This window comes from Equus przewalskii, chromosome 2 (assembly GCF_037783145.1).
Source record: "Equus przewalskii isolate Varuska chromosome 2, EquPr2, whole genome shotgun sequence".
Classification (NCBI taxonomy): Eukaryota; Metazoa; Chordata; class Mammalia; order Perissodactyla; family Equidae; genus Equus; species Equus przewalskii.
This window is the reverse complement of record NC_091832.1, coordinates 24986894-25271378: the sequence shown is the minus strand read 5'-3', so window position 1 is coordinate 25271378 and position 284485 is coordinate 24986894. Positions and strand designations below refer to the sequence as shown.

The 284485-nt window shown below is 48.6% G+C and overlaps 5 protein-coding genes and 3 long non-coding RNA genes across 20 annotated transcripts in view; 5 read left to right on the top strand and 3 right to left on the bottom strand.

The window, feature by feature from the left end:
* Positions 1 to 56350: 56350 nt before the first annotated feature.
* On the bottom strand, positions 56351 to 97902 carry NKAIN1 (sodium/potassium transporting ATPase interacting 1). The gene is made up of 7 exons (XM_070596196.1): positions 97753 to 97902; positions 64126 to 64263; positions 62651 to 62731; positions 61272 to 61469; positions 60301 to 60361; positions 59544 to 59625; positions 56351 to 59389 (listed from the first exon to the last, which is right to left on the bottom strand). The coding sequence occupies exons 1-7, from the start codon at positions 97804 to 97806 to the stop codon at positions 59380 to 59382; spliced, it is 624 nt and encodes a 207-aa protein (XP_070452297.1). The 5' UTR covers positions 97807 to 97902; the 3' UTR covers positions 56351 to 59379.
* Positions 97903 to 110802: 12900 nt separating this feature from the next.
* On the bottom strand, positions 110803 to 142933 carry SNRNP40 (small nuclear ribonucleoprotein U5 subunit 40). Its single transcript, XM_070596190.1, has 10 exons — positions 142682 to 142933; positions 140149 to 140278; positions 138234 to 138327; positions 136868 to 137033; positions 126633 to 126755; positions 119210 to 119330; positions 117269 to 117351; positions 115988 to 116049; positions 112038 to 112141; positions 110803 to 111307 (listed from the first exon to the last, which is right to left on the bottom strand). The coding sequence occupies exons 1-10, from the start codon at positions 142823 to 142825 to the stop codon at positions 111258 to 111260; spliced, it is 1077 nt and encodes a 358-aa protein (XP_070452291.1). The 5' UTR covers positions 142826 to 142933; the 3' UTR covers positions 110803 to 111257.
* A 72-nt stretch (positions 142934 to 143005) lies between these two features.
* Positions 143006 to 189593, top strand: ZCCHC17 (zinc finger CCHC-type containing 17). 3 transcript variants are annotated; one of them, XM_070596114.1, is made up of 9 exons: positions 143006 to 143146; positions 148064 to 148184; positions 154944 to 155001; positions 163740 to 163840; positions 165787 to 165878; positions 171776 to 171876; positions 173683 to 173828; positions 186922 to 187111; positions 188677 to 189593. In XM_070596114.1, exons 2-8 carry the CDS (start codon positions 148119 to 148121, stop codon positions 187078 to 187080), a joined length of 723 nt encoding a protein of 240 aa, XP_070452215.1. In that variant the 5' UTR covers positions 143006 to 143146; positions 148064 to 148118; the 3' UTR covers positions 187081 to 187111; positions 188677 to 189593. The 3 variants fall into 3 exon arrangements, with proteins under 3 accessions (XP_070452215.1, XP_070452206.1, XP_070452226.1); XM_070596105.1 differs by lacking the exon at positions 186922 to 187111; XM_070596125.1 differs by lacking the exons at positions 154944 to 155001; positions 186922 to 187111 and having other exon boundaries at positions 143052 to 143146.
* A 736-nt stretch (positions 189594 to 190329) lies between these two features.
* Positions 190330 to 197969, bottom strand: FABP3 (fatty acid binding protein 3). 3 transcript variants are annotated; one of them, XM_070596136.1, is made up of 5 exons: positions 197832 to 197969; positions 194133 to 194305; positions 192046 to 192147; positions 191260 to 191360; positions 190748 to 190829 (listed from the first exon to the last, which is right to left on the bottom strand). In XM_070596136.1, exons 1-5 carry the CDS (start codon positions 197902 to 197904, stop codon positions 190763 to 190765), a joined length of 516 nt encoding a protein of 171 aa, XP_070452237.1. In that variant the 5' UTR covers positions 197905 to 197969; the 3' UTR covers positions 190748 to 190762. The 3 variants fall into 3 exon arrangements, with proteins under 3 accessions (XP_008536782.1, XP_070452237.1, XP_070452241.1); XM_008538560.2 differs by lacking the exons at positions 190748 to 190829; positions 191260 to 191360 and adding an exon at positions 190330 to 190614; XM_070596140.1 differs by lacking the exon at positions 190748 to 190829 and having other exon boundaries at positions 191241 to 191360.
* Positions 197970 to 198033: 64 nt separating this feature from the next.
* LOC103563260 (uncharacterized) lies at positions 198034 to 202047 on the top strand. Of its 5 annotated transcripts, none has more exons than XR_011533532.1 (5): positions 198288 to 198429; positions 199134 to 199266; positions 199667 to 199766; positions 200280 to 200389; positions 200795 to 202047. It is a non-coding gene; the product is annotated as an uncharacterized lncRNA (long non-coding RNA). The 5 variants fall into 5 exon arrangements; XR_011533529.1 differs by having other exon boundaries at positions 199134 to 199427; XR_011533531.1 differs by having other exon boundaries at positions 199134 to 199427; positions 200069 to 200389.
* Positions 202048 to 222125: 20078 nt separating this feature from the next.
* On the top strand, positions 222126 to 243283 carry SERINC2 (serine incorporator 2). Of its 5 annotated transcripts, XM_070596068.1 has the most exons (11): positions 222138 to 222241; positions 222799 to 222849; positions 233478 to 233639; positions 234662 to 234852; positions 235294 to 235373; positions 235829 to 235966; positions 236673 to 236842; positions 238468 to 238558; positions 238880 to 239021; positions 241547 to 241762; positions 242732 to 243283. In XM_070596068.1, the coding sequence occupies exons 1-11, from the start codon at positions 222227 to 222229 to the stop codon at positions 242865 to 242867; spliced, it is 1392 nt and encodes a 463-aa protein (XP_070452169.1). In that variant the 5' UTR covers positions 222138 to 222226; the 3' UTR covers positions 242868 to 243283. The 5 variants fall into 5 exon arrangements, with proteins under 5 accessions (XP_070452191.1, XP_070452169.1, XP_070452180.1 ...); XM_070596090.1 differs by lacking the exon at positions 222799 to 222849 and having other exon boundaries at positions 222126 to 222241; XM_070596079.1 differs by lacking the exons at positions 222138 to 222241; positions 222799 to 222849 and adding an exon at positions 225136 to 225261.
* Positions 243284 to 250842: 7559 nt separating this feature from the next.
* LOC103563262 (uncharacterized) lies at positions 250843 to 273827 on the top strand. The gene is made up of 3 exons (XR_547844.2): positions 250843 to 250997; positions 261058 to 261238; positions 273538 to 273827. It is a non-coding gene; the product is annotated as an uncharacterized lncRNA (long non-coding RNA).
* Positions 273828 to 283524: 9697 nt separating this feature from the next.
* The window catches only part of LOC139081946 (uncharacterized), a 7475-nt gene continuing 6514 nt past the window's right edge, over positions 283525 to 284485 (top strand). Inside the window, exon 1 of the long non-coding RNA XR_011537483.1 lies at positions 283525 to 283815. This is a non-coding gene — a long non-coding RNA (uncharacterized lncRNA). The remainder of the gene's footprint in view (positions 283816 to 284485) is intronic.

Genomic DNA, 284485 nt, shown 5'->3' with positions numbered 1-284485 from the left:
TTCTAGCCTAAGGAAAGATGCTTAATCCTTAAGGAGATGCCAACGATGGGAGGGGAGGGAAGTTGCACCTTTATCCCAAGGCCCTTTGTTCATGCCGTAGGGAATCTCTAAAGCAGATATACAATGCCACGGTCAGGCCCTTTTGGAAAGACAAGGTCAGGCCGAATTAGATTTATACCAAATGGCTTCCTCATATTCTCCAATATATCCTATTGCTTGCCATTTTTATTTGTCAAGTTTTCATGTGCTAAAAGAAGGAGGAGGAGGGGGAGGAGAAGTGGGAGGAGGGGGAGAAAGACTAGGAAAGAAGGAGAAAGGGGAGAAGAGGGGGAAACCCACACCCTGGTCATCTAGGCAGACTGCTGAATTTTTCTCTTCAATGCTTTTCGTATTTTTTTTTTAAAGATTGGAACCTGAGCTAACATCTGTTGCCAATCTTCTTTTTTTTCCTTCTTCTCCCTAAAGCCCCCCAGTACATAGTTGTAGATTCTAGTTGTGAGTGCCTCTGGTTCAGCTATGTGGGAGGCCGCCTCAGCACGGCTTGATGAGCGGTGCCACGTCCGTGCCCAGGATTCGAACCGGTGAAAGCCTGGGCTACCGAAGTGGAGCGCAAGAACTTAACCACTCGGCCACGGGGCCAGCCCCAGTGCTTTTGTTTTAAAATAACATTTATGTTTCATTAATTTTTGTTTACTCTTTTTAAAGTTACAATTCTAATATATGCTAAGTCACAGCCATTATGGAGGATAATGTGAAGAGTCGTCAAAAAATTAAAAATAGAACTACCATATAATCCAGCAATCTCACTTCTGGGTATTTATCCAAAGGAAATGAAATCAGGATCTCAAAAAAATCTCTGCACCCCATGTTCATTGCAGCTTTATTCACAGCAGCCAAGGTATGGAAACAACCCAGGTGTTCATTGACAGATGAACAGGTAAAGAAGATGCGGTATATACAAAATGGAATATTATTTGGCCTTGAGAAAGACGGAAATCCCACCATTTGTGACCGCATGGATGAACCCAGAGGACATTATGCTAAGTGAAATAAGCCAGAGAAAGACAAAATACTGTATGATCTCACTTATATGTGGAATCTAAAAGAAAAGAAAATGGGGCTGGCCCAGTGGCACAGCAGTTAAGTTCACACTTTCTGCTTCTCAGCGCCCAGGGTTCGCCGGTTAGGATCCCGGGTGCGGACATGCCACTGCTTGGCAAAAGCCATGCTGTGGTAGGCGTCCCACATATAAAGTAGAGGAAGATGGGCACGGATGTTAGCTCAGGGCCGGTCTTCCTCAGCAAAAAGAGGAGGATTGGCAGTAGTTAGCTCAGGGCTAATCTTCCTAAAAAAATAAATAAATGATAAGAAAAGAAAACAAAGGGGCTGGCCTGGTGGCATAGTGGTTGAGATTGCGTGCTCCACTTCAGCAGCCCAGGTTCACCGGTTTGGATCCTGGGCGCAGACCCAGCACCGCATGGATGCACCACTGTCGGCATCCCACGTGGAAGAACTAGAAGGATGTACACCTAGGATATACAACTACGTACGGGGACTTTGGGGAGAAAAAAAAAAAGAGGAAGATTGGCAACAGACATTAGCTCAGTGCCAATCTTCCTCATCAAAAAAAAAAAAACCCTAAAAAAATAATAAAATAAAATAAGAAAAGAAAAGAAAAGAAAAAAAGTGGCACTCACAGAAGCAGAACATAGAATGGTGGTTACCAGGGGCTGGAGTAGTGATGGGGAAATGGGAAGATGTTGGTCAAAGGGAGCAAAGATGTAGTTACGCAGGATGAATAAGTCCAGAGATGTAATGTACAGGCGTAATGACTATACTTAATAACACTGTATTGAGGGGCGGGCCCTGTGGCCGAGTGGTTAAGTTCACGTGCTCCGTTTCGGCAGCCCAGGGTTTTGCTGGTTAAATCCTGGGCGCGGACATGGCACTGCTCATCAAGCCATGCTGAGGTGGCATCCCATGTGCCACAACCAGAAGGACCCACATCTAAAAAAATATATACAACTATGTACCACGGGGCTTTGGGGAGAAAAAGGAAAAATAAAATCTTTAAAAAAAATAACGATAATAATAATACCATATTGAGCACTGGAAATATGCTAAGAGATTTCAGGTGCACTCATCAAACACTCAGAACGGTAACTTTGGGAGGAGCTGATCTGTTAATTAGCTCGACTATAGTAATCATTTCACTATGTATATCAAATCACCATATTGCACACACCTTAAATATATATAATTTTTATTTAAAAACACATAAATAAATGAAAAAGAAAACCAAAAATGTCAAACATGAAAGTCCCCTCTCATCCCCCATCTGTGTAGCATAAATCATTTTTTTCTCTCAATGACATGTCACAGACTGTATGTCCAGCTCTACTGCATTCCTTTTAACAGCTGCATAATATTGCATACTATAATTTTTTTTCATGCATCCCCTTTATTGGGGAACATTTATTTGTTTGTAATTTTCTTTTCAGAGTTTCATAAAATGCTTCAATAAATATTTTTATAGGAATATCTTTGTTCCCTTCTGAAAGTTTTTTTTTAAGATTGGCCCTGAGCTAACATCTTTTGCCAATCTTTTGGCTTTTTCTTCTTCTTCTCTCCAAAGCCCCCTAGTACATAGTTGTATATTCTAGTTGTAGGTCCTTCTAGTTGTGGCATGTGGGACGCCGCCTCAGCGTGGCCTGATGAGCGGTGCTAGATCCACGCCCAGGATTTGAACTAGCGAAACCCTGGGCTGCTGAAGCTGAGCACACAAACTTAACCACTCGGCCAGAGGGTCGGCCCTCATGAAAGTATTTTTTAATGATAGATTCCCCAGAATAGAATTTCTGCACCTAAAGAAATGTGAATATGAAATTGTGCTTTCATTGAGTGAGTTAAACATTTATCAAAGGTCTGTTTTGCCTTGCGCTCTTCCAAAGGCTGGGAATTCAGCAGTCACATGGTAAATGAGGTCCTTGCCCTCGTGGATCTTACATTCTAGGGGAGTGAGCGGAGAGGAAGAAGGCAAACAGTTCAAGTGTTAATAAAACTGTCAAATTGCTCTCCAAAAGAATTGCCTAATTTCAATTCCATTGGTAAAATATAAGGGTACCCTGATACAAACACCTCACTAACCACACGGGCTATTACTAACCTTTTTAAATGTCCATCTGATAGATGAAAAAATTGCATGCTTTGTTAGATTTTGGTTCACTTTGTGTAGTCGCAATTTTGAACATCTTTTATGTTCCCCAGCCATTTCTTCTGTGAATCGCTTGTTTGTGTTCTTTATTTTCCTATTAAGCTGTTTCTGTATAGGTGCTCTGTGCTTACACTATGTGTATCAGGTTTATATGTTATAAATATTTATTTGCAATCTGTCATTTGTCTTTTAACTCAGTGTTGGCTCTTTGGCAGTAGGTAAGTTTAGATTGTTTTTCTTGTCAAATGCATCAATCTTTTACATCGTGGCTTCTGGTTTGGCATCCATTAGGAGCACCTTCCTCAACCCCACTTTGTGGACTTATTCACATATTTTCTTCTTGAACTTTGAGGGTTTACGTTTGGCATTTAAGTCCGTAAGGGAGCTGGAGTCCATCTGGGGGAGAATTCAGCTCTCTCGGAGAATTGTCCCTCTCAACCGTGAGCAAACTGGTGGGACCTTCAATCCTGCGGCCCTGACTTCCTTGCCACCCAGGTTGACACACATTGAGCCATCTTCAAACAAAGAACTCTTTTCCCTATAATCCTGCAAAAACTCACCGCTGGCTGCAGGAAAGCACCTTCCCAGCTGCCCTCCGGCAGGCCCTGCTAGTGCACAAACCTCCCCTTTGTTCTGGGTGCCCGCTTCTCCCAGCGTCTCCATCACCCTTAACTGGCAATTAGAGCTTCACTCCTGCCTGGCCTTGTCACCTGCACACAGCGCTCTGTTCCCACCCCAGCAGACGCTTCCATTCACCCAGTGAATCACACTGGGAACCTCTTCAGGGCTTGGATCCCACGCACTAGTTCCTGTAGCCAGGGCCTGGTAGACAGCGTGTGCTCCCTAAACGTTTGTTGAGTGAATACATACATACACAAACAAATGAACTGCCTGCTTACTATATACCCTTAGCTTATACATATATATGACATATTCATCCAAACATAGTGTTCTTCTTACAAAATAATACACAATTAATGTAAAATATTTACAATTATAGAAGTCTATGAAACGTGTCCCCCATAATCCTCCCCCTTAGTGATAACCACTGAGAAAAATTTGGCATACAAATATTATTTTGAATTCTTACAAGATAGGTTTCATTATCCCACTTTCCAGTTGAGGAAACTGAGACCCAGAGAGGTGAAGCAACTTGCCTGGGGTCACAGAGCTGGTAAGTGGTTGGGTCAGGCTTGGCAGGGGCTCCTCCATTCACTGAGACCTGTTCCTGCCTCTATAGATCAGCAAATGAATGATCCTGGAGATTTTTGTGGATTAATGGCATAATGGGTGCCAAGCAGCCAGCAATGCCTGGTACACGGAGGACCACTGGAAGTCGAGGGTCCCCTCATGGTCTCCTGTGGACTTACCACCTTTGGTCTTCCAGGGATTCTGACATGCTGCCGGGATGTGCTGCATAACCCAGGCCCACACATGGTGTTCTCTGCAAAAGCCAGGTCCTGGAGGACCTAGAGGAGGTCGTAGACCTGGCCTGGGGGGGAAGCACCCTGGACAAACTTCAGGAGACTGGAGCCCTAGACCTGGCTCGGCCACACACTTGCTGTGTGACCTTGGGCAAGTTGCTTTACCTCTCTGAGTGTCTGCTTTGTGTTTGTAAAATGGAGATAATAAAACCTGCCTTGACTGAATCACAAGGTTACAGGTGATGGATATGAAACTGAAAGTTTTGGGAACCTCTTTCTCCTAAAATCCCTTGTACTTCCCTCTCTCTTTGTCCTTGTTCTGTATTGGAAATATCTTTTTAGTCTGGCACCCCTTGGAGGAGAAAGGGAAGCAATCGTATGTAAATAAATATAAGTTGGGGTCTGCCTGGTGGTATAGTGGTTAAGTTTGCGCACTCCGCTTTGGCAGCCCAGGGTTCGTGGGTTCGGATCCCAGGGACAGACCTACTCACTGCTCATCAAGCCATGCTGTGGCAGCGTCCCACATATAAAACCAAAAACCAAAACGAAAACAAAAAACCCACCAAATGGGGGCAGAGCAGCGTGAATCAGTTGTGGCTCATAGAGCAGTAAAAGATGGTCGGTAGGTCGATGGGGATCTGTACAGAGCACCGTGAGAGCAAGGAGGAAGGAAAGTCCATCCTTCCTCGGAGGTACTGGGTGACACACGAGCTGGGTTGGAAAGACAGGGTGGTGTCCACCAGGCTGAGAAGGCAAGGCAGGGAGGGTGGGTGAGGTATTCTAGGCAGAAGGAACAGCTTGAGCAAAAACCCAAAGACATGGAACAGCAAGATGTGCTTAGGGAACTGCAGGTCGTTCAATGGTGTCAGTCCCCCAAGAGAGTAGAAAGATGGGAGATAAGGCTGCCCCTGAGAGGTGGCTTGGTTGGTTGAGTGGAGTTTTAGGGACATAGACTCTTGAGGCAAGTAGACCTGGAATCAAATTGCCTTCTACCAGGTATCCAGTGTGACCTTGGGCAGGTTAATAAACTGCTCTGGCACTCAATTTCTTCATTTATTCATTCACCCAACTATTAAACACCTAATCTGTACTGGGCACTGTGTTGGGTGTTCATGACACAATGGTGAACAGGGCAGTCAGGGCTGATGCATTCTTGCCCTCATGGAGCTAAAAGTCTATTGGGAAAGACAGTCTATAAAATAAATTATGTTTATTAGGATTAGGGTTAGCTGAAAATGCAATTAAGTCCAAACCAAGTGTGTCTGGGTGGTGGTCCAAGGTTTCTACATAATTCTTTTGTCAGGACACAGGTTTCCTCTACTTTTGTGGCTCCACCGTACTTGGTCTTAACCTCAAGATGCAAGAAGCCAGATTCACACTCTAGGAAGGAATGCAGAAGAGGTGAAAGAAGCATGAATGATCACACAGAGTCTCTTAAAACTCATTAGAAGTCTCTTAAGAATAGGAGACTTCCACAGCTATCCTGTTGGCCACAGTATTGTCACGAGGCCACCCTGGATGCAAGGAAGTCTGGGAAGTGTAGTCTATTCCAGATGGCTCTGTGCCCAGATGAATACTAGGAACTCTACTATCCGAGAGGAAGAGAAGAACGAGTGTTGGAGACAAGAAGCAGGCTCTGCCAGGCAAGCGTTAACAGGAAACTGCGTGGAAAACTTTCTGTTGTACCAGATTTTAGGATTTGGCCCCAAAGTGGGACAAAGAGATGTGAAGTGCGTCAACTTCTAAAAAGAACCACAACACTTGGGGAACCTCCAGACAGGGCCAACTACGGCAGCTTGTGAACTCCGCAGTGTCGTGGGTCCCTGTCCTCGGAAGGGCCCCAGGCTTGGTTCAACGCTCTGCTGCTGCCATCTTGACATTGTTAATAATTTCGTCGTTGAACCTGTGTTTTGCATGAGCGATCTGAGGGGAAGATGGAGCATGAGCAAGAGCGCATAAGCACGATATGTGCGTCTGCCCTTCCTTGCCGCCCCTGTTTGCATACAGTGTTCAGGAGGCCCCGGGAGCACAGAATTCTGGAGGACTCATGATGTGTGGGAGTTCAGTGGGGCCCACAGCCAGTAAGTGGGTCACATCAACGAGTGAGAAAGCAGAAGCTCCCATCGTCCCGAGAGGTCGTGGTTCCTGTTCAAACCAGAACTTGCTTGGAATGAAGAAACAAGGCCAACAAATAAACAAATAAAGGAGAGGCAACCCAATGGTGTAGTGGTTAAGGTCATGTGCTCCACTTCAGTGGCCAGGGCTACACCTGTTCGGATCCTGGGCACAGACCCACACACCCCTCATCAAGCCGTGCTGTGTCAGCATCCTACGTGGAAGAATTAGAAAGACTTACAACTAGGATATACAACTGTGTACTTGGGCTTTGGGGAGAAAAAAAAAAGACAAAAAAAAGAAAGAAAGAAGGCAATGGCATTCTTTTTTTTTAAATTGAGGTCACATTGGTTTATAACATTATGTAATTTCAGGTGTGCATCATTATATTTTGGCTTCTGTATAGACTGCATCGTGTTCACCACCGGCGGTCTAGTTTCCATCCATCACTGTACGTGACTGCCCTTCACCCCCTCTGCCCTCTCCTAACCCCTAGCAATGACATTCTAAGAAACACACATGACCAGGGCCCCTATCACGCCCTTTCTTACTCACATTTCTTCCCTGTGTTAGCCAACCACTTACCCTGAAAATGATGACATAGAAGAAAAGGGAAGGATAGGGCAACCAATAGCTTATTTTGTTCCTTATTCATAGATAATTATTTCATACAATTAATTATCATTAGTAGTAATTATTATTAATTAAGATTATTATTCTTAGGAATAGTAGTAACTATTATTTCATTTCCCTCCTTATTCATTAGTAAGCCAAACATAGACAGTGTTGATAGAATGTGTGTATATCCATAAGTGAAATAGGGACTGAACTGTTGGCGTAGCAGTTGAGCTCCTGAGCTCTGCTTCTGTGCCCTGGGGTTTGCAAGTTCAGATCCTGGGCGTGGACCTAGCACCACTCCTCAAGCCATGCTGTGGAGGCAACCCACACAAAACAGAGGAAGATTGCCAAAAGATGGTAGCTCAGGGCCAATCTTCCTCACCAAAAAAAAAAAAAAGAAAGAAAGAAAGAAAAAGAAGAAGTAATAAAGACAGTTGAATTAGTTTGGTACACTATTTCCTTGTTCTGGTAAAATCAAAATGCGTACGTATATACAAGATACGAAATACAAATTGTGTAAATTTGGTGATTCTGCATAAGAGTTAAATGCTCTTATATTTGTATTTAAAACTAGAATTTTACATAAAATATAAATTATAAAAGTATGTAAACAGGGGCCAGTCCCATGGCTGAGTGGTTAAGTTCATGCGCTCTGCTTCTGCGGCCCAGGGTTTTACTGGTTTGGATCATGAGCGCAGACCTAGCACTGCTCATCAAGCCACACTGAGGTGGCGTCCCACACAGCAGAACTAGAAGGACTTGCAACTAGAATATACAACTATGTACTCGGGGCCTTGGGGAGAAGAAGAAGGAAAAAAGAAGATTGGCAACAGATGTTAGCTCAGGTGCCAATCTTAGAAAACAATCCCAAAACCATAAACATATAAAATATAAAGATGAATGGCAAATTCATGTTAATGCTTTATAATTTTATCTTTATTTATTTATTTTGGTGAGGAAGATTGGCCCTGAGCTAACATCTGTGCCAATCTTCCTCTATGTTGTGTGTGAGATGCCGCCACAGCATGGCTTGATGAGTGGTGTGTAGGTCCCCACCTGGGATCTGAACCCAAGAACACCGGGCTGCTGAAGTGGAGCACATGAACTTAACCACTATGCCACTGAGCCGGCCCCTAATTTTTTTATTTAAATGACATGAAATAGCAAACAAAAAAAAAACGCCATGACAAGTCAAGAGAGAGACCACAGAAGAAAGGAAAAAGCTTTATATTTTAACTTTAATGGCATTTTTCCTTTGCTTTTTGAACAAGGGGCCCCATATTTTCATTTTACACTGGGGCCCGCAAATCATGTAGCCCACCGTGACTCCAGGGCTTGCAGAAACAGCCATATTACAATCTCCCTCCTCCACCAAAGAGGCAAAAACAGAGGAGAAGGGGAGAGGTCATAGGAAGGAATCCTTAGCGTTTCAGTCCTGGCAGAAAGAGAAAGCCGGAGGCGGGAGGTCTCCCGGTGGCTCTGCATCTATTTGAGCAGGATGGGGGTCCCGCGAGGGGCAACCTGGATCCAACCGCACCACACTGTGTGTTGTGGCAAGATTTAGTGAATTTCTTGTAGTCCAGTGGACCCTGCAGAAGGAAACTGGGCTTGACCATCCTGCCTGTGTCCCTCTGCAAGGAGCTGGGTGCCAGACAAGGATGTCCCAGCAGCAAGAGGCTGGCATGTCTCACCTGGAGGAGAGAGAGAAATTCAGAGGGACAGGGAAGGGTGCACTGAAGAGGTCAAGCTGGAGCTTTCTCTCCCACAGCAGGGCTCTGGGTGGTGGAAAGCCTCTGCACAGCTCTGCCGAATCTCTCACAGCTGCCCCCCAGGAGAAAGCCATCTTTGGATACTGCCCAGAGAGGGCATTAGCAGCCAAGATGCTGCAATGATCAGCAAAGAGAGGACCACAACTGCAGGTGGTCATGGGAGAAGACATACGCCCTCATCCTCACTTCCCCTCCCAGCCCCAGCTCTAGAGGAAGTAAGTCTTGAAAAGGGAGATGGAAGAGGAGCAAAAGTGGGGATTGTGCCTCCTGCCCACTTCTGCTCTCTCCAGCTTGGCTGGTGAGGGAGAGCAGAAAGGGAAACTTTTTAAATTAAAAAAATTATAATGAGGGCCGACCTGGTGGCTGAGTGGTTACGTTCGCATGCTTTGCTTCAGCGGCCCAGGGTTTCGTTGGTTTGGATCCTGAGTGTGGACCTAGCACCGCTCATCGAGCCATGCTGAAGCAGCATCCCACATGCCACAACTAGAAGGACCCACAATTAAAAATATACAACCATGTGCCAGGGTGATGTGGGGATAAAAAGGAAAAAAGAGATTGGCAACAAATGTTAACTCAGGGCTGATCTTAAAAAAATATATATATAATGAATTTATTATCGGATATTAAAAAATCTGGTGACAGGGCTAGTTAATTCAGCAGCTCATTGATGTCATCAAGGGTCCAGGTTCTTCTCATATTTTTGCTCTGCCTCCCGTAGCAAGAAGGCTAGCTCCCTTCTGCAGCTGAAAGGTAACTGCATCAGTGTGCACAGGCGGAAAGGGGAGTTCTCTTCATTGTGTCTCTCTTTTTTTTTTGCTGAGGAAGATTTGCCCTGAGCTAACATCTGTTGCCAGTCTCCCTCTTTTTCTTTTTCCCCCCAAAGCTCCAGTACGTAGTTGTACATCCTAGATGTAAGTACTTCTAGTTATTCTACATGGGATGCTGCCATGGCACAGCTTGATGAGCAGTGTGTAGGTCTGCACCCGGGATCAGAACCAGCAAATCCCAGGCCACTGAAACAGAGCATGCAAACTTAACCACTATGCCGCCGGGCCAGCCCCTATACTACATTGTATATATACATTCATCAGTCGATGGACATTTGGGTTGTTTCCACTTTTTGGATATTATACATAATGCTACATTTATAAACATTTGCACACAACTTTTTGTGTGAACATATGTGTTTCAGTTTTCTCAAGTATGTACCTAGGAGTGGAACTGCTGGATCATGCAGTGACTTTAGTAACATTTTGAGGACCTGCCGAATTCTCTCCCAAAGCAGCTGTACCGTTTTACATTCCCACCAGAAATGCATGAGTCCCAGTTTCTCCATATGTCAGTCACCCCTTGTTATTGTTTCTGTTTTGGATTAGAGCCGTCTTAGTGGGGTTGGCTACCTCTTTCTATAGAGGACCAGGCAGTTATTCAGTTCTGACCACGTGGTGTAAGAGCAGCCACAGACAACACAAATGAATGAGTGTGACCGTTTCCAATAAAACTTTATTAACAAAAACAGGGCAAGGAGGATTGGGCCCACAGGCCTTAGTTTGCTGATCCCTGCTTTAGATCCGGCTGGACACACATTTAACATCTGAAAGTGACTGGAAGTTATGGAATCTGACCTAGACGTCATATCCTTAAGGGCTCTGTTACTCAGCTGGGTGTGGAGATGGAAGAAATATTTAATTACCAAGTTTGTTACACCAGCAATAACAGCGAAAAGGTCTGAGTGCTATGGAAACTCGTTGTATGAGTGCCTAATCTAATCCACAGTGAGGACAGAAAAGTGCGGGTTGAGGGGAGGGGAGCGACGTGGAGGCTGAAGCCTAAAGAGTGAGGGGGAGGTGGTTGCAGGAACAGGAGAGGAAGAGTGTCCAGGAGCAGAAGACCCAGTAGCAAGAACGGGATTAGTATGTTGATGGAAATGAGAGCATCTTCCATGTTGCTGGAGCCGAGTGTGCAAGGTGAGGTGAGAGGGTTTCGGGGCTGGGCATCAAAGTGCCGTGAAAGATGTAACGATTTAAGAGCTGCATTTCTGAAGGATCGATCTGGCTGCAAGGACCTGCTCACCTATACAACGGAAAAGCACTATCTACTTCCTCGTATGGTGGGGCAGTGAAATACTACTATATTCATCAACCACTTAGCACAATGCCTAACAGGAAACATACAGCAAGATTGTCATCAGTTGTAGGAATAATAAAAGCGACCCGTGAATCAGATGTGATTAGACACCTAAGGGAGTAGATCGGATGTCACAATGTGGCCTTAAAGTGTGTTTTCATTGGCCAGAACAGTGTTTTGAATTTTTAGACATGAGTTGCCAATATTTAAAAGTCTGGAATTTTTACATAAATTTTAGATTCTCAGCTTCTCTTAAAAATCAGAAGACCTGGCAACATGGCTCACAAATCATGGCAGAGATCTTAAGAGCTGTCGGGTAGCCACTGGCCTTCTAAGAGGCAGGCATCCTCAGTTTGCCCCAGTCCCCACCTGGCCATGTCCTTCGTTGATGACATCTGCCTGACTTGTCCAGGCATTTGAATTTGAGAATCAGGAAGTAAATTAACTGTGTGACTGAGGATTTAGGGAGCGACCGAAACTCTGATCTGAGGTGATCTGGCTTGATCTCACGCAACAAGCCAGGACCCTAATCAATTGCATTGCAGTCTGTTTGCAAAAAGGCTGAAGCAATGGGTGGGGTCCTAAGCCTAGAGTAGAGAGATACAAATTGACAATACCCCTCTATCTTAGAAGCATTGTGGTTACAAGTAACAGATGCAAATTTCAGTTAGCTTAAGCAGGGAAGGGAATTTATTAAAAGGTAACTGGAGAGGCTGTGGTTCAAGATGGCAACCGGACTCTAGCGTTACGTTCTCTGCAGACTCAAGTAAATGATAGCAAAATATTTTTTTCTTTCTTTTTTTAAGGAAGATTAGCACTGAGCTAACATCTGCTGCCAATCCTCCTCTTTTTGCTGGGGGAGACTGGCCCTGAGCTAACATCCGTGCCCATCTTCCTCCACTTTACATGTGGGATGCCTACCACAGCATGGCGTGCCAAGTGGTGTCATGTCCGCACCCAGGATCCAAACTGGCGAACCCCGGGCCGCCGAGAAGCGGGACGTGCGAACTTAACTGCTGTGCCACCGTGCCAGCCCCAGCAAAATATTTTTAAATTGTCTATCCGCACCTAAAAAAAATGGAGGGGGAATTCATTCATCAGTGAACAGAGGTTTCAGCAAATTTCAGGATGATGGAAAATAAATGGCAAAGAGTTGACTGATGAAGCCTATTGGAGAAAGCAGCAAGTTAGGAAACGTGGAGAGAGGGCTGCAGAAAGAGAGAGAATCTGTTTTTCTGGCAGAATTCTGGAGAGGTTGCTGACTGAGAAGTGAGAACTAGGAGAGAAGGTTGGAGTCAGAAATGGGCTGTCAATGCAGGTACTAACGGAACAGCCCACCCAAACGCCCTTCCACCACACAGAACCGCAATATGAGGTGACAGTGGGGGCTCTTCTCTCAGCAATTGAACAAGGTCTCTGGAGACAATGCAGACAGCTGGAGTGGGAGCCACTGTCTGGAATACATCTCTCCCTTAGAGCTCCTCCGGCAGGGTGAGGGCCCCTCCCACTCCTCCAAAAGTGAAGCCTTCGGTCAGACAGCCTCTAGCAAGTTCACAAATCCCAGACAGCCTTTCTGTTGTCTCCGTCTTAGAAGCGCACACCGAACAGGCTTGCCAGGCATTTGAGGAAAGCCTACAGTGTGAAAGACTAAAAGAGAAGACCAAGATAAACAAGTCGGAAAGAAAGACCTCAGAGGCAGCTAAGAGAATCTAGAGGACCCTCTACTGAATAGTTAGCATCCTTAGAGAAATCTGAAGTTGTAAGCCATTCAACAGCAACTGCATGGTTTTAAAAACGAACAGAGTGGCCGGCCCGGTGGCGCAGCAGTTAAGTTCCCTCGCTCCACTTCAGTGGCCCGGGGTTCACTGGTTCTGATCCCAGGTGTGGACCTATGCACCGCTTGGCAAGCCATGCTGTGGCAGGCGTCCCACATATAAAGTGGAGGAAGATGGGCACAGATGTGAGCTCAGGACCAGTCTTCCTCAGCAAAACAGAGGAGGATTGGCAGCAGATGTTAGCTCAGGGCTAATCTTCCTAAAAAAAAAAAGAAAGAAAGAAAGAAAGAACAGAGAACAAGAAGGGCTTTTGGGAATTAATAATATGATTGCTTAAGTTTAAAAGAGTGCAGCTGAAGGATTTTAAAGAAAAAGTGATAAAATTTCCCAGAATATAGAACTGAGAAGACAGGCAGAAAATTTGAGAGTTGACCTGAGAATAAAGAGAAAACTTGAGTCACTGATCATCCAGAAGAGATTGGGAAGGGATTAAAGCTCCATTCTTTTTAAGGAGGAATGAAGCCAGATATCTGAAGAGGAGAAGGCTGTCTAAGTGGCCCCAAAGTAATGTCCCACAAATATTCACTAACTATAAAGAGAAAAATGGTAACTTCGCCTTGAAGAAACTTAGAGGACACCAACTTAATGAAATGGTCAGATCCACCATCACCATGGTCGCCATGAGCTGACAGTTTATAGGGTATTAGGCATTGAGAAGGACACAGCTCGCTTCTGTAACATTTCTGCTAAAAATACGTAACCTGAATCTAATCATGAGGAGACATCATAAAACCCATCTGAAGGACATCTGCAAGATAACTGGCCTGGACTCTTCCAAAATGCCAAGGTCAGAAAAACAAAGGCTGAAGAACTATTCCAGATGGAAGGAGATTAAAGGCAGGAAAAGTAAGTGCAATTCATGATCTTGGATTCGATCCTGGACCTGGGAAAAAAATAGCTCCAAGTGGAATGATTGCAACAATTGATGAAATTTGAATATGGATTGTATATTAGGTAATAGTAATGAACTGTTAGGAAATTTCCTGGTTTTATAATTGTACTGTGCTTAATGTGGTTATATAAGAGAATGTCCTTGTTTGCAGAAGGAGAGAGAGAGAGAAGGCATGAGAGAATTATATAGGACACGATGTAAACAATTATTGAATCTGAAATCTACTGTATGTTCTTATGACTTTTCTGTGAGTCTAAGATTATATCAAAATAAATTTTAAAGATCATTTTTAAAAAGATACCAGATCAAATGATTTTACAGCTGACTTCTCTCTAATCATTAAGAATCAAATATATCTGCGAGCTGGCCTGGTAGTGTAGTGGTTAAGTTTGGTGGGCTCTACTTTGGCAGCCTGGGGTTCGTGGGTTCAGATCCTGGGTGCAGAACTGCATGCCACTCATCAGGCCATGGTGTGGTGGTGTCCCAAATGCAAAATAGAGGAAGATTGGCACAGATGTTAGCTCAGGGCCAATCTTCTTCACCTAAAAAAAAAAAATCAAGTATATCTGGGGCTGGCCCCATGCCATATTGATTGGGTTCGGCACGCTCTGCTTTGGCAGCCCAGGTTCACAGGTTTGGATCCCAGGCATGGACTTACATCACTGATCAGCTGTGCTGTTGCGGCGACCCACATATAAAGTGGAGGAAGATTGGCACAGACGTTAGCTCAGAACTAATCTTCCTTAGCAAAACAAAAACAAAAACAAAAAAATTCCAAGTCTATCTAATGCTATTTTAGATCACAAAATTGAACGCGTCACAATTTATTTGTATGAAATTAGCATAACCTTAATATGTAAACCTGATTAAAAAGCACACAAAACTACCCACCGAGTTCACATTATATACATATTAAAGTTCTAAAGAAAACCTTGGCGATTCAAATCCAGCAACATATTAAGAAAATAATGTACTATGACCAAATAGGTTTAATTCTGGGTGTGTGAATGCATTGACTATGACTGATAGACACTGATATAAATTAAAGAAGAAAATCCAGGGGCCAGCCCTGTGGCTGAGTGCTTGAGTTCGCGCACTCCACTTCGGCAGCCCAGGGTTTTGCCAGTTTGGATCCTGGGTGCAGATATGGCACCGTTCGTCAGACCATGCTGAGGCGGTGTCCCACACGCCACAACTGGAAGGAACCACAACTAAAAATACACAACTATGTACCAGGGGGGTTTGGGGAGAAAAAGGAAACATAAAATCTTTAAAAAAAAAAAAAAGAAGAAAATCCGTAAGATTATGTGAATTGAGGCTGAAATGTCAGTAGTTCCTAATGAAAACTCTTAAGTAAAATATGGATAAATGAAATGACATGTTTGTAGCAGTTTTACTAGTAGCCAGAAAATGGAAACTACCGAAATATCCCTCAACAGGGGAACTGACAAATCAACGTTTTCTATTTATATAATAGAACAGCATGGAGTGATGAAAAAGAACCAAGCCCTGCCCTACACAGTAATGGAAGCGAGTCTCCTGGATAGAACATTGAGAGAAAGAGCCGGATATCAAAGAGGACACACTGTACGCTTACATGTCTATGAAATTTAAAAATAGCCAAAATTGCTCTAGCATGATAGCAGTGCTTGGTTTTGGAAGGGTGTTGCTGGGAGGGGCAAGAAGGAAGCTTCGAGGGTGCTGGAAATGTTCCCTATCTTGATCTGGGAGATGGTTCCATGGGTATATTCATTTCTAAACTTTAATGAGATATACATTTAAGATTTGCACACTGTATTGTATTTATGTTTATACTTCACTAATTCCTCTAAATATGGATACATGAAAACTACTTAAATATTATTTTTTAAAAGCCCAACAATTTATTTACCAAAATTCATCATTCCAGCATCATTCTAAATGATTCTAAATGACCATCATCAAGCATCATTCTATTTTATTTTATTTATTCTTTTTTTTTTTTTTTTTGAGGAAGATTAGCCCTGAGCTAACTACTGCCAATCCTCCTCTTTTTGCTGAGGAAGACTGGCCCTGAGCTAACATCTGTGCCCATCTTCCTCTACTTTATATGTGGGACGCTTACCACAGCATGGCGTGCCAAGCGGTGCCATGTCCACACCTGGGATCCAAACCAGGATCGAAGTGGAACGGGCGAACTTAACCGCTGCACCACCGGGCCGGCCCCCCAAATGTGATCTTGATTGTCCCTGCGAAGCCTGCTTCTCTCCCGATCTTCCCCGATCTTCCCCGATCTTCCCCGATCTCATTAGCGACAGCTCCACTTATCTAGCAGTTTAGGCCAAAAGTATCGTGTCCTTCTTGATTCTTTTCCCTCTCTTATGTCTCTCCTCTCCAATCCATCAACAACGCTGTCAGCTCTGTCTTCAAACTATATCCCTGACTGGGACGCTTCCCCCTCCACCGCAGTCACCGCACCAGTTCAAGCCGCCATGCTCTCTCCTGGGTTATTGAGTTTGGCTCCTAACTGCTTCCGTATTGGCCTCCCTGGAGTTCATTCTATACTCAGCAGCCAGAGTGATCCTCTTACAACTTGTCGCTTCTCTACTTAACCCTTTATCCCCCAACACGTCAAGCACGTGCTCACCTCAGGACCTTTACCCCTGCCAAGAATATTCTCCCAGCGATTCCCATGATTCAAGTCGCTGCTCAACGCTTAGCTGTCACCTGATCAGAGTGGCCTTCCCTAATGAATGCATCTGAAATGGCCCTCTAGTCACTCTTGCTCCCTAAGCCTGCTTTATTTTTCTTATAGCAGTCTTCATCGCCTGATGCGTTTCATATTTCTTCATGGTGATTATCCGTCTCTCCCTGCCAGAATGTAAGCTCTCTAAGGACAAGGACTTGCATATGTTTTGTTTATTAATGGTCTCCCAGCACCTAGACCCTTGACCCACAGCGGTCCTTGGCCCAGAGTAGGTGTTCAAAAAATATTTGTTGAATTAATGAATGCTAAATGATATTTTTATTTATGTAGGAAAACCTAGCAGACTGTCATAAAAAAAAAAAAGAAGAAAGAAAATGAAACCCACACCAAACTACCTGTGTGCAGTAGGTGGCTCCCCAAAGAGGCGTGTCCACCCCCTGAGACTCACGAAAGTGACCGTGTTTGGAAAGGAGTCTTTGTGGATGTAATGAACTTAAGGCTGTCGAGACACAATCATCCTGGATGACCTAGGTGGGCCCTGAATCCAATGACAAGTGTCCTTACGAGAGACACACAGAGCAGAGAAGGACAGAGAAGAGAAGCCCATGTGAAGACAAAGGTAGAGACTGGAGCCATGCGGCCCCGGGCCCAGGCATGCGGGGAGACACCGGAGCCAGAGGAGGCCAGGAAGGCTTCTCCCCACAGAGCGCGGCCCTGCCACCTGAGTGTGGACGTCCGGCCTCCAGAACCGTGAGAAAGAAAGTTTCTGTTGTTCCAAGCCACAAAGTTTGTCACAATTTGTTGTGGCAGCCCCGGGAAACCATCCACTAGCACTAACCGGGCATTTGGCAGAGGATGACCACAAGACAAATACGACAGAACTAGCAGTCTTTCCTGGTACTGCTAACAAGCAAGTAGCAAAAATAATTTAGGAGAGACGTACAATTAAAAGAAGTTACTGTACCTAATTACAGAAAAGTATAAAATCTTATAGAATAATATAAAACAGGAGCTAAACACATGGAACAAAAGTATATAATTATTTCAGACTTCATGCAGAAGAATAATGTTTTGAACTAGCCCAGAAAATTGTAAAAAGGAGGGATAAGGTTTTGTCACACCGGCTAATAAAACTTACGATAAAGAAGTAGACCAATATTATAATATTATACATATGTTATAAAATTAAAAGAACCAAATGGAATCCAGAAATGGATTCATACGTATATACCTATATATACATAAACACACACACATATGCATGTATAATATGTGGTAAAGGTGGCGTTTCATTTCAGATCAAAAGGATGGTCATTGGTGAAATGATGCTGGCACAACTGGTATTGGTCTACTCTAGAAGTTAATAAAGTTGATTTTCCCTCTCTTGTATCAAAAGTGAATTACAGCAGCTGGCAGTGGGCCAAGTGGTTAATTTCGCACGCTCCACTTGGGTGGCCTGGGGTTTGCTGGTTCGGATCCCAGGCATGGACGTACACGCAGCTCATCAAGCCATGCTGTGGCAGCGTCCCACACATTAGAACTACAATGACCTGCAACTACGATATACAATTATGTACTGGGGCTTTGGGGACTTTGGGGAGGAAAAAAAAAGTGAATAACAGATGAATTAAGGATTTAAATGTGAAAAATAAAACAAAAATTTTAGAAGAAAAATTAGAATACTATGTGTATAACCTAGAATTCAAGGAAATTCTTTTATGTAAGATAGGAAATAAAGAAGATTTAAATAAAAGATAGACATATTTGTCCTATACAAATATTAAAAGAAAGCAAAAACAAAGTCATAGGACAGATGTTTGACCAATAAAATTACCTGTATCACAAATGGCAGATAAAAGAGCTCCTATAACTTGAGTATAGAAAGAGCTCTTATAAATTGAAAAGAAAAAGGCAAACTCTCTAAAAAAAAATAGGCAGAGAATGTGAACAGTCAGTTTACAAAAGAAGAACTCCAAATGGCCAATAAACATAGGAAGAGATATCCATTCTTCTTAGCAATCAAACACATGAAAATTTAAATAACAATAAGATACTATATTTTGTTTTTTGGTTTGGTAAAAATTAAGAAGAGTGATAACCTTGGTTCTTAGTAAAGCTATGAGAGTGAATTTTAAATTTAAATTTACAACTTAATTTTACATTTAAATTTAATTAGTTGATTTATTAATTACTAATTTAAATTTACAAGTTAGAATACACAAAGCCTTTTGTCCATCTGGAAATCCATCCAATAGAAATAAAGGCACAATAAAAGGACAGACACACAAGAATGCTAATGACTGTGTTGGTTGTAAAGTCAAAAACAAAACCAAACCAGACCTGAAAACAACCTGAATGCCCACTCTTAGGAGAATGGTTGGATAAGTGGGGCATATCACCAGGATGCAATATTTTGCAGCTATTAAAAGAAAAAATGAGTTAATGCCATTCATTGACAAGTAAGCTCTCCATGTTGAATTGTCAGGTAAGAAAAAGAAATTGCATAGAAATGCACATGATATGATCTTGTTGATAAAAAAGCATGACAAAAAAAGGAAAATAATTATATGAGAAGGAGGAAAGACATGGAAGGATATACATTATAATGTTCAGAATGTTAAAATTGATTATCTTTGGGTGGGGCAGTTGGAAAAAGAGGAGGAGAGAAGAGGTTAAAAAAGTTTTGTTGGGGCCAGCCCCGTGGCCGAGCGGTTTTAAGTTTTCACACTTCGATTCAGTGGCCCAGGGTTTCGCCAGTTTGGATCCTGGGTACGGACATGGCACTGCTCGTCAGGCCATGCTGAGGCGGTGTCCCACGTAGCACAACCAGAGACACTCACAACTAGAATAGACAGCTATGTACTGGGGGGCCCTGGGGAGAAGAAGAAGAAAAACAAAAGGAAGATAGGCAACAGATGTTAGCTCAGGTGCCAATCTTTAAAAAAAAAGTTTTGGGGCTGGCCTGGTGGTGCAGCGGTTAAGTGCATGTGTTCTGATTTGGTGGCCCAGGCTTCGCTGGTTCGGATCCCGGGTGCGGACATGGCACCGCTTGCCAAGCCATGCTGTGATAGGAATCCCACATATAAAGTGGAGGAAGATGGGCATGGATGTTAGCTCAGGGCCAGTCTTCCTCAGCAAAAAGAGGAGGATTGGCAGCAAATGTGAGCTCAGGGCTAATGGTCCTCAAAAAAAAAAAGGTTTGTTTTTTTTTTGCTGAGGAAGATTAGTCTTAAGCTAACATCTGCCAATCTTCCTCCACTTTATATGTGGGACGCCACCACAGCATGGCTGATGAATGGTGTAGGTCTGAGCCTGGGATCTGAACCCCAGGGCCCTGAAGTGGAGCACAAAGAACTTAACCACTATGCCACAGGGCCGGCCCGCCCAAAAGTTTTTAATTAGTGAAACAAGGACAATAATGTAATTCTTCTTGAAGAAGTATGAGAAATTCATTCATAGCAAAAATGAGGGAACAATCTAATTGTTTGCTTCAGAGATTTGGTTAAACTAATAATGGAAGGAAAATACCTCCCTCAGAATAAATGCCAGCCATTAGAAAACAGTGCTGTGCATGTACATTTATACGCCAACCGTGTTAAGTGAGAGTAATAGGTTACATACAGCACATACGCAGTAAGATCTCTTCTATTTATATATTTGCACGCAGATGAAAGGGGGTCTGAATGGATATGGGCAAGAAAGTTCATGGCAGTACCTTTGCCTTGGATTCATGGCAGTACCTTGGATTCAGGGGGGTCGGCCCCCTCCCCATGCCCACATTAATCTTGTTTGCCTGTACGTGTTTTCTAATCTTTCTAAATTAACCTCAAATCTGAGAGGGGGAAAAAAACAGCTGAGTTCAGAAGGAAGAACATCTAACTGCTAGGAATTCCAGAAAGAGAATAAAAAGAGAGAACACATGTTAGTCTTTGAGAGAGGGTCTAACAACACGAGCCCTCAAAGGGAAGAGGTGCGGAGTGGGGGTCTCCATCTGGTCACTCCCAGAATGCAAATTTCCTTCCCTCCTGCTCTCCGTCCAGACACCGATTTGGAGAGGCAGCTTCTGTCAGGTCACAAAGAGGACCTTCACACACACACCCCCAACCAGATAGGGAGCAGACCAGCCTTATATTTACATAGCTTCTAGGGGTCTCTCCAGGAATCCTTCCCTGGACAGCTCGGCCCCTAGGTGACTGCTCTTCTAGGCTGAGAAGCAAGCAGCGACTTTAAAATAGCAGCTTCTCTTGCCAAACCAAAAATTAAGGTCTGCCTCCCCAGGCAGCCTTCTACATTATTCACAGCGAAGAGGCCATTAAAACCTGTCTGGTCCTGCTGCTCTCTGACCCTGCCCCGTGGCCTGGAAGAGTCAGAAAGGCGGAGCTAGATGTGCTATCAGGACCCTGACCCCATAGGCCTTGGCTTGCCCCTCCCCTCATTTCCCAAGGATTAACCTGAAACTCAAATGTGAGCAAGGAGCTCAAGGTCACTCATCTAGTGGGATACCAAACTCACATCCAATGCTGGTCTCCTGGGCCTTTGTCACTTGACTATTTAGGAAGGCTGATCAGAAAAAGGTAGCCAGTGTGATGGATGTCACGGGTGGTGTGCTGGTAATTGCCCAATAACCGGCTCTCAGGAGTGAAAAGACAGCCCTGGTTTGTAACATTTGCCAGTTTCCCTGGTGTGCATACCCTCACTGTGGCTAATTTCAAGCTTGTTTCCAACTCGACATCACGCTGAAAACTAAACCGTCTGCTTTCAGGAGCTGAGCCGAGCCTAGCAGACTCCAGCACGCCATGGCAAACTCAAGGTCCTTCCCAAGGACATACAGACCCAGGGTTCTGACACCTTCTAGGCCAAGTCTCACCTCTGTCCCACCTCAGCAGGGCCTTGTTATTTAAAAAAGAAAAAAAAAAAACAGTCACTCATAAGGATTTCTACTGAGGCAACTTGAGCAGAATAGGACAGAAACTTGGGAGTCCGATGGCCCTGGATCCTACTAACAGTCCCACCAGATATGGCCCATGCCACCCAGGCTTCACATCTGGGCCCCGTTGCCTCACCTGCAAAATTGAGATATTGATCCTGACGGGGTTGTTCTGAGAAATAAATGAGATAATATTCATGAAGTATTTACCAGTCAGTCAATACGACTTCCTTCTCTGCATAACCACGATCAATTGCTTATGATATGACGCTACCTGCAAAAATCAGAACACAAGAGCCTTCCTGTGCTTTTTTATCAGGGAGGCACTGGCAGCCTGGCATGGGGGTGGAGGAGATTCATGGAGAAGGGCATGGGGGGCCTTTCCAGGGGGAGGAAAATATTCTTTATCTCGAGAAGGCTGTGGGCTACAGGGGTCAGGGGTGTAGGTCTTTGTCAAAACTCGTCTACCTGTATATCACAATCTGAAGATTTCTTCCTATGGAAAATTTTACCTCTATTAAAAAAAATGAGGAAAGGGCCGTAATTATAGATTACAAGTGACTTTAAAGACCATACAAATTAACTAGTGGGCCTGAGGAAGAGCGGGGAGAGCAGGCTCACCAGGCCAGGCCAAAACCCTCCTCTTGGCCCTGCCTGGAGGTGGCCCGAATCCCTTCCGCCCTCATGGAGGCGTCCACGCAGCTGCAGATCACAGTGACCGTGGGGGTCCTCGCTTAGGCGAGGGTACTATGCTGTCGGGCATCATCACACATCACCTAATACCTCTCTGGCAGGCCGCTGCTCCAAGACCACATGCTGAGGGAACCAGAAGTCAGTGCGTAGTCAAGGCTTTCACGGCCCAAGGGATGCTCAACCCAGGCAACGTGACTCAGCTGAAAAACCTCACCCAGGAGAGCTGGCTGCTGGACCAAATTTATCTGACAGATACAGTAACTGACCCGAGCATTCCTCTGAAGGCTGAGGCAGTGCCTTCCTGCTTCTTAGATTCCTACAGCCAGTGCCTCGTCTGCTGTGCGGAATTCCACCCTCCCCAAGGCCGCTGGCATCTGGATCTGACCAGAGACTGTTGCCAAGAGACCAAAGGTTTAAGAAGCCCTGAGGAAACCTGTCCTGCTATATTAACAGAAAAAAAAAAAAATGTTGAAATGTTCCCCCAAACAGAAACCAATAACATCTGACCTCTTTTATACCCCTTCTTACCAAAAGAAAAGTGCCACAAATAAGCCAGAAAGCAGTAGTTACTTCAAGATGAAAAATGAGTAATTAATTAGTAAGATGAGCAGAACTTCCTTTTTCTGCCATTCAGAAGGTACTTGACCTGAGACCCCAGCAGATACAATTTCTTTCCTAGTGTTCCCATTTCCACTGATTTTAACCTGGATACGAAACGATGGGCAAAAGAGCTCAATATTAAGATAGAGCTTTTAAAAGAGTCTAATGTGGATTATTTAGTTATGTCCCATGAGTGAGCAATTAATGTGGAAATGTCTAAACATCTAATTATACTGAACTTTAAAACAATTTTACAGTAAAGATTAAAAGAGCAATTGGTTGTTATCTCTTTTTATCCATAAGAGTAATGTGTTTTTGGGGTTTCCCTATTTTTCTGGGAAAGTAATAAAAAATTACATAATTTTAATTTGGGGAAAGTACCTCAAAAGGGTTTTTTTTGTGTGGAATGATGCCCCCCAAATCCATATTTCTTCCTCTAGGATGCAGCTTGTGTTGCTCTATATTTATAAAATACAGATTGGATGTTGCAGAATATAAATTCACTACTGCCTTTAAAATAAGAAACTTATAAACACATTGGCCACACATACTGCATTTATTTTGTTGATGAACACACTTTCAGCTTATCTGATTCAAAAATAACCCAGATAGAATCTGTTACAAAAATCTATCCTGACATTTAAGAAAATATTATTTTTAAATGACTTGCTTTTATTTTTACTTTCCAAGTACTGTGTGTTGAGTCACGATTTATGCTAGAAATTGACACCATGATCTGAGCGCTTGAATAAGCACCGAAGTTGCTGGAATTTTCTCCAGGGACAGGCTAAATTAGATGATGCGTTATCAGAGGTTACTCGGTTTGAGAAATGTGTGTGTCACAGTGCACTTCCCTCTTTTTAATTCTGCTTCAATCTGCCTTGAAGGGTAACAAACCAAAGTACAATAAAAAGAGCAAATGGTGACCCACGGCACTGTGGCCAGCCAGCGTTCTCTGTCATTAGGAAATGGAAATACATTGAGCATAGCCGGAAAAAAATCTCGACACAAATTACAGTCATAATTGGTAAAGAGGAATAGCGATAGAAAGACTTTACATGCTTAGGGTCACAAGTTAAGGAGGTCTTGGAAAGTAATTTCGTTTGCTCCGGAAGGATCTTTGTTCCTGGGGAAAGCAGTGGTACTGGCTATCTTTCAGGGCGCTATGAACTCCTGGCTATTGGGTGTAATCTGAGCGGCCATTTTGTAATCGTTATGGGGCTGGAGTCCTAAGTGAGGCAAAGGGGATGGTGTGTATGCACTTGGCCACCCGTGGGGCAGGGCGGGGCAGGAAGCAGCGCACTAGAGACCCAGGGGGCCCTTGGTTATGTACAAAATGGGACATTTCAGGACTGCCCCATGGCCAAGTGGTTAACTTCACACACTCTGCTTTAACCGCCTGGGGTTTGCTGGTTCGGATCCTGGGCGAGGACCTGCATACCGCTTATCAAGCCACGCTGTGGTGGCATCCCACACAGAAGAACTAGAATGACCTACAACTAGGATATACCACTATGTACTGGGGCTTTGGGGAGAGAGAGAGAAAAAGAGGAAGATTGGCAACAGATGTTAGCTCAGGGCCAATCTTCAGAAAAAGAATAGTTAAATAAATAAATAAAATGGGACATTTCACCCTTACTTTGTTTTGGCCTAAATCAAATTAACATTCGCAGGCTGAATGTTGTTACCTGCCTTTGAAATATTGTTCCACCTCCTACTCTTTTCCTCGAGGCATTTAAAACACAAATTCTAGCAAATCGTTCTTGTAATTTTTTAGTGTAAAACATTTTTTTCCATACTTGAGAAATTTTAATTCATTGTAGGTCTTTCAAAATGGACAAAACTTTTAAAAGGATTACAACTGCAGTTTACTTTTAACATTTGTTTCTTTACAAAACTTTCTATATTGCCACATTTTAATGTTAATATCATGTGCTTTCCAAAATTGTTGTGAAATATGGGAATGTACGAACTGTCACTGCTCTCCAAAGCATTCTTTATTACTTTATTATAATACAATAAAATTTCAGAGGTAAAAATAAAGATAATGCTAGAAATTGACCCAGAAGGAAAAGAGGGAGAAACTAAGAGATGTGGAGGCCAGACTGAGAGCATCTGATGTGCATTCCAGGAGTGGAGAATGGAGCAAATACTTGAAGAAATAAGGGCAGAGGATTTTTCCAGATTAGAAGAAGGATGGGAGTCTTCAGATGGGAAGTCCTGAGCAGCTTCAATAAAAATAAGTCATCAAATGCATCAAACTAATAGCAGTGGCAACCTCTAAAAGGGTTGGGATGATGATGCACAAGGCAGGTTTTAGCCTTAGCTACGAAGCATACATTTTTTATAAGGAGACTGGATCTGTGTATTTCATATGCGGCCAGGAGCTATTTTTAAAAGAACCTGACCAGACTTAAATGCGGAGTTTCTAACCAGGAAGCCAGTCAGCTGGAAGCCAGGGAGAGAAGTCTCGAGTGAGCAAATGCTTGGATCACCCCATGGGGCACCTGCCCTGGAGATGCCAATGCCTGGGGGAGGAGACGGAGCCACCGAAAGTGCGCCGCGGAAACTCTCAGAATAGATGGAGACATCAACTGCTGGCAGCAGCAGCTTCTGCTCACGGTGTGCTGATGGTAATACCAGGAGCTTAATGAGCAGGAGCTGATCTAAATCTCATGACAGTCCTGCAAGGCTGGGTTATTGTTATTTCCATGTTATAAGTGAAGAAGCTCAGGCTTAGACAGACTGAGGTACTTGCTTGAGGACAAGGTCATATGTTGGTGATCACAACCGCTAACATTTGTCTAAGGCTCCCTACAAAGCAGGCACTGTTCTATGAACCTGTTACGTGCGTGTATCAACTCATTTAATGCTCACAACCATCTGATAACACTGTTGTAGCTCATCCCGTTTTACAGATGGAAGTGAAGCCCAGATGTGTGAAGACCCCTGTCCAAGCAAGTAAGAGGCGGAGCTGGGATCTGAACTTCATCCGAACAGAATCTGTGCCGTTAATTTCAGGATATTTCTCACCTGCGGTGAGGACCTGGCAGAAGCTAGGAAATAATCCATATCTGAGGACGGAGCCGGGCAGGACACCGTCGAGTGGGTCTTGAAGGGTGAGGAGGATTGTGCCCAGCAGAGCTAGGGAGAAAGAGCATTCCAGCGGAACACAAAGCAGGAGGAAGGTGGCAGGACTGCATGCGGCCTGGGGGCAGTGGGAGGAGGGGACGTGTTTGCAGGAGAGGAGTGTCCCATTGGAGGGGAGGGTCTCTGATGGTCTCAGACCATGAAAAAGAAACCCACCCGCTCTGTCCTCACTTTCTTTGTCTGCTTAATGGAGGTGATAACAGGACCTACTTCAAGGGTCTATGGGGAGGATTAAATGAGATAATACACTGAAAACATTTCACATCATAAACCTCAGTGCATATCCGTTATAATTATTAATTATTACCAAAGTAAGTATAGTTGCCCTCTTGCATTTCTGTATTAGGTACAAATCTTTGTTTCAAGTGATGGAGACCCAGATCAGACAAATGTTTTTGTTTTGTTTTATTACGGAAGACTCACATTGCCATGGAAAATGCAAGGTGTCAGCTTGCACCAGTTTCAGGGACAGCTGGATCCAGGGGCTCAGACGCCGTGAGTCTTTCCTCTCTGCTTCTCTCCGCCTGAAACTCTAGTGTTTCAAACATGTATTGGGGTCACGGTGGCCAACAGCTGTAGAATCTCTCATCCTTATCACCCAGCAGGAAATCAGAGTCATTCTCTCTGGCTTCCGGTCTGAAGAATCTTAGGGAGGCTGCGATATAACATGGCCAGTGGGACAGAGGCCTGCACGACCGGAAGCACCATTTGAAACGGTGTCTGTGGGAGAGAGAGGGCCCAGGACCATTTCCCAGAAGACCGAGGAGTAGTTCTGAGCAGACAAAGCAACGACGTTCACCCAAACTTTACTCACTTCCCAGAAAAGTACATCCTTGCACAAAACGATTTTTGCATAGTAACAGAATCATGTCTTTGTTTACCAAGATTTAACATCTGTGCAAGACTTGTTTTTCTCTTCAGAATCTTGTCATATCTTCTTTTTGTCCCTATTGTTCTGAAATTTCCTGTCGATGTGACTTGGCATGGACCGATTTTCCTCTAGTTTTCTGGGGATTTAGGGGGCCTCACTGCGGTAGCCAATGTTCTCTAGAGTTCTTGAATTGTTTCTTTGAGGATTTCCTCCACTTTGTTTCCTCCATTCTTTCTGAAACTCCTGAAACTCACATACTAAACCTCCTAGACCAGCTCTCTAGTTTTCTGCTAATTTCTCTGCTGTTTTCCATCTCTCTGTTGTTTGCTCCACTTTCTGTGACATTCCCATAACTTGATCTCCAACTCTTCTGTTCTAATTTTCATCGCGATTAGCATAATTTTAATTCCAAGAACTATTTTATATGTGTGTAAAACGTTGACACAGAAGAAAGTCTGAAGTTTTCATTTTCATTTATTTATTTACGTATTTATTTTTTAAAGATTGGCACCTGAGCTAACAACTCATGCCAATCTTCTTATTTTTTCTGCTTTTTCTCCCCAAATCCCCCCAGTACATAGTTGTATATTCTAGTTGTGGGTCCCTCTAGTTTTGGCATGTGGGACACCACCTCAATGTGGCCTGACTGGTGGTGCCATGGCCGCGTCCAGGATCCGAACCAGCGAAACCCTGGGCCGCCGAAGCGGAGCGTGTGGACTTAACCACCAGACCATGGGGCCGGCCCCAAGTTTGAAGTTTTTGAAGCGTCTCCACATGCAAAATAAAGAACAAAGTTCTTTTCATGAAATGAATTTTCACAGTATCAGGTCCAGCTCAAGAAGGTAGTTTCAACTTCACAGAATTAACAGCTGAAACCAAGGTGCCTTCGGGCGATTGCCAAAGCGCTGATTTTACTGGCCTGCACGGAACTGGTCAACACTGCATTTTGGACCAAAGGACACATCACGTTTGGAAGCAGTGGAAATGGGGAAGGTGTCACTAGTAGGCACACTGACAGCATGTCAGATGACTTAGCATTAATCCAGAAAACTGTGAAATCCAATAAATCTTTCCTTGTAGAGTGATGGCCCTATGAACCCGAGTGATTGTTATATATATGTGGTACTGGTTAGAATCCCCAAGAAGAAATGTCTGGAAGAACATTCGAAGTTACAAAACAACCTGCTGGGGATGAAATATTCGAAGTGGTAATAAACACTTCGAAACACCTAAGATATTTGGGGACGATTGTGCAAGTCTGAGTACTGATGGTATAGGCAGGAAGAACGGCAGCTGAACATCAAGAATTCCTGCCGGGAAACCTGAGTCAGGTAGTACTTGTCTTATTTGTAAAAAAAAAAAAAAAAGCTTTCCCAGGTAAGCATGTAGCAGTTGCCTCTAGATCTGAATTCTGCATTAAGTGACGTTATCAAAAATGATGAATCTGTGTAATACAGGCTGCTCCAATTCCTTTTGTCTAGGGTCAGAATACCCCTTCTGATATTTCATGTCAAAGTACATGGGCTTCCAGGAGACAAGTTTATAGCTCAAATAAATATTTTTATAAATAATTCTCACTTTTTAGACTTCTTGAAGGTTATTCTTATCTTTTCAAAAGATTTCAAAAGATTCATTTGAATTTTTTTTTTCTTTGAGGAAGATTAGCCCTGAGCTAACATCTGCTGCCAGTCCCCCTCTTTTTGCTGAGGAAGACTGGCCCTGAGCTAACATCCATGTCTATCTTCCTCTACTTTATACGTGGGACGCCTGCCACAGCTTGGCTTTTGCCAAGCAGTGCCATGTGCGTACCTGGGATCCCAACCAGTGAACCCTGGGCCACCCCTCATTTCACATTTTTTGAGAACCTCGTTAAACTTAATCAACAATTACAAAGACGGCAGGAGAATAATTAACCAGGAATGAAAGGGTTCATAAATTCAAGGCAAAATGCAAGCTGGGGAAACTGAAATTGAAAGTGACGTGTTGGTGGTATATGAAACAGGAGAAGGCTCTAACCTCTGACTCTTCCAAGACAATCCCAAACTGTCTCCAGCTCCTGGCCCCACCCTGGGCCAGAGCCCCCTGGTTTGCCATCCCCCGAGCTTAGGGGGTGCACTGCAGAGAAACAGGTGGCTTGTCAGCAGTGCCCTGGCTGGTTTCAGATCCAGCCCAATCACCTTTCTTCTCATTTTAGCGAGAAGGAACAGATATTAACATGTGCGGAAATAGACAGTGATTTTTCAAACTCTAAAACCAGAGAACCTTTTCTTCAGAGAGACACTGCTTGGAAGTCCAATGCATTAAGGAGGAAAAGTGGAGTTGCTTTGGTTGGGGTAGGAAGGAGGTGGTCTCCACGTGGGATGTGTTTTATTTCTGAGTCCATTAATCTCTAGACCAAGGTTTCATTTCACTCGATTTGTCTCAATTAATTGGCAGCAATACTGTGATTTTTCTCAGCCAGGCTCTGTGTTAGTTTCTGAGGATGAAGAGATGGAGAAAGTCCCTGCCTTCAGGGGCCTCATGGTCCAGTGAGAGGGAAGGCATGCTTATAAAGAGCCACAAGGTTTCAGGCCCCTGAAATGAGAAAGGGAGGGGGCATCCGTAGGGGACTGTCTTCCCATTGCTCCGGATGGAAACCCGTTCAGCCAGCTTAAGCAGAAAGGCTGGGAATGGGACAGCTTATTAGATCGACACAAGTGCATGTTATGGGTTCCCAGGGCAAGACATGCAGCCACGAGGCCCAGCACCTAGAACTGGCAAGACTGCTTCTGTGTTTACAGTTGTCACCTGGCAGTCATGTGGGCCCTCTCTGGTTTCCCTGAGAGTCACCCTTGGAGTCATTCTTGAATCATTCTCTACAGCTCTTTTCACTCCATCGGCAAGTTCTGTTGGCTTTACCTTCAAAATATAGCCAAATCCTCCCCTTCTCACCAACTCCACCACTACCCCTCTGGGCCAAGCCACCATCACCTCGTGTCTGGGCTCTTCTGTAGCTTCCTACCAGGTCTGCCTGCTTCTGCCCCTGCCGTCACTGTAAGGATCATGCTTTTTTTCTTCTTTTTTTGAGGAAGATTAGCTGAGAGCTAACATCTGTTGCCAATCCTCCTCTTTTTGCTGAGGAAGACTGGCCCTGAGCTCACCTCCATGCCCATCTTCCTCTATTTTATACGTGGGACGCCTACCACAGCATGGCTTGCCAAGTGGTGCCATGTCCACACCCGGGATCCAAACCCATGAACCCAGGGCCACCGAAGCGGAACGTACACACTTAACCACTGTGCAGCCTGGCTGGCCTGAGGATCATGCTTTAAAGGGTCGATCAGGCCATGTCGCTCCTCTGCTTGCACTGCCCACGGCTGTCCTCATTCCCAAGTCCTGCGGATCCAGCCCCTGCGGCCTCTCTGACTTGGTCTCCTACTGCCTCCCCTTCGCCCACTCTGCTCCTGCCACCATGGGCACCGGGCACCCTCCCACTCAGGGCCTCTGCTCTGACTGTGCCCTCTCCTGCATTGTAACTTGCCCAGGGGCCGTGTGGCTTGTTTGGAGCACTGTATAACTCTGGGTACCGCTGGCGCTGATGTTGATCTCTTCCTTTCGATCTTCCCTGGAACAGCATCTGCTCGGTGCAGACTTCCCTGGGCACCTTAACTAACATGCCAACACGTGTCCCCTTCCGCCCCTACGCTTCCGATCTTTATTTTTTTTCTCCTTGGCTCTTATCACCATCTGACTTTATTTTTCTTATTTGTCTTGCTTACTGTCTCTCCTCTACTAATATATACCCTCCAAGAGAGCAGGGATGTTCGCTTTCATGGCTCACGGATGTATTCCCAGGACACAGAATAGTGTCTGATGCATTGTTGCTGTTCAGTAAATCTTTGCGGGATGAAGGAAAGTCTGCGTCCCCCTTTTCTCTCTGTAGCCTGTCTTCTCCTCCTTCCCTTCGTCTTCCTCCACCTCCTCCTCCTCCTTCTTCGTTTCCTGAGCATCTGGTGGTAAACTGCCATGTCAGTTCTGCAGCTGAAATTCCAAATTCTCAGCACGCGGACTCTGATTGGCTCAGTTTGAGTCAGGTGTTTACTCCTGGACCAACCGGCTAGGGTCACTGAAGTGGGGTCGTATTCACACCCTTCTCTGTGGTTGGGGTCCATTCCCAGAGAATCAGGCTGGGCAGACAGCTCCAAATGGCTCTATGAACGTGAAGAAGCAACCTAAAATTTGTCTAGAAAGCAGTAGTTGCCATCGTCACTTTTTTTTTAACAAGAAAAAAAAAAACGCTTTGTATTTTTGGTTCCTTTTACATTTGTGGAAAAAATGCCAGTCCAGTTTCTTACCACATTCAACTTCCCATTCGGATATAAGCCACCTCAGCTCCCACAGTCATTTCTACGACAGATCCCATGAGGAATGACTGGGCTGGACCCCAGCCCGAGGGAAACCAACCCTTCTGTTGGGTTAAGCCAAGGGAGACTCTTCCCCAAGAGCTTGAGCAAAGAGACCCAAGACCATGGGCACGGGCGGTGGGATCCAGGGCAGCAGGGTCCTGCTGTGGAGTCAGGCCTGTGGTTGGCCCAGGGGCAAGCCCGAGCTGTGAGGACGCCTAAGTGATGGCAGGGCAGCAACTGCAAGTGGTAGACATTGTTCCACAGAGAGAAGAAGCCGGGAGCCCACGAGCCAAACAGAGACAAGAGAAAGCATTGCCTCAGAAGGAAGGAACTGGAGAGAGACGCAGTCTGACGGCTTTCCAGGTCTTCCTCTTGTTGAGTTAGCCGCCATTTGCCGAGCCTCTTCTGTGCTTGGAGCTGTGCCAGTCAGCAGGGATACAGACGATCGTGACGAAGGGAGCCTTCCTGGTGGAGCTTGCACTCCAGAGGGGGAGAAAACTGTGAAACAGACAGTCATATGGATAATTAATTCATTAATTAGAAGCATAATTACCTATGTGAATTAATAACAAGGCTAATTAATTATTTACAAGTGCTCCAATTTAAAACACAGTGTGTAGGCCGGCCCCATGGTTGAGTGGTTAAGTTGGCATGCTCCGCTTCTGTGGCCCAGGGTTTCGTTTGTTCGAATCCTGGGCGGGGACATGGCATTGTGCATCAGGCCATGCTGAGGCAGCATCCCACATGCCACAGTTGGAAGGACCCACAACTAAAAAATACACAGCTATGTACTGGGGGGCTTTGGGGAGAAGAAAAATGAAAAAAAAAAAAAAAAACCCCAAAAGACACAGTGTGCTATAAAGACATATGACACGAGATGTCACCCAGCCTGGGGCCTCAGGGAAGGCTTTTCTGCTAGGACCTCAAAGATAAGTAGGAGTTAGCCAGGCAAAGAGGGAGGGGGAAGAGTATTCTACAAAGAAGAAAGGGGCTGTGCAAAGGCCCTGAGGCAACAAAGAGTATGGCACATTGGAGTACCTGAGGAGAGGCCAACGTGGCTGTAGTATAGTGGGAGAGGGGAGAAGAGTGAGATGAGACAGAAGAGGTGGGCGGGGCCAAATCAGGGCACACCTGGAGCCATGGTAAGGCGTTTGGATTTTATTCCAAGAGGAGTGGGAAGCATTGCTTCAAGAGCTCTAAGCAGGAGAGCAGCCTGATGTCACAGGCGGTTGAGGAAGTTCACCCTGGAGACAAGTCTAGATAGGCTGACATGGAAAAACAGTCAGGACAGAGTCTAAAAGAAAGAGGCAGGTTGCCAGATGAAACATACAGAGCCATCCCAGTTATGAAAAAACAAGCAAACAAAAGACAAATCTGAGTGAAAACAGACGGTTGAAGGTCTGAAAGGACACGCACGTAGCTCACGGCACAGTCTGCTCTCTCAGGGAGCAGGGGACGTGCGACTTGTGAAATTAATCATTGATTTGTGCTTGGTTTTGTTTCAATCTTATGGTGATAGTGAAGCAAAGACCTGTCTTACTTGTTTAATTAAATAAATGAGCAAATAAATAAATAACTAGGTCCTGTTTTAATAAAAGTGCATAAACAAATAGGTTGGGTTTTCCCAGAAGCAGACCCCGAGATGAAGACTCTTGTACAGGCGATTTATTAAGGAAGGGCTCCCAGGGGAAACTGGAAAGGGAGTGGGAGAAGCAGGACAGGGAAGGGAAGGGGTAAACAGGGCTGGGATTTCAGACAAAATCCTGCAAAGCGAGTAGGGTCTGCTTGATCCCAGAGGAAACTGGGAATTCCGGAGTAGATGCACCGCCTCTAAGTGTCTTGCCCCAAGGCAGAGGAGCTGGGCTTCCGTTTCCATTCTGATCAGTCATGCCCGCGGTTGTAGGGGTGTGGGATATGGGGCAGGGCAGGAACTTACACTCCCAGGTACTTCCAGCTCTCAGAGGGCCAAGTGGCTCCAGCAGCTGAGGCCAGGCTTCTCCAGAAGGCTCTGGGGGTTTGGGCCATCAGAAATGGACTCACCAGCACCAAAACCAGGGAGGCGCGCACGGGACCGATGAAAGAGATCCAAGGAAATCTGGACTTTGCATCAACAGTGTCCACTGCAACATTCAAAAAAAATTTTAGTAGCTAATAAATGCACATGGTTAAACAAAAAACTCAGTACAAAAATGTGTCCTCTGCCCCTAGCCATTTTTGCTTTGCCTCAGAACTGTGAGACCAGAGGCATTCTGTGCACGCATGCGCATATTTCTTACCCTCTTTAACAAAAAATAGCATACTCTGCATATCATTTCTCATTTTCCTTATTCCACATCTTGGAGCTGGCACCAGGGTGGTACAGTGAGCTCCACCTCACTCTTTTCAGTGACTGCAGAGTATTAGATTATATGGAGGGAGCTTACCTGAAGATTCCTCTATTGCAGGACGTTGAGATTATATCTAGTCTTCATTCCAACAAACAAAATGGCAAGGAGTATTCTTTGTGTATATCTTTGCACACATGCACAAGCGTATCTATAAGGCAGATCTGTAGAAGTAGAACAGTTTGATCCAAGGTCATATACAGTTAAAAATTCTAAATAGATATTAGCAAATTGCCTTCCGTAGGCTTGGTACTGAATTACACTCCCACCGAAAATTATGAAAATTCTGGCAGGCTATTCAACTCGGATAAGGGTATCTTCCATAGAGGTCTTTTCTTCTCTGTGATTGATGCTTCTGTCTTCCTGGGCATTGAAGCAAAAGGCAGATTATAGTTTATGAAAAGGAAAAAAAATAGAATTTTAGGCATAAGATGATTCACCTGAAGTAACTTTTTTGAAGCAGAAGAAGATTGGCCCTGAGTTAACATCTGTTGCCACTCTTCCTCCTTTTGCTTGAGGAAGATTGTCACTGAGCTAACATCTGTGCCAGTCTTCCACTATTTTGTATGTGGGATGCTGCCACAGCACGGCTGGATGAGCGATGTACAGGTCTGTACCCAGGATCTGAATCTTTTACCAAGATTTAGCTGAGGATACATTCTGTTATGATGACGTCTGGCAGACGGATGGCTGAGAGGTGTGACAAGTTCGGCCGATGCCCAGTAGAGGCTGTGTCTTGACTGTAACATGCAAGACCTCGGCTTCTGAGTGTGAGAGAATAGGGTGAAGGCAGGGAATTATTCTAACAGTAAAACAGCACTGGAGGCACCTGACGCAGCATGCTGCCTGAGAGCATTTTGCAGACATCAGGCAATGCCAAGGTCCTGTGGTCACATTGCACAGTGATTACTTCTCATTTGTTCAGTGTGATTATCAGTCTTTTAATCCCTTCAAGGTTGCTATCAAAAATTCTTTAAAACTAAAATGTGAAGCAAACACAAAAAGGTCAAGAATGAACTGCTACTGTGTAACAATGCTGTGAGTTAGGAGGGGGCTCAAAGATCCCAGTGGCAGACCTCAGACTTGAACTCAGGCCTGTTTGCCTCCAAAATCTACCAGTACAAAAACCGTGGGCACAACTTGCCAGGTTCAACCATATAAAGTCACAATGGAACGGCCAGCGTTTTCCGAAGAAGACTTTTCTTGCATCGGCCTGCCCAGCACTGCTTTCCAATCCTTTTAGGAATAAGGCTATTTTTATAAGAAACCATTCTATGTGATTTGACTGATACTGATTCCAGGCGACCTATTGCTGGGTGACAGGGGTGGGCACATGGCCATGTCCTGCCCAACAGCATATCTATCCACCCTATTTGCCTAACTTCAGCGATTGGATCAGGGAAAGAATGGACTCTTGCTTCTAATTGAGTCAAATAGAGTCCTCCTGAGATATTTCCTCCCAGAACTATTGGAGAAAATTTCTCTTTCTCTTGAGGTTGCTAAGCTAAATCTAAGACTGCGGGAGGCCATCATACTTCCCACATAGAAAGCCTGCAAAGCAAGAGAAATGGAATATGTCATTTGAGCTCCTGGATTCAGCCATACCTGAAGCCAATAAGTTTTATATTTCAAGTTTCCTAAGCTCATTTTTCTTTAGCTTATTTGATCTGAGTTTCTGCCACTTATGAGAAAATCAGTCCTATCATATACCACAGCCTCCAGTACTGACACATGTGCTCTTTGAGTCTCTCACATACATGAAGATGCTCTGTGTGTAACTCAGGGCCAATACTAAGAATGTGCTTGAGAACTTTGAGATGTCATTCATTTTGCATAGGTACCATTTGGGAGTTACGTAGGAGGTGGGCAGGATTCTGACGCCTGAGGGTTCCTTTGGAGCACAAGGGCTCATGGTAAATCATGGAACTAAAAGGCCTTGGGTCCTCCTTTAGGGTGGGAGCAAAAGGAACTGAGTGCCAGCCAGTAAGGTGATATTATACAGAAAGGATGGGGGAGGGGCATAGTTTACAAGCAGCGTCCTGTGGGGCCAATTGCACAGGCTTCAGGGTTAGTGACTTGGTCTGAATCCCATCTCTGCCACTTAATCTCTGTATGGCCCTAAACAATCCATTTCCCCCCTCTATGCTTCAGTTTTCTCAACTACGAAATTGGGCTACTAATAGTGGCAATCTCAAAGATTTGTTTTGAGGATTAATGAAATCATGCACATAAGCCAAGGCTCTTTTCATTTCCAGGGGATCAAAAACAAGTTCCTAGGCTCTGCTTTCTTTTGCTCCGGCTCCTTTCTCGAACAAGCCATGCCCAATCACTCTTCCTCACCACAGCTACGGCCTGGGTCCAAAACACCATCGTCTTCACCTCGAAGACGGTAACAGCCTCCTAACTGGTCTCCCCTCTTCCTGCACCCCTACCTGTCACTCCCAGTCTCATCGTCATAGAATAGTCTTTAAAAAATATGAATCAGGGGCCAGCCTGGTGGCACAGTGGTTAAGTGCGAGCGTTCTGCTTTGGCAGCCCGGAGTTTGCCAGTTCGGATCCCGAGTGCAGACATGACACTGCTTGGCAAGCCATGCTGTGGTAGACATCTCACATATAAAGTAGAGGAAGATGGGCACGGATGTTAGCTCAGGGCCAGTCTTCCTCAGGAAAAAGAGGAGTATTGGCGGCAGATGTTAGCTCAGGGCTAATCTTCCTCAAAAAAAAAAAAAAAAAGAATTGGAGCATATGAATCCTCTGCTGAAAACCTTCCAGCAGTTTCTCAGAGTACAACCCAAACTCCTATTTCCGACAAGGCCCCTCAGGAGTGGCCTCTGCCTGACCCCATGAACTCATCTCTTGCTTCCCTCCTCTTTCTCTCTGCTGCACTGGCCTTCTTGCCACCTTTCCTCACGCTGGGGGTGTTTCCTCTGCCAGGCTGGCTCCCTAACTTCATCCATAACTTAATTCTCTTGATCTCATCTTTCCCAGGCTTCTATCCTCACAATTTCAAGTCCAGTAGGAAAAAGAGAGCTCTCTAGCCCAACAGTTTGAACACAAGTCCAGGGCTGGTCTCTGCTGGCCCAGCCTGTACTCTGGGCACATCGCTGTTGCCAAGGGGCTGAGAGGATCTGATGAGTTAGGCTTGAGTCACACGCCCACTTGGAGCTAATGGAAATGCAGGCTGAGCGGAGGAAGGTAATTCCCCAGAGAAAAATTGAAGTCCTGTTACCAGAAGCGTGAAGCAATGCTGGGCAGCAAAAATAACAAATGTCTATTTTCTGTGTTTGCACAGGGCCTGACACATCAGTGTTTGGGGGAAAAAAAACAGAAAAAAGCCAGCTTTCACTGCTTGCAAGAATCCCCGGGATCTCCTTCATGAACATTCATTCATTGAACAAATTTTTGTTGATATCACTCCATTCCAGGCTCCGTCCACATGGACTCTGTTTGTTGAATCAGGGTGTGATGACATATCAGTTATATGACTTGTCGAGAACAGGGCCTGGCATTCATTCAACAGTATTTATTGGACTTTTATTAGCACTGGAGAGGAGCTCAGATCACAGCTGTGAACGCCATCACTGCTCTGTCTCCTCCTGGGGCCTATATTCTAGAGGAGGAAAAGACAGTTCAGTATGAATGGAGACACAGGCCACGCATAAGGATGACACCTTCCAGGGAGAAAAATTGTGTGGTCTGGGACTCTTCTTTACTGAAGAGCCTTTTGTACCCTTGGAATTGTGTATTTGTATTAATCATTTTTTAAAATATTGATTCATTATTTTAAAAAGTGATGCCATAAGGAGGTACGCAACTCCTCTGAGAATGGCTAAAGTGAAAAGATTGGCAATGCCAAGCGCCCAGGAGGATGTGGAGCCACTGAAACTCATGCACTTGACACCGGCTCAACACAAGGTTGACGTGGGGGAAGTCATATTGTAGAAAAGAAGCCATATTGTAACTTTGAATGAACTTTGCTCAACTAACCCAGACATGCTCTGTAGATTTTATGGCCTCCCCAGCTGCTATAAGTTGATAACTTTGCTCTTGTGAGTTCCTTAGGAATGTGATGACCCCCAGGCAGAGAGTCTGTGCTGTTGGCTGTCATCAATGGCAACTGAAAGCTCAGGGGATAGGGTATTGCTCCAGTTTCTGATGCATATCCAGTGAAACAAAGGACTATCAGGAACTGAGACCAGATGTCTGCCCCACCTGGAGACCAGACGGAGGCCCCACTGGATTAGATCTATTTTTCAGCGACTGTTAAATTTGGGTCATCTATACTTCTTATCCTTCTGGTCCAATAGTTGATTACAAAATGTGCCTTTAGATGTTGTTCCAAAGCTGTTGAGCAGGGTACAAAATTCTAATAATGCAAAATGTCAACCTGAAGCCAGGAGCAAGAGAATATTTCCAAATGAGTGCTGAACAGTTTCATTCCTCCAACCCAGATCTATGCCCCAATTCAGCACAAAGTAGCTAGATCGGTTGTTGCCCCAAATCCCTCAAGAATAAGGAACGACCAAGGAATAGGGGAATTGAAACTGGCAAACAGTTAGGCATTGATGATTAAGTAGCTGGGAACTAAAACTTTTTTTCCTTTTTGCAATTACTGATTACAGCTTTTAGCTGTTTAACCACCCATGGTTAACTACTCTGTTTAGGCAATATGCTGTCTGACTCCCACTAGGCTCCTATAGATAACATCTCCATGGAGCCTGGGTCACCATCGTAATGGATGTGTGAGCTGTTTTTCAGGAATTAGATCCCCTTTGTCCACTCCAGGCTGGTTGAGATCACGAGCTCATCAACAGGGCCCATGCAGGTGTCTGATAAGCAACCATTCGACGTCAAGAGGCTAAAAACTCCACCCTCAGATGATGCTCACACCGCCATTTTGTGAACACGGATCCTATGAAGAGGCATGGAGTCTGATTACACTTGCACAGATCATCAATTACCTCACCTCTCCTCACCTCCAATCCCCTCTCTCCACATTCAGACCACCTTACCCCCCATCCCATAAATATCCCTGAGTCCCTATTTTCGGGGAAGTGGATTTGAGACTCATGCTCCCGCTTCCTCACATGGCTGCCTTGTAACTAAACTCACGCTCTGTTGCAATCTTGCCATCTTGGTGTTTGGCTTTCCGGGTGGCAGGCAAAAATGAACCTGGTTCAGTAACATGTTGTTGGGGAGAATGTAAAATGGGACATCCTCTTTAGAAAACTGCTGGGCAGTTGCATAAAAAACTAAACATCTACAGGGGCGGGCCCCGTGGCCGAGTGGTTAAGTTTGCACGCTTCACTTTGGCGGCCCAGGGTTTCACTGGTTCGGATCCTGGGCGCGGACATGGCACCGCTCATCAAGCCACGCTGAGGTGGTGTCCCACATGCCACAACTAGAAGGACTCACAGCTAAAACATAGGACTATGTACTAGGGGGATTTGGGGAGAAAAAGCAGAAAGAAAAAAATTAAACATCTACATACCCTTTGACTCAACAATTCCACTCCTTTACCCAAGAGAAATAGAAACTCAGGTCCACAAAAAGATTTGCATGAGAATGTTCATAGCTTAATACTAGACCCAAACTGAAGACAACCCAAATGTCCATCAACAGGAAAATGAAGAAACAAATTACGGTGTGGTTATATAATGAAAGACTACTCATCAGTGAAAAGAAACCGGGGGCTGGCCCCATGGCTGAGTGGTTAAGTTCGCACGCTCCACTTCAGTGGCTCAGGGTTGCAACAGTTGGGATCCTGGGCGCAGACATCAGGCCACGCTGAGGCAGCATCCCACATGCCACAACTAGAAGGACCCACAACTAAAATATACAACTATGTACTGGGGCGATTTGGGGAGAAAAAGCAGAAAGAAAAAAAAAAGATTGGCAAGAGTTGTTAGCTTAGGCGCCAATCTTTAAAAAAAAGAAAAGTAAAGAAACAAATTACTAATACAGACAACATGGTTGAATTTCAAGAAGAATACGTTGAATGAAAGAAGCCAGACTCAAAAAAGTACATACTGTATGCTTTAATTTATATTAAGCTCTAGCACGGGCAAAACTTATCTTGGGGGATGGAAATGGGGACAGTGGTGGCCTGGGGGGGAGGTGGGATTCATTGGGAAGGGACTTTTCTGACCGGCTGGAAATATTCTCCTTCTTGGCAGGGGTGTGAGTTACAGGAGTGTTTTCATTTGTCAAAACTCATGAGATTGCGTGTTTAAATTCTGTCTGTGAATTTCATTGAACGTAAATTATACCTCTGAAAAAAAAGGTAATTGCAATTATCAGAATAGGGGAATTTACTGCATACGGAGACACGCCCGGTAACTTCCTTGAAGCTGTGATGTGCAAGAGCAGGGAGAAAGTGAGATTTCAAAGTCCTTAAGAAGACGACAAACAGTGCAATGTGGGATGGGGTAGGGGGGAGAACCCAATGCGCAAATGTTAGCTTTTTATGGTGGAGACTTTCCGACGCTAAGTATCGGACGTTCCCTTTGTGCCTGCAGCTTTCATCTTTGTGTTTTCGCATTTAATTTCATCTCACAGCGACTCTTCCATATCAGCGTTTTGGCTCCCATTTTACAAGTAAGGAAACGGCGGTCCAGGGAGGTCAAAGGAATTGCTCAAGGCCAACGACGAGGACGCAGAGGGAGCCAGGTTTCAGGAGGCATCTTTGGTGTCAGTTTCCCGAAATATAACCTGGAGCAGAAACCGCAGCCTCTCCAGGTTGGGAGGGCTGGAGCGAAGGAATGTTCTAGGAACAAAAGAAGGGCTGGGCCGGCGCGCGCGCACCTCCCACCACCCTGGGCGCCGGGCTCCGGGTCCCCAGGGACAGCGGGCCGGGGGTGGGGGCGCCGAGGCCTGGCTCCGCTCGGCTGAGTCAGCGGCTCCCAAGCCCCGGGCGGGTCGGCTCGAGAACAAAGAGAGTCCGCGGGGCTGCGGGGCGGGGCCCGATGGGGCTCGGGGAGTGGGGACGGGGCTCCACTCTGGGGACGAGGGGCGGGGAGCGGCGGGTCTGGGAGGGACCTGGTCGGGGACGCCAGGCGGTAGGAGGGGGCCCGCGGGGCGGGGCGGGGGGGCCGGATGCTGAGTCCCAGGCCCGGCTGGCTCCCGGCGGGTCCAGCAGCCGCCCACCCCCGAGCCCTGGAGCAGTCATTCCCCGGCGTGGATCCTGTTTCTTCCGTGAAACGACGGCGATCGGTCTCGTTTCGCAGGGTCCTCGGAGAGTGGGTTGGGAGAACGAAGGGGAAGAGGAAGGCTTGCTCGTCATCGTCTTAACGAACACAGAGTTTGCACTTGCTGGAAAAACTGTGCTCAGAGCTGTACTAATGCTTCGCGCACGGATTTTCGTTTATTTCACACTAACGGTCCCGTAAAATAGGTACCGTGATCATCCCCATTTCACAGCTGAGAAAACTGAGGCTCAGAAGAGCGCGCGCGGCATGCCCATACGAACACAGCCGGTAAGTGGCAGAAGCAGGACTTACACCTGGGGTCTGACAGCATTTTTGGAATCTTTCTCACCCTAATGCACACGCTCTGAACCACTGGGTGATTACTGCCTAATTATTTATTCAGTCATTCGTTCAAAGGATGTGTATTGATCACCTTCTCTGGGGTAGGTCCTGTGCCGGAAGGACGTGGGTGTAAGGAATGCAGTGTAGGTCACAGCTCCCACAGAAATGAAGCTGCAGTCTAAGTGGAAGGTAGTGAACAATTAATGACCAGAATAGTTACTCAGTTAAACCTGTGATGTGCACTTTGGTGGAAAAGTACGGGGAACTGTAAGAATAGTGTTTTCTGGGCGATGAGGGCCTGTTACCTGTCGGGTTCTATGCTAAACCCTTTCTGATCTGACCTGGGTCTCCTAGAGCAGGCTTATTTGAACATCGTGTTGTAAGGGCTCGAGAGGAGTTTCCAGGGGTCCGTCTCTCAGCATCCCTCAGTCCTCTTTTCCATGTGGCCCAGCAAGAGAGCTACAGACAGGCCTAGGCTTTCGTTGACTTTACAGCTCTCGGTCCCAGAAGAAGGGAGAGCATCTTTCCCGATGGCTTCAGCCTTAGAAAACCATCTTGGGACTGTCTCCCCTAAACTCTCAGTTGTCCTAAACTCTTGCAAAAGCTGAATCCTAAAGCCAGGGATTAACTAAGCCTACAGCAGTAACTACTTTTCTTTTATAACAGCCGTTGAACTTAATGCCTGTACCATTTGGCTCCAAATAAAGCATTGTTTGTCATGTTCTAGGTTATGATGACACTGACAGGGATTGACCCAGCTCCTCCCTATCTTGGGCTGGGGGTAGGCGCATGGATATACAACTTATTCATTCAACAAATATTTGCTGAGTTTTTGTTATGCGCTAGGTAAAACTATCTGGTGAGTGGAACAGATTCCAGTCTTGCCCTCATGGAAACTTACCATCTGGTGGGGAGGCTGATAATAGGCACTAAACATAAATGAGTGTATAATTATACTTGGGAGTAGTGCTGTAAAGAAGGGTAGGGTGCTCCTGAGGCTTCTAAGCAGAGGCTCTGGCCTTGTCTGGAAGGTCAGCGAAGACCCCCTCAGTGGAATGTTTGATGTAAGATATGAAGGATGAATAGGTTAATTAGGCAAAATAGGAGAAAGAGCATTTTAGACAGAGGAATTTGCATGTGCAAAGGTCCTGGGGTGGAATAGAGCATGGTATATTCAAGGACTTGGAAAAAGGTCAGCATGGTGAGTGCAAACAAGAATGAGGACTGGCATGAGATGAGGCTGAAGAGGTGGTCAGAAGCTGGTGGATTTTCCCAAAGCTTACAGTCTGAGGAGACAGGAGGTGTGTACACAGGCTAATAAGGACAATGTCTATCATTTTTTGCATAATTAAATGAGGCGATGTGTGAAAGGGCATAACGGTGCCTGGCACACAGCACACACTCAATAAATGGTAGCTTCTAATATTATTCACTGAACTGTGAAATTCCTAGAGGCCAGGGATTTCTTCCCTGTGTCCATAGGCCATCTATGGAGGCAGAGGACCCTGCAAATGTTTGTGACCCAAGCTGGAAAGGCTGGCCTTCAATCTGTGTCCCAGAAAAGGAGGGGGAAAAAAAGAGCACTTCTGTGTAGGAGGGTACAGGCCAGGGCCAGGAGGCAGGAATGCAGTTCACTGATTTGGGGGAGGGGCAAGAGACCTCGAGGCTGGTGGAAAGCCCAGTGGGTTTGCTGGTCATTGGTTGCCTCCCCAGCATCCATCCCTGGCCTGATTTTTATTCAGAGATTCAGTGGTTCCTCTCCCACTTAGACAGTGTGATGAGGATGATGACATCCTCAGCATCAAGGATGAAGTGAGCACATGACCTGGCTTGGCCAATCTTTATATAACATTCTCTTGGCTGTGGTGATTGGCTCACACCTGGGCACGTGATCTACACTGGTCCAATCAGAATGGGTTTCGGGAGTTAGGCCAGCCTGATGAGGATGGGGCTGTAGCATCCCACAGACATGAGTGCTGTCTGAGAGCTGAGCCAATCCAGAGGCCTTGTTGCTGAGAGATGATAAGCAAGAAACCAGTCCCTGGTGACATCTCTTGAGCACCTGCAGCCCGGGCTGTTCTTGGGCTGTTCAGCTATGGGGCCAGTCACTGTGCTTCCACTGGTGGGCATTAGGCTTTCTGTCACTTGGCTACTGGGGTTGGAAAATTGGTGAGAGCAGTCTGGGAGGGGCCTGGATGTTGGTCCATCCTGTTTTTCGATAGAGGAGATGAGTCAGCCTCATGCTATGTCTTTTTTTGACCCACAACACAGGCACAGGCATGTGGAGGGGGAGACAAGGGCACACAGTGCAGAGGGACCAGCATGAGAGGAGCAGGCAGTGGAAGGGTAAGGGCTGAGACAATTGAAGAGACCTTGATGGGGACAATTTTGTGGAGAATGGCCTGGGTCCCTGAATAACTACAAGGAGCAGAGCTGCCCACCCACCTGGACTATTCACAAGGAGACTGCCACGTGAATAGACATATACTTCCCTGTTCTTTAAGCCACTGCATTGCTGGGCCTCTATGTAAGAGCGATCTGGCCTTCCACCAACTAGTTCATTCTCCCTGATGTCTAGTGAGCTCCTTCCCATCCTTTGAGGCTCAGCTCAAATGTCACCTCCTCCATGAAGTCCTCTCTGAACTCACCCAGAAGAACGATCAGTTCTCCTCACTATGTGTTTCAAGGTTGTATGCCCAAGCCCCTCCTACAGGCCTCTGTTACAGGCCACATATGATTCTAATGTGCTCCAGTTGTGTGGAGGGTGCCTCCCCCATTGGACTGTGACCCCCTCAAGGGCGGGGATTGTGACCCCAGGTTGTGATGGATCGTTTGATTCCTCTGTTCATACTCTCTGGAGGTCCGTCTTGCATGTCTGCAAAATCTGGGGGGTGCAGTGGGGGGTGGGTCTTCGATTCCTAGGGTCAGCTAGGAATCAGAGCCTGTTCATGTTGAGTAACTTCCGTTCACGGGAGCCTCTCCGTCCTGTTCTGCCGTCTCTGGAACACATTTTGTTAAACCAGATTTAGAACGCAGCCTCTTCCTCTGACTTCCACAAATCCTCCTCGCACAGGTAGCAGACTTTGTTGAAGATTTGGTGGTGATGGGGAGAGGGTTTTAACATCTAAAGTTGGTCTCTGTTTTATTCTCTTTCTCAGCAATTTGTGAGTTTCCTTCATAGGACTTATCACTATTTGTAATTATTTTATTTATCTGTCTTTTAACTTTTTTTGCTTTCCTCCACTAGATTGTAAGTCGGGATGGATCTTACACGCCATCATTAGCAATGCTCTGCACTGGTAGGTGCTACGCAGGGAACCGTTGAATGAATGAATGTGAATATGGGACATCCATCTTGAAAGCTCCTCTTTGCCTGGGACATTTTCATCCTGCTCACCCCCTTGAAGTTTCCCAGGCCTTGTCCCTGTCCCTTTTCTCACCTTTTTTTTTTTTTTTTTTACCAGTTTGTCCCATGGGAACTCCAAAATTCTTCACACCCCATTGTGCAGAACATTTCTCATTCTTTCCCGTCCCGACTTCCAAACCCGTCTGCAAACCCAACCCCCTCAAGGAATTCAGAAGACACAAGAGGCCTCTGTAGTAGGGTCAGGTGCTGGCCTAGTGGCGCAGCAGTTAAGTTCACATGTTCTGCTTCGGTGGCCCAGGGTTTGCTGGTTTGGGTCCCGGGTGTGGACCTATGCACCGCTTGTCAAGCCATGCTGTGGCAGGCGTACCACACATAAAGTAGAGGAAGATGGGCATGGATGTGAGCTCAGGACCAATCTTCCTCAGCAAAAAAAAAAAAAAAAAAAAGGGGGAGGATTGGTGGCAGATGTTGGCTCAGGGCTAATCTTCTAAAAAAGAAGTAAATAAATAAATAAAAAGATAGGGTCAGTATTTCTTCCTCTTGAATCTGAGCTGGCTGGTGGCTGCTTTGACAAATGGACTACGGCACCAGTTCCAAACATAGCTTTTAAGAGGACTGGCAGTTTCCACCTTGGTCTCTTGGAGCTCTGAGTCACCACGTAAAACCCCAATGATCCTGCTGAAGAGACCATGCAGGAAGACCCTGACACTACTTGGAGAGGGGTCCAGCTGAGCTCAGTCTAACTGCTGATGCCACCAAGGCACCAGGCATGTGAGTGAAGCCTCATGGGTGTTTTGACCTCTCTGGACCAGACAAGCCAACCACTAAATATTGCCAAGGGACCCCAGTTGACACCATATAGAACAGAATAACCCAACTGAGCCCTGCCCAAAGTCTTGACCCACAAAGTTGTGAGATATATTAAAATGTTTTAAGCCACTAAGATAGATCATCGGAACAGAGGGAAAAAGCCCCCTCGGCAGCCGGACCAAGGATGCTGGCTGGACAACCACTAGGACTCAGAAGGGCAAGGCAGATGATGCTCTGGTGGGAAAAGGAAAGCAGTGAGAGCCTCATTTGCACCCTAGCAGGGCTGTGGCTGGAGGGACAAACAGTCACTGGCCACCTCACCTCTCCTTGGCTGGCCCAAGCTAAGCAGTCCTCGGTGGTCCATGGCATTGACCTCACAACAGGGGTGTTGATTTATCTCACACTGACGACACGGGACAGAAGAGACACATATTTGAGTTCCTACCGTATGCAGGCACAGCGATGCACATCTTTATAAACCCAGAGCAACCCAGAGAGAGAGATGGAGAACTGAGGCTCAGAGAGTGAAAGTGATGTGCCCTTGGGACAGAGCTGGGACTGAAGGCTAGGCTGCCTGGCTCCAAAGCACCCGGTGTGGAAGCTTGGCCTGGCCATGTCAGAGGGGTTAGAGGGCCTTGAAGACCTCATGGTGGCAGCGACCACAGCACCCAGTGGGGCTGAGTGGGTGGTCACCAGCATGTGTGCATTAACCCTGGAGCTGGTCCCCCTGCCAGGATGAGGTCTCGTATGCCTTTCCCAGGGAGAAGAGGGTGGGGGATGTGGGGAGCCCAGGTACCCTAAACCCCAGGAAATTAGGCCAATGGGTCTTTTTTTTGAGGAAGATTAGCCCTGAGCTAACACCTGCTGCCAATCCTCCTCTTTTTGCTGAGGAAGCCTGGCCCTGAGCTAACATCTGTGCCCATCTTCCCATACTTTATATGTGGGACGCCTACCACAGCATGGCTTTTGCCAAGCAGTGCCATGTCCTCACCCGGGATCCGAACCGGCAAACCCCGGGCCACCAAAGTGGAACGTGCGCACTTAACCGCTGTGCCACAGGGCTGGCCCAGGCCAATGGTTCTTACTGTGCCAGTGGAGAGCATGGGTGCTGCAGGATGCAGCAGAGAAGCAGAATCTCAGCAGGTGGGGCCGAGGGCTTTAGAGTCAGAGACTGGGAGTCCAGGCCCTGCTGTATGACCTGGTGGGAAAGGGCGCTTTGCCTCACCATGCCTTAATTTCCCCCTTAGTAAGAAGGGAATAAGCACAACACCTACCCTGCTGTTCACTCACTCACTCACTCATTCATTCATTCATTTGCTTACGTATTCAACCAACATCTGTTAAGCACCAACAGGACCAGGCAGGATCCCTAAGGTGCCAGCCCAGCAGTAGCGTGCGCATGGAGTCCGGACCCCTAGCCAGGACTTGCAGGCCACAGGGGATGGAAGGATGATCGTCCTCAGACCCGGAACAGTTCCTTTCCCTTCCAGGGACTCTGCTTTCACTTCTAGGCAACAGGAGTGCTTATCACAGGGGAGGCTTCGAGAGAATTCCTGGGCCCCAGGGCAAAGGCTGCAGGGAGGTGAGCAGATGCTGGGGTGGAGAGAAGGCGATGGGCTGGCTCTCTGGGCCGAGCTCTGTGATAGTGAGAGGGGCCCTTTGCCCCTGCCATCCCCAGGGGGCAGGCTGGCGCTGCAGAGGCCGAGGGAAGGAGTGTGGGGCTGTCAGGAAAGTCTCAGCAGCCGCCAGAGCTCGCCCAGCCCAGGGTTGCCTCTGTGAACCCATGCGGGGTTGGAGCTGAGACTCAAGGCCCTCCAGACTGCTCCAGGATGTGGTCTGGCGGGGAGGCCTCAGGCCACCCAAACAGAGTAAGAGTTCTTCCTCTCTGTACAGCTTTGACACTTTCCAGAGCCCTGCTCCCACCCTCTATGGCCCTGAGGCACACAGTATTAGGGTCAGTGTACAGATGGGAATACTGCGGCTCGGAGCAGCAGGCTAACCTGCCTGAAGTGACCTTTTAAACCTAGACAAGAAATCGCCTTCCTGGTCACTCCCCATGCTCTGTCTCATCCCACCCCTCCCATCTCCCCCCTCCCCCCCACCTCCTCCCACTCCCAGCGTCCCATTTACCCTCTTCCTGGGGCCCTGAAGCCTCCCCACGCCCATCCACGGTGATGTGGGAGCCGGCACCTATCAGGAGGGGTGAGGTGCCAGGGAAGGGCTGGGGTTCCGAGGTGCACAGACTCCAGGGGAATCCTCCTGTATAACTCTGGCTCCAGGCAGGCAGAGGTGACCCCTTCCTGTGCCCAAACATCCCCCCCTTCTCCCGCAGCCCCTCCACCTCCTCACACACAAACGTCTGGAGGCGTTTCATATTTGACATCCCCTCCCCCAAGGGAGGCAACCGAGCTTCTGAGAAATTATTATACTTGGCCGAGATTACCCAGTTCGTAAGTGGCAGAGCCGGGACACAAACCCTGGTCTGTCTGACTGCAGAGTCCGTGACCTTTCCGAGGTCGATTCCAAGAAAGGAGAGCGGGAAGGAGAGCTCTGGCCGGGCAGCAGGATGTCAGGATGTCCAGGCATCCGGGAGGACGTGGGCCCGGGGGCGCCCGGTGGGCGGGGCCGGCTGACTGGCAGGGGCTGGTCTCCCCCGGTCTGGGCGTCCGGAGGCAGCGCAGGGGCAGCGCCTGCCAGCAGGTGCCGCTGTGTCAGCCCCTCTCAGGGTTCGGACCGAAGGAGGTAGCGGGAGATGGTCAAGAGCAAGCGGACGATTGTGAAAACAAGGGAGAGACAGTAGCGGAAGCCCGGGGGCTGCACCTGGGCCGGAGATGGCGGGCGGGACGAAGGGGGTCACTTACGACAAGTGCCCCGCCGGGCGCTCGGCACCCAGGAGTCGTCTTCCCACTTTCCCACCTGTGAAATCTTCCTGAATTTCTCTACGCCTCAGTTTCCCCATCTAAAAGTGGGAATACAGCAGCTGCTTCACAGGGTCGTTGTGAGGATTAAGACTTACGTAAATCTGGCACGTCGTAAGGACTCAGGTGAGCGTTTAATGTTGACTATTTCCTCCCAATCAGCAGCAGCCTGCCCCGCTGGCGTCCCGGGGCTGTATTTCCCACACCCTCACAAATCCCCCGGTGGCACCAAGGCCCCTCCCTGGACACAGGGCAGGATGCCCAGAAGGTGGACAGAGACGTACGCAGGGAGTGTTCGTCTGGACGGTGACTGGGTTTGGAAGTCAGCATCCTTGGCAGGTGACATCACTGTTTCCTTGTCTGTGAAATAGGTGACAAGGGCAGTGAAGGAGCCAGCAGCGTATGTGAACCCCCAGCCCAGAGCCCGGGACAGTAGCTGCAGGAATTTCGGTGCTGGCATTGGGGGGTTGGGAGCCCTGCTCCCTCACACCTCACCAGCCAGTTTGTGATTCTGAATCTGATGTTTGGGGGCCTCTGCTGGCAGAAGGGGCCCTGGTGCTCCTGCAGTATTTCTGAAAGCCAGAGAGCCACCCCGTATTTCAGTGGGAAGAGGTTGCTCCAGCCGACAGAAGAGTCTCTGTTCTGGGCTGGAATCATTGACTGTCCAGGAGGTCAGGAGGCGAGACGGGCCCCCCAGAGCTGGCACAGCTGTCTTTGGCAACGGGAAACAAATTAATTATTAATCACTGCTCTGCTTTTTAAAATTGGACCTGGGGGCCGGCTTGGTGGTGCAGCGGTTAAGTGCGCATGTTCCGGTTGGGCGGCCCGGTGTTCGCAGGTTCGGATCCTGGGTGCAGACATGGCGCTGCTTGTCAAGCCATGCTGTGCTAGGCGTCCCAGGTATAAAGTAGAGGAAGATGGCACGGATGTTAGCTCAGGGCCAGTCTTCCTCAGCAAAAAGAGGAGGATTGGCAGCAGTTAGCTCAGGGCTAATCTTCCTCAAAAAGAAAGAAAGAAATTTAAAATAAATAAAATGGAACCTGGATGGGGGTGGTAATTTAACAAGTTGGGAGACACTGACCTTGTTTATGTCCCTCCCTTCACCCCAACATCATCTTACAGGCAGAGACACTGAGGCCCTGGTTTGGAGCCTAAAGATGGCAGGACACTTTACCCAAAGTCTCACTCGTCCCCCTCGATGACTTTACCCTCTTTATTTCCTCTGTCGAGAGCAGTGGTTCTCAAGTGGGGGCAAGGTTGGTCCTCAGGGACACGTGGCAACGTCTGGAGACAGTTTTGGTTGTCACTCCTGGGGCTGGGGGCGCATCCTGCGAGTAGGGCCCAGGGATGTGCTGAACGTCGTAGAGCGCACAGGACGCCCCCCACAACCAGGAATGATCTAATCCGAATGGGGATAATGCTGTTTGGGAAACTCTGGTCTGGAGCGCTCCATGCCCTTCCCTCTGGGTCACCCCAGGAGGCCCGCCCTGAGTCCCCACCTGGGAGAGGCGGTTCATCCGTGTAGACCCTGCAGCCACCATCTGTCCTAACGGGGGGCTGGTCGTGCTGCCTCTAAGCAGAGCTCTCTGGGCAAACGGGACTGGACTGATGTTCAATAAATGCTTGTTGGCTTGAGACACAAGGTGGCGCCTGTCTTTCTGTTGACCCCTTGCTTCCATGAGGCTGGTGGCTCCTCCAGGACTGGAGTGTGTGAAAGAGCCACAGCCTCTTTGTCCTTGCCACAGAGGTAGCAGGCTTCCTGTCACTCCAAACGTGCAAGTCGAGGCTGCAGGACCACCTACCAGTGCAGATGTAGCAATTTACATGCTGTGCAACCTTGGGCATGGTACTTAACCTCTCTGAGGTTTGCTTTCCTCATTTATGAACTGGAGATCACAATAGGAACCACTTTGTAGGGTTGTTGTGAGGATCAAGTCAGACCGCCCCTCCACAGTGCTTTGCATGGCGCCTGGTGGATGGCAGGTGCTCTGAAACGTTGCCTATTACTATTATTAGGAGACAGAAGCAGCAATGGAGTTTGCACTAAATAATATCAAGGGTCCTTCTACCTCTGAGATCTGCAAACGTGCCAGGCTCTCTCACACCTCTCTGCCTTTGAACCCGCTGCTCTTTTGGCCTGGCGTGCTGTTCTCTCCACACACGTCTTCTAAACACCCTCCTCTTCATTCTTCAAGTCTCAGTCCAAGTGCCGCCTCTTCTATGAAGCCCCCCTCGATTGCCCCTTCTCCTGTGCGTCACTGTGACTCTCCACCACATGCTGGCATCAGACCGCCACTACAGCATCTATTCTGGTTTTTGTATTAAATTTTTTTTGTACTAAATTTCCCCCCCATCCAGTCTGAAGGCTCCACCCCCACCCTTCCCCCGCCCCCCCCCACACACAGGGACAGGGACTAGGTCAGATCCGTCTTTGCAGCCCAGCACCAGAACACAGACATGTGGAGGTGGCGATAAACATCCATGGAAGGAACCCATTGGGTCTGATTATAGGTGGTCCTCCAGCAGGCTTCTTCCATAAATATTTATCAATTGTCTCCCCCATGTCCCCGAAACCATGCATTCTCCATTGATGAACAGATCAGATCATCTTTTTCCCAGGGCGCCAAGTTTTTTTTCTGTCTTTCTTTCTTTGTTTTGGTGAGGAAGACTGGCCCTGAGCTAACATCCGTGCCCATCTTCCTCTATTTTGTATGTGGGACACGTACCACAGCATGGCTTGACAAGCGGTGTGTAGGTCTGCACCCGGGATCCGAACCCATGAGCCCCGGGCTGCCAAAGTGGAGTGTGTGAACTTAACCACGATGCCATCAGGCCGGCCCAGTTTTCAGCTTTTGAATCTACAAGGTCACAGGGAAGAGTGGAGGGCAGGAGAGTGACAGTCCATTTCTTCTAAGGACCTGTTTTGTTTCTCAAAAATAACATAAGAGTATTATAACAATAATCAGAGTCCCTGTAGTGGTTTTGAAGTATGTCTACAAAGTCTTTGACAATCTTTCCCTCAAAAAGTGGAGACTAATTGCTTATCCCTTCAGTGTGGACTGGACTCAGCAACTCACTTATTTTTTTTTTCTTTTGAGGAAGATTAGCCCTGAGCTAACTGCTGCCAATTGTCCTCTTTTTGCTGAGGAAGACTGGCCCTGAGCTAACATCCTCCTCTACTTTATACGTGGGACACCTACCACAGCATGGCCTGTCAAGCGGTACCATGTCCGCACCCGGGATCCGAAGCGGTGAACCCCGGGCCGCCGAAGCGGAGTGTGTGCACTTAACCGCTGCGCCACCGGGCTGGCCCCAGCAACTCACTTCTAATCAACAGAGTGTGGTGGAAGTGATGGTGTGTGACTTCTGAGCCCAGGTCTTCCCAGTCTCCTCTCTCTTTCTTGGGTCACTTGCTCTGAGGCACGCTGGTTCCCATGCTGTGAGCACACCTAAGCAGCCCAATGGGGAGCTCCAGGTCAAAAGGCACCGAGGCCTCTGCCAACAGCCGGGTGATGAAGCCATCTTGAAAGTGGATCCTCCAGCCGGCCAAGCCTCCACACACCTGCAGCCCTGGCCTAAGTCTTAACCGCAAGCTCGTGAGACACCGCGGCCAGCACCACCCAGCTAAGCTGCTCTGGAATTTCTGCCCCACAGAAACTGTGGGGGATGGTGTTTGTTGATTTAAGCCGCTGGGGTTTGGGGTAATTTACTACGCAGCAGTAGAAAACTAAGAGTCCCCCAGTCCTAGAGCAGTGGTTCTCAACCCTGGCTGGGCACCGGTATTCCCCACGAGGCAGTGTGTGTTCAGTGGCTAGAGAATGAGCCCAGTGGTCAGAGTGGCTGGGTGTAAACTCTGATTGTGCCACTTGCCAATTGTGTGACTTTGGGTAAGTGACTTACCCTCTCCCAGCTTTAGTGACTCCCCCTATAAGGCGGTGTTAACAGAACTTACCTCCTTAGGACTGTTAGGAAGACCAAACAAGAAAATACATGTCAGTTCTGCCTCGGAGGTAAGCTGCAGGAGAGAAAGCTACGGTCTGTCCTGTTGATTGCTGCAGCCCAGTGTCTAGAACAGGCCAGGAACACAGGAAGGACTCAGGAAATATTTCTTGCTACAGAATGAAGTCAGTAAACTGAGAGAACTCAGAAATGCCAGCTCCTGTCAGCCCCCTGGCTTTCCAACCTCCGTCTTCTCTACTGGGCCCTGCTAACGTTCTCCAGCTGCAACTGCGGGACTCGGCTCTCAGTGTTCAACCCTCTTCCCTGTCTTTATCCATTTTCTCCGCTGACTTTATCCATTTTCTGGCTTGAAACACCACCTCAACCTGGTGATTCCGCCCTTTCCATCTTCAGCCCGGAGCTCTCCTCTCTTGTACCCAACTGCTTCCTTGACATCTCCTTGAACGCCTAACGGGCTTCTCACACTCAACGTGTCCAACACCAAAATGCTGGACTCTTCCCCCAAACCTCCTCCTCCTGCTGTCATCCATCTCAGGGGTAGCTCCATCCTTCTACTTACTGAGGCCAAAAATCTTGGAGTCCTCTTCGACTCGTCTCCTTCACTCACATCCCACATCCAATTCACCAGCAAATCCTACTGGTCCTTTCCTCAGAATACACTGGAATCGTGCCGCTTCTTAGCTGCTCCTGGGCCACCACTGTGACTGAGCTGCCAGCATCTCTCACCTTGATTATCTTTTTTTTTTTTTTTGAGGAAGATTAGCCCTGAGCTAACTACTGCCAATCCTCCTCTTTTTGCTGAGGAAGACTGGCCCTGAGCTAACATCCATGCCCATCTTCCTCTACGTTATATGTGAGACGCCTACCACAGCATGGCTTGCCAAGTGGTGCCATGTCCACACCCAGGATCTGAACTGGCGAACCCCGGGCCGCCGAGAAGCAGAACGTGCGAACCTACCGCTGTGCCACCAGGCCGGCCCCTCACCTGGATTATCTTGATGGCACCCGACCTGGTCTCCCTGTCTCAGCCCTTGGCCTCCTACAGTGTATTGTCCACACAGTATCCAAAAGGATTCCTCCCAGCTCTGTGCTCTATTATTCCAATGGCTTCTCCTCCTACTCAGATTAAAAGCTGAAGCCCTGGGGCTGGCCCCGTGGCCGAGTGGTTAAGTTCACGCGCTCCGCTGCAGTGGCCCAGGATTTCACCGGTTCAGATCCTGGGCGCGGACATGGCACTGCTCGTCAAGACATGTTGAGGCAGCATCCCAAATGCCACAACTAGAAGGACCTGCAACTAAGATATACAACTATGTGCCGGGGGGATGTGGGGAGATAAAGCAGAAAAAAAAAAAAAAAAAGATTGGCAGCAGTTATTCGCTCAGGTGCCAATCTTTAAAAAAAAAAAAAAAGTTGAAGCCCTTGTGATGTCCTTCAAGGTCGATATAGTGCCTGACATGCCCATTTCTCCGATTGCATCTCCTACTACTCTCCCCATTTCCTTGGCCTCCTTGTTCCCTCCAATATTCAGGCATGCTCCCACCTCAGGGCCTTTGCACTTTCTGTTCCCTTTGCTTTCTACCTGACCTTCTTCAGGTCTTTCATCAAAAATCTTTCTCAGTGAGACCTTCCCTAACTGACCTGACATCCAATTTCAAAGTGGAATCGATCAGCATCTTGCACTCCTTTCCTTGTCCTGTTTCACTCCACGACATTTGTCTGATACACCATATATTTTACTGGTTTACTCATGTGTGTCTCCTCCCAATAGACATCCTCAGGAGAGCAGGGATTACTGTCTGTTTTGTTCACTGCTGTCTCCCCAGTTCCTGGCACATAGTAGGTGCTCAGTAAATTTTTTTTAAAGGAAGATTAGCCTTGAGCTAACATCTACTGCCAATCCTCCTCTTTTTGCTGAGGAAGACTGGCCCTGAGCTAACATCCCTGCCCATCTTCCTCTACTTTATATGTGAGATGCCTGCCGCAGCATGGCTTGCCAAGCAGTGCGTAGGTCCGTGCCTGGGATCTGGACCGGCAAACCTTGGGCCACTGAAGTGGAACATGTGAACTTAACCACTGTGCCACCGGGCCGGCCCCCTGAATAAACATTTGAAGGATGAATTCAGATGCTTGGGCCCCATGAATTAGAACCTGGTGTGTGTAGGTAGAGCCCAGAAATCTGTATTTTGAAAAGGTACCCCTCGTAGTTGGGGTGGAGAAGCCCTACGTTGGAATGGCAGCAGTAGAGAGGCCCACAAATATCACGCCCAGTCCAGCCCTCTCATTTCACCGATGATGATCGGGGAGGCCCGAGCAGGGAGCAGTTGCCCCAGGTTGCAGGGAGGGTCGGGGCAGAGGAAGAACTAGAATTTAGATGCGGGCGCCCAGCACAGGGCTCTCTCTGCAGCCCCGGCCTGCCTGGGCCCGCCCAGTCTGATCCCAGGGCAGGCTGTGAGGGGAACCGCTGAGTCACTGGAACAGAGGCTCAGGGCTGGGGGCGCCCCCAGCGCAGGGTGCAGTGGGGCGGCACGGAGCTGCCCTCACCTCCTCTGGGTGACTGAGGCTGAGAAGGAAAGGCAGAGCTCATTCTGGCCTCCGACCCTGAGGCAGCCTCCCTTCCAGGAGCCTTTCCTCCGCCCGAACTAACCTAGTGGCGAAGTTATGTCAATGTTTAACTTCAAGAGTTGATCACAGCCTTTGGAATGACTAATCATTAAAAAAAATGGTAAGACTAGTCAGTGACAATTGAAATTGAGCTTTAAGGAGATGCTAAAATCTAGCTGGCAGGCAGAATTTGGTGGGGCCTCTGTGACACTGGAGTGGGGGAAGTTTCAAAAATGTTTGAATGCCTCTGTACCTGGATCCAGGATTTCCCAAACCTGGAGCCCTTGAAAAAACGCAGATTCCATCATTGCCCAGATGTTGGGTTCCATGCGTCTTGGATCAGGCTCAGGAATTTGGGTCTTAAGGATTTCTTATGCTTGCAAGGCTGAGAAACACTGCCCTGGGCCAGGAGCCGGTGGAGTGCTGGATCTTGTAGGGTAATGAGGCCTCGGTGTCAGGCCCTCCCTCATTCCTACTCTGTTTAGAAGCTGCAAGACACAATTTCAGTGCATTAAAGAAAAAACTAGGATGTCTGTAACCCCCAGTGGACCATCGCACTTGTCAGATGCATCTATTGCTCCAAAGAATGCCCTGGGCACCTTGGGACTCAGCAGTTACTGAAGATGGTCTGTCCTACCCGGATTATTCCAGTGGGCAGAGGTTGCTAGGAGATGGCCCCGGGATGGCAGGAGATGGCAGGAGCTGGGGGCTCCGTGGGAAGAGCGCCTTGACTGGCTCCAGAGTGATGAATTTGGACCCAGCCAGGCCTGACTCCTGCAGCTCACGTGGATCATGACTCTGCTGTCCCAGTGCTCCCAGGTTTACACACACAGGGCTCACAGTCACACATATACCCCCCAAACACACATTTACCCAGGGAAGCGAGAGAGCCTAGGCCCCCACTGGACAGAACACTGTCCTCCTCAACTCACCCTCCCAGCCCGGCCCGGTCTCTCTAAAGCACAGCTCCTGAGAAGCTCCTGCTCAAATCTCCCCATAGTTCCTTCCCACTGCCGTCCCATCAGAGGGATGCACTTTGGTTCGACCTTCACGGCTGCTGTAACCTGGATACAACTGCTTCCTGGTGGAAAGCAGCCTAGCGGCCCCCAAAGATATCCACGTTCTAACCCCTGGGACCTGGGAGCGTGGCACACGGCATGGGGGATCTCTGCGATGGGGAGACTGTGCTGGGTTATCCAGGGGCCCCCGATCTGACGGCAGGAGTCCTTAAAAGCGGGGAACCTTTCCTGTTTGTGGTTAGAGATGAGATGATGGAGGAAGAATGGTCAGAGATATGACGCTGCTGGTTTTGAGATGGAGGAAGGGGGCCGCGAGCCAAGGAATGTGGGCAGCCTCTGGAAGCTGGAAAAGGCCAGGAAGTGGATTTTCCCCCTAGAGCCTCCAGAAAGAAACTTGACACTCCAGACATCTTCATTTTACCCCGGTGAGACGCACGTCCGACTTCCACAGAACCGTCAGATGATAACTTTGTATTAAGACACTAAAGTTGTAATTTGACAGCAATAGAAAACTAACACATTCCCCATTGAAGTTTCCTCCAACCAGTTAGTCTCCAGCTCTTCTTAGCCCAGACACCACGTGTTTTCCTCCTGTTGCCCCCGTCCAGGGTACTCAGATTGCCTCCTTCTCCTGAGCTCCTGTGGACAAGTGCCTTTCACCGACCACCTGCTGTCAGCATTCACCTTCTGCCTGCTCGCCCTGTGCTCTCACCCCTGCGCCCTAAGCTCCCTGAAGGCAGCCTCTGTGACTTATTCTCCTCTGGGCCATGACCAGCAGTGGTCCACAGAGGTTTGCATAATGGGCCTGGGGCATCCTTATGTAAGAACCTCTGCTTCTTAGCCCCCAGCGGCATCAGGAAGGCCTGGGGAATCTTGACAAAAACCCCCACTCTATCAATTCACCGTCAGATAATGGGAGGCAGCTCCACACGTGTTATTGGGGGGAAAGTTGGAAGATTCAGAGTTAAGTGGAAAAAGCAGGGAGTTGAAGGGTGAGACTATGTTGCCACTTGTGTAAAAAAGGGGAAAATATTTACATAATTTTAGAAAGAATCGACTATCTTTAGAAAGATATGAAAATAGGTAAGAGGACATAACCCCCTGGAACTTTCTGAATCCTGTACCATATATACATGTTACCTATTCACAAAAGTAGGTAAAATTGTAAAAATTCAAAATACTGATTCTGGCTGCATCGCCGGACGGGATCCAGGACGTGCCATGCGGGGCGCACCATCCGCAGCTCACTCTGAGTCAGGAGCTGAGCTGTCAGGAAGCGGGCAGGGCCAAGACGCAGAGGATATTTGGAAGCATAAACTTAACATGCACTTAATCGGGAAAAGAAATTGAAAGCTCTCCGAGGAACCGTGAAGCCAGGTCGGGGAACCCACTGACATCGTCCCACCTCTGCATTTTGTAGACGAGGAAAGAGACAGAGAGTGACTTGCCCAAAGCCACACAGTCAGTGTCCCAGGAATGTGTGATAATGACAATGACATTGACTCCCACCGTCATGCAGGGAGCCTGCTGACTCACAGGGCAGGAGGACAGGAAGATAGAGAAGAAAACACCATCTTTAATCAACCCACCTGCACAGAAACCAGGGGACAGTCCCTGCCTTGCAAGGCCCCAGTGAGAAGAGAACTTGGTCATCTTGCAAAAACCGTCTTATAAAAACAGAGGCTTCGAAGCACCAGTGGCTGAACCTATTGAGTAGAAAGGGGGCTGAAAGAGTGGGGGCGAGATGACAGCTGGCTGGGGTGGGAGAAGAGAGGGCTGGAGGAAAGAGGTGGCCCAGGGGCCACATAGCAGCCAGACCTGAAGGGAGCTGTTCCCTCTTGAGCTGTAGCCATCAGCTAACTGGGCTGACCGTCTGGGACCTTGGTGCCTGTGGTGACCAGTGGAACTCCTGGGCTGGCTGCTTGCACAGCCCTGCAGGTGGATGAGGTGGGGTGGGGTCCAAGCTCAGGCTCTGTTGGCCTTGACAGTAGGGAATGCTAGACCGGAGGGCAGAGGGTAAGGAATCTCCCAGAGTGGTCACCACGGATGGGCTCAGGTGTGCAAACCATCTCACTTCCTAACCCAGGGCCACTCCCATTTCACAAACCAGGAAGCTGAGGCCTGATCCTCTGCCCTGGGACTCACGAGCCAGGCCACAGGACGCAGGGTCCACAGGGGTGTCTGTAGGGAGGTGGGGAGAATGAGCTCCCATCTCTGCTTGCTCTCAAGGAGGGTGCTGGCCCTCCAGACCCCCGTCATGACCCATACCCCCATTCTGCCTCTTCAGAACTCCTTTGGGGCTTTGTAGAGGTTGCTTCTGGGAACTGGAGTGGTCATAGACACTGGTGACCTGTGAACACGGGTGACTGGGCAGTGCTGACTAGCCTTCTTCCACTCTGGAGGCACAGGCCTTCCAAGGTGAGGTGGATGGAGCCATCAGGGGTTGGTGGAGTCGCTGAAGGCATAAGGAATCCTGGGTGTGGCAGACCCAGCCTCAGGGACCTGAAAGTGGGTGGGATGACTGAATTGCGGCCTCCCTTTCCTGGAGAGAGTCTGACAGGTTTGCCAAGGGTGGACAGAGGCAGGCTTCCCTGTAGGTCAGGCTGAATTCAGGGCTCTGGGCTCCGTCCATCCGGTTCCCGACAAGAGAACGGTATATTGCTTTCAGAGGTGCGTTGGCGAGTGGTAGCAGGGATGCGTGAGTGTAGCGTAGACCACAGGGGTTCTAGAGTGTCCAAGGTGGAAAGAGGCTTGGAAATGGAACTTAGAGATCAGACGCTGGGTTTTGGTGTCTGAAACTACAGAAAGTACACTGTGTTCAGAACCTGCCTCCACCAAAAGCCTAGCTGTGTGGCCTCAAGCAAATCGCTTCACATCTCTGGGCCTCAGTTTCCAATATCTGCAAAGTGGGAATTATAATCCCAGCCTAGCCCAGGGAATTGAGTGTCCAATGAGAAGGCTGGAAAGAGCTCCAACTACTACAGAATTACTTTAATTATCTGAGGTGGGGCAACGGAGGTCCAGAGAGCACAAGAGCTTTGCCAGATGTCACACAGAGGGTCAGCCATGGAACTGCGATTAGAACCCAGGACTCCTGCTCCTAGTTCCCGGTACCTTGCCCCAGAGCTGGTGAACGAGCGCGGTGAGATGGGGTGAGTCTGTCCGTCCTGCCATTTCTCTCTGGACAGGGGACAGGGTGTTGGGTGAAGGGTGAAAGAGAGAGGCTGGAGAAGGGAGGGAGGCCCCAGCGCACGCCGAGGCTAAGATAAAAAAAATACAAACCCCGTGATCCCCCGGCCCGCCCCGCCCCTCAAGTCCCGGCTGGCTGCGAGGGGCCGAGTCCACGTCTGCGGCAGAGCGGGCGGCGCGGGCTGCGGTCGGTCCGCGGCCGCCAGGGGGCGCGCCCGCCGTCCTGGCCCGAGTCCCGGGCGGCGGCTGTCCGTCTAGTGGCGAAGCTCCTCACGTGGGTGGGCGTGGGGCAGAAGCTACCCCGACCTGGAGGAAACAAAGGCAGGTTAGCGGGGAGGACCCAGAGGCATGGGGGCGGAGAGATCGGGCTGCCCTACCCGCTCCTCCTCTCCTCCTTTCTCCTCCACTCACGCCCCGGGCCCTCCACCCCATTCCCACCCCGCTGCGCGCCACGACCCACGTGTACAGAGGCTGCAGTTGTAAATGCGACGTCTTCTGGGGCGCCTGGTATCCGTACGAGTCAAAGCCGCCGATGAAGTCAACTGCGGAAGGGGAAGTGGCGCACGGTTAGGGATGAGGCTGTGGGGGGCGAGTTACGGGAGGCTGGGTCCTGAAAGGGAGGAATCTGAGGGCCAGACTGGTACAGGGCCTTAGTGGGGACGCTTTGCTGCCGGATCTTGAGGGATGGGCCTATGGCGGCCGGGACTTGGAGGAGCTCCGCCAGGGCTGGGCCAAGGTCCTAAGGACAGAGAGAGCTTGTGGGATGAGGGTGGGGGTGGGGGTGGGGCAGTCCTTAAAAGAGGGAAGGCTCTTGGGGGTGGGACCCGAGACACTTAAGGGGGCAAGACCTCTGGAGGGGGAGGGGAGGACACGAGACTGGGAACGGGATGGGGGTGGGGATGCTTGACAAGGGTGGGGGCTTCTCAAGGCCCTCGGAGGGACAGGGCTTAAGAGGGGCAGTAGGGGGGAGGTGCCGGGGCCGTGGACTGGGCACCTGGATGTCTGGGGCTCAGCCCAGAATGGGCTAGCTATGCAGACCCCCATCCACACCTGATGCCTCTCCCCCACCCAAGAGGGGTCCTTTGGGCGACGCAGGGCTCCGTCCCGCAGAGGTGGCTCCGGCCCTGTCCAGGGTGCTGAAGGCGCGGGGGCGGGGGGGGGGGGCCGGGGGGCGGGGCGCGGCCAGGCTTCCCCCTGCCCTAGGGGTGCGCACTCACAGCTGTCCTCCTCCTCCAGGAACACTTTGCTCACGTAGCAGGCGAACACGAAGCCGAACAGCTGGGGGAAGGAAGGAGAAGACGCTCTTTCTCCACCCCCGCCTGGCCCTGCCCACCTGGACTAGAGGGGTGGAGGGGCGGGTGCACTGAGATGAAGGCAAAACCAGAACAACCTGAAGTTAAATATCTGAGCCTTAACCTCAGATATAACTGGTTCCGTTTGCCGTTCTGGGAGTGTGACTTTGGACAAGTAATTATCTTATGTCTTTTTTTTTTTTTTTTTTGCTGACGAAGATTCACCCTGAGCTAACTTCTGTGCCAGTCTTCCTCTATTTTGTATGTGGGTTGCCACCACAGCATGGCTGATGAGTGGTGTAGGTCCACGCCCAGGATCTGAACCTTTGAACCTGAGCCACCGAAGGGGAGCACACCAGACTCAACCACTACGCCAAAGGGCTGACCCTATCTTACCTCTTTGAGCCTCAGTTTCCTCAGTTGGACCTGAGCAGTACCTTCCTGACTCATCAAGATGAAAGAGGATTATGTGACTTTGTGTGTGTAAAGTGCCTAGGGCAGGGCTGGCCCTTCTAGAAATGGGAACTATGACTATCTTGGAGCCATTCTTATTTTAGTTTCACAACTCTGTGAGGCTGATATTGTCATTCCTTTTTGTGAATAAGGAAACAAGCCTGGAGAGGACAAATGACTTGTCCAAGGTCACACAGCAGGTATATTGCAGAGTTAAACCCAGGACTGACTCATGGTCTGATGCCTCATCCTAGTCCTTAAACCTGCTCACTCGCTGAACAGGGGCTGGGGCAGCCGTGAAGGGAGGCGGCCCGAGGTCTGAAACAGCCAGGCAGAAGCACAGGCTGCAAGACCTGGGCTCGTCCCTTCTTAACCGGGGCTAACCCAAGGGGTTTGTGGACTGCAGGGCGGGGGTGGGAAGGGCAGGAGGGCAGGAGACTCACAGCCAGGAAGATCTGCAGGGCGCTGCTGAGTGCTTCGATGTAGGGGTAGTCGAGCAGGCAGCCGGTGACCGAGATGACATGGTGGTCCTCCAGGGCCAGGCGGGAGTTCAGGACGGGCGTCACCAGGCAGCCCGGCCCATTCTCCATCCACCAAGAGCGGTGCAGGGACGTGTTGAAGGTCATGATGAAGTCCCGGTCCTGGGGGCAGAGGGGCCTGGGACACTGAGCTGGGCGGAGGGATCCTCCCAGGCCCCAGGCAACTGGGCCTGTCGGAGCAGCCTCCTCTCCTGGCTTGATGCGTGAAGGGCACGGAGGGAGCCTGTATCCGCGAGTCTACATTTGGCCAGGAGGGGGCGCTCGATGACCACGCAGGCCTCACTCTTCCATCGGCAATGGAAGGGGCTGGTGCCCACCCACAGGCGCCCCAGAATTTTAGGGCTGGAAGGGACATGAACAGTGACCGGGTCCAATTTCCCAACCTTTGGTGAAATCCTCAATACAGGCCCCTTCACAGTCCATTCAGCCTCTCCACTGCTCTCCCTGTGTGTGACCCTGGGCAGACCTCTCCTCTCTTTGGTCCTTGGTCTCTATTTGAAAAGGAGAAGGGGCAGGCCCAGCTCACGAGTTCTTACCCGCTGCTGAGCAGGTGCCAAGAACCAAGATGTGTGATCTCGTTTCATCCCCTCAGCCACCACACGCAGTCTGCACTTACTAGAGGAGGACACTGAAGTTCAGAGAGGGTAGGCCACTTGCCCAGGGTGACACAGCTAGGAAATGTTCGAGCTGGGATTTGAATCTAGTAGAGCTACAAAGCCAATGCTCTCATTTATATATTTTGCCTCCTTTATATCTAAGAACAGAAGTTGTGCCCTCTGAGCTTGCTGGGCTCCAAGCTAAAAACTTCCACTTTCTTCAATAGTTCTCCATGTAACCTGGTCCACTCAATTTTCCCCGAACAAACTCTAACTAGTCTCTTTCTCTTCTGAAAAATATCTATCAGAACTGGACTCAAATCTTTGCGGTCTAAGCAGTACACAGTGCGTGGCATCTTCACCTCCCTTGCACTGACCACACATGCAGTCTAAGAGCTGCTTTCCGGGCCACCACATACTGTGTTTCTACTGAGCTTGTGGTCACCTGGGACCCCAGCCCATCCCCACACAGACTGCCCTTCAGTCTTGTCTGCTCCAGAGAAGTGCAGAGGAGGCCAGAAACACAAATGTGGGCGTGGAGGATGGGAGCACAGATTGTCTGGGCGAGTAGAGGGAGGTCTCTACAAGAGATGATGTCCCAGACCCACACCACCCCAGGAGCCCTCGGGGTCTGGGGATGGGGAAGGCCAGGCTCTGCCCTCTGGCGCTGCCAGGCCTGAGGCTTACCTGGGACAGCTGGCCGACCTCCAGGTAGAAGCAGATGATAAATGCATTCCAGCCGACCCAGAGCACCAGCCAGGCTGCGTACTGGGGAAAACAGGGGTGGGGTGAGGGCGGGGACTGGACCAGTGGGGATGGGGCATGTCAATGGGGACAGAGCTCACAGACTGAGGAGACCTCTGCAGGGGAAACGATGACAATAGCTCACTCAGAGAGCACTTTATAGTTTACAAATCATTTTTCCATCCACCCCGTCCTTACAGCAGCCCTGCAGGGAAGGCACTGCCCTCTCTTTAATTAAGCCCAGAGAGGAGGTTTCAGTTTTCCAAGATCACACAGCTAGGAAGAGGTAGGGCTGGCCCTCACGCCCTCTGGTAGCTAATCCTACCCTCTCTGCAGAGATGACAGACACCAGACAGCATCCATGGCAAAGAGCTAGATATTTCCACTCCAGTCCTGGGCCTGCAATTCCAGTGGCTGTCACGGCAGATGGTGCCTGGGCCTTTCCTGAGACCTGGAGAGAAGGGTTCTCTCATGTCAGGTGAGAGAGCGCTTGCGAAGGGCCCTGTTCACCTGGCTCTGGGAGCTGAGCCCATGCTAGGTGGGGAGAAGCCCTAGAACGAGTGGGAGGTGGCTCTGCTGTAGCATGCCATTGTGTGTCATCGTTACTGTAGGTGTCAGGCCTTTATGTAGCAAATCTACCAAAAAGCCTTTTCCCTCAAGAGAGGCGTATGAATGGGTCGCTGAGGAAGAGCGGGGGGCCAGGGTGAGCCTAGTGGAAACAGGAGTTTGACAGAGACTGTTGAGGACCAGGGCTTGGAAAGAGGAAGCAGGAAGAGGGAGCCAGGGACACAATCCACTGCTGGGGCTGGAGCACAGGAGGCACTGACCTCAAAGCCACTTTCGCCACTCTCGGCCACATTCTTGATGAATATCAAGGAACAAAGGTCAAGGCTTCCAGAAGCAGCTTGAGAAACTAGACAAGACAAGGCCCCTTCCTCCCAAGGGCTTTCTGAGGCAGCGTGGTGACACGGCAGGAACCTTCACTCTGGATCTGATGCTCTAACATTGCTACTTGTTAGCTGTGTGACCTTAGGAAGCCTCATAACCTTTCTGAGCCTCCTTTCCTCATCTGGAAAATGGAGATGGTAAGACAGACCCTGCAGGGCTATTGCAAAGATAAGTAAAGCAGGAAAAACTGTTAGCAGTGTGCCTGGCACGTGGTAGGCATTCACTAGATGATCTATCTTGTTAACATTTGGATTTTTCCCTAGAAAATTCTTTAGGAAAAATACCAGTCTTGTCTCTGCCGAGCAAAGAAGCATTGGGATTCGGGCACCCATGCCCCCAGCCGGGCTAGAGCCCAGACGGAGCAGGGGGCTGGGTACATGGGGTCAGGGGCAGCTATGGCTGGAGGAGCAGGGGCGATGGCTGGAGAGGAGGGGAGCGGGCTTCTTGGGGAGGGCCCAGGTGAGTCGTACCAGAATGAGGTACCGGGAGCGGTACTGCACTGTGCCGAAGATGCCCAGGATGACGGCCATGATGTGCAGGAAGTTGGCGAGGATGGGAGCCCATTGGTAGCCCAGGAAGTCAAAGATCTGCCGCTGCAGCGCGGCCACCTGTGGGGAAGAGCGGGCTGAGGGCACAGTCACCCCTTAAAAGGGCAGGACGGGGACTCCTCCTTGACCTTGTGAAGCAGGTGACCCCAGTTACCATGGTGATGAGGCACCATGGCCTGATTGTATGCAAGCCTCAGAGCCGTCCCAGCCCCGCAGTTCCGAACGGATGCTGGAGGTGGGACAAGGCTGCAGGAGCGAGAGCGGGACTGAGCCCGAGCATCCCTCTCGGGTGGGCTGCGGGGAGAGGGGAGTCAGAGTTCAGAACACCGTCCTCCCTGCCAGGAGACCCTCTCCACCAGCAGCTCCTGCACCTGCCCCACATGGGACTCTCAGCTGGTGGAGGCAGGGTCCAGCCCTGGCCATGGGCTGAGCCGGGCCCTGGAGGGCCCAGGGAAGGACCCGGGCCTGAGTCACCTCTTCCAAAGACCCCATCTGGAGGTTGTCCTGGCCCAGAGAATCCATGGGCCGCAGAGAAAGGGATTTTTTTCACACCCCTTCCCCAGGGAGCTATAGTAGATTGCAGAATTGGCCTCAAATTCTTCCTCTCCCCTTTTCCATGCTCTGTGCTTGGTCATGTGACTTGCTCTGCCCAAGGGCACTTGAGCAAACCTAATGCCAGTAAAGGCTTGAAAACAGCCGGTTCCCCTGAGCCTGCCTACCTGCTGCATTGTGACATAGAGGACACCTCGTAAAGGAGCCCAAGCTCGCCCACTGGAGGAAGAGAGCAACGCCGAGAACTGAGGCACCCTGCTGACAGCCGGTCAGCCAGCAGACACCCGAGTCAGCCCACCTACATCCTTCGGACGCCAGCCAACCCACCAGGTGACCACAGACACGCAGCCCAGTCCAGAAGAATCTCCCAGCTGACCGACAGAATCGTGAGCTCAATAAGATGGTTCTTTCAAACCACCAGGTCTTGGAGCGAGCTGTGACGCAGCCAAAGCTAACTGACAGAGGAGTCAGTCAACACACCCTTCCCAGCAACCCCTGGTTCCATCTTTCAGCCGATACCCTCAGGAACGAAGGTGCCAAGGACACCTGCTGTTATTGACTGTGTGACATCCCTTCCTCTGGCGACAGAACCCACCTCTTTCTTGGGAAACTACCTCCCAGCCCCTCAGTCCACGCGGCTTGGGTGGGGCTGAGCCCACCAGTAATTCCCCAGGTCTGACCGAATGATCCACAGCGGGGATCTGGGCAGCGGTGTGCGTCCACCCCTTGCCTGGCTCCTGAGTCTCCCCGGATAGTTGCCGGAGCATCGGGACACAGATGCTCTCCAGCTGCCAGGATAGCCAAACGGGTGTTGTGTCAGCTTGGAGCTGCTGGTGACCGTCTTTGTCACCTCACGGGGACAGCCTGCTGAGGAGGAAGCCAAAACTGAGACAGAGAGAGAGGGAGGGAGGAAGGGTGAACGAGCAAGGAGAGGGACATTGACCAGCGTGTCCTGGGGACGTTGTTTTAGGTCCAAGAATCTAGCTAAACCTGAAACGCACTCTCTCTCCTTGTGCATGTGATTCCTGTCACTTGCAACCAAGAGTCCTAAGAAAAGAGAAGAGGGTCTGGCCGGGGAGGGAGACGGAAGATTTGGATAAAGTGTGAAGACCCCAGAAGCCTTATTCCCAGCAGGGAGGCAGGAGGAGGTGGAGCTGATGCTACCACACAGATGGCAAAGCTTGGGCAGAGACCCAGGAAGCTGCAGGCCCAAACCTGGCACCCACCCACCTGGCACCAGCCTGCTCTTGTTGGCGACCCCCCTCCCAGGGCCCTGCAGATGGAAAGAGCTCTCCAAGCTCATCTCTCACTGGACAGTCCCTGGCAGAAAAACAGAGCTGAGATCATTATCTCATTTTGAAGAAAGAGACCAGGAAGCTCAGAGAGGGGAAGTGACTTGCCCAAGGTCGCCCAGCAGGTTGCAGAGTCAGGCAGCCATTCTGCCTTTCTCTGCCACCTGTTCCATCTTGGCACCAACACACCACCTTTCCCAGTTGGCACTGGCCTGGGAGTTAAGAGGTGTGGTTTCTGGTTGAGAGTCTGACCCTGACTCCTGGGTGACCTTAGGCAGGCCACCTGCCCAGCTGGGTCTCGGGCTCCTCTTCCAGACATAGAGGCCACTGGACTGGATGACCTTCAAGGACTCTGCCAGTTTTGACTCCACTGGCCTGCTGACCTTGAGGGAGAAACTCCCCAAGCCAGCCCCCATCCCAAAAGCTCCTGCCCTATTTCTGTCCTTCTCCTTTCCACCCTGACTCTGCCAGGCCTTAGGGAGCCCTGGTGGTTTGGGGTCCAGCTTGATGCTCTCAACTCAGCTGGCACCTGGTCCTGGCCAGGGGCTGCCATCAGAGGATAGAGGCGGCAGCTGTGACAGAGTTGCCCAGGCTCACACTGTGGCCGTGGAGACAGCCTGCCTGGATGTGCCTACCTAAAACACGACAGCACCCCACCCCGACCCTGGCCCTTGTTCAAAACCCCTCTGTGTTTTCAGGGACCTCATTGACAGACTGTTGGACAGTTGTCAAAAAGAGAAGCTTTGGAGTCCTTAAAACTCAGGTTCAAGTTGCAGCTCTGCTCTGTGACTTAGGGCAAGTTACTTTCCCTCTCTGAGCCTATTTCTTCAACTATAAATAGGGAAGCTAATCCCTCCCTTGAGAAGTTGTTGTGAGGACATGGAGACAGCACGTAAACTAACAGAAAATTAGACTTAATAAATGGTGGCTAATTAGTGGAAGACCTAATAGTTGAAGCTTCTTAGTTTGGCATTGATAGGATTGGGCTCAATCCTTAGCTCCTGGTCAGCTCCTGTCCCCAAGCGGCTGAAATAACAGTTGAAGTCCCACCTTCATTTCCCTTTTCCTTCATCCAAGTCCTCCTTGGTCTTCAAAGGACAGCATAATTCCTGTCTTTTCTAGGAAGACCTCCCTGACCAGCCCCAAAGGACCTCTCCTTCCACTGCACATGGAGCCCTGGCTGGTCTTGTCCTTCTCAGCCATCGCTCCAGCATCCCTGCATCCTCACATGCAACACCCGCTCCTTCATCTCCACCCCACCCACATCCATTTATCCATCGCTCTGACATGTGACACGCCCTCATCCATCTAGGGTCCATCGCTTATTTATTCACAGAACATCTATGCGCTGGGATGCAGAAGTGAGTGAGCTGTGGTTCCTGCCCTTCGGGAACTCAGAGGCTAGTAGAGGAGACGGATAATCACAAAGCAGCGTCGTCAGCGCTCTAACCCAGACCTGACTGATGCTGTCTCTCCCTCCAATGCTGAGCGCAGAGATGGATTTAAATATACACAGATATTTTTGGGGGGGCCGGCCCCGTGGCCAAGTGGTTAAGTTCATGCGCTCCGCTGTGGCGGCCCAGGGTTTTGCTGGTTCGCTCGTCAGGCCACGCTGAGGTGGCGTCCCACGTGCCACAACTAGAAGGACCCACACCTAGAATATACAACTATGTACCGGGGGGCTTTGGGGAGAAAAAAGCAGAAAGAAAAAGAAAAAAGAAGATGGCAACAGTTGTTAGCTCAGGTGCCAATTTTTAAAAATAAATAAATATACATATATATTTTTAATTGAGATTCTGTGTTTTATAAATAATCTTAATTCTAAAGTTATTATTATTATTATTATTTTTCTTTTTGAGGAGGATTAGCCCTGAGCTAACATCTGCTGCCAATCCTCCTCTTTTTGCTGAGGAAGACTGGCCCTGACCTAACATCCATGCCCATCTTCCTCTACTTTATATGTGAGATGCCTACCACAGCATGGCTTTTGCCAAGCAGTGCCATGTCCGCATCCAGGATCCGAACCGGCGAACCCCGGGCCGCCGAGAGGCGGAACGTGCACACTTAACCGCTGCGCCACTGGGCCGGCGCCTAAAGTTATTATTTTTTATTAGAAAACTAAGTCAAACATTCCAGAACTTCTGCTTGATATGCAGCTAATTAACAAAGATCAGAACAAAAAAATCAGAGGAATATCTTCCCCATCTGGTTATACCACTTAGAAGCAATAACCTGAGGGCTGCAGTGATTGTAAATCATACCTGGCCTTGGCGTGTCTTTCTTACCTTGATGGGAGGAATTATATAGAGACAAGAGCAACCTACACCTTTGCAAAAATTTCAAGAGCATGTGCACTGAGGGGAAAGAGTGACTTTGGGGCTATTTCCACCTGGCCAGCCTGCGAGCCAGGTCAAGCCAGCTTCTTGAGTCTGTCTCCGAAGTGGGCCAGTAGGGAAGCTCCTGTGGGCGACTGATGCAGCCCCTCCCTGACCTCCTGGCAGAGGGAGGCTGGCCATCCAGCCCCCCAGTTGAGTGCTTTTTCTAAAATACGAGTCTGGTCGGATCACTGTCATCAGTGCAGCCCAGACAGCCTGGGGTAATTCCTACAGCCTCTGGGCCTGTCAACTCCCCTGCCACGTAGGATCCCAGACAAGCAGGACGAGTCCCCTGAATATAGTCCCAGAGTGACAGCTCAGAAGAAGTCACACCGATCCTGTCTGGATCTGTCAACGCCCACAGAGCAAGTCCCACGTGCCTGCCATCAGGCCTCTCTACCCGCATCTCCACCAGGCTCTGCCGCTTCCCGCTGACCCAGTCTTCCCCCACCCCCTTTCAGGAGCCATCCCAAACCAGCAGGGGCCTTTTTAGCCTCACTCCTTCCCTGAGGGCCGTCCCCTTACATGTTGCACCCAAGGATGCTGCTTTCTCTGTAGTCTTCTCGAGTGACTGTTTCTCTTCTCTCATCGTCTGTTCCTCAGGCCCAAAGGTGGGGTTGGTACCCTCCGAGGCCCCTAGGCTGCTTGCAGAACTGTCGACCCTGCGCCCCCAGGCTCGGGCCCTGTGGCTATCCCAGCCGCTTCCACTGCCGGCCTCCTCACCTACCAGCCTTCGGGGCTTGCCCTTCTTTGAAACGAGCTGGATCCCTGTGTCATCCTGGTCCACTCTGACACCTGGGGGCCACTCCATCCAGCACCCCAACCTCTCAGTCTTTAAAACTCTTCTCCCGTGACCTTTCCTTCCATTCCTCCTCATCCACAGCCACCCCTTGGACCGTGTCATCACATCCAGTGTCCTCAATTTGACAGCCCCTCTTGGACCACCCCAGCTTGCTTCCCCGCACCCTTCGCGATGACAAGCCCAGTCCAGGGCGTCAGGTCCTCAGCCCCTGCCCCTCGAGGCCCTCCTGTTCCCTGTTCTTCACATCCCAACTTGGCCCGCTGGGGTCGCACCAGCCCTTCCTCAATATCGGCATAGTCGGCAACCCCGACTCTCGTATTCCTCTGCCTTTTCTTTACACCTGTCAGGAAAAGCCCACACCTGCATAAACCCAGTGAACAGTGTTCTCAGTGCTCACAAAGCAGCCATGCACTGCTGGGCAAGTCCCCCGACGGGGCAGACTGGTCCACTGTGGATCCGTAATCGGAGCCTTCAAGAGGCTCCTGATGCCGTCCCACAGCCCGCCTAGGCTTCTCTGGGAACTCACGCTCCCTGATGACTATGTCAGATCTTCTCACTGTCCTCCACCCTCCTGGGGCCCTTGCACCCTCTCAGTGAGGACCTGGTCCCCCCTCACTGCCCGCTGTGTTTGAGGCACTGCCCCCTCCCCCCTGCACTCTGCACTCCATCTTCCCCTGTCTTCTCAGGAGCCCACACCATCCACGGTCCCTTCTCTTGTGTAAACTTGACCTTTCCCTCTGCCAGGATCCTTCCCACTGGGTCCTAAACACACTCAAGCCTCTCCCATTAAAAAAAAGGGGCCCCTGATCCCCTCCAGCTACTGCCCCGTCTGTCTCAATGCTCTCAGACCCCAAACTGTTTGAAGGTCCCCAGGCCCTCCCTGCCCCACACACCTCTGCCCACTTACCTCCTACAGTTTGGTCCAGTGGTTAGGAGCAGAGCCTGGGTTAGAATCCAGGTGCCACTGTTGTTTTTTTTGTGTGAGGAAGATTGGCCCTGAGCCAACATCTGTGCCCATCTTTCTCTACTTTATATGTGGGACACCTGCCACAGCATGGCTTGATGTCCACACCCGGGATCTGAACCAGTGAAACCTGGGCCACCAAAGCAGAACGTGGGCACTTAACTGCTGTGCCACCGGGCCGGCCCCCCACTCCTTATTCGCTGTCTGTCTCCTGCATCAGAAGGCAAACTCCATGAGAGCAGGGATTTCTGCCTGAGATGTTGCCAGTGGTGAGAGCCGTGCCTGGCGCACTGCAGGTGCTGAAGTCAACTCCTTCTCCACCCTCCCTGGCCACTCCCTTGATTCCGGTACAGCCCATCCCCCCAGCAGGTCAGGCCCCTAAATATCCGAACACCCCAGGGCCATATCCTGGCCCCTCTTCCTGCTCCACTTGTCCCAGCAAACGCATACGCAGCCCAGCTTCAGTGACGACCTGCTCACATTTCCGCCTCCAGCCCTTTTATAACCAAGTACCCATTGGATGGCTCATTACGAACCTAATATGCCCCAAACCTGGTCCATTTCCAGTGTTTGGGCCCCATGACATGTCCAGCTGCATGAGCCAGAAAGGTAAACTTTGGGTCCTGGTCTCCCTTCCGCTCCCGCACCTCCACGCCCAGCCTCTCATCAGGTCCCGCTCTCTGCTCTGCCAGTCTCTCACATCTGGTCACTTTTCTCCCTCCACTGTCTTCTCTCACCTGGCTGTTGCAATATCAGCCCTCCCACCCCCCAGCCTCCTTCAAGCCTGACACGCCCAGTCTCCTTTCAGAGGGAAGCCTCCTCGAACCTCCCCTGCTGCCCCTCCCCCTGCCCTTAGCTCCCCACCCCCACCTCTGATTATTTATTTATCGGGTAGCTGCCAGCTGAGGGGGATGCAGTTGCCATGGGAACCTTCAGCCCCGAGTCAGGGCTGCCTCTGTTCTCAGTAGGATGCTCTTGTCTGTCTAGACGCCAACCCCAGGAGCTCAACACCACGTGGGGGGTGAGGGGCGAAGAATGGATAATACAGATGGACCCACCCTGGCCCCAGGAAGCTGGCTAGGGGAGAGGGCAGAAGGGGGCCGGGCTCCGGGCCACGGAACCCATCAGAAGGCTCTTGTGCCCCAGCCCTTAGCAGCCAATCCTGCAAGTCAACGACTTTCCTGGCCAAAAGTCCAGCCATGTCGCCATGGGCCTTAGACACAGAAGTCAGGCTGCCCAAGGAATGACAAGGGAGGGGCCGTGGAAGATTCTGGAGAATGGTTTGGTCCAGCCTGGTACTGTCTCTTTTATCGAATTTAGTTCACCAAGGGCTGAGGTGGGAAGAGCTCCCCATCTGGGGTCAGGCAGACCTGAGTTCCACCCCCAGCTCAGTCCCTGACTCACTGTGTGACCTTGGGCAAGTTACTCCCCCTCTCTGAGCCTGTTTCCTCACTAGGAAAATGTCCTGAGGATTCAGACAGGGCATGTAAAGCTCAGCCTGGCGCGTGGCACACAGCGGTGCGCAGGGTCTGGCAACAGCCTCTGCCGCATCCCCAAACTCAAGCCCCCCTTTTCCCAATGGATTTCTGAGGCAGCTGACAAAATTAAACTCGACTCAGCCCCTCATCCGTGAAATGAGGGAGTGGGACTGAAGCCACAAACAGCAGAGCTGGAAGGACCCCTGGAGATTGCAGCCCTCCCCCTCCCCATCCAACCCCCTCATTAGGCAGGTGAGCAAATCCACAGCAGAGAGGAGCAGGGACTTCTGAGCCGAGGGTCTTCTCTCTCTCCCGGAGCTCTGCCTCCAACTCCGGGCCCATGTGGGGTCAATGCCATTTGAGCATGAGTTGAAACAGACGCCTGCCGAGAGATTAAAATGAGCACATCACGGAGAGCAGGTCGTCTTCGGCAGGGTCAGGAGGATGGGCCCAGTAGGGAGTCAATTCATTGACCAAATATTTCTTGAGCACCTACTGTGTGCCAGGCCCTGTGCAAGGGTGTATGGCACTGAACCAGCTGGCGTGGCTCCTGCCTCAGAGAGCTGAAGTCTAGAGACAGACACCACAGTCCTCTGGGAGCTGATGAGGGGGCTTTTCTGCCAGCTTGCCCAACCACTGTGTGCAGTGATCTGTGGGGACTCCCCCCAACACATAAACGCGCGCACACACACACACACACACTCACACTCCCTTTCTTTTCCAGGGCCCCCGCAACACTTCTGCCTCTCTTTGTCCCAGCCTGGATCCTGCTGGAAAATGGCCAAGGCTGTCACTGTTAAGTGAAAAAAACAAGCTTCAGAACAATACGATTCCATTTATGTAAAAAAAGACTGACACAGAATGTGTGCGACTGTAAATGCAGAATCAAGAGCAGGGAAACCCACAACAAATGGTTGTGAGAAGCTCTCTCCAGGGAGTGGCAATGGGGTGACAGGGACACTTTAAAATACACAAACTTCTGCGTTTCTGAAATTTTTTACAACAAAGTGATATTTCTGAAAAAGTTAAGAAAAAATGTAAAATGCTGTAGATTCATCGCTTAGACTACATAAAAGAGTGCTAGACGGCTCAGAGGCCGCCGCCTCCTCAGACGCACACGTGCTGTGGGACCCCGGGCCAGTCTCCTCCCCTGGGCCTCAGTGTTCCCATCTGTACAGTGGGGGCCTCTGTGGCTCCAAATCGCTCTCCATGCCTGGAGCCGGCACGGCCTGCCTGACAGCCTAATGGCCCTTTTCCCCCAGAGGCTGGTTCTGCGGATCCCCGGTATGGCCTGTCCCTAGGTTCTGCCTGGGTCATCACAGCCCTGCTGCCCCCGCCTGAGCACACACAGACCTGTCGCCACCTCTCCTCCGGGTCCTGCCAGCCAAGTGCCCTCTCCCACAGCCTTAATGTGCCGCCTTGATGTGAAGGTCCCCCTTTTACAGAGAAGGCTGAGAGCAGTCACTCGTGTCTCCTGAAGTCACTCCGACAGGAAAGGGTCCTTGTCTCTACACCCACTCACTAGACATCTCTCCAGAGCACTAGGGACGTAGGCAGGGACAGAGTGGAGGAGGGGACAGAGGGGGCGAGGACCCAACGGCCTCTCGAGAGTCAGCCAGTGCAGCCTCCCATGGGCAGTGATGGAGCAGCTAACGCTGATTGATGTCCTATCAGCGCCAGGCACTGTTCTGAGAGCCTCCCATCTGTTCATTCATTCATTCTACAAACAGTTCTCAAGTGCCGAGAACTCAGTGCTGAACAGGGAGGCCTCAGTTCCTGTCCTGATGGGGTGACGGTCCTCTGGTTCCCTCCTCAGTGCAGAGGCCAGAACATCCACCCCAGCCGAGGGCGGAGGGGACGTGGAGAAGGGGTAAGAAGAGAGGAGGTTCTTTCCCATCAGAAACAAAACAAACAAAAATCCCCCAGAAGGAGATTAATAACCTCTCTCAATGGGCCTCAGAAGTGGAGACCCATTTATTGAGCACCTGTTGTACATTACCCCTCATACTCACATCCCATCTCTTAATCCTAGCCCCATTGATGGGTGAGGAAACTGAGGCCCAGAGAAGCAGAGGGGCTCACCCAGGGGCACAGGGAAGAGCTAAGATCCAACCAGTTTACTGGGGGGCCGAGCCCTCGCTCTTCCCTTCTCTCCGAGGCTTGCTCCTGAGCCTGTTTGCATGCCCCGTCATTTGGGACTCTCACCTCCTAAGCTCAAGGGGGCCTTCTGCTTTCTAGGGGAATCTCCTTCCCCTCAGCGCTGCTCCCTCCTCCTTAGGACAGCTCCCCATGCCCTCAAGCCCTCAAGCCCCCAGATTGCCATCTGTCTGTCCTCGAACCCTCCTGCTGTGGCCCAGCTCTCTACCTCCGCAGGGCCAGGGAAGCCAGGGAGCAGCTGGTCATTACCTTGCGCGTAATTAGCCCTCGGAGACCAGCAAGGAGCTGTTAGGGAGGCCCAGGACCATCTCAGAGGGCTGATCTGCCTGGCCCTGGTCCTGTCAAGAGGCAGCCGCTGGGGCTTGGCCTCTGTCTCCATGACAACCCCACCCCACATCCCAGTGACTGCTGACCCTCCCCAGCTGGGGGGCTCCTCGGCCCCTTCTGGGAAGATCTATGCCGCCACCTCTGAGCTGGCAGCTCCATTAGAATGAAGGGCTTGGCAGTGGTCTAATTAGCATACATCTACATTAATTTGCATAAACGCTAGGGCTAGCAGCCCAGGGTGATACCAAGGTCAGTCGGAAAAATCAAAGGGTCCCTCCATCTCACCGGGTGACTCCTCATCCACCATCTGGTCCAAACCCACAGGTGCCACGGTGGGGGGGTGGGGGGGTGCGGTGTGCAGTGCAGAGAAGGGCCTTCAGGTAGTGGCTCTGTGACTCAGTCTCCCCTTCTGTGGAATGGGGACGAGGATGCCTACATCACAGTAGTGTTGACAGGACTGAGGGGACTTCCCCGTCCTCTCCAACCCCCAACCTCCACTCCGGGATGGAGCTCCTTGCATTCTGCCTGTGGGGCAGGCCCTTCTTGCCTGCAGGAGCCCAGGAGAGTCCATCCCTCGGATCTGGGACTACCGTGCCACCTGCCTCCCCTCTAGTTTCTGGGTCTGGCAGGAAGTGGATTAGGAGCTGACGGCTACCAGCTTTGGCCTTTCATCAACACCACCTCCTCTGGGCCTCGCCCTTGTGCAGGGAGCAGAGGGCATCTGACCTGGCTCTGGTCCCCAGCACCGCCCACCCCAGTGCACTGTCTGGAAAACCATGAGAGGCAGCCTAGAGTAGTGGGGCAGAGGGCACGCTCTGGAGTCAGACTGCTCGGTTTAGCTTCCGCATGAGCCTCAGTCTCCCCACCTGTAAAATGGGGATAACAACCGTCTCCCCACCTCCTGGAGTTGTTGTGAAAATTAAATGAGATAACGTATGTCAAGTGCCTCACACAGTAAGTGCTCCATAAATGTTAACTATTATTATTAAAACAATGACGGTAATGAGAAAAAAACCTGAGACCACCTGGAGGCTCAAGGAGGGGTTTACAGAAGAGGTGATATTTGGGGCCGGCCCCGTGGCCGAGTGGTTAAGTTCACGCGCTCCTCTCCGGCAGCCCGGGTTTTGCCGGTTTGGATCCTGGGCGCGGACATGGCACCGCTCGTCAGGCCATGCTGAGGTGGCATCCCACATGCCACAACTGAAAGGACCCACAACTAAAAAAAAAATACAACTATGTACCGGGGGCTTTGGGGAGAAAAAGCAGAAGAAGAAAAAAGAAGATTGGCAACAGTTGTTAGCTCAGGTGCCAATCTTTAAAAAAAAAAGAAAACAAAACAAAATAAAGAAGAAATTGATGGGGACAGATGAGTCTGGGCAAAGGCTGAGTGGTGGGCAGGGTGACCAAGTGTCCTGGTTTGCCTGGGACTGTGGAGTTTCTTGGGGTGCAGCACTTTAAAAGATAAAACCCAAAAGTCCCAGGCAAATAGGGACAAGTCAGTCACCCCAGATGAGGGAGGGTCTGGAAGACTTGGGGGGATGAAGTGTGGGGTGGATGAAGTGCGGGGTGGCGGCGTGGGCGGCAGGGGCTCAGACCCAGCGCTTCACCCTGTTGGTTTCTAGGGGCCCGGGGAGGTTGAGCGGAGGGATGTGGATGCTGCGCGCTTTGGGACAGTGCTCTCTGACTGACGAGGAGGACAGGCGGGAGGTGGGTGATCAGGGGCAGATGCTGAGGCCTTTCTTGGAGGGTTAAGAGCAGGGCCCAGGATCCCTCTCCATGCTCGGGGTCCCACTCTCCCAGGACGGCCCCCTTCTTGGTGACGCCTACTCTACCTCTGCCCATGTCCCCATATCCAAATTGCTTCGGCATCCCCAGTCCCGTGCCCCAGATGCCGAGACCCCCCAGGAGGCTGTGGAGTGGGCAGCACAGGCCTGGGAACAGGGCAGCCTCCAAAGAGGAACACAGGGATGGAGGGGAAGACAACCCAGGCAGAGAAAACCCAGCAAAAACCCAGGCTCTCCCAGGAGACGCTGGCTGCAGACAAACGGACATTTGAATACATGTCACGGTGATTAATCAGATCCTCCCACTAAGTACAATGAACGACACCATATAATTAAGGCAAAAACGCACGGCAGAAAGCACCTGGACGGAGCAGGCACTTCGGCAGGGAGAATTAATTAAGGAGGCACTGAGAATTCCAGGAGTGGCTACGAGGATGCAGGGGGCGTGCGGAAGACCAGAAGGTTGACAAAAATAATTGGGAGTTAACATGTGGCCAGCGTGGGACTGAGGCCAGCACCCAGTAGTTACTATCCAGGCTCTGGAGTCTGGCAGACCTGGGATGGGGTCCCAGCTCTCACTCACAAGCTGTGGGGTCTGGGAAAATCATTTCCTGGAGCCTCAGTTTCCTCACCTGTAAAATGGGAATACTAATACTAACACCCACCTCCCGGGGTTGTGTGAGCAAAGGACTGTGCATACAGTACCTGCTCGGTAAATTATCACTGGTTGGACAAGTCACTTTCCCTCTGGCTCTTCATTTCTCACTGGCAAAAAGGGAGAATAATGTCCTGTCTTCTTCACAGAGAAATTGGAGGATCTAATAAGATCATAACCATGAAAGCAATTTATATACTATGATGTGCTTTTTAAACTGTAAAGTGCCTTACCCACATCTGTCAATATTAGGATAATTGTAAGTCCTTGGTTTCATATCAAGGTCAGATTCTTGCTGCTTGTTCCCAGAGAAGCTATACAGCTTAGTGCCTAAAACTGTGGCCTAAGAGCCACACTTTTCACATTTATCAGCTGTGTGACCATCAGCAAGTCACTTAACCTCTCTGTGCTTTCATGGCTCCATCTGTAAGATGGGGATAAGGATAATAGCACCCCTCTCATGGAATGGTGGAAAGGCCTAAATGAAGGAACATGTGTAAAAAGTTCAGAACATTGCCTGGCCTGTAGCCATGGGTAAAGCCATGTCAGCTGTGAGGACTGTTACTCAGAGTAAGACTCTGGGCCTGCGTCCCCCACAGGCTCAGAGGACTCACGCTCTGAAGGAGAAGAGACCACCACTGTCCTGGCCCCTTTGAGGCCAGGCAGCACTTTCCCCTTGCTCCACCCTTGTTCTTCTCATTCGCCCACCAAGCAGGGCCCCTAACTCTAAGCCAGGCCTGCCCTGGGTGCGCAGATGACCGACTTCGAGTGTCAGTGCTGGGCGAGCCCAGAGAAGAGGGCAAGGACTTCCCTCCAGGGACTTGAGCCCACCCTGGACACGCTGCTTACATCCTTTTCATTTACTCCTCTCAACTCGAGAAGGTGTCATATTCCATACATGGAAACTGAGGCCCATGGAGCAAAGTAACAGACGCCAGGTCACAGGGTAGGATTCGCACACAGCCTGTGGGCTCCTAAGCCTGCCCCCCTCCCCATGTTGCTTCATGAGCTCTTCTGGTCCACGGACAGCTGCTGGGCACACAGCATCACCACCGCGGCCAGACCCCCTCACCGCTGAAACCCCGAAACCCTCCGGGCGGGTCCACTGGAGCCTCCAACGACACAGAGATGTCGTCTGTTCACATCCATCACTCACCAGCCCTGTGACCTCCCGGAGCCTCAGTTTCCCCATCTATAAACAGGAGGAGAATAAAACCCACCTTTGGGAGTTGACATCAAAGGACACAAACCGATAAATGCCATTCTTTTGTCTCCTCTGAGTCCCAGCCTTCCAGCCGGACCCCACTCTCCGCCCCGGCTTCTGGAGACCTGTGTTCCCATGTAGCTTTGCCTCCGCTGAGGCCTTCTCGTCCCGGCCTCCTTCGGTGAGGCTTCCTTCATTCTTTCTGGAGGCCTTATTCCCTGCTAATGAGACAACACAGAGGCAGTCCTCCGGCGGCCCCTCTGCTATGTCCTCAGGCGGGGGGTGCCTCGCAGCATCCCCGGAAACCGCCAGCGTGAGTGCGCTGCTGGCTGGGCCGCAGGGCTCCCTCCGAAAGCTCCCTCGAGGCTGACCCCGCGCTCCGTCCGCGCCAGCCTGGCCGAGCCGGCCTGCGAGTGGCCGGAGGGGATGCTCCATCAACCACCGGACCAGACGCCTCCGTACAAAAACCGCCCCACTTTCAGCGCCTCCTCTCGACTCCGGCTTTTCCGTGCTGGACTCTGCTGTGGGTCTGGGACATCCTGTCTGACTCAGAATATTATGAGGCTGAAAACTTGGTCAAATCATTTGTCCTTTTAGGGCCTCCGTTTCCTCATCTGTAAAATGGGAGCTGTAATCCCTACTTCCCAGGTTGGGGGGCGGAGCCGACCGGATAACTGACATCTGGGAACCACCACGCCCTCCCCTCGGGGCAGAGGCCCAGGCCTCGCACTTCTTGTTCCTTTTGGGTCAAGAGAAGCAGCTCCGCGAAGTCCATCCAGCCCCCGCCTGCTTCACACCCGAGCATGCCCGACAGCAGAGTCGACCTCCTGGGATTCTGCCGCAAAAGCAGAATCTCCTGGAAATCGGTTTTACCTTAAAAGAATAAGCGTCAACATTCTATCTGAAATAGAGCCTCCGCCTTAATTCATTTCCCCCAAAATCAGGACAGAATTGATGCTCTGCGGAGATGCGTAATATCTTTATCCCCGCCCACCCCGCCCCGAACCTGGCAGGTGCGGGCGGGAACTGCAGTCTGAGAAGCCAGCCAGACTGGGTGCAAATCCCGCCTCCACCCTTCCCCACCCGCCACACCGCTGGGAAGCCACTCGGCATGGCTGCGGCCGTCTCCTCACCGGAAATGGGGCTAATTTATACTGGAACCCACGTCTGTGGGTCAGGCCAGGATGAGGCTGAGAGGAGTGAGTGAGAAGTCAGGGTCCAAGCCTGAGGTCAGGGACAGGGAAGTGGGAGTCACGGCACGAAGGGTCTTAAGACTGGGCTCCACAGGCCATGATGAGACCTCTGCATTCTCAGCTCATCTGTTCGACCAATAAATCTTCACTGAATGTCAGCCGCAATGACAGACACTGGAGATGCAGTGGCGAGCACAAGCAGAAACAGACACAGCCCCTTACCCAACACTATGGGAACAGAAGGGAACTCCCTCGACCTGGTAAAAGGCATCCATGAAAACCCCACCGCTAACATCACACTTAACGGGGGGAGGCGGAAAGTGGTCCCCCAAGATCAGGAACAAGACAAGGATACTGGCTCTCCTCGCTTCTGTTCAACATCGTATGGGAGGTTCTAGCCAAGACAATTAGACAAGAAAAAGAAGTCAGAGGCATCTGAATTGGAAAGGAAGAAGTAAAACTCTACTCGCAGATGACGGGATCTTATATATAGAAAGCCCTAAAGAATCCACCAAAAATTCAGAGCTACGAAGTAAGATCAGCAAGGGGGCAAGACCCAAGACCAATATGCAAAAATCAGTTGAATGTCTATTCCCTCGCAATCAACAATCCAAGTTTGAATTAAGAAAACAATTCCATTTACAATAGTATCAAAAAGAATAAAGTACTCAGGATCAATTTAACCAAGGAGGTGCAAGACGGATACATTGAAAACTACGGAATATGGTTGAAGGAAATTAAAGAAGACCTAAATAAATGGAAAGACGCTCAGCGTTCCTGGATTGGATGACTCAGTACTGTTAACACTGTGGTATTTCCAAACTGATCTACAGATTCAAGGGAATCTCTCTAAAAATCCCAACTACCTTTTCTGCAGAAATGGATAAGCTGGTCCTAAAATTCATATGGAAATGCAAGGGACCCAGAAGAACCAAAATAATCTTGAAAAAGAGAAGAGTTGGAGGACTCCTACTTCTTGACTTCAAAACTTACCAACACACTACAGTAATCAGGACTGTGTGGTACTGAGATAAGGTCAGACATGTAGACCAATGGGATAGAATTGGGAGTCCCCAAATAAACCCATACAGTGACGGTCAATTGATTTTCAACAAGGGCGCCAAGACCATTCAATGGAGAAAGTATAGCCTTTTCAACAGATGGTGCTGGGACAATTAGATATCCATATGCAAAAGAATGAGGTCAGACCCCTACCTCACACCATATAAAAAACTAACTCAAAATGGACCACAGACCTAACTGTAAGAGCTAAAATTATGTAACTCTTTTTTTTTTAACTTTTTTTTTTCTTTGAGGAAGGTTAGCCCTGAGCTAACATCTGTTGCAATCCTCCTCTTTTTGCTGAGGAAGACTGGCCTTGAGCTAACATCCGTCCCCATCTTCCTCTACTTTATATGTGGGATGCCTGCCACAGCATGGCTTGCCAAGCAGTGCCATGTCCGTACCCGGGATCCGAACCAGCAAACCCCAGGCTGCCGAAGTGGAATGTGTGCACTTAACTGCTGTGCCACCAGGCCAGCCCCTAAAATTATGTAACTCTTAGAAGGAACCATAGGTGTAAATCAGAGTGACCTTGGAATAGGCAACAGTTCTTAGATATGACACCAAAGGCACAAGCAGCCAAAGAAAAACTAGATAAACTGGACATCATCAAAAACTTTTCAACATCAAAGGATACTATCAATAAAGTGAAAAGTCAAGCCACAGAATAGGAGGAAATATTTGCAAGTTAGAGATGTGACAAGGGTCTAGAATCCAGATTATGTAAAGATCACTTACCCCTCAACAATAAAATGATACATAACTCAATTAAAAAGTGGACAAAGGATTTGAATAGAAATTTCTCCAAAGAAGATACACAAGTGGCCAGTGAGCACAAGAAAAGATGCTCAGCATCATTAGTCACCAGGGAGATGCAAATCAAAACCACAATGAGGGGCTGGCCTGGTGGCATAGTGGTTAAGTTTGTGTGCTCTGCTTCGGTGGCCCGGGGTTCGCAGGTTCAGATCCTGGGCACAGACCTACACACTGCTCATCAAGCCATGCTGTGGTGGCATCCTACATACAAAATAGAGGAAGACGGGCACAGATGTTAGCTCAGGGACAATCTTCCTCACCAAAAAAAAAAGGTGAATTTTATAGTATGTGAATTATATCTCAATTAAAAATAAAAAGAAGAAAAAGGGCCAGACACAGCTATTCCCCCCGTGGAGCTTACATTCAGGGGGAGGAGAGGATGCCACATATATGCACACACAGCAAAATTACCGTTGTGCTAAGTTCTCTGAAGGAGGGGTGCCAAGAACCAGAGCTCTGATAGAGGTGGTCAAGGAAGACTTCCCAGAGGAAGGGATCTGAAGGAAGAGAAGTTAGCAAAGTAAGGAGAGGGAAGGAAATTCAGGCAGAGGGAAGAGCATATGCAAACGTCCTGTGGTAGGAGGGAGCTTGGCAATAGAAGGGTCCAGAAAAGGCTCCTGTGGCTACAGCGAGGGGAATGAGAGAAAGCAGGACACCATGGAGAAGGGCTGGAAAGGCTATTATGTCCTGTGGCCCGATGCCAACGTGGCTGAGCAGGAAAGCAACTTTGGGCTGGAGAGGGGGCACCAAGCCTTCTGAGTATCCAGTTGGGTCAAGCATCATACTGGAGGTATTGGGCACCTACTGCGGGGGTCAAGTGCTCCCAGTCAACATCTGGAAGGAGTTGGGAGTTCCTTTCTCCCAGCTGAGCCACTCTTCATGAGACCTGATGGACAGAGGAAAAAAATCCAATTCTCTGATGTATTTAGCGGTACCTCCTCACGCTCCCAGGAAGGAAATACTGATGAAGACCAGCCTCCCTGCTATGGCAACAGCAACCACTTCTGACTTCCCCTCCTGACAAAAGGTCCGGTGGAGAAGTCTGCCTAGCAACTGTGGGGGCCTCGGGAGCCCCGTCCACTTTGCCCCAGCTGTGGCGCGGCTCCCAGCTTCCCCGCTTCTCCTTCAGTGCAGAATCACAGCAGCCACCAACATCTGGACAGCCCTTCCCAGCTCAGATTGTGATTTACGCCAGCACCCTGTGACGTGGCGTTGTTGGTCCCATTGGACAGACGAGGACAGCGAGCTCAGAGGGGTGAGGGGGGCCTGTCAGCGCAGGGGCTTCCCTCTGCCCTGCCCCGACTGTCCCAGGTGCTAAAGGTCTGTTGTCTGTGCAGGTCTCCGGCTCTGACTCACCTGTGCCACGGAGGAACAGATGAATGGAAGGCGTGTCACCCCCCCCCCCCATCCTGTCTCCCTCTTCCTTTCTTGGTAATCTACCACTTCTGGGGGACCCCCCCCCCCCCCCCCCCCCCAGTGCTCTGTTCTGGTCTGACCCAAGAGAAGGCAAAGGAGAGGTCATTTGGGCCTGTGAGAGCCGGGGCAGTGAGAAGGGACTACAGGAGAGGCCCTGTGCAGGGCCCAGGGCAGGCCCCTGCGAGGGTGCCCCCTGCTTACTGGGCTGAAGCATGTCTCTTCAAAATGCCTGTCTCTGAATTTTAACCCTAGTATTAAAAATGATGGCTAATGTTTTTTTTGAGGAAGATTAGCCCTGAGCTAACATCTGTGCCCATCTTCCTCTCCTTTATATGTGGGGCATCTGCCACAGCATGGCTTGATACTGCATAGGTCCACACCTGGGATCTGAACTCACAATCCCTGGCCTGCCGGAGCAGAGCACACAAATTTAACCGTTGCGGACGGCTAATATTCTGTGCACACTTACTCTGTGCGCGGCTTTGTGCCAAGCACTTTGCATGCACCGTGTCATTTAGCCCTCACAACCACGAGGGAGGGATGGGTCGTCAACATGTTCTACGGAGGGGTGTGTGGCCTGAGATCTCAGAGCTGGGGGTGCGGCAGAACTGCGGCAACCCAGGCGGGTTGGACCCCAGAGCCCAGCTCTTAACCATTTACCTGCAGCCCTGGGAGACTTGTTCCTCCTCACCTGCCCATCCCCTATCCCTCAGGCTGGCGGGGAAGATTGAAAGGAGGGCCGAGACACGGGGGTGGGGGTGTAGCTGCCTCCTGCAGTCCTGCCCTGGCCCTGGGCCAGAAGGCTGTGGCAGAACCTGCTGAAAGAGGTGCGCTGTCTGCATGTGGGAGCAAGGGCAGAGCGAGGGCCCAGGCCTGACCTCAGGCCTGGTTCACAGGAGGAAGAGAAGGGAAGGCAGGGTTCTTAAGTGCCTACTGTGTGCATATGCTGAGCATAGCACTTGACAGGTAGCATTTCACTTTATCTCCAGAACGAGCTAAGAGATAACAGCTAACCCCCACTGTGTGTGAGCATCTCCCGACTGTTCAGCGAGCTTTGGTTCATTCACCCCTCACAGAAACACTGGGGAGAGACTGAGATCATCCTTGCTCCTCCCTCGAATGGGAAAAGGGATGCATAAAGACGAGAAGGAACTTCTTAAGGTCAACAGCTGAAAAAGATTTGAACCAGGCCGTGGAGGCCATGAGCCCAGACTTACTGTCCTGCTGGGGAGTGGCACCCCCGTTTTCCAGAGGGGGAGAATGAGGCCTTTCTGGAGTCAGCAGGCGTCAGCATGGGGTCCAAGCCCCATCTGGGGGCCATCTGTGGCATCATGACTGATGGAGTGGCACCCCCTGGACTGACGGGCCCCTTTGCTGCTCCCTACCAACTCCTGCCCAGAAACGTCATGTCGAGCCCACGGGGAAGAGTCCAGCTCTGGACGGTTGCCCTCAGCTGCCCAGAACGGAGCAGAGGAGCCGACCACTGCCACCCACTTGGGGACCTTATTTTTGTTCAGGGTATTTCTGTCTGCAGTCACACCCCCAACTGCCATCCTTCCCAGAAATGGCATCAGCCCACTTCCTGGAACAGCCCTGGGGCAGTGAGGAACGGGGACAGGGACTCGACCCAACAGACCCCACTGCCTCCCTGGCCCGTGTCCTCATCTGTCCAAAGGGTGAGAGGGACGTTCTCTGGGAACCCTCCTGGCTCCTGCTTCCCAGGATTCTCTGCCCAGGAGCTTTGCATCCAGCAAACAGTCACAACCGTGTGCCTCACAGACACGCCGCCCTCCAAGAGCCTGATCGCAGTTCCCATGAGCCGGAAGGACACAGCTACCAATCCCGACCCACTGACTGAGCGCCAGGAGCCGGGCTGAGGCTTTGCACGGGTTCTCTCCCGGAGTCTCCTCGCCAGCCCTAGCAGGCTCGTACTGCTGTCTCCCTTTTACAGATGAAGGACCTCGGCTCAGAGAGGCTGAGCAACTTGCCCGCGCTCACGCTCCCAGGGAGCAGCAGGAGAGGATGTCACCATCGCCTGTGCAGCTGGGAGCGTGAGAGCCGATCACGTCCATCCAGCATCCCACTGCAGCAGGCCTTGATAAATGGCGCCCCCACCCCTGCCCGTCCTGTCCCATCAGGGCCGGGGTGCCAACTAGCCAGCCTGTCGCAGCCAACAACCACAACCGCGGTGCGATTCCCAGCCTGGGCCCCAGACAGCCTCACTTCAGCGGAGGATTCCTGTGTCCCTGGTGGCCCGTCTTGGGAATGACAGCTAGCGGCAGCTTGGGGACAACAGCCTGCTCAGATGGCTCATGGGGCTGCTGACCAGCAGACAGGCCGTGACAGGCTGGAGCAGCTGGCATTGCCCGAGGCAGAAGGGGTGCCCGGGAACCTCGCTCGCCCCCTACCCCCAAGTCTAGACCCTTCTCTGACATTTGGGGGCCTTCAGCACCAAAGCAAGAGTACCGAGAAGGCACCGTGTGTCTAAGTATTTAAGTTACAAACCAAGCTAACAAACTCTTAAATAAAACATGTTCTATCTTCCTACCTAGACATAATACTCTGGAAGACCCGGCTGTAAATTTGAATTCTCTGATTCCTTAGAGTCTGTGTTAGAAGACAGAAGCATCTTCCAGCCCCAGCTAGCATTCCCACTTCTGGCTCCCTTCTGTGCAGGGGCCTCATACACAAGCCTGGACACCCTGGGACACGTGTGTAGGTGACATCCACACCTGCCCCTCCCCCCCCACAGCTGGCCTCGGTCTGTCCCTGGGACCTGGGTGCACACGCCAGCTGCACAGGTTTCCTCTGGAGAAGTCCCGGCAGGTCCTTAAAGTGGGCTTGGGGCTGACTGGACAGGGGACTCGAGTCTGTCGTGAGCACACTGATAAGGCCTCCCTGGAGACACTTTCCCAAGGGAGAGGCTCCGGCCACGCAGGTGCCTGGACTCTGGGGGCGGCCAGGCGGGAGGGAGAGAGCTTGGGGTTCAGCATCAGAAAATCCAGGCAGACCTCAGCTCTGCCACGTGCACACTGCGTCTGTGGCCCAGTGAAGTCCCCTCCTGGGGCCCCTTTGCTCATCTGGGAAACAGGGACGAGTTTCTGCCTGGAGTGGTGTAGTGGTGGATGAACGCAATGAGGTCTGTGGAAAGGTTCGTGCCTAGCTTGCAGACTGCTCGCCTCCACACTGACCACTGTCTCTGGGAAGTTCTCTGCATAACACCCACATCCTTCACCCGCTTCTCCTCCTATATAGCACTGGCCACATCCCAACACGACCGTTGATAGCATCTGAGTCCACCCAGGCAGGCACTTTGCCTCCCACATCACTGAATCCCCAGCACCCAGGACAGCGTCTGACCCAGAGTAAGCACTGACGAATATTTGATTGGCTGAGTAAACTAAGCTCTGTGATTATTCACCTGGGCTGTCCGTCTGCTCGTGGGGTTCATGCAAGCATCACACATCACTGAGGGCCAGGCTCTGAGGTCCAGCCAGCTCAGGCACCTCTCTGGGTCTCTCTGAGCTCAGTCTAGGGAGAGATTCAATGTGGAAATAGGAACAGATTCTAACGGTGTGATGCCTGCCATAATGGAGGTGGTGGAGGCAAGGTGTTGCCAGAGCCCAGAGGAAGACGTGCAGGAGAGCAGAGATGCTCCAAAGAGGAAACGATGGGTCAGCTGCCTGAAGGAGATAAAGAGGGGCAGGGACTTCCAGAGGCAGGAGCAGCAAGTGCAAAGGCACTGAGGTGTAAGGTACAGCTGGCATGCTTGCTTCAGTGTAGCCTGATTTCAGGGACACAGAAGCGGCGAGCGTCAGGGCTGGCAGGCAGCCCAGTGTCCCACTGGCTCGACCAGTGATTCCCAGTGCGTGGTTCCAGACCAGCAGCATCAGCAGCACCTTGAAAGGCAAATTCTCAGGCTCCACCTCAGACTCATTAAATCGGAAACTCGGCAAGGTCCAGAAATCTGCATTAGTAACAAACCCTCTAGGAGATTCTGATGCGCGCTGAAGTCTGACTTCCTCCGGAAGGCAGTGAGGAGCCACGGGCAGGGTGTACATGAGGGCGGCAGGCTCAGACGGCACTTTGTTACGAGCGCTAGGCTGGTCAAGGGTCCATATCAGAAAGTTGGTCCCATGTGGACTGTCACCTCCAGCTAGACAGAGCTGCTGTGTGGCAGAAGGACAATCTATCTTCACATGTGAGGGAAGGGGCCACAGGGAAGTCAGAGACCTGCTGGGCACAGAGGCTGTTGCCACGGTGACCACCTGTCCCTCGGAGGAAGGGGGCAGCGCCCTATAGAGGATCAAGGCAGAGGAGCTGGTTATCATGGCAACCTCCCCTCAGGTGGCACAGGGTAAGGGAGGAAGGAAGCCTGACTGTCCCAGGCACCCCATCCCACTCCCAGAAGGGAGCCCCACTGACCCCACAGCCCTCCCTTCCTCCTCTGTCCATTTGGGCTCCAGGTGGCAGTTCCCTCCCCTCCCCATCATGAAGCCACACCCTCCTGTCACAGCCCAAGGGCTGTTGGGCTGTCTCCTTGGTTACAGCCTGGGCTCCCGTATCCATGGTGACCCTGTTTCAAGAGGCCGGAGACCCTCGTTTGCCAGGCCTTCGCTGTCCTCTGCCAAGGCTGGTTCTGGGGGCGGTGACCCAGATCAGTGGCAGGGCTCTGCCACTCTCTCCTCACTGTCCTTTGGTGAGAACAAGAGGCACAAGAGGGTTCAAGGTGTTCTCATCCACCAGGAGACGGATGCAGAAGCACCTATGAAACAGCTTTTCAAGCCCAACTTGAGGCTCGGGAGAGGGCAAGCCACACCCTCAAACCTGGCAGAGCACAAAGCACGAGTGTTCCAGAGTCTGAAAGGCCTGGGTTTGAGTTCTGCACCAGCACTGTGTCACCTCCCGAGCCTCAGTTTCCTCACCTGTATATTGGAGATAACATTAGTATCGACCTCCTGGGGTCCCTGCAAGATTCAGTGAGGCAAGGCAGCAGCAGCGAGCACAGAGCCTGGCACTTCCCTGCGTCCTGTCCTCCTCTTCCTCAGGGAGGAAACAGGAACGCCCGCTCCTCTCTGCTGGCGGGACACCAGGTGAATAACAGCAGTGGCTGTGGGGTCAGAAACACTCCATAAACGTTGACTGCTGGTACTGTTATCATTACAATTAATCATCTGCCAATGAATGGAGTCCTGCCTGGTGAATTGCTTCCTCCAGGTAATTTACATTTCCTATTGTCATCGCAGTCTTCATTCACTGCGATCTGAGGCCAGGGATGTTTTCTAGACAGCAGGAGCCATGTTGCGCTTCTTAAGTTTTTCTGCAGTGCCTGGCCCAGGCCCTGGCAGAGAGCCCCCAAGAAGCTCAGTATGGCAGGACTTGGAAATTATCCACTCTAACTTAGTATGCAAGACAGAAAGCTCTGCTCCCCAGCCTTAGCAAGCACTTGAATGCCTCCAGGGATGAGGTCCTCACTCCCCGCTGAAGGTGGACCAGTGCCCAGGACTCCAGGGAGGCTGAACTCCATGGGGTGAGCGGGAGCTGAACGGGCAGCTGAAGGAGTTGAGGCCACAGGGAACTCCCGGGGCCACCCCCTCGCCCTAGCAGTCCCTTCCCCTCCCATTGAGAGTTGATAATAGAAGTGGTTCTAATTATGCGTTAATTGCTTTCTTCCAGGCAGTTTCTCTGGAGCCAAGGAGTTCAGAGTTCATGAATAAATGAAGAGGGAGGAAGCGAGAAGGATGTTTATTGATCCACAAATCTCGCCGTGCCAGTGTCTGCCCCACAAATGCCTGGGCATGCAGTGTGCGCGGTTTCACATACATACATGCAAACACACAAACACACACACCGCAGCCCCAAAACCTCTCCAAAGGCAAAGGAAGGCCACAAGAAGTGTCCTAAACTGGCTTTGGCCGTGGTCTTGGGCAAACCCTGGTTTTCCTGGCTGTATAGAATAGGGGTGAAGGGAATGTCTGACAGCCTCCTCTCCGAAAACCCAGATTTTAGGATGTCAATGGGGGAGGCAGCCAGCTAGACAGAACCCTGGCTGTGCCGGGGCCCTGTTGCCCTCAGATCGCCCTTCTATCCAGAGCCTCATGCCCTAAGAACTGGCCAGGCAGCCGGGGGCTGCAGGGACGTGGCAGGAGGAACAGCCACCCCTCCCTCTGGCGGGACACCTGGTGCGGAAGAGCAGGTTCAGAGGCCTGCTCTGCCACTCACCGGCTGTGAAGCCCTGGGCAAGGCACTTGAGTGTCCTGAGCCTCAGTTGCTTCATCTGTTAAATGGGAATGACAGATTATGCTATGAAGTTTCATCCAGGGCACACAATGGCCTTAGCCACATGCCTGGCATAAAATAAGCATTTGGTAAGTTATTATTACTAATATTGTCAACAACTCCACAAGGTTTAGATGGCACCTTCATTACAGATGAAGAAACTAAAGCACAGAGAGGTCAAGCAACTTGCCCCAATCACGCATTCAGTGGTAGGATTTGAACCCAGGCCCAATGACCCTGAAGCCTCTGTGCTCCAGTCTTGCTTCTCCACTGTGTCTGATTCATCCAGTCCCCACGAGCTGGGGCGTAGCAGGTGTCCATAAAAACATGCTGAATGACAAGAATCCTGGCTTTTGGCATACCTGCTCTGTCACTGCCTTGCTGTGTGACTTTGGGCAAGTGACTTCGGCTCTCTGAGCCTCAGAGCCCTTATCTGAGGCATGGGGTCACAATGGTCCGCCTCTGGGCTGCTGCGAGGGTGACTTGAGCCAGAGGGCAGAGGTTAACTGCCTGGGTTTGTGTCCCAGGTCTGCCACTGCCTGACGTGACCGCTCGGAGCCTCGGATCCTGCTTCTGTAAAAGGGGGATCGCTGTGTCTACCACACAGGGGTGGAGCGAGGGTGGATGAGCTACTGCAGGTGAGCAGCTCCAACAGTAGGTGGCGGTGTGTCGTAAGTGCTCAGTCAATCTTCTGTAGACTATGTCACACGCAGAGACCCTGCAGCCCATTTCACATATGGGGAAACAGAGCCCCAGAGAGGGGCAAGGACTTGTCCAAGGTCACAGAGCCAGTTCACGGCAGAGCCAGGCCTATGTGGGAGCCAGCTGTATGCGGGGCCCCGCGTCCAGACCTCGGCTTGAATGCATATTTACCAGACCTTTCACAGGACCTGGCACATCCTGCTCAAGGCTTGAGGGCTCGAGGGCTCTAGGGGGCCGAAGCTCCCCTCTCCTGTCCTCCTGGTGGCTCCAAGGCTGGCTCGAACCAGTGGGGTGTGTCAGAGGGCAAGGAGGGCTGCCTCACCACCCCGGCCAGCCCCTCCACTCCAGGGCTCGCTGCAGAGGCCTCAGAAACAATCCAGGGGCCCGGGACTGGAACCCCATTTGTCAGCCCTGCGTGGTGGCGGCAGGCTCGTCTCCATGGCAACAGTGCAGTGTGAAGGCATCCTGGCATCATTAGGGAGCACGCTGAGTAGTATAAACAGAGGCTGCAGTAGATTACACGCCTATTATGAGCAGTCTCGGGCTCTGAGCACTGGTAATTATGCCTAATTGTGCATTTAATTGTGTAATTGAAAACCCACATCTCTGGTTCAGGCTGGGGCTGCAGAACCTACCCCCCTCCAAAAAAAATGAGGCTTAGGAACCATCCCTACCCTGAAAATCCCAGGGTTGCCTCCCCTTCTAAGGCAAGGAGTAGCTGGAGCAGGCAGGGGCGTAAAGTGCCCACAGACTCCCATTTCCCCGACTTCCCGTGCCGGTAGCTCAGCCAGGCTCTGTGATTTGGGCGGGGTGTGGGGAGCAGGAGCATGCTTAAGGCAAAGCGACATGGTAAGAGCAGAAAAACACTCACAGTTTTCATTATTCATGACAGATACGATTTTGTACTACTGTCACTGTCCTCTCAGGACCTACCCCCAGCATCTGGTGGTCCCAAGGGACCTGGATCATCATCAGATCCACTACACATCCAAGGGGTCATCCAACCTACACAGAAATTCTTAATCACTGCCAGGGACAGAGAACTCATCACCTGACTGTCAGCCCACCGCTGCAGAGCCTCTGTAGACAGCTTGAAAAACACTGATGGAGTTCAACACTCTCTCCCCCTCCATCCCCCAATTTCACAGACTGAAGAAAACGAGGTCTAGAGAGGGGCAGGGCCAGCTCAAAGTTGCACAGCAAGTGAGTACCAGAACCCTGGGATTCTGACTTGCAGCGGAGGGCATATTTTGTACCCTAAGGTGACTCAGCACCTAGAATCGTGCCTGGCACTTTGTGGGGGCTTCATAAATATATGCTGAACGCAACTCCAGATATGGTTAGCTGGTGGCACTTCTTACTCTCTGACCTAACAGTATCTAATCTTTCTGGAGTTCAGGAAGCTCACCTGGGGCTGCGGGGGGTCAGGGATGGGTCAGAACCTCCTGCTCTGAACCTCCGGGGTCTGAAACTTGATTTTACAACCAAATATGCCCTGTGGGCGTTTGGGATGGGGACGGTATGGACACTCGTTCAAACAGACAGACAGAGGGAAGAAGAGGTCACCTGAGTCCCTGACAGCCTGGCACCCAGGGGCAAAGCCTTGGGCAGGCTGTTGGAGGCAGCAGTCTCCTCTCCCCAGAGCCTGACACTCCCATCAGTGAGCGCCGCCTGCGGCAGGGCGGGCTGGTGAGGCAGCAGCTCTGATCCCCACGGGGAAAGGACGGAGCACCCCGAGGACTCAGAGCTGGGGCGCCATGAGATGACGAGGCCCACCTTCTCCCTTTACAGTGGGGGACACAGAGGGCCAAGCCTCCCTCCCCAATTCCCTCTGCGTGAGCACCAGGCTCTGCGCCCAGAGCTCTCCCTGCAGGATCTCAGGCACCCTCACAAGAGTCCCAGGAGGGTGTGCTATTATTATTCTCACTTTACGGAAGAGAAGACCGAGGAACAGCAAGGCCGAGGCCACAGAGATTTAGCAGAACCTCTGCTCCAACGCGGGCCTTCTACTGTTTGAAAAGAGGACACGTCCCATGTCCTACCCCACGGTATTCAGATTCATAGAACCTGTGTTCTCATTCCAGGACATTCAAGAGTGTGAACCCTTTGCGAGCTCCTGCTCTGCATATTTTATCTCAAAGGAGCCTCCAACGACTCTCTGCGGTAGATTATTGTTATCCTGATTTAGGGAAATGTAGGTGCACGCTCAGAGAGGTTAACTGTCTTGCCCAAGGTCATCCAGCTACAAAGAGGCAGAGGTGGAACTAGAACGCAAGCCTGACCCCAAAGCCCAAGCTCCTCCCCGCTGACTTCCCTGCCTCTGGATTCACCAGCTGCTTGGAGGGGCAGGAGCCGGGAGACCAGGGCCACCCACTGAAATGGACACCCACAGGAGCAGCTCTTCTGAAACCTTGCTGCTCGCTGGTAGAGCGGGTGTCCCTGGGAGGCGTGCTCAGCTGCCCGAGGCTCGCCCTCAGTCTCTGAATCCCCATCCCGTTCTCCCTCCAGGTCAAGGGGGGAGACCGAGGGCACTGGGACCGGGCTGCCCCAGACCAAAGCCAGCTCCACCCGCCGTGGCCTGGAACTAGCTTTCAAAAACACATCCCTGGGCTCAGGCTGCTCTCCCATCACCCACTCGTCCCTGAAACTGGAGGAGGGAAGAGACTTCAGGGATCAGAGCTGACCGTCTCCGCTTGGTCCACATCTGACAATTGTTCTCCAATCTTTTTCCCTTGACCACTCATCTGAGGCCTAGACTGTATCTTCTGTTTCCTTGGTAACAAGTCACTTCATTCTTCTGAGCCTCAGTATGCCCATCAGTAAGGGAGATAAAAACCATACCTACCCCATAGAGTTGTTGTGAGGGCCGATAAGTCTTCAGTGCAGGTTACTTTCTTTCCTGGGTAAGTTCTTCTCAACCCACAATTCGGCTCCCTTAAACCCCACACAGGCCTCGGGGTGAGTAGAAACGGCCATGGGGGGTGGGGGTGGGGGGTGGGAGCATTTGAATAAGCAGCTCAGAAGATCTGGCATCTCGTAGCAACCCCTGAGGGCTGAGGAAGATTTACATTTCTCCATCTGCTTCCATATCCAGCATCCCCACAAGCCTACACAGGGAGCAATGAGGCAGGCAGTGTAGAACTGTGGAGTCCTCGATCTGGGTTTGAATCCTCATTCTGTCCCTACTATTTGTGCGGTCATGGACAAGGGACAAGTATATACCGTGCTCAGCACAGTGCCTGGCTCACAGCAGACACCGAACAAAAGGAAGTTGGTATTATTATTTCCCACCCAACCATACATTTTCCACATAAAGAAACTAACACTTGAAGAGTTTATGGGAATGACTCTGATCACTAAAATCTCTAATCCAGGTGGAGATGGGGGCTGAAGCGACTTGTCCAAACCTCAAGGCAAACAACAGCTAGCCACAGGGAACACTTCCCTGGGCCAGGCACTGGCTCGCGGAACCCCCAAACTGCCATAGGGTAGGAGCTGTTGTTCCAACTACTTTATAGGAAAGAGGAAGAGGCTCAGAGAGGGTAAGGGACTTTCTGGAAGTCACAAAGCAAGGCAGCAATATCTGTCTGACCCCAGAGGTACTGCTCCTAACCCCTGTGACGGATCTCAGACCTGCCACCATTTACGGGGTGCTCGTCTCAAAATCACCCACCCACCCACTCTTGCAAAAGAGCAGAACCAGGGTCATCCCCTGGCCCCCCTGGGGCCCCCACCTCCATTCCATCTTGCTCTGCTCACCTCATAACGGTCTTGAGGGCTGTTTGGCCTCAATCTGTCCATCTGTAACAGGGAGTTGGCCAGCCCTGTCTGAAGGGGTGCGAGGAACAAAAAGGGGCAGGGGCCAGGACAAGTTCGTGCTCCTGGCTCTGCAGCCTGGCCCAAGGACCTGAAGCACCCAGAGCGGAGTCAGCCCCTCCCCAGGAAGCCAGGAGCTGGCAGCCGCAGCTGCTTCAGCGTGCGGGCCTGCAGGAGCCACCCCCTCCGGCCCTCACCGTCGCTACCACTAATAACGACATCAATCAGGTTGACCAGGTTTCACACCATTACTCGGAGCTCAGCAGGAAGCTACATATTCCCCCTCACCCACCACCTTCCAGAAAACAAAGAGCTTTCCAGAAGGGATAAGAACGAAACCAATGTTTTTCTGAGTACCTACGATATGCGCGGCACCTGGCTAAGCCCTTTTTACAACTCTGCAAGGTGGCCTGACTCTTTCTCTTTGACGAAACAAGAAACTGGGGCTCAAAGGAGAGAATGCACGTGTCCAAGGTCACACAGAGCTGGGACAAGAACAACCACCGCAGTGATGTTTTACTGAGCGCTCCCTGGCTCAACCACCAGACACCGTGTGTGATCCTATTGAAATAGGATCGTTTTCCTTTTCAGATGAGGAAACTGAGGCTCAGAGCAATGAACAGACCTGTCCGAGGCCATCCATTGCTTACACTCGAGCAGCAGAGTGGCACAGGGCAGAGAGGGTGGCTCTCTGTCCAGGTTCTGTCACTGATCAGCTTAGTGATCACGGGCAAACCTCATTGCCTCTCCGAGCCTCAATTTCCTCATCTGGAAAAGGGGATAACAAAAACCTCTATCCCGTGGTGTGAAGTAACAATAAGAAGGATAAAACAGCTAACGTTTATTGATCGTTTAACACATCCTGGGCACTTTGCCAAGCACTTTACATATGCAAGCTCATTTGGTTAAACGAAGTAACGCACATAAAGTGCTCAGCACAGGACTCTGGAAACAAGAGGGATAATGACAATGATGAGGAAACTGATGATTCCCTTTGGTAGAGCTCCCTGGTTCATCCTCTTACACAAAGAACAGAGCTGCCTGTAAGGTTTCAGGAAGGAGGCAGACCAAGAAAGACAGGCAGGCTTTGGGCAGGGGAAGGAAAAGGGAAACAAACATAAAAATTAGGGAGTGACCAGCATTAGTAACATCAAGATGACACACCAACTAGGACCCGGGCAAGGACGGGACCCAAGAGGTTCTATGGAATGGAACCAGACCGAGACACACCGAAACCTCCAGGGCAGCCCAGACACCATCCCAGAGTCCCACAAGGGCAGAATGGCAGGACCTGAGAGATGCTGGCCAACGGTTCTTCCCATTTTACAGATGGAAAAGCCAAGGCTTGCAGGGGGAAAAAGACTTGCCCAAGTTCAGAGGACATCAGGGCAGAGCTGGGCTTGTCCAGGCCTCCTGTCTTTCAGCTCAGTGCCCAACTACCTGCTGCTTCCCACAAGGGAAGAGTGCAGGGGGGGCACCTGGATATGTGTGGGCCACAATTCCAGGAAGAGTGCCATGGTATACATTATGAAGATAATAACAATAAAAAGCTATAGTTTATTGAATACTCACACCGCCCAGCACAAGGCTAAGTTCATTGTATGCATTTAATCCTCACGACAACCCTAAGAATTGGGAACTGTTCATATTACCTCTATTTAGCAGATGACAAAACTGTGGCTCAGAGAGGGTAAGCAACTCACCTAAGAACACACAGCTAGGAAAGGAGAGCCAGGACTCGAACCTAGGTCTACCCTGTCGAACTCCAGAGCTTTAACTTCTCCCCTCCACTTGTCCACCTGCATGGTACAGCCCCCACCCGCGCCTCCCACCCTCCAGGACACCCTCACACCCTACTCCCTCACCCAAAGCAAGTCTACCCCAACCACAGAAGAGCAGTTAGAACTGGCTTGTTTTACTGTCATGATCAAACCCCATTCAAAAAGGAAAAATGACACAGTTCCTCTGCTAAAGTTTTCAGCTGAGAAACATTTAACATGCTCTTCCCTCTCTGCCTCTTTCCACTGGATGAGAAAACTGAGGCTCCCTTCGAACTGTGACAATGTCAGGCTGGTGGATTCCAGCATCAGGCGGCACATTACAGGCAGCAGGGGCTCCTGGGGGCTAGCCACAGCTGAAGGGACCCAGTCTGCAATCAGCCCAGACAGAGCCAAGAGACTAATTTTCAAGTCCCTTCTCCAAGCACCTCCCCAGTGATCTCATGTGACCCTCACAAGCGGCCCAAAGCCACCCAGCCTGGACGCAGGAGAATCAGAATGCCGCCAGGTGGTGTCTAACTGCAGAGCCCCCAGCTGGCGAAGCCCGCTAAGTGGAAGGGTGGGTTTAGCTGGGGAGAGCTATGGAGGCCGGCAAGCGGGAGGTGGGGACCTCCTCCACCACCTTCGTCTCTCTGTGGAGCAGGAAGCACCTCCCAAGGGACCCTCGAATTATCAGGGCCGGAAATACTTATTTTATCATTAAGAAGGCAACAGAGGATGCTAGTCAGCTGTCTAGCTTCAAAGACTGGCTCCTACCTGTAGAACTCTGAGCAAGTTACTTTCTAGGATCGTTATGAGGAAAATGAGTTAATACACGGAAAAGTGCTTTTGAGGCTGGCGGGTGGCGTAGCAGTTAAGTACACAGGCTCCACCTTGGCGGCCCGGGTTTCGCAGGTTCAGATCCCAGGCGTGGACCCATAGAGTGCTCATCAAGCCATGCTGCGGTGGCCTCCCACATACAAAATAGGGGAAGATTAGCACAGAAGTTGGCTCAGGGCCAATCTTCCTCACCCTCCAACCGCCCAAAAAAGTGTTTACAAGGGTACCTAGCACCTAGTAAGTGCTCTGTAAAGCTAAGCACTGTTATTATCATCCACAGAGAAGGAGCAGGGGGCAAATGGTTAGCAGCCCTTCCCTGTGGGCTTGGGACTGGCCGTAGAGAAAAGGAAACTTACCTTCATCTTCTGCTCTGTTTGATTATTTATTGATGTATTCACTTTTACAATACCTGTATATCACTTTTCTAACAAAAATGTCTTGGTTTAAAATTTAGAAATTAACAGAAAAAAAATCCTCTGAAAGTTTCAGCATTTCTTGGCATTTTCTGTTCCTCAAAGTAGATAAAGAAGGGTGTTTCCACTGCGAGCCAGGAGTTGCCAAGTAAGTGATTCATTCATTTATTTTATAAATATTAATGGAGAGCCAGGCACTGTTCCAGCTGCTGGGGGTTTAGCAGGGAGCAAAACAGATAATCTCTACCCTTCTGGAGTTGCCATCCTACCTGATCTTAGTTAGTCCCTTCTGAAGCCATCAAGGATGAGCAATTCAGATAGGCAGACCAAGGAGGCCCAGCGAGGGCAAGTCACTTGCCCTGTGTCCTACAGCTGGGCACAGGACTACCGTCTTCAAGCCCGGGCTGTTTCTACCACTGCCTGAGGGCAGGTGTTTGGATGGTAAGTTGGGGGCTGGTGTCCCCAAGAGGAGCGGAGATGGATGAGGAAGTCTGCAGTCCAGACTCAGAACTTCACCCTGCATGATCTACACACCTGTGGTGGAGGAGGGGCGACAGACGCAGGCGAGAGCAGAGACCCAGATCCCGTGAGGCTCAGGCTCCCCCCAGCTCACGCTCAGAGCTGAGTTCTGCCCATGCCCCTCTGCCGGGGGCAGAAGCACAGGTTCAAACCCCCCTCGTTGTTGGGCCTCAGCTCTAGGGGGAGCAGGAGACCCTGGCCTCTCCTTAACCGCCCTCCCAAGTGCACCTGCCAGGGCTTGACTTGAAGGACAGAGTTGGCCCCTTCAGCCCCCACATTCAATCCATGGGCCTCCCTGAGACAAGAACCTGAGTTCCCTAAGCTGGGCATAGTCTTGGTGCCCCCAGATGCTCCCATCCTCCTCAGGGCACCCAGGTACCCCGGCCCCCATCGGTACCAGCCCAGGCAGAGGAGCTGGTCTGCCTGTCCCCACCCCTGATGCTCTGGTGGAACTGATGATGGCCAGCCCCAAAGCACAGAGGGTGGTCCTTGTGACCCTCTCCACGGAGGTGGCTCTCCATTCTTGGGCCCTTCCAGTCAGGAGGGGGAAAGGAGGCAGAAACCGCACAAAGGAAGAGTGAACGGCTGTTGGAGTCTAAGATCCCAACACACACAGATGAACATGGACCAGAAATGGCCAGAGATCTAGAGATGTACCAAGGAGAAACCCGGGAGAGACACACACGGGAGCTGGGACTTTGTGAGAAAGACTCGCAGGGGCGGAGACCAGAGGCAGAACCCCGGAGGAAGCGAGACCCATGCAGACGAGCGATCTGGAGGGAAACACACGCAGGGACCTCAACGGACCCACAGAGCAGCCTCAGACACACCCCCAGCCCCGGCCAGCCTCGGTCCCACAGCGCACCCTCCAACAGGAGGCCACTCGTAGGGTGCGGGCCAGACGCGTGGAGCCCGAAGCGCGGGGCGGCGAGGGGACTCGCGCACAGGACGCACTCGGGGACCGGGGCGCGCCGGGCGACAAGCGCACACAAAGAGCCAGCCGGGCCAGCAGGAGCAGGCTCCGCCCGTCCGCTCCGCGACTCCAGACCACCCCAGCCCGAGCACTCGCACCAGACACACACACACACAGCGACACAACCCCACCCGCAAGCCCCGGGACGCGCCCCACCCCGGTCCGGCGCTCACCAGCTGCAGGCAGCAGAAGGCGACAAGCGTGCAGCGCCCGCTGCACTTGCCCATGGCTCCGGGGCTGCGCGGGCCGTCCGCCGCGGGGCCCCTCGAGCTCGGCGGCCGCCGCTCCTCCGCGCCCCGGGGGCGCCGCGTCCTCCCCGGGGGGCGCCCGGGCGGCGGGGCCGCGCGCCTAGGGCCGGGCCCGGGAGCGCCGGGGCCTCAGGGCCGGGGCCGGCCGCCCGCGCTCCGAGTCCATGGTGCGCCGGCCCGCGCCTCCTTTGTCTGGCCGGCCGGCCGCCGGGCGCGCCTCCTGCCCCGGGGCGGCGGGCGGGGAGCGCGCGGCGGGGAGCGCAGCACCGGGCGCGGCGCGGCGCAGAGCAGCACTGCCCAGCTGGGGCGGCCGCCCGGGCGCTCGGCGGCCACGGCTTCCCGGCCCCACCACGTGGCTCCGCCGCCGCCGCCGCCACCGAGAGGGAGGGAAGCAGGGGAGGGGCGGGGTGGGCGGGGCGGCCGCGGGAGCGGAGCGGAGGGGAGGGGAGGGGAAGGGAAGGGGGGAGTGGGGGAGAGGCAGGGAGTGAAGCGGGAAGAGTGCAGGCTTGGGGGCTGACAACCCTGGGTGAAACCTGGGCTTCACTGCCCACATGCTGTGTGACCTTGGGCAAATGCCGTCCCTCTCTGGGCCTCAGTTTTCTTAAAGTAGGGATCATACTGTCTGCTTCAGAGTTGTCACTGTTCTGTGACTGAAGCACTTAGGCCTGGGCCTGGCCTCCTAAGGGTGGTGGAGCGCTCCTCTGTCCACCCTCTGTCCACCCTGTCTCTAGGGCCTCCGGGTTCCAACCTTGGCCCTCTATTATCCACTCCCAGATCTGCTCCTCATCCCAGCCTCCCTCCTGAGTGCCTGGCCACATTTTCTTCCCTCTTTCCTTTTGCTGGCATTTATTGAGCCTCAACTGCTTACGCACCCTGGGGGCCCTGGGATCCAGAAATGAACCCTGCAGGTTTGTGCCAGAACCCATGGGGCTTCCCAGTCCAGGGAACAGACAGGCTCCCAGGGCCGCGAGGTGAGAAGAGTGATGGCAGAGGTCTGCCCAGGGGCTGCCACGGGAGGGAGTCAGAGAGGGCTGCCTCAGGGGCCGGCCCAATGGCTCAGCTGTTAAGTTCTGCTTCTCAGCGGCCTGGGGTTGACTGGTTCAGATCCTGGGTGTGGACATGGCACCGCTTGGCACACCATGCTGTGGCAGGTGTCCCACACATAAATTAGAGGAAGATGGGCATGGATGTTAGCTCAGGGCCAGTCTTCCTCAGCAAAAAGAGGAGGGTTGGCAGCAGTTAACTCAGGGCTAATCTTCCTCAAAACAAAACAAAAAAACAAAGAAGAAAGGGCTGCCTCCCCAAAGCATCAAACTCCCAAACACACCCCAACTCCGCTCAGTCATCCCTGCGCCACCCCTACTTCCTATATGCATTTTGATCCCTTCACTCAGGTGGGAATCCCTGGGTCATTCTCCCGGCTTCCCTCCCCACTCTGACCTGTCATTACATGTTGTAAACTACCTTTCATTTGGTACCTATGAAATACCTACTATGTGCCGGGCTTGCCATTGGGAACAAGAGGATGAACTCGAAACAATCTGCCTTCACTCAGAGAACAGTCTCGTGAGGAACTGTCTTTAAAACAAGAAAACATACAAATAAATACACAATGATATATTCTGATGAGGGCCTTAAAGAATAATAGAGTAAAAGAGAGGATAAGGATACACAATTAGATTTGGAGACTAGGAAAGGCCTGCTTGAGGAAATGACATTGATACCAAGAGGATAACAGGAGGGAAGGAGAGGCAGAGGAGTGGGGAAGTGTTCGGGCAGAAGAAACAGAATGTTTCTTCTTCTTCTTCTTTTTTTTTTTTTTTTTTGAGGAAGAGTAGCCCTGAGCTAACGTCTCCCGCCAATCCTCTTCTTTTTGCTGAGGAAGACTGGCCCTGAGCTAACATCCGTGCCCATTTTCCTCTATTTTATATGTGGGACACCTGCCACACCATGGCTTGCCAAGCGGTGCCATGTCCCCACCGGGGATCTGAACCAGTGAACCCCGGGTTGCCGAAGCAGAACACGTGCACTTAACCGCTGTGCCACTGGGCCGGCCCCAGAAACAGAATGTTTCGTATTCTTTCCCTCCCTCCCACTCTCACCAACCTCTTGACTCAGAAGGCAGTATGATATAGATTAAGACCCTTGGTTTGGACCCAAACTGTTCCTGTCCCAGCACCGTCGCTCGTGCGCTGCTTCCATAATAAGCACTCAAGTACGTTATCATCTCCTCTGAGGAGTGGTCACCTCATTTGTGGGGCCCAACGCAAAGTGAAAGTTCGAGGCTCCTTGCTAAGAAATCAAGAATTTCACGCTGCTGACACAGCAGAGCACTAGACCAGGCACAGGGAGGGCCCCGTGTGACTGACTGCGGAGGCTGCGTGCCCCTGAAGCCGGCCGTGTCTTCTCCCCGCACTGCTGAAGTGCTCTCTTCACTAGTCTCCCTGCTCCACCCCTTCCTCAGCACGCCACCTGGGGCTCCAAAAACACACAGGATGTTCCTCGCTGATTTCACAGAGCTGACACTACATGTGCTGAGGTTTCCGCTGGGAATAAGCTGAGATAACAGGGGGACCTTTTCTCAGCCATGCTCGGTGAGTGACAGCTGTGTCCAACAAGCGTCCATGACTAGACAGGCCTTCAGGAGTCTGAGAAGTCCCTGAAATAATACGGGAAGCTTCATGTGAGCAGATGGGCCTTCTTCTCGGGAGAGGGTCCATCGCTTTCATCAGATTCTCCAACGAGTCCATCTCCCACCAGAGAACAAGAACCAGCATCACAAAGGCTCAGGCCAGATGGAACAGCTCTGTAATAGGTCCTCTCTGGGGCCTCTCGCAGACAGCGCCTCTGCCACTGCCCTCTGTGACGCTAACCATACAATTCAGTAATAATGACAATGATAGCTACCATTTATTGAGTGCTCACTCTGAGCCAGGCACTTGACATACATTTCATTTAATCCTTATTATAGTAACAGTGGATTCCACTGGGGCGGTGACCAGCCCTTGCCAGGCTCTTGGCTGTATCACATCATGCCTACGGCTCCCTGTCCCAAGGCCTGGCTGACTCACTCTTGAGTCTGTCCCATGGGACCAGGGACGGCCTGTCCGTCTGTCTCAGCAGAACTAGCTCCTGGCCCTGAGCGTTTCATTTGGTCCGAGTCTTGCCCTGATGGATCCACGCATGCACCATGCCATCTCACTTCCATGCTTTGACACGTTGTTTTTTCTGTCTAGGAGGCATCTCCCATCCAAATTCTTAGCCTGGAGAACTCCTATTCAAAGTTCAAATCTCAGTTCAGCTGTCGCTTCCTCCTGGAGGCCTTCCTTAACACTTGCCACCTGAGGGAGGTGCCCCTCCTTTGGGCTCACGTGTCGCCTGTGCCACCTCCAGGATAGCTTTTGCTGGGATTTGCTGTACTTGTCTGATTTTGTTGGTTTCCTCCAATAGACTGTGAACTCTGTGAGGACAGCGACTGTGTCATCAATTATCTTTATATTCCACAGGGCTTGGGTCATGTCAGGAGGCAGCAAATAAGTGGTGAATGAATGATATTCCTGGCCTTGGGCCCCAGCATCCCTTGTGCCCTCTTTACCTCCTGGAAGTCCAGGATTCTAAGGAGGAAGGCAGTCTCATTGTAGGAACAGATAGAAACATCTTTGGCAAGCAGCTGGGGGTGGGGTCAGGAGCTGGGGATGACATCGGGAGGGGCTTGTAGTAGTCAACGTGAAGAATGATGAACCCTTGGACCAGGGAAAGATTGTGGGGAAACTGAAGTAGGCTTCAAACATAAAGGACACAGATGATTCAGAACATACCCACGCTTCCTGAGCACAAGGCGGAAGCATGGTCAGCCCTCAAGAGAGGCACCGCAGGGGCTGCTGCACTGATGAGATTCATGGGGTGTTAAGAAGTTCTTCCCTTGCGCTAAACCAAGCTAGTCAGAGAGCCTGAATCTTCCATCACAGTCCCTCTGTGGGTGAAAACACTGAAGCCATCTGAGAAAGTCCACTCATAGGAGAGCTGACACATTAAAGCTATTATTTCTCCTCCTTCCACGTTCGAGGACCGCACGCGCTCACTGATTAGTTTCTGGGGTGTTTTCTGACACCAACCAATTCTCCAGCACCACCTGGTTGTCCAACAATTCAATTCGATTCTGACACTAACTCCCTGGAGTGGGCGCACACCCCCAGCCTAAGGGTTCCGTCCCACAAGGCTGCCTCCACTTCAGACACCAGTTGCAAGTCTGCAGTCCCCTTTACTTCTCACCGACCCGCTGTAACTCGGGGGTTCCCACGACCTCCTCCTCAGGTTCGATAATTTGCTTGTGAACAGCTCACAGAACGCAGGGAGGTACTTCACTTAACTTTACTGGTTTATTATAAAGGATACAAACGACCAGCCGGGTGAAGAGGTACATGTGGCAAGGTCTGGAAGGGTCCTGGGCGCTTCTGACCCCGTGGAGTTGAGGAGCGCCACTATCCCAGCAGGTTCGCCAACCCTGAAGCTGCTCTGGATCTCACTGTTCAAGAGGTTTTTTTTTTTAAAGATTGGCACCTGAGCTAACATCTGTTGCCAATCTTTTTTGAAGAAGAAGAAGATTAGCCCTGAGCCAACATCTGCCACCCATCCTCCTCTTTTTGCTAAGAAGACTGGCCCTGAGCTAACATCCGTGCCCATCTTCCTCTACTCTATATGTGGGACATCTGCCACAGCGTGGTTTGACAAGCGGTGCATAGGCCCACACCCGGGATCTGAACCGGTGAACACCGGGCTGCTGAAGCAGAATGTGCAAACTTAACCACTGCACCACCAGGCCAGCCCCCTTTCTTCTTCTTCTTCTCCTCAAAGCCCCCCAGTACATAGTTGTATATTCTAGTTGCAGGTCCTTCTAGTTGTGGCATGTGGGACGCCACCTCAGCATGGCCTGATGATTGGTGCCATGTCTGTGTCCAGGGTCCGAACCAGCGAAACCCTGGGCCACCGAAGTGGAGGGAGAGAACTTAAAACCACTCAGCCACGGGGTTGACCCCAAGTGATACATTTCTAAAACAGAGAAAAGTGGAACTGCTCTGGTTGGTGGGGAAAGAAGACTGGCACCTGCCTTCTCAGCCTGCCCTCACCTCCTGTGAAGGGCCCCAACCAGCCCCTCAATCCAAGGTCTCTCAAGAGCAAAGTGGAAAAACCACTGGCCTAGAGGGTCTTCAAGGGTTTATTTATTTATTTATTTATTTATTTATTTATTTATTTATTTGCTGAGGAAGATTCACCCTGAGCTAACATCTGTGCCCATCTTCCTCTATTTTGTATGTGGGTCACTGCCACAGCATGGCCACCGAGTGGTGTAGGTGTGCACCGGGAAATGAACCCAGATAGCCAAAGTGGAGCACGCCGAACTTAACCACTAGGCCACAGGGCCGGCCCCTCAAGATGCCTCTTTTGAAGATGGTAGAGATAAAGAATGGGAGAATGTAAAGGGCAGAGAGGGGGAGTGAGTTCTATAAAGTCACACAGCACGTTATGGCAGAGCTGGGTCTCAGGACCTCCAGGTCAGTTCCGCTACTGTGCTAGGCACTGACTGAGGAGCTCTGGAATCAGAGATGAACAGGGTAGTTGCTCCTGTGAATCCTTGGGATGAAGGCCCAGGGAATGAGCATTCTGGTCAACAGTGTGATGTCGTCCACCACTGACTTCCTTAAACCCAGCAGCCTCACCCACTTGCCTTTCCTCGCTGGTCCCTCATTGCATCTGAGTGTGTGACTCTTGGCCTGTGGGAGAGGCGGAACATAGAAACAGGTACTTACAAGCGATACATAGAATGGCATAGCGTCTATGAAGTACAGAAACGGAGGGGCCGAAAGAATGGCTGACTGCCTGGGATCAGGTAGTGATGGAAAACTTCAGAGAGAAGACGGTGGCTGATTGAAATAAAGCTTGCCGACAGAAAAAGAAATGCAGACACAGAAGTGTTGAACAACAAGGTACATTTCGGGAACTATGACCCCTTCTCTTCTTTAACTTTTTTTTAATTTAAACTTTTTTTTAAAATTTATTTTTTATTTTTTGAGGAAGATTAGCTCTGAGCTAACATCTGCTGCCAAATCCTCCTCTTTTTGCTGAGGAAGACTGGCCCTGAGCTAACATCCGTGCCCATCTTCCTCTACTTTATATGTGGGACGCCTGCCAAAGCATGGCTTGGCAAGCGGTGCCATGTCTGCACCTGGGATCCAAACTGGTGAACCCCGGGCCACCGAAGCGGAATGTGCGCACTTAACTGCTGTGCCACCGGGCTGGCCCCTCTTCTTTAACTTTTGCACGTACTTTTTACTTTCTATTCCCTCCTTACCGCCACCACCCCTCTCCAACCAACTTCCTTCAAATCTTCTGTTTTAGAGCCAATCTTAAAAGGAAAAAAAAATCTCTGATAAGAAGGAATGGTTGAGAAAAAAGGGAGAGGATAGAATGCGGCATGTGAACGGGCAGGGTCTAGGTCAGGAACCCCTGAAGAGCTTTGACGGCGCCATGGCTTGTAGAAAGTTGACGCTCCTTGTCTGGGGCTGTGGGGTCCAGAATCCCTAGTGCAGAATCTGCTGACAGCCAAGACAAATCTCCCTTTCCACTGGGCCTTGGCAGCCACACGGACTCTCAGTTAAAGTCTGCCCTCAGGCCAGCTGAGCTGGGGACATTGAGAGACCAAGAGGCCCTCTCCAATTGGCCCCATACTTCGCTGGCCTGTACTATGCTTCACTGGGCTTGTCCAAGGGCCAACTGGGGATAGGAAGACAGATGGGGCCAGCTCAGGCCTGGCTCATCCAGCAGGTCCCAAATGCCCCGATAGGATTCTCAACCCCCTGCTGGCTCCCCACCCCTTATCGCTTGCCATAAGCCCTCACCCAGGTGCCCTTTCACAGCAAATAATTCACTGAATCCTGAAATTGCCCTCTTAGAATCTGAGGAAAATAGCATCTCAATCATAGACCAGTGGAGCTGGAAAAGACCGCAGAGGTCTTCTAATCCAGTGGCTCCCGATGTTACCGTGCACACCGCCTGCACCTGAATCATGGCCCCACGCCAGCCCAACTCAAACACAATCTCTGGAGGCGGGACCTGGTTAGGGGTATTTTTTAACATACTCCCTGGGGATTCTGAGGAGCAGCTCTATCCCTCTAAATCAATGCAACACAGGCGTTCCAGTCAAGTGGTCACCCAGCCTCTGCTTGCATACCTCCAGCGAGGAGGAACTCTCTACCGTGCTATGTATGGACAGCTCTGATTCCCTGGTTTCTTTGTTGAGCGTAGATCTGCCTTGACACCATCTTCTTTGTCTTGACTGTGTGCTTCGAGGCCTCCCAGAGTAAGGGGTTTTCTCTTTTCCAAGGCAGCCTTTTGATGTTTGAAGACAGTGAGCTCATCTATCTTCCCTGGTTCCTCCCACTGCTCCCCACAGTGGTCTTCTGAGAGGGTACCCATGCCCAAAAGCATCCTCGGGTACGGTTGACCTCCCGTGCAGAGCTCTGAGAAACTCTGCAGGCTCCCTTTCCAGAGGACAAAACCTAGAACTGCCGACCAGGCTTTCGAGACCCTTTGCAATCCGGCTCCAACAGCTTCCAAGGTTCCCACTCATCTGTCACTCCCCAAACAGGCTGTTACCACCGCGTGCTGTGTCATTTCTGAACACATCAGCAGATTTGGTGATCTGTGCTGTTTGTCCATGTTTATTTCCACGACCTAGATTGTACTTACCTGCCCCCTGCCCCATCCCAGCTCCCTCTCTTCTCCCCAATTTCCAATTCTCCTTGAAGTGTCATTGCCTCAGTAAAACTTTAACTCCTCCTTAGGCACTGCCTCCTAGTTTGTAGGTATGCCTCTCACAGTATGTATTAGATTGTATTGAATTGCTTATTTACCTCTGTTTCTAAAACAAGTACATGAGAAGACACAAAACACACATAAATGTGGTATGTCTTCCTGGAGCGTCAATTTTACTTGATGCTTAGCCATTTAAAACATTTATTATTAATGGGAAACAAGCACAGCTGTACCATAAAGCAGCACACAAAGCACATACGTTTAAATGGCCAATTTCACTGGGAAAAAAGGTGGGCAGACGGTTCTAGATCGAGAGACACTAGAGACAGAGTAGCAGTGCATGAAACTTGATTGATTCCAGATTGAAAATATAGCCATGAAAGACATTTTTGATACTGGGGAAATTTTAATACGATCATTAATGGTATTATGGAATTGCTGTTAATTTTCTTAGGTATGGTAACGGTATTGTGGTTATGAAAGAGAAAATTCCTAGGAGTTACTTGCTGGAGTATTTGGGAGTGAAGAATTATGTCTGCATCTTACTTTCAATAGTCCTTGGAAGCTGTGTGTGTGTGACAGAGAGGTAGAGATTATTGAATAATTTAATCTAGGTGGAGCATATATAGGTATTCACTAAATTAACCTTTCAATTTTTATGTCTGAAACTGTTAAAAATGAAAAGTTTGAGGAGGGGAATCATGCACTTTACAGATTCAAGGTAAGCTTTTCAAGTTATTAATTTCAGGGGCCGGCCTGGTGGCATAGTGGTTAAGTTTGCGTGCTCTGCTTCGGTGGCACAGCGTTCATGGGTTCGGATCTTGGGCGTGGACCCACACACCGCTCATCAAGCCATGCTGTGGCAGCGGTCCCACATACAAAATAGAGGCAGATGGGCATCTCAGGGCCAATCCTCCTCACCAAAAATAAATAAATAAAATAAAGCTATTAATTTCAGGAGTGCCTCCTTCTGCCCCAGTTTATTCTCCTCTGCCATTAAGGATGCTTATGGGGAAAAGTTTGAGAAGCCCTGATTTTTGTTTCTGTCTCTGCTGTTCTGCCCCATGAGGCTCCAAAGAAGCGGTGATGACTCAGTCATCTTTGTGTTCTCGGAGCCCAGCACAGGCCTGCCACAGAGGGGTGTTGAAGAAATGCTTCCTGAATGAGCAAGACCACTGACTTAATATGCTTGTGACCTTGGGAAAACTACTGCTCCTCTGTTTCCCATTTTGTAAAATGAGGCTGGACTAGATGACCTAAGTATCTGTAAGGCCTTTTTCCAGCTCTGGCACCTGTGGATGCTACACTCAGTGCTTGCAAGGAGGGCAAGTGGTCTTTTTTCTACACAAGGGCCCATATTCACCAGGTAGAGATGACCACAGTGGATCAACCTCTGCTCTCTGGCCAAGCTCCTAAATTTTAGCTCAGCCATGGGCTTTGGGAGATGTTCTTAAGCTCACACAGACCACATGTCAGAGCACCGGTTTCCTTGAGAGCCAAAGGGTGGCAGGAGAGGTCAACTGGGATCTATGCTGCCCTCCTGGCTACAGTTATAGCCACGGCTAACACTAGTGTCCTCAATCTTGACTGCACATTGCAATCACCTAAGGAAGCTGTAAAAAATACTGATCACCCCAGAGACTCTGATTTAATTGGTCTGGGGTATGATGTAAGCATCTGGAGTTTTAAAAGCTCCCCAAGTGATTCTAACGTGCACTCAAGGTTAAAAGCCACGAAGGACTCCGGTGTGGTGATGGGGTTCACATCCTGCCTTTGCCATTTACTAGCTGGTTGATCTTGGGTGTTACTTCTCCTCTTTGAACCTGTTGCCATGTATGTGACGATCAAGTGAGACAATGCACGTGTAACACTAAGCCACAAGGAATAGCTAAAGAGTTAAGAACAACTATTAGGGGCCGGCCACATGGCACAGCAGTTAAGTGCACACGTTCCCGCTTCGGCGGCCCGGGGTTCGCTGGTTCGGATCCCAGGTGCGGACATGGCGCCACTTGGCACGCCATGCTGTGGCAGGCGTCCCATGTATAAAGTAGAGGAAGATGGGCACGGATGTTAGCTCAGGACCAGTCTTCCTCAGCAAAAAGAGGAGGATTGGCAGATGTTAGCTCAGGGCTAGTCTTCCTCAAAACAACCAAACAAACAACTATTAATGAGTAAACAGCCTGTGTGGTTCTCCTAGGAAAGAGGAAAACTTTGTCAGCCTTTAGAGCAGTGGTTCTCAAACTTGCTTCAGAATCACCTGGAGGACTTGTTAAAAGACTCCCGAACACCTCCTTTCCCCAAAGTTTGATTCAGTAGGTCTCAGGGGGGCTCTGGAATCTGCATTTCTAACAGGTTCTCAGGTGATGCTGCTGCTGCTGCTGCAGCGACCACACTTGGAGAATCACTGCCCTGGAGCAGGGTTTCTCAGGAGCATCACTAATGACGTTTTGGAGGACCTAATTCTTTGGGCATCTCTGGCCTCGGCTCACTAGACGTGCATCACATCCCCCCAGTTGTGACAATCAAAAATTGTCTCCAGACATTGCCAAATGTTCCTGGGGGCAAAATTGCCCAAAGTTGAGAACTACTGCTATAGAGAATCTAAGTTAAAGAAGAATCTAAGAGTGTAGGTGGGTTGCAGAAGCAAGCGAGGAAAAGAAGTTGCGGCCTAGAAGAAAGGAGGAGAATTCGGGGTAGCTCAGGGCTTGATGCAGAGGGGCTGGGTGCCCACTCAGGGCTTTTTCAGATAAGGATCACACAGGTCTGGGCTGCAGAGACAAGTGACCACAGGGCTGGCTCAGAGCTCAGACTTGGCTTCCTCTGGTCCCACGGGAACAGGGGTTGTCTTTTAAGCCTGGCCCTTCCCTTTGTCTTGGGGTAGCAGCTGTCAAGCCGTAAAGGCTCTAGGAGGGAGCAATCCGGTCCTAATCCAAAGGGCCTGACAGCCTGTCCCTCAGGCTCAACTGCCTGCAGCCCCAAATTCTTCAGAGCTCTTCTCTCTTACCTCAGTTTTCCATCCACACCCTGTGAGATATTAACAAGCAGCAGACTCTGGGTCTACGAGGGAGAACAAATAACCACAGTTTTCTGTGAGGAAGCAACTCCCACAAGAGCCCTGACTGGTCCAAATCCACTTCCCTGACAATTCAACCCACAAAACTCGATCACCCAGGGAAAAAGATTCGGCACTTAGAGGTTTGGCTCTTGAAGAGCCAACAGTTTTAAGGGCTAGAGACTGTGGAAGTCATAAACGGAAATTAACTGAAAACCAGAGATGTCATTACTCATTCGGGAGCGATCTCTCTCCCAAAGCGAGAATACAATTTGTACCCTCTGGGGATATTTTATACTCAAAGCTCTATTCCCCAGCCTACGGCCTCTAGGCCCTTCAAGTTCTGAGTGGTGCTGCCATTTCCTGCTAAGGGCTTCTAATTTTTGAAGCAGGCACTTGGGAGGATGAAGAGGCTGCGTTACGGGGAAGCCCTGGTAGTCACCAGGAGCTTGGTGCTTCCCAATCATCGCCAACTTCTCCAGGGACCGCAAGGCTTTTAAAAGTGCAGTGTCAACGCTCAAGCCTTGTTTTACCCCAGGCCAAGGAAGACGAAGGTGGGTGGAAGGGACTGGACCAATTCTGAGGTCCGGGGACCTGGTGTTTAAAAGGGATTGGGGATTAACCTGGGACAGTGCTGGAGGCGTGAAGAGCAGCTTGCATGCCATCTTTGGCCAAATCTCTCCTGGTTAAAGACATAACTGTAAATACACTTATTGCTTAGACCAGAAATCTGAGTCATCCTTTGACGATCCCACTATACTTTGTATATTAAAGGCTCCAAGCAGTTCTGCAGTGAAGAAACCAGTTTCGCTTTATTTACCCCAGTCTTTCCCAAACGTATTTGAGCACGGGATCTTTATGCCCCATGTATCTGACATTCCTGGGAAACAGTGTTCTGTGGAATACACTTTAGGATACCACAACCTACAGGATCAAGTACACGAAGTATAAGCTCTCCAGGATTTGGCTCCTACTCAATTCTGCAACTTTACTGCCCCCACCTCTAACCATGCTTAAGTTCTTCTGGTTCATGAACCTGCCAGGCTTTCAGGCTTGTGCCTGCTGGTTCTTGGAATGCACACTTCTTTGTCCACCTAGAAAGCTCTAGACTCTAAGTCTCAACCTAAGCATACTCACATAATCTGTGAAACTTCCTTAAATCTCCTAGGCACAATAAATTGCTTTCTGTTTCCAGTGCACTTTACTCAAACTTCATTCACTCTATTAAAAGTAATTGGTTTGACGGCTTTATTGTTACACTGGTTCCTTCATTAATGAGTTAAATGAACTTGAACATATGCTCACTTAAAACTATCCTCTCTCTAATAACTTAAGACGAATATCCAGGTTTGTGAGCTAAAGTATAAAATCAACCATCTTCAGCCCAGGCTAGAGGTGTGAAGACCTCCGTGTTGAGACAGGAGACCTGGAAACGACACGTTCCCCTCCCTACTGCCACATGGAATTCATTACCGCTGGTTTGTAGCTGGTACAGTCAGCCAGTGATGCGGGGAGACGGGAACCTGTACCTCGGGGATAGAAGGCAACTAAGAGCATTTCTCAATGTGCCTGTCGGTTTAGGAAAAGATAGACAAGCAAGCAGAATCATAAAAAAGTCTCAGACAATGTCATGGCCCAGCTCCACCAAAACTTTATCACACTCCTCTTGAGCCAAGTTCCGTGCAGCATTCCAGCTACGTCACTTCCACCAGCTGAGGCCACACCCGGTCTGCCCGGCCAAGACACCCTGAGTGCAGGGACTGCTGCTGAGGAAAGCGCCTTTGGCAGGAGGCAGAGGACAGAGCCGCTGCTCACTAAAGACTGTGCGCGAGAACCGGGTCCTTTCAGACCTTCCTCATCCCCTCTTGACTGATATGCTTCTAGGAAGCGGAAGGGATTTGTTACTGAAAAATAATTATTATCTCTCTGTCATTTTCACAGGAGTGAGTAAATCTAAAAACACAGAGAAGGGAAGAAACCCCCCAAACATCCCAGTAAATAGCTTCTTGGAAGTTTAGACGGACCGTACCCCGGCCACATCATGCCCCGCTCAGATTCACGGTGGTCAAGCCTCCCAGACAAGATGGCAAGAAATCCAGTCCACTCGAGTCTTGTCAAAAGGCATCTATCTGGCTTTTAATACAAAATAACTCAGAGAAATACAGAAAGAAAATATCATACAAGCCAGTTATTGAATTAAAAATAAAAAATCCCCATCAAACAAATTTCAGTCACATTCCCTGTCTTCGGCCTGGATTAGAAAACAGGAAATTACGAACCAACCAATGTCTGTCCTTTTGAAGAAAACTCATTTAAAAAAAAAAAAGGAAAAAACCAAACAGTCCCTGAAATCTGGCAGGTGGTGTTGAGAGGCCACTGGAAGCTTGCCTTAGTCACCCTGGTGAAACGGGAGACATGTGGTGGTTGGAACACGGCCACCTCCTCAGTGTTGGCTAGTAACAGGCTTCATCAGAAGGGAAGATGCTGGCCCGGGCACCATCTGATGCCACTTATGCAGTCTGAGGCCTCCAGGTCAAGCAGCCTTGGAGTCTTCCACTCCGTATCTTCACTGAATCTCCCCCATATACAGTCTCTTGTCACTGGATGCTGAGAGAACTGAGGTGAAAAGAACAGAGAAGACAACTGGGAATAACGAAGGTTCAAGGAGACGTTGTGCTCAAGGGCTCTTGTGTCAAGAGCCAATTTTGGTATAAAAGAGCAATTCGATTTGGCTTAAATTCCCCTCCTCCTAAACACCATTCACAGGGACCCGGAGCCTGGCTTTTCAATCCAAGCCCTCTCCAAACCACAAGGGTGGACGGGACTCAGGGGAATACATCATCAGGCTCTAAATCCGGATGTCCCTTGTCAGTCAGGCCCTCAGAAAAAGACCTCAGTCATCCTGGAAGAGGAGAAACAACGCCTGTGGCAGTCATTTTGTAAATGCGCTTCTGCTTGCTACACTTAGCCCTGGGGAAAGTTGCACTTCCTCCTCAAACTCAAGGCCCATTATTTAGTTAAGCTGGACAATAAAATCTATGTTAAGTTGCAATCTATATCTGAATAGTAAGAAATATCATTCTTTTTATCCAAATACATCATTGAAACACAGACTTGAAGTAAACTCAAAAGAACTAGAAATAGGAAGAATAACCAACCTCCCTTTGAGAGTAAGAAGAAAACGGAACGTTGTTCTTACCCTCACCACTTAGAACAAAGGTGGGACTGTCAATGACACCCATCAAGACTGGATGGAAATTCACATAAAACAGACGTCCACCTCTGTCCCTGCATTCTCAGGGCCCCTTTAGGGAGATTCCCACAGTTCCCCCCTCCCTAGACTTACTGATGGGCTCGTCGGGGTGGAAAGCCACTTCATTGATGGAGCCAGCATGGCCGGGCAGCTTATATAAAATCCTCCTGCTTGTGGTATCCCACACGTACACAAACCTGCAAGCATCATGAAGAGCAAGGGTAAGGCCTCCCAGAGCTGAGGGTAGGACAGAGGCATGGCTTTTTAAGGGAAATGGAAGCAATGATTTGTTTATTGCCTCTATATTTATTGAACTGTGTTCTAGATTTTAGAAACTAAGAATACAATTTTTTTTTTTTTGAGGAAGACTAGGCCTGAGCTAACATCTGCTGCCAATCCTCCTCTTTTTGCTGAGAAAGACTGGCCCCGAGCTAACATCCGTGCCCATCTTCCTCTACTTTATATGTGGGATGCCTAGCACAGCACGGCTTGCCAAGCGGTGCCATGTCCACAGCCGGGATCTGAACCGGCGAACCCTGGGCCGCCGAAGCAGAATGTGTGCACTTAACCGCTGCGCCACCAGGCCGGCCCTAAGAATACAGATTTTGAATGAGGCATGGACCCTGCCCTTGAGTAACTGGGTGGAGAAATAGGAATAGCTAAAAATATAAGCATTACTGGTATTTTCAAACACTAGCTTCTGAACTGGCAAAGAAAATGGAGAAGAAAGACAAACAGTTTTCCCTACGGACTTCACACAGAAATCTTCTTCAAAGAACATCCGATATAATTAGGCTGTAGTTAACCTCATGTGCATCCAGGCACATCTTAAAGGTCACCCAATTCATGGTAGGGTGGGAGCCTAGGTTGCAGATCCACCTGAACTTCTTGGTATTGTATTCAAAGCACAGAGCTCAGAGAAGGGAAGGGACATTTCTGCTATACAAACATGGCCCAAATATACACACAATCCAAAGCTTGCACTGAACTCATGGCCAGAAAGAATGCTGAATTCTAGCACGGGAAGTGGTCAGTGGAAACCAGCTAAAGTCATTTTATAGACAAGGAAACTAAAGTACAGTGACTCTTCCAAGGTGACGCAGTCCATCAGTGGCCAAACTAAAATTAGTACTCTTAATATAGTCCAGTATTCTTTCTCTTACTACCCTCAAACACCTTGCTCCTCCCACCAAAAGAAGTTCCTGTGGCCCTCAACCGTACTTGGGTCATTTCAAGTTGAAGGGTAAAATAAAGAGAGATTATCTTCATATAACCATGCAAAAATAATCTGTTGGTAAATTTAAAGGGCTGGTGGTTTTCAACCAGGTTACAAAAATTATTTACATATTTATTTTATTCAGTCAACCACCTTACATGGTATAGTCACGAGTCCTTGATGCCTAGTTCTGATGCAAAATTACACTTCTGGTCTCAATTACACCGTTTAGCTCTCAGGGGGAGGCTCCACAGGAACTAAACCAAAGTTCCAAGAGGACGGAAGAGGAGCGGGAACCCCATTTGTCTACAGACTCCTGTGATGCTCATGCTCTCCCTACTGTCTTCTTTCCTGCCACGCACAAGTAACGGTCCTCACTAATCCAGCTAAGGGCAGTGTGGCATAGTGAAAAAGTGTATGAGCTTGGAGTCAGAAAGACCTGGGTTCAAGTCTCAATGCAAGTATGTAACAGCTAAGTAACCTCAGACAATTATTTATTTCTAAGCTTCTTTGAGCTTCCCTTTCTTTAGTTGTAATGACGGAGATAATACTGATCTCACAGCTTGGTGGAGAGAAATAAGAAGATAATGTAGGCCAAGTGCTGCACACAGAATTAATGAAGCTCCTGTTACGATGAATGTCCTCTCAAAAGAGAATCGCGTGAAGTCAACAGGCTGACCAAATGACTCATGGCAGAGAGACTGGCCAGGCTCCCCGCAGTCCTTGATAGGACTGCTAAAGGGTTTCAAGTCTGAACAGGAGGAGCCAGGTGATTTGCAAGTAGAGAGGGGCAGTTTGCCAAATCCAGGCCAAGCTGAAAAGCAGTTTTCGGAGAAGGAAGGATACATTTCCTAGGCACATAAAAGCCAGCAGAACCCCAGATGTCCAAGGGTTTACTTCAAGGCCTCCCTCTGCATGGCTGCCAATTAGATGCTAAATTTAGAGGGGTTCCCTGTCCGCCCCTCACTTTGGCATGGCAACATTCAGCAGGAACCAGGCTCTTTATATAACACAGCTGCCCGCTGACTTGGGGCTAGCTGGCGAGGTGGCTGTGAAATCTGGCCAAGCCCCAGCAGGCAGCCACACAGGCTTTCCCCAGACCAGAGCCATGCGTCCACACGTAAGGTTTAAAGGACAGTGGGGAGGGAGGAGAGAACACAGAAAGTCAGAAAGGGCCAATGTCACAAATAAACTGCTCAGAGGAAAAGCTTATGCAAATATCACTGAAACACCTAATTACATAGGAAAGATACAATATCTCTGCTGAAAACTGTATAAAAACACTTAGAATACTCTATCAGAATGCAAGACACCTTAGGCTGTGGAGACCCATTTCTTAAGGTCTTCTTTAGTAACCCGACAACTGAACATCCCTTAGACTCCTTCTTCAAGGCAGCTCTCTAAACCGCCAGGACTCAAACCATCCATGCGGCACTGTTTCACCTGGACCCTTTTTTCTACAGATTTTTCCAGATATTAAACTTGCCAGGAAAAAAAGCTGGACTCTGGAACCTTCAGTTACATTCAGCACTGTTCACAAACGGAAAGGCTTCCCTGTGGCTGTGCTAGGGCCCCAAGAGAAGACCCTGGGATGCGCTGGAAGCCCGAGCTTGCCCAGGCAAGGCGTCCTGTTTACAGGACGGTGCCTATTCAGCAGAGAGGCAGGAAAGTCTGTAATGGGGAGAATGAAGGGTTAGGCTAAACAGGGTTAAGACCTCTCCCAATGGGAAGTTAAACCAACAGTTTGCCATTAGAGGGCCTCATCATTCCTCACCATCCAACAGTGTTCAACTCTTCAACCTCTGACTTCCTCCCAAGTACAGGTTGCCATAGACATACCAAATACAGAAGAATTCTCTCCCTTCTGGTTCTAATTCATCACATAATGCCTTAGCCAGTTTAAACTGACAGCTAAGAAAGCCTCAGTCTCTTAATTCAGCTCACGGTAGGAAAGGACCTGGCCCACATGTGGCCACACCCACCACCCAGCAATCAGGGCACTTCCCCCAGTGAACCAGACCCAGCTCTGAACCGTCCCCAACGAGGCAGCCATGACCCAGAGCCGAGCTGAGAGGTAGGGTAAAACACGACTGCCATCCTTGAGCTAGAAATCCATTCATGTAATATTCACTAAGTGCTTATGTCAAGCACTGCCCTGGGCTCAGAGATGACTAAGACTCATTCCCTGACCTCTTGGAGCAGATAATTTAGTGGGCGTGTCCCACTATGTCTGACTGTAAGAGGTAATAAATGCTAATAAAGGTTAGATATATAAAACGTGATGACAGCACAGAGCAATTAGTTATGCCCAAGAGGTAAGGGAGAGACGGCCAGGGAAAGTTGATACACGCAACAGAGGTGATTACTGGAGAGATACAGAGTTTGGACAACGGAGAAGAGGGGAAGTGAGAGAGAAGACTGGAGGCACCGGGATCAAAGAAGAGGGAAACTTCCACGTGAGCGTGAGCGCAGCACTGCCGGGATGATGGGGGAGGTGAGGACACAGCATGTTCGGGAATGAACTGCAGCATCGCAGAGGAACCTGACGAGGAAAACTGGCGCCTGCCGAATTTTATGATCACGGCAAAAGGAATTCAACAGAATCAAAGAAACTGTTTACCCTCCAGGTCTAAAATGTGTCCAAAGAGGGTGGAAATGACATGTTTGGCTGACATGATCTTTAAACCCTTCCTACCACACACGGCTTCACCTCTAAGGACAGCTCTAACTCCACATCTGCTCTAGCTCGGTACCGGCACTTCAAGTACCAAACATAAGACACCTGCAGAGCTACAGCGTTCCTCACCTCACACCCAGTGACCCTTACCTGTCGGCTGAGCCAGCTGCTATCTTGCTTCCATCAGGTGACCAAGAACATCTCAGAAGATTCTATAATGACAAATAAGCAGGAATGCAACAGTAACATACCAAATCCCTCTTTATTAGACTAGAGAATCAATGAGAGACTTTAAATTTTTTAAGTCGAGTTTTAATTATTCTCCCCAGAAAGATGACTGGCAATTATCTTGTATTCTGTGGCCCAAGACAGCATACTTTGTTATTTCATACCATATAAAAACCAAATGTAGAAAATGCTTAATTTATGGTAAATAAGAGTGGACCAGACAACAAAATTTTGTTCTGCCTACAAATGGAGGCCTCCTTTGCCCTGTTTATCTTGATCCTCACTAAAAATTTTTTCTGGGAGGCCTGCCCCATGGTCTAGTGGTTAAATTTGGTGTGCTGCACTTTGGTGGCCCAGGTTTGGTTCCCAGGTGTGGACCTATACCACTCGGTGGTGGCCATGCTGTGGCAGCAGCTCACATACAAAACAGAGGACGACTGGAACAGATGTTAGCTCAGAGCAAATCTTCCTCAGCAAAAAAGAAAAAGAAAAAAACTCGTATTTATCTTGAAGGAAAATAGAAATAAAACCAAGTCCAATAAAAAGTAGGATTTGATTTATAAAGTGAAACTGAATCTCAATGGACTCTCAAAAGAAAGACATTATTCTCTATTAACAAATTATCTGGAGGAAAATCTGCTTTCAAGAGCTGACCGGGAATTTGAGGGTTTAGAAAAAATTTCTCTCTCTCAGAACTTGGGCCATGGTGCTTACTGAAGGGAGGGATTCATTCTCAGGGCTCTGATAGCTGGTCACTGGGAGGGTGAGGAAGGCCATCTGGGTAATAGCCTTAGACGCCTAACCTAACACTGACCTAAGAGGGTCATGGTTTCCAAGGAATTAAAAGCATAAGACTGTCTGGTTTTAGTCAGAAGTCCTGTATTTGTGGGTTGGCCCTACCACTCTCCATCTCTGTGACTGCCTTCCCCCCATGCCTCTGTGAGTTTTATTCCTGGCAAGAACAGTTTTGATGGGGAACAGTGTTACTGGAATGGAGCCCCTTAGTAGTTACTGCTCTCTATCCTTAGCACCATCTTTTTTTGATTTGTTTTGCTTAAAGTGAGATTTAATTGACACAACATTGTATTCATTTTAGATGTACAACATAATGACTTGATATATGTAAACATTGTGCCTTAGCATCATTTTAAATGTTTCTTGAATCAAATGGATGGTAAAACTCCATTACCATGCAGGACTCACCTTTTCGAAGTTGTGCACATTTCCTTGAAATATCTTCACACATCTCTCTTTGGGAGCAAATGGCCGGACATCCCAGACCCGGACTGCAAGTTCACACAAATAAAGCAAAACAGCATTCAGCCAGAGGCCTCCTGAGAATCCAGCTAAAATCAGTATCCTATCAATGATATCAATGACAGATGCTGTTTCCTGGGTAGGGGAGGTCCAACATGGTACCCTGCTACCTGGAAAGGTTCTTTTCTTTTTCTAACAGGAATGAAAGGCGTTCAAGTTCCATTAACAGGAACTAAGGGCAAAGAAGAAGGCTGAGGGGATAGGAAGGGAAAATGTCAAACACACTGCTGGGGATTTGCAAAGAAAGTAGTTAGGTGTAATACTAATTTCAACAAAACATTTTGCAAATTATTCCTCTGCCAACCCAAGGAGCCACATCTAGCAAAGCTTTGATCTGACAACCTAAAGACCACTATTATGACAATCAATCTTCTATAAAAGCCAAACTCAGGACTCACCTTTTCTAATTTTGCTCATAGGGGAACCTGACAGTCTAAAATTGTCAAATGTACCAAGAAGCAGAAAGAGTAAACTTTGAGTCTGATTTTAGCCCTGGTATATACAGGTGACATCAGGTAAATAGTGAGGTTCTTTGTATTTTGGTTTCCTATGTAAAATGAGAAAACCACTTGATTTTTTTTTTTAAAGGGTATTTTAAGGATCAAATAAGATGATATATGTGAAAGGGCTCTAAAAGATTGGAGGCAATAAACAAAAATAAAGAATTTGTAATTTTACTATATAGCCATAAAAAAGAAAACTTTATTATTATTTTAATAACCACTTAGGGAATTTCACCTTTCCTTACTGTGAACAATGCTAGAATGAATCAATGGGAAATCCATTGAAACCAAGACAGTTTATAAACACCCATGGTAAGTAGTGGCTACAGCCATTGTTAACTAAAGCTATACCTATAGTGGAATTTGAGAGATGTTTTATCTGAGTGTGAACAAAATGACAACAATCTTTGAAGTCAGGCATAAAAAGGTGAAGCTATGCATGTCAGTGTGCTATTGAGCTGAGAATACAGTTAGAAGGTAAGCATGTTCATTCATTCAACAAATATATATTGAGCACCCTTTGAGTGCTAGGCACTGTTTTTGTTACAAAATATCAGTGAAAATATTTTAGTTCCTGACAAACCTATGAATTTTTATGCCAGAGGGGCATTTCCAAACTCTCCCAATTAAGCATATAACCCAACACATCATCCTCCTTTTTTGCTATGTAGACCCATTCTCCCACCCAACAACTCAAAAACAAGTAAAGAAAGGACAAGAGTGTGTGTTTGTGTAAATCCAGACTGTTGAAGTGTTTTAATGAGGCCCTCTTATCACACCAGTGCTTTGGAGCAGGCAGGGAAGACACACCAGCAGAAAGAGCACCACTGAGATATCAAGAGGTCTACTGATCACCCAGGCTTGACGCTCTCTGAAAATGCTTGAGAACCACCTTGAATCCACTGCCAGACTCTTGCCTTTTTCAATACACGAATCACCAAGAGTTTCTTGCACCCTGCTTGAATCCACAGCCTTGGATTCATAGCACGCCAGAACTGAAATGGGCCTTAAAAGTAAAGTCCAGTCCTTTTATAGTATCAGTGTAGAAACTGATGCCCAGAGAGAAGAAGTGCTACGCGCAAAGTTGCTCATGGATTAGATGGCAGATCTGGGACTACAATCTTGGCTTCTTGACTATCTCTTCCAAAGTTTTTCTATTACAATATGTTCTCCTAATTGCCCTGGTGGAAACAAACCTGCAAGCCATCCTTGACTCTTTCTGTGGACCCTCATTTATCCCAACACACATTTCTAGAACCCCACGCCCACCTTATTTAGGGTCCACAAAGAGTGGGCACTGGAGAGCTTTCCTTTCCAAAGTTACCTGTATTGTCCATTGCATTGGACAAGAGGTAAGAGCCTTCAGAGCTTAAACTCAGGCCAGTCACTGAATCTGCATGGCCTCTCATGGTATAGGTCAGTTTGTTTTGGCGCAGGTCCCAGACCTGCAAAACAAAAAGTTGCTCCCAGAAATCAAATCGTGAACAGCAAAGAAATAAAGTTACCAGAGTCAACTGCCTGGAGACACTGCTACCCCTTCTTAATCTGGCTCTGGGCCAAGTACTAGGTTTCCACAAAATAGATGATTTCTATCAAAGGAAAAAATCCTTATCTTTCTAAAAAGAGAATCAAAGTTACTATGTTTGACTAGATAGAGACAAACTAACGAATGTCAAGTACTAAGGTAAAGTTCAACAAAAAATAATAGAATTTATAGAGGTTATTTTCAAATCATAGCAAAATGTATTAGGAATTAAAAAACTAAGTAGCATTTAAAATGCTTGAACTATGATTCTTAGCAATTAAAAATAAATTATTCAAACTATATAAAAACAAGTAAACATGTCATTTGAAAAGGGCATGATTTCAGGTAAAACGTATACAACAAGGTAATATGCAAAAATACACAGGCTTAAAAATGTTCATTTAATGTCATAATATGTTTTTGCACACACACATATACGTATATACACACTATGGAAAAGCATAATTATTTAAACAAAAATAAACTGCAGATTCACTGTTGCCTGGGTAGGAAAGGTAAGAGAAACAGTTCAGCTGAAAATAACCTAATGTCAGACAGGGAACACAAACGGTTTATTAAGTTATGGCTCATTTTAGCACACTGCAACACTATGAGTTCCCATGCTAGAGATAATACAGAAGAATGGAAAGACGGAGATTTAGGGCCAGACTGAACCAGTCTTTGCCACTTAACAATTATGGTTATTGGGCCACTGACCCCCTCTGAGCCTGTTTCTGGTCTGTAAGACGGGGATAACAACATTTACTTCTTATGGCTGTTGTGAGGATTACAAATAGAATGCTTAGCACATATATGCCCGTATGCCTGGTACACAGCAGGCCCTCAATAATTGGTAGCTATTATTAAGTGACTCCTAAAAATAACTTTGAAGACTAAATGTAAAAATGTTTATATAATAAGCTATTAAGTAAATAAGGAAAATACAAAACAGTATTTATATTTACATAGACTGCAATTATGTAAAAAATAGATTAAAGACAACAGAAATGGTCTGGAATGTCACATAGAAAAAGAACAGCAATTTTGTAAAGGTCATTGGTATTACACAAAAGTTCCTCCAAATTTGATGGAATATTGCCATGTAGATTTTCTAACTGAAAAATTATTTTTGCTGTCCCTTTAAGCAAGGCACTTTCCTCATCCAGAAATGAGATCAGCATTTTATGTCAAAGCAACACATAAGACAGACAACTCCACTTTCTCCATCGATAACTCACTCATGTGTGGAACCCAACATACTTGATACACAATCATTTTTGTGTCAGGATGTTTGCTGCCTCAATAATCAGGAAAGCTTGAAATGGCCGACATTTTCTGTTCAAGCTGTGTTCCTCCTCTTCAGAGAAGGCATTGGTAAAATCTTTAGTTTTGTAACAACTAGGAGAGAATGCAATTTGCCATCCCTCACAGCACGTGGGTGCTATTTCCAGACTTTCTTCCTTGAGGCCTGCATACACTGTTCATGCAGAGCCAAAGCGTATCTGGGATTTGCCACAAAGAGAGTGAGCAGGGCACTAATTTAAGCAAAACACTTTGCAAATGTCCTAATCAGCTGTTCAGTGGACATTTGGGCATCTGATTAATGACAGGCACTGCTGGAGATTAAAAAAAAAATGACACAGTCTCTGCTCTCAAGGAGCTTCCAGTCTAGTAGGGAAAACAGACATGGAAACACGTGATGAGAGGCCTGTACGAGGGGCAACAGCACCGAGGGCAGAGGGGTTAACTCTCCAGTGGTACAGGGATGGGAGTGAGAAAGGGAAGGCTCCACAGAGAATGAAGCACGTCGGCAGGCTATGGAAGAAGAAAGAGGTATTTTTTCCTTAGATGAAGGGGAAGACTATTCCCCGGCAGAAATAATATGTGAAAGCAGAGAGGCATTAAAAAATCGTTGGATTGTAGGGCATTAGGCAAAGAGAGGTAGCAGACGATGCTTGAGAGGTAAGCAGGCAGAAGTCAGCTCATGAAAGATTCTGAATGCCTGGCTTGGACTTTATCTCCCTCACTGGGGAGCCACCACAGAAGGGTTCAGAGTAGTGGAATGAGTTGGCCAGATTCACATTGTAGAAAGATCCTTCTGGCCCAGATAACTGAAGGGATGAGAAAAAAGCCTGGAAAACCAATGAGGATCTATTCTACCCCCTTACCCACTATGTTAAAACAAAACAAAATAAAGAACAAAAATACTCCACTAACTGAACTCCCACTCTGACTAGAGCTCAGGATTTTAAGAAATGCCAAAGAAGTACCAGTCGGGCCTTCAAGCCATCAAGCAGAGGCACATTTCCTTCTTTTCTTCATTTTCCTCTGACTCCCTGATCCTGTCCCCAGAAGAAAATTCTGAGGTTGGCAGGAAGAGCATATTTGCTCACAAACACACACGGAACTTGTTCCCCTCAGATTTTACCAGGGGCTCCCATTCCCTGCTCCCCTTTCTGAGAACAGGCAGTGCTCTGTGACAGACTGAGAAGCAAACACACCATGCTCTTCCAGGAGCACCCCAGTGTGGTGAGGGAGCGCAGGGGCTTGTCAAACACGTGCTCGAGACTGGTAAGCACTGAAGTGCTTCAGAGGCCCTTGTTAAGGGACTGGAGGAAATCTGACAGAGTGGAAAGATTCCTCGCCCCTGGAGACAGGGTTCTGGTCTGGCTCTACCACTGACGGAGTGACAGACTCTGTGATCTTGGCAAATCACTTACCCTCCTAGGGCTTCGCTTTAGTCATCTGTAATATAAGACGGATGACTACATGCCTAGGGTCCTTTTCAGGTTTGATATTCTCTGAGTCTATTTCTGATTGAAGAGGAGCCTCTCTTTTGCATTTTTAAGGAAATTTATGAGGGCCAGAGGACAATAAAGAGTCTTTCTGGGTCCAGGGGCCATTACTCTTCTGTAAGCATGTAAGAACTGGTGTTGTTAGATAGGGAGAAGACTGAAATTCTAATGGTGTCACATCTCTCCAGCACTCCCCTTAGTTATGCAGGGGCAAAATGAAGTCAAACAATTATAGCAACCTTATTTCAAATACTGTCTCTATTAACTGCTATTGCCAGAAAATAATCTGGCGACCTGTATCCAAAATAGGAAACATCCTTATACTTGTTAACACATGAATTTTTATCTAGAAATCTATTCTAAGGAAATAATTAGATACGGAAAAAGTTCTATGTACAAATATAGCCACAGCAGTATAATTTGTGATAATGATACATATGAAACAGTCTCAATGTCCAGTGACATGGTTATTAGTTTACTACATTACTGGATATTCTAATAAGAAAAGAAAAATGATGATGATAATGGCAGCTGACATACTGAACAGTTACTATGTAACTGCCATGTTGCTGGGAGTAGTACATTCTTTACTCATTTAATCCATATAAAAACTGCATGAGGTAGGCTGATTATTCCCATTTAGAGATAAGAAACGGAAACTCAAAGAGGTTAAATAACTTTCTTTTTTTTTTCAGTGAGGAAGATTTGCCCTAAGCTAACATTTGTTGCCAATCTTCCTCTATTTTGTATGTGGGTCACTCCCTCAGCATGGCTGAGAAGTTGTGTAGGTCCATGCCTATACCTGAGTACCACCACTCAGGCTCTGAACCCACAAACCTGGGCCACTGAAGCTGAGCGCACCAAACTTAACCACTACACTATGGGGCTGGCCTCTTAAATGACTTTCTTAAGATTACATAGCTGGCAATTAAGTGGCAGAGTCAAGAAAATGATCCTAAGTTCTGGGGATGTTATGTACAGCATGGTGACTAAAGTTAACAATACTGTATGTATATCTGAAAGTTGCTAAGAGAGTAGACCTTAAAAGTTCTCATCATAAGAAAAAAGATGGTGATGGATGTTAACTAAATTTATTGTGGTAATCATTTTGCAATACATACACATATGAAATCATCATGTTGTACACCTAAAATGAATACAATGTTATATGTCAATTACGTCTCAATAAAACTAGAGGAAAAAAAAGAGAAAAAAGATCCTAACTATAATGCTACGTGACTTTAACTACAATGCAAATAAGGTAAGAGTGATGTGATAGAGACGAACCAGGAAGGTCTAGTTTTGTCTAAGAATCCTCTCTGAAGAGAAGATACCTGAGCTGAGATTGAAGGCAAGAGTGAGTTAGCCAGGGTAATATCTAGGGCAGGGCTGTTCCAGACAAGGGTCTGGCTTTATGTTATTAAGTGAAAAGAGCTTCATAGAAGATTTTATCTAAAGTGTGAATATTAAGATGTTTACATACAAAACACTATGGCACAGGAAAACACTGGGAAGAAGTATACTGAAACATCAAGAGTGACTGAACAAACTGTCATTTTTATTACTAAAAACATTTAAATCGTAACAAATAATTTTATCTTAATTTTTATAATTTTATTCCCAATAAAGCTGATTTAGTAAATATACATTTGAATGCAATTTTTACATCTCTGCAAAACTTCTAAGGTCAATAAGTAGACAAATCAGGAAAGTCTATCCTGAGGTTTGGTTTGGAAAATAAGATATACTATACACAGTGCACAAATAGGGAGCTCTCAATGCTGACAAGAGAAGGCAGGCATCTTGATCAGGTACACAATAAGGATGGCCCAGTTTTGGGGATACTGTGTTCACTTCTAACAAAAAAAAAATCCTTGAAAACAAAGCATTGGAAGAAAAATTAGAATGCTTTTGGACAGAATAAAGACTTTTTAGGTTTAGAAGGATAAAGACTACAAAGCTATGATGTAAAGCTATAAAATATATAGAGTGACTGGGAACTAATTCACCAAATTATACAAAACTAGAACCAGAGGACTTCTCAAGGAAATATGAAAGGCAACATTTTAGAAACAAGCTAATGCTGCACACAATTGCTGTACTCATGGTACTATCTTTATACACTCCCAATATTTGAGATAGTTTGGATTTCAGAACAGAATTGGTATACATCACAGACAACGACTGGGATAAGCTATCTGCAGAAATGACCTACACTAAGAGAAGGTATAACATCCAGGATGTGTCTCAAAAGACATGGAAAACCTTCAAATTCTAAAAAGGGACTGGGTTTCCCTTCAGGACTACAGCACAATTGAATATATCTGTTTTTCAGAAGGCTCAGAACAGTCTAGAGAAAGAGCCTGGAGTAAGCCATACTATCTGTGGCAAGAAGACCTTACCAGCACAAGAGTATTATTCTTAGGCTAGTCTATTCCCACAGTGGAGGTGAGGGCATCAGATTCTCCTAGCTTGAAAGAAGCCAGTCTTGATGGGTTACTTACTGTATGATTCCATTTAGATGATACATTATAGGAGGAAAAAACAGGTCAATAATTGGCCGGGGTTAGGGATGGGGAGAGGGTCTGACATAGCGGAACACTATGAAATTTTGTGAGGTGATAGAAATTGTTTTGGACCGTTTGTGGTAGTCACATGAATCCATGCAAGCATTAAAATTCATAGAACTGCACTTCACTTTATGCAAATTTAAATACTACTACTACTACCACCACTATCCTTAGAAGTATGAAAATACCTTGTCATAGCTTAATGTCACCAACCTACTCTCCCGTGTACAGGAAGCCCTCTAGTGATTCTAAAGCTAATGCCGAACTTCACCATGGGAAATAAGACATTAGTTCTTAAGATGATCTAAGTAGGTTCCCATGCTCTGATTCCACATTCTCTGTATTGTGGAAAAGGGAGGGGAAGTTGAATTCTGGAAATGGGGAATTCTGAAGTATTTATGTGGCATCTAAGTGAGGGATGCCGAGCAGCTGGTTGTATTCAGGGCTCTGCAGCTGAAGATCTGGGCTGGGACTATAGAGTCATCAGCACAGAGAGGACAATTAAAGTCATGGAAGTAGATGAGAACTGTACAGGGAAAAGGTATATGGAGGGAAGGGCACCTAGGAAAGGACTCTGGAGAATAATGACATTTAAAGAATGCACAGAGAGAAAGCTTGCAGAGGTATCTGAAAAGTGTATGTCAGAAGGCAGGAGAGTATGCTGTCATAGCCACTTAAAAAGAACAAAAAAAAGGAATACAAAGATCTACTGGATTTAGTAACAGAGAGATTACTGGTGACCTTGAAGAGAACACGGTTAATCAAACAATGGAGGTGAAAGTCAGGCTGTTGAGGAGTGATCAAGAGACAGAACTGAGGAATAAAAGGGAGACAGGGAATTAAGACAGTGAGTGTAGAAAAATCTTCAGGGGATTTCTCACAGGTATTAAGAGCACGACTCTGGAACCAAACTCTAGGTTTTGAACTGAGATTCCATCACCTATTAGCTTTATAACCTTGGGTCAAGTTGTTGAACCTCTCTTAGCTCAGTTTCCTCATCTGTAAAATGGCATTAACAGCACTTATTTCACAGGGTTACTGTGAAGCTTGAATGAATTAATAATGTCAAGCTTTAACAATGCCTGTCACAAAGTAAGAACTATGTAAGTGTTAGATGACGATGATAATACCATTATCATCACCACCATCACCATCTTTCAAGCAAGTTTGGCTACGAGGGGAGGACTGACAGGGTAGTAACAAGAGGATGTGGAGCTGAAGGAAGATCCCCACAACAACCCTATGAGGTAGATGTTATTGTTATTATTACCCCCGCTGCACACAGAGGCTTAAAGAAGTCAAAGAACTTGCTTGAAGTTGCAAACAACTAGAAAACGGTAGAACTGGGATTAGAATCCACGTCAACTACTTGAAAGCTTAAACTACACCCTACTGCCCCATTGCCTCTTTCTCCAGCATCATTACCTTCTCTCATTCTTAGCTACAGATTCCTACAACGTTCCTTTCATAGTCTCAGAGGGAAAGAGACACTGAGAGCTTAGGGTAGAGAATCCCAAACTGGTTCACTGCTATCTCACTAGGCTAACGTAGTTAAAAAGAAAAGTTTCAAATGTCTTTAGACATGGAATGCACTCTTCATTTTCAGAGTCCCCTCACAGGGGCTTCACACTTCACATTAACTGCCTGGTCCCTGACGGCATTTGTATGAGCTATAATAAAAGCCTTGACTTAGGAAGTCATCAAGCACAGGACAGAAAGAAAACAAGATCTAAGTTACTATCTTCCTCTTAGTTTGGTATTAAGTGTAAAGCTACTACAATCTCAGAAGTTTGAGAAGATTCACCTCTGTGAGTGGAGACAGATGAAAGAGAAACATAACATAAATACCAAACATACCTTGATATCGTTGTCTATACCACCAGAAATAATCTGATCACTTGTGTCGTTGAAGGTCACAGCTAACACCTGGTAGGTGTTCTGAAATGTCTGGATGGCTGCTTTCTTTCGGATGTCCCAAAGCTGAAATAGAGGAACAGCAGAGTCTATAGCAACATTACTCTAAAAAGTAATTGCACAGTACACCCCTAAGTTCAAGGACTTTGTGGAAGTGAGCACATCTCTAATAGGTGCCCCATTCAGAAATTTTGCCTGGAGATCCTAGTAGGATGGTGGGAAATGACCACAATTTTGCCAAGATATCTAAAGGTTGGTGGAACAAATCACTTGGGTTATATTTTCAGGCTCTTTTGTTAAAGCTTGAATAAACACACTTAATCAACATTGCCTTAGAGTGGAAATCCTTTACTTGCTTAGTTCACATATTTTTAGCACAGCAAGGATATTAGACCAGTGTTTTCAAACTGTAGATCCTAACTCATTAGTGGGCTACAATTTACATTAACAAACACACAGGGAGACAGGAGGTTATATCAGCAAAAACGGCAGAGTAGGGAATGCCCAAAGATTGTCCCTCTACAAAAGCATAAAATTACCTGGCAAAAAACCTGGCGGAACCAACTTTATCAGGCCTCTAGAAACTAATCAAGAGTTTATAGCAACCAGGCAAACGCCTAATGAGGAAAAAACCCTTGAGTCGTGGTGAGAGAGTTCCGTAGTGTTCTAACTTACCCTGGCTCCACCCCCTACTCAGCCATAGCTTTGAAGACAAGAGCCCACATTCTCCATATAGGTTCCTAGTACCAGAGGGAGAAGAATGGACCTTATTCCTTATTCTGAAAGCACTGTAGTTGTTTTTACCTGTCTAGTGGCTCCCTGAAGGATGAGCTCAGGGTCTGCTTTTATTCTGCCTAACTTGGAACTCTCCCAGGGCAGAGTGGTAACAGCTAGGGCAAACAAAAGACAAACCAAAAAGCTAGGAAGGAAAGGCTGGGGACTGGGACAATTTGGAGAATAAGGGCCGTGAAAAGCTCTGACATATTCCTGGGACTCTAGAAGGCCACTCGTATGCCCATGGCTGTGCAAATGCTCAGAAACGAGCTGAGAAGGCCCCACGCTCTCACCTCTCGCTGGCCCAGAGGCTCTGCACAACAGGAAGTGAAGGCTAATACAGCATTGTAAACTGCCCCAACACACACACACACAGAGCCAATCTGCAAAGACCAGGAGAGCACCTCCTCCTCATTAAGAAAATCTCTGCCGAACCATTAGCAAATCACTAAGCTAAAGAAACAGAGACGTCAATGGCTACACACGACAAAGAATACAGACTTCACAAAAGTACTTCAGAGAATTAATGAAACAAACATAGCTACAACAAGAAGCAACAACAAACCCTGGGGAGAATCTAATTTCCAGAGTTGCCACATAATACTACTCAAACATCCAGTTTTCAACAAAAAAACTTTGAGGCATGTAAAGGAGCAAAGAAGTATGGCTCAAACAGAAGAAAAACAGAAATTAACAGTCTTTTCAACAAATGGTGCTTGGACAACTGGATAACCATACACAGGACAGTGAAGCTAGACCCTTACCTCACACCATATGTAAAAATTAACTCAACATGGATCAAAGACCTAAATGTAAAAGCTAAAACTATAAAAATCTTAGAATGAAACATAGGGGTAAATCTTCATGACCTTCGATTTGGCAATGAATTATTAGATATGACAGCAGAAGCACAACAAACAACAAAAGAAAAAACAGGTAAACTAGACTTCATAAAAATAAAAAACTTTTGTACATCAAAGAATAGTAGCAAGAAAATGAGAGGACAACTGGAAGTGGGAGAAAATATTTGCAAATCATATATCTGATAAAAGTCTAGTAACTAGAATAAAGAACTCGTTTTTGTTTAAAGATTGGCACCTGAGCTAACAACTGTTGCCAGTCTTCTTTTTTCTTTTGCCCTGCTTTTTCTCCTAAAATCCTCCCAGCACCTAGTTGTATATTTTAGTTGTGGGTCCTTCTAGTTGTGACGTGCCACCTCAACATGGCCTTGTGAGCAGTGCCATGTCTGCACCCAGAATCCGAACCGGTGAAACCCTGGGCTGCCAAAGTGGAATGTGTGAACTTAACCACTAGGCCATGGGGCTGGCCCCAGAATAAAGAACTCTTACACCCAACAAGAAAAATACAAAAAGCCCAATTAACAAATGGGTAAAAGACTTGAATAACCATTTCTCTTCAGAAGATATATAAAAATGGCCAAAAAGCACATGAAAAGATGTTCAACATTATAAATCATTTGGGAAATACAAATCAAACCAAAAATTAGATATCACTTCACATTCGCTAGAATGGTTATTACAAAAGACAAAAACCACACACAGAAAATAACAAGTGCTGGGGCCAGCCCAGTGGTGGAGTGGCGAAGTTCATGTTCTCCACTTTGCAGGCCTGGGATTCGTGGGTTTAGATCCCAGGCGCAGACCTACACACTGCTCATCAAGCCATGCTGTGGCGGTATCCCACATAGAAAATAGAGGAAGACTGGCACAGACGTTAACTCAGGAATAATTTTCCTCAAGCAAAAAGAGGAAAATTGGCAACAGATGTTAGCTCAGGGCCAATCTTCTTCACCAAAAAAAGAAAAAAAGAGAGAGAGAGAGAAATGGGGCTGGCTCCGTGGCTGAGTGGTTGAGTTCGCATGCTCCACTGTGGCGGCCCAGGGTTCGGATCCTGGGCTGTGGACATGGCACCGCTTGTCAGGCCACGTTGAGGTGGCATCCCACAACTAGAAGGACCTGCAACTAAGATATACAACTATGTGCGGGGGGGTTTGGGGAGATAAGCAGGGAAAAAAAAAAAAGAGAAAGAAAGAAGAAAATAAGTGTTGGTGAGGATGTGGAGAAATTGGAATCCTCATACAGTGCTGGTGGGAATATAAAACGATATGGCTGGTTAGAAGTTTGGACATTTCCCAAAAAGTTAAACACAGATAACCATATGACCCAGCAATCCCATTCTTAGATGTATACCCAAGTGAAACAAAAAGAGATGACTAAACAAAAATTTGTACATGAATGTGTGTAGTAGCATTCTTCACAATAGTTTTAAAAAGTAGAGATAATCCAATATCCACCAACTGATGAAGGGATAAACAAAAGATGTGTAGTCAGACAATGGAATATTATTTAGCTACAAAAAGCAATGAAGTATTGATACATGCTACAATATGATTAACTCTGAAAACATTATGCTAAGTGAAAGAAACCAGACACAAAAGACCACATATTGTATGACTCTATTTATATGAAATAGTCAGAATAGGCAAGTCTGTAGAGACAGAAAGTAGATTAGTGGCTGCCAGGGGCTGGAAGGTAGGGGAAAAGCGGTGGCCACTTAATGAGTATGCAGTTTCTTTTTGGGGGTGATGAAAATGTTCTGGTATTGGAATGTGGTGATGGTCACAGAACATTGTGAATGTACTAAAAGCCATTGAATTGCGTACTTTTTAAAGTGGTTGAAATGGTGAACTTTATGTTATGTGAATTTTACCTCAAAAAAATTACAGAAAGGAAGATAGCAAACGTCACATATAGAAAGGGTTGGTTCATAAAGCATATAGATGTACTGAGGGGAGTATATACTGGGTCACAGTATAAAATGTATTCCTTAATGTGGGCTGTGATAAAAAACATTTAAAAGTTACTGTGCTTAGACAATATAGTTTAACCCCAACTTTTATAGATGAGGAACTAAAGCTCAAAGAAAGAACTGACTTGAAGAACACCCGGCAAGTCAACAGCAAAACGAGGATTAGAATTTAGTCTATTCTAAATTCTATTTAGATTCTATTACATTAAAGTTGTATTAACTTAAAAAGTATTAAAATGTGCGCTAATTTCTTATAATTACTGAAGTAATATATGCTTATTTTAGAAAATTAACATTATTTTTAATGGCTGCTTGATTTATTAATAAAAGGAGAGGAAGGAAGATGATTAGGTATAACAACTCTAGAAAACCATACTTTAAACAATTTGGTTCTCTTTTTTAAAAAATAAGCTTATAGTACGACAAGGGTCTACATTGTTAAAGTGAGGATAATAGAGAGGGCCTAGAGATGTTTCAATAAATGACTGACAGACTTGAGAAGATGAGCCATGCGGAAATGTTTTAAGAGTATGGGTCATTTCATTCAGAAGAGAAAGACTTCGGGGTGACTGTGTTTTAAAAGGTTGTCATAAAAAAGGAAGGGACCAGCCATGGAATCTCAGTAAAGGCCATGGGATTAAATTCAATCCTGTGGTAAACAAGTAGAGACTGCGTTGTCTCTGTGCCAAGATGCCTCTTCCTCCCAATTCTCATAGTTTAGGATGAAACGTAGTTTCTACTTCATTCATGGAAACATGAGCTAGAAAGGCTTAGGTTTAGTTACTCAGATCAATGGTCCAAAAAGAGTGCTTCTCTCCTCTTCTAGAGACCCAACCCCTGCACCTCAACCCTTCTGGCTACAGAATCAAGCCCAGACCTCCTAGCTTGGAATTCAAGGCCCTGATAATCTAGCTCCACATATCTTAACAGAGTTACTACAATCTTTGTCTTAACAGATATTCTCTACTTCAGGTCAAATCAATCTTCGTCTTTATTCTAGAAGCTATGGCAGCCACTTAAAATCTGATTCAAATATTTCAGAATTTTAGTTCTAGACAACCATCGTTTTTAAAAGACTATTTTACTTTGAAATATTCACAAATTGACAAAAAAAAAGTTGGAAGAGACCATTTGTTTTGCCTAAATCATTTGAGAGTTGCTGACCTAATTGCCTATCGTTCCTAGATACTTTAGTGTGTCTATCCTACAAAGATATTCTCCTACATAATGTCAACACAACCATCAGAATCAAGAAATTAACACTGACACATTACTACCATCTGATCCTTAGATCTCCTTCTGGTTTTAGCACTTGTCCCAGTAATGTCTTTTATTGCAGAAAGATTTAGTTCGGAATCACATGTTGACTTTAGCTATCAGGTAGTCTCCTTCAGCCTGAAGAGTCTGACTTTCCTTGAGTTTCACTACCTTGACACTTCTCAAAATTATAGGACAGTTATTTTGTAGAATGTCCCTCATTTTGGGTGGTCTGATGTTTCCTCATGATTACAGTCAAGTTACAAATCTTTGCAGAATATCACTGAAGTGATGCTGCATTTTCACCACATTCTATCGAGTGGCTCACGATTTTGATTTGTCCCATTACTGGTAATGTTCAATTTGATCATCTGAATAAGATGTTCTTTTGACAAGCTTTCTTGCACAAGATGTTCCAGGCTCATCATGTACTTTTTCTGCCAAGTCCTAAATTAAGGAGCCCTGGTTCCTTTTAGCAGAAAATGGTATAGGCCAAGACCTGTGCAGCAGATGCACTCATTGCTATTGGGGTGTTGTTGTTCCTAAACTCTCAGTGCACAGTTAGGCAATACGTGTACACAGAGGCACACACATATCTGTAAACTCACATCTACATCTATTTTTTCTAAGTTCACACTGAGACTTCCAATTCAACACCAACAATAGAAGACGCACTTTAGTTTTCTCTTTTTCGGTATTGAGAAATCTGCCTCCCATTATACTTATTATATTTACTTACTTGATCAAGGTTCCTGTACGTAACCAATCTCCCATATCCTCTTCCATCCTTCTCCTGCATGGATGTCCCCCTTCCTTGGTTTGAACTGCGATTCCCATTCGGGGCTGACCCTATGTGGACCCCCTCCCTATCCTATTTGGATCATCTCTTTGTGTGAATGCCCTGTTTACTCTGTCTGGCTCTAATAACCGTCTCCAGGCTGCCCTTCCCCAGGGATGCCATCCTCATCCTGCTCAGCCTCACCCTCCCTACCTGAACTGCTCCCACCCCGTGTGGGCACACCCTCAGCTCAGGCTCTGACACCCACACTGTCTCCCCCACCAACATGCAGATGACCCTTTTACTCCGCTAGAGCACTGACTCGCCATGCTGGGCTGCTCCCTCTTGCTCCCCCTCTAATTCTCCACACCGCAATACCTACCCTGTGTTGTGTGGATGCCCTCCTTACCCTCCTCAGTCCCCATCTCCCTATACTTGACTGCCCCATCCTGTATGGATGCTCTCCTCACCTCACTTGGGCTCTGACACCCCACTCTGGGCCACTCTGGCCCACCTCACCTAACTCGAATCGCCTTCCCTTCTTTGGTTTATGTAAAGGCACTAGGACTGAATTGTTGGAGAAAGGGAACAATTTACACATATTATGATTTCACTTAATTGCTTTATTAGAAAAAATAATGAACTGCTAAAAAGTCTGCAAACTATCAGTATGGATAATGCCCAGGATATCACGTTTAGACTGAGAATGCAAGAGTTATTGAAGCCTTTGCTTTCTGTTGAGAACCCTGACAAGTAAAAAGCAACATGACATTTTCCCCCTTAGATAAGCAGCTGTTACTAAATTTCTGTACTTACAAACCAAGTAACAGAAAATAACAAAGCATTCCAACTTGACAAGTACCTAAAAGCATATGTAAAAGGCTGTTCAATGAAGCATTAATTAGAAATAATATGTTGAAATTAAAAATAAGGAACTGGTCAAAAAGCAGTCACCTTTAGGTGATGTGACATACTGCACATTTAAAAAAATATTACCTTGAGTAATAAAGTTAAAATAATCATTTCAAGTCAAGTTTAATTAAGGGAGAAGAAACCGAAGGAAGCAAAGGACAAAAAAGACAGACATATTCACAATAGAGTGTAGTAGAAAAAGAAAAAGCTAAGGAGAGACAGAAAGAGAAACAGGAGGACGGATATAAAGAACAAAAGACAAAATGCTAGTGAGAGAAAAGGTAAAGGAAGGAAAGGCAAAAATTAACATTAAGTTCCTAGATGTTTATTACAGCAGGCCCTCAATAAGGGTCTGTTAAAATTCATCAGGGCACTCTCATCTCTGACTTCCCTCTGAAATGCCAATTATCGAACCAGCTACTGTTAAGCCTCTCCAACTGTAGGACAAATAGGTTAAGAGCTCTGGGCTGTGGAACCATTCCGAAGCCACAGACTCTCCTCCTAGCCAAGCACCAAGGGGGCCCCAAGAGATTAGGTTTATTAAAAAAACCAGTTAGTAGAAAAACTTTTCAAAGCAGATAATCCAGTATGTCAGTGTCACCACCTCTAATTATGGAAAATATCAAATTCATTTAAAAAGCAACAATCACAAGTTTAGTGTGGTTTCTCAGATGTACTACTTTGAAGGCCCCCCTGTTTAATCGTGAAAACACCACCCAGAGTCCAAAATCAGTGCCAAAGAAAGAATAAAATGGTTGGTACTACAAAGCAGTGTGTTGTTGAAATAAGGTACCATGTCTAGGTCTCATTTGCCTCATCTGTAAGATGAAGATGCTGGATGAGATCAACAGTTCCTAAAATGTCATTCTCGCTACATCAAATCACTTGAGGAACACGTTTAAAATTCTGATTTTTAAAAACACAATATCATTTATACTAGCATTCAAAAAAAGAGAAATAGGTATAAATTTAACAAAATATGTACAAGATCTATATGAGGAAAACTTCAAAACTCTGATGAACAAAATCAAAGAAGAACTAAACGAATGGAGAGAGATTCCACGTGTGTGAACAGAAAGACTCAATATTGTCAAGATGCCAGTTCTTCCCAACTTGATCTATAGATTCAATGCAATCCCAAACAAAACTCCAGAAAATTATTTCATGGAAATCAACAAACTGATTCTAAAGTTTATATGGAAAAGCAAAAAACCCAAAATTGCGAACACAATATTGAAGGAGAACAACAAAGGTGGAGGACTGCCGCTTCCTGACTTCAAGCCTCACTATAAAGCTCCAGTAATTAAGACACTGTGGTACTGGCCAAAGAACAGACCAACTGATCAATGGAAAAGAATGCAGGGGCTGGCCCCGTGGCCGAGTGGTTAAGTTTGCACGCTCTGCTGCAGGCGGCCCAGTGTTTCATTGGTTCAAATCCTGGGTGCGGACATGGCACTGCTCATCAAACCACGCTGAGGCAGCGTCCCACATGCCACAACTAGAAGGACCCACAACGAAGAATATACAACTATGTACCGGGGGGCTTTGGGGAGAAAAAGGAAAAAATAAAATCTTGGGAAAAAAAAAAAAAAAAAAAGAATGGAGAGCCCAGAAATAGATCCCCATAAATACAGTCAACTGATCTTTGACAAAAGAGCAAAGGCAATGCAATAGAGCAAAGGTGGTCTTTTCAACAAACAGTGCTAGAACAAACGGAAGTCCACACGCAAAAAGATCAATCTAAACACAGACCTTGCACCTTTCACAAAAATTAACTCAAAATGGATCACAAATGTAAAGCATAAAATATAAAACTCCTAGAAGCTAACATAGAAGAAAACCTAGATGAGCCTGGTTATGGCAATGACTTTTTAGATACAACACCAAAGGCACAATCCATGAAACAAATAATCGATAAGCTGGACTTCATTAAAATTAAAAACTTCTGCTCTTCGAAAGACAACGTCAAGAGAATGAGAAGACAAGCTACAGACGGAGAGAAAACATTTGCAAAAGACACATCTGATAAAGGACTGTTATCCAAAATATACAAAGAACTCTTAAAACTCAACAATAAAAAACAAACAAGCTGATTAAGAAATTAGCTGAAGACCTTAACAGACACTTCACCAAAGAAGACATTCAGATGACAGATAAGTATATGAAAAGATGCTCCACATCATTTGTCACCAGGGAATGCAAATTAAACCAACAATGAGATACCACCACACACCTATTAGGAAGGCCAATATCTGAAACACTGACACCACCAAACACTGATGAGGATGTGGAGCAACAGGGACTGTCATTCACTGTTGGTGGGAATGCAAAATGGTCCAGGCACTTTGGAAGACAGATCAGCAGTTTCCTACAAAACTAAACATACTCTTACCATATGACCCAGCAATTGTGCTTCTGGGTATTTACCCAAAGGAGTTGAAAACTTAGTTCCACACAAAAACCTGCACATGAATGTTTATAGCACCTTTATTCATAAATGCCAACTCTTGGAAACAACCAACATGTCCTTCAGTAGGTGAATGGATAAATGAACTGTGGTATATCCAGACAATGAAATAGTCAGCACTGAAAAGAAATGAATGATCAAGACATGAGAAGACACGGAGGAATCTTAAATGCATATTAATAAGTGAAAAGAAGCCAATCTGAAAAGGCTACATACCATATGATTCTAACCATATGACATTCTGGAAAAGGCTAATCTACGGAGACAGTAAAAAGATCAGTGGTTGCCAGGGGTTGGGAAGATAAATAGCTGGAACACAGGATTTTTAGAGCAGTGAATATACTCTGTATAACAACATAGTGATGGATACATGTCATTATTCATTTGTCCAAACCCACAGGTTTGTCCAACACTAAAAGTGAACCCTAATGTAAAGTATGGACTTCGGGCGATGATGATGTGTCAATGTAGGTTCACCAATTGTAAGAAATGTACCATTCTGGTGGGGGATGTTGATAACGGAGGAGGCTATGCATGCTTGAGTGCAGTGGGTATATGGGAAATCTCTGCATTTTCCCCTCAATTTTGCTATGAACCTAAAATGGCTCTAAAATAATAAAGTCTTAATTTAAAAAAAAATTCCCAATTCCAGACCTACTGAACCAGAATCTGGGTATTTTTAACAAGTTCTTCAGGTGATTCTGATATGCAGACAGGTTGGAAATCTTTGGACTAAATGACCTTTAAGATCCCATTCTGTGTTACTAAACTATGTACTGACCTTTTTACACACTGACTGTAATTTCACAACAGCTTTGTAAGACATGTATATTACTGTCACTGTTCTAAAGATTGAGAAACTGAGGATCAGAAAAGTGACCTGCCCAAGATCACACAACTAAGTAAACAGCTGAGTCAAGAATCCAATTCAGGTGGTCCATTCTATTCCAAGGCACAATGGTTCCATATGGTTCTAATATTATTCTATAGGATACCTAAAAAACTGCTAATTATTTTAACCTTACTTAAAAAGTGTCTGTTTTGGGAAACGAGTGCTAGGGCAAAGTTCTGGAGAGGAGGGTGCAGCACAGGTGGGAAGGCACGATCAGGTTCACATTACGTCACCTCAGAAGCTGCCACACACAGACAGCCAACACTTACCTTCACTGTGCCATCGTCACTGCCAGTGCAGACAAGCTGGGGGCCCCTCCTGGCCGGATAACACGAGTTCACAAAGGAAGTATGTCCCTTCAGCCTTTTAACCCTCTCGCCTGTTTCACTATCCCACACGGCCACAGTTTTATCTGTGGATGCTGAGAAGAGCATACTAGAAAGTAAGAGGAAGAACAAAAAAGAAATCAGTGACGACAGACAATAGCAATCTATCTTTCCCCCTTGCCAACATGTGCCAAACTCTTCAAGATCATGGATGTCTCGTGCTCTGACAGTTTGGCATGTGATGCTGGAACGCCTCACCCTACCTACTAAAATCCTACTGGTCCCCTAGACCCAGTTACAAGGTCCACCCTATGAACTGTGAAAAAAATTTCCTTCTGACAGTCCCCATGACATATTGTACACTGAATACAGCAGTTTTCTCAATCCTTCTCTCCTTTGTGACAGAGAACACTTTACGCATAAGACGTCCTCCCACCTGAAAAGGTTTAACCCCTCCCTGCTGTGGAGGGAAGACAGACTGTGGCAACTCCCGACCCAATGGCGTGGTAATTCCAACCCTTCCTCTAAAAATCAAAGCTTTCATGTTGTCTCTGAGGATGATTTCTAAGTTATAACTGATTTTAGAATGCTTTCTATACTCCAATATTAATAGGGACAATGTATACAAGGCTACGTACCAGTTGATTCAGGGAACCCTAAGATTTTAGAGATCAGAGGTGTAAAACAATGAATGTTTACTGAAATACCTAGTGGGATTAATTAACTTTGTACAACCACATTTCTATATTATCTAGTTACTCTAAAATTATGCAATCATTGAAATGTTTATGATAAACAGATACACAGGTGAATAAGGTTAAGGGAAAAAAAACAGCAGACAAGATCATACATGTAGCTCAAACATATATGTAAAAACCAAACAACTTTGAGTAGGAAAAAGGCTTGAGAAAAACGTATCACAATATTAACAATGATTATCTTTGCAGTGGTAGGAATATGGGCTATTTCTTTGGGGTTTTTTTTGAGTTTCTCACAATAAATATCATTACTTTTATAATAAAAAAAGCTAATTTCTACATATAAAAATTATACTTTGTTTTACATCTTAGAAACAAATTTGTCTGGGCTCTTGAGATTTTAGATGACAGAGATGATGCATCTATAAATGCACACATGGAACAATAAACAGCTCACTTGGTGTGACGATGATAGGATAATAAAGCAGCTGCCCAAAATGGAGTAGTTTCTGACAGCATGGTCCCTGAGAGAAAGCTCAAGGATGAAATGCGAAAGGATGCCAAGAATTAGTATGAGAAGCAGCTGTCATTCGATGACGCAGAATCCTCACCTGCCATCTGTGTTATAATGCAGTTCCATCACTGCTCCGCTGTGCCCCTTCAACGTAGCATAGTTATCACAGTCACCATAGACATTCCACAGCACTGGAGGGAGACAGGGGTTCTGTGAAGGTTACTAGGCAAAAGGACACTCATTATCTGCCACGGAATGGGGACTTAGGAATGTACCACAACAGTTCTGAAATTATACTGGAACACTATTAGTTCTACCAGCTGGACCAATTCTCCTGATACTTTTTAAAACAAAAATAACGCAACATTTTCACTTTTCATGTTAAAAAAATTGAGTTAATGGATATAATTTTTTAAATCTTAAGTTTTTTTCCCGTAATTTAAAAAAAGTTGACACTCACTACTACTAGTCTGCTATGAGTATAAGCAGATTGCAAAATGATGGCACTTATGGAAAACCTAGGGAGCTGCAACTGACTTGAAAGTCACACAGCAATGATTTTATACCACATTTACTCATTCCACATGTACTAAGCACCTGTTACATGCCAGGTGCTGGGGTAAAAGGGGGTAACTGAATAGACAGTTCCTATCCTGAGGGAGCTTGGTCTAGCAAGGACTGAAGTTTGGTGAGCACTATTAAGGAGCACACACACATAGTTATTTTTCTGCTGATAAAACTGTTCCTGGTTTGTTCGATGAAATTAAGCATATCAGCAACTCAAGGATGTTCTGCAAAGGTCCCTAAGCCTTCCAGATACTTGGCCAACCAGTAAATTTAAGGATCACAGAACTAAAACATCTAAATCAAAACAGACAGTGAAGAGAGATATCATCCACCCTGAGGTAGAGGGTTATAAGCACAGAGCCAAAGGACTCATTTCATCTCACAATGTGGCAAATGATGCCAGAAGAAAAAAAGTCAGATGTTTTCGTTATCTTTTCTCTTGCTTTTTCTTGTTTTCTTTTTTTTGAGGAAGATCAGCCCTGAGCTAACATCTGTGCACATCTTCCTCTATTTTATACGTGGGACGCCTACCACAGCATGGTGTTTGCCAAGCAGTGCCGTGTGCGCACCCAGGATCCGAACCGGCGAACCCCAAGCCGCCTGAGTAGCAGAATGTGCAAACTTAACCACTGCGCCACTAGGCCAGCCCCTCTCTTGCTTTTTCTAATGACCCCAAACTGATTTTTTCTACCTATTTCTCAAAAATGGGTAATTCCTGACAAGTAGCTGGGAATCTGGTAGCAGATCCTAATGATGTACAGGTAGATTATCCAAGTGAGTCGTCACTCTAGGATCCCCTCCTTCGTTCCTATATGCTAAGATTCTGATCAACAGAGAGCCTCACACCTTTGGGAAAAAGTTCTCTCTTCATCAGTCCCGCTAACCCACTAAATCTGGATCTCTTTGTCTTGCTACATTAGCTCATGATTGCCTCCATGAGGAAGATATTCCCAAACCAGAGCAACTCGCTTTCCAACTACTACCGTAATTCCTTCTGTACTTACCAGATGGACCCCAAGTTCTACACCCAAGACCATTCAGCATTTTCATGACCCTATTTAGCATGTTAGCCACATAGTTTGTGATGTGACCAACTCAGACCGATACCTTCTGTGGCAGTGAAGGTTTTAAAAAATAATCACTATCGGGCAGAGGGCAGTTACTTCAAATTCAAAAACTATGGGGCCAGCCTGGTGGCGCAGCGGTTAAGTGCACATATTCTGCTTCGGCGGCCTGGGGTTCGCTGGTTCGGATCTCAGGTGCGGACATGGCACCGCTTGGCAAGCCATGCTGTGGTAGGCGTCCCACATAGAAAGTAGAGGAAGATGGGCATGGATGTTAGCTCAGGGCCAGTCTTCTCCAGCAAAAAGAGGAGGATTAGCAGCAGTTAGCTCAGGGCTAATCTTCCTCAAAACAAAAACACCAAAAAAACCAAAAAGCCTTACGTATTAGTCGGTCAAATCCTGCAGACGCTAAGGTGGATCCATTGGGGTGAAACTTGCAGCAGTACACTTCCCCTTCATGTCCGGAGAGAAGCATGATTGGGGCTTGAAGGGAGGAACACCTGGGAGGGCCCTAAACAAAAGAGAGAGAAGTACAGGGTAGTCACTGCATACAGACAAAGGTGGCTGCAAAACAGGGGAGTGGGGGGTGGAGGAAGAAGACAAGGAAAACAATGATTGAATGGCTTTCTTTCAATTTAGAGAAAGACAACTCTTCTCACGTAACTTACGCCTCCAATTCGACACTCTCCTACTGAAGCTTCCAGTGTGTACCTCCTCCTTCCTCACTCGGCTCCTGTCCCACAGCCAACTTTTAATTGCTCAAACAAGTTAAACTCATTTCTGCCTCAGGATCTTTGCACTGGTTCTAAGATCTTCCCTTACACCTTCCTGTGTTTGGCTCCTTTCAAATGTTTCCTCTCCAGAAAGTGTTTCCTGGATCATTCAAACTCAAGTGGCACCCCACTGCCCCTCTACTCCATGAACCCTACTGTATTCCCTCACAGCACTTATTGTTACTGGAAATCACCCTCCTTATGCATGTTTACACATTTTGTCTCTATTCCCTACTAGAAAACAAGCTCTCTGAGTGCAGGGCCCCTGCCTATGTCATTCAACACTGTTTTCTGTCTCTAGCTCAATTAAAGAATGAATGATTGAACTGAGCTTTCCAACAAACCTGCAAGACACAGATTATTGGGGAAAGGAGTTTTTTTTTGGTTGGTGAGGAAGACTGGCCCTGAGCTAACACCTGTGCCCATCTTCCTCTATTTTATATGTGCGACGCCTGCCACAGCGTGGCTTGATGAGAGGTGTGTAGGTCCACACCTCAGATCCGGGCCTGCGAACCGGAGCATGTGAACTTAACCACTACACCACCAGGGTGGCCCTCTGGGGAAAGTAGTTTTGATTATGGTCTTGACACTAAGCCTAGGCTTGGGCAATTCACTGAAATCTCAGCTGATACCCTTACTTCTTAGTGGAAGAATAAATACGCCATCAATAATCCTCAAATCTCTTCAGTAGTTTCCAGCTTACTCATTTATCAGAAAAAATACCACATGCCAGGCACTGTTCTCAGCCCTGGGAAAACAGCAGTGAACAAAATAAACAATGGAGTTCATGTTCTAGTGGGATGGAGGGAGAGAAGTAAAACCTACAGATGGTGGTATGTGCTATGGAGACAAACAAAGCAGCAATGTGGGTTAGTGAGTGCGAGGTACTGCAATTTAAAATAGGGTGGTCAGGAAAGTCCTCACTGAAAAAGTGAGATGTGAGCAAAAACCTGGAGGAGCTGAGTGTGTAAACCGTGCAGACATCTGGAAGAAGAGCACTAGAGCAGAGGGAGCAGCGAATGCAAAGGCTTTGAGACAGGAGCATGGAAGCCAGTGTGACTGGAGCAGGGCGAGCCATAGAAAACTGGTAGATCAGAGAGGTAAAGGGGGAAAAAAAAAAGCGTGCAAAAGAATGTAAGGATTCTGGTTTCACTCTTAGTGAAGTGGAAAGCCACTGACAGTTTTCAGCAGAGGGTAAGACGATCTGATGTTTAGAAGGCTTCCTCCAGCTGCTGGATTGAGAACAGATTGACATATAAGAGCAGAAACAGGAATACCAGTTAGGACTCTACTGCCATAATGAAACAATAATATAATAATAATGTAATAATGAGGCAATAGATTCAAAGCTAGGATGGAGGTGAGAGAAGTGGTAGCAATTTTGCATATATTTTGAGGACGGTGCCAAACAGGATTTACTGACCCCTGCTTGAGTGGACACACACATTTCCTCATCTGACCCTAACAGCACAGAAGGAGAGGTGTGATCACTACCTCCATCTTACAAGAAACGTATAATTAAGACCATGGACTCTGGGTTTAAAATCTGTTCCTATCACTTACTAGAAAAAGAGTTTGGTTTTCCCACCTACAAAATGGGATAATAACAGTTCCTTACTCTTAAGCTGTTACCAAGATTAACGGAGTTTTCACAGACAAAGCACTTGGCACACGGGCTCAATGACCGCGAGCGATGATTCAATTGTTAACAGCGCTAGTGCAGAGAAATAAAGGGAAAAGCAACTCGTCCAAAGTCCCAAAGCGAACCAGTATCACTCATTTCCTTCCTTCCTTCCTCCAACCACTCTACAAACTTTTCTGGATGTCTACCCTATGCTGGATCCCGAAAGATTTAGGATCCGAAAGCCCCGGTCCCGGTTTTGAGTTCAAGATCCTTAACTCTAATTCTAACGCCGCATCCCGGGCAGTGGAGACGGCGAAACCGGCGTCAACCCGGGAAACGGGTGCAGCCTCTGAGGGCTGTGGGCCGCTTGGACAGCGTTTTTCGGCCTTAACTCCAAATAGAAATCCTCGTTCAGCCCCCACAGAGCGGAGAAAGGGCCGGCGCGGCATCGCCCGGCGCAGCGCTCCGAGGAGAGGAAGATGAGCTGAGGACGGAAGGCCGCTTCTACTTCACTCACCGCCTGCAGCAAAGCTCCAGGAGCCGCCTGCTGCTGCCCTGCTCCGGGGCCCGACCCCGTAGCTCCCAACAGCAACTCATGCCGCTGCCGCTTGACCGGAACCAGCGGCAACTCCGGACCCTTGCGCTTCTGCTGTTCTATCATGGCGGCGGCCGCTCTCCTTAACGCCGCCACAGACCGCGCCGACACCCTCAGCCACCACACGATTGGTGCCGAGTTACTCCTTCCCCCGGCACTTCCGGCTTGGAGAAACCAATCGGCTTCCAATACCCCCTATGCTCCGCCCCCTGGACAGTCTTCTGTTATTGGTCAGCTCTCTCTGACGTCACTGGAATAGGATTTCAGGATTGGTGGATGGAGGTGGAGTCCCGCCTAGGCGCGCTGTGTCTTGTGGGTGGCAGCGCGCTGACTGGGTTGTGGCGTTTCGCGCAATGCTGCGGCCGAGGGGTCTGGAGCTGACGGAGAGTGAGTATTAGGAAGGTCGGGGTGGGTGGCTGCGGAATGTGGAGGCGGCGCCTCAGCGGTGTGGTGTGAGCTTGGCCCTTCTCAGCTGAAGTTTTGTTGGCAGAGGGCAGAGGCGGGCCCCGAGGTCCTGGGTCTGGCGTGCAGTGGCCTGGGTCCCCTCTCCAGGCGAGAGCAGAGCCTGGGGGTCTCCGCGGCTGCTGGGGCCCGCGACGGCTGACTTCTTCAGCGGGCACCTGCTGTGTCCAGCCCGGTGCCGGACGCTCCCGGGGAGACAAGGCCTGGATCCTCTCTGAGTGAGGAGACCGGCTTGTTTCTGCCGCTGATTCTGCAGCCTTTTACTAGGGCCTGCTCTATGTCCCCGAGAGAGACAGGGACGAAGGAAACGTCCGACTCTGGCTTCTCCAGAGCACGGTCTTATTGAGAAATTTGCACTTCTACCTGTGAACGAGGCCTTCTCTTTAATCGTCCTGTAGCTATTTACCGTGCAAAGCGTTGAGGATGCATTATGAACCAAACATGGGCCCTGACCTCGGGGGCTCGAGTGTGGCGGGGAGAAGACGTGTTAAACCATGATCCCACTAAGAAACGTAAAATAAGTGCTATCCAGGAGAGGTACCTGAGGCTATGAGTGCCTGAAAGAAGCAGGAAGGCAGCTCTGAGGAAAAGACGCCTGAACTGGTACCTGAAGGGAGAATTCTAATTAGTTGAGTGAAGAGAGGAAGGCAGAATATTCCACATAGAATAGCCTGTGCAGAGGCCCTGTGGCAAATGGGAGGAAAAAGACTGAAAAGCTCAAAGAGGCCGTTGTGACCAGTACGAAGAGGATGAAGGGGAGTGTGGTACACCGTGAAGGTGGAGGCGGGTGGAGGTCAGACCCTGCAGGACTTTGTAGCTTTTACTTTAAGACTGATGGGAAACCACTGAGGGTTTTTTCCTTTTTTCTGTTTGACGGGGAAGGAGTGTGTGATGGAGGAGGTGGCTTGATCCCTCAGGCTCAGTAGTGTGAACTGATCTGAAGAGAGTTAGGTGTAGATAGGACACTTAGGTGAGCGTTGTTGTTGTCGCCGTGGACTGAGGTATGGGTGGAACAAACTGCAGGGAAATGACCAGATTCTAGAGATATGTAGGAGGTAAAATCGGTAGGACTTGGTGATGGGTTGGATGCAGGGCGTGAAAAGAGAGGAATCAAAGGTAACTCCTAGGTTTCTGGCTTATGCAACCGAGTAGTTCTTTTTTTGGCAGGGGAAGGGAGAGGTCATTCGTGACATCCAGGAGGCAATTTGAATTATGGCTTTGGAACGCAGAGATTTTTGTTGGAAGTAGAAATTTGAGAGTAATTTGCATATAGGTGATAACTGAGCCATAAGTGTGGGTAAGAGCACGTAAGTCGGAACCTTGAGTAGTTCCAACGTTTAATGCCCAAGAACAGGAGGATGAGCCTACAAGAGAAACAGAAGAAAGAGCTAGAGAGGCCCCCCGGAGGAACGTTGTGAGGAAGACTGGGCCACTAATTTGGCATTTGAGTCTCCTGTCTTCTGACCTGTCCAGCATATTGTGTGGAACTCAGTTCCTTCTCCTACATTCTTTAGATCAGAATGCTTTCTTCCTTCTTTCTCTGTGTTTGGCACATAGTAAGGCTCTGTTCACTCATTTGAGAAAACTTTGGGTACCTGCTGTCTACTAGGCACTGGAAACACAAAACCAAATAAGAAATGGTCCTTGGTTATGTGTGTGAATGAATGAATCCAGACCCTGCTCATCGCAGCCACTTCCGTGTTGATGCCCTTCTGATTACTCCTCATTGGAATCTGTAATATTGGGACCTGGTTAGTGTTAGAGCTGTACTCTGCAAAATTTGGGTGTGGATTGCGACTTCTTTTTGAGGCAGTGTAGAATAGTGGTTGAGAATACAGGCCCTGGAGTCATTATTCTGCCTTTGCTCATACCCCAGTATTTTCACCTATCAACTGATTCTCCCCTCAATTCTTTTTTTTTTTTTAGGAAGATTAACCCTGAGCTAACTACTGCCAATCCTCCTCTTTTTGCTGAGGAAGACTAGCCCTGAGCTAACGTCCGTGCCCATCTTCCATGCCCACTTTATACGTGGGAAGCCTATCACAGCATGGCTTTTGCCAAGCGGTGCCATGTCCGCACCTGGGATCCAAACCGGCAAACTTTGGGCCGCCGAGAAGCAGAACGTGCGCACTTAACCACTGTGCCACCGGGCTGGCCCTCTCCCCTCAATTCTTATACTTGGGTTAAAGATAAATTAAAATCCCTTTAACTCTCAGGGTTCTATCCAATTAGTACTGTGAAGTAATAACAGCAGGTCTAAATCCAAACAAACAAAAGCAGCAATAAAAGCAAAGAAAATCTTGGCCAGATCAGTAAGGTGACACATGAAATGAAACTCCAAAGAGGCTATAAAGTATCTTACCAATTTAATCTTGTTCTCTGAACTTCTCATTGCTCGAGAGGAGGGAGGACAGGGTGTGGTTATGTTTTTTCCTAATTGTATGCACTTTTTTTAAAAAAAACTTTGAAGCAACCGCAAAATTATGGTGGTATAGTACAAATAATATTTTTTTATGAATCATTTGAGAGTCCAGTTGCTGACCTGATGCCCATCACCCCTGAATAGTTTTCCTACAAACGAGGACATTCTGTATAAGCACAGTATGACTACTGAAGTCAGGAAGTTAACAGTGCATCCCTGCCTCTAATAGAACCCTAGAACCCACCATAGAACCCTAGGTTTCTGTGGAACAAAATTTGAAAAAAAATTTTAAATCCCTTTTTAGAAAGTGGCAACCCTTTACTTTCCTGAAATTGTAGACCTGTTACTGTGGTATTTCAGGCTTTCCCTCAAAGATGCATGCCAGTTTCCTTCTTGAAGAATTGCATAGGGCTTCTCAGGCTGCTGTTCTACAGAAGGAGCACAGGAGAGCCCTAAACATAGCTGTTCGTACTCTTATCACAGCAGAAATCTGTAAGAAACAACTTAAGATTGTTTCCGCTTTTATTGCTCTTTCCCTGACCTTTGTGTAGAGAGGAACAAGTGGCAGACTAAGATGTTTGAGCCCAATTTAGATGTCCTAGCCGCTGATGCCTCTGTCGATGCTGTACCTCACTAGTGCTCCAAGAGTTGGGATAATTAAGGTGTCTTGACAGAGCCATTGGCCTTAGATTAATAACCTCTGTTCTGGGATGGTTTTTTGAGGTGAAGGGTGCTGGGCAGCAGGAAGGGAAGGACTAGAGATGAGACTGTGTAGCTGGGACATGGAAGAGGCAGGATCCAACCAGGCTGTGGTACTTGGATTTAAGCTGTTTATCAGCCATTTCTCAAGAACTGACAAACATGCATCCACTCTCTCTATGTGCTATTAGTAAAGTAATAAAACCACCTCTGGCTGACCTAAGCAGAAAAGGGCAAGTTTATCATACAGTACAAAGTTGTCCTGTGGAACTCAAGGATGGGGATGTTCCTGGGCCTTGGGATGGTACTAGAACTAAGCTTCAGAAGGCTGACAGACTTTTCATTCATTTCTGTTTCAATTGAGGCGGTTGGGTTCATGGATGCTCATTGTAAGTCAGGAAGACTTTCCACAAGTAGGACCTGTAGTCATCGTCTGAAAGTGAGGGAGTGTGCTGGGGGCTGAGGAGAGGAGAAAGTATTTGCTTATGATAACCCAAGGACAATAGAGTTTCAAGTCGTATAGCTGTCAGGTATAATTGGGAGGAAAAAGAGCACTGAGAGCAGCACCATTCGATTTATCTTTATGTAGCAGTGATTTATCCAGCAGAGTAAACGAGCATGATTAAGAGCTACTAGATTGCTAGTTTGCTCTCTGGATAAAACCAGAAGGCTGAGTGAGAGTATCTCCAAGGTCCCTTCTGACTGGATCCAGCGCTCTAAGACTTGCTACTCGGACAGCAACAGCATCACCTGGGAGCTTGTTAGAAATGTACCATCTCAGGTACCATCTCAGACCTGCTGAACTGCAATCTGCATTTTAACATGATTCATAAATAGTTAAATAAACTTGATGCATCCAACAATGGATTGTTTTGTAGGCGTTAAAGGGGTGTGAGTGTGTGTGTGTGTATGAATTGCTAAAATATATTAAGTAAGAAAATGACTGTTATTAATGATTAATTAGTGATTTTATGATTCCACTGAAAAAAACACTTCAACATATAAAAAAGTCAGAGCATATAAATAACATTGAATTGTGGATGATTTTCTTTTCATCGTTAATGTATTGTCTGAACTTTTAAAATGAGCATGTGCGTTTTTAATTTTACCAGGAAAAAAAAGTAAGCTATTTTCTTTCTTTTTGAAATCTTTTCAGGTTTAACGCCTAGCGTAGTGGTTAAAAGTGTGGACTCTGGTGTTAACCAGAGTTTGCGTTTACCATTTGCTGGCTTTTTGACATAGGCCTAGTAATTTGACCTCTGGAAGCCTTGGTTTTCTCATCTATAAAATATGATAATAATAGAACCTACATCTTGAGAGTTTTGAGGAATAAATGAGATATTGAATGTCCAGTGCCTGGACATAGTATGTGCTTGATTAAGGTTAACTCTTATTACTATTATTATTCCCCTTTTTAGAATCCATTCACATACACACATACACACCCCAAAGCCTTCCCTTGGCAAAAGAATAGCAATAATAGCAATTAAAAACAAACAAACAAAACAGTAGACTAATGGGTAAGTATCAAAGTGAAAAGAAATAAGATCAAGGCTTCCAAAACTTCCACAATTAGAGTGGACAAGAGAGACTTGGATAAGAGTACATGGCATTAAATCTAATGGTATTATTCTGCAGAGACTAGCTGCGGATTGTCTACACGTTTCTTCTTTAATGCAGATGTCTCTCAAATTGTTGTCTGTCTTATTTCTTTGTGACAGGACACTTGAAGTAGCTTTAGCAGAAGAGAAATGGAGGAGCCATAGAACATTAAGGATGAATTCAGGAAGACCCGAGACCATGGAGAACCTGCCTGCTCTCTACACTATTTTCCAAGGAGAGGTATATTCTTTCGGCTTTGAAAATCTGCCATTTATGTTAAGCATAGATTAGGGGTGAAAAGCAGTTGGGTTTGAGCTCCTGTCTGCTTGAGAGTATCTTGGGCATTACAGTTTAAATGGGAAGGGCTCGTGGAGTGTCTGGCTACCACATGTGCCTCCTCTAAGCTCCAGACTTCTAATTGCATCCTTGGCATCTTCATTTGGATACCTTACAGCATCTCTAATTTATGTTTTATCTATTTATTTATTTATTATTTATTTTTTAATTTTTTTTCCCTTTTTCTCCTCAAAGCCCCTCGGTACATAGTTGTATATTCTTTGTTGTGGGTCCTTCTAGTTGTGGCATGTGGGACGCTGCCATAGCGTGGTTTGATGAGCAGTACCATGTCCGCGCCCACGATTTGAACCAACGAAACACTGGGCCGCCTGCAGCCTGAGCGCACGAACTTAACCACCCGGCCATGGGGCCAGCCCCTCTAATTTATGTTTTAAACTAAATTTTTGGTTTTCTCACCAATTCTCTTCTTCTTCTGGTCTTTTCCATCTTAGCAAATGGAACCACTATCCATTCAAGTACCCATGCTAGAACTGGGCATCATCCTTGATCTGTCCTCTTGATTTGATCTTGATTTTCCCTCCCACTTTGGTCCATTTCCACCTTTTAAGTATATCTCTAGTCTGAATACTTCTTTATACTTCTTTATCCCCATTAGTTTAAGCTCTTCATCTCTTGCCTGGCCCTGACTGGGCTTTCTACTTCTGTTGTAGCCCCTTTCCACTCTGTTCTTCACATTGTAGCCAGAATGCCATTTGAAAACAGGTTGGACTGTGCTGCTTTCTCATAGCTCCTCTAGGCTTTTCACTGTATTTGAATGCATCCAAACTCATTTTCATGACGCTTACACGACTTGGCCTCTGCTTACCCTGACAATGATGTTTTGTTCTACTCTACTCATGCTCCAGCCACATTGGTCTCCTTACAGCTCTGAACATTCTAAGCTTGCTTCCTTCTCAGGACTTTCACACATGCAGAGTTGCTGCTAACTACCCCACTCTCCCACCAACTTCTCTTTATCTTTTGGGTCTCAGCCCTAATGTCATCTCCTCTGTGATCTTCTTCCCACCATAAGTAAATAGGCTCACCGTGTATTTATTTGTGAACTTGTTTAATATCTGTCTTCTTCACAAGACTCTAAGCTCCATGAGGACAGAACCCTGTGTGTTTTATTCACTGGTGTATGTCTCAATCCCAGGGAGGAGGGTAGAAAATAATAGGTACTCATTCCATCTTTGATGACTGTATGAATGATCAACCTTTGAAGGAGAAGGATTGTATTTGTTTAGAGAGCAGAGGCTTTGGGACCGGACAAAACCTGGATTCCAGTCCTAGCTCTTTTGCTTACTGACTGTGTGATTCTTGAGACCGTCGCTTAATCTCTTTGAACCTCAGTTTTCTCATTTGATAGGTGGAGATACTAACTGCTTCCATGGGATTGCCATGATGGTTAAATAAGCTATCATCTATAAAAAGACAATGCCCGAGACATGGTAGGAATTCCTTAATATTATCTCCCTCTTCTTGAAGCAAAACTAAAGCCAAAAAATTGTTTTCAGCATCTTTATGAGTACAGGTAGTATTTTAGCTCTGTCTTTCTTATGGCATTCGTACTTGCTTTACAGTTGACAAAAGTTTCATCTTCTAATCATTTGAGGCTTTTGAGGACAGACTTTGTAACTGTCAGTTGGTTATAGATAATCGTGACTCGACTTCTGTTAAGTCGATCCCAACTGGTAACATAACAGTTAAGATACAAAGGATAACTTTCTAACAAATAACAAACAGTTCTGCTCTTGAAGCCTCTGTCTTCTTTTTTCAAGGCCCGTGGTATCCCCACAGGTCAGTGAGGTACCAGGGCTCAGAAAGAAGTAGCAGCACTGAAGATGAAGTTGATCTTTCTGATCGTGAAGCCCTCACCTGTCAGGTGTCGCACGAAGGAAAGACAAGCATGCTCTGCCCTCCACAGACTCACTCAGAGTTCTAAAGTGACTCCTGACCTACAGCTTCTTCTTAAATAAGGGGGAGCTTAAGTTAGTGTAGGTTTTATATTTTGCTGTCGAAGATGGCTGGGCTAGGGGAGTGTTCAGAGAGAACTTTATAGTTCTAGCTTAGTATTCAGGAGCACATTTTGAAACATCATTTAGAAGTGAGTGGCCCCGTGGCTGAGTGGTTGAGTTCGCATGCTCCGCTTTGGCTGCCCAGGGTTTCACTGGTTCGGATCCTGGGCGTGGACATGGCACGGCTCATTAGGCCATGTTGAGGCGGCATCCCACATGCCACAACTAGAAGGACCCACAACTAAAATATGTACAACTGTATACTGGGGGGATCTGGGGAGAAAAAGCAGAAAAAAAAAAAAAAGATTGGCAACAGTTGTTAGCTCAGGTACCAATCTTTTAAAAAAAAAAAAACTGGTGACTAGAATTAGGGAAACAGAAATTTCCTGATAAATTGCAAAGAAGAAACTTTTTCAAAATATTCGTCTAACAAACATTTAATGAGTGCCTAATATTTACAAGTAAGATTCAGTTACATTAAAATTCAAAAATAATTTTGTAAGCCTAATTGTATGTCAGCATTGTCATGCATTCTGTGTCATTGACTCTCTTCAAAGAAACTGTTACTCTCATTTTATGGATAAGGAAACTCTTCTGAAAAGTTAGGTAATTGCCCAGTGGTTAATAAATGGCAAAACAGGGATTTTAAATCAAGTCCTCTCTCCAAGTCTACTTTCTTCTACTCTGTACCTGGGATTGTCCAGCTGTATGTAAACGCATGGAGGAACCAAAAGACCTGTAAGAACTCTTTTGACTGAATTGAGGTATAGGAGGAAGGTAGATCTGGTTGTTCCCCAGTCATTGTTCTTCAATTATGGCATTTATCACAGTCTGTTGTGTACTCTTGTTACTTGTATAAGTGCCTGTCTCCTCCACTAGATAGTGAGTTACTAAGGAGGGCAGAAACCGTGCTTTGTCTCAAGTATCTTGGTAACTACTTGAAATTCATTTAAAAATAGGCTGGGCATCTCTTTTTTTAAGTTGTTTTTATTTCACAGTACCTGACTTGGTATCTTGCAAACAGGTGCTCAGTAAATGTTTGAATGAAGTTGAACCCAAGCCTCTTAGGACGAATTGTCCTTCCAGAAACTGGTGGCGCAGCCCATACCTAGCAGTTCTCTTAGCAGGCTTGGCAGGACTGAGGGGCCCAGTGACCGAACAGCTGAGAAGCCAGTATTCATCCTTCTCTCATCCTCTGAGAGGCGTTTTGGTGCTGGAGTCGGTTAAGCATGGTAGTGGCACAAGCACAGCACTGCGAGTTGGGATTTTGCTCAGCCCAGCCTTAGCCGAAGAAATGCTGAGGGGAGATTGGTGTTGCTAAGGTGGAAATGGCCTTGGAATAGAAGTCAAAAACTTCCATTCTAGCCATGCTACTTTCTAACTTTGTGATTTGGGACAAGTGACTTAGGTCTTTGAGCCTCAAGTTTCTCACTTACGTTATGTGGATACCTGGTTTCAAGGCCACTGCAACCTCTAATCTGAAGATGGTAAATTCATTTTGCCCAAACCTTGAGTTCAGTTGAGATAATTACTGAATTTTTTCCCCTGAGCTATTTGACTAATTATTCTTGGGACACCAGGCAGACTGTGTGATCATCTGCAGCAGGTGCCATTCTGTTAATTTCAACTCTGACTGCACCCTAGGAGACACAGTGATGGAAACACCTGGTGCTGGAAATAGGCACGAATGCCTTTTCCTAACTGAACAGTTGCATGCATCCATTCTGGAGCACATTAACCTTTCCTTTTGGGAGAGGCCAAATTAAGATCTGTTATGATATTTCCTCAAAAGATTCTAATGTGACAGTGGAGCATCAGGATTGAGAAGTGAGATTGTCTTAATTTACACCAGCAAGGTGATTTGGGCTCCAACTTCCAGATGCTACTTTTAACTTTGGTAGATAATTGTGCCCTTTAAATAATGTTATTATACAATATGAGACATCTCAACCCTCTCTCTAGAACCCTGGAGCAAAAGCCAAAGTGTCTTTAGTTTGTCCAGAAAGAAAGGATTTGCTTTTATTGTAATTTAGAAGTTTAAAGTCTTTTCTTCTTTATCCGTGTGGCCCTGTTTTACAGAGAACAACTTGCTTTGTGAACTTGGGTAAGCACTTCGTGTCTCTGGTCTTCACTCTCCTCATTTGAAAAATAGCAGGATTGGACTGGTTAATCTCTAAAGTCCTTCCTCCAGTTCCCCCTTGCCTTGATTTTAAGTACTAGTATCTGCATGATTGTACTGTTTCTTTAGGACTGCCTGGTCTATACCCCAGCATAGCATATTCATCAGTGTAAAACAGGAGTTTTGAACTTTTGGGTCTTAACCCATTGTTAATGCTGTATCTTGGAGAGTTAGTTCAAGTGCCATTAAAAAAATGAGAAGAATGGAAGTTTTTAACTATTCCCATCCTAACATTGAAGTGAGTAATGATGATACTTAGTGAAGTAGGAGGCATTGGACTAGGACTGATGGGATCGAGGTTCTTTGCCTAGCTTGTATCTAAGTTAGTTGCGTGCCTTTCCACTAGTTACTAACCTTTTTCTGCTTCAGTATCTTGGACTGTAAATTATTAAAAAGCTGCAATTTTCTGAATGCACATTAGGTGCCAGATACCAGTGCGAGGTACTATATGCACATCATTTATTATCTGTAGCAGCAAAGTCAACACAAATGGGAACTTAGGCCCTGAAAGGCAAGTTGTGTTCAAGATTCCACAGATAAGAAGTGTCGGAGCTGGGAGTAGAAGCCACAGTTTTCCCTCCAAATCCTGTGCTCTTTCTGTACCTATACTATTCCACCTTATCTGCAACATGGGGACCTACTGTATATACTTCCGTATATACTTATCATATATCCATATATATACATAAGTATATACCCATATGTACTTCCGAAGGTTGTTGCCAGGAGCAGATAAGATGTCAAATGTCACATTGGGTTTTTTTTTTGAGGAAGGTTAGCTATCATCTGCTGCCAATCCTCCTCTTTTTGCTGAGGAAGACTGGCCTTGAGCTAACATCCGTGCCCATCTTCCTCTACTTTATATGTGGGATGCCTACCACAGCATGGCTTGCCAAGCGGTGCCATGTCCACACCCGGGATCTGAACTGGCGAACCCTGGGCCGCCGAAGCTGAACGTGTGCACTTAACCCCTGTGCCAGTGGGCTGGCCCCACACATTGCATTTTTTTACAATTTTTTTTTTTAAAGATTGGCTCCTGAGCTAACATCTGTTGCCTGTCTTCTTTTTTGTTTTTCTTCTTCTTCTCCCCAAAGCCCCCCAGTACATAGTTGTATATTCTAGCTGTAGGTCCCTCTGGTTGTGCTATATGGGACTCTGCCTCAGCATGGCCTGATGAACGGTGCCGTGTCTGCACCCAGGATCCGAACCGGGGAACCCCGGGCCACCAAAGTGGAGTATGTGAACTTAACCACTCAGCCATGGGGCCAGCCCCTGTCACGTTGCTTTTGGCTGTTAGGATTGTATAGTTAAAGGGAACCCATGAGCAGCTCTAGTGTAGTTAAATCCCAGCTTTCAAATCCCAGCTCTGCTACTTACTAGCTTTGAACATTGGGTGAGTTACTTAGTCATCAGTTTTGTCATCTATCGAATGAGTATAAGAATAGTGCCAACATCATATGGTGTCAGGAGATTATGTAAAGCTCTTGAAGAGGGTTTTGCGTGTCGTGAGTGTTCAGTATATGTTAATGAATAGCAGTGTGGTAGGGATTGTCTTATTCAGTCCCCTTGTTTTCGTTATGGTGAAGCTGAAACAGTGATTGCCCAAGATGAAACAACTAATTCAAGTTACTGAAGAAAATAACGTTTATATGTTTAAGACTGTAATGAATATTTTACAAGTAATAATGAATCGAGTGATAAATATAGAATGCAGTGGCAACTTTGATCCCGATCCATGGGTTGGGGGTGGGCTAGAGGATGGATGAGAGGGAGAGGTGGTCTGGGATAGTGATTTATCTTGAGGGTTCTGGGCCTTTCATTGCTATTAGATATTTCATAGATGCATCAAGCCTCTCACTTCTCCATCTGAGGTCAGCTCTGCAAAAGACCCGGGGGCAACCCTTTTTCTCTCTAATCATATCTTTTCAGGTTCTGTCAGATGTCTGTGTGTGGGCTTTTTCTCTAATTGTCTTGATAAAACCCAAGACAGGTTTGGAGTGAAATAGAGCAGGCTGTATGGTTTGGTTTGATTTGAAGTTTAGGAAAAAGGGATGTCCTACATGATCCATTGCACAGTATTAAAGTTCTCTGTATTGGGATTGGAGACCGCAGTCCCAGCTAATATAAAGTGTAATTTTATTTCCTGATTTTCTGCTGTTTATTTCTTTTGTTCATATACCTCCTTTGGAAATCCCCAAGGTGTGGGATTTGGGCATTCCTAGGTACTGTCATAGCATCTGACGACAGTGCTATCTCACCAGTGTTTTTAATGTGTTCACACATACCTGTCAGTCTAAATTTCAAAAAGAACAGAAAGAATGTTTGACAGAACATCACTTTTAGTCAGTTTTGCAGTAGACAGAAGCAGTCAGTACCAAGTAGAAATTCAGGGAGACTAGGTTAAATGCTACACAGGAGAGATTCTCATTTGTGTGACGTTGATTCTTTTTTTGTTTGTTTTTATAGGTTGCTATGGTGACAGACTATGGAGCCTTTATCAAAATCCCAGGCTGTCGGAAGCAAGGTGGGAGCCTATAACTTGAAATTCAGCCCTGCCATTCCGCTCTCTGCTGTTACTCCCACCACATCCCAATTATAAGCTCTACATTTTTCAGACAGTAGTTTGTTCTTGTTTTTGTTTTTAGTGTGGAGATATAAATACAGGCAAATGATAACAGTTCATTTTTAGCAGATCTTAACTCAGAAGAATGGTGCTCTCTGACTTGGGGGGAGGCCTGGGGTATAGCCACTTAGGCTCACTTCTGGAATCAGCTCTTACCTAAATTCCACCCTAGGCAAGTCCCAAATCTTAGGATTTTGGGGGAGGACAACTACTTACTCTGAGGTTAACATTGTGAGTTTTCTAGTGTATAGCACATGGAATGGAAATAGTATTGTAGCCACTACAAATTATATATAAAATATATATATATATATATATATACAAATTATATAGTGCTTTAAATTTTCTTTGTAAATGGATAGGCATTTGTAGAACATCTTTGGAGAATCTCTTTCACATCTATAATCTTATTTGTTTCTTAAACAACAGTGCTAAGTAGAAAAGGCAAGTTCCACAGACTGATGGCTCACTCAGAGTGATTTAGCTAGGTAATGGCACAGCCAGGACTAGAACCCAAGCCTCCTAATGCCTAGCCAAGTGGGCTTTCTGCTATATCACACTGCTAGTAGATCCAGAGACTCAACTTGTTAAGTCCTTGTGCTAAAATAAATTAAAGATTTATTAAAGATGGTAATGGAGGGCTGGCCTGGTATGCAGCAGTTAAGTTCGGACATCCTGCTTTGGCGTCCCAGGGTTCACCAGTTCGGATCCCGGCACTGCTTGGCAAGCCATGCTGTGGTAGGTGTCCCATATATAAAGTAGAGGAAGATGGGCATGGATGTTAGCTCAGGGCCAGTCTTCCTCAGCAAAAAGAGAGGAGGATTGGCGGCAGATGTTAGCTCTGGGCTAATCTTCCTCCAAAAAAAAAAGAGTTCAGGGGCCGGCCTGGTGGCATAGCAGTTAAGTTTGCACTCTTTGCCTTGGCGGCTTGGGGTTCACCAGTTCAGAGCCTGGGTGGGGACCTACCCGCCACTTATCAAGCAGCCATGCTGTGGCAGGCGTCCCACATATGAAGTAGAGGAAGATGGGTACAGATGTTAGCTCAGGGCCAGTCTTCCTCAGCAAAAAGGATGATTGGCAGCAGATGTTAGCTCACAGCAAATCTTCCTCAAAAAAAACAACAGCTAACCTTTGGCTAATAAAGCCATACCTCTAGCATTGGCGACTACTGTGCTGCAAATCGCATCTTGGCATTAGAAATGGCTTACCAGTAGTTTCCAGCCAGCAGTCAGCAATAATAAAGTTTCTCATTTTTTGTTGGCTAGGGTTTAATGAGGTGGAACTCCTCCCCATCCCTATAGGCGTGCCCCTCAGACAGATAGTCTTGTTAGTGTACTTGCCATAGCTGCCAGTACCTGAAGATCCCATCCTCACTTGAGCATTTGTGTGACACTGGGGATTAAAGGCCTGCCACCTTCCAGCAGTCAGTCTTCAACTCACTCATGTCCGTACCCTGTCAGGTGATGCCTCTGACTGTGGCTGGCAGCTTCCAGAGAATCTGTCTGACAGCTGTGCTGAGACGAGCCTCAGAGGGGGAGCTCAGGGAGCCAAATAATTCGGAGGAAACTGAGTTCTAATCCTGGGCTCTTCCATAGGTTTATTGGATAACTTAAGCAGTTGACTTTCCTACAATGTATTTTAGCTTCTCTGTCCTTAAAGGGGGAAGATTATTAAGTCCCATCCTGAAAGGACTGACTTAGGAAATAACTCTGGTCTCCAGATTTTAACATCTTTGATTCAGGAAGGTAGACTCTAATTTGAGTTATTTTTCTCAGATTTCTGTTCTCAGAATTCTTTAACCACTACTGAGTTGAAGACTTCCTCCAAGTATTCAGATTTAAACTAGATTTTCTTTCCCCTCTCATGGTGTCTGATAGAACCTTGTGTGATGATGGAAATGTTCTATATCTGTTCTTTTTTTGTTGTTTTTGTTGTTTTGTGTGTGTGTGTGTGTGAGGAAGATTGGCCCTGAGCTAACATCTGTTGCCAGCCTTCCTCTTTTCGCTTGAGGCAGATTGTCGCTGAGCTAACATCTGTGCCAGTCTTCCTCTATTTTATGTGGTATGCTTCCACAGCGTGGCTTGACAAGCAGTGCTAGGTCCACGCCCAAGATCCAAACCTGCAAACCCCAGGTGACTGAAGCGGAGAGCATGAACTTAACCACTATGCCACTGGGCTGGCCCCTCTTTATTTGTTCTGATGTATTTTCTGACACCAACCAGTTCTCCACTTCTCTGGACACCAACTAGGTGCTTAACAATTCAATTTCATTCTGACGCTGTCTACCTGGAGTTACTGTCAGATCCCACAAGTTAAAGGGGCTCAGACCCGTAAGACTGCCCCCACTTCAGATGCCAGTTTCAAGTCCGAGCTACCTGTACTACTTTTTTTTTTAAAAGATTTTATTTTTCCTTTTTCTCCCAAAGCCCCCCGGTACATATTTGTGTATTTTTAGTTGTGGGTCCTTAACTAGCTGTGTCATGTGGGGTGCTGCCTCAGCATGGCTTGATGAGCAGTGCCCTGTCCACGCCCAGGATTCGAACTGGTGAACCCTTGGCCACTGAATCAGAGCATGCAAACTTAACCACTTGGCCACAGGGCCAGCCCCTATACCTGTACTTCTTAACTGACAGGCTATGAAGCAAGGTTTCCCATGATCCCCTCCTCAAGTTTGATAATTTGCTAGAACGGCTCTCAGAACTCAGGAAACCACTTTGCTTGTGTTTGCTGGTTTATTATAAAGGATACAATCAGGAACAGCCAAATGGAAGAGATGCATAGGGCAGGGTATGGGAGGGGGGTGCTCTGAGCTTCCATTTCCTCTCTGGCACACACCCTCCCAGTAAGCTGATGAATTCACTGACCTGGAAGCTCTCGGAATCTCATTGTTTGAGAGTTTTTATAGAGCTCAGTCTCCAGTCCCTCACCCTCTTTCCTGGAGGTTGGTGGGGCTGAAAGTTTCAGTCCTCTTAATTATTTGGTTTTGCTGGTCACCAGCCCCATCCAGAGACTATCTAGGGGTCCCACCGTAAATCACCTCGTTAGCATTAACTCTGGTGTGATCACAAGGGGCTTATTATGAATAACAAAAAACTCTCCTATTACTAGGGAAATTCCAAGAGTTTTAGGAGTTCTGTGTAGGAATCAGGGACAAAGACCAAATGTATTTTTGTATTATACCACATCTGTGCTGTCCAATATTGTAGCCCCTGACTTTTTAATTTTATTTTAATTAATTTAAATTTAAGCTTAAAATAGCTTATGAAGTTCTTTTTGTCTCCACTATCCTCTGCCCACCAGCACTAAACCAGGAAATTTTGAGAACAGAGCTTATTTGTTCAATGTTAGACTTTTTAAAGTGCCTTGCTTATGATAGAAGCTCAAATATTTTTAGTAATGAATTCCATTTAGCAAATAATTACTGAGTTCTGTTTTCCGGTCACTGTGTTAAGTGGAACACAGAGATAAGAAAACATGGTCCCTGCTGCTCTCAGATTGTTCACAGTCTAGAGCTGTAAATCAGTGACAATGCAGTGTAATGAATGAGTGAGGCTGCACTTATCTGCTGAGCTGCGGAGTAGTCAGGGCTTGGGATGCCAGGGCCTAGACAGTGCCTGAGGCATAGTGGGTGTTCAGTAAATTTTATTAAATGAATACGTGAATTCTAGTCTCAGCTCCATCCTTTACCAGCTTCTTGACTTCAGCAAGTGCTCAGTCCTTGAACCTTAGTTTCCTTAGCTGTGAAATGGGAATGATGTGCATTTTTAGAGTTTCTTGACTGGCAGGATCATGTCTTATTCATCCTTGGATCCATTTTTGCTTACAATATAGTGTGTGATAGTAAATGTTTGAATGAAACCATAATCCTAACAAGATAAAGGATGTGAAAGCACTTTAACTTATGTGCTTACATTATTGTCATATACTGTTGCTTAGAGATACCTTATTTGAAAAGTCTAAAGGGGGAATTCACATCCCCAAAGATAAAGGAGACCTTTTTTCCCCCCCTTCTTCTCCCCAAAGCCCCCTGGTGCATCACTGTATATTTTTAGTTGTGGGTCCTTCTAGTTGTGGCATGTGGCATGGCGCCTCATCATGGCTTGATGAGCGGTGCCGTGTCTGCGCCCAGGATCTGAACCAGCGAAACCCTGGGCCGCTGAAGCAGAGCGTGTGAACTCAACCACTTGGCCACGGGGCCGACCCCATAAAGGAGACCTTTTATTTTGACGTTTTTTGGCTGCAGCTGTCCTCTAATGATTTGTAATTTTACCTCTTTCCTTTATTGTCAGTGGAAGTTGTGAAAGAACAACGCAGTTGGGAGAATATGTTTAAAGGAACCATAATAGACTCTCTTTTTCTCATATGGTGATTGAAATACCAGCTCTTTCCAAGTTGTCAGATTTTTTTTTTGTTCTTTTACCAGCAGACATTCAGATGAGACTCATTCTGTTTCATTGTCACGTTGGGTTTGTTGAACATAATGACAGACTTGATAGGTCTTCGGGTGTTTCTGGCTTGATGTCAGAAATCCAGGCACAAACAGCTCTGAATTCAGAACTCCCTTCCATGTGGCATGATGAGCAAAACATTTTGTTTGTTTGTTTTTGTTTCGTTTTGGAGCACATGCTAAAACAGAATCAGGTGTGTTTCTACTATTTGTAGATGAGCTCATCTTTCTCTTTTTTAATGAAAAGATAACACAGATCAATAATAAAGAAAAAAAATGGAGAAATATCAATGTGTCGTAGAAGACCTGACAGACTGATGTTTGAATTGCAGCTCTTTCTTTATCAGCTTTGTGACCTTGGACAATTTACTTAACTTCTACGCTATTTCCTTATGGGAACCTATGTCACAGGGTTGACGTAAGGATTAAGTGAATGGGTTGGTGTACTGTATTTAGTAAGGTACCCAGCACAGTGAGGGGGCCCTCCAATATTTTATTTGGTTCTCTCTGCCCTTCACTCGATCCAGCTGTTGGTGGTGTATGTGGGAGAAATGAAGTACTTCCCAAGAATTCAGACTGTCTTCTGAGAGTGAAAGTGGTGAGGAACCCCCCGTACAGACTGTAGGATCAGCCGTTGGTAGAAATATACCAGGTAATTATCTGTAAATCTGTGACTGAAGAGATGGGAGCACTCAACACTTGGATAAGATAATCTGGCTGTGATTCCATGGAAAGGGATGGGAATGAAATTGGAATTTAGGAGACTGAAATCCAGTTGATTACATCGTTCTATCTAGAGAGAGATTATATGAACAGGTGGGGAGTTGTCAGCCTGGAACAGAGTATAAGAAAGGCTGAGAGTCTGAAGTTGGCACTGTTTTTCTTGCCTTATCTAGGGCAGAAATGAATCTGATGATAAGACTAGAGAGATGGATTCTTTTATGAGGAAGTGATAGTCCATTAAACCTTCACGGACTGGCAGTGTGTCTCACAACATTTGTCTCCCTTTTTTTCTGATTCCATGTTGAGGCAATTTCTGATCACTAACTTTTCAAGTGTTTGATACTGGGGGCCATGGGTAGTTTAACTAGATAAGGACTGGGAACTTTCCAGGTGTAAGGAAAGTGTATCCTCTATTGTAAATTAATAAATTTGTGAATTGTGTCTTTCCGTAAAACAATCAGTAAATCGACAGTCTGATTAATATATTGGTATACAAACATCTGCATGCCCAAGATGCCTACGTTGGCATCTTCAGTCATACCCCAACTCTGAGCTACAGACTTGCATATCCAACTGCCTATCTGACATCTGCATTCAAGACTGAGGGCTAGACCATTCCCCTTGTTTAATTTACCCTATAAGCCAAGGCCTTTTGTTAGTAAGCCATTACTGTCTCAACTATAAAAATCCTGCACCCTAGCATAACTTTGTATTCCCTTTTGTTTCCAATTTTTTGCTATGACTACTTTGAGAAATGCCATATTTAACCAGGAGAAATGCCTGGACCAAAAAATCCTACTTGGGATCAGGTTGGAGAAGGACAAATGGTTAATGCCTTTATTTCTTTCTTTGTGGTATTCCAATAAATAGACTTGTTTCAGGTATATTAGGTTCAACATTAATTTCACAACTTCCATTAGCAATAGAGAAAAGAGGTGAATTTTAGAATCAGAGGACAGTTACAGCCAAAAAATGTCAAAATGAAAGATTTTCCTTTAGGGCATCTGAATTTCCTCTCCAGACTTTCCAATTAGGCTGGTCTGCTCATTACACTATCATGGGGAACAAAAAAACCCAGCTTCATGAATTTTACCCAATTTGGAGATTATGTGATGGTCTAAAATTAAAAACATAGATGGTATAATAATATAAAGTATTTTAGAGGCCCCAGAGTTATTCAGATAGATGGGCTATCGACCTCCAGATCAGCTGAAGGAGGTCTGTGAGACTAAGTGACCGTAGTCATAGAAGGCAGTGGCTTCTGGTAAGCAGAGAGGGCAGATACTTTGAGTTACGGGCATGTGCCAATATCCTTGTGGATGCATGAGTGTGAGAGAAATTGAGAGAAAGAGAATTAAGATTAGTAATTCTACCAAGTAACTTCAAGGAGGGCGATTATTGTAGTCATAAATCTTTGTCATATCAGGTTTTGCTTTAGATTCCTGGTTTATGTTCATTCAAAATAATTGTTTATTATGTTAATTTCCCCCAGAATAGACGGGTTTTCTCTATTAAGATATTTGAAAATAAACAAAAGAAAAAAATTAACCTGTAATCTTATACCCTAGTATAACCATTGTTATAGCATTTTGGATCATTCTTTCTAATTTTTTTTTTTTTTTTTAAAGATTTTTTTATTTTTTCCTTTTTCTCCCCAAAGCCCCCCGGTACATAGTTGTATATTCTTCGTTGTGGGTCCTTCTAGTTGTGGCATGTGAGACGCTGCCTCAGCGTGGTCTGATGAGCAGTGCCATGTCCGCGCCCAGGATTCGAACCAACGAAACACTGGGCCGCCTGCAGCGGAGTGCGCGAACTTAACCACTCGGCCACGGGGCCAGCCCCATCATTCTTTCTAATTTTTAAGATCCATTTTAAGCATTCATAATCATACTATATAATGTTTCATTGTATTTTTGTTATTTATAGGGGAAAATGCTAGTTGCCTACAGTGCTTGGCACATAGTGGGCCATCAATAAATATTTACTAAAGAATGAATTATTGATGTGTTTTACATAGTCTTTTGAACATCGTTTTTAATGAACCAAGTGGCTATACCATAGTTCACTGAACTGTTACCTTGTTGTCGGATATTAGGTTGTTTCTAATTTTTCTGTCTCAAAAATACAACGAATGTTTTGACGTAGGTTGCTTTTCCAGGTACATACAGCTTTTTCCATGTAAAAGATTATTTTCTTAGGACAGAGTTCCAGAAGTGATTACGGTCAAATTAATTACTAGTCAGAACTCTTTGGTTGCAAGGGAGAGAAACAGCTGAGCTATGTTTTGGCTAATTTTGCTGGGCAGTGCAGGATAAACCTTGCTTCTGCCAGGGCTATATCAGGTGCTCAGCTCACACCCCCAGGACTTTGGCTCTTGTTTGCTGATGCTCTTTCTCGCTTCCCTCTGGCTGACTCTTGCCATCTGGTGGTAAAGATGGGCATTGGCGTCTGCAGTTTATAATCCTGACAAAAGTCTTGAGAATGATGGTATGATTAGCTAGTTTCTATCCCTGAACCAACTGCTTACTGTGGCCAGGGGATGAAGTACCTTGATTGACCAAGACTGTCATGCATCCACGGTTGGGGGTTAGGCCAGCTCCAACCAATCACACGGACTGACCAGATTATTTTAGGGTATGAGGAAGGTGGTTCTCCCGGGAAGGGACTTGGACAGGCAGGAAGTTGTTTAATAATTAGTTTATGTTTTAACTATTTCATTGTAAATTAATTTTATTAAATATTTTTGTCACTCTTGATAGCTGTTGCTAAATGGTTTCTAAAAATTTATGCTAGCCCTAGCAGTATTTCTTATTTTACTTTACTTACATCAACATTGCTTATTACTATTTTCTAAATATCTTGCTAATTTAATAGATTAAAAATGGCATCTTGTTTATATTTACTTTTTAACTTAGCATCTATGGTAATTATTTTCTTTGACTGTAATTTAAATGGCTGCTTATTCTTCCTTATGATAGATATATCATAGTTTACCAAGCTATTTTCCAATTATTGGTCATTTAGTTTGTTTTGTAATTTTTATTTTTAACCTTTGTAGGTAACAATACTGCAAGTATTTTTGTATGCCTATAGGTTGTTGCCTCTATTGAATTTTTTCTTTTGGAGAAATTCCAATGGTGATATTGTTGCATCAAAGATAGTATAAATATTCTTATGCCCTTTGCTTTCAAAGAATTTTACCAACTTGTATTTTTATCAGTATTACATAAGTGTAGTTACTCTATCACATTTTTACAAACATTGGCCATTATTTTAAAGAATATTTGTTAGTTGATTAGGTATGAAAAGCAGTCTCAAATTGTTTTAATTTTCAGTTTTAAATTAATGACTGGGTTTAAATTAACGAGTCAGTGAATCCCCAACTCCCACCTTCTTCTTACATTGTTATTTAGAGTATAAATACCAGACGCAGCCTGTGCTTTATTTTATTTCTTCTTCTTGTGCCCAGGTCTGGTCCATCGAACTCACATGTCGTCCTGTCGTGTGGATAAGCCCTCTGAGATTGTCGATGTCGGAGACAAGGTGTGGGTGAAGCTTATTGGCCGAGAGGTAAAGTTCTGGGCAACTTTCGTGTGGTTAGAAAAGATGGGGAAAAGCTGAGATTTTCTTGGTATTTTATGATGGTAAGTGTGTATATGTTGTTAAGTGTGGCTCATAACATTATTTTGAATCCTACCGCTATAATCGGACCTGAATTTCAGCCTTCTGGCTGTCTGTCCTGCAGACTCCGAAGGAACGCTGTGAACTACAGTAAATGTGGTGCACAGGTGCATGTTTATAAAACTTCCCTCCCTGAAGTTGACCCAAGTGGTGGATGGGAGGAAAAACCAAAAAAGTAAAGAACCAAAAAGAGAGAAGGGAAACTTAATCTTGGGACCAGGCTTTATTACAAACTTCAAGGAATACCTACCAGGGACACTTCAATTTGGACCAACTGAAAAAGGACATAGAGTTTACAGTCATTGTTCCTAACACCTGGCACCGTGCAGCATGAGGGAAGTGAGAAAGCACTGAAGGACGCTGTTAACTACAACTCACTTGAGGGCATGCGGGCCGTGTGTGGACAGACCACAGGAGAATGTGCACGTACGCCAAGGCCTGCTCTTGTACCAGAGAGTGGCCGGGGAGACAGATCTGAAAGAGACATTACTCAACAATATTTGAGTGCTTAATGTGTCCTCAAAGGTCTGAGGGATACGAGAGTGAACCAGGCGTAAATGATCCCAGCTGTTGTGGAGCTTATATAGAATATAACTGGAAGAGACAAATAAAAAGTAAACAAACTAAAATAATTAAAAAATAATTGCAGGGGCTGGCCCCATGGCCAAGGGGTTAAGTTCGCACACTCCCGCTTTGGCGGCCCAGAGTTTCACCGGTTCAGATCCTGGGTGCGGATCTAGGACCTCTCATCAAGCCATGCTGAAGTGGCATCCCACATAGCAGAGCCAGGTCCTACAACTAGAATATACAACTATGTACTGGGGGCTTTGTGGAGAAGAAGAAGAAAAGAAAAAAGATTGGCAACAGATGTTAGCTCAAGTGCCAATCTTAAGAAAAAAAAATAATTGCAGATTATAGTAAGTGCTATAATGGGTTCAAACAATATTGGAGGTAGATTTAAATAAAGTGGTCAGGAACGGGTTTTCTGAGGGGATGGTGTATGAGCTGAGACCTGAAGGAAAGGGAATGAATCATGAAAATTTGGGATAAGAATATTCCATGCAGGGCCGGCCCCATGGCCGAGTGGTTAAGTTCGTGCGCTCCCCTTCGGTGGCCTGGGGTTTCGCCAGTTCGGATCCTGGGCACGGACATGGCACCGCTGGTTGGGCCATGCTGAGGCGGCGTCCCACATGCCACAACTAGAAGGACCCACAACTAAAATAGACAACTATGTACTGGGGGGGCTTTGGGGAGAAGAAGGGAAAATAAAAAATAAAATGTTTAAAAAAAGAAAAAAGATTAAAAAAGAATATTCCATGCAAAGAGAACAGCTCATGCAAAGACCCCGAAGTGAAGATGGGCTTCAAGTGTTAGAGGAAGCGAAAGAAGACCAAGGTGGCTAAAAATTGTCTTCATGTTTAAAGAAGCTCTAGAGCAAAATCCAAAAGGAGATCTAGTCTACTGGAATGTTCTGAAACCCATTCTGGGTTCCTGGATCTCTGAACCGATCATTATGCTGAACTTACTGGAAGAAACAGCTTTTGTTTTCTGCCTAGTTATCTCCACAGACCTTGGATTTCTGAGCAACCACTCTGTCTTTCCCCTCCAGGGGGACAAGAGTGAGATGAAAACCATTTCCTAAGTAAAATGCTTCTGCCACAGGATCTGCCTGTTATACCTGTTAACACCCCCAAGGTTCCTAACCCAGGACCGCCGCTGTGAGAGGAGCTCACTGTTTGTTATGATAATAAAAGCTTCGATTCTTAGATAATTTTAGATCAACAGTCTAAATGATGTACTTTGAGCTTTTGGTGACCTTGCTTTGTCTTTTTCAGATGAAAAATGATAGGATAAAAGTATCCCTCTCTATGAAAGTTGTGAACCAAGGGACTGGGAAAGACCTCGACCCCAACAACGTTATCATTGAGTAGGTAAAAGGTTTGGAAAGGCTAAAATCCTACTTCCTCTCACACCACAGAATGCTCCAGAGAATCAGGCTGACCTGGGAGCTCTACCATTTATAGACTTTGACACTGATGAGTGTGTAACCTTTGTGATCTTTGGTTTTTAGAGGTATAGAGTATTGTAGATAACACTTTGCCACGTAGAGTTCTAAGATGAAATGCTACCATATAACCCTCCCAGCGTAGACATGCTCCATCAGCAGTTTTGTTTCCTTCCCCTTACTCTCTTTATGCTTCTGACCTTTAGCCAGTTAGCCAGCAAGCATTCATGAAGTACCTGTTACCTGCTTCTCAAAACTGGGGTTGAAGAGAGGCAGAGACCACGTGGGAGGGTAGGGTAATCTAGGAGCAAGTCCAGTGGGGTTTAGACTCCTGCGTCTTGGGATACACTGTGTTCTGAACACAACACCTTACTTTCATTGGCTGTTCTGACCTTTCATTTAGGAATGGAAGATTTTCTGTCTATGTAGGATGGTGTCTCGTGATAGAGGGAAATTGCTGTCCGTCTCAAAGTCTTTCTTGAATATATGCCAGTGATTTCTAACCAGGGGTTCCTAGATCCCTAGATCCCTTGAAGGAGTCTTGGGGGCTTATGAACTGTTTCCAGTGTTATAGAAAGCCAACCCAAATCATACATTTATCCTCAGGTTAACTATGACATTATTTTGTGGCTTGTAATGATAAAATATCATTGTTTATCATGCTAATCAGGTGCCCTCAGTGGCTGTTATGTTATTGATTAATTTTAAAAAACAAATTAAAAATAATAAATGTTGTTTGAGTGGGATCTTGGTGGTGAAAAGTTTGGAAACCCTTATGTTTATAGTTCTGAGCAAAATCACTTTGGATGTGAAGGAATTTTACCTAAAAGGAAGAGAAGTGATATTTATTGACTACATACCAAGTGCCAGGCGTCACGGAAGGCAGTTTATATACTTTAGTGCATCTAATTCTCGTAACAACTTGCAAAATGGATCTTATCTCCATTTTGCTTTATAGTCCTAGTTTCTTGCGTGATGCTTGGTGATAAATAACTTGCCTGTGGTTATACAGTAAATTATAGCGGGTCAGGACTTGAATCTAGGTCTCCCTGCCAGTAAAGCTAGTGGAATTTTCACCGCGTGATGCTTCTAGATGTTGCATGTGACTTAGAGAGTTTTTCGTGCTTCTGTAGTTTAGCCTTTAAATATTGACATGTTTATAGAGCTGATTATTGACAAAATACTTTCCAGTTACAGTAGAAATCTTTTATAACTCAGAGCTCAGAAATGTTATTTAAGTCTGGCACTTACTGATTGCATTGTAATAAATTGCTCCTGCTCTAAAGAATCCTCTGCTATACAGACTCATTAAAAAGCAGTAAAATTTCCCAAAGCCACCTTCACAAAGGTAAAACATAAAACAAGTAAGATAGAAGAGCTGCCTCTCTTTCTCAGAACAAGTGTAGGGAAGGGAAAGGGCTCCCTGGTTTAGTGCTGCACACGTCTCTCTATATAGGCTATTTCTGATAATAACCAAGTGGCTGAACCAGTAACTTTTGTTATAAACTGTTTCTAAAGCTGCATCCAGGAAGCAAGCATAGCATGGTGGAATAATGACAAATTTTAGAGTTAGAGTTGAATCAGGAAGAATCCTCGTTCTGCCCCAAACTAGTATATGACCTTCAGCAGATTACCTATCCTCTCTGAACCTCAGCTTCTCACGCTGAAATTGAGGTAATGACACCCACGTCTCAGGTAGAATGATTTAAGTAAAATCTTGTTTGTAAAGAGCCTTAGTTTCCAGTCTATAGTAAAAACTTAATATGTAGTAATTATTTGTAACAAAACAAACATGTGCTTGTTTTAAAATGTCTCTTTGAGATGATCACACCTTTTCTTTTGAAAGACTATGTAAGACCCATGAGAACAGGGGCCACATCTTATCTTTCTTTTCTCCCATGGTGCCTGATGTGTAGCAATCATTTAGTTAGTGCTTTTTATGCTTTTTAATGAGTCTGTGTAGCATAAGATTCTTTGGAGCATCCGTTTCCTCATTTGTTCAGCAGATATGTACTGAGTTCATATTTTACATGAGGTACGATGGCAATACCAAAGTTTCTGCTTAAGGACCTTACTGCTTGGTGTAATGAGATAATTATGCAAATAACTTTAATATAAGGCAACATGTAATAAATGCTAAAAGAGTGGTTTAAAGAAAGAATTCTGGGAATTAGCTGGAGGACGAAGAGTTGATTTCAGGTCCCAATGGTCAGAGAAGAGGTGGCATTTGAGCGAGGTCCTGAAGAATGGATGAGATTTTGTCAGACAGCAAGGGAAAGAAAGGTATTCCAGGCAGAAGAAAGGGCTTGAGGAAAGCCTTGAGTCAGGGAAGCACACGGCGCATTTGGGAGTCTTGTTTAAAGGAAGAGGAAGGTCAAGTACTAGCATGTAAGGCTTGAAAGATGCGTTGGGGCCAGATTGTGGAGAGCTTTGGATACAGGTCAAAGAATATGAATTTTTCTTAAGCCTTTGAGTGGGAGGGGCTCCTGATCAGATTAATCTCTCCGAGTACCCCGTTCTCTGGCCTCACCGTGTAATGATCAATATCCTTAGGCTGTCTCTAGCCACCCACAGTTTGTCAGCTACCTTTCATTTTCCATCAAAATCTAGCCTTCATATATTTCATTCCCTCAGGCCCCGAAGTGTTAACAAGGTAATTGAAAAAGTAAGTCTGCAAATGGAAAGGGGCTAAAGGCAGTTTCCAGTTGGTTTTAGCCAGCATAACATATTCTTTAGAAAGAACATTGGTGATTCACCACACTATCATTACCCATTTATATGTCTGCCTCTGCTGCTAGACTGTAAGCTTCTTGAGGAAAAGGACCATGTCCTATCATTGGAATCTACTTACTCATAATCACTGGCGCTGGCCACTTATTCGTTGAACTGAAAAAAAGAAAGATTAGTCCAACTCTGTGTGCTGGATGGATTGGAGGAGGAAAGTTGGAGGCAGGAAGACCAATGAGGGGATTGTTACTGTTTAGGTGAAATGTCATGAAGCCTAGACTAGCATGGTGGCACTGAGGACAGAAAGGGAGATGTGGCGAGTGACATGAGGAATTGAGTGTTAGGTGAGAGGTATGATTTGGCTTGTAGTATGTTAGAATCCACAGAATATTGGAATTGATTATAATGAGGGTTTTATTATGCGACTCACAGCTACTTGAAATTCACCTCTACAAATAAGGATGCCTGAAAGCCATGGAGTTGGTGACTTGTTCAAATTATGTCCCAAAGATCCTGCCTCGTTTTTTAAAAAAATTTTATTGTGGTGAGAACACTTAACAGGAGATGTACGCTCTTACATTTTTAAGGGTGCAATACAGTATAGTTGACTATAGGTACAATGTTGTACAGCAGATCTCTACAATTTATTCGTCTTGCTTAACTGAAACTTTATGCCAGTTGATAAGTAATTCCCCATTTCTCTCCACCTCCTCACCCTGCACCTTGGTTTTTGTTACTCAAGCTTCACTCTTTGGAACAACCCTCTCCTATGACCCATACCAGACAGATGACCCCCTATTCGTTGAGTAAGATTCTTCTAGAGCAAAAACTAGGAATTTGAGCAGACATTTTCAGAACTTAAATCATATGCTTGCCAGCACTGTCCAATTGGGTAGCCATTAGTCACATATGGCTATTTAAGTGTAAATTAATTAAAATTAAATAAATTTAATATCCAATTAATATCCAAACATTAAACATTAAAATTTAATATCTAATTCCTCAATCACACTAACCACATTTTAAGTGCTCAATAGCCACAGACATAAATGTTCAGTAGAACAGACATGTTTATAGAATATATCCATCATTGCATTCTGTTGTACAGTGGTGTGTTAGATGGTGTGCTCCCTGCTCAGGTAGAGAGAAGAATAAGACACAGACTTTGCCTTTGAAGTCCTGCTCATGGGACAGAGAGTGAGGCGAAATGTAGACAAATCTGGCAAAATAAAATGAGTAGTTAACTCTGCCTGTGGCAGCAGGGATTTTTATAGAAGATGCAATATTTGAGCTGAACTTTGAAGAATGAATGGGACAGAACATGGAGTAACTTTGTCCTCTGCATTTCCTCTCTTGAGCCCGCATATCCTATGAAACTATTGGCTAAGATATGTGAAGTGGGTAGCTTTGTTCTGCTTTGACGTTGTTATCCTGCATTTCTCTGGGTAATGTGGTTCTTTTGGCAGAACATTTCTCTGTTTTTGCTGGACTCTATATATATAGAGACCTGGTGAATGATTGAAAAATCTTAGGCAAATTCAGAGTTCAAGGTTAAAGAGGTTCAGGTAAAGAAAAAATATTTTGAGTGAAGAGCAAAGAAATTTCAACAAACATTTGTTAATGCTTGTCAAGCCTTGGGCTGAGGTGTCAGGGAGACAAACACGAGTCAGATATTATAAAAAGGGCTCCTGAGCTAGAGAAGAAACAGAAATATGTGGTGCAATAAAGTGGGATATGTGCTAGGATCGAAGGGTGTTTAGGATACAGTTAGTTTGAAAGAGAGTGATGGAGGGCGATACTCCTCAATTTAACATTTTCTGAGTACCTACTGTGTGCAGGGACTGTGTGTTATAGTAAAGGTAAAAATAAGAGCTATGACAGCTGGGGCGCTTAGGCCCTACTGGTAGGAGTGTAATTGGTAAACACGCTGTGGAAACTATCTGGCAGTGTCTGCTAAAGCTGATGTCCTACAGCCCAGTGGTCCGCTCCTACTGGGAAGGAGGCATCTCCCAAAAGAAATGCATCTATATATGTTCACCAAAAGACATGTACTAGACAGTTCATAGAAGCAGTGTTTATAAGAGAAATTACTCTGATATCCATCAACAGCAAAATACTTTACAGCATGAAAATGAGTGATCCACAACTACACACAACAGTATGGTTGGATCTCACAAACAGGCAGAAGAGGCCAGACACAGAGGGTGCCTACTCTATGACTCCATTTATATAATTTACGAAAATAGGTACAGTGAATCTATGCTATTAGAAATTAGAATAGTGGTTACCCTTGGGGGAGGCAGCGTTACTAGAGGGGCTTGTGAGGTGCTGATGTGTTCTGTTTCTTGATCTCAGTACTGGTTACATGGACGTGTTCAGATGGTGAAAATCAGTCAAGCTGTGTACTTATGAGCACTTTTCTGTATGTAATACTTTGGTCAGCAGTTTAGAATGATAAAAAAGTGCTGTGGGAATGTGAAAAAAGAGATGAATTCTGGCTGAGGGGCTCAGGGAAGAAGACTTGATAGGAGGAGGGGTGGTGACTGAGCTGAGCCTTGAAATGTTTGAGTGTAGTCAAGTAAAGAGGGGAAGAGGAGCGTTTGAGAGAGAGGAGCTGCCTGAGCAAAAGCGGTGAGCCATCTCGAGAGGTAAAATAGTCTGCTTGGCTGGAGCACGTTGTACAGGTAAAGATGAGGCTGGAAAATAGGTTAGAGAGAGACTGGGAAAGGCCTCAAACACCAAGGTAAGGAATTGGGACTTGATTTTCAAGGAAATCTTTGGAAGTCTTTTAACCCAGGAGTGACCTTGTAGGGGCTGTAGTGGGCTTAGTGAGGTGAGTGTGTCTTCATCCTTTGTGCTTCTGTGACATGAGGTCTAGTCTCAGTGATTAATTCACAGCCTTGACCTGAATGAAAAAGTTGTCTATTTCACGTCATTGCTTTCACTGCCTGTCTCCTTGTGCCCGGTGCTTTTCCTTCTTTCTCTCTTCTGCCTGCCAGAACAAAACAAAAAACCAACAGGCAGCATTACCTTGTAGTATCTCCAGCCACATCTCTTAAGAGGGCCAAGACTCAGAATCTTTCTCGTTACAGGCAGGAAGAGAGGCGGAGGCGGTCCTTCCAGGATTACACCGGGCAGAAGATCACCCTTGAGGCTGTCCTGAACACTACCTGCAAGAAGTGTGGCTGCAAAGGTAAGGTGACGCCTCTGTCACTTCCGTCTCTCTCCTTGTGGACGGACCCCTTACTGGATGAAGGAGGCGGCTAGTGTGAGTTTTGCCCACCCTGTTTTTCAGTCAAGTGACGGCCTCACCTGCTCATGCTGTTATTCCTACTAGACTCAAATCCGAGTTCTTGGCTTGATGCTTTTTCTGGTTCATTTTCTGAATGCTGGCCCTGCTGGATACTATAGCACCCCGCCCCCACCACCACCACTCCTGCCTCTGCACGGATGCCCTGCCTCGGCAAGGTCCCCACGTACTAGGCCAGGCGGGGGAAGAGGGTTGATTAGGATTAACACTCTAAATTTTTATCTCTAAGGACCATTATTGTTCTGCTACAAAAATTAAATGGAAATATAAGCCTTAAGGATCCATGTCCAACTCTTTCTTGCTCATCTTTTTCTCTTTAACTTCGGAGTTCTGAACACAATATCCTTTTAGTAATAAAGAATACAAGCTAGTCACTTCCTTTTAGCTCTGTTCCTCAGGTTTCTTCTAGTCTTACTCAAATATTAAAGAGCTCTTTCAGCCTCCCTTCCCTTGTTGGAGCTATAATGAGAGGGACTGCCAGGCTTCTCATTTTCAAAGTGACCTCAATTTGTCACCCCTTCTCCCTAGCCTTCCATTTACCCTGCTGTCTTGATTGTTCTACAGTGACTGGTAGCAGGTTTGTGTCCTGGTTGAGATGGTGGGGTTTAAGCTCCTATTTATTGTTAATGTAGAGGGAGGAATGGAAAAATGAGATTGAGAGAAGAGTACTTCCTCAGGGGAGTTGTGGAAACATTCCAGATTTTTGGAGAACTTTATGCTGTATTTCCCTTCCAAGCACTGTCCAGCTTCTGGACTCAGAGTTGCAAAGTAATTTACACATAGCTTGTTGATGATCTCATCAAATGCTCTGTGTCCCTGTGACCAGATCTACAAGAAGTTCAGACGAAAACAGCTCTGTAGCATCTGTTAAAGGGCCCCTTGATAGTACTATAGGCTCAGGGAGGGTGGGGTCCTCTTACCTTCAACTTGTGTCTACCAGGTGTTACATGAGGCAGAGAAGAATAATGAGAGATGGAATTTGGCCCAGTCAGCAAAGGTCAGGCCAAAGGTGGTTGGTTTTGGTGCAGCAGAAAGAGCACAGGGCAGGGAGGCACAAGACCCGGGGTAAGTTTTAGCTCTGCTGCTATCTGTGTGACCTTGAGCTACTTCTCTGCTCTGGGCCTTCATATCCTCTGCAAATACACTGTTGGATTTGATGATCACTAAGGCCCTTGCCAGACCTGACAGTCTGTGAATGTTGAGTGTCCCCGGGTGACTGTGCCCATCTCTCTGTGTGTTAGCTTGGCTGTGAGTGCTGCCTTCCTGCCAGCTGCCTAAGAGCTATCTTCCTTTAGGGCTTGGCCTGCCACTCAGCTCCCTCTGCTAAGCATTCTGCTCTCTGGAGCAGCGTTTCGTTGTCAGGAGTAAGTTCCAAATAGACCTTTAAAAATTACTAAGCCCCGTTGCTAATGGAGGGCAACGCAAGCCTGCATCCTCATATCCTCTGCCATTTCCAAATCAGTGCCAGTGGCGCCCACAGCTCTAGGACCAGCTGCTGATCTGGCTCTGGTTGAGTGAGCAGTGCCATCTTGAAGTGACAGGAAATCTGCCCTGAACCCAGCAGCTGCTCTGAGTGAGCAGTGACATCTCCTGAGCCCGCCAGCCCCTTTCGGGAGCTGCTGGGGAAGGTGCACCTGCTGAGAGGAGAGACTGCTTCTCCCCTCCCCACCTCGTCTGCTTCTCTTACAGGCCACTTTGCGAAGGATTGTTTCATGCAGCCAGGTGGGACCAAATACTCTCTGATACCTGATGAGGAAGAGGCGGAGGAAGAGGCAGAGTCGGCGGAGCTGGAGAAGCCTGACCCCACAAGGAACTCTTCCAGAAAAAGAAAGAAGGTGAGTGCTGGCTTGCCTTTATTTTATCACATTTTTTTGAGTTTTAAGACGAAGAGGTACTCTTTGCAGAAATTTTAGAAATACTGAAAAACATAAAGAATATTGAGATCTTCTGTAATCTTTCCAACCGAGAGGGACTCTTATAGTATTTTTTGGTATATTCCAACCTTTTTTCTAGGTAATAATAATTTTATGTATGTATATTTGACTATATATACATATAGACACAAAATTACAGTCTTACTAGGTGTAGTTTGTATCCTGCTTTTTTCATTATTCTTATCAAAAGCATTTTCTGGTATCCTTAAATGTTCTTCAAAAACTTGATTCAAGAGCAACATATGATATTGTAGCCAATGGCTGTATGATGTTTTATTTAATAATTTTTCTACTATTGGATATTTTTGATTACTTTCAACCTAAATCTTTGGCCACATCTGTGATTGTTTTCTTTGGCTAGATTCCTAAATAAGAGTTAGGGCTTTAAGGCTCTTGATGCATTTTATCAAATTGTCTTTCCAGAAAGTACGCATCTGCGCTGAGCAGTGGCTGAGAGAGCCTGTCTCACTGGGTTCTGTCTCCTGTCGACTACTTACAGCAGAACAATTTGTAAAACAGACGTTATTGTGATATGGAAAAAAACAGTGCATTTGTAGCCTGCTACAGAGAGGAAATGAAAAAACCATGCTACAGTTGATCAGGAAGTAGTTCTTATGTTGTGTAGTATTTTTCTAATTGTGGCCAGTTACTAAGTTTTGGAGTTTTGTTTTGCTGTGTTTTTTTAAAGCTTCAGCAAACTTTTGTTAGCCATCATTTTGTTCCAGGCATTGCAAACGTTGGAATACAAAAACCGTGATAAGGTCCTTGCCCTCAGTGGGTGTTATCTACAAATTAAGTATTCCTCATTTTATAGGTGAGGAAAAAAGCCCGCTGTGCCATTGTAAGAATTAGCCAAGTATATGAATAATAATTTGTTGATCTGTGTATTCTCTTCCTGGGTGATCACACCTGTCCTAAGACTTCAGCTGCCTTGATGACTTCCCCATCCCTAACTGGTATCCCACAGGTACCTCACACTTTGGCTTGGAGTCCATCAGACCTAGGTTGAGGCCCTTCTGTGCTACTGACCAGCCGTGTAACTTTGGGCTCTCTAACTTCAGTCCCTTAATTTTCAAAGTGAGGGTGCTGTGATCTCTGATGACAGTGTTCCTTGCAGAGGGATGCCCAAGTCCCAAAAACAGATAGAAAGCGCTAATGAGTAAGTGCTTAATTAATGCTATCTGTCATGACTATCATTATCTCTTCTTCAGCCTTTCTCCCTGCACACCCCCACCCCTGCCACTATGAAAACAACCAAAACTCTGGTTTCTAGCCTTCTGTCTTGTATTACTTATTTTAATGACAGCAATAACCTGCCAGTCTCCCAAGAAAGAAACCAGTATGTCCTTTATTTTCCTCCCCTTTCCATCCCACATCTGGTTAGTCATCGAGTCCTGTCGGTGGGATCTTTTAAGTATCTCGCTTCTGTTTCTTCCTTCCACTCCCACTGCTACTGTGCATTTCATCCCTTGTGCCTCTCCCTCACATTTGGACTGTTGAACTAGCCCAGGGAGACTTTAAACATACCTGTTTGCCCTCCACCTCTCTTATTGCCAAGTTCACAGGGCCTGAGTCTGGCATCTGATTCTTTTTTTAAAAGCACTGTCTTTATCTCACTGCTGGATTCTCTTCATTATTATGATTTTTCACCCTCTGCTTTGACTCTGAATGTTGGAATGTCCGAGGCTGTCTTATCACTCCCTTCTCTTCTCTAACTTCTCCCTAAGTAATATCATCCTGTCCTTTGGTTTTGAATACCATTTATATGCTAATAATCCCCAAATTAAGTACTTGTATTCTTATTTTTATCCAAATCTGTAATACTGTCCCTGACTTTTTCTCTGGAACTTCAAATTTAGATACCCGGCTGCCTTCTTGAAATCTGCATCTCATTGTTGAATTTTCATCAAGCTTAACACATCTCAAAACTCTTTAATTTTCCCAAAGCTGTGCCTTCCACAGTCTGCCCTATCTTAGTGAATAGATCACCATTCACCCAGATGCTGAAGCCCAAATTGGCAGCCTTTGGGTTTTTTTTTTTTTTTTTTAAGATTTTATTTTTCCTTTTTCTCCCCAAAGCCCCCGTGAACATAGTTGTGTATTTTTTTTTTTTAGTTGTGGGTCCCTCTAGTTGTGGCATGTGGGACACTGCCTCAGCATGGCTTGATGAGCGGTGCCATTTCCGCACCCAGGATTCGAACCAGTGAAACCCTGGCCCGCCAAAGCACAGCGTGAGAGCTCAAACACTCAGCCATGGGGCCAGCCCCCAGTGGGGCTTTTTTTTTTGTTTTGGAGGAAGATTAGCCCTGAGCTAACATCTGCTGCCAATCCTCCTCTTTTTGCTGAGGAAGACTGGCCCTGAGCTCACATCCATGCCCATCTTCCTCTACTTTATATGTGGGACGCCTACCACAGCATGGCTTGCCATGCGGTGCCATGTGTGCAACCGGGATCTGAACCAGCGAACCCCGGGCTGCCGAAGCAGAACGTGCGAACTTAACTGCTGTGCCACTGGGCCAGCCCCTAAATTGTGAGGTTCTTTTTTTTGGTTTGTTTCTTTTTTTTGAGGAAGATTAGCCCTCAGCTAACTGCTGCCAATCCTCCTCCTTTTCCTGAGGAAGACTGGCCCTGAGCTAACAGCCGTGCCCATCTTCCTCCACTTTATATGTGGGACACCCGCCACAGCATGGCCCACCTAGCAGTGCCATGTCCACACCCGGGATCTGAACTGGCGAACCCTGGGCTGCCGAAGCAGAATGTGTGCACTTAACCACTGTGCCACTGGGCCGGCCCCAGTGGGGTTTTTTTGATTGTAAAATATAAGTGACATAAATTTTACCATCTTAACCCCCTTATTTTTTCTTTTTTGCTGAGGAAGATGTGCTCCTGAGCTAACATCTATGCCAGTCTTCGTCTATTTTGTATGTGGGTCACTGCCACAGCATGGCTGCTAACAGGTGGTGTAGGTCCACACCTGGGAACAGAACTGGCCACTGAAGTGGAGTACATCAGACTTAACCACTAGGCCATGGGGCCAGCCCCCATCTTAACTGTTTTTAAGTGTGCATTTCTTTGGCATTGAGTACATTCATATAGTTGTGCAATCGTCATCACCATCCATCCCCAGAACTCTTGTTATCTTGCGAAACTGAAACTCTATACCCATTAAACAGTAACTCCTCGTCTACCACCCTCCCCCCCAACCCCCAGAACCTGGTAGCTACCACTCTCCTTTCGTCTCTGTGATTTAGACCACTGTAGGAACCTCATGTAAGTGGGTCATACAGTACTTGTCTTTTTGTGACTGGCTTATTTCACTTAATGTAATGTGCTCAAGGTTCGTCCATGTACTAGCATGTGTCAGAATTTCCTTCCTTTTTAAGACTGAAGAATATTCCATTGTGCGTATATACCATATTTTGTTTATCCATTCATTTGTCGTTGACACTTGGGTTGTTTCCACCTTTTGGCTATTGTGGATAAAGCTGCTATGAGCATAGTTGTACAAATATTTCTTTGAGACTCTGCTTTTAATTCCTTTGGGTGTATACCCAGAAGTAGAGTTGCTAGCTCATATGGTCATTCTATTTTGATCTTTTGAGGAACCACCATACTGTTTTTCACAGTGACTGCACTATTTTCACATTCCCACCAAGAGTGCACAAGGGTTCTTGTAGGGTGTGGTGTTTACAATTATAAACAGGTAAAAGTAGATGACGGTGTTGTTCAGTTGTTCTGTGTCTTTTCTTATTCTTTTTTTAATTCCTGGGAGAGGGTTGTTAAAATATTGTCAGACCATGTCTCTTCCTGTTTAAAATCCTTCAGTGATTCCCCATTGTACTTAAAATCCGAACTGCCTCCTGTGAAAACAAACTGTCTAACCCTGGCGGTAAGTTATATAAGCTAAAACCTTGTTTTGTCTTTTTTATATACAGTATTTATTTTTACAGTTACCTTCTACTTAAGGCAAGGGGTGCAAGCTTTCTATTTACAATTGTGTTATACAGTTTCCCTTTTAAGTAAAACTGTTTAAAGTAAAAAGAGAAACAATTAAATTTTAAGAAAAAATTTAAGTTAAGAAAGTAGGTTGTAAACACATGGAGTAGAAATTGTGGCAATTTATAGGAATGAGCGGCACTTGGAAAACGCTGATTTAGGGCAGTAGAGGTTTTGTTTTAGTTTGGTACTATTCTCCTGTGGACCAAAGAAATGGCAATTGATCAAAGCCCCTGCTGGAAGTGCTGCCCTCTGGAAGCCTTCTGCAGACCTTCGGGATTGCTGGGTGCAGCCCAGCGTCCTCTCAGAGGCAGCCCCAGGCCCACCCTGCCTGCCGTGTCACTTACTTCTGAGTACACGGCTTGGCCTTACATACCTTTATTCTTGATGCTAGTGCTTCTAGAGCCTTCCTCATAGAGGTCTGAGGACTTGATTTAAAGAGGAAAAAGGGAAGTTTCTGCTATGTAACCTCATTTAAATATAAAACAAAAGAAAGGCAACCCATAATCTCACTACTTTACCAGAACCTATGTTATGATGGCACATGTTTTCTACCAGCTGTTTTCAAATGCATGTTTTACTAGATGTAATCAAAATGTATGGACAGTTTTGTTGCCTGCTGTTTTCCTTTGCTATAGGCATCTTTCCATTTTTGTCATTCAGTCTTGTAATAGTCATTTGTGATGTCTGAAAATATTACATCAGATGGATGCTGAGGAATTGCATTTTTGGAGGCAGTAGAGGATGGTAATTAAGAACCTGGGCTGTGGAGACAGACTGCCGGGGTTCTAATCTCTGCTTGGTCACCTCCTCACTGTGGAACTTTTTAAGTTAATTATTAGATTTCTCTGAATCTGTTTCCCTATTTATAAAATGGGAATAATAAGCATCTACTTCTTAAGGTTGTTAAGATGAGATGATGCCTGTAAACCTCTGAGCACAGTGCCGTGCATAAGCAAAGCCCAGTGCGTGTCCGCTGCTAGTAGGTGTTGCTTAAAAACAGATGCTTTGGAGTCAGAGACTGCGCTCAAGTACAGATGCTGGGTTCAAGGAGTTCATTATATGTTCTGGATATCAATCCCTTATCAGGTATGAGACTTGTTGTAAATATTTTCTCCCATTCTATGGATTGCCTTTTCACTCTGTTGATAGTTGCCTATTTTTTTTTCCAGATTTACATTTAAAAAAAATTGTGGTGAAAATACACATAAAACTTAGCATCGTAACCATTTTTCAGCGTACGGTTCAGTAATAGTGTTAAGTTTATTCGCATGATTGTGTCTTTGGATGCACAGAAATTTTTAATCTTGAAGTCCAACTTATTAATTTTTTCTTTTGTTTCCTGTACTTTTGGTGTTATATTCAAGAAATCACTGCCAAATCCAAATCCAATATCATGAAGCTTTTCCTTCTCTTCGAAGAGTTTTAGAGTTTTAACTCCTACATTTGGATCTTTGGTCCATTTTGAGGTTTTTTTGCATATGGTGTAAAATAAGGTTCCGACTTCATTTTTTTACATGTGGATATCCAGTTTTCCCAGCACCATTTGTTGAAAAGACTGTCCTTTCCCCTTGAATGGTCTTGGCATCCTTGTTAAAAGTTGACCGTGTCCGTGAGGTTTGTTTCTGGCTCTCTATTCTGTTCCATTGGGCTGTATCTGTCTTTATGCCAGTGCCACACTCGAAGTTTTGATTACACTAACTTTGTGTTAAGTTTTGAAATCAGGAAATGTGAGTCCTCCAACTTTGTTCTTCTTTGTCAAGATTATTTTGCCTATTTGGGGTCCCTTGAAATTCTATGCGAATTTTAGGATGGATTTTTCTATTTCTGCAAAAAATGTCATTGAGATTTATTTGTGTTGTTTTTAATTTCTTTCAGCAGTGTTTTGTAGTTTTCAGTGTAAGTTTTATTCCTAAGTATTTCATTCTTTTTGATACTCATGTAAGTGGAATTGTTTTCTTAATTTTCTTTTCAGATTGCTCATTCTTAGTGTATAGAAATGCAACTTATTTTTGTGTGTTGATTTTGTATCCTGCAGCTTTGCTGAATTCATTTACTAGTTCTAACAGTTTTTTTGGTGAAATCTTTAGGATTTTCTACACATAAGATTCTGTCTGCAAACAGGTAAATTTACTTCTTTAGTAGAGCTAGATTTTTTACCATGATTCTGTTTATATGTTCCAAGCATTTTTCTTTCTCTTTTAACCTTTTAGAGGGTAAATTATATTTGTCAGATTTCTAAAGCGTTTCTGTGGATGTCTCACTTCTGTGGGTCTTTGGTTAAGTTGTTTTTGTATTGTTTAATACATCTGGTGAAAGTAGTTATTGCTTTATTTCTAAAGCTGCTTTGAGATACGTCTTTCACTTCACCAGCGCAGTTATTAAGCATCTGCTAGGTATGAGGCTCTGTAGACCTGCTTAGTCAACCCTTTGTCCTAGCCTCCATCAGTCTTCACTTAGGAGAGGAATGGTCTGATGAACCATGGCAGTAATAATCACCATGCCCTATTATTTTTTAAAGTACCTTTGTGTGTATGAACTTCTAACTCAAGAGTTCTCTTTGATTAAAAAGTGCTCTAGGGAGTTGACACCGTTAAAACTTCCCCTTTGATGCCCACTGTTTCTACCAAGATAGCATCGAGCATCGTTGTCATTTCACCTCGTTGTTAATCTCTTCGTTGTCTTTTATGCCTTATATTTGCTGAGTACTTATAGTTTATAAAATATCTTTATATTTTTTATTTTGTTTTATCCTATACAATTCTGTGAAGTAGCCAGAGTAAATATTATTATTCTCCCATTTTACGCATTAAAAAATGGAGATTAAGAGAAATGATCTCACTTGAAGTCATACAACTATAAGAAATAGTACTGAAATGAGAACCCAGGTCTTCAGTATTCTTTTCTATATACCACACTTCAACCATTAATTCATTTAGCTCTTCAATTATGTATTTACTCAACAAATAATGTGTATTGAGTGTCTCATATATGTCTGTTGTGCATTGTGTTAGGTGCTTGACTTAACAGGGCTCATAAGGTCACTTTTTTGCCAGTTCTTGCTCTGTCACCAGCTACCCCTGGCAACCATCTGATGTTAGCTGTTGATCTATTTCTGTTCACAACCATAAGTCAAGATTTCAGGCCTCCTGTCTATTTCCTTTCACCCTCTAAATCTTTGATTCCAGCAGAAGGTTGGCTTTCCTTACCAGTAAAATCTTCTACCCCAGATAGATGTTCTGGAGTGTATGAGAGTGGCAGATTCTGACACCTGTCCCAGCACTAGTTGCCTCTGGGCGCCAAATGTGGAACCGAATAGGTTCATCTGGAGGGAAATGCCTTCAGCAGTCCATGTTGCTGAATAGGTCAGTTGGTAGCAGGAACTCCTAGGGTGTGGCAGGCATATGTGTTAGGCAAGTCACATGAAATAAAGGTTATACGTAGCACCTACACTCAAGCAGCTAATAGCATAAGGAGAAAGATAAGCACTCAAGGTATATCTGGTGGCAAAGGACAGACACTCACTCCAAGGGGGATATTGTATCTCATAGAAGTCCAATGACAGGAAATGAAGTATGGTTGGGCCACCCAGAACTGGAACTGGAAAGTTGGAAACAGGCTCTTGGGTTCTCATCTCTGCTGCTTCACAAGGTTTCTTCATTGTCTCACTTGCTTCTGTAGTCTCCTGGAAAAGAATGGCTAATGTAAAACCTCTAAGACGGGAGTAGGTGCTAGGCATATTGGGGAACCAGGATAGAGAAGGGATGTCACTTGTTCCAAATAATTCCTGGCACATAATAGGCATGTGCTAGCTACCTTTGAATAGATAGACTCCATAATCTCTGCTATCTGTAGCTCCTCAGCTTCTTTCACTCCGTGAGATTTGCCCTCAGTTTGGAGAGTAATAGGGACTGGCTCCTGCTGCTGCCGGTAGGTAATAGTGAAGGAGGAGGGGCAGGAGTAAGAGATCTTCCTAGCCTTGAGCCCCTCACCTCTTTATCAAAGATACATGCATTGAAGGCATACCCTTGTCCAAAAGTCGAGTATGCATTGGTCTAGTTCTATATACCTATTCAGTACCATGATAGTTTTTGTCCCTGTGTCTGAAAAGTGAAAGTCATATTTGTTGGGCAGGATTGTGCAAATGAAAATGGAAATGGGATATGAAGTGGTTGGTAAAATAGGAATAGACGTTTTTGTAGTGAAGCCCTGGGTAATCTTTCCATGAACCTGTGGTCTGTGCTTTGCTAACTTCTTTCGCCTATCATATGCCGTTATGGGTCTTTCTGAATCAGTGCTATCTTATGAAAAGCATTTGCCTTGGGAATCAGGCTGCCCACTGATTATAGTGAAGTTTAGCTATATTTGATCCAGAACATGATTTTCTTCTTTTGATGTGGCTACGATAATTACTCTTTGCTGTACTGTATATAGAACAGAAATAGGAATGCCATTCCTTGGCTACAGCGCTGGCTCTGTCCTGTTATCCATAGAACTTCTTCTGGTACCTATCTGAGAGAGAGAGGCTGCTAGTCCTGGGCCTGTTCTGATAGAGCACAGAGTTGTCCAGTGTAGTCTGCTCAAAAACCTTCAGTGATTCCCTTTCTTCTATGGAATAAAGACTGAGTTCCTTTAAGACTTCACAATCTGTAGACTTCCCAGCATCATCTCTCACCAGTCCCTTCCCACACACACTGTCCTCCAACCTCATTCATTAAAAGAGCTTCTACTATGTGCTAGGCTCTGTTGTGGTTGCTGCAGGCAAAATAGTGAATGAAACAGGTAAAATCCCTATCTTAATGGTACTTATATTCTAATGGGGGTCACAGACAATGAACTGGTAAACAAATATCAAATAATACTAATATGTCAAATAGTGATAAGTGCTGTGGAGAAAAATTAATTTGGTTATGAGAGATAGGGAGGACTGGACTGGTGGTTGGGGGCATAGTTGACTTCCATTTTAGATAGGGTGGTAAGCGCAGGCCTTTCTCATAAAGCATCATATGAGTGGATATTTGAAGGAAGACAGTAAACAAGCTACTCAGATAAGTGGAGAGAGAGCATTTCAGCAAGTGCAGTAGCCGGATGTTGAGAATGAGCTTGGCATGTTTAAGGAACAGTAAGGAGGCCATTGTGGCCAGAGTGAAGTGAATAAGAGAGGAAGTTCAAGGAAACCAGATCATGGAAGGTCTTACAGGAGAATATGAGGACTCGAGCTTTCACTTAGAGTGAGATGGATGTCATTAGAGGTTTTGACTAGAGGGATGACATGATCTGACTTACCTTTTAAGAGAATTTTTCTTGTTGCTCTGTGGAAACTAGGTGGTCAGAAGGCAAGGTTGGAAGCAGCCAGCTAGTTAGCAGACTATTGATAATCCAGGTGAGAGATGATGGTGGCTGGGACTGGAATGATAGCAGTGGAGGTGGTGAGAAGAGAGTTGAAGTGTGGATTTATTTTGAAGGTAGAGTTGACAGAATTTGTTGAGTGATTGGCTGTGAGGTAGGAAAGAGAAGAGTTGGAGATGACTGTAAGGTTTTGGGACTGACTGGAAGATTTGAGTTAGAAGGAGAAGGATTGCAGGAGTAAGCATGAGTGGGGAGCAGCCAGGGGGTTAGTTTGAGTTGCTGCCTGTGAAGATGGGAGAGTAAGCTGCAGGGGAATAGTTTGGGAGGGGACGGCCATAAGACTTGAGATGCCTATCCGATATCCACGTGGCCATGTAGAGGAGGCAGTTAGATGTGTAGTTTGGAGTTCAGAGGAGAAGCCCAGGGAAGAGATATAAATTTGGGAGTCATCTACACATAGGTGGTATTTAAGTTCATATATGAGATCACCTGGAGAGTAAAAATAGGGAAGAGAAGGGATTTGAGGACTTGAGCCCCAGAGTATTCCAAATTTTAGAGGTTATGGAGATGAGAATGAACCAGCAAAGGAGACTGAAAAGGAACAGTCAGGGATGTCAGCAGAAAAATAAGAGAATGTATTGGAAGTTAAGTGAGGAATGTGTTGCAAGGAAGTCGGACTGTGTCAAATTCAACTAATCGATCAAGTAAATGAGACCCAAGAATTGACCGTGGATTTGGCCATGTGGAGGTCATTGGTAACTTTGACAAGAGCTGTTTCACTAGAGTGGTAGGGTGACAACCTGGTTAAAATTGTTCAGGAGAGTTTTTTTAAAAATGGGAACTATTATAGTATATTTTTTTATTGTTGGGAATGAGCCAGTAAAAAGGGAAAAAGTGATGCAGGAGAAAGGGGACAATTCCTGGACCAATGTCTTTGAGTAGAGAGGGGGTGGGATCCAGTGCCTAGTCAGTAGGCCACACAGGATAATTGGTCACTCCTTGAAAGGTCTTTCAAGCCTCTGCCTCATCCTGTCTTCCTTCTGGCTGGAAGGCCCTCACTTTCCTTCTGCATCAGCACTATCACCACCACTCCACCTGCCAAAACCATATTCGTCCTTCAGAAGTACAACACGTGACGTGTCCTTCATGCAGCCATCCTCCAATTCCTCGGACATAATCGATTTCTTTCCCTTGTGTGTCCATGGCATGTTTTTTGTACTTTTTAAATTAGTCTTTCTTCTTAATTAGATAATTTGTTCCTTGAAGGCTCATGATCCCTGATTTTTTACCTCACTCAACCATTATAAGAGACAAATTAATTAATAGATAATTCCTGGCTCCTAGAAGGTACTCAGTACGTATTTGCTGAATGAGTATACTGTGTGGTTATAAGGAGTTACTCTTTCCCTTGTGTGATGAACTTGGCTCGTGTTTGGAGGAATGGCGCCAGGCTCTACTGTGGAGTGTGTTTACTTTGCATCGCCTACTACTGCTTTTCACTGGTGGGTACTCTCTGTTTGTCAGAATTCTATTAAAAATCTGTGTGTTCTCCTTGTCTCCTAAGCAACATTGTATGTAACTAGGGCTCTCTAAAGTGCTTTGTATGAACTAAAGTTCAGTAAATATTTGTGAGTTGATTAATATACCTTTTTCTTCTGGTCTTCCCCTCTCCAAGCTATGATGAACTGGTGCCTTATAGGTAAATTTCTAGCCAGGAATTGCCCTCTATCCTACTTCCCAAAAGTTCACCCCAGAGAGTCAGTTTGAGAATCAAATCATCTTTTGACAATCAGTCATTTCTCAGGAATAAAAGAATAGTCATTTCTCAAGAATAATTCTTAAGAATAAATTAAAAAAAAATAAATGTTTGCTTGATTGGTTTCTGGCCAAATCAGTGTATTTTAGTTGGGAGGTGCTAAGTTAGGTGCTGCCTTTAATACTGGCAGGGCTAAAAGGAACACCTGCTTTGGGACCCGGCCTGAGTCAAATCCAGGTTCTACCACTTGGGCAAGTAAGTGGTAAAGTCATTTTATTTCAGTCAACTGCTCTGAAGTTATAATTTTCTTTCCTGAAAATATAGGCATAATTATGCCCACTTAATAGGTTTGTTGTGGAGGTAGATGAGGTATGGCTGTGAAGTGCCCAGCCCAGCGTTTAGAAAACTAAGGTCTCAGTAAATCCTAGCTGCTGTTACTCCTCTGTCTCAGGTTTGCTTCTGTTTCCTCTCCAGCAGGGCTGCTGCTCTCCTGTTTCGGAACGTAGAGGAACTCAGTGGGCTAGCTGCTGCAGCACGGGGCGTGTGCTTTTCCCAGAGAGCAGTTTTGAGTAAAGACTTGCTTCCCATGCCCCTCCTGGCCTGTCTTCCATGGCTTACACCTCTGGGTCATTTTTTTTTACCCTGTATCTTCTGCTCCGCTTCTCCCTTGAATGCAGTCAAGGCACCAAAAGCTAGTTTCACCTCTGGCTTTCCATCTTCTCCCCTCACCCTGACTCTCAGCTTTCCTGTTGGTCTGCAACTTCGGAAGTCACTGTTCTTTGTTCTCCAGCTCAAGGTTAAATATACGATGAAAACCACGCCATCTGCTGGAGAACTGGATTTTCTTTGTTCGGGTTACAAAAGAGCCTTTGCATCTGGCTTGAGGTCTAGAAGACCATCTACCCCAGTCCCCCTTGCTAGCCGGAGTCCACGTTCCAGTATGCCCGGCTTCTCTAGTGTTTTGTTTTTCTCCTTTCTCCTCCTAAGCCCTTGTCTTTGAGAGAGAGCAGAACAGAAATAACGCCAGACTCTGAGTTAGAATGTGCACATTCAGGTCGCTTTAGTGTGGTCAGTTCGCTTTACTTCTCTGAGTTGCAGTTTTCTCATCTGTGAAATGGAAATAATAATTCCTGAATTTTTACCTTACCAGATTATTATTATAAGATAAGGGACACCGAAATCTTGATAAACTAAAGTGCTATTTGGATGCGAGGAAGTCTTATTACTCTCCTTCCTCATTTATTTATCCTAGCTGGGACAGGCTTGGGGGTAACTGGTGCCAGACTCTGCATTTGCTTATCTGCTTTCCTAGGACCCTGGCCTACCTACGGGGCTGGACCTGGTAAGGCTCCCATGCCTATGTAGCCTTTGGTGGGCTCCATGGTCTTGCCATCTGGGAGGGTGCAACATCATAAGCCAAACCATTGATTTGCCAGCTCTCAGCTCCTCCCAGCCATGGTTCCTACAGCTTAGTAATGTGAGTCTGGGGAGCTTCCCCCCTCTACTCCATTGGAGACTCCAAGGAACAATTTTGGTTTAATGTCCTCTCAAAACTTTGAGTCATTTGCTGTAGATACTTGGCCAGACTGTCAGAACATTCTGGGAGTTCTCTGAAATGAGAGAATAATACAGTACTTCTGGCTATCACAGAGTGCTTACCATGTGTCAGGCACTATAGTAAGTACTTCTCTTGTTTAATCCTCATAGCATTCTTTGAAATGGGTGTTTATTATTTGCAATTTACTGAAAAGAAAACTGAGGCTCAAAAAAGTTAAAGTCTCTTGTTCCAAGTTACATAGTTAGTAAGTGGCCGAGGTGGAATTTGAACTTAATTCTCTCTTATCCCAAAATTGTTCTGACTACCATAGCATGAGGCTTCCCATCTCTCTACAGGAAGAGGGGCCCTGGGCTGCAGAGGAAAACTCAGCTCTCCAGTCGTATAATCAACATGCAGATCCCAACCCTGCCTGTGTGATCTCTGGGGCAAGTGGCTTTCAACTTCTCCAGCCGGATACTATCTCATTAAATCTTCGCCACAGCCATATGACATAGGTGCTATTCCTATCTCCATTTGACATTTGAGGTGAGGTGGAATGACATGCCCATGGTTACAGAATAGTGATAGTAAGTGACAGTGTGAGAACTCAGGTCTGATTCAGTGTTCTATCCACCATTTCTCACAGCCAGCTCCTAAGACCTGCTGTATCAGTCAGGCAAACTTACAGCTCTTAGGCTGCTGGTTGGAAGCCTATAGGGGGAGCGGGAGCCTTGCCCTCTTCTGCTCTGTCTCTTTCTCCTCCTGTAATCTCTCCTCCTTCTTAGAAACCTTACTCAGGCAATATAAACATTTGCAGTTCAAGGAAAAGACTTGTGCAGTGCTTAAAAAACAGAGCACCCCAGAGAAGCCTGGGAATCTGCCTCCCATCCTTTGTATGAGTTTGTGCTGTTACTTTGACAGCATGGTGTGGAGGGTATAGTTTTGAGAAAGTTCTTTCTGACCTTTTTTCTTTATCAGTATAATCTTGTAAGGTTGTTGTGAAGGTTAGAGATGATAAATATTCAAGGGGAGCAGGTAGAGCCTTATTAATTGATGGCAGTTATTTTCCCCGGCAGCAGAGTCTAATAGAAACCAGACTGTGAGTCAGGAGTCCTAAATCTATTACTCTTATCCTGTGACCTTGGGCAGGTGAGGCCCTATCTGTAGATAGACTACGTGATCTATAAGGACTCCTTTCAGCTTTAATATCCTCTGCTTTTAAAAAATGAAAGTAATAAATGTGTTTGTTTGATTTTTAATCAAACTGAACAGAATTTTATGAAGTAAAAAGTGAAAGACCTCTATCCTTCCCCCTATTCAGTTAATTCCCACGGTAACGCTTGTTGCCAGTTTGTGTCCTTTCCATTGTTTTCTGTATATTTTAAATATATTCAGCCGTGTGTAAAGATAGCCAGCCCTGGTCGTCTAGTGGTTAAAGTTCGGGGCTCTCACCACTGTGGCTTGGGTTCATTTCCCATTCAGGAACCACACCACCTGTATGTGGGTTGCTATGCTGTGACGGCTTGTGTTGCTGTGATGCTGAAAGCTATGCCACTGGTATTTCACATACCAGCAGGGTCACCCATGGTGGACAGGTTTCAGCAGAGCTTCCCGTCTGAGACAGATTGGGAGAAGGACCTGGCCACCCACTTCCAAAAACATTGACCATGAAAACCCTCTGCATAGCAGCGGAGCACTGTCTGATAGAGCGCTGGGAGAGGAGAGGATGGTGCACAAAGCCTGAGCGGGGCTCCGCCCTGTTGTCCACAGGGCCACTAGGAGTCAGAATCGACTCGACGGCACTAACAAGAACAATGGGTAGATATATATGTGTACGCATGTGCACAGACACATTATATGGTATGCATGTATATATGTGTGTATTTATATACACACACACACATATATATGTTAAACAATGCAATCTAAAATACATACTGTATTATGACTTATCCTTCCACTTAACTTGTTTTGGGCATTACTTGAAAATTTAATTTATTGTTTCAAATTAACATTTTCTAATTCATTAAGTGGTCCCCTACTGATTACATGCCATGATTTTTTAAAGCAAATGTACACATAACAATGTTGGTTTTTTAAATTCTTTTCAGGAAAAGAAGAAAAAGAAACATAGAGACAGGAAATCATCTGATTCCGACAGCTCAGACTCTGAGAGTGATACAGGCAAGAAGGCAAGACACACATCAAAAGACAGCAAGGCAGCAAAGAAGAAGAAAAAGAAGAAGAAGCATAAGAAGAAGCACAAGGAATGAGAGTGGAAAGAGTGGAGGGGTGGCTGAGAGAAGAGGGATCAGGAGCCTTGTGCCTTGAAGCCCTGGCTCCTGGAAAGACTCGATAGTGAGAATATGGCCTCCCACCCCACTGACTTTTCTCCCATGGGAGGTGGCTTCCCCTCATGCAGCAGGCAGGTTTGGGAGTTAGATGTCAAAAGCATCTGCCCGAATGAATTGTTTCCTTATCACCCCTGGTCCCTTTGCAAGTGACCCCTGCAGCTCACCCATTCATTCACCCAGTTTCCTTCATTCAGCAGGCGGTCCTATTACCTTCTCCAGCTGCCACTGCCAAAGCCAGATTCCTGCACAGGAGTCCAGGCGGGAGCCACAGGGTCTGCTGTGGAGGTGCGTCTGGCTGTGGGTGGAGAGCAGAGTGATTGGCCCTCCCTGTTGGTCTGCCCTGGGCTGATGGGTGGCTGATCGCTGCTGCATCCAGCGTCGGGGCAGAGGGAGACTGCCAGTATGAGGGAGAACATGGGAAGAAGTGGTGCTCACTTTTTCCATTCCCCCTAACATGATTCCACTGTGCTAGAAGTGACAGCCAGTGGTCACAGCCAGAGGACTATTGTTTGCAGTGACTGCGCTTGTGTGTGACGTTCTGCCAGACCACTGAACCAGGCAGCTCAAGCCAAGATCATTGCTTCCCTTTGTATTTACTGCTGTGAGTCACTTGGTTCCACGTCAGGCCTCTGCTTCAATCCCTGGCACTAAATGGACGTGTGTTTGGATTTAAATTTACTGCAAGTTCTTATTGATATAATCCCTCTTCCCGGGTAACTTACAGACTTAAAAGTCACTGAGTCTGCATTAGTTGACAGAAAAGCATTTAATATGTTACCTTAGACCTTGGACGGAGGCCCAGCTAAGGCACAGGGCCAGAGGCACCCGCAGGTCAGTCTTCTCAGGAGATCACTTATAAGCCCCGCCCTTCTGCAATGATCAGATGATCTCTGCCCTCAGAGCTCTTAGAGAACCAGTAAGCATTTGTAACCATGAGCAGTGGCCTGGGGCATGGGTGGGAGCTCAGCAGTCGTCCTGGCCAGTGGGCATTTTCTCCCACCACCATGGTACAAGCCTGGATCCTGTGTCCTGAGCCTGCCTTCTGGAGAGAGACCACAGCATTCCACAGAGGGAGCAACTGTCCAGACCCAGGGGCATTCAGTGCGGGATGGGCCTGTGGGGACAGGTCGGTAGCCAAGCCAGGGGAAGCCCCATCACTGGTTGATCACCCCAGGTTGGACCAGCTCATTTGGCCATGGGGAGGGGACCGTGTAAAGGCGAGGTGTAGGTCCAGCGGTTTTATCATCATATGTGTAAGGTGGTCAGCTACCACTGTCCCTGAGACTATCCATCTCAGTCTCCAGTGCTCTTCCTGACTGGCCTTCAGGCAGTCATTTCTGCCCACTCTCTGACACACAGGGAAACTGAGACTCCCAGAGTCACGTCACCAAAGGCAAAAAGGCAACCGGGTGGTCTTAGCTCTGCTTTATTGACTTCAGAGCACACTCTGCATGCAGTTAAAAAACACACATACACAATGGGAACTGGAACTAGATCCAGGCTGGTGCCCCCTGAGCCCAGAAGAACTTCCCCAACCAAGCTGGGTTTATACAAAATGCCAGAGGAAAAAATGAGGCAATCTGGTGCTGAGTCCACAGGCAGCCACTTGGCAGAGGCGCAGTCAGTGAAGGAGCCAGTAGGTCAGGCCTCTTTCTCGTAAGTACGAGTGCTCACTGCGCTGCCATGGGTGAGTGTCTGGAAGGAAAGACAGACAGGTTAGGGCAGGGTGAGGGCACCGGAGGTACTGGGAGCACTCTCCGTTCTCGTGGGGAGAGTCCCCTACCTTCATCCTAAGTCTTCATTTACTACCTGCTATGTGCCAGATACTTTGCATGTATTTTTTCTAATACTTACCCCAGGTCTTTAAGTTAGGCATTGTAGTTCCTCTTTCAGAGATTTTGGAAAGTGAGCTTTGAGAGAGGAAATCACTTGGTCAAGACTGCAGCGTTTCTTTTTCCCTTGCACTACTCCTCTCCCTTCATCCCCAGTGCTCAAGGTGAGGCCTGGCACGTAGTAGACAAATAGGTCAATAAAAGTGTCCAGACACTCTGGGGGAGGGACTGTGCTAGGGCACCAACTCTCCATTCCTTCCCTTACTTAGGGTAGAGCCAGGGCCAGAGGCCTGAACCCCACCATCCAGCCTGGCATTGCAGAGCCAGGCCCACGGCCACCCATAGCCCAGTTGTCCAGTGAGTGTTTGGTCCTGCATATCACATTCCCACCAAAGCCAGGCACCTCAGTCTTCACTCTGCCGGGCCCCTGCCCCCTGTGAACGCAAGAACGCAGTGAGCAGGTTACACTGCCCCAAGGAGGTCTGCAGTGAAGATTCTGAGGCCTTACAGAGTTAGGAGGCAGACTGCAGGTGGCTGCTGTCTCTGCCCCTGGGTCTCGGGGTGTTCAGTCAAGGCTCCATTCTCTGAGTGAAGTCCCCAGGTTTGTCCCTAAAGAGAGAGATCTGCTGGCCTGGTTGTTACTTCCTTCCAGGCTGCAGTCAGGTACTTGCAGTAGGCCAGGCATAGGAAGCACTGAGAGGAGGGGGGCTGGAGTGAAGTGGAAGGACTGTGCTGGCAGTCAGTGCCCCCCGTCACCAGCCTGTCCCTACCCAAAGGCTCTGCCTGGGGAGTGCAGTCCTAGGGAGAGGAGGGAAGGGGATGCTGGGATAGAGATGGGAGCCTCTCCTTGGGGCCTGGGATCCCAGTCAGCCCTGCTTTCTACTTCTCCCTGGGGTGACGCAGGGCGGCAACACAGAGGAGGAAGCTAAGGCTCTGGAGCACCTGCTGGATCCTCCCACTCAGGGATGCCTTGTGCTGTGCCTCCGCTGTCTCCTCGACTTCCCAGCAGCCCCGCAAGGCTGATGTTAGTAATACCCATTCCTTACAGTTGGGCTTGGAGAGAGTGACTTGTCCAGAGTCAAACAGCCTATAAGCTGAGATCTGAACCGAGGCCTGGTTGAGTCCAAAGCCACTACATAGAAAATTCCCACCTATACCACCCGACCCTGCCTCCCCCTCCATCGTCCCAGCCTCCACTGCTCTCAGGGAGAGGCCTTGGCTTTCTACAGCAGGCTTGGCTGAAAGGGCAGTAGTAGTAACCAGTTGGGTGAGGCTCCACAGTTGTCCATCTTACCAGGATGAGTTTTCCATCAATTAGCTCCCGCACGAGTGTTGTCTCTTGCCCATTCCACTTCTGCACATGGACAAGTTTGCCTCCATCCAGTGTCACAAGGGACTGTGGAAAAAGGGTGGAGCCTGAGCTGTGATCCAAGCCAGAATTGAGGGATAGCATGAGGTTCAGCCACTGGGGCCACAGAGGACTCAGCCTCTGACCCAAACTAATGATGGTGCTAGGACAGAACTCAGGCAGCCCACCTCCAACCCAGCCCTGCAGGATGTTCAGTTCCCCACCAGCCTCTGCTCCACTACTGCCGGGTCGGGGGAGGGGCCTTCAGGTGTTGGACAAGTAGGCAGAGGCAGGCAGTATTGTGGAGCCAGACAGCCTCGCTCTGAAAGGCACCACCAACCTTCAAGATGGGCACTTGGCCTGTACTCTAGGTGATGCCCACAGCCCCACACCCCCAAACAGAGGGGGCACGTACTAGCCTAGATCCCCAAGAAAGACTGGTGAGGAGGAGTCCTGAGACTCTCCAGCCTAGTGGTGACCACACATAATGTCTCAAGTAGGCTTGGGGATGGGAGGTATTGGAAAGTTAGACTTCCTGCCCTGTATTCCTACCCCTCTCCTCTGTCCACATCACGTGACCCTTCAGCTGACAAGTGGGCAGCGACTGCCAGGTCCTGGGACTGGGTGCCCTTGGTGTGTTCCACAGCCCAGGTCAAATGCCCACTCAGTCTTTGGGTGCTGCCAGCCTACATCAGCTGGTTCTCATTTGGTAGCTCTCCCAGGTCTCTCGAGGAATTTGGGGGCTCTAGGCCAGGCTAGGGGACCCTAACTGAGCAGGATTCAGTAGGAGAATCTTGAGAAGGCTGTGTGTATGTGTTTGGGGCTGGGTGGAGGCTGGGTGTGCATCCTCACCACCACCTTACTCCTCCTTCCCATTCCTCTAGTTTTTTGCCCACTCAGAGCAGATTACTTGAGCCTAGGCATCCCAGGGAACTACTGTTGTGTTTAATTGGGGTTCTTGTCCCTCAAGAAGGTGGGCTTTTCCAAGGAGGTAGAGGCATGTGGTAGGGCAGCTACCTCTCCAATGTAGGCTGCCATCTTTGGGCACCATCCCAGCTCTGCTGCCCGCCTCCTTATGTGATCCTATGTGATCCTGGAATGAGCTTCCTCCACAAGGAGGAGACCAGACCCTCCCCTGTCCTTCCTGGGGGGCAGCCGTGAGGAAGAGGAAACAGCTGAAGTGCTGAGTGACAGGGTCTGGTGGGAGGACACTGCTGTAGGGGCACCCTGTAGAGGTCAAAGGCCCTTAGTTCTCTCTCTCCCATGCCTGGCCCAGGGGCTGGGAGGCCTGAGGCAAGCTGTCAAGACAGCCATTGCAGCCTGACAAGCCCTGAGACTGGGGGTGGCTATCCCCTCCCTCCCTGGGAGGAGGGGCACCAAGACTCAGCGGGAAGACACTACAAACACACCAGAGACAATGCCCCATCCAGAAGGTAGCTTTTCCTGCCTGTGGGCTAGCAGCATCAGAAATAGTTCCTCAGCGTTACTGGCCAAGCCTGGGAGGTGGAGGTTGGGGAAGAGGAAGCATCTGAGTAGGTCTCAACCTCTTGTCCCCAGGTGCCTCCTTTGCTGCTGGAAGTCAGGATGACCTGCTCACTCAGTGGAGAGCTCTGAATTCTCCTGGGTGTCATTCCTAAAGCACTTGAGGTCACAGCCATGACAACATAACTCCCCCATCTATGGAAGGGGAAAGAAACCCAGAGCTATTGCGTGCCATGCACAAGGTCACCCGGCTGGGGCTGGAGCTGGAGCAGACATTGAGGTCAGAAGAACATGCTGGCCGTGTGCTGCCCATTCTCTGAAGCAGCTAGCAGGTGCTTCCCAAGAACGGAGGGTGCAAAACAAGAGGACAGGACTCAGCGTTTAGTGCTGAGGACATTGCAGCACTGCACAGGCTTTATGGACCTTGTTTGTTTTAATCCTGCATAACAGCCTACCCCTCAGGTTGCAAAAATAGGGCGCCAAGGCTACCATCCTATTCACCTTCAGAGTCTCAACACCCTCCATTCCCCAGGCCTGCTTCCTTGACTCACCTTGACCTTCCTGTCATCTGCTGTTGTCTCGTCAAACTCCACCCCCAGCTTGAAGCTGATCTCCGTGTTCTTGAAGGTGCTGTGTGTTTTTATGGTGATAGTGTCCCCATTTACTTCGATGATTGTGGTAGGCTTGGTCATGTTGGCTACCTGCCTGGTAGCAAAACCCACACCTGAGGGCAGAGGGAAGGTTATGAGCATATGAGCTGGAGCAGAGAGGCAGGGTACAGGGAGCTCAGTGAACAACTCTTAGGCCTGGGTGTGGGGCAGAGGGAAAAGGAGGATGAGAACTTTCAAAGACTGCATGGCTTTTTTTTTTTTTTTTTTTTTTGTGAGGAAGAGTGTTGCTGAGCTAACATCTGTGCCCATCTTTCTCTATTTTGCATGTGGGATGCCGCCACAGCATGGCTTGATGAGCAGTGTGTAGGTCCACGCCCAGGATCTGAACCTGCAAACCCCACCAAAGCAGAGCCTATGAACTTAACCACTACGCCACCGGGCCATTTTTAAATTCAGTCTTCCTGTTAGCTTTATGCAATGAAGAGACACTATTGAGCCCATTAGACAGATGAGAAACTTAAGGGACAGGCATGCCACAGCAGGTCTTGGCAGAGCTGAGATTAGAATAAGCTGCTAAAGTGCTTTCTGTGTGGTGAGCACTGTAAGTGTTTTCTCACTCAATCCTAGTCTCCCTGAAGGGTTGATCTCCACTTTACAGATGCAGACACTGAGAGGTGAAGCCCAGGATCACGTGTCTGGAATTCAAACCCAGAACTGTTTGACGGCAGAGCTCACTTAACTGCTCAGCTGTCCAGCCTCCCAAGGCTGGAGCACAGGGCTCCCTTCCAGGGCACCTGAGCAGCTTCCAAGCCACAGGCTGAGGAAAGAAGAGAAATGTGGACTTTGGCTTCCAAAAGCCTTAGGGATAAGAATTTTCCACCTTTGGAATTTTTTGCCCTGAGACATACTGGTGCCCTTGTCCCCCATATATGGCAACAAGATGTTTTCAAAGCCTCTTATCCATGATCTAGGAGGCAGGCAGACGGCAGTGTTTGTCTCAGTGTACAGATGTAGGAGAGGCCTAAAGTGGTGCGTGGTCAGGACTCAAATCCAGGTCTCCTGGCTCTTATTCTAAGGCCCTGCGGGGACTCCCCTCCCAACCCAAGCTCGGCTTCCCTGGGTGCTAGGCGAGGCCCTCAGTGTCCTGCCAGTGTGTGGAACAGAGCTCTTAGGAAAGCCTTCACCCCTTCAGGTTGTGGCTTCCCTGAGATCTGTCCTTTTGCCTCTAACCTCCCATCAGGACTGCCCCACGCCTCTGCCCCCAGCCGCCTATGCTGAGCTGTCCCCCAGGGCAGAGGCGAGGCTGGAGCAGCCCAGTGTGGCGAGGTGGTGTGTGTGAAGTCCCCGCACATGCCTGGCTACCTAGTGCTTGCTGGAAGCTAGGTACTTGGCCTGTGTGGTACACAGGTTGTTTTACTTACTGCTCCTAACAGCCCTCAACGGCAGGTTTTATTTTCTCCTATTTACAAATGGGACTTGGAGAGTGAAGTGATTTGCCCAAAGTCAAAGAGTGATCTCAGTTTGAGTCTAGGCTCCAAAACTTCATTGTTCATCCTGGACCATTCTGCCTGCCAGCACATACTTCATCCGGGCACTGAGGCCACTGGGTGTGCCTGTGGTCACTGGTACCAACCAGGCTGGGCCTCTGCCCCTCAGAACCCTTGGTCTAAAATGAGAGGAGCACGGGCAGCTCTGCAGTGTGCTATTGCCCTGCCTGGCAGTGAGGGACTTAGCCTTGCCCCTGCTGTCACAGTGAGTCAGGCCCGTCCCCTCCCCGGCCCAGAGCAGGGCCTTGTCACCGCACAAGGAGCTCTGTTTGCTTAGGACCTACCCAGAGGTATGGAGTGTTTGAGGAAGGAAGCCACTGGGGGTGAGTGAGGGACTAAGCTAAGAGAAACTATGACCTAAAACTGAGCTACAGAATTTAGGAGACTCGGGAAGAGCTGGGTTCTACTCAAAAATGAAGCTGAAGCTATTTACTGAGAGAGCCGAGGGGAGTCTTTTCTCCCCCATGGCCTCATCCTTTCCATCTGTACACATGAAAAGCAGGCTGGATGGATTCTCAGCCCCCTAGTCCAAGTTGGGGCAAAATAATGGAACAAGGGTGACAAGGATGTTGCAGCCACTTCAGGGGCTCAGGTCTTCAGTTAGAATGTCTGTTTGGGGAGGAGGAACTAACCCTGGGCATCCCAACTTCCCCAACAGCTGCCTGGGGCCCCCTGCTTCTAAAGAATGGCTCCGCTCCTGGAGTCACTGGGCAGAGTGCCCAGCATAGGGTAGGGGCAGTGGAGGGCTTTGGTCCCTATTTCAGAAAAGGGTTAGGAACAGAGGTGAGAGGTGTCTGGAGTGGACCACCCCCCCCCCCCCCCCCGCCACTTCTTTGGGTATCTGTCACAATCCAGGCCCCCTTCCCTGGGAGGAAGGTATGGAACCTAGCTCGACCATGCACAACATTTGGGTTTTCCCTGTCCCAGCCTGGGGGACTAGGATAATCTCATAGCTGAGGATTTCAGAGAGTATCACCTGCTCCATCTAAGCCCATTCCAGGAGGGGAAGGGCTAAGGTCAATCATTAGCTAAGCAGTCCCTACCACTCCCAGCCCCAGGGCCCATAGTGGGACCTGTTCTGCCTTGTAGATCTAGAAATCTGGGTTTTCATATCAGCTCTGCTGCAGAATTGATATGACAAGGTTCACCTCTCTCTGGGTCTGTTTCCCCATCTGTTGAACTAGGCAAGGTATGGGAATCTCCAAGGACCTCACCTGTAAGGTTCTTTGAAACTTTATTCTTCCCCATCCCAATGCCACACTCTCCTAGACCAAAGACCCTCCTTGCCTTTAACAGGTCTTGGCCTTGCTCTGCGGCTCTGTGCTGCACCCCAGAAGTCCCTCCCCACGAGCAGCCCGAGCCTTGGGTTGTAGCTGGTCATGGGCCCTTAGCCCCACCCTACCACTAGGCTCACTGACAGCGATCAAAGCCTGGTTACACACCACTGCAGGGCCAGGTCAGAGGCCGGCTGGTGAGAAAGAGGGCATCCTCCAGCGACAATCCTTCTCCCTAACCCAACATGGAGGGGCAGGGGTTGTTGCTAACTGTGCAGGCCCCATCTCACCCCCTCCTCACATCCCACTCCCCGTGCTTCCCCACTCTTCCTCCCCCTCCTCTTGGGGATTCCCGACTTCTTTGAGCCACAGCACACTCCCTATCAGCCCCATTCCCTTTCTGTGTTCCATCTCCAATTCCTAAACCACCCATGCACCTCTTCTTTTCCTCCCCTAGCCAGCTTTCCACCTTCTGCGATCAATGCTCTTTTTATCCAGACCCACCCGCTTACTCCAGATCATATACCCCTCTTCCTCGAAAGCGCCTCCCTGCCCCCACATCGCCCGGCACATCTGCCTCCTCCTCGCTCCTCCTTACCTGGGAATCCCTCACGCCAGGTTCAGACTGTGAAAGCCCCCTCCCAACAGGCCTCGTATGCCCTGGCCCAGGCTGCCACCTTCTCCGCGTCTCCCTACTCCCCAACCCTGACCGGGAGGGATGCAGCCGGCGAGCAGGGTACTAGTCAGGGAGGGAGCGCTGGGCTGGGCTGGGCACGCAGCCAGCCCCTCCCCAGCCCAGCATCCCAAGCTGCGCTCACCGATTGACTTCATGTAGTCATCGAAATTCTTGCTGTCCACTAGCTTCCAGGTGCCGACGAAGGCGTCCACCATGGTGAGGCTGTCCTAGGTCAACAAAGAAGAGCCAAGAGAGCAGGCGTGCAAGGACTCCGGGACCCGAAGCTCTCGGCCCGCGCTGCCGCTTTAAATAGCCCTTGTATCACGTGATGAGGCGTGGCCCACACCCGGGCTCCCGAAATAGGAAGCCGCAGGCTGCAGCTCACTCGCCCGGGGCTGGCCGCCCATCCCCCAACCGGCCGAGCCGGGGAGGGGGCAGTCACTAACGCCCGGCTCGCCTGCGTCGGCGTGGTTACCCGGCCTCCAAGGCGCTGCCCTGGGCTGGCCGGACCTGCTCTCTTTCCCGGCCTCAAGGAGCTCTTGAATCTGAGAAGGAAGCAGCTGGGGGCACGGTGCCGGCAGACTGGGGCGCACGCCACGGACATCGTCAGTCACTGAGGCTGGCGTTAGAGCAGAGATGAGAGACTAGAGGAGAAAGGAAACTCGCACAGAGCGGATGCCCACGCCGGAAAGGCTCTGGCTGACTCTCGCGGGGCAGGCATCTTGGTCCTCGTTTTACAGGTGAGGAGTCCAAGGCTCAAAGGGGAACTAACAAGGTCGCAGGAAATAAGGAGAGGGTGGATTGGAGCCCAGATTGCAAACCTGGGCCAGCCTGCGCCAGAATTCGCGCTCTCCTGCCACTCCCCACTGCCCGGTGGCGGGGAGAGTCACCAGGGGCACCGTGGGCGGCTGAGCTGCCCTTGCGCCCTCTGTCTGCTCCGGCGGCAGCGTGACCCTTCCCGCCGCGCCGCGCCACCCCACGCGTGCTCGCCCCTCCCTTCGGAATGTCTCCTGCGCGCGCCTTTCCGCCCTGCAGTCCAGCTCCCCATCCACCTGCCAGTGCTCGAGGCTTTTCTGAGCTCTGTGCACAGCTCTCAGCATTTGGTCAGGTCACCCTCCTTCGGAAATTCTGTCCCACCAGCCAGCTCTTCAAGGCCCAAGGGCAGCTCCCCACCTACCTGGCTGCCGCAGCCCCCACCTGCCGCCCTTTCTCTGACCTCTGCGCCCCTGGCAAGCCTCCTGCGCTTCCATAGACCGTCAGTCACCTGCTTTAAAGAGCCTGCCAAAGGCGTTTGACACTTTAGAGCTTACAAAGCACCTTTAATATAATAAGATCCACCTTGTATTGATGTTTATTGCATGCTGAGGGCTTTAAATATGTTGTCTTGTTGAACCTGTAAAACAAAGTCCATGAAGCAGCTGCTGTTATTCTCCCTGTTTTACAGATGAGCAAACCAAAGCTTGGAGGAGTCCACTCATTTCTGAATCCAGCAGTTATTAAAGCATCTACTTTGTGCCAGGCCCTGGCTGGGCTCTGGGGAGACCACCATGAATAAGACGCAGACAGCTCCCCTTTGGGTGGGGAGACCCAAAACTAGTGTGGTGACTAGGGGGAGACCTGTCCTGATCTGAGGGTTCAGGGAGACTTCCCAGGGGAAGTGTGGTGCCAGCGAAGCCCTGACGGATAGAAGGAGGCCCAGCATAAGGAGTCACACCCAACTGAACTTCAGCCGACAGAGGTCCATCCAGGGGGCAGGCAGGAGCCACGGCACGGCACGGGAGCCATGGGGCCCCGCCGGCTCTGCCGCACACCTACAGTGGGGCGGGCCCTCCCTCCCCCCCCCCTCCTCCCTGGGCCTCTGTTTCTCCATGTGGAAGTGGAGGACGTCTGCCCCTAGCTCGCTTCCCCTGACTCTCTGGAAAGGAGGCCAGGGAGGAAGAGCCCTCTCTCCCCCAATGTCTCGGTTCTTTTGGACAGGTCCACCTGCCAGAATGCCGAAGGGCCTATTTCTGCCAAAGCTGCAGGATCAGGCCTCGGGGCTGGGCATGGAGCCCTGGTGACCTCACTGCCGGAGCAGGTGCAGGCGGAGGAGGGGTGTGGAATGGTTTGTGACTGAAGGTCACAGCCACTGGATACAGGGCCTCCTCTCCCAAGGACTGGGTGCTGGAGCCCCAGGGACCAAAGCTGCCTCCTGGCGTGCTCCCTTTATCGCCGTGGGGGAGAGCTGGGGCTGGGCTGACAGCTGCTGGCAGGTGGATCTGTGTCCCAGTTCTCATTCCATCGGGTGCTAGCTGGGTGGCTGTGGGCAATTCAATTAAGCCACTGTCAGCCTCAGTTTCATCTTGAAAATGGAGATAATGACGATGTTTACCCTGACAGAGGCGATCGGGGATCCAATGAGATAAGATGTTTCAAATGCCGAGCGTGGCAGACTTGCATGTTCCCTGCTGCTCCCACTGCTGCTGTTTTCGTCATTGTCTCCAAGGGCCGTGCAGGATCCCGGACCTGCTCGCAGCTCTGCCCTCACCTGCCGGGCCACCGAGGCAGGTTGCCTTGCTTCTCTAATCCTGTCTTCTTATTCCTGAGACAGGATTAGAAATGGCTGCAGCTGTGAGGAAGGGGCTGTAGAGGTCTTCAGGACGGGTTGGCAGGGACACTGCCACAAAGTCCTTTTGCTCCCTCTCTTGGGCCCTGCCTAAGGTGAGCGGCAGGGTGCTTTGAGGAACTTGAGACAAACCCCAGACCCACTATTCTTGCTGCCCTACCCTCATCTCCCCACCCCTCGGACCTGGTCACCAAAGTTTGACTCCTAAGCTGCACCCTATCTCCTTTACACCTGGTTTTCCTCCTTCTCCCTTCTAAGTGTGTACAGCTTCTCAGCCCTCTGATTACCCGTATCCTCCTTGTCCTGTTATGTTCACTATCTGGGGAAAAAGGGGGAAAGGGGAGGGAAGGTGAGCCCTGTCCCTTGTCCTGCCCTTGGCAGATCCAGATATTGATAATAACATCTGGCAGGCAGCAGGACCAGTCGCTGCCAAGAGCGGCATCTCCCCAGCCCTTGCCCTATGGTGATGTCACTGTTCTATGTTTCCATGGCAACCACAGGCTGGGAAGATGGAGAAGAGGAGAGATGAGTAACCAGGAGAGAGCCAATGAGATGGGCCGGCAGCACCGGATGATCCATGGGGCCATGAGCAGGAGGGGAGCGGGAGGCCTACTCAGCATTTTCAGCTGTTCCCTGGACCCTCCCTGCCATCTGGACGCCTCCACTAGGGGATGTGCTGCTGGCACGGGGAGAGATGTAAGAGACAGAGGCCAAAGAAACTGAGCTGGAGGCTCCAGTGACCCAGGAATATGGAGACCCCCTTTCCCCCTTCAGGGCCTAAGTCTGTGGATGCTGACCATCCCCACCCCACCCCACCCCCAGTACCTACAACTGGGAATTCTTCTCTTTGGCTGACAGTGCTGGTGGGCTCTCTGTCTCTGCCGTGGAATCAAGTCTTAGACAACCCTCTCTCCACACCCTCCATACCCTTCCTTGGTTCATGGTGTGTTCAGAAGGAGTATCTTTGGAAAGAGGCCTGGTTCTGAATCCCAAGCCTGCCATTTACTAGCTAGAGACGCAGAGCAAGTCCCTTCTGCCTTCTGAGTCTCCTTTTGCCCAAATGGATGTACTTCTCAGGGTTGTCACGAGGATTAAAAGAGAGAACTTACAGAAAGCCTAACACACACTAATACTCAATGAACAGTGACTCCCTTCTCCCTTCTGGGTGTCCTCCCCAGGGCGGTTGTCCCAGAGGCGCACAAGAATGAGCCTTCTCTCTTGAATCAATAGGAAACGGCCCACGTATATCTCCATCTCCTCCTCACTGAGGTCATCGCGTGCCTGCAGACACTGCAGAGAAGTTTCCTCAGCTCTCCCTTTCTCTCTCTTTGTATAATCCATCCCTTCCATCAATCTTCACTGAGCACCTCCTACGCCCAGGCGCTGTGCGGGCTCAGTGGGGAGCCAGGGTGAAGGGGAGGGCCTGCCTTCCCTGGACCTGCGGGGGGAGTGCAGTCACAGCGGGTGGAATGGAGCGTTCTTTCTGCCACCAGGAAATCGCTTCCTTATTCCCCAGGAGTTCTAGGTACTGTAGGGCTGAGAGAACAAATGTTGGCAAAGACAGAGGTTTACTCCACACCCGTTGCTTCTGAGAAACTGCTGCCTGGGGCAGGATGCTCCCTGGAAGAACAGTGGCTCTCCCTGTGCAGGGAGGAGAGGCGTGGGCAGCTCAGAGTGGAGGGGCAGTCACCTCTGCCTTCCCAGAAACCAGCGCCCTCACTCCTGCTACCGACAGAATAAAGTCCAAACTCTAGCCTTGTCCCGTCTGTTTCATTGGTCTCATGCATCGCTGAAATCCTGTTCCAGGAAGAGTGCCTGGCAGGTAGTAGGCAGGAATGAATATTGGACATTGAATGAATGAGCGTATTGAATGAATGAGTGAGTGAGTGACTCTATCTTCCTTTCTAGCTTTAGGGGTTCAGAGTGAGACTTACTTGGGTTCCAGTCCTGCCCGGTGACTTACATACCAGCTGTGTGATCTCGAGCAAGTCACCATCTCTGGGTCTCGTTTTCTTCCTCTGCAAAAAGCACATTACGCTTCCCACCCAGCCAGCCTCCCAAGACTCTGGGAAGATAAGGTGGGATAAGCTTGGGAATGCAGTACAGAGGTTAATTGTTTCTCTTCCTTTCCTGGCTGTCCATGGCCCTCCACACCAGACCCACATCTCTTGCCCCAGCCCCAGGGCTCCCGGGCTCTGCCCCTGCCTGCCTCTCCAAGCTCTCCACCCTGTGGCCACTCTGCCCTTTCTGTACCTTGAAGAGGGGCCGTGTTTCTCTCTGGCCGTTTGCCTAGAATACTCTTCCTCCCTTGCCCCTCCTCTTTTAGTTAACTCCTATTCACTTTTTAGCTTTCCGTCCCTTCCTCCAGGAAGCCCCATCTTCCTATCTTAGCACTTTGTCCTGCTTTCACGTGGTCCGTTTGTTTCAGAGTCTGTCCTTCCTGTTACACCGGAAGTCCTGCGAGAGCTCTCTGCCGTGTCCACAGAGCCTGGTAGAGGGCCTGGCACGGATTTGTGGGATGGACAGTCTCTGGAGCAAAGAAAGTCACTTCTCTTCAGTGTTTTCTCTGTTTGAAAATTCTGCCCGCCCCCCACCTCAACTGTCCTCCTGCCAAGTATCCTGTCTCTTTTTCACTCCATCTCAAGGGCCACGAGACTGGGCCATTTCTGCTGCGCCCTGGGGCCCACGTCCTCCCAGGTGAGCACTGCCCTGGGTGCATCAGTGAGGCCCGAGTCTCAACAGTAGCTTTCTTGGGGACAGGGCCGTTCCCAGGAGGTAATCAGACTGGATCCCAGACTCAGGGCTGCCCCTGGCGCCTTCCCCAAACTACTCCTCTCTCAAATGAAAAGTTTGCCTCTGCAAAAATACAAACAATACTGGATTAGGTAAAGCTGAATTAGAAAAGTAAACCTAATGCTTATAAAACAGCACCTCACCTGAGGTCTGTGGCGTGTTCACGTGTCATGTGACCTGCCACCAAACAATGGTTCAATGGTCGTTTCCCAGAGTGTGCTTCATTCGGGAGCAGCCTGTTCAAGATTCTGGAAAGATTCGGGCAGCTCTGGGAGCCTGATGAGCCAGGTTGGTGTGGACAGGTGACCACTGTGTATCCTTAGGTGAGGAGAGTTGGCAAGCCATGGCAGGAGGGCTGGCAGGAAGTAGACCTTGGCCTCAGGAGTCTGGGGCCAGGTGTGTTCCAGGAAGCAGGTGCAGAGCCAAGGCTGTCAGCCTGGCATGGGCTTTTTTGGGGACCTGGGATCTTGGGGCTGGCTGGGAGTTGGTGGGGGGCAGCCTCTCTGGGCTCTGTAGTAAACAGAGACGCTAGATAGGAAAAGGAAGGAGCCATTTGCGGAGGGTCTGGGTGGGCTGAGGGGTGACCAGGACCGGAGCCTATGGCGAGAGATTTCCCCTTCAACAGGTGGGAAGTGGGAAGACCAGGAGATTTGAAGGATGGGATCAGGGTCAGGGGAGGATGATGGCAGACGAGTAATGGGGTTGTCCAGTGCAGGGGTAAGAGGAGCCCAGGGTGGCATCTGGAGCCAAGGGCTGGCTCCTGCCCAGTCACCCTCTCCGCTGGGTGAAGCAGCGTATGAGCTGCGGGCAGCAAGGGGGAGCAGGTGGAGAGACCGCGGGCAGGGCAGTTGGGGGACATGACACCAGCCGTGTGAACTTGGCCAGCCAGTCCCTCTGCCTGTTTCCTCTGCTGTGTGATGGGATTGTACTGTCTACCTTTCAGGGCTGTTGGGAGGAACAAGGGAGATAGTGGGTGTAGAGAAGCATTGTATGCTGTAAAGTGTGGTGCGGAAAATGATCGCTAACGTCGATGAGCACTCACCGAGTGCAGGCACTGGACGTAGCAGCTTTCTTTCAACTCTAGTTATCTGACCATAACCCGGTGATGCTCCCATCCCCAATTTACAGAGGAGAGCCAGGATTTGGACCCAGGGAGACCGGCTCTAGATCTTCTGCGGCATACTGCTGTTCCACTTGCCTTTCCCTGTCGTAGTCTTCGCCCTGCCTTGCTCCGTGACCTTGGGCCAGTCTCTTCCCTTCGGTGTCCCCAGCTCCATGGTAGCGGGTTCACCAGATGATCCCATTAATCCTTTAAGCATTGGCAACTGGTAGTTCAGGAAAGGAACTTCCAAGTGGGGAAGAGGGTGAGGTGGGCCAGAATAGGGAGAGGACAAATGTTTCCAGTGTCCCTGCCCCAACACTGCCCCCTCCACAGTGGGGGGCTGGCAGGCTCCCCTTTGCCCTACAAGCTGTGGGGCCAAGGGAACAGGTGATGCTCAGCCCCAGCCTGAAATACTCACTGTCACTGAGGGTCACTGAGGTCTGAGAGCCAGGACTGCATGCCAACAGGCAGGCAGGGCCCATCTGCCTTGGCTAGCAGACCCCAGAGGGCTGCAGGGCCATGGGCTGCCTGAGCCACACCTCTTAGTTTCCACCCGCCCATTCTGGGCCACCATCCCCTGACTCGGAGTCAGTTTATCTGGGCACTAGGCCTGATCTGGGGCCTGGGGATGTGGCTATTTCTAGATGTCCTCCCTCTCTCCTTGGCCTGGGCCTCCAGCCAGCTCAGGGGACAGACACACACACATTCCCTCTCTCTCCTTTATTACTCACTGAACTTGACTGCCACTGGCTTGGTGCCTGGCCCCATGCTGGGTGCTGACTACCAACAGATGACCAGACTTGGTCCCTGCTCTTATAGAGAGGTGAATGTGTCTGCGGACTGTGACAATACAGAAAGGCTATCACTATCTCAGAGGGCTGTCAACGACCACGGCAGACCAGGGAGGGAGCCGCTCACTCTGCCGGGAGGGTCGGGAAGGGCTTCACACAGGAGGTGCCCTTTGGGCTGGGTCTTGAAGGATACATAGGAGAGTGCCAGATGTGGGGAGAGGAACTGGGAAGGCAGGGGAAGAAGGGGTAGGTAAGGAAGGATGAGATTTTCCTGATGATTGATCTGGGATGAGGGCAGAGGACGAAAGTGGCAAGTGATGGAGTGGGAAGACGGTTTAGGGCCAGAGACGAAAAGACCTTGCCCATCATCGAGGAGGCTGCCCTTTGTTCTGAAGACAACGGAGAGTCACTGAGGGCTTGGGGCAGGGGAGTGCCCTGATCTGACCCGCATCATGGGAAGAGTTCTCCGGCTGTTGTGTGGACGCTGGACTGGAGACCGGTTAGGAGGCTGCGGCTGCCGTCCCGGGCTTCTCACCCCTGCTGCAGCCAGCCGGAAGGGAAAAGGCGGGGGACACACCTCTCCCAATTAAAGGCGTGACCTGGCAACTGTGCACATCTCTTTCTTGGCCAGAAATTAGGCTCCTGACCATGCCTAGCTGTAAGCGAGACTGGGAAACACGGACGTTATTCTGGACTGCCTGTTGGTCTAGAAAAAGGAGAGAATGGCTATCAGGGGACTGGAGGTCTCTGACAGGGTGGTTAAAGTCTCTCTCTGAAATCAGATCTCCTGAGTTTAAGCGCCACCTTATGGCTTACCAGCCGTGTGGGCAGGTCACTTACCCTCTCTGGGCCTCAGCTACCTCCTCTGAGGGTACAGTGAGCCAACACACCGGGTCTCAGAGCAGAGCCTGGCACATCGCGGGGCCCAGAGCTGGCTTTCGTTTCTGAGAGATGGGGGTGCTCTGGGGCAGGTGCAGCCTGAGTCCCCTGGCAGAGCTGAGGCACCCACAGGGGCTGACGCATGGCTGGGGCAGCCGGGACCGTTCTGCCCCCATCCCTCAAACCAGTGGTTGGCTGAGGCAGAGGGTGCTGGGAGCAGGTCATGGGAATCCTGGGAAAAGAAAGGTCCATTTTGGAGGGAATTCAAGAATAGATGGCCCAGCGGGCCAGCCCGGTGGCACAGCAGTTAAGTTCGCATGTTCCACTTTGGCGGCCCAGGGTTTGCCGGTTCGGATCCTGGGTGTGGACATGGAACCGCTTGGCAAGCCATGTTGTGGCAGGCGTCCCACCTATAAAGTAGAGGAAGATGGGCACAGATGTTAGCTCAGGGCCAGTCTTCCTCAGCAAAAAGAGGAGGATTGGCAGCAGATGTTAGCTCAGGGCTAATCTTCCTCAAAAAAAAAAAAGAAAGAAAAGAAAAAAAAGAAGACTAGATGGCCCAAGAAAAGATAGGCGTGGGCCCAGGAGTTTCAGAGGAAGCCCAGCCGGAGCCCCGCCCTCTTGCAGGATAGCAGCTCTCCCAGGACCAGCAGGAGCTGGTTAGTTTTGAGTCAAGGGCCCCGGAAGCAGGGCTCAGACTCATAGCTGCTGGTGACCCCAGACCCCCAACCACCACTGGCCCCTCTCTGGACCTGGGGCTCCCCATCTGGAAGCTGGGGCTCATTATCCCTGCCCTCCTGCCCCGTGACTGTGAAGAGGTCGGTCCTGGCTCTGGAGGCGGGTTGCACCTGCGGGGCGGAGCCCTGGGAGGGATGGGTCACGCCCACGACAGGGCGCCCCCTCCTGGGAAGGGGGAGCATCGCAGCTCGTCCTGCTGAGCCGCTTGCCCCTCCTACCTTCTCCCTCCTCTGGCCTGCACTCCGTTTCCCAGGCGACTGGCTGTAAAACAGGGTGAGATAGGAGAGCTGATGTGGGAAGGAGAGAAAGTGAGCCCAGGAAGATTGGGGCGGGAGGGAGGAGTGGGGGAGACACAGCAACGTCAGGGAAAAGGCAGAGTGGTAAGATTGAGGAGGGCTCGTGGGCAGGGAAAACGAGGAGCTTAAAGTGAGCGGGGAGGGGTGTAGAGTCAGCTTTGGGGGGACCCCTTCTGCCCATCTTCAGGCCCAGATGCAGAGCTTGCCGAGGGCAGGCGCGGTGCCCTCTTCCTCCCTCTGCCCCGTTCCCAGGACGCCACCTGGGCCCCCACAAAACAGTTGGGCTGTCAGAGGTCGTTGGTTGAACTCCAGGCTCAGCCTCCTGCCGTGGCAGTCACGAAGCCCCCCCACCAGGCCCTGCTTCGGGGGAGATCTGAAAGGCAGCCTTGGGCGGGGAGGCCCAGCTGGGCGGCAGGAGACTGGGTCCCAGGCGAGGCTCCCGTGTTGCCTTGCTCTGTGATCGGGGACAAACCACTTGTCTCCTGACGTGGTTTCCCCATCTGAGTAACGGGAGCCGGGGGCCCTGGTTTGAGAGCTGTTTTACACCAGAGATCTGTCTTCCAACAAATTCTTGGGTGGAAATCCAGGAGATGAAACAAACAAAAGGGAGCTGTACCGGTGGAAGCCGGGACCTACCTGTGTGGGGCGAGGCACTTGTAAGGAGGGCCGAAATGGATCTCTGGGCCTCAGCAGGCCTGGCTGGCACACCCCTGCCTGGGCAGGAGTGGTGGGGGGTGTGGGTGCCCAAGCAGCTGTGGCAAAGAGCAGGCAGCGCCCTCCCCAGGTTACCCTCCCATCCCTGGGAGCCGGCCCTACCCAAGAAAATATGGTGGTCTCACCCCAAGCCCCTGGGTCCCTCAGGAGCCAGGGCCTCTGGGTTAGCAGGGTTTGGAGTCCTGAGTAGGAGGATGAGGAAAGGAGAAATGAGGGGGAACACGAGATTGGGAGTCAAGAGGCACTTGATGCCACTGGGCTAAGTGATCTGCTCGGCTTCCCCATCTGCACAATAAGGGATGGATGTGATGATGTCCTCAAACCCTTTCTCATCTGTGGCTGGAGGAAAGACAGGGTGGAGAGGGGGTGGAGATTGTGTTGTAGGTGCTGAGTTTCTTGAGAGAGATGGAATCCTGCTGGAAGTTCAGAGGCAGTGATGGTGGGCGCAGCATCAGAGGCATGGAGGGCGTCGGGGCAGGTGGGGCGGAAGTGGCAGGAAGACTTCTTTTGAGCCTGGGCTCTGAGGCTAAGTTGGCGTGTGTTGTCTCCTCTCAGGGCCACACTTTCCTCATTTGTCTAAGGGGACCAGATGCTCTCAGTCTAGGAGTCAGTGACTGTGTCTGGGGCAGGGGTCTGGTGCTGGCCCCGGGCCTGGGTCCCATTGTGCAGAGTCACTGGCTCTCACGGCCGGGGGGAACCTGAGAGTTGTAGGATGTGAGCGCTGAAGGGAAATTAGGGACCATTACATTCAACAGTTTGGGTTTACAGATGGGGAAACAGAGGCAAGAGGGGTGCCCAGTTGTCCAGGGTCCCAGAAGAGCTTGTGGGCGGAGTCAGATCAGAACTAGGGCTCCTGACCACCATTTCAGCTTCTCCTAACAGGGAGCCCTGACTGGGAAGTGCAGGGAGTGGCCTTGTCTGGGAAGTGGGGAGACTGACCCCTCCCTGACCTGTGGGTGCGGGCGGGGGAGGATGGAGATGACCCCTGTGGAGGGTGTGGTGCCAGTGTGTGCCTGGCCAGCGTTGCTTACCCTTCCTCTCCTCCCTCTGCCCGTCCTGCGCTCTCCCCAGGGCTGGTGATCTCGGAGGTCTCCAATTGCCCTTCCCGTTGTCCCACGGGGTGGGGCTCAGGGTGCAGTGGGCACTGGGACTTTGCAGAGACAAAGGGGTCCTGGGCTGGGTGACACAGGGAGGAACCGAAGACAGAGGCTTCTCCCTGGGTCTGGGGTGGGGATGGGGTAGGTTTGCTTTGTAATTTATGGAATTCCTACAGAGACCAGCATTCTGGTCCCCAAGCCCAGAGGAAGAGACATCCCAGACATGCACATGCACGCACACACACATAGAAGCCACACGACCTCACACACACACCCACACACATACACATGTATCCTCCACTCTTGACTGGTTACATAACTGGTGGGGCCCAGTGAGAAGTGAAAATGTAGGCCCCCTGTTCAAAAATTCTGAAGAAGTTCAAGATGGTGACAGCTGAGCATTAACCAAGAGGGAGGCCCTTCTGAGCGTAGGGCCCTGTTCAGCTGCATGCGTCTCATACCCACGAAGCTGGTCGCATTCCCAGTACATTCAAACCATTCCCTTGGGGACCCACAGTCCCACACACCATCCTGCCAGAGCCACATGCTTACCCAGAGACAGGCACTCATACCCCTAGACCCACCCCCACTGAGAGCACACACTGCCCTCCCCTGAGAAGCACACAGCCACACCAGCCCCTGTGCTGCTGGAGCCTCACATGAGCCAGAGCCCCTCCCAGCGGGGCGGGTCTAGCCACCCCCACCAGGGTGGCCACAGTGCCCTTGCACTCACCCCTCATCTGGGCTGCCATGCTCTCTTCTACTCTCCTGCTCCACACAGCTCCTCCCCACACACACCAGCCTGCCTGCTGGTTTGAGGGTGGATGATAGAGGAGAGGGCAATGCCAGCCCCTCTGCCCACTCCTTGTGCCAGCCTGCAGGGGCGGTGCTGAGAGTGAGATGCCAATCATAATGATAATCATACCTAACACTTGTTGAACACTTACCATGTGCCAGGCGCTGTTCTGGCACTTTATAGATACTGACTTATTTCATCCTCACAACCCTATGAGGTAGGGACTGTTACTTGTCCCCATTTTACAGATAAGGAAACTGAGGCACAGGAAGGTTGATTCACTTGTCTGAGATCACACAGCTAGTAAGGGAGCGGGATTTGAACCCAGGCCATCTGCTCCACAGAGCCTGCTCTGTCAGTTGTTGCGATCATTCGGTACCAGGAGCGTGTCAGGCACGGTGGACCCAGTGGTTCCCGAGCCTGCGCCTGAGAGTTCAGGACCTCTTGCGAAATGAAGAGCAAGATGATTTTGACTCATCATCACCTTGACTGGGATCATGGACGACCCCGGGAGCCCCAGCGTAGCCACTAGACTGCAGAAACATGACTTTCTTGTATTACAATCTCAATATTTGGAAGATGTCTGAGCGAGAGACGTATTCCTTTTAAACTTTTTACAAGCAAAAATGTCAACTATATCACTGAGGCGTTTTCACTGATAACAAGGAGCATGGCTGCGTAATGGACAGTCCACATGGTGGCCTGTTATCTAGAGGAGTTTCTCCCTGGCAGGAATGAAAGAAAACCACCCTACCTAGTGAGTCCTGGGCATCCCTCTGGCCTCACGTGTGACCTCCTTCAATATCATAGACTTTCGGGAGCCTGTCCCACTCGCTGTGGCCCCTGAGACCCTGTCTCTGTCTTGTGACCCTGCCCCTCCAACCTGCTGGCCATGACTCATTGGTCCAGGAATTCTACCTGATGGATGGCATGTCAGCTGGCTCCAGCTGGTCCCTGTCCTGGGGACAGGTAAACTTGTTGACTGCAAAGCAGCTGCTGTTTGCACAAAAGGAAAGAAGGAAGCTGTGGACAGGGGAAGAGAAGAATGAAGTGGAGATGAAGACGCAGGGAGCAGGAGGGAGCTGCGGGCGCTCCCGCTGATGGCCACCATGGCTGCTCCTCCCCCACACCCATCCTTAGCACTCCCGCTTTCCTTGCAGTTACCCTGAGAAGCTGCTGTCGCTTGTAGTCCCATAGCCTTATTTAAGGCACTTAAACTGGAAGATGTCAAAGGAAACGGAGTACCACAAAACTCTTGAAGGTGTTGGTTTCATTGTCCTTGTTGAAAATGACAGACCCCAGAGCCACAGAGCTACTTGTGTCCCGGGAGTGTCCTCAGTGGAAGCATGAGGTCACCTGTCTCTCTGTCCTGAAGATATTTCCCATAGTAGAGATGGCCTCCCCCCCAAGAAAATAGCTTGGAAAAGGACTTTATTAAACTTGGATCTGTGCAGTGGTGTGCTGGCGAAGGTCTGACTGCTGGCTCTTCAGAAATCCCAAGGAATACGTGATATATGTACATATGTTTATTATAAATTTTACTGATATAAAGGACGTGTAGCCCAAATTTTACTGATAACAACACAATGTACGAACTCTCGATGGTAAGTCCCAGGCGGTCAATTGATTCTCACAGAATGCTTCTGTTAATTTTTGATAAACTCTTGTAACTGTAGTTAACCTATGGTTGCAATTCAACCAAAATTTGAAATGGAGTTGCATTCCAGTCTATTAACTCTTTTCCCAATAAATTTATTGTCATTAAATCTGATATATCATCTACCGTTACACTCTTTCTCACTCTGCTATAAATATATTTGTTAAACTGAGGCCTTTCCCAGCTTCAGCACTTCAGTCTAGTCTGCACTGTTAGCATTTTGTCCATCACTTTTCTTAGTCTGGAAAGTCATAAAGGGGCCGGCCCCGTGGCCAAGCGGTTAAGTTCACGCACTCTACTTCGGTGGCCCAGAGTTTTGCAGGTTCCGATCCTGAGCGCGGACATGGCACCGCTCATCAGGCCATGCTGAGGTGGCGTCCCACAGACCAGAGCCAGAAGGTCCTACAACTAGAATATACAACTATGTCCTGGGGGGCTTTGGGGAGAAGAAGAAGAAGAAAGAAAAGAAGACAGGCAACAGATGTTAGGTCAGGTGCCAATCTTTAAAAAAAAAACAAAGAAAGTCAACAAAACAATAAATCAAGTCTTGGTTTGTGGTGTTTGCCCGTTCCTGTGTTGTAAATACTCCCACCCTGGCTGATTTCAAGTCACCAATGTAATTATCACCGAACACAGAGTGGGGAGGAGCTGTCAGAAGCCCACGTGATGTCAGTGTTCCACTATCCAGACACGATAGTTGTAGACAACCTCAAGAGAATAGATAATAGTGAAATGTAGTAAAATCACCAGGAAGTGATGAGTTTTGAGTATTATCTTTATTTTCATATATTTTATTTAATTGCAAATTTATACAATTTAATTTTTAATAATGACTGTTCCACAACTGGCTTGCAAAATTCCTGAAACATTAGCCACAGGCTCTTGCCAGCTGGGGTGAGCCCAGCTCTGGCGCACTGCTGGGCTTGTCTCCATCCAAAGGCATCCCGGGGACATCGTCAACAGAGGAGTCCCCAGGCCTGGAGAGACTGTGGTGAAGCCTTTTGCTCCTGGAAGGTTTGAGCTAGTTCGTGCCTTGGAGCACAGGAAGAAACTTGAAGCAATGACTGTCAAATTCAAGGGCAGGACACATCAACACGGCCAGTTTGACAAGGCCATTTTGGTTCCTCCATATTAAAATGGGAGATTGTTGTTTTTATTAATAAGTGCACAACAGACTTCCCTGGCCCTTGGCCCCAGCCCCTTCTGCACCCCACTCTGTGTCTGAGACTCCCCCTACTCATCGTGGTCAGTAGTTCCCTGTTTTCACCCCAGAGGAGCAGCCTTTCTTGTTAGATTTTTCCATCCCCGTGACAACTTGCTTGTCCTCTTTCCCAGGGAAAGACAGAACTTTCACTAAGGTCATTGATATCCTTGCACAAGCCAATGTCACAGGAAAAATGGTTTAAATTTAAAAGAGTGCAATGCCTGTTATACTCCTCTTCATCCTTTAAAACCCGACTCACACGACCCCTCCCTTCTGATTTCTCCCCTTCCAACAGTGCTATCGTATGACTTGTCCATATTCCTGTCATTACTTGTTCAAACAAGAGTGTGAATGTTTGTTTACTAATCAGTGCCCTTGACTAGGCTGTAAATTTTCCTTCAAGGACAAGGACTGTGTCTGTCTTGTATGCTATCGTGTGGCCAGTGGCCAGTGCAGGGTCCGGCACCCAGTGTATTCTCCATAAATATGTCAAATTTAAAAACCTGAATATATATTTAATGCCATGTGGCCTCCTGTCCTCGGAGATGATTTTGACCCAGTCCCTCCCTCAAGAAAGCTCTCCTTGGGGCCCCTTGCACTTCCTCTTTATTTCCCTAAACACATAGTTCCCACTTGGACCCCTGAATGTCAGAGCCAGAGGGGTCCTGAGGTCATTTGGTCACATCAACTTGTGCAGATGGGGAAACTGAGGCCCAAGGAAGGGCAGGGACTTGTTTAAGCTCACACGACTCATAAATAGGATGGAAACCAAGCCTTATGCCTCCTAGATTAGGATGCATCCTTTTTCTTTTTTTTTTTTTCTTTTTTCCTGAGGAAGATTGGCCCTGAGCTAACATCTGTGCCAGTCTTCCTCTCTTTTGTATGTAGGATGCCACCACAGCATGGCTTGATGAGCAGTGTATAGGTCCCCTCCGGGATCCAAACCGGTGAACCCCAGCAGGGTAAGCAGAGCACATGACCTTAACCACTACGCCAGCTGGCCGACCCCAGGGTTCATCCTATTAACTCCCTTCTTAGAGACAGGGAAACAGGCCTAGAGAGAGGAAGGTGAGCACAGATTCAGATAGCAGGTGAGGGGCAGAACCAGAGTCGCGGGAACCAGGGAATTCTCCTGGCCCGCGCAGATGTCCTCGGGACCTTCCCCTTCGTCTGGGGCCTGGAAATGAGTCTTGTGGGCGCCTCCTCCGGGCGCTCAGGGCCAGGGGTCAAGACAGCGGGCAGGTTCGGCGGGTCCCGGTCTTGGAGCCGACGGAGGAGTGCGCCCCTTTGTCCACCAGGGGGCAGCACAGAGCTGGGAGAGCGGGCCTCCCGCTGTCTCCGTCCGGGGACTGTTCATCCGCACTCGGGCCAGACGGGAAACCGAGGCCTCGGGAAAGGACAGGGACTTGCCGAGGTCACCGTGAGAGCCAGAGCCAAGGCCGACACTTGACCTGCGCCCCTGGACGCCAATCGGGAGCGTTCCCTGCGCGGCTGAAGGGGGCGGGGCGGGGCTGCTCCATCCCTTCCCCGCCGGCACAGCTCTGCACCTGCCCCTGGACACTGACCAGTGCTGAGCCACGCCCTGCCGGTCCCCGCTCCGTCCGGGGCCCCCACCCTCCCCGCGGCCCTCCTGTCATCTGCACGGGTCTTTGTGGTTTGGGAAACACCGTCCCACTCTCTGTGACCTGCTTCGTCTGCGTGGAGAGGGCGGGCCTGGGGTTAGACAGTCCCGCTCCAGCCAGACCAGCTACTCAGCCTCGGACCTGTGTTTGTGCCTCAGTTTCCTTATCTGTAAAGCAGACATTAGAGGAGTTTTCCCACAAATGAGATGGCACAGCACGCCCTCGGGAGCTGTCTGTCAGGACTGAAACCTGTGCCAGCGTCCTGGGGGGCATGAAACACCCTGCTGCTTACAGGCGACAGAACTGAGGCTCCGAGAGGCCAGGCCGTGAGCAACAACAAGGAAACTTTCTAGCTGAGCGCCAGCTATGACTGCCGGGCCATGACTCAGGGTGTGCGAAGCGGAACTTTCTTTTCCTTCAGTGCTGGCTTTTATCTAAGCTGGGGTGGGAGATGAATTTGTGCAGAGCTAAGGCGTGGGAGGCCTGTGTGTTTCCCAGCCAGGGGTCCTCCTGGGTCACCTCAGTGACACCGTTGTCCTTTTTGCTTTGAATGGCCCTTCTGGGGCCCACATGGCTCTCCATGTCCGGGTTATACTGGAGGAGGGCACTAGAGTCGTTCTGCTGGGTTGGGGGTCACACTGTGGTTTGGGGTCATTCTGGTCAGTCCCCCTCTGGGCTCTGGCTGCCATCTGCGGGGCCCTCTCAGGGTCTGTGATGTCTCTGCCCTCACCACTCGCTCCATCCTTCTGTTCCTTCCCGCCTGGGGAGGCCTCTGGTCTGCTGAACAGCCCACCTGCTTGTACCGGGCGGGGCACAAGTAGGAAAAGGGCAAAACACCAGGAGAGAAACAAGCACATCCATGACCTCAATACCTATTTCAGGAGCATCTCTTGTGGACCAAGCACTGCTCTAGGCCCGGGGGTGGCAGCTATGAGCAAGTGGACAGAGGCCTCCTCTCCAGGGAGCTGGAGGGGGCAGACAGCGATGGTCATACAGACTGCCGTTTATGGAGCCCTACTATGTGCCAGGCCCTGTGTCAGCTCATTCACTCCTTCCAACAACATAATGACATAAGTGCTGCTATTACACCTATTTCAGAGGTGAGGAAATAGAGGCACAGAGAGGGTCAGTAACTTACCCAAGCTGGTAGATAATTGGGGCGAGATTCTGACCTGGGCAGACTGAAAACTAAACAAGGTTATGGAGTAGAGAAGGGCCGGCTATGCGTCCAGCTGGGGAGGATGCTTACAGTGTTTCCTCGATGAGGAGGTGCCTCTGAGCCGAGACCTGCCTGATGATAAGAAGCAGCTGTGCCGAGATCTGGGGGTGAGCACTGCAGGCAGAGAGAACAGCAAGTGCAAAGGCCCTGAGATGGGAAAGAGCTTGACTTGTGAAGGGCTGGAAAGAAAGCCACTGTGGCGAGGAGGGTGGGAACGAAGGAGAGAGAGGCAGAGGGGCCGAAAGGTGGGGTGGAGGGGCCCATATTGGCAAGATAAAACTCTGTAATGGGTGTGCAACCATCTAGGCCTCTTCCCTTGAGCCAGGCAGGGCCAAGCCCTATGCCCATAAACCCCAAGAGGTCATTATCTCTTCACCCCACGGCAGCTGGGTCACCCGCTGCTGTGGCCTCTTCTAACCTCTTATTGGTCCTGGGACCCTGAAGACCATCCAGCTTCTGGGGTAAAGGGGCCAAGGGTGGGCTGGGTTGAAGGGCCTGGGCCCAGAGAAGTCTTTTTGCTGATGGGGTTCCAGGTGGGAGGTGCTAACCTTTGAGTGAGAGGCCCTGGGGACTGGCCCAGTGGTGGCAAAGCCATTTTGATTGGAGTCATTAAGATCGCCCAACCTTGATGGCCTGGACCTCAGCCAAGCTGTCCCACTGGCTCCCCTCCACTTCCTGGCCTGACCTCCCACTCCCCTCCGAGGCCACTAATTAGCCCTCCTCTTCTGCCCCCGTCAGGGAAGCAGCTCCTTCCAGAGACCACGCATTTCTCTTATACCTCCCGCCTCCCCAGGTCCTGGGGCTTCCGCCGGGGCCGGAGCAACCAAATTTCCCCATTTCCCAGGGCCTCCTGGGAATATGCAACAGATTAATTTCTTCCAGTCTTCTTCCTCCCTCCCTCCCTCCCTTCCTTCTCATCCATTCATTCATCTCATTCATATGCTTTGGGCATTCATCATTTGGCATCTGCCAAGCACTGGGGGCACAGAGGGGGTAGGACAGACGCTGAGGTCAAGGAGTGTATTATCCTGTGTGAGAACCAGGATGCGTGTGGTGGCAGGTAAACCTGGGAGTCATCCAGGAGGAGGTGATGTTCACGAATTGCCAAAGGCAGGAGGAGAGAGATTGAAGGACTCTTTCTGGAAACTGCCAGTTGTCCAGACAATGGTGAGAGGAGGGGCAGAGGTCAGATGGCGCAGGGTCTTGTGGACCGTGTTGGGGAGTTGGGTCTTTATTCCCTGGGCAGTGTGGAACCACCAAAAGTTCTAAACAAGGGTGTGATCAGATTTTCTTTTAAAAAGATCATTCTGGCACCTAAGAAGAAATACAAATAATAAACATATGAAAAATATAAATAATAATACATATATATATTACAAAAAATAAAAATACGTGTGAAAAAAGTTCAACTTCACTAGTAATCAAACAAATTAAAACAAAAGTAATTTTTTGGTTATTATCAAAAAGTGTGGTTTGCAATATCAAAACTTTGGAAATGACTAATCCACACACATCAGGCTTGTGCCCTTGTCCTCCCAGGTACTTGGGGGGGTGTGTTGGGGTCCTCTGAGCCACATGGTCGACAGGGGGCACGTTCAAAAGGAGTTGATTTTATTTGATGATGAGTGACTTTTTTTTTTTTTTGAGGAAGTTTAGCCCTGAGCTAACTACTGCCAATCTTCCTCTTTTTGCTGAGGAAGACTGGCCCTGAGCTAACATCCATGCCCATCTTCCTCTATTTTATACGTGGGACGCCTGCACAGCATGGCTTTTTGCCAAGTGGTGCCATGTCCACACCCAGGATCCAAACCCGTGGACCCTGGGCCACCGAGAAGCGGAACGTGCGAACTTAACTGCTGCGCCACCGGGCCGGCCCACGGACAGTTTAATAAGCAGACAGACAACACACTAGTGAACAGAATCAGGTAATTTCCGATAGTGACAGATGTCACAAAGAATGCACAGTGATGCGAGTGGAGGGCTAATTTAGCCTGAGTGGTCCAGGAGCCTTGCTGAGAAGGTGACTTCCGAGGGGCGACGTCCACGGACAAAGCCACTCTCGATGCTGTTAAGAAAGCATTTTAGTGGCAAGGAAAAATGCTCATGGTAGATGTTACACGGAAAAGTCGGGACACAAAACGATTTATGTAGTGTGAGTCCGGATTGTTTTTTAAAAAGTGTTTAAGTGTTAAAATAGATTAGAATAAGCTACATTAAAACATGTTGAGGGTGGGAATCCACAGGTGATTTTTTACTTTTTTCAAGCATTCCTCTATTTTCCCAATTTCCTGAAATTCACATGCTCAACCTGTGCAATATCCTGTCAGAGGCCAATCTGGGAGGTGGGGTCCTGTGGTGACCCAGACAGATGAGGCCCCTGCTTTCCTGGAACAGGTATGATTTTGTAAGTGGGAGAAATGAAACCCAGAGTAAAGGAGTAAAAAGATTTTTTTGTTGTTGAGGAAGATTGGCCCTGACCTAATACCTGTTGCCAATCTTCCTCTTTTTGCTTAAGGAAGATTGTTGCTAAGCTAACATCTGTGCCAATCTTCCTCTGTTTTGTATGTGGGACACCAGCACAGCATGGCTTGATGAGCAGTGTGTAGGTCCACGCCCGGGATCTGACCTGCAAACCCCAGGCCGTGAAAGCAGAGTGTGCGAACTTAACCACTCCGCCACCAGGCAGGCCCTGTGAAGTATTTTTTAAAAAGATGAGTAAAATTGCTCTGGTAGGTGCGCCAAGGAACCAGCTGGAAGCTTGGGGTCCAGGGAGCAGGCTGTCGCAGCAGCTGGGCAGACTAGGGTGTGGGACAGGGCTCACTTGAGGGGGAGCAGAAAGCCAGGGAACACCTCTCCATACCCATGTGTGCACTTGGGGAGTCCCTTCCCCTGTTCTGGCCTCAGTTTCCCCATCTGTTAAGTGAGAGGAGACGCTCGACGTGGTTTTTTGTGTGTTTCTTTGTTTTCAATAAGTCCCCGTTTCCCTCTCTCCCAGCTCCTGGCAGCCGCCCTTCAACTTCTGTCTCTCTGAATGTGACTTCTCCGGGCACCTCACGGAAGTGGATCATACAGTATTTGTCCTTTTGTGTCTAGCTTATTTCCCTCAGCGCAATGTCCTTAAGGTTCGTCCATGGTGTAGCCTGTATGGGAACTGTCTTCCTTTTTTAAGACTGAATAATATTCCACAGTACACATAGACATTAGGTGGTTTGAGCTTCCTTTAGCTCCAGCATTGCAGGATTCTCAGTGCCGACTCTGTCCTCCCATGGGGCCGACAGCTGCCTGGGGGGATGGGGACCCTGGATCCAGACAGGCTCTCCCTCCTGCCTGTGTCACCAGGCACCCTTCTCTGAACCCTGTGGCCTGGGGAGGCCCTTGGAAATGAAAGGCTTTGGCTAAATACTCACTGCCCTCTCTCTGGGGCTTCAGCAGCCAGGTCAGGGCCTGGGGCAGGGCAGGGGTGGGGGAGCTAATGACGGCCTGCTGGGGCCTCAGTCTCCCTGAGGCCTGTCCTGATTATAGGGAGCCCTGTGCTTCCTCTCCCTGGGGCCCGGGCCTGGCCTCGAAGCAGCCTCTGCAGGCCCAGCTGTCCTGGAGCAGCTGCAGAGAGAGGCGGGCTGAGGAATTTGGGGTAGCAGTTGCCAAAATGCATTGGCTTTAGGGTCTGGAACAGCAGACACCACTGGCTGTGAAGCCAATGGGCTCACGCATGGTTCTCATCTGGTGATAACTAGTAATAACGGCCACTGTGGCTTCAAGTTTTAATACGTTATTCACATGCCAAGCACTGGACACGAATGATCTCATTTCATCTCACACGGTCCTAGGAGGTTGGTATTGTTACCCCATTTTCCAGAGGAGCAAGCTGAGGCTTGGAGAGCCTTGGCTGGGACCACACAGCTGGGAAGTGGCCCGGCTGGAATTGGGCCCCTCTGTCCTGAAGCCTGATCTCTTATCCACTGGTTCTGCTACTGGATGGGACCTCCTCTGGTGAGCTTCTTGGTGGAGGGCAGATGAGGAAGCCGAGGGCACGGACATCTACGTGCCTCCCCTACATCGACCAGGGCAGCAGCTCTTGTAGCTGCTGGGGGTTCTGCCTCGAAACATTACGTGGAAGCCACTGCTGTGGTTCACCTTGTTTATTTTACAGATGGAGAAACTGAGGCCCTGAGAGGGGCAGAGAGCTGTCCAGGGTCCCTCGGACAGGGTCCATGGTCCTGCCTCCCAGCCATGCACTGTTTCTAGTGCCCACAGGGCCTCCTGCATCCTGTATGTGACCCACCCAGACAGGAGGAAACTCTGGGGCCCCATCTGCTGGGTACCCTGGGCCTGGCCCCCTCCTACAGTGACTGAAGGCAGGAGACGCAGAGGTGGCAGACAGTGGGTACAGAGAACAAGGCCTAGCCTGGCCCTCAGTTCTGACTCTGCTGCTGACTTGCCGTGTGGCCTGGGCAGCTCTATTCTCTCCAGGCCTCAGTTTCCCCATCTGTACAATGAGGGGGTGCTGAGAGTTGGGGCCTATAGGCACTGGGCGGGGAGGAGGAGTGGCTTTAGACAGGAGGTAACGCATGGATGGGGAGGAAAGGAGGAGCCTCAGGGCCTTGGCCCCATGCTCCTCCCGGAAACACCCCACTTTCAGCCGCCCACACTCCCACTGCTGCCAGGGGACGCCGCTTGGCCTGAGCGTGTCCAAGCCTCAGATGACATTTTTCTTGGTCCCCAAGGCTGCCCTGGGGCTGGTGGCTGCCCTTCCTCAGTTCCAAGACATCCCTTTCCCCCCAGGAAGGGTGCTGGCCTCATGGGGGCTTGGAGGAGGCTGACCTGGGGTGGGCTCTCTCACGGGAGTCGGCCTCCCCCACCCACGTGCGCTCACATCCTCACGTGCAAACGCATACGCACTCCTCCCACAGCGGGGACCCTCATAGGCCAAGAGGGGCCCAAGCAATTCTGATTTTTGAGGTTCTTCATAAGTTAAAAATGAAGAAATGAAGAAAGGCTGGTCACAATTGCGCTTTGTTTCATATGTTTTTATTTAATAAATTAGTATCTTTAACACACACACGTACTCACAAACACAATGTGATGCAATTGAGAGATTCATAAGCTAACTGCAGGAATTATAAAAGATATGCGTTCACAGTGCTGTGTGGTCTGGAGGTGGGATCTAAGTGTCAAATCGTATGATGAGCATGCTGCTCTTTCCATCTTGTACGTGATTCTCTGGGACTAGACATCCAGCCCCCTTTGAGTGTACCTTGTTTTCTAACATTTTATTACGAAAAATTTCCAGCGCCCAGAAAGGTTGAAAGAATTGTACAGTGAACACCCCAATCCTCACCGCCTGGAATCTACAATGAACATTGTGCATATTTGCTTTGCCACATACCCATCCCTCTTTCCATCCATCCATCCCTCCATCCATATCCATTCTTCCATCTGTTTGTCTCTCTATCTCGCCATCTATCCATCTCATTCTTCGATGCATTTTTGAGGCTTGTGAATGTGGGGCCTGGGCCAAATGGCACTCTCTTCTCTCCTTCTCCCTCACAGTAACAGGCCCTGCTGCACACATGTTCACACGCACACCCCTCGTGTAAAACCCCCATGTGCACACACCACATGTGATTTACCCATGTCCCCCAATTCACACACGTCGACTCCATACACATATCCACATGTATCCACATATGCAGACACCACGCACAATCACCTGTGCACACGCATATAAAGCTACACACTCACACACACACACACACACACACGGTGCCCACATGTGCATTCACGGCAGATCCCTGATGTCTGTGAAGGAAGCATCCAGAGACCTTTTAGGATCCTCAGACCTGTGACCCTTGTGAAGTCCATGCCAGGTCCTGGCTTATTCCCCCCTACTCATTTCTGGCAAATGTCAGGGGCTCCCCTGGAGTTCCCCACCCCGCGTGTCCCACCTTTTCCACCTTCACCACTGTCTTCTCTCACTTCCTAGCCACCTCCCACAAAGAAAACCTCCCACAAAGATTCCCTCTGGAGTGTTACTACATATGGGTACAAAGCCCACAGGGCTGTCACTTCAGGAGGGCAGAGACCCCGTTGGCCTTGTTCACACCATATCCCCAGCACCTGGCACGCAGCAGTTTCTCTCTAAGTGTTGGCTGAAAAAGGAACAAAAGTGGCATAGGAGTGCATACACCGGGCAGCCTCGGGGACACCCCTGTCACACATGTTTACATCCAAACATGCACAACACACGGTGGGTACATCTACGCTCACACGTGCATCACACGTGTGTCTACACACATGTGAACATGCACTGCATGCACACACCTGTATGCCCATCTCCATACTGTACAGATGGAGTCAATTGCGGGACCTGGGGTTCTTTCCTAAAGTCTGGGTTGCCTAAGGCCACTGTGAGCTCGTCTGCTGGAGTGTGAGCTCTAGATGTGGCCCCAGGACCACGAGCTCAGGGCTCCTGGCTTGGCCCTGTACACCTGGGTGGCAGAGGTTAAGAGTGCCAGCTGTGGAGTCCAGCAAAACCTGGGTTCCATCCTCGCCCTGCACATAACCACGTGCACGTTCCACATCCAGTCTACGTGCACATCACCCAACTTCTCAGAGCATCAATTTCCTTATGTGTCAAATGGGGAAAATAGTTTTCACCTTAAAAGCATCTTACAGGAGATGCTATTAGCAGGGTGCCTGGCAAGTTGTAAGCACTTAAAAATAGTTGCTGTGGATATTACTATTGTTGTTTCTTCAGCCTTTGCCCCAAACTCGCATGCACACTTTGGGAGGAGGGTGGCCTCGCTGGGGGGCTGTGTATGGGGAGAACGGGCAGATGGTGCCTACGTGGATGCCTCTCTCCAGATGCTCCCCCAATCCCAAACCCTCATTATCCCACATGCATATTCATAAGGGACAGCCTCAGCCCTCTCTGTAAATGGGTCAGAAGCAGGAAGTGGAGGCCAGTGCCAAGAGCAAGGCCAAGGGGACGGGAGGCTGAAAGCCAGAGTGCATCTGAGTCCCCATGGACGGCAGGATGGTAAGGGATAGGGCAAGAATGAACTGGGGGTGTTGGCGGGCCCTGGGGGCTTGAGCAGGGAATCGTTCCCATATTGCAGATTTGAAAGCTGAGGCCCAATGAGATCAGATTAGAGAACCCTTGGAGTGAGTGGCCCAAGAAGCCAGAGCCTACTTCCTCTGGGACCTGGGGAGTTGAGCATCTGTCTGGGCTGGGTGACAGGCACAGGGGGCTGGACCAAAGGACCCCTGCATGATTCTCTCCGTGGACATAGTTTACATGACGTGACATAGTTGGAAGGGCTGTGGTGACCCTGAATCCCAACCCTCCAGCGAGGCTCAGAGAGGTTGGGTGACTTGCCAAGATCCGGGGGCTGGGGAGGGACTGACTGTGACCTTGCCTTTGGAGGTGTGAGAGAGAGTGATTCTGGCTCCATGCTGGAGGTTCAAGACTTGGGAGAAAGGCGGGTGGTCTGGTCTGGACACTGAGCAATGAAGCCTCTTTATCACCTCCTCGTTTCATCTCCTCAATAATCCCCTGAGATAGCTGGGGCAAAAATGACTATCTCCATTTCACAGATGAGAAGCGTGAGGCTGAAAGAGCAACAGTCACCAGGACAAGGGCACACCGTGAGTCATCTGCAGAGTCTGCCCCCCTGCGTGTGGTGACATGGGGACCAGAGAGCCCAGCTTGCCTCGGTCTTGGGTGGGGGAGGCCAGGACAATGGCAGCATGTCACTCTGCTCTGGAAAATTTCAATCTAAAACCAGGAGGCCGTCTTTTACACTCGGAGTTATGTTAACCCCTCGCTCCGTTCAGATCACTGCCTTTTTCTTGGAACGCTTTCTCGAGGCTCCCAACTGCTCTGGGAGGTTAAGCAGGATAACCACCCCCATCTCTGGGGGGGGGGATGGAGGGACAGAGAGGGGAAGTGGCCCCCCCCCAGGACGGCAGAGGGTGTGAGAGGCTGGGACAGAGCAAGAGTCTCAGGTGTTGCTCATCTCTTCTTGGGCACTTTCTCTGGACCAGGTCATGGGAAAGGGAGGTGTTGACGGATGGAAAATTCAGCTCATGGGGCAGAAGTGTCAAAAGGAGCTGACCCCTGGGGTGGGGGGCTGTGAGACAGGCTCACCGCAACTGCTGGGTGGCATTCCAGGCACGGAGGGTTGCTGGGTAGAAGGTGACATGTAGGGGCAGGTTTTAGATCAGACTGTCAGTCACAGCAGAACGAGGAACCTGGGCTTGTGGTAAAAGTTCAGACATTCATTCATCAAACGTTTACGCCAGGCCCCGTGCTATACCCAGGGCAGGGGAGGGAGCAGCCAGAGGTGAATCAGACAGTCCTTGGGCGGCTCACAGCCTCCTAAGGGTCTCAGACTTGGGAAGGACTGAACACATTATTGGACAGCAAAAGAGGGGGACTGGGTATTGCCGCCTCCACTTTCCAGGAGTGGCAGTGGAATGTCAGGGACGGGCCTTGCATTCTGAGATCAAGGCCAGATCGGTGGTCCTCTAGCTCTGCCTTCTGAGCCGTGTGTCCTTGAGCAACAATAACAGCAACGACAGTAGTCACAGCTCAGTTTATGTCTAGCACGTCACTGTGCTTCTCTGAGCCTCAGTGTCCTCATCTGCAAATTGGGGCGGGGTAGGGAATTAACCTACTTCTCAGGGTTATTGTGGGGGCTTGGATGGGACCATGCAGGTGACAGGGTTTGGTCCGTGCTCAAGCTTTGTGGTAACTTTACTTATTTGTGAGGCCATAACGGAGGCCCATGTTGAAACACAGAGAAACTGGAGGATACTCATTCCTAAGGGGGCCAAGCAGTGGTTTGGGGTGGTGGTTCTCTTCACCAAGAAGACATGGCATGTGAGCAAGGCTTCGATGGCTAGGAAAGGGAACAAGGAGAAGAAGGGCTTTCCAGGGAGAGGTATCCTGTGGGCCAGTGTGGAGGGAGGAAACTGTAGGATATGTTTCTAGAACAGTCCTGGCACAATTAATGGCTAAGCCTGGCCCCATTAATTATGAATCACCCAAGGATGCAGTCAGGCTGGATCTTTGGCCCCGGGGTCAGCTGCGAGGCACCCAGACTTCCTTCCCTAACATTATCCTGTCGAGGGCTGAGCTAGGAGAGGGCTAGAGGGGGACAGAGACTAATTACAGAGCCCGCCCCTGGGTCTCTTCCACCTACCCCTGCGGGATGGGCTGCCAGGAATGTGACACACCCACCCCTTCTGATCCCCTTAGCTGGGGCCCAGAGTTAGGGCATCCGTGGGGAGCAATGAGCCACCAAGTAGGGTGGCTCGGGGGAGCACGTGGCCCAAGACAGCAGTCAGTAGGGCTTGAGGAGCAGGTGGATGGAGGGGAGAACAGGAAAAGAGTGCTGAGGAGTCTCAGGAGAAACAGGGACGACAGGGAGCTCACATTCGTCAAGCATCTACCACGTGTTGTAACAGCCCTATAATGTAGGCATCCTCACTTTAGAGATGGGGAAACTGAGGCTCAGAGAGGCGAAGTGGCTTGTCCGTTTCTTTCTCCAATTATTCATTATTCAACACCTGCGCCTTGGGCAGAGACTCTACGTCAAGCGCCGAGTCAGGGGTGACTATCTCTTGGATTCTGCCCCCTGAAGTGGGGTAACAGCGTTACGAGCTCAAGCTGTGGCCTGGCGAACCCAGGCGTCACCATTTCCAAACCCTCACTTTGGACCAGGACACGAGCCTGGGCCAGAGTTGGGACCACTTGCGCGGGTCTCGTGGCCGCGGGGATCCCAGGCACCCCGACTTCCCCGACGGGTCCCGCCCATGCACCTGCTCCAGGTGAGTCCCGGGAGGCCCGGAGCGTCGCCGGAAAGTGACCGGCGGCTTCGGCAGGTGGGGCGGGGCGGGGCGGGGGCGGGGCCAGGCGGGGCGGGGCTGGGGGCGGGGCCAGGCGGGGCCCGGCGGGGCGGCAGGAGCCCTAGCAGACCGCGCGCCCCGCGCCCCGCGCCCCGCGCCGCCGCCGCCATGGGGGCCTGCCTGGGCGCCTGCTCCCTGCTCAGCTGCGTGAGTCCAGCCCCGCGTCCGCCCCGCGCCGCCGCCGCCTTCTTCCTTCCTGCGCTTGTGTCCCGTCTTCTTCCTCCAAATAGTTTCTTCTTTTTCCTTCCTCCAAACTTGTCTTTCTGAACCCGCAGCCCCCTCCTCGCCCCTCGGGTCCCCCCTCCCTCGGGCCCCGTCCCCGTCCCCGTCCCGGGCCTGCGGGCGCCGGCGACAGCTGGTGTCCCGGGCTCGGGTTACCGCGGGGGAGGGGTTGGGGCGCGCCCGGGCGGGGGAGGGGAGTGCCCTCGGCCGGCGCCCCTACGGGGAGCTGGGGAGACTGAGGCTCCGAGCCCGGGGTGGGAGTGGGCGCTGTGGCTTCACTTCGTCCAACTTGGGGACACCCGCGCCGTGCGCCTCCCATTTCTCTCCCGGACGCTCTGACTCTTTGTGTGGGCTGCCTGCTCCCCGTCTCTCTCCGCCGTGTGTCCTTCTTTGTCCCTCTGGCAGTCTGTCCGTCAGTCTGTCTGTCCCTGTTCGTCTGCCTCCGTTTGTCCATTTGTATTTGTCTGATGGCTGTCCCTGTCTGTTCGTTTGTCCGACTGTCTTTGTTCATCCGTCGCTTCTCCATCTGTCGTTGTCTGTCTATGGTTCGGTGTCTGTCCGTCTGTCCGCCCGTCCAGTCTGTCTGTCTCTCTGCGTCCGTGTGTCTGCCTCATTCAGTCTGGCTCAGGCTAACTCCTGGCCACTTCCCCAGCGAGCCCCAGACACTTCCCCTCTGGGCCCCGGAGCCACAGTGCGGGGTGTGGAGGAAGCCCCTTGCGCCTTTCTAAGCCGCCCTCCGTGCGGTGGGTGCGGGTGCCGCCCGGGCCCAGCTCTGGCTTGAAAAACCCAGGAATTGAGGGAGGCTGGGGTCCGTGGGGGGAGGGAGTACCTGGTCGCCTGGGCTCGGGGACCTGGGGGGCAGCCAGCACCGGGGAGGAGTTTCGGCCAGACCCTGGCGGAGGCCCCTTCTCCTTCCCTCTTCCCCTCATTAAACCCGAGCTTCGTTCAGGCAGCCCCCTCCCCCTTTGCCCCGAACAAAGAGGAGCAGAGAGGAAGAGGGGCGTCTGGTGGCTGCCGGCTGCCGAATCCCAGGACTTACTTTCCTTTGTCTCTGAGTTGTGTGTGTGTGTGTGTGTGTGTGTTAGGAGGCTGGTGTCGAGGCGCGAGCTGGGGCATCTAGAGATTGACTTTACAGCCATTTTCTGAGAATGCTGCGTTGTCTGCCCAGAGGCTGTACAGAGGGTCCCTGGACAGAACTCTTGTCCTCTCTGGGCCTCCATTTCCCCATCTGTGAAGTGCGTGCATGTGTGTGTGTGTGTGTGTGTGTGTGTCCCCGAGTGTCTGTGTGTCTGTGTAGGAATCAAGAGCTGGTCCCTGAGATCCCGCCCCGAAACCAAGGTTTGGGCTGCGTCTGCCCAGGAAGGGTTTGCTTCCTGGTGAGGAGGGAGAGCTTTCTGGTTGTTGACCAGATGTCCATCTGACTGGGCTGGTCTGGGCGTGGGGGGTGTTGAGAGAAGACCTGCCAGTCCCCTGGGCCTCTGTCTCTCCCTCTGCCTCCCTTGTAATGCTGTTGGGAAGACTGGAAAGTGCCCTGCCCCGTTCCTGGCATATAGCGAGTGCTCCAAATGGGAGCTATTGTTATCATCTTTGAAAGGTGGGTGGAGAGTTCCCTCTGGAGCCAAGTGCTGGTTTCTGAGTCATAGAATCCTACAGTGCTGAGACCGGAAGGCACCTGACAGGTCTTCTCAAACCCTCGTGAGATGAGGAACCTGTAGCCCAGAGAGGTTAGCTGACTTGCCTAAGGTTGCACAGTGAAAGCATGGGGAACCGTACAGTCAGGATTAAAATCTGATTCCTGGTCCAGACTTCTTGCCCACACCTGCCCTCCCTCCACATCTTGGGTGCCTGGGGACAGGGCTGGCCCAAGGTAGAATTGGGAGGTTCACTTAGTGGGAGGCTAGTGTCTGCAAGGGACCTGCCCCTCCTTTCAGTGGCCTCCCCTTGGGGCTCTGACCTCTGACATTTACTGAGCACCTACTGCCTGCCAGGCACTGTTGCCAGCCCCTCACCCCTGCCATCTCATTGGTTCTCCCCCCAGCCTTGTGACATACTTATCCTACTTTGCAGATAATGATACCAACAATAGCCACTTTTACTGCATCCTTACCACGCACCCAGTGGTGGCACAGGCCCAGCACTGCAGTGAGCACTTTATATGCGTCCTTCCATTTAATCCTCACAGCAACTGCAGTGAGCCAGTTAATATTCCCACTTCACAGATGAGGAAACTGGATCAGAGAGGGAAAGTGATTTCCTCACAGCCACACAGTATTAAGTGGTGTAGTTGGGCGCTACTGGCCACCAATAACAACCTGTTTCCATAAAGACTTGCCCTATAGAAGTGATGTTCTAAAGGGGGTTCCCAGGCATTTTTAGGGGGAAAGTTTGGGGGTACATACGTCGGTGGGGAAAACTTTTATACCCTCCCAGCTGTGACGTATTTGCATCTGCCTGTCGTAGCGCTCTGAGTCAGCGTTTGTACTGGGCTGAAGGTGAGTCCTGGCTGGGAGGAGATAAGATGGGCCCCTGGTGGGATGGGAGGCACCGGGCAGGCCAGCACATGAGTTGGACGGTCAGTAAATACTTAGGGAGGGCCTTCTGCATGCGAGGGAGTGTGAAGGGCCTTTGGGTCAGCCTGAAATGGACTCGGATCCTGGCTGGGCCCCCTCTCGGCTGCGTGACTGGGGGCCGTCCCATCGCCTCTCTCCTTGTCTGTGAAGGGGGCAGAACAGTGGATCAGTGCCTGTCGGCCTCCCTCGGTTTTCTCCAGCACTAGAGGGATTGTTTTCATCAGTGGGGTGTTTGGAAATTAAATAAGACTGCCATCGATGAGTTAGCGGGCCCTTGGTGCAGACAGACTTGAGCTCAAATCCCACCTCCTCAGCTTACTTGCTGTGTGACGTTGGTCGTGTCACCTCTCTGAGTCTCAGTTTCCCCATTTGTAAGTGGCCCCTGTCTCTCAGCACGTCGTGAGGAGTGGCTGGGGCTGAGATGAGCATGCCCGCACCCTTACTGCGAAGCTGCCAAGCTGTGGCCCTCCGCAAACAGAGTTCTCAGTTGCTCTCGACTCTTTCAAGGGCGTGGTGCAGCCGGTGAAACCCAGGGCTGTCCCCTTCTAGAGCCTGGACTCCAGCCGCTTTACTGTCCTGCCCAGGAGCCCATTTCTGGATGAGGAAACTGAGTCCCACGTAGGGGAAAGGAGACTTGTCTGAGGTCTGACTGCCAGTTGGTGGCAGAGCCAAGACCAGGCGCTCTGTTCTTAGTGCTGCGAGGGGGGAGGCAGGCAATGTGCGCTGAGTAGCTTGGGGCTGACCTCTTCTCTCTGCGGTTTGTTGGTCCTGGGCTGGCTCAGCCAGTCGGGGAGGTGTTCATGAAGTCTGCAAGCGCCATCCCATCCTTGCTGGCACCCGTTTTCTGTTTAACGGAGGCAAAATGTGCATTGCATAAAATGGACTATTTTAAGTCTTTGTTTTGTTTTCCAGGAGCTTGTAGTTTATTTTAGGAGACATGATACATATATATATTAAAAATGGATGTCTAACAAATACACCCCTAGTGAGATCGATCCCAATGAGTGGTATTGTCAGAAAGGCGTAAATGTTGGGCGAAGCGCCCCAGGAGAACTCTAGAATCGGTCTCTTCCTTGGTATCAGTTCTCTGGGTCACTGGAAACGGCCCCTGACTCTCTCTCCCTGTTCCTGAAGCTCCCGCATGCCACTCTCTTGGTCTGTCTTCCTTTCTGTGGCCCAGTGATATTTCTAAACTGCAAATCTATGTCATGCCTCCCCTTTAGCAATTGTTCCCCGTTGCCTTCAGGATAAAGTCCAGACTCCTTGGCGTGGCCGGCGGGGACCTTGGCCATCTCTCCATCACCACTCCAGCTTCCTTTCTTGCCCAGCTACCCTGAAAATGCAGAATTCCTTACAGCTTGACAGGTCTTATTTCCTCTGTAGGAATACCCTTCCCTTCCTTACTTAGCTAACTTCCTACTCTTCCCGGAAAACTCCTTGCCCCCTCCTTTTTTTAGTTATAAAATATACGTAACATAAAATGTAACATTTTAAGCATTTTTAACTACAGTTCAGTGGCATTAAGCACATTCACAGTGTTGTGCAACCATCGCCACCATCCGTCTCTAGAACTTTTCTATCTTCCCCAACTGAAGCTCCTCCAGGTTAAATTATAACTCCCCCTCCCTTCCCCCTAGCCCCTGGGAACCACCATTCTACTTCCTGTCTCTATGAATTTGACCTCTCTAGGTACCCAAGGTAAGTGGAATCAGATGGTATTTATCTTTCTGTGCCTGGCTTATTTGACTTGGCACAGTGTCCTCAAGGTTCATCCATGTTGCAGTGTGTATGAGAATTTCCTTCCTTTTTAAGGCTGAATAATATTCCAGTGGACATATAGACCACATTTTGTTTATCCATTCATCGGTCCATGGACGCTTGGGTTGCTTCCGCCTTTTGGCTGTTGTGAATAATGCTGCACTGACCGTGGGTGCACAAATATCTGTTTGGGTCCTTGCATTCAGTTCTTTTGAGTAATACCCAGAAGTGGAGGGCTAGTGTGTTTTAAACAAAGCAACTTTAAACTGTGGCCCTAGGCCTTAGCCACCGCCCACCCCCCCTCCCCACCCGCCGCCAGCCCAGTGCCCGGGGAGTGGTTCTAAGAACCTGGGTCCTGGCTCTAGGGATAACCGGGAGAGAGTGTGAGTGACTCAGTGACAATGTGTTCCCACCACGCCAAACCATGCACAGCTCCAGAGCTGTCCAGCTCTCCTTGGGAGGTAGTGAGCTCCTTGTCGTTGGCCGTGTGCAAGCAGCAGGTGGCCAGCTGCCTTCTGGGTACTTCTTCATCAGAGAGAGGCTGGACCAGTTGAATGCCAAGGAATCTTGCAGCTTTAAGACTCTGAGACCCAGGGCTTCCTAAGTTTGGAGTTCTCCCTTCCAAGATCCTGGCTGGCGCTCAGATTCGGCCACTCTCAGTGTTCTGGTGCTTTTCCGTGGCTGCCTTTCCCCGAGTGCCTTTGGGGGTGGGGTGGTGATTGTCATGTTCGTGCAGGCACGGTTTCGTGCCTGCCTGGGCTTTCCTGTTGCATCATAGGCGTCAGTCCCTATTGCTCTGCAGCAGAGTGACTTTCATCTTCCTGCCTCTAACATTCCCAGGAGTAAATGGGCCACCGCGTGCCCTGGGGTTGGGCCTTTGGGTTATTTGCAGTTTCTTCATATTCTAATAAGCTCATAAAGCCTAAAGCTTTATGCCTATTTTAGTTTTTTTCTTAATTCAAAACTTTTATGTTTTAATAGCAAGAGCAACTTGACTGGGGTATAATTTATATTTGATTGTATTTGGTTACACGTGCTCATTTAAGTGTGACATGTATACTGCTCCATTCAGCAGAGACCCCTCCCAGGGGAGTTCCAGGAGGTATTGATGGCCGTTTAGTTATCTTCCGCTTTCGCCTTCGTTGCCCTGGTGTGAACAGTGCCACAGTGAACTTCGTGGGTATGTGCGTGTGCGCGTGAATGCACTTACTCCCGCAGGCTGGTGCTTCTGTAGGAAGAGGTTCTTGCCGGAGCGATCCCCAGAGGTGGAGGGCCTGGGTCAGAACGTATGGCCAATTCCAAGGATGCTCTGGAAGCGGCTGGGGGCTGCTGTGTGTTTTTCTCTCCCTGACCTGGCCTCTCTGTGTCAGCCAGGCCCTTGGAAATCCTGAGGCCTCAGGTCTCAGGACTACCTGGATTTTGATCTCTAGGAGCCAGAGTGAATTGAAAGGCCAGGCTCGCTGACTGCAGTGGGGCAGCTTTTCTTGTGTCTCAAATGCAAGTGGTAACAAGCCAGACCCAGGCACTTGGGCCCCTGGTTCCCGGGATCAGTGCCTGTCGGCCTCCCTCGGTTTTCTCCAGCACTGGAGGGATTGTTTTCATCAGTGGGGTGTTTGGAAATTAAATAAGACTGCCATCGATGAGTTAGCGGGCCCTTGGTGCAGACAGACTTGAGCTCAAATCCCACCTCCTCAGCTTACTTGCTGTGTGACGTTGGTCGTGTCACCTCTCTGAGTCTCAGTTTCCCCATTTGTAAATGGGAGGTTATAACACACTTACTTTATAGTGTCAGTGAAGCTTAATGTCGATAAGGTGCTTACTACAGTGCGTGGGACTAGGTGACTCTTTATGAAGAGAAGCTGTCTGTCATTACTTGAATCTCAGCACTGCCGTCCACTTGCTGTGTGACTTCTGGCAAGTTTCTTAACCTCTCTGATCTCAGTTTGCTCCTCTGTAGAATGGGGCTAAGAGCCTGCTCTGTCTGATAACCAGAATGCTCTTTATGGTTTACAGAACACTTCTGGCATTTGCTTATCTCCTCATCCCCAGAAAGCGGCCATGGAGAGGAGTAGGGCTTGGGGTGGGGGCTCAGAGATGTAGCCAGTTGTTGCTGGCTGGGTGGACTATTAGGATTTGGACCACGAGGGAAAATTTCATTCTGCAAGCATTTCTTTTAGCCTCCATGTTGTACTTGGCTTTGTGGGTGAGAGAGATGGGTGAACAGGAGCATTTCCAGGATCCTTTCCCGTCTGGGGAGAAGTGGTGGCGAGACAGGAGACAGCCACACCTCAAGCAGAGGGCGCTGGACGCCGTGTGAGCAGTCCAGGAAGCAGGGCGCAGGGTTCCCGAGGAGCAGGGGCCCCTTTGGCCTGCCATCCCCCAGGTGGTCATTGAGGGTGAGGCTGTCCCCATCCGTCCTGCTTCAGGCCCTCGAGTGGACGCCCACTGCTCCAGACCATCGCCAGCTCCTGCACGTGGCCGCCGGCCCTGCCAGCCTGGCTGCAGGGCCTTCTCGCTGTTTCTCCAGCGCCCGGCTTGTGCAGAGCCGCCTTGGGCGCTGTGCCCTCTGCCTGGGACGCTCTTTCCTCCCCTGGGTCTGGCAAGTGCTTCCTCATTCTCCAGCTCTCGGCTTAAATGTCACTTCTTCAAGGAGGTGACCCGCCACCCCCAGTCTGATGTGGCCCCGTCAGTTACTCTCATGCCAGCATATATGTCTTGGCACGTCCTCACCATGAGGGGTGATGCCGTGTTGAGTGTCTTTCCTGCCCCTGGAGGCACTGGGAGGGCGGGGCCCGTGTCCTTCTTGCTCCCCAGACTCTTCAATACCTGGGGGAGGAGTTGGGCTCTTTCGGGGCCGGTAAACAGTTGACCAGATGGACCCGGATGTGAGCCTGTTTTCTCAAAGGCTGGGCCGTGGACCCGGCTCCCAGAAGGTGTCTCCTTTCGGGATGCCACCCATGAATGGTGTGGCATCACCAGCCCCTAAGTGATGTCAGCCAGCCCCAGGGAGGGGAGGGGCTGACGCCAGCTGGGGCAGAGGAGCCCGGAGGGGAAGGGTGAGCCCACCGCTGCCATCGAAAGCCCCGGAGTGGGAGATCACAGCCGCTCACAGTCCTTCATTCCATTGACTCAGCAGATGTCTACATGCACCTGCTGTTTCTAGAGCTCCAATGCTGGTCCTGCTGGAGCTTACATGCTAGAAATAAAATGTAAAGCCAGTCAGATGATAGGAGCTCCTGGGGAGAAAAACTAAGCAAGGAAGGGAGGAGCGAGCCTGAGGGATTACAGGTTAAAATTCCTGTTTCATCCCTACAACTGCCACATGATAAGTAGGAGCTGTTATGATTCCCATTTTATGGAAGAGGATATTGAGGTTCAGAGAGGTTGAGTGAGTTGTGTAAGGTCACACAGATAATCAGTGACAGAGCTGAATTTTTTAAGAAGTTTTTTTACCACCCTGACCTCCTCTAAGTAAGTGTCACTCCAGCTTTCTCTCTCTGAAGTTCCTCTCTCTTCCTAATACCTGTGATAGATCCAGCTTTGAATCGGGGTTCCGTTCTTACTGGCTCTGTGACCCTGTGTGACCCAGCCTCTTTGAGGCTTGGTTCCCTCAGCCTCCCCTTCGGGCTTGAAAGTTCGATGGGGTGACGCCTGGGGACGAGGTGTGCCCCGGCCCGGCGCGGGGCGGGTGGTACAGGCGGGCTCCGTGCAGATTTGGAGACATGGCAGGGGCCGGGGTGGGTGCTGCGGGCTCGGGCGGGACGTGGGCCCGGGAGAGGAGGCAGAGTGAGTGCCGTCCCCCGCCCCCCGCAGGCGTCCTGCCTCTGCGGCTCTGCCCCCTGCATCCTGTGCGCCTGCTGCCCCGCCAGCCGCAACTCCACCGTGAGCCGCCTGATCTTCACCGTCTTCCTCTTCCTGGGGGTGCTGGTGTCCATCATCATGCTGAGTCCCGGCGTGGAGAGTCAGCTCTACAAGGTGAGCGGCCCTGGCGGAGGCGCGGTGCCGGGCCTCTGGGGAAGGCTCAGCCGCTCCAGGCTCGGGGGGCCCAGGCTTGGGGTCCCAGCTAATCAGGAGGAGGTGGGCAGGGGTGGCCCAAGGTTGGCGATGGGGGTTGTTTCTTCGTGTGGGGAGGAGGATGTGGCCGCACACGGGGATTCGGTGTCTCGTAAGCCAAGCTCCCCTTGGGAAATCTTATTAATCATTATTGCCCCCCGACACTGGCCCAGGGCGTGCTCTCCCCGCTTTGATGCGCATGCCCAGTTTGGGACCCCCTAATGTCGCTTCATCAGTGTTTCATAGCCTGGCACAGACCAGGGGGACATTCAGGCCAGTGGCTCCACATTTTAGTGCATAGAGGTGTGAATCCCCTGGGGAGTTGGCTAGACGTGCAGATTCTCAGACCCCCTGGGAGACTGAGTCTGTGGGAGAGTGGCCCTGGCCTCTCGGCTTTCCCCAGGCGTCTGCAGGATGGGGGTGGGCGGAGAACTTTGGGGAGCCCTGCTTTAGACGGTGGGGGGCGTTCCAGAGGCTGTGGGCGGCCGACAGGGAGATAAGCAGATGGTAGCGAGGTGGAACTGGACGGCTGTCGCTGGGGGCTCCCTCACAGGACTTCAGCCGCGGAGGTGGCCGCGAGTGGACGTGGCGCGGGAGGCTGGGGCTCTGTCCTGGCCCGGCCCCTTGGGGCCTCCCTCCTGGGTTCCGGGTGGTCTGGGACTCCCTCCTGGGTTCCGGGTGGTCTGGGCCTGCCTCCTGGGTTCTGGGTGGGCGGGGCCTTCCTTCCTCCCTCCCTCCCTCCATTCCTCCCTCCATTCCTCCCTCCATCCCTCCTGGGTACCGGGTGGTCTGGGGCCTCCCTGCTGGATCCCGGGTGGGCGGGACCTCCCTCCTGGAGTCCGGGTGGGCGGGGCCTGCCTCCCTCCTGGGTTCTGGGTGGGCGGGGCCTCCCTCCTGGGTCCCGGGTGGGCGGGGCCTCTGAGCTGCTCTGTCTGTCTCCGCAGCTGCCCTGGGTGTGTGAGGACGGGGTCGGGACCCCCGTCGGCCTGCAGGGCCACATCGACTGTGGCTCCCTGCTCGGCTACCGCGCCGTCTACCGCATGTCCTTCGCCACGGCCGCCTTTTTCTTCCTTTTCACCCTGCTCATGATCTGCGTGCGCAGCAGCCGGGACCCCAGGGCAGCCATCCAGAACGGGTGAGGGGGGCCTCCCCTGCCCCGCGGGACCCTCCCGCAGTGGTTTTCCCCCTTCTCTGCTGTCTCCAGACCCTACCCTCCGACTCAGGAGCCCCTGAAGCCAGAGGGCACAACACAGAGATCAGCTCGTTTAGTTATTCCCGTTTCTCAGATGAGGAAATAGTGCTCAGAAAGGGCAACAACATGCCTAAGGCCACACAGCACTTTAGTGACATGGCTGGGGCTAAACCCCAGTGAGGATCCTGGCCCCTAATTGGTCCTTCCCGCTGCCCCTCAGGGCTTTTTCTAGGGCCAGGACAGACTTTCTGTGTCCATCAGACCATCAGAAAGTCCCTCTTCATCTCTCTCAGTGCCTGTTCTTTGGGGGTGTGGTTCTGGGGGTCAGGCCTGTTCCCTTCCCCCACTCAGCTCTCTTGTCTGTGCTGCTTACCGCCCCCACAGGTTTTGGTTCTTTAAGTTCCTGGTCCTGGTGGGCATCACTGTGGGCGCCTTCTACATCCCTGATGGCTCTTTCTCCAACAGTAGGTGGCCTTGGTGGGGAGGGCTGGGGGCCACCAAGAGGGAGGTGGGGTCCCCAGAGCGGGGAGCCCTGGTGGGGCGTCTCTTTGCCCTGGCACATGGACCCTGGCTGCTGGCTGGGTCCTCCCCCGCCACCCGGGAGACAGCCCTCTGGTGCTTGGCCACATGGCCTTTGGGGACTTGGGTTGGGGGAACCTCCCTCACCCCTGACCCCTGCCCTGCCACATCGCATCTTGGTACATGGCTGGCAGCTCCCTGAGGAAAGGGTTGTGCCTCCTCTGAGTGTCCCCAATGCAGGATGTGGCACAAATGATTGTTGAATGAATAAATGTGTGTGTGAAGGGGAGACCCTGGGAGTGTGCCTGCCCCAGGAGTCCCGGGGGAGCCAGGTGGGGTCACGGCTCTGTCGCTCAGGCGGCTGCCCTGCTGACCTCCTTGCTGCCCTCCCGCCACCCAGTCTGGTTCTACTTTGGTGTCGTGGGCTCCTTCCTCTTCATCCTCATCCAGTTGGTGCTGTTCATCGACTTCGCACACTCCTGGAACCAGCGGTGGCTGGGCAAGGCCGAGGAACGCGACTCGCGCGCCTGGTACGCAGGTCAGTGCCGCCCGACCGGCTGGCCTCCGTGTGGGGCCGGGTGACCTGGGGCATCGACGGGTCCCTGAAGCTGGATGAGGGCCTGGAGGGCATCCGACCAGCCCCCGCCTTAGGGCAGGCATTGAATGTCCAGGGCAGACGGAGGGCAGGGGGTGTGTGGGCGGGGCCGCCACCCTGGGGCACTTCAGGGGGATGGGCTGAGCTGGACTGGGGAGCCCTGGACGAGTCTAGTGCAGCGACTCCTGCAGACGGGGCTGCGCGGCCAGACCAGACTTCAGGTGACACCCGGTCCTTGAAACCCCAGGGGCAGAGGGAGTCCCGTTGGGTTCTTGCTCGATTCTTCTGACTCAGTCAAGGAGAAAGGCTCGCTTGGTGCCGGCGTGCTTCCCGCCTCCTCCCCGCTGGTCTCTCTGGCAGCCGGAGCCCGGCTGCAGCAGACCGCAGCATCTAGGGCACTTTTTAAAAGACCGCTTTGGATTCCTTGTGTTTATTTTTATGGTCACCCTACTTGTGGGCACTGAGTCATTTGAGTTCAGGATATGGGGCAGAAACTCACCAGGTGTTGGTGAGTGACGGAGGTTTGGGAGATGCTAACGTTCCCGGGGTGAGGACGCTGAGGCAGAGACAGGGAGGCCTGCTGCACAGGCCCCTCCCGGGAGCTGGGACCTGGGCCTCCTGACCCGCTGCGTGCTGCCCCTCCGCTCAGGCCTCTTCTTCTTCACGCTCCTCTTCTACGCGCTGTCCATCGCGGGGGTGACGCTGCTGTTCGTCTTCTACACCCAGCCCGGCGCCTGCCACGAGGGCAAGGTCTTCATCAGCCTCAACCTCACCTTCTGCGTCTGCGTCTCCATCATCGCCGTCCTGCCCAAGGTCCAGGTGAGCCTGCCTGTCTCTGCCTGGCCTGACACCCGGCCCCTGGGTGTGGGACTTCTTGTAGGAACCTTGGGGTCCTGGGGCAGAGGCTGGCAGTCACAGAAGTTTGGACCAAGAGGATGGGCACCCAAGTCAGCCTCCCTAGGTTAGGGTCTTGGCTCTCACATCTACATGCTGGGTGTCTTTGGGAAAGTGCCTCAGCCTCTCTGTGCACCTCTCGTCTCAAATGTAAAGTGGGGATAATAATACCTACTCTTTGGAGTTATTCTCCAGATCATATTTGTGAACACTTAGAACAGTGCCTGGCATATGGCTGTCCATCAGACATTGGCTATTGTTATCATTATTGTTATTGTCATTGTTTTTATGCAAATTGGGAGAACATTAGGGAGGGACACTGAGGAACGATTCCTAGACACCTCAGGAAGGCGTGTTGGAAGGTGCAGTTGCACAGTGTCTAATCCCAGCCCGTGTGGGATAATGGTAATCCCAAGGTAATCAATTGTGATTCAGAAAAGGAGTTCAGTGGTCCTTCACCCTTTCGGATCTCAGCCCACCAGGGGTTTCAGAGGTAGCTTAGGTGGTCTTGGAGGGTCTTCAGCAGAGAGGTGGGGAACTTCCCTTCTAGTCAGGGCCTCCATTTCCCAGTGAGAAAATTGAAGCCCAGAGAGGGTAATGCCTCTGTCCCAGGTCACACAGCAATCAGCGTTTACTCAACAAATACCTCTTGAGCACTTACTGTGTCCCAGGCCCTCTTCTCGATGTTGGGGATACAGCTGTGAGGAAGAGGAGGAAAAATAGCTAACAGTTAATGGCATCTATCATGTTATTTAGTCCTTGTACCATCATCGTCCCCACTTTACAGATGAAGAAACAGGAGTAAAGAGTAGTAGGGGGTGGAGCTGGGATTTGAACCCCTGGCAGCTGGCCCGGAGCCTGTGCTCCTAATCACAGAGCTTAGATTCATATTTTCAAGTGTGCGTGTGTTGGGGCGGGGTGGGTGGGGAAGAACAGCCAGGAGGAGACTAGGCCAAGCCAGGTGATTTTGCTGGTACGTGCCACATGGAAAATAAGAGGGTGTCGGCAAAGAGGCAGGGGGGCTGGTGGGGCCACGGGCAGCTGTAGCCAGGGTTCTCAGGGCCTTCTGGGGTCCTGATTGAGCTGAGGACTGAGAACTAGAGAGAGGCTGCCCCTGTGGAGATGTGGGGAGGAATGTGTCAGGGAGAGGGCATGGCAGGTGCAAAGGCCCTGAGGGGGGAAAGGGTTTGCAGGTTCCCTGGACAGCGAGTTGGCCATGGTGGCTGGGGTGTCGTCAGCAAGGAGGAGTGTGGCAGGCGGTCTAGGGGGAGCAAAGGCGGGGCACACCAGGGAGGCGAAGAGACCCTGCCCTTGAAGGGTGCCCAACAGGGGAACAAGTGGGCTCGTGTGTTAAGAGAAAGAGCGAGGACTCCCCCTTGGGTGGGTGAAGGGTGGCCTGGGTGGTGTGCTTTCCCCACAGGGCTGGGGTAGGATGGCCCTGGGGTGGTGGGGGTGTTTGGGGTCCCCCACTTGGGTGTGAGTGGCTGGGTGGGGGTGGGGCGGGGTGCCCTGGGTTTGCAGGGGCCATACTGATGGACTGCTCTTGCCAGGAGGCCCAGCCCAACTCGGGTCTGCTGCAGGCCTCGGTCGTCACACTCTACACCATATTTGTCACCTGGCTGGCCCTGTCAAATGTCCCCGGTGAGTACAGACCTGCGTTCGAGGAGGCTGGCCTCATTCCTGGCCCGGCAGTGGCCCTCTTGGGGGGCTGGGATGCTCACAAGTGACAGGGACATCCCAGACCCAGCTCGTTCCGAGACTCAGTCCTTCTGGGAGGTGGAGGGCACCCCATCTGGTCCTGGAACTGTCTCTGTCATTTTGTCTGCTAGGCGCTGTTGCTGGGACTTGGGTGGTGGGTTGTCTGTCTGTCTGTCCATTTGGGGTGGCTCTCTGCCCTCAGGGCTACCTGGCTGCTCAAACCTGGCCTGTGTGGGCTGAGAGTGACCGTGCTCCCATCCCCAGACCAGAAATGCAACCCCCACCTGCTGACCCACTTGAGCAACGGGACGTTCCTGGCAGGCCCCGAGGGCTATGAGACCCACTGGTGGGATGCGCCGAGCATCGTGGGTCTCGTCGTCTTCATCCTGTGCACCTTCTTCATCAGGTATGGTGCGGGTCTGGTTTCTGGGGAGGGGTCATGATTGGGGGCCCGGAGCTGGAAGTGAGGGGAGGATGTGGGAGCCGAGATGCCAAGCTGGAAGGCGCCCTCGGCCAGCAGCGTGTCCAGCCCCTGCATTGTGCTAGTGGGGAAACTGAGTCCTTCAGAGGGTACCTCGTGACTGGGCGGCAGAGGTGGGGCTGAACCTGGGGTGCACATGCCCAGCTCAGGCGGGTGCGGACAGCTGTGGGGTCAGGGGAGGAGTCTGGACTGGGGCCAGCAGGCCCACGCACTGTCACTCACCTGCTGTGTGTGGCCTTGGGATAAGTGGCTTCGCCTTTCTGAGCTTCAGTTTCCTCCTCAGTAAAAGGCGGGTGGTAACCTCCATGCCCAGGTGACTGTGACCCCACAATCTCCCCTGAGGGAGAGCAGCTCACACTTAAGTCACATGGCAACTTTATTTACTTATTTATTTTTATTATTTATTTATTTTTTTGAGGAAGATTAGCCCTGAGCTAACATCTGCTGCCAATTCTCCTCTTTTTGCTGAGGAAGACTGGCCCTGAGCTGACATCCATGCCCATCTTCCTCTACTTTACACGTGGGATGCCTACCACAGCATGGCTTGCCAAGCGGTTCCATGTCCACACCCGGGATCCGAACCGGCGAACCCCGGGCCATGGAAGCGGAATGTGCGCACTTAACCGCTGTGCCACTGGGCCGGCCCCATGGCAACTTTTTTAAAGGGCATCTTAGCAGGTGCTTATCAGTGTGGACTTGAGCCACACTGCCTGTATTTGAACCTAGCACTGCCCTTACTAGCAGTGTGATCTCTGGCAAGTCACTTAACCTTTCTGTGCCTCAGTTTCCTAATTTGTAAATCAGGGATAAAAATGGTACCTGCCTCACGGGATTGTTGAAGGGGTGTAGATTAGTTAATATGGATAAGGCACCGAGAAAAGAACTTGGCAAGTAGTAGGCGCCAAATAAGTGTTTGCTGTTATTACGAGTAACTGTGAATGTTTGCACAGCTGGCTGGCTGTGAGTGGCTGTTTTGTCAGCGTCACTGGATGATGATATTAAGCATAATTATTGTTTACACTGAAGCTAGCAGAGTTGTTGATTGCCTCGCCGCGGCATTTACCCAAGCGGCGCTTTCTCTGTCCGCCCTTGACTCCCTGGAGGGAACCTTTGCCCTGCTCCTCCTTTGCCTTGCTCCTCCATCCCTGCCCCCGTCGTCTGTCCATCCGGCAGTGCCTGTTTTCCTACAGGCAGCACCCCTGCCCCCGGCCCCCCCCCCCCCCCCCCCCCCCCCCCCGCTAGAACATTTTGAGGCTGTTTCACGTTTTGGTTTGGTCTTTTCCGAAACGTTTTCTTCCACGCAAGTCTGGGCACTTCACAAACATCTCTCTTCTTAGTCACCTCACTCGATTCCTTTTTTAACCTGCAAAGGCCCATATCACCTCCGTTTCACGGGTGAGGAAGCTGGGCAGCCGCTTGTCTGAGGCCACGAGCACGCTGTCCCCGCCCCTGCTTCTCTCCCCGTCCCCATCCTGATCCGGCCCAACCTCCGCTTCCTGGTGCTTCTCACACTCGCACCTGCTTGGCTGCGGTCACTGGGCTGCGCCTCTGAGGGCCCCGGAGGGCCTCTCTGTTCTTAGCACCGTTCTTCAAGCCCAGGAAGCGAATAAGCAGCCGGAGGGCGGGGACCACTGCTGACCACTCTTGCCCCAGCAGACGGCCCGGCCCTGGGCTCCCGTGCCCTAAATGTCCGCGCAGGAGCTGGCGACTGGGGTGGGTTGAAGGTCAGCAAGGGGCGACCCTCAGTGCGGAGGGCGGGGTTGGAAGCCAGGTCTCGTTCGTTTCACTTCTTTTCGAAGTACAAGTTGGTTTGTCAAAATTGTATATTTGTCTCAAGCTATTAAGTACTGTTAAAAACATGACGACCTCATTATAGAAAAGCAATTACAAAAAAATCATTACTGCTATTATTTTTTTACTGTAAACATGAAGAAAGGGAGGTAATTGGTAAAACTACTTACCTAAAACTAATGAAACGAAAGCAAACTTAATAGCGAGTGGGCATTATTAATTATTAACAGCGTTAATGAATGCAGTGCCCGGTGTGGTGCTTGGCAGTGCCAGGTGCTCAGTGCATGTTTCTGGAAAGGGCAGGTGGACCCCCAGAGTAATAGGGTCCGTTTATTCGGTTTATCCTCTGTGCCACGGGCTTTATAGCCTTTTCCGTTTACTCCTCCCAGCAGCCCTGTGAGGGGGTCCTGTTATCCCTGACCTTACAGACAGGATTCAGAGGCTTAGAGAGGCTCAGTGTCTTGCCCAAGGTCACATGGGGAGTGGGGGTAGAGTTGGGAGTCAGAACAAATTCCTGGGTCCAGGCCTAACCAGGCTGCCGGCCCCTGAGCCTCTGGGACCATAATGCCCGTTGTTGTTATGACCGTGAGGCCCCTTGGTGCTGCCCACCTGCCTGCCTCGGCAGTGAGGGCGCTGACCACCCACTCCCTCCCCTGCAGCGTGCGCTCTTCAGACCACCGGCAGGTGAACAGCCTGATGCAGACAGAGGACAGCCCGCCCATGCTGGAGGCCGCGCAGCAGCAGCAGCAGGTGGCCTGCGAGGGCCGGGCCTTCGACAACGAGCAGGATGGCGTCACCTACAGCTACTCCTTCTTCCACTTCTGCCTGGTGCTTGCCTCCCTGCACATCATGATGACACTCACCAACTGGTACAAGTACGTGCAGCCTGCTGGGCGTGGAGGGGGCCCGCATCCCGGGTGCACACCTCCCCTCTCCTCCAGCGCCTCACTCGGTTATTCCTGCTGCCTGCTCACGGCTGGGGTGTGGAGTGTCTATCTAGCACCCTCCGTAGAGCCCGCCCCCTCCGTGCCTCAGTTTCTTTGCCAGTATTTTGGTCCGCTTAGCTCCTGGCGCCTCCACTAAGTGCTTGAAAAGTGGGGACACAGGAGGTGGGGCGGGGCCTGTGCAGGGCAGACCTGGTTTACAGATCAGGGCTGGTGATTGGAGTATGGGGTCAGATTCGGGCTTCATGGTTGGAGGGTTAGGATTGGGTGTGGGGTCAGAATCACAGTCACAGGGTCAAGAATAGGAGTCATGAGGTCAGGAGTTGGGATTTGGGCCATATAAAGCCACAAATTTGGTCATTTGGTTAAAATTGGGGTTAGGAGGCCATGAAGCCAGGATTGAAGTGGTAAGGTCAAGGAGCTAAGATCACAGTAACAAGGTCAGGGGTCAGGACTAGGGTCACGGGGTCAAGGGTCAGAAGTGAGGTCAGAGATATCAGAACTGTGGTCATAAAGTCAGTGGTCATAGGTAGGGTTACAGGATTTAAGGTCAGAGTCAAGATTAGAGGTCAGGAGTTCCAGGGTCCCAAAGTCAGGGACCAGGAGTGAGGTCACAGAATTAGGATCTCAAGGTTAGGGACCAGGAATCAGGTCACAATATTACAGTCTAGGACTGGGGTCAAGGTTTGAATTAAGGTCAGGGTCAGGTCTATGGTACAAGGTCAAGAGCTATATCTAGGGTCTTAAAACCAAGTGTCAAAAATATCAGAGATGGGGGCTAGAGTCACAGTGTAAGAGCCAGAGTTGAAGTCAGGGGTCACCACTGGGTCATAAGGTCAGGGTCAAGACTGAGGCCACAATGTTGGTGGCCAGGCTCACTGGGATGATGTTGTGTTCCAGGCCTGGCGAGACCCGGAAGATGGTCAGCACGTGGACCGCCGTGTGGGTGAAGATCGGTGCCAGCTGGGCGGGGCTGCTCCTCTACCTGTGGACGCTGGTAGCTCCCCTCCTCCTGCCCAACCGGGACTTCAGCTGAGGCAGCCCTGCAGCCGCCCACCCCGTGCCTCGGGGCTCAGTGACGGTCAGTGGCCTGAGCCCCCCAGGACTTGCCCGGAGCTGGGCCCTCTGCTCCTAGTGCCTTCAGGGAGGAGGAGCGTCGGGCCCTCGCCTGAGCCCCAGACCAAGGGGCTGCCTCTTCCCTACCCTCGCCCCCAGTCACCCGCTCTCACTCTCTTGGGGAAAAAGGGCCCTTTGTTTTCAGGCTCCGGGAGAGGGTCCTGAGGAGAGAAACGCCCAGAGCCGCTCTGAGAGCAGGAGTGCTCCCCACGATGGGTGCCGGCACTGAGCCTGGTGTTCTGGACCACGTCCCCCAGGGCGCCCCGCCCCCTCCCCAACACCGTGCCTTGCTGAGTCTCTGAGACTCTGCCCAATAAACAAGCCAGTGTGCCTGCCTCCCTTGTCCTGTGCTCCTCACCCTCGGCGCGCCCCCTGCCATCTGGGCCAGTGTAGGGGCTGGGAACAGCACGTCAGGGCAGAGGAGGCTGACGCATTGGGACCAGACCACGGGGGGCCTCGAAGGCCAGGCAGAGGGGCCTGGGCTCTGTCCTCAACATCATGGAGAGCCTGGGGGCAGGGACAGCAGAAGGAGGGGCTTTGAAAAAGGGAGTCTGCGGGTCAGAACCTGTGGGAGCAGCGAGCTGAGCAGTGTCCATGAGCTGGGTTGGGGGCCCGGCGTCAGGGTGGAGGGGGCACGCGCGGTGGCTGAAGGCGCTGTCTTACCCGTGCCCCCCTGAGGCCCTGCCCACCCCTGACCCGCCTCCAGGGTCCTGCTGGGGAACTCGTCACCACTCTCCCTTTCTGCCTGCCATCGTCCTTGGCACCTGCTGTGGGCCAGTGGCCGCCAAGAATGCAGAGAATCTAACCAACCCTTGGGCCTCAGGGTGCAGTGGGGAGAACGTGCACTCTGGAATCCGCCAGGCTGGGCTCGATCTGGCTGAACTGCGAAGCTGTGGGACTCCTATGGGGCTCTGGGCAAGTCTGTGCCCCCTCTGGGCCCTGGCTCCTTGTTTGTCGGGTAGAAAAACGCCGCCCACTCCAGGCTGTTGTGGGGCTCAGAGGAAGCAGGCTACCCATCTCTGAATGCACACAGTGATGCGGGGGGGACAGATAGGGGCCCCAGAGCCTGGTCTTGACGTCGTGATGGCCGACTATTGGCCATTCACCCCTTCCCTTTGCGGGTATAACAAATAGGTACTGACGTGACTGGGTTTGTTGGGTGCTGGGGATGTGGTGGCTGGGGACCTGCTTCCAAGGAGCTCTTGGGCCAGGAAGGGGTGCAGTGAGGGAGGCAGCACAGGTGAACAGGTGCACCAGGGAGGCAGCTGACAGGCCGGGAGTCAGGGCAGACATCCTGGAGAATGTGAGGGTCAGCCAGGTCAGGAGGAGCGAAAATGCTCCAGGCAGAGGGATAACGTGTGAGCAAGAGAGAGTGGGGCGCTCGAGGACCGATGAGAAGTGCAGGGCGTCTGGGGTGCAGAGAGCTTGTGGGCTCAGGAGGTGGATGAGCTGGGAGACCAGATATCCTCAGGGTAGAGGGGAGCCACAGAGGGTTTTTGAGCAGGGGAGAAGCAGTGAAGCTGAGAGCTGATCACGGGGAGGCCCTGGAGAGTTTAGAGCCGAGCAGTCACGTGGTCAAATTGTTCTCTTAGAAAGGTTTCCCTGGATGAAATGGAGGGTGCAGTGGCTGGGGCAGGTGCCAGGGCCCGGGGCAGATCGGGTGGGGCCTGGGGTGGGGCAGTGGCTGAGGAAGGCGTCTGTCCCCCTTGGGAAAGATCTTGCGGATGCTTCTGCCCCCGGTGCCTTTCAGCCGAAGGAGACCTCTCTCTGTGCAGCCTCAGCATTCTCCTCCAACACGAGATTTCATGTCTCTCCTCCTGTCCCTTTGGGAGAGAAAGTCCACGTTGTGCTCCCGAGAACCTTGTTTACGCATTTGTAGAAGTGGGTGATTGTGTCCTGCTTTTGTATTATTGTTCTTCTCTAGTTTTGCAGTTATTCATTCAACAAACATGTCCTGAGCATGAGTTGTGCCCGGGTCTGGGCTGGGGCAGGCCTGGGGGGAAGGAGGCAGGGGCCAGGCTGAAGTGTCAGAATGCCTGGGAAGGATGTCAGGTCCCAGTCTGGAGGTCACCACCTCTGATGCCCCAGGCACGGAAGGGCTTTCTCTGCCTGTTTCCTTGGCCCCTGTTCTTCCCTGCACTCGCGTACCTGGTGGTCGAGGTGGAGGTGAGGGCAGGTGTCAGGCCTTACCAGCTGCCCACCCAGAGGCCGGGAAGCCCCCTCGGCCTGTTTGCTGGCTGCCCCCTCGTCTCCTGCTGCCCAGCATCATGGCTCCACAGGTCGTCCCTCCCTCCCTTCTTCTCTCCCTCCTCCCTCCCTGCCCCCACCCTCACCCCATCTTTCCTCTACCTCCTCTTCTGGATCACCTGCTCTTTCTCAGTTCCCTTCTCTTTTCCTCCATACCCTCTTCTCTGTCACCTCTCTCCCCTCTCACTCTCCCTTGTCACCTCCCCTCATTTGTCGGTCTGTCAGACAGGCATATAGGACCCCAGCTCTCTTTGTCCCCCACCCCCTGACAGGCTGGGCTTCCTGTGATGGGGAAGAGGCTGCCCTCATCCCCGAGGGCCTGTGCTCTGTCCCTGGACCCTTGCTGCCCCGTCCACAGGCCTAGGCTGTCGTCACTGCAGATACTAGCAGCCACCTCGGCCCAGCCTGCCTGGGAGCAACTGTGGACCTGGCTGTGGAACAAATATCCATGCAGAGTGAGTGCAAAGCCTGCAGCCCGCGAGGGGAAACGGTTGGTGCGGGTACTGGAAAGAGCTCTGGGCTCGGCTCCGGTTCTGTCCGCATCGCTGTCTCACTGTGTGACTTTAGGTGACTCAGCTGCTTACTCTGGGCCTCAACAGCAGCTTCCGTAGAATGGCAACAGTTGCTGTTTTGTAAACTAGAAAGCGTGGTGCTTTCATGAGGGAGAGTCTGGTTAACCAGCAGACAATCCCAATCCTCTTCTTCCTTTCCTGCCTCCGTCAGAAAGGCTGGAAAAGCCAACTGGTCCCTTCGCAGCTTCCCTGAGAGTTAGAAGTGGACAACTGACAACATTCCGGCTAATTAGATCCAAGTGGGAATGTTAAGGAGCAATGCTAGCAAAGTTTCTACTTTTCTTTTACAAGGCATTGCTCAGTCCCCCTTTTCCTATTTTAACACAAGTATGATGCCTGGAGCTGTAGCAGCTATCTTGGGACAATGAGGCAACAAGCCTGAGGATGAGAAACCAACATGGTGAGGACTGTGGTACAGAAAAATGGGAGGAGTCTGGGTCCTTGATGACTTTCGAGCTGCTGCATCAACCTTACTGTGCCTGACTCCAGACTTCTGTTATGTGAGGAAAACAAACACCAATATTTTTAAGCCCTATTTGTTGAGTATTAAGTTTCTTGCAGCTGAATGTATTTCTAACTGATGTAATGTGCGATGGTCATTAATTTTAGTGATAGTAAAATTAACAAACAGCAGAAACCTCTCCATTATCAGGACTATTGGGTAGCCATAGTGTAGCGCACATACCCCATATATGTGCATATTTGTCAATAAATGTATACTGTGTTTGTATAGTATACATGTATGTTTAGCAGCAGGATAAGTTGTGACAAGATAGTTTTTTGACGTATTAATTTTTCTCTGCCAAACCCACAGGAGAAGAAGGTTCTGGGCCTCCTTGCCTTGGGGGAGGGTTAGAGGAAGAGTGGGAAGCGCGAGAGAGGTTTCCTGCAAAACAGACTCCCCCTCTCACCATTGGCTTCCAAAACCCCAAAGACATCGAGCTTCTGGGCAGTGGAGGAGGGGCAGTGATGGGGGCAGCCGAGGTGCCTCCTGGGAGAGGAGAGGGCGAGAGCCCCTGAGGGAACGTGATTAGAGATGGGGGGGGGGCAGTTCCTCCCAGGACCCAAAGAAGTCCTCCGTGACTGGAGGAGGAGGCAGAGGGCTGTGGGTCTGTGAGCAGGGGTGGGGGCACCCGTTTCTGCTGAGCTGGGGGCGCCAGGCAGAGCCCGGGGGAGCCGGTGAGACCTCAGAGGGGAGCAAGCACAGTCCAACCCTGCCTGCGGTGCCCACGCCCCCTGACACCAGGTCCTTTCCGCTCTGCCCACTTCCTTGCTGCTACGTGTGACCCCAGGACTTTTGCACAGGGTTGGGGAACAATGAAGAACGGCTGAGGCTGAATTTCCCACCAGCCTGGTGGGAGAAGGCTTTGGACAGAAAGTAGATATGAAACAAATGAACAGATGCTCTGTTTCTTGCACACCTGTGGCTTGAGCTTCATACCCACTTTAAAATAATTTTAGATATAAGGCATGTTTATGGCAAAAACCCCCACAAAAACCCACAACAGGATAGGAGTGTGAAAAGCATTTATCTACTTCATTTTCTCGAGCAGCAGCAGAGGATTCTGTTGAGGGAACGTTCTCTGATTCGTTTAACGAATCCTCAATGGATGGGTGTCTACGTTGCTTTCAGTGGCTTTTGCTTTTTTGTCTTATTTTGTCTTTGCTCCCCCTGGCTGCTGTTTATCCTGGCAGTTTGCTGCGTTGCAGGAAGAACATGGACTCCACAGCCAAGACCTCTAGGTTCTTGTCTCGGGTTTGCCCCCTAGTGCTGTGGCCTCTCTGGGCCTCAGTTTCCCCATCTGCAGAGTGGGGATTGTAGTAGCACCCGTGCTGTGCCGTGTCACCGAGGTCAGGGTAAGCACGTCTGTAAAGCTCCTGGCACCACGCTGGGGCCAGGGTGGGAGCCAAAGAAAGGGTGGCTCCTTCCTTTCTCCAGCTCTCAGCCCTCAGGGACCGAGGCAGAGGCAAGGCCGACAGACGAGGTCACCTTAGCCTTCCCTCCACCTCCAGGGACACCTGCCCTTTGCCCCTCTGGAGGCGGATGTGAATGACGGGTAGCAGGAGGTGGGGAGAAAAGCGATAGGAGGAGCCACGTTTATCAAATGGTTCCTGTGTACCCAGCCTGGATCATGGAGCCTTAATCCCCATAGCAAGCCTGTTAGAGCACAGAGAAAGAATGTGTAAGAGAACAGGAAGATGGAGACCCTGAGCCCCCAGTCTTCCCCGACCTCTAGTCTAACTTAGCCTCCCCGTGTCTCTTACTGTACTTAGTACTTAGTGTACTCTGTATTGCTCTGCACAGCCTTTATTACTGTGTGTGATTATCAGTGTATTGTCTGACTCTCCCTAAGGTCAATGAGAGCAAGATCCTACCCTCATTGTTGATAGTTTCCCTGTGCCTAGAACAGAGCCTGCAAAAGAGAAGGCACTCAATAAGAGTCAGGTTAGTTGATTGACTGACTGACCATCTGAATGAATGTTAGTTGATTTTGGAGTGGCCATAGGAAAGCCTAGGGGATGGAGAGTTTATAGCAGAGTAGGAAGAAGAGAAGCCCTGGGCTGTAGTCAAGAGGCCTGAGTTCTGTTACTGAATGTGCAGGATCAGAGGAAAATCCCAAAGAATGGCTTTGAAGCCGAGACCTGCAGAATAGGTAACAGCCAGGCAGGGCAGAGAGCAAGTGGAGAGTGATTGAGGCAGAGAACCACATGGCGGAGGCTCTGCGATGAGAGGACAGGACTGTTCAGGAGCTGAGAAGCTGGAGCGTCATGGTGAGGGGCGAAGCGGCCAAGGTGGGAAGGCCCAGGCTGTAGGGTTCAGAGGTCGCAGACTGGAGACCTAAAGGCATGTCTGGTTTGGCCCTCGCTGTATTTAAGACGACAAGAATCTCCACCAAGATTATGGTGCCTTGCTGTGGAGCACATCTTTATCCACCTCAGTTCCCGTGCTCCTCCTCAGCATCCACCTGCTCTTTCATCATTTAAGTGACCCACCTGGCCCACAAAGACATCGGAGTTTGCAGCCCCAGAGCAGGGCCGGATAGGCTGTGGTCAGCGCACTGGGCACGGGGCAGGCCTGCTACCTGCCGCCTCCTCTGAAAAGCCCCCGGGCTGCAGGCTTGGTCTGCCTCAGCCTTTCTCTGTTCTGTTTCCCAGGAGGTCCCAGGCTGGTGACGGCCTAACTTGGGAGGGTAGAAGGGCCCTTGGGAGCGGCAGAACCCTGTGGTGGTCAGATCCCACATTTGGAGTCTGGCAGGCCTGGTTCCCATGCCGGCCCCTCCACTTGCCTCACCTCCCTGAGCCCCGGCTTCCTTGCCTGTGAAACGGGGCATGAGTCCCCGCCCCACAGGGTTGTTGAGGCGTTTAGTGACACAGTGCGCGTAAAGAGCCCTTCTGGACAAAGCGCTTGCTCGCTCATTTGTTCACTGTGCCAGGCTGCAAGCGTTTAGCCAACCGTACAGTTCAGAGGGAACGCAGTCCACGGACCACCCTCACTTCTGACACCAGCTGGAAGTTCAGGGGTTTCCAAAACCACCCTTAAGCTTGATTGTGCACCAAAGGAGCTCGCTGAACTCACTGAATGCGACTGGACTCACAGTGACAGTTTATTCCGGGGGAAGGGCAAAGGTTCAACCAGCCAAGGGAAGACCGCACACAGTGGGGTCTGGGGAAGCATCAGACGCTGAGCTTCCACTGTCCTCGCCCGGGAAGGGAGGATGTGTCAATTTCCCAGCAGCCAGCCTGAGCCTGTGTTGAGTTTTGATGGGGCCCCCATTACAGAGGCCAGATTGATTGATTGATTGCCCACGTGGTTGATCTCAGTCTCCAGGTCAGCTGATATGTGTAACCCAAAGCCCCCACCCTAAATCGCGTGGTTGGTGTTTCCGGTGTGGCCAGCCCTCCCCCTAAATCATGTTGTTACTATCTGGCTAGTCCAAGACCCCTAGGCAAACAGAGATTACCTGCCAGGAGCTGAGGGCGAAGGTCAGAGCTCTGTTTGACAAGGTTAAATTCTTTACTATGCAAGGTCAGCCAAGAAAAGAGACTTCTGCTCCCTGGGATCCCAGACAAGCTGCCTGCCTCTACGCTGAGAGCCTGAGCACTCTGGGGCTGCTTGGGTTAGGACTTCCTGTAAACAGAGCTGACACTCATTGAGGATTTCTTCCGTGCCAGCACTGGCTCAACCTCTTCCATGCATTATCTCACCCAACCCTCCCATCTGCTCCACGAGGAAGAACCATGCATGGCTTCATTTTACTCAGGAGAAAACCAAGGCAAGGAGAGATTTACAGCTCACCCGAGGCACACAGCCAGCAAGGGGCTGCGCCCAGGACTTGGACACAGGTCGGGGGACATCTAAGTCCACACTCTCTGCTTGGCTGCCTCCTATATTCTAAAAGCACAGGTTTGGATTCAAAAATATTGGGTTCAGACTCTGGGCTCAGCCACTTACTAGTGTGACCGCAGCCAGGTCAGGCATCCTCTCCGAGTCTCGGTTTCGTTACTGACAATAGTCAGGACGTCCCCTCGGTGCCCCCTCCCTCCTGTTGGCCTCCTGACTGTGTTGAGACTATTTACTCAACTCCCTCACAAGCCCAGGGATGGTTGGAGGGTAGAAATCAGAATCCAGGTATTCATCCGCCGCAGCCTCCCGCTGCTGCACCGCCGGGCACCGAGCAGAATACGGGGGTGGGACTAGACCGCTGCACCTTAAAGCCTGTTTTACCCCCTTGGCTGAATGGCCCTCAGGACCTGCTCCAGGTCCTCACAGAGGAAGTGTCTGTGACGGTCCTTTTGATAATGTCTCCTCTCTGGTCTTCATGGCCTGTTACTCCCCCAGCTGTCCCCCAGCACAAACACATGCATATACACATGTGCACGTGACACAAGCACAAATGCACACCCACGCAAATAGGTACACAGCATGTGTACGTGCACACACGTGTGTGCACGCGTGCACACAAATATGCACGCAGCAAGGCAAACGATGGACTGTCACTCAGTGTCCATTAGCCCCTCCCCTCTGGGCCTGCCCCGCTGCAGGAGCTAGAAAGCTGAGAACACATTTCCCAGGCTCCTTTTCAGAGAGAGCTAGAGTTCTGGGTGTGACTTGGGTTCAGCCAATTGGAGACGCCTACGCGACCTTTGGAAGGTGGAAGCGACAAGCGTTGTTTGCAGACGTTTGTTTTTTCCGTGGCCATTTCCAGCGTGTGGGCACCAGGTTCAGACGGGTGAGAGGCGGGGCCGGGGGCGTGTCTGCTGGCGGTTCAGCTGCGGGTGGTGCCCTTTGATGGATGGCGGCAGGTGCTGGGCGGTTCCACAGTGGTGGCAGCAGGGGCTCCCTGATCCTGGTGGCTCCAGCAGGGGTGGTAAGGGCTGGAGCCAGGGCCAGCTCCCTTGATGGTCCACTTTGGGGTCTGATTTTGGGAGTCGCTCCTGAAAGCTCGTCTTAAATTTGTTTCTTTCAAGTCTGTTGATTCCTTCTGACACGTAACACTCTGCAGTAACTTCCTACCTGTTTAAACTAGCTAGAGTCTTGCTGTTCTCTGCAGCTAAATCCTTCAGGTTTTAGCCCAGATGTCCTGACCCCACGCTAGGCTGAGTCCTCCATTGTGTGCTTCCCATTCTCCTCTTACACCCGACCTCTGACGTCTGACCAACGTCCGTTCTCTCAGAGCCTGGGCTGTATTCACATCCTCTCAACAAATATTTAGCGGGGCCTGTGTAGGCTCCATTCTCGGTACTAGAGATAATGACCGTTTATCTGGTGGTGCACAGTTGGGGCTCAGTAATATTAAGGAAACACACCCTAAACAGGTCAACAAATTAATAGATAAGGTAATTTCAGATAAGAAAAGCAATAGGAAAATGGAATAAAGGACTAGAGAATTGCAAAGATTTCTACCCGAGCCGGGGTGGTTAGGGAAAGCCTCTTTGAGGGGTGGCTTTCGAGCTGAGACCTGAAGGAGAGGAGCCAGCCACGGGGGGTGTGGGGGAGAGGATTCCAGGCGACTGCAGAGGCCCTGAGGCCGGAAGGAGCTTGGAGTGCGTGAGGAACAGCGGACAGACAGTGTGACTGGAGCAGAGGGAGTAAGAGGGAGGGGGAGATACAGGCTGGGTCCCATCACGTAGGGCCTTGGAGGCTGTGCTAAGGAACCAGACTTTATTCTAGGTACATAGAGAGGCCTTTAAGCAGGGGCATGATGTGATCAATTTGTGTTTAAGAGACCACCATAATGTTGGGGGTGGAGGAAGGTCAGAGTAGGATCAGAGAGAGCATTTGGGAAGTGACCGTAGACCAGGAAGGTGATCACTGACCAGTGTGATGGCAGCAGAGATGGTGCGACATGAGCAGAGCTGGGAAATATTGTGGAGGTAAAACAATGCAAATTGCTGATGGGTTAGACATGGGGGTGTGGATAAAAGAGAGGTTCAACGATAATCCTGGCTGTTGACCTGAGCAACCGGGTGAACGGTGGTGTCATTTATCACAGTGCAGAAGACTGGAGCTGGTTTCAGAGGAGAAGTGATCGCACTTTCTGTGTGGGATGCCCATTAGAACATCCGAGGGGAGCTATGAGAGGCCGCATAGCTCAGGGGGTGAGAGCCAGGGCCCCGGAGCCAGGCTGGGTTGCATCTGGCCGTCTAATAACTCTATGGGCAAGTTACTGTAATCTAATCTACTTTAAACTAATGCCTTAGTTTTACCATCTGTAAAATGGGATAATAATCATACTCCTTTCATACGATTAGTGAGGATGAAATGAGTTAATTTATGCACAGTGCTCAAAACGGTGCTTGGTACAAATATGTATTATACATGTTGTTGTGATGATGATGATGATGATGATGATGATGCCAAGCAGGCAGGTGGCTATATGAGTCTAGAGGTTAGGAGAGAGGCCAGGGCTGGAGCCACTGACTTAGAAAAGATGCATGTGCAATGACCAGATTGGATAATTCTTTCTGGGAGACAACATAGAAAGGCGTTTGGGCATGCGCATTGTTGTGTTCACCACTGTACCCCCAGTACCTCACACAAACTGCACATAGTAGGCGCTCAATGAATGTGTGTTGAGCAGATGAATTTCCCTCTGCAGAAGACTCTTCTCTAGTGGCCAGACTGACCACGTCTGACCTCCGTCTCCCTAGGACGTGGCTCACAGACGGTGCAGGGGCTTTGGCTCATGCAGTGCTGTGTTCCCAGGGCTCAGCACAGGCCCTGGCACATAGTAGGCCCTCAATAAACACCACATTAGTTGAAAGGATGAAGGAGTTTCTCCCTGTGTGCCTAGCTCAGAGGTGGCCACAAAGCAGGCCTGGCCTGGGAACCTGTGGGTGAACTTGACTGTTGGCCCCTGGCAGCCACACCGCCCCCTTTTGTGTTCTCACCGTGTTCCTGGGCTGGAAGCTCGGGAAACAGCTTTTCCTGACTCTTACTGGCAATATTATGGATACAGTTCAGTGTCCTAAAGAAATGTGCTCATGTGCTCTTTGGAGGGTGGAGGGACCATAGAAGCCATTCTTCCCACTTTGGCAGCAATGACAGATGTGTGGGCTTCAGCAGATGTGAATTTTGGCAGCAACTGGATGACTCGTTGTCTCTGCCAGTCGCCTGCCTCGGGACTACAGGGCAGTGCTGGCTGCAGCATGGGCCATGATTTCCTGTAGTTTCTTGACTCCAGGTGGCAGCAACAACATTCTGAATCTTCATATCCAGCTATATTATGACCTTTGATCCTAAAAGCTGGCAGCATCTCCTGACTTTACTCCTGATTTCCTCTTGGCAAACACTTAATTCCCTGTATTAAATTCTTTCCTGCTTTGCTTGAGATTCCTGGCCTGGCTTTTTTCCTGATGGAACTCTGGTTGATAAAGCAACTCTCAAGAGAGTGACAGGCTTGTGTCGCAGAAAAAGCAGGGGCTCTGGAGCCAGGCAAGCCTAGATGAAAATCTTTTTAGCTGTGTAAGCTTGGGCAAGTCACCTCAGCTTTCTTTGCCTCAGTTTCCCCATCTCTAAAATGGGTATAGAATTAAATAGTGTGTCATCATCGTCGTCATCATCACCTGTTGATCCATAACAATCCCATGGTCAAATTTTAGGTATTTAAAACAACTTTTTTTTTTTGAAGATTTTCTTTTCTCTTTTTTCTCCCCAAAGCCCCCCAGTACACAGTTGTGTATTTTTAGTTGTGGGTCCTTCTAGTTGTGGCATGTGGGATGCCGCCTCAGCATGGCCTGATGAGCAGTGCCATGTCCGCACCCAGGATTCGAACCAGCGAAACCCTGGGCTGCCGAAGCGGAGTGCGCGAACTTAAGCACTCGGCCACAGGGCCGGCCCCTAAAACAACTTTTTAAAATTGAGGTAAAATGCACGTAATGTAAAAATCAACATTTTTAAGGTGTACAATTCAGTGGCATTTAGTCCATTCATGATTTTGTGCAAGTATCATCTCTATCAATTCCAAAATATTTTCATTACCCCAAAAGGAAACCCATACCCATGATGAGCAGTCACTCTCCATTCACCCTTCCCCTCTGCCCCTGGCAGCCACTAATCTGCTCTCTGTCTCGGTGGATTTACCTATTCTGGATATTGCACATAAATGAAATCATGCAATATGTGACCTTCTGCGACTGGCTTCTTTCACTTAATGTAACGTTTTTGAGGTTCATCCATACTGTAGCAGGTGTCAGAACTTCATTTCTTTTTATGACTGGATAATATTCCACTGTATGGGTACACCATATTTTGTTCATCCATTCATCAGTTGATGAATATTTGGGTTGTTTCCACTTTTAACTATTATGAGTAATGCAGCTATGAACATTCACGTACATGTTTTTGTTTGAACCCCTGTTTTCCTATCTCCTGGGCATATACATACCTAGGAGTGGGAGCTGAAATTGTGTGTTTGTGAATGTTCTACACTGATAGGAGGCTACACCATGCGGCTGGCTGCCCAGAGAGGGACAAGGCAGGACATCACGACCTCCTGCACCCTGCCTCTCCTCTAGGTGGGAAACTGTGGTCTCTTCTCTGAATTGAACCACAGCGACGACTTAACCCCTGCCTGGGCCATGACCTCATCTTACTGTATTGTCTAGGTTTTTCTATTCAGATCTCCCATCACAGGCTTAGGTGCCTCGCCCAGCTGGGCGTCTTTAGAACATTCGGTAACCAGAGCAGGACAGCCAATCCACCCCCTGGCAGGACATGAACCCTGAGGTAACGTTGATGACTCAGGTGAGTAAGATGACTTTGAAAGCATTTCCTGAACAAATGGGGTCTCAGTCTCCTCACCTGTGTCAACCTTAAAAATAAAACAGCTAAGTAGGGGCTGGTCCGGTGGCTAAGTGATTAAGTTCGCACGCTCCACTTCAGTGGCTCAGGGTTTCACAGGTTCGGATCCTGGGCACAGACATGGCACCGCTCATCAGGCCACGCTGAGGTGGCATCCCACATGCCACAACTAGAAGGACCCACAACTAAAAATATACAACTATGTACCGGGGGGCTTTGGGGAGAAGAAGAATAAAAAAGAAAAGATTGGCAGCAGTTGTTAGCTCAGGTGCCAATCTTTAAAAAAAAAACCCAAAAAACAAAAAAGTAGCTAAGTATTTTACCAGCAGAACAAGTTTATTTGGGAATAGCCAAAGAACTGCCACTCAGGATGTGCGTGCTGTGTGGGATCACAGACACGTCCAACAAACGAGGAAAGGAGCGTTACTTTACAGAGAAGAAGGAAGAGGCCGGGAGGGGTTGTTTGGAATGAAAGTCCACTGGAGGAAAGGAGAGCTCAGGCTGGGGATGGCTTCTCATTGGCTTAGTTGCTGGGGTTCTCATATCTGTTTGCGATGCATGTACATTTCTCCCCGTAACTGACAATTCTTTTGTGTTGAAGACCTCTGTTGGGGTCTGTAATGGACTATCCTGTGACTGACCTAGAGTGGTACTGCATGGGAGCGCCCCCTTTTGGCCTCCTAACTCTATTTTAAATGGTTTCCTCTTATTAATTTTCACACCTGTAAAATGGCAATGGTAATACCTTCATTCATTCATTCATTCATTCACCAACCACGTATTGTGCATCTGTCCTGTGCCGGGCCTTGTTCTAGGCCCTGAGGACACATTGGTCAGCAGCAGGTGTCGTGCGTGCTGTTAGGGGCTCACAGTCCAGTGGAGGAGATGGGCAGTAACCTGAGAGCCACACAAACACATAGGAAGTTGTAAATGTCAAGGGCTGTGATGCACAAGCAGCCAGTGCGTGAGCCTCTGGAACAGGAAGATCCCAACTGCCTGGAGGGGAATGGAGGGCTTCTCCCAGGACGTGATCCTTGAGCTGAGGTCTGAAGCAGGGGTGTAGAGGTATCTTGGGATCTTAATTGACATTTCCCTGATGACCAGTTGGGTGCTGTTTCATATGCTTATTGGACAATTGAATATCCTTTTGTGTGCATGTGTTTGTGTGAAGCGCCTCTTTAACTTTATCCCCTAGTTTTATTAAGGTATAATTAACAAAATTGTAATTTATGTATGTATGTATTTATTTTTGAGGAAGATTAACCCTGAGCTAACATCTGCTGCCTAGTCTCCTCTTTTTGCTGAGGAAGACTGGCCCTGAGCTAACATCTGTGCCCATCTTCCTCTACTTTATACGTGGGATGCCTACCACAGCATGGCTTGCCAAGCGGTGCCATGTCCCTACCTGGGATCTGAACCAGCGAACTCCAGGCCTCCCAAGCAGAACGTGTGCACTTAACCGCTGCGCCACTGGGCCGGCCCCTAATTTTATTTTAAAATGACACATCAATGTGCAGGCTGTTGTTGCTTAGCTTTAATAAGAGCGTTAAACTGTCAGGTGACCTTTGACCCACCTCCTTCCATTTATTGATGGACAAACTATGTAGGTAGGGGATCCTGGAGAGCGATTAATATGCCTGGGTCACCAATGTGAGAACATGAGTCATCACTGTTTGGTGGCTGAACATCTGCTGGGTACGGAGTTGCCTGAGACTGGCTAGCGAGGTTGCAGGAGCACCAGATGAGAAGATTTCCATCACATGTATTCAGCAGGAAATTTAATAATTATCTTAACTTAGAAGTGATGAATGAATATAGATGATATTTTGAGATGTCTGTAACAACTGCAGTGTGATGTGAATATCCGTGATTTCCACTGGTGACAAAGACACAGGTACTGCTTCTGTGGCTGTGATTTGCTACCTGTATTCATAACTGAAGAAAATGATCAGTTTCAGCGGGAGGCTGGTGAAAATAAAGATGTAATTACTTTCCTATGAGTTCACAGACCCCCTGAATTCTATCTGTGGCCCCCAAGTCAAGGATGTAAGTCATCTGTTCCCACCCGACCCAGAGGTGAGATCAATGTTACCCAACTTCTAAGGGCTGGAAAATTCCAGTATGATAAAAGGAAGGTGGGGGATGGGTGCCAGGAAGACCACAAAAGAATGTCCTCTACATCCGATTTCTGTGGATCTTTCATGCATGTGTCACGATCAGTCCTAAATACTTCCCTGGTTTTAGCACTGACAGTCCTGTCCCTCAGTTCTGGGCAAACCAGGATGGTTAGTCTCCCTAGTTATCCAGCCTTCTCTGTAATCTCCGGGCTTCCATGAGTTTATGAATTCAGCCTCATCTGCCTGAACTTCCGCTTAACCCAGCAGGCCGTATCAAACGGGACAGCGGGTTAGAATCCAGAAAACCGGCTTCATGCTCAGGTTCATCCATCTGAGTCTTACTCTCCGGGACTTGTGAAATCATTTTATCTTACCACATGGAACTCGCAGCCGGGTCATGAAGGAGTAAGAGGGTCCTCTCTTCCTTTTAGAATGTGAAGCCAGGGGCAGCTCTGAGCTGTCAGAGAGCAGGTGCTGACACTTCCCTGCCCACTTCAGCATTAGCACAGGGATTTTCTGCGCTGGGAGCAAATCTTTGAACCAAAGGCCCCGGTTTCCTTATCTGAGAAATGTAATGATTGGAGGAGATCAGATAGTCTGAGCCTGCAAAATTGCTTGATGAGAGAAAGAAGGAAATAATAACTTTCACTTGATTCTCAAAATGGTCTATGATCAAGGAACGGTTCAGATCCCCAGGATCAGATGGTTTCTAAAAGCCGTCCTAGACATTCCATCATCACCAGCAAGTGGTGACATCATAGGGTGACAAGCTGTCCTGATTTGCCCAGGACTGAGGGATTTCCTGGGATTCAGGACTTTTGGTGATAAAATCAGGATAGTGCCAGGCAAACTGGGGGATGGTTAGTCAACGTAAGCACCATTACTACCATCGTTACCATCAGCAGCAGCACTCCATCTCCAGCATCATCATAGCCTTCACCATCATAACCACCGCCGTGAGTACCATCACCACCGTTGCCACCACCGTCATCCTCATCACCACTGTCGTTTTCATCATCATCAGTCATTTTCATCTATAATTTATTGGACTCTTACTGTGTGCTAAATGTTTTACATGCGTTATCTCATAACTTCGTTACAAGGCAGTAAGGTAAGGACTAGTTCTTAAGAACTCATGCTTAGGAATTGACTGTGTTCAACTCTTGGGTCTGTCACTTACCAGTTGCAAAGCATGGCAAGTTATTTACCCTCTTTGAGCATTATTATTTTTTTCATTCCTAATACCTCCCCCTCTCTCCTTGTTGTACATCTCTGTCTCTAACACTGGATTTCAGGGTGCTTGAGAGAAAGCAGTCTGTTTTATTAATTTTTCTCTGTCCTTTTACCTCACTCGAGAAACTGATATAGAAGAAACATCTGTAAATAACAATAATTGTTATAATAGCAGCTAATAAATTTTTTTGAGCACTTACTTTATGCCAGATTCTGTTCTAAGCACTTCATATGTATTAACTCATTTCGGGTTTGGTTTGTTACATTACATATAAACAAAAAAGATCAAAGAAAAAGAGTGGAAAACAGAAAACACAAAATAATATGGTACATTTTATTGTATGGAAATTATATCTCAATAAAGTTAATATGAAAAACAAAAAATAAGATAGTAGAAATAAATACAGGTTTGTCAGTAATCACCATAAATGTAAATGGATTAAATTTACCAGAATTTCTTAGATAGGATTTTTTTTTAAAAAGATACATCTACGTACTATTTGCAAGAGTCACACCAAAAACACAGTGATACAAAAGAGGAAAGTGGGCCCATGGTGCAGTGGTTAAGTTTGCTTTCTGCTTTGGCAGCTCGGGATTCTCCAGTTCAGATCCTGGGAGCAGACCTATGCACCGCTTATCAAGCCATGCTGTGGTGGGCATCCCACATATAAAGTAGAGGACGATGGGCATGGATGTTAGCTCAGGGCCAGTCTTCCTCAGCAAAAAGAGGAAGATTGGCAGCAGATGTTAGCTCAGGGCTAATCTCCCTCAAGAAAAAAAAAAAAAAGAGGAAAGTAAATTGATGGAAAAGACATTAATAGGTGGATACTAACCTAAAGAAAGCTAGTATATCAATATTGATACAAACAAATAGATTTTCAGGCCAAAGTCTTTATTATGGAGGTATGAGAGTCATTATTTAATGATAAAAGAAACAATTCACTAGGAAGTTATAATAAACGTAAACATTTATGGACCCAATAACGTAGTCTCAAATTACATAAAGCAAAAATTGACAGACATACAAGGAGAAAGCCACAAATCTACAATTAGAATGGGATTTTTAGACGTATCTCTTCCAGTAAATGGTATATCAAACAGAGAATAAAAACAGTAAGAATAAAGAAATGTGAATGACATATTCAACAACTACTGGAGATACTGAGTAGGGAAATAGATTCCTTAAAAATTAGTCATTAAGGCTAATGACATTTTGTGCTGGTAAGATGTTGAGAAATAGGAACTTACATATTTCTGTTGGGAGTATATCCTGGGGCCACGGTTTGGAGGGAAATGTGGCAATATTGGGTAAACTCGAAGATGAGCACGTCTATGATCTGGCAATTCCATCAATAGACGTTTACCCTAGAGAAACCTCCCCCATGTGCACAGGGAGACACGCACACGGATGTTCATTGCAGCTCTGTTTATGACAGTGAAAGTGTGAAAAACTTCATCAGCGCAGTGGCTAAGATTCAGTGCTCTCACTGCCACAGCCTGGGTTCGTTTCCCGGTCAGGAAACCACACCACCCATCTGTCGGTTGTCACACTGTGGCAGCCGTGTGTTGCTGTGACACCGAAAGCTATGCCACCAGTATTTCAAATACCAGCAGGGTCACCCATGGTGGACAGGTTTCCGTGGAGCTTCCAGACTAAGACAGACTAGGAAGAAGGACCTGGCCACCCACTTCCAAAAAAACTGGCCATGAAAACCCTATGAAAGCAGCGGAACATTGTCTGATACAGCGCTAGAAGGTGAGAGGGTGGTGCAGAAAGACCCGGCAGGCTTCCACTCTGCTGTCCACAGGGGCGCCAGGAGTCAGATTTGACTCGATGGCACTAACAACAAATGATACCATTTATGTTGAATTTTTTGAAATGCACAAAATAATGCTCTATATTGTCTGTGGATACATACACAGTAGAAGTACAAAATGTGCTTGGTGATGATCCTCAGCAATTTAAAGATTTCTCTGGGGAAGGAAGGAGAAGGGAAGGGGTCTTGGCCACAAGACTACCAACCCTAGCTCTAACCCTAACCAGGATGGGTGTTGAGCAAGTGGGGGTTGGTTCCTCCTCATCTCTGTTGGGTATTAGTCAGACTCCAGGAGGACACTTGCTCTGCTGTCTGTCAGGTGCGAATCGGGGCTTGTGGTCTTGGGCAAGTCCCAGGATTTCTCTGGACCTCAACTTTCCCGGCTGTGAAATGAACTAAAGGTGTTTGCCCTAGAGAACAGCAGACCCAGGTGGACTCAGTCTCGCCCTTTGCATGGCCAGAGGCTTGTCACGGGGAAGAGAACTGGCTGATTCGCACTGTGTGGCTTCAAAGAGCAGAGCTGGAAGCAAGAAGTAGGAGTTCAAAATAAACTGCTTTCCATCAGAGCTGCCGTTCAAGAACTGAAAGGGGGTGAGCTCTCTGTCTTTGGGGGTGTGCAAATAGAGTTAGCTAGATAAACATGTGGAAGAGAACTTGGAGAGGGAATTCTTGTTCTGGGAGGAGTGACTGACGTCCCAGGGACCCTCCAAAGTCCTTGCTGACTCTGAAAGTCTGGCTGTAAGTATCTGTGATTCTAAGTTTCTGTAATTATATGCACCTACCTACCTGTCAGGTAACTTTTATTTACTCTTTTCTGCAGATAAGGAAACTGAAGCCGTGAGAGAACAAGTAAGTCTTACAGAAAGGCCCTTACATGTGGCCCAAGATCCCACGTCACTGTCAGGTGACAATTTTCCCTCCCAGGGGAAGCAGATGGAATGAAAGATTGTGAGTGGCTTGTTACGCAACTTATGCGAGGGCTGCAGCACCATTCTGCGAAGGTGGGTGAGGATCTATGATGTGAAGGAGAATTACATGGTCTGGAGGCCCCTTGTTGAAAATGTCTTTCTGCTGGATAATTGCCTGGCGTTTAAACGCTCTCGTCAACATCCCTTGGTTTAGTCATCCTGCTTGCTAATCACTCTGTTAATGTCCACCTTGCCTTCCAAGACTTTGCACATCACTGTCCCAGTTCAGGTAAAAGGAATCTCTGATGTCACTAGAGGCCCTGAACTTCTACCCTGAGTGACACAACGAAAGGGAGGTGGCCCTGTCCCCAACCTTCCCAGTGACCTGGAAGCTCCAGGAGGGTTTGGCTGTGAGTGGTGGGTAGGACCCCCTGTTGGCTTCCATTGCCAAGTGGACTACACCAGCTCTGGTGATCGAATGCTGTCACGTGACTGAAGACCTCCACCTTCAGACTGGGAGCAAGTCTGCTCTGTAATTAAGAGGGACTAGAGGGCTCCTGGTAGCACAGGATTTTTGGTTCATTGGAATCAAAAACAAAATATGATCTGGTACCAAGAGGAAGTTAGGTCCTATTGGGTTGACCCTAAAACATTTGGAATTGCATTTGCTGGGTCTGAGATGCCAACAGATCTTGACGCAAGGGGAGGGAAACCAGCAAGCTCAGATTCTTGATGGCAGGCTGGGCGTGGTCAGCGGGGAATGGGACTCCTCTGCCCCTTTCTGCTGCCACCAGTAGCTGGAGCCTGTGACGGGAAATAAGAGCCCAGGAGTCAGCCTGAGGCGGGAGGATAGAAGCAGCAAGTCACCCTGCCATGAGAGGCTGCCCTCAAGATCTTGTCTCTGCCCGGTGGCCCCAAGTGGACCAGGGTTTTGCTTCTTTTTGCTTTTTCAGTTGTGGTAAAATAGAGATAACATAAAAATTTACCATTTTAACCCTTTTTTGAGTGGACAATTCAGCGGTATTAAGTACATTTGCATTGTTGTGTAACCATCCCCACCATCCATCTCTGGAACTTTTCTATCGTCCCAACCTGGAACTGTGAACTAGATAAACGATAACTCCCCCCTTCTCAACTCCCTACCCCACCCCTGCTGGTAACCACTGTTCTACTTCCTCTCTGTATGAATTTGACTACTCTAGGTACTTCCTGTAAGTGGAACCATACAGTATTTGTCCTTTTGTGTCTGGCTTATTTCACTGAGAATAATGTCTTCAAGGTTTATCTATGTTGTAGCATAGGTCAGTGCTTCATTCCTTTTTATGGCTGAATAGTATTCCATTGTATGGATATACCACATTTTGTTTATTCATTCATCCATTGCTGGACATTTGGGTTATTTCTACTTTTGATTATTGGGAATATTGCTGCTATGAACATGGGTGTAAAAATATCTGTTTGAGCCCCTGTTTTCAATTTTTTTGGATATATACGTAGGCATTGCTAGATCATGTGGTAATTCTATGTTCAATTTTTTGAGGAATTGCTATAATGTTTTCCACAGTGGCTGTACCATTTTTCATCCCCATCGGCAACAGACAGGGGTTCCAATTTCTCCACGTCCTCACCAACACTTGTTATTTCCTACTTTTGGGATAATAGCCATCCTGACAGATGTGAGGTATATCTCATGGGGTGGACTGGGTTTTTAAACCATGAACAGGTGCTCTCCCTGACGGCACAGTGAACATGGCTGTGGCCAGAGGACAGTTGTCATGGGCACCTGGATGGTGAGTAAGGAGCCTGGCATAGTGAAACCCCTGTCCTGGTCTCTGGCTACCTCCCCAGTGGGTGCTTGATTGTGGAGGGATGGAAAACCATCTCCACACCTGGAAATCCAATGATCAGGCAAACCATTCACAGAGTCCTCCCCATGTCAGTGCAAAAAGAGGCTGGGTCTAAGATGAGGTGGTTTTTTAAAAGTCTTGATTTATCAAGAGGAATTTGGAAAATCCTGAAGATCTTGGAGATGGGGAGAATTATAGAGAAGCTGGAGAATGTTTCATCTGGAAGAAGAAGTTGCTTTGAAAAATTTTTTTTTAATTTTGGATAACTCAGAGGAGCCAAACTGGTTGCATGTGGAGGTTTAAAAATGTGAATTTTAAAATGTATACTCTCTCACGGGCAAGGGAATCTGTTTCCTGAGTAAAGTTCTCTGGTGTTGAAACACTGTGACTGATGTCCACAGGGTGAGAGCTGGCTGGGTGAAGATGTTTCAAAGCGTCAGAAATATTTATTTACTCGGGAAGCCATCGTATAAGTAAATTATTAAGGCTACTTAATTGGATCCAGTAATATTTTCATTGTTAGGATTATGAGACTTTAAAAAAACTTTTCATTATGAAAAATTCCAATCATATAGAAAAACAACAAGAATGGCGTAATAAACATCCATATCACCACTGATGTAAAATTTGCCATATTCTACCTATCTATCTATCTATCTATCTATCTATCTATCTATCTATCTATCATCTGTCTAACACTGTTTTCCTGGAACTCTTCAAAGTAAAGACATCCTGTCACATAACCGCTAATTATTTCAAGGGCATCTCCAAAAGAGAAAAAAAAAGGACAGTCTCCAAGATGACCCCAATATTATTATCTCATCTAAAAAAGTAACAATAATTCCCTAGTATCATCTAAAACATAGTTCATTTCAAATTTCCTCAGTTTTACCCAAAATGTCTTCTATGGCTAATGTTTTCAAATTCTGCTCTAATCACCAACCAGGAATTCCAGTTAATTGTTGTGCGTCTGAATTCTCTTTAATAGCTCCCCGTCCTGTGTCCTCCCATGAGGCTGGGAGAGTCATCGCATACCACGCCACATTCTGGATGGGTCTGATTGTTTCCTTGTGGTGTCGGTTAATTTGTTCCTCCATCTCCCATATTTCCCGTAAACTGGGATTTATGTCCATAAGCTTGATTAGATTCAAGCTGAACATCCTTGGCAAGAACAAACCATTCGTGGGTAGTGACGAACTTCATCTCGAAACACGTCTATTTCTTGGCCAGGTTGAATGTGGGGACCATGCGTGCTCCAGGTGATCTGTGGTTCCCAAGTCGATCAATGAAAAATGACTAGATAATTCCAGTGTCCTTATGAATAAAATTGTTTCCATATTACACAATTTGTGTTGTGAAAATTGTAACCCAGTTCTTCTTCAGAATATGTTTTCACTCAGAGGACTAGAGCTGGCAGGTCACCACCGAAAACTAACACAAAGTGGGAGGGCACTTCAGTGAAAGCGCTAAGGGCAGTGGTTGTTTGAGAGGCTAAAGTCTTGAAAAAGAAAACAGAGGAGAGTCTTAGAAGGCTTAAAACTGCTTTTTACAAAATCCAAATAGTATCGTGAAAATGATACAAATTACAGAGAACGTTTCACGTAAACTTTTAAGGTAGAATTTTATATTGTATTATACAAATTATCCATGTGTTCTATGTTTAATTTAACCACATATTACAACATGGTCTGTTTTTCTTATAATTCGGTGTATTGCTATCTTTTCTGCCATTCTTGAGTGGTTTGAGAGGGATTAGGGTTTTAAAACACTGAAATAATGAATACTGTGTATTTCCGAAGTCTCTAGAAAACTGAAGTTCACCACTAAAGTGATCTATGACAAAGGAATGAGTGATGGGGAGATTAAAAGGAAATTAAAAGAAATAATTTCAAATAGGGCCAGCCCAGTGGTGTAGTAGTTAAGTTCGCGCACTCTGCTCCAGTGGCCCAGGGTTCTCAGGTTCGGATCTTGGGCATGGACCTGGCACCTCTAGTCAAGCCACCCTGTGGAGGCATCCCACATAAAATAGAGGAAGACTGGCACAGATGTCAGCTCAGCGACAATCTTCCTCAAGTGAAAAAAGAGGAAGATTGGCACAGATGTTAGCTCATGGTGAATCTTCCTCATACACACACACAAAAATAATTTCAAATAGTGGAACTGAGATAAAAAAAGCTAGATTGGTGTTTTTAGCCCTTGAAAGTAGAAAACTAGGGGCCACCCTGTGGCCGAGTGGTAAATTTCATGTACTCCGCTTTGGTGGCCTGGGGTTCCGCTGGATCAGATCCTGGGCGCCAACATGGCACTGCTCATCAGGCCGTGCTGAGGTGGTGTCCCACATGGCACAGCCAGAAGGACCTACAACTAGAATGTACAACTATGTACTGGGGGGCTTTGGGGAGAAGAAGAAAAAAAAATGAAGGAAAGTCTTAGATAAAACTTCAGAAGCAGGTCTGGGTCCATCTCTTCCCTTTTGTTATTATTCTCTAGCTACCTAGTGCCTGGAGACCGTTTGTGACCCTGGATGGTCTTGTTCTCCATCTTCTCTGGGGTCTCCCACAACTCTCCCTCTGCTGTTCTGAACAGTTCTGCTCTTCCCCACACTTGCATTTGACAGAGCAAAAGCCCTGCCATTACCCATGTTTGAGCATGCCCTTGAGGGCTCGCCCGTCCCCCAAATGACTTATCAATGTGTCTCTTCCAATCACTTGAATGTGAGCTCCCTGAGGGGGGAGACGGGCTGGCATCCTCACTGCCTACACCACGCCCATAGTAAGTGCTCAGTAAATATTTGTTGAATGAATGAATGAATATATGACTGAATGAACCAGAGAGAAGTTCTGCAAATACAGTGTTCTTAACCCTGTCCCATTTCCTGTGGTGTTTTAGTCCCCCTTAAAAATCAGCAGATTCCTGATTGGGCAAACCCTGGGTCCAGTTCTGAGCACCTCCCACTGCCCCATGTCAGCACAGGGAAGTCTCCCAAAGGAGATGTGTATTGAGCTGGATGGGTTAGTTTATGCTGCAGTAACAAACAACCCTCAAATCTCAGTACTTAAAACAGTAAGGTCATTATCTTCTCAAACTGCATGTCCAGGAAGGGTTGGCTGGGGCTCTGCCCTACCCTGTCCTTACTCTGGGACTTCGGCTGATGGAGTAGCCACCATCTGCTGATTGCTCATGCAGAGGAAAAGAGAGCATGTGGTGATTAACACTGGCTCTTAAAGCTCCCTACTGGCAGTAACATATCACTTTAGCTCACATTTCTTTAGTCAAAGCAAGTCACATGGCCATACCCAATTTCAGGGAGGGGGGCTGTGATAGACTGTATTATTGCCAAAATGTTTGCTGTCTCCCCCTGTGGAAGGATTATAATCCTCTCCTCATTGACATCGGGCTCAGCCGTGGGACTTGTTTTGGCTAGTGATCTTTTGTAGAAATTTGCCACAAGGGGCTGCTCCTTGAGCCTGCATCCTGGAATGACAGGACAGAGCCAAAGCAGAGCCACCATGGGACCATCAGATGAGCGAGAACGAATCTTTGTAGTCGTAAGCTTCTGTGATTTGCGGATGGTTTTCTATTGCAACATAATTTAGCTTAACAGATTGATGCAGTGGGGAAGTGTAAGTTTACCATGTCCCCGAGGGGAGAATCAGAAATAGCTGACCGATGGCACTAAGGGTTACCACACAGAGTTATTTGAGTTGAACATTGGAGATGAATAACAGCTTGTGAGGCTGGGGGGAAAGGATTTCAGGAAGAAGGAAAGAGTTTGCAAAGGCTTGGAATAGAGAGGGATGTAATGAGTGGGCTGGATTGGACTGGAGAGTCTTCTGGGGTTGGGTGTGTGGTAGGAAAGGGAGACGGGCAAGGACAGAATGCCATTTTTTTCTCCCAAGATTGACTGTTCAGGCTGGTCTCCATCAGACCCGGATCTGAGTCATTCTTTGAGATGACTTCTGTGAGTTCTGGAAGCCATTTGATTTGGGTGAGGTCCTGACCTTCAGGTTTCCGTCTGTAAAGCAGACGTAAGCATATTCACTTTGCAATGTTGTTGCAACCATTCGGTGAGTTAACTAGCAGTGGAAAAAGCCTGGGATCAGACAGACCCATGTTTGGATCTTGGCTGTGCCGCTTACTAAGAACTTTGGGAAGTTTTTTTTTCTTAAATGCCTGATTCCTCATCAATAAAATAAAGATGATAATTAGTGCTTCATGGGGTTGTTATAAGGATTAAAAGAAATAGTGAAATTATGCAATGCATAGTAGGAGTTTCATAAATATTCATTAACCCAACCATGGGAAGCATAGAAATTTTGGGCCTGATTAATCTTTCTTTGATTCTAGACTTGCTACAAACCAGATAGTTTTTGTTAAGGAAGTAAATTTGTCCTAATGTAAAACTGGTTATGAGAAAGAAGAAAGAACAAATTCTGAATGTAAAAAAGAAAGTTGTTGAAGGTTTGTGGAAGAGGAGCCCTGAGAAAAGCGTTTTGTGCAGGGTCAAGCTGGCTAAGTTTGGAATGAATTTAATTAAGTAAATGAGTTTTAATATCAAAAGTAAGCTGGTGAAAAATTAGAATTTGGCTTTGTCTCTGTTATAAAGATGAGGTTTTCTTGGGCTTTTAGTCTGCTCTTGATAAAGAGATTATGAAAGGTTTTTCTTTATTTCTGAGTAATCTTCCTCAAAGGCAGAGATTTTTTTTTTTTTTTAAAGATTTTATTTTTTCCTTTTTCTCCCCAAAGCCCCCCGGTACATAGTTGTGTATTCTTCGTTGTGGGTTCTTCTAGTTGTGGCATGTGGGACGCTGCCTCAGCGTGGTCTGACGAGCAGTGCCATCTCCGCGCCCAGGATTCGAACTAACGAAACACTGGGCTGCCTGCAGCGGAGCGCGCGAACTTAACCACTCGGCCACGGGGCCAGCCCCAAGGCAGAGATTTTATGTTTTATCAAAATTACTTCCTGTGCTTTATGTTAAAAGCTGAGTTTTTTCTATCAAAAAGAGCTAAGGTTTTGCTGCTGTATAACTGTCTCTATTTGTCTTTGAAATGTTTTTTTCACTTTGGTTAAATAGATAATTAAATATTAATTTTCATAATTATCTGTGATCCTATTTAGGTGAGTGTTTTAAAACTTCTTTTGATGAACTTCCCAAAATCAGGTTCTGAGTGAAGGCTTTCTGGCCTCCAGCTCACTGTGGGGTTCCTCAGAGGACCCCTGAAACATCTCAAAAGATTTGCACTCTCTCCTTATAGAAAGAGGGCTATTAAACTAATTAGGCTTATCTGATATGTTAGATTACATGGGAAGCATTGTCAAATAAGAAATAACATTCAGCCTTCTTTACGTTGTATCTGTATATGTTATAAAAGTTCTAGAGAGTACGTGAAATTCCTGGAAGTCTAATGTGCTCTGGTATAAAATGTTGTCTGTCATCAAAATGGAGGCTCATACTAAAGGGACTGAACCTAAATATCAGAAAAGCACCTTAGCTGATTTTCATGTAAAGGCAGCAACAACAGAATCTATAAAGATTGGCACGTGTGGATGAAGTCCATTCTGCCTCTGTAACGAAGAGCCCCTCATTGCCAGACTTTCGCCATCCTCATGTCCTTGTAACATGGCAACAGTCTGCTCCTGATCAGAGAAATTAAGATGGGCAATGGGTATGGATTATCAATGTGCTCTTGTTATTCTATGTCTGTTCTCTGGGTGGATTAACACCCTCCCTTGCCACAATGCTGGTGCCCTCACAGTGGCCAAAAAAAAAAAAAAAAAAACCTGTTAGAAAATGTATTGTCCACTTGGAGCATACTTTCCACAATCTCCAGTGACGGAGGCACCCACTGCACTGGGCAAGTCATATGAGCCTTAATGAAAACCTTGCAAACTTCCTGGAATTATTACTGTCTCTATCACCCTCAATCATCAGGAAAAGCTGAGAAAACTAATGGAAAAGCTGGATTCAAGCAGAGCGAGCATTAATTTCATGGGACTGCATGAACTGAGGAGGATGTGATAATGTTCTGTTTTTCCAGATTTAAACAAATCTTTTCTCCTTGGTAAGATACATTTGTGAACGAAGATGAAACATTTACTTCTTCTCTCTGCTTGATCCTTCCAAAATTCAGGAACTCTCACTTATATAAATAATCAGGCTAAGTTTTAATACAAACAAATTAGTTATACTGTGGCTATCTTTGGTAAAAAAAAATAGAGAGAGAGAGAGAGAGAGAGAGAAGTAATTATAGAGAGAACTAAGTTTTGCATCTTTGTAGATATTAGATTCTAGTCCTGTTAATCATCTTTGAGGTTTTGTTATATACCTATGGACTGGACTCCCCTGGCCTAAGTTATTGCCTTGGTCTCACCTACTGTTTGCAGTACCCTCTTTGGAAACTATAAACTCACTCGTATGGAATACTCAGCAGCAGACCAATGTCTATTGGTACACAACCTTCTGCTGACCCCGTGTTGTCTTATGCTAGTATCACCGGCTACTGTAATTCTCTAATGTCTTAGGCTCAACTTATCATCAACAGGTTAAAGATTGGAAAGATTAGAATCTTTCCCAGATTCCAATTTAAAGGATCCTATTGATGAGGAAAACTGCAGATGAGAAGCAGGCTCCGAGGACTGGAATTTGCTTGCCATTTTGAGAGGCATTTGCATTTGTGAAGGAAGTGGGGATGACCTTGTAGGGACCTGAAATTGGCCACCCCAGGATATGTCTCTTTGGCATCAGGATTGCTTGGGGCTGATTGCTTTCTATAAACTGGGACAGGGAAGGAGGCTCTGGGGAATGGAACTTGCCCTTGTTGGGACACATTTACGTTTGTAAGGTAAATCTCTATCTGTAAAGGTGCCTCTCTCTCTGTACCAGGAAGAAGAAGAGAGATGACCTTGTCCCTAGAAACTCTTAATGGGGAAGGCAAGAACTTAAGTTGTTTCCTGTCTGGCAATCTCATGTAACTGATTTAGGGTGGTGGCTTCTAACCTTTCTAACCTTTACTTAATCCGATTTGATTCTTGTCTAAAAGTCATGGGATCACCCAATGACCAGACCCACCTGCACTGATACCATTTTAACTTTTTTCCGTGTTCTTTCCTTTGTCTTGTAAAGAGATGACTCACATACCCATGCCTTATAAAATTAGCCCTAACCCTCAACTCGGGGCAGCAGCAGTGGCTCTGCCTGCCCATGGGCCCTGTCCCCATGCTATTCTATTCTCTAAATAAAAGAGCACTACTGCCAGATCTTAAGAGTCTAAGAAATCTTTCTTTCGACTCCTTGGCTCACCGACCCCGCATCACGTTGGTCACAGTCTAGAGCCGGGTGACTGGGTATTCTGGAAGCATCATTAGAGTGTTATCGAGCAAGGGCTTGCTACCCAATGCACATAAAGAGCCAATTATTATGGCATCAGCCTTTGGGAAAAGAAAAGTAGCTTTATTGACCAGATCTTTCTGCAAGGAGATAGGAGGCATATGCTCTCAGATCTGTCTCCCAGATCCAGGGCTTAGGGCATAATTTATGGGATGAAAGGCAAGGCCGTCTGAAGCATGAAGATAGGTGATTGGAAGTAAGGAGAAGTGAGGTTATTGATGATTTGCACAAGCGTAGTCAAGCTTCATGGCTCTTCACAGTACGCGTGTTCACAAAATGGTGGTGTTACCATGATACGAAGGTGGAGTTTTCAGCCCTTTGACATCAAAAGGAGCGCTTATCAGTTGGCCAGTTGATGAGCTGATGGTCTCAACCAGCCTGAACTAGACAAAGAGTCGTTTCTCAGTTCCTGAAAAACCACTCTTAATTGCTCTATTGATAAGATGAGGTCAGTTGAACCGGTTCTAGAGAGCCTGCGGTTACAAGAGGAAGACAGCCCTTGAGTCCCATTGGAAAGAACCTTACCAAGTGCTCCTGACCACTGACACTGCTACAGAACTAGAAGGCATGGCGTACAATGTGCTCCTTCTGGGCACAGCTTTGTGTGTGATTACTATGGGGAACCATGGGCTTACAAATGTCTAGACAGCTGGCATATGGCAGGACAAAAGCTTTTTAGGATACCGTAGTATTCCATTTCAAATTCTCGTTAAGATGAAACCCAACAGCAATCTCATACGCCTAGGCGAGACTTGGGACCCCCTTTTTACACCCCGTTTGCTCTCCATTGACTACCATTGCCAAAGGCTTTGTCCCTTGGATTGGTGTAGTCCATAATGACCTATTGATAAGATAAATTTATCCCTAACCATGGCTACGCTGGCAAATTCCTCCACTCGAGGTAGATCAGCAACCACGATCCCTGGTTCCCCAGCAAAGGTTGTATTAGAGAACCAGACGGCTCTCGACTATCTCCCTGCAGAACAAGGGCGGCACTGTGCCATAGCCAACGCCTCCTACTGTAGCCGGATCCTCCGGTGAAGTTGAGTCAGAACTCAGGAAAATTAGAAAAATAGCACAGGACCTCTCCGCTCCGATGTCTTTTAATGACACCCTCTGGTTCCCCATGGATGTTTTCAGCTGGCTTCCTTCAAGTGTAGGGACTTGGATAAGATCAGGACTTCAAATACTGTTTATGATTATTATTGGAATTTTGCTATGAGTACTTTTATTTAAACCTCTTATGCTACTACTCACTCAGATCTGCTCCAGAACTTCCACAAAGACCAAGATTATGGTCACTCAACATACTGAAATGGTAGATAAGGCTTACTCACCTGAGCCTTCAGGTAACGGGATGGAATTCCTGGGTGAGGAAACAGCCTGAGTCATTTCCTGAATGCCTCTTTGTTGCTCAAATGTGGCTTCAGCCTTGTGACGCTGACTCCTTGGAATAAGCATCTGAAAAAAAAAGTCCCCCCTCCCCCCCAAAGTGGGACATGACTTTCTGGGACAGGTCCATCCCAGCGACATGGGACTAAACCATCTGTGGTTGATCAGCGACGCTTTCAGACAAAGATCTCAATCCAAAGGGGAGAATGTGAAATGTGAAACAAAACGAGGTCACTTATGCCTAAGGGCTTTGGAGCTGGGAAACCATTAAGGAAATGGGTCCTATGCACATCCTCATCGAGCAGAACCTAAACTTTTGAACTGAGTGAAGATGGAAAAATTCTGAGACCGCAGAACAAGACCTGACATTCATCACCCTGACAGACTTTTACATTCCTTTAGCTATAATCTTAGCAATCAGTTATGTTTAGCCAAGATTAGCTTTCTGCTGCCAAACCCGATTAACATTCTTTGTAACACAAACTTCCCTCTTTTGCCTTTAAAAGCCCCTGCCTCTTACTTCGTCGCAGGGCACTATTTGGGCTGCTGCCTGAATCTGTGTGCTCTAAACTGCAATTCTTTGATCCCAAAATAAGCACCTCTCTGCCTCTCATTTTGCCTCTTTACTTTTAGGTTAACAGGTGTAAGCATCTGCTCAGAGAACACGGGGAGTGGTCAGGACTGGAGATGAGAAACAGAAGGAGCAGAGCCTGGGGACATAGGGTGACCAACTTGTCTGGGTTTACCTGGCACTTTCCTGGCATCAGCACTGCAAGTCCCTTGTCCCAGGAAACTCCTCAGTCCCAGGCACACCTGGACAGTTAGGGAGGGAGATGAGGGGACACAAGGGAGACCCTGAGGCAAATTTCCTGCAATAAGGGGTCACTGATTTCCACAGCTGCCAGCTCAGGGAAGGAAGGCGCTGCCCCTCCTCCCGGCAGAGCTGGTGCCACTCTTCACCTCTCCCTGCTGCTGCTCAGATGTTCCCAGGTTTCCTGGGGCTGAAGCGAAGTTTCCCCTGGAGACTTGAGGAGCGAAGGGCGGACTGGGATAACGGGTGCCACCCAGAGTCCAATGACCCCTCCTGAACAAGTTCATCTCATGGGTGCGCCTCAGAGCATCAAATTCCTCATCTGCAAAATGGTCTTGATTATGCCCAGTCGTACACTCAGGGGTACGAGGAGTTGAGACCATGCTCTGAGAGGGGAATGAGCAGGCTTTGGGGAAAGGTAAACTAGATCCAGATGAAAGATATTTCAGTGAATTTTCTTTGCCTGAGGAGGATGGGCAGTTCTGCATATGTAACTCATGGTCTCCAGGCCTAACCAGCCTGTGACAGACCAGGAGCAAGAAGACTTTGCTTTTTATTATCCATGACATGTTTCCATCACTTGAACCATGGGTTTTAAGGACACAGCTCCTAAAACCCTTGGAATCTCCAAAGTGACGTGTCTTTTTATTTGCTAATGAGATGAGGGCTGGTTGCCAGGGAACCGACCATGTGAGTAGAGGGTAGGAATTTCCAGCTCCACTCCCCAACTTTTGCAGAGGGGAGAGGGACCGGAGGTTGGGTTAATCACCAATGGCCAATGATTTTGATAGCAGCTCAACACAAGGTTGAGATGAGGGAACCCATATTGTAGAAAAGAAATCATATTGTAACTTTGAATGACCTCTGATTGACTAACCCAGACATGCTCTGTAGATTTTATGGCACCTCCCAGCTGCTTTTAAGTTGATAACTTTGTTCTTCTGAGTTTCTTAGGAATGTGATGACCAGCCAGAGCAGAGAGTCTATGGGGATAACCATCATCAATGACAACTGAATAATTTGGGTATAGCTCCAGTCTCTGATGCGCATCCAGTAAAACAAAAGACCAGTAGGAACCAAGACCAGATGTCTGTCACCTGGAGACCAGCTGCCTCCCCAACCTGGAGACCGGCCCCCTATATAATTCACCTGTAGTCTTTGTTCTCTAAGATGGTTCTTTCAGACATTAGTCGGCCATCTTCCCTCTTGCAAGCAAGCTGTAATAAAAAACCCTTTCTCTCCTACCACCTTGCCTCCTGACTATTGGCATGTCTTGCGGTGGGCAGGTGACCCCCCCTTGGGTGGTAACAATTTGATCAACCATGATTATGTAAGGAAGCCTCCATAAAAAACCCTAACTGAGGGAGTTTGGAGAGCGTCCAGATTGGAGAACACCTGGAGGTGCCAGGAGGGTGATGAGCCTGGAGAGGCCACGGGAGCTCTGTGCCCTTTCCCCATGCCTTGTCCTATGCACCTCTTCCCTCTGGCTCTTCATGAGTTGTATCCCTGTAAAATAAATCAGTGGTCTTGTTATGGAATCAGGTTTGTTTTTGTCCACCACCCAGAAAGCCAAACACCAAGACAATGAGATTGCGCAGAGAGAGGGTTTAATCACAAGGCAGCCATGTGAGGAAGCGGGAGCATGAGTCTCAAATCCGCTTCCCCAAAAACAGGGACTCAGGGATATTTATGGGATGGGGGGCAAGGTGGTCTGAAACGTGGAGAGAGGGGATTGGAGGTGAGGAGAGGTGAGGGAATTGACGATCTGCACAAGCGTAGTCAGACTCCACGCCTCTTCATAGGATCCGTGTTCACAAAATGGTGGCTTTAGCATGAGCTGAGGGTGGAGTTTTTAGCCTCTTGACGTCAAAAGGTCACCTGTCGAACACCTGCATGGGCCCAGTTGATGAGTTGGTGGTTTCAACCAGCCTGAAGTGGACAAGGAGTTCTAATTCCTGAAAAACAGCTCACACACCCATGACCATGGTGACCCAGGCTCCAGGAAGATGTTATCTATAGGAGCCTAGTGGGAGTCAGAGAGCATATTGCCTAAACAGCACAGTTAACAATGGGTGGGGAAACAGCTAAAAGCTATAATCAGTAATTGCAAAAAGGAAAAAATACCTTCAGTACCTAGTTACTTAGTCATCAATGCCTGTTGCCGGTTTCAGTCTAATAAGTAAAATGTATTCCTGAGTTCTATGAGCTGTTCTAGCAAATTATGAAACCTGAGGAGGGAGTCATGGGAACCAACAATTCATAGCCAGTAGGTCAGAAGCACAGGTTGAGACAGGAATCAGCCTAACAAGACAGGGCCATCTGCAAGGCCCTGGCCTAACAAGATAAGGCCCCTAACCAATTGGCAAGCTAGGAGAATCAGATAGAGGCCCCCAAGGTCCACATTCCACAGCCTCTGGACTTTCCCGGGCTTATGCATGAGGCTTAGCATGCAGGAGTCCACTGAAGGTGACCCTAGCTCCATTAGCATAGTAAAAATCACACCGAGGGGAGAGTGAGCATGCTAACGATGCATGCGTTGCATGTAGTAGCATGCTACGTGACAGCACAAGTGCAAGCACAACCCCAGCTCTACATGCGTGACAAGGCCCCCTCCCCAACCTTCGCCTAATAAAAGCCCCACAATCTCACTCCCTAATGAGCCGGTCACCTCCCCCTTTCCTTTCAGCACTGGCTCCCTTGTGCCTCTCCCGTGAACAAGCTAATAAACTTTTACTTTTCGACTCCCATTTGTTGTCTCTCTTGATTTCCATCCTGGGGGACAACAAGAACCCAATGCGCCAGTAACAAGGTGACAACCTGGACTTGCCATTGGCATCAGAAGTAGCGGGTAGGGGGAGTCCTGTGGGACTGAGCCCTTAACCTATGGGATCTGAAGCTATCTCCAGGTAGATAGTGTCAGAAGTGAGTTAAATTGTAGGACACCCAGTTGGTGTCCACAGAGAATTGGAAAATTGCTTGGTGTGGCAAAACCCCCACACATCTGGTCACAGAAGTGTTCTGTGAATGCAGAGGGAAAAACCGTGTGTTTTTGTTTCCTCTCCCCTCTGCCAGCCCTCTTCTGCTGGACCCTGCAGCTCTGGGCTCAGCAAGAGCATGCCCTCAGCCCATTTCGCCTAACTCTCTCCTTCAGGCTGCTCCAGGCTGTTCTGGCTTCCTGCATTCAGGCACTCGGCGCCTCCCCATCATCCCAGAGTGTAGCTCCGATCACACCCTGGTGTTTTACAAGCCTTTTCTGAAAATTTGGTGATAAACAGAATTATAGTGCAGAGAAGAAAACTTCTATTACGTTTTGAGGCAAGGGACTTGATTTTTCTGAGTCTCAGTTTCCTCATCTGTAAAATGAAGATGACTATAGTGCCTTCCTCATCGGGTGGATGTGAGGAACAAAGGAGAGCAGGCAGGCAAAGTGTGGTGAGCACGCAATGAAAGTTACCTCCTTACACATGCCTCTCAGTTGACAAGTATTCATTAAGCACCTACTGTGTACTAGACTTTGTGCTGGGTGCTAAGAGAGAGCAGTGCCTAAGGTTCCTCTTTAGAGTTTACAGTCCATTTAAGAAGTGCATCAGTTGGGATATGATGAGGAAAACAGGACTCTAGGTGTTTCAAACAGAGGGATTTAATAGAGGAAATTAGTTTAGAGAAGCCTGGAAGTGCAAAAAGTGGGGAAGATATGTTACTCAGTGTCTTAATTTTGCCTGGAGCCAACTCTGACGCAAGAATTTGAGTGCATGCAGTTAATTTGGGAGCTGCAGGGGACACTGGCAGGGGGCTGGAGAAGTGAGACAGGGACAGGAAGGCAGCCAATAAGTGGCAAACACATGGCTATTACAATGGGCGACTAGAACTTAATCCCTTGGGCAACTCTAGGTTATAAAATCCGTACCTCAGAGTCATCCCACTTGAGGGGCAAGGGAGCTGGACTATTTAACACTAACTCCCAAGAATCGTTGGCTGAGGGCTCCTGAAGGATGGAGTTAATTCTCCTGGCACTTCTGGCCTGCTTTGAGTGCAGGGAAAGTGTCTGCTCCCAGGAACGGAGATGCAGTTACTGGCAGCTGGAAGTGGGCAGGTGTATTCTAAAATAGCAGAGTCTGAGGGCTAAAGGTGGAGCTCTGAGAGCTCTGCAGAGAGTGGGAACCACCGAAAGCCCCTACTATATGTGTAGGAATCAGAGCTCATCTGAGTCCTGTCAACTTTAAGGGCAAATCCGCCAGTTATTTCACCCCCGAAATGACTTTATTTGTGAATAGCCAAAACAATTGCCATTCAGGATGTTCATGCTACAGCAAGCCATAGGCAAACTCACAAAACAAAACAGGGGAGCTACTTTTATAGAGGAAAAGGGGGAATAGGGAGGGGCTGTTCTAAACAAAAGTCTATTGGAGAAAAGTAACAGTTCATGGTAGCAACGGCTTCTCATTGGCTTTGCTGTGGTGTTTCTCATTGGCTGTGCTGCAGCGTTTCTCATTGGCTGAGCTGCGGTGTTTCTCATTGGCTGAGCTGTGGCATTTCTCATTGGCTGAGCTGCAGCGTTTCTCATTGGCTGAGCTGCGGTGTTTCTCATTGGCTGAGCTGTAGTGCTTCTCATTGGCTGAGCTGTGGTGTTTCTCATTGGCTGAGCTGCAGCATTTCTCATTGGCTGGGCTGTTGCCAGGTGGGGAGAAAAATCTTCCTTCAGCAGTAAAGTAGTTTTGCTTCTTATTGAAGATGCAAGCATCCATCTCTTCCTGGTTTGGTGTAATTGATGATGTATGATGGGGCGTGAGAGCTCCTTCTACAAGCCTTCCTGACTCCAATTTAGTGAAGGTTTCTTTTATTAATTTCCACAGTCCTATGCCCTGCAGTATTGTGAAGCTGTTCCTAAGGCTACCACTCGGTGAGAAGCTGCACTTCCCTGCCACTGCCACTTCCACTGTCAGAAGGGCTGGCAGCCTGGAACTGCTCTCTGCTGCCTCTGTAGGAGCTGCTGGTTCCAAGGCAGGAGCCCACAGCCACCCACAGCTCCCACTGCTTGTTAGCAGGAGCCCCTCACTGCCACTATAGGAAGTACTACCATGAGCAAAATGGCTTCTACCTTCTTCCTGTCTTCTTCTCTGGCATGAGTGCCTCCCATTGGCAGAATGCAACTGAAAACCCAGCTGGCAAAGGAACCCTGGCAAAGGGAAATGTAGTTTGCAGGCTTCCAGTCTGATGGCACAGAGAATACTAAAAGGCATAGAAGGCAAATAGGAGGATGAGTGTCAATAGACAGTATGTGGTACAGAAAGATTTGTTTATCTTTCTGAAGAAAATTATTAGGATTTGTGTTTTCTGTACAATGACAGAGAAGATAACCTCAAAACTCTCTCACATAAAACATGTAGATTTTCTGGATAATATATAATTTGCTTCCTTTTAGATGCATAACTGAGCTCATAAGAAAGAGAAATACTCAGGGGCCAAAAAACAAAGCGGGAACTATACCCAGAAGACTAAGTGTGGAGCTGATTTGGGGGCTGTTCTATAGGTAACCAAGTGGGTTGGCTTTTAGCAGCCATCTGGGACAAGATAAGAGATGCCTGTCAAGAAAGAGACAGGAAAGACACTTCCTACAGGAATCCAAAACCCTTGCAGAGCCACACCCTTGGTGAGAGGGTGGACAAGAAAGAAACCCAGCCCCACCCCCCACTGGCATAGAAAGATAACGGGGAAGCTTGTTCGTCTTGACTTTTGCTCTGGATTGGAGAAGAAAAAATTCTTCGTTGAGAATTCACAACCACAGGCCAACCCTCCCAAGCATTTAGAATTTGAACTTACATTCTCTTTGTAGCCAGAAAACCCTAAGGTGAGAAATCAATCTACGAAGTCGTCTGTGGCTGTAATATCCCGGGGATGCCTGGCAGAAGCAAATCAAACCTGCTCTGGAGAGTCACACCCTCGACCCAGAGAGAGATGAGCTCACAATCCCAAATTACAAAACCCACAAAGAAACGATGTCCCATGAGCAAATGACGACAGATACTGATACTGAAGGACCAACCCTGCACTAATCCTTGGAAAACAGAACTGGTAGAAAAAAATCATTACAACTGTGCTGAAGGAGGAGTGGGAAGGAGGAGTCCAGGGAGGGATGGGAAGGTAAAAAGCTGGCTTAGTCAGTGCTGGGAGAAGGCATTGCCCTAGTGCTGGTGAGAGATGACGGTCGCCTGGGTCGGGGGTGGGGTGGGGGGATGGGATGTGTGTGAGAATAGCGTGGCGAGCAGAGCAGAAGATCTTGTGCATTCTGCGGGGAGAGCCCTGCGGATTCAGGCTCCTACCCCCAGCCCCACCCTCTGCCCCAGGTTGTCTTTGGCCTTTGATGTCTCCAAGCCACCTCCCTCCCCCCACGCTGTTCAGTTATAACATGCCTTTTCAGTCATCATCTCACTGGTAGACCACACTGATCCTATAAGTATTATCTCCATTTTACGGAAGAAGAAACTGAGGCTCAGGAAGTTGATGTCACTGCCCAAGGCTTCCTTGAGAAGGTGATATTTGAGTAGAGACCTAAAAGATGAAAAGCCATCCATGGGAGGGCTGGAGAAAGCACTCGAGACAGAGGGGAGAGCCACTGTAAAGGCCCTGAGGCGTGGAGAGGTTTAGAATATTCTAGAAATAGGAAGGAGGCCTGCGAGACTGGAGCCCACTTCCCAGACCAGGGCTATCTGGCGTCCACCACCCCTCTTCAGGAATCGCCTCTCTGCTGGTGACTCCAATTTCTCTCCAGCTGTGGTCACTCAGTTGGTGACAGAGGTGAACTTAGTTGAGGCCTGTGGGAAACCAAGCCTCTCTGGCAATGGCTGTCACATTCCCCAGCCTCCATCAGACCTCAGCGCCAGGCCCTCTGGCTCTCACACCTAAACCCCGAGACTGGCCTCAAGGGGGCAGCAGTGTGCAGAGAATTCTGGAGTGTGAGGTTTCCAGAGCCTCCAGGGGAAGCCGTCCTCAAGGGCTCTGCTTTCAGCTGCTTCCAGACCAGAGGCTGATTTACCACGGAGCAAGCGAAACTTAAGCCCCCCCACCCCCTTTTTTTTTTTAAAGAGGATGTCAGGGTTTCTAAAGCAGGCATTTTTTTTTAAGATTTTATTTTTTTCCTTTTTCTCCCCAAAGCCCCCCAGTACATCGTTGTATATTCTTTGTTGTAGGTCCTTCTAGTTGTGGCATGTGGGATGCTGCCTCAGCGTGGTTTGATGAGAAGTGCCATGTCCGTGCCCAGGATTCGAACCAACGAAACACTGGGCCGCCTGCAGCAGAGCGTGTGAACTTAACCATTTGGCCATGGGGCCAGCCTCTCAAGCCCCTTTTGAGGCCTAGGGATGGGCTCACAGAAATTTTGTATTAATAGTTTTGCTTTTTTCCCTTTCATCTGAAATCTGTATAGTTCATCCCGCAAAACCTCTCATGGCTCCAGAGGATTTGGGAGGAAAGTAAGGTCCCTGTGGGCCTGCAGTTGAGCCACCGAGGGCCTGAGGGCTTCCTGGTGAGTCAGGGCCCTGCTCACAGCCGAGCCCACCAGCCCACCTCAGCCTCCCACCTGTAGGGCCCCGACACATCCCTGACGTGGTGCTCCCAATGGGCCCTTGGCCTTGAACGAGCCGTCTTCCCACCTGGGCCCCGGCTTCCACTCCACAGTGCAGCCGGAATGAAGATCCGAATGAGAGAAGTGGTCTCCTCAGCCCCTGATGGCTTTCCGGTTCCTGGTTCTGTCTCTCCTGGGTTCTCTGAGTTGCCTCACTTCTCGCCAAGAAATCCCCTTTCGGTAAGTTAGCGTGAAGACGGTTTTCCTGTAGCCCAAAGAACTAAGAGTGAACAAAAGAGCTGCTGTATCTTTTCGCAGAGTTTCGATGCTGCAGACTCTGTCGAATGGCAGCCCGCGGGTTAGGCTGCTCGGCGCTCGGGCGTTGGGAACGTGTGCGGATTATTCAAGCGGTGGCTCTTGGGAAAGCAAGAGGAGACTCTGAAAAAAGTTGGAGAGGCTGAAAGGATTTCCAAGCTTGGACTGCCTTATTCCATTTTGATTCGGTTTGAACCAGTTTGAGTTGGTTTTATCTGGCTGGACCCAATTCGCTGTAGACTCAGCACATAGAGGCGGGTCTTGGCGGTTTGAACCCATTTTTGCCATTTAAGCTGACTTAGGTTGGTTTGAGCCGGCTGCTCGTTCAACATGTCGACAAAAGATGTTTCAGGTCAGAACCCTTGAGGAGGGCTATTCAGGGTGAGAAGTGGAAGAAGGGAGCTGTGCACATTGTTGGTGGCATTTGGTGGAACTGTGAGTCGGTACAATTTGGCAATATCTGTTCGCCAAAGCAATTTGGCAATATTTATGGAAATTAAAACCACACGTTCTTTGAGCTGGCAACCCTGCTCCTGGAATCTGTATCACAGAAATAAAAACAGAAACATGGCAGAGTTTAAACACAGAGGTTTTTTGTTGGTGGTATTGTTTGTGATAATAAAACTTGAAATGCATGCACATCTAGAGAGAAAGAGTTAATAGCTAAATGGAATATTATGCAGACATTAAAAATGTCGAGTCAGAGTTAGATATGTTGATTTGGAGGGATTTTCATGCTATATTGTGGAAATTGCAAGACACAGAGTATATAACGCATATTTTTAATATGATCCTATTTTTATTAGACAGAAGAGCAAAAACTATATATATATAATATAATTATATGAGCCTGACTGTTCTTATGGGACGATATACACCAGTTGGTTAAAGTAAATTGCCTGGGATAATGAGGAAGAGAAGGGAGGATGGGGAGAGGAAAAAGAGAAGGAGGAAGAAGCAAAAGAAAAAGGCTCATTTAAAAGGGTGTTCACGATAACACAGAGTACATATGGTTACGGCCCCAGGGATGGGCTATTAAGGCCCTGGGTTTGTTAGATGCATAAACAGATACATGTAAGGCTGGTCCCCAAACATTAAGCATTTTCATGGGGGAGAGGGGCTTTTGGTGGTTTTTACTTGCTTTAATTTTCTGTATTGTTTAAATACAATACAGAGTTCAACACTGAAGTCCAGGCCATACCCGCTCACTGACTTCTGCCTCCCAACAGTGTAAGTTCAGGGGCCCTTTCTGCTTCCCGATTTCTGGGGGAGTTCTGGCTGTCTCTGAACTCCCATTTCAGAGGCATCCGTTGACCTTTCTGAGCTGGAAGTGAGTTACAGGGAGATGGCAGTGAAGCCAGGCCCTGTCCTTCGTCCTTCATGTGTATGGTCTCATTCAGTCCTCACAACAGCCCTGAGAAGTAGCATCTGTTAGTACCCCCTTTGACAGAGGAGGAACGGAGGCACAGAACGGTCAAGTGCTTGTCCACGTCAGCCACAGAGCTGGCTCAAACTGCGTCAGTGTGGCTGCAGAGTCCATAAACTTCACTGCCACTCTACAGCAGCGGTGGGGCCGTGAGCAAGTCACCTAGATTTTTGAACTTCAATTTCCTCGTCCATAAAATAGAGACAATAAAGCCCTGCCCCCACTGGCCGGACTTGGCGCAGAGACTTGGGTCTGCTTGGCTCAGTCTCGTTCGTTTCTCTCACCTGAACCTGCACCCCAGGGCCCGGCTTAGAGTTGGAATATCTCCTGTTTGCTGACATCGAAGCATGCAGAAACATGGCCCAGAGAGGCCAGGACACAAGTCCTGCTTGGGGTGGGGCTGGGCAGGCCGGCTCTGCTCCCACGGGGCATCCTCAGGCAGGAGTGAGTGTGGGACCATCCCTCTGAGATGACTGTCTCTCCAGCCTCCCTGCTGAGTCACTCCAGGGAACTGAGTCACAGCACAAGGAAAGTCACCGGCCCCAGACTGAGGGGGTCTCTGTTCCCTTGTCTGTCAAAGGAGCCCTGAGGGTGACTCTGGACTGTGCCACCTACTCTCTGTGACCTGGGGCATGTTACATAACCTCCCTCGGATGAAGGAGGCCAGCGTGATGGGGACCGGGGGTGTTTGGCTGAGCGAAGAGCTAACTCGGGTGACGTGAGCCTGAGTGCAGATTGCTGAAGGGCTGCAGGGGGGAGGGGAATATTTTTTTCCTCTGCGGTGCCTCCATTTTTCATTTTTACTTATTTTTGCCTTTTCAAAATGTTAAATAAAAACAATGCAGGTGTACAGTTAAAAATAAAATAGTGAAAGGTTTATAATGAAATCAGCAGACAACTGGCTCACACCCTTCATTCTCTGGGGTAAAGGTTCTCTAACTTCTCTGCACACTTGGGGAGATAGAAAAAATACCTCTGCTACAGGTGCTGATATAATTGGGTTGGAGTGGGGCCTAGTCCTCAGGATTTTTGATATCTCCCAGGTGATTTGACAGCACAGCCAAGATTGAGAACCACTGCCCATTCTTTCTCTTCAGAGCAAGTTACGTCTTTATTTTCTGCCATATTTATGAAGTATACTTTTGTGCTATTCTCTCTTGATCAATCACCTTCTTTTTTTTTTTTTTTAGGAAGATTAGCCTTGAGCTAACTACTGCCAATCCTCTTCTTTTTGCTGAGGAAGATTGGCCCTGAGCTAACACCCATGCCCATCCTCCTCTACTTTATATGTGGGATGTCTACCACAGCATGGCTTCTGCCAAGTGGTACCATGTCTACACCTGGGATCCGAACCGACGAACCTTGGGCTGCCGAAGCAGAACATGCTCACTTAACTGCTGCACCACTGGGCCGGCACCCCACCTTCTATATTATTAGACGACTTCTTGTTATGATGGCTGAGTGTACTAGTTATGAAGATTTCAGCTGCAGGTAACATGACCCCCACCAACAGGGACTTAGACAATAAAGACATTTAATTATTGCGCACCTAACCAGGGTTGATTAAAGGATGTCATTGAAGATTGAGGGTCTTTCCATCCTGCCACTGCCCTCCCTCAGCGTGTGGCCTTGTCCTCTCTGTGTTTGTCCTCTCGTGGTCACAGAGAATCACGTGACTGCTGGGATCTGAATGATTATGCTGACCCATCCCTCCAGGTCTGGCTTAAATGCTCTCTCATTTCCCAGCCTTTTCCCACTGCTCCCAGCAGTCTGCCCTTCTCTTCCCAGCACTTTGTAGAAAGTGTAAGTGCTTCACTGACCCCATCGTGTCCTGAGTCTGTTGGTTCTTCCACTAGCTGTTCTAGAAGCCCTGGGCCTGGAACACAGGGGAGGAGCAGTTACCTGTTTAATGTCCTGTACGTGGAAGATGGTAGGTGCCTCCCTCATATTTGATGAACAAATTAACCAAATGGCAGTTTTTCCCTATGACGTTTGTCTACTTCTCATTCAAGTTTCATTGATAAAACTGGAGAGCTAGATCCAAGGAGTGGTTCTTAACTTTGAATTGTTATTTATATATGCATTCTTTTGTTTTTTTGGCTGGGTAAGATTCACCCTGAGCTAGCATCTGTTACTGATCTTCCTCTCTTTTTTTTTGTTTTTATGTGAGGTGCTGCCACAGCATGGCCACTGACAGACAGGTGGTGTGGTGCCATGCCCAGGAACCAAACCCAGGCCACCAAAGCAAAGTGCACAGAACTTTAACCCCTACACCATCAGGGCTGGCTCTATACATGCATTCTTCTGGTGTCAGGATTTGTAATTTCGTTGGGTTATCAAAGCCCTGACCTTAATAGTTTCAAGATGTCTCATCATCTTTAAAGGTCTTTCTAGCTCTGATAACAGCAGTAGCAGCAGCAGCAACAGCTATAGTTTACTTAAATATTTACTATGTTTTCTTATTATGAAAGAGGTGTGTTAAATCTTCCACTAAAATTGTGCATTTGTCTACTTCTCCTCGTAATTCTCAATTTTTGCTTTCTGCATTTTGAATCTATGTTTTTAGATGCACACAAATTTAGAACTGATATAGCTTCCTG

Bases quoted from the DNA above. Each gene is read 5' to 3' on its own strand.
- NKAIN1 (XM_070596196.1), bottom strand. From the start codon at position 97,806: ATGGGCAAGTGCAGCGGGCGCTGCACGCTTGTCGCCTTCTGCTGCCTG. The intron at 62,732-64,125 runs GTACGACTCACC...TGTTTTCCCCAG, and splicing joins GCTCCCGGTACCTCATTCTG to TACGCAGCCTGGCTGGTGCT. The intron at 60,362-61,271 runs GTGAGTCTCCTG...TCCTTCCCCCAG, and splicing joins CCCTGCAGATCTTCCTGGCT to CTGTTCGGCTTCGTGTTCGC.
- SERINC2 (XM_070596068.1), top strand. The intron at 233,640-234,661 runs GTGAGCGGCCCT...CTGTCTCCGCAG, and splicing joins TGGAGAGTCAGCTCTACAAG to CTGCCCTGGGTGTGTGAGGA. The intron at 238,559-238,879 runs GTGAGTACAGAC...TCCCATCCCCAG, and splicing joins GGCCCTGTCAAATGTCCCCG to ACCAGAAATGCAACCCCCAC.
- SNRNP40 (XM_070596190.1), bottom strand. From the start codon at position 142,825: ATGATAGAACAGCAGAAGCGCAAGGGTCCGGAGTTGCCGCTGGTTCCG. The intron at 138,328-140,148 runs GTAAGGCTTTTT...GTCTCCCTCCAG, and splicing joins AGGATTTGACCGACTAATAC to TGCTGTGGAATGTCTATGGT. The intron at 111,308-112,037 runs GTAAGTCTAGGG...TTTTCACCTCAG, and splicing joins CCACCCCGACGAGCCCATCA to TTCTCTCAGCATCCAGTGAC.
- FABP3 (XM_070596136.1), bottom strand. From the start codon at position 197,904: ATGGTGGACGCCTTCGTCGGCACCTGGAAGCTAGTGGACAGCAAGAAT. The intron at 191,361-192,045 runs GTAAGATGGACA...CTCTCTCTTTAG, and splicing joins TTGATGGAAAACTCATCCTG to GGACAAACCTGGGGACTTCA. The intron at 190,830-191,259 runs GTAAGGCCTCAG...CCTCTCTCAAAG, and splicing joins GCAGTCTGCCTCCTAACTCT to CTCACTTTCCAAAATCTCTG.
- ZCCHC17 (XM_070596105.1), top strand. From the start codon at position 148,119: ATGAATTCAGGAAGACCCGAGACCATGGAGAACCTGCCTGCTCTCTAC. The intron at 148,185-154,943 runs GTATATTCTTTC...TTGTTTTTATAG, and splicing joins ACACTATTTTCCAAGGAGAG to GTTGCTATGGTGACAGACTA. The intron at 171,877-173,682 runs GTAAGGTGACGC...CTTCTCTTACAG, and splicing joins CAAGAAGTGTGGCTGCAAAG to GCCACTTTGCGAAGGATTGT.